Genomic DNA, 279,226 nt, shown 5'->3' on the forward strand with positions numbered 1-279,226 from the left:
TAAATTTGACCCACTTCCCGATTTCCAATTGAGCTGAAAATTTGAGCTGATCTGATGATGGAGACAGGTGGCGATAGGAACTCTTTGATGAAACAACGCAACCTAATTGTGTATGGGGTTTTTAGAATTGTCACGATGAGTATTAGTTGCCTGTGGGAAGAAAAGTACAGTCAGCAATAAAAGCTTGCACCAAAAATGATTTATTTGCCCAAAAACTTATTTCCTTCGAGAACAAGGCAAATAGAATAATAACTAATAGATATTACGTATTTGTCCTGAGGGGTTACTAGGCGTCCTAGCCTGCTGCGGAGGAAAGGAAAGTATATGTCCTATGTTCCAAGGTTATGTCAAAAGTTCAAAACTACTACCAGTTGATAAATGGAAATGTTATGTTGTCAATCGATAGGCTACATTTATATCCGACTTAAAAGTTGTTGTTTACATGATACCCGAGCAAGCGAAAGATCCCAAAACGAAAATTAGAATTTTGAGCGTTGCGAGGGTTTCAAGGCACGAGGTTTAAACAAACTTTGTTTCCAAGTGAAGCACAATATTTTTACAACACTAGCGCGAGGAAAATACTAATTGTAAAACATTGGAAATAAAATTCAAATTAACGTTATTAAATATTTATCATTATATTATAAATCATCACTCAAAAATTGATTCTACCTGCCGACATGTGGAAACAACTCAAAATTTGCATCAGATTACTTTGACTTGTGGATAAAATGCAACTTTCTCGTCATTTTTTGAAGTATAAAGAGAGCCTTACCGAACCGGCTAAGGGTCTCCCCAAACCAGTCGACGCGGAGTCGGCTTTCGCCGAGTGTTTTACACCACACTATTCGCATTTAGCCGATCGACCGTCTCCGCGGTTGGACACCTGCGTTTAGCAGTCTCATCCTCCTTGCGGCCGTAGAGACGCCCGATCGCCTGCGACTTGCTATCGCAACAGTTGTAAAGCGACGGTCGGCTCTCCCGTGCTCCGTCCTGCCGTCGAGACGTCAGACAGCACACGTACAGCCGTTGAGTCCGACGAACAGATGTAGGACAGCGGGTGATCGGCAATCGTAAATCTCATTTTTGGAGACTGGTTGTTAGTAACAACCTGAGTTTGAAATTGAACAGACCTGTAAGATTATTTCCCTTGGTAATTGTTAAATATTATATAATAACCTGTGATGATGGATACTTTACGTAGATGGGCATGGAAAAAAAAAGGCTTACCAGCATTTTTATCGTAGCCTACTTGTTGGAAGAGCTAGAACAGCAGCAAAAGCGGAGGCGACAGTGGGTTGATTCTTTGTGGCAATATAGATTAAGTGAAGGTGAATTTAATTTACGATATCCTCGTTTGAGACTCGATCCAAAAATGTTTTACGATTATTATGGCCGTCATCGGCTCTGTTCGGCCGTCGTCAGCTATGTTCGGCCGTCGAAGACGCTGATCGGCTTCCGCCAGCTCTGACCGGTCCTTATCGTAGGTACTCGGCCGTGATCAGAGCCGTTCAACCCTTTCCGGCACCGTACGGCGGTATAAGGAGATTTATGAATGCGAACGTGTGCGGTAGGCTGCAAACAGCGTCGTACGAATGCGAACAGCTTTACGGCAAAACGCCGTTTTCCCGTCGAAAGACGTCGTTTTGCGTGGGCCGAGCCGATTTATGACTTATTCGCTCTTATTGCGTTGACATAAAGCTTTTTCCGTACGCGATTTGCCGAAACGGCGTCGACTAGTTTGGGGAGACCCTAAGACTATTTTACGACATAGTCTTAGCCGGTTTATTTCTAATAATTATGTTTGCTACTGTATGCATCGACGAAATAAGTTCCTACATCTTGTGTTTCATAAATCCATCAAATTTGTCTTTTAATCTCATGTTGTTGTCGTGTTGCACTTGGTTAAATCGAGTTTATATATCGTGTCATTTACGACGCGTGCCTTAACCAAAGAGTAAAGTAAGTATGCCTTAACTCGTATTGTCATGTTATTAAAGGTTATATTTGAAATCTGCGCGTCACCGTGGATGACACGAACTATAAATGTCAACATGATTTAGAAATTTTAAATATCATGATTAAATTTCGTTTTTTTAATACATATGGTTCGGTATGGCTGTGGTGTGTAAATCCAAATAAATATCGTAAACAAAATTAAAAAGCACTCACCTCACATAATCCCGTGGTGCCGAAGCCAGAATCGAACCCATAATGAGCCGGCCCGCGGCCGGCCGCTCGTCACGGGCTGTGACCTTTTGTTGTCGCGGCGCGCGGGCCCATTGTCGCCCGTCAGTTTAATGTCACGGTTTTTAACCTCGTCTGGGTATGAAGGACCGTAACCGAATCAGCACAACTGGGATGAATCCACGACTTTCGACCACCACACACACTAAATAGATTTTTTGGAAACAAACTCATGGTCCGCTCCACTCAATTGGCAATCAATTCATTCTCCGTGAAGAAAAAATTCGTCAATTTTTTCAGAGGTGGCGCTAGACGTGGACGACGTGGGCGACGCGGGCTACCGCCTACGGTCACGCGGTCCGAGGGGCCTCGCGGCTCAAATACGTAAACTCGGACGCAACGTAAACATTTGTTCGTTTTTATGCGCCACCAGAGGGCCTCGCTAAAGGTACATTTTGCCCACACCAAATTTTGGTCTTGCCCCGCTACTGTATTTTTTTAATTCTAATCTTGAACATAAGGAAAGTGGAACCTAAACGATTTGTATGTCAATCCTCATTACCGAATACACTTTACGAGCTGCAACACGCATCATTATTCATTAAGAAATGTAAGTAATAATTTATACTTCGTGTAATCCACGATGACGCGCAGATTTGTCAATTCTAATCTTTAATAACATGGCATTAGGAGTCAAGGTACGCGTCTACGTGAATGACACGATCTATATAACTCAACCTACACATTAATTTTGGCCCCGCAATAGTGTAATGGAAACCCGCCACATATACCGGTGAGCCTTTAAAACATGGTCGGGAACAAAGCGCACACGCATGCGTAGCGTCGCCAATCTGCACATTCGACCTATGGCTGAAATTATTTGAGACCAACCTTGCTTTAGGAATAAAGGGTCGTTGCAATTTGAATCTTCTTGCCTAAAGTTAGGGTTGATATTTGAATGGACAAGCTTGTTAAAAATGATAATATATACGAGCGGTACGGATACGAGCATTGATCTGTCACTGCGATTGCGATTATTAGTTGATGCCTCAATATAACACTTCGGGCCATTTGCACCAACCACAGTTAGCGGACTGATCAACGTCATTCAACAGAAAACTATGAAACTTCCCAAACAATATTGTTTAGCCAGCGTTTTAATGGTGACAGACGGTTTGTTGCAACCGATCCTTAATCTGTACATCTGTGCTTGTCTCTCTCTGAACGTTCTGGATGGATAGAGACGATGAGGGCTTAGTATCAAAGATACAAGGATATAAAAGAAACATCAGAACTAATTATTAGTACATTTATAAAACATTTAATACTATTGCTGTATCATTTTCGCAACGAACATAAATGCATTCACGACATTAGATGTGACCATTAACAACAAAATAAAATAAAACTAGCGTTTCATACGAGGAAATAAATTGTCCTCTCGAACTGTGATACATAAGGCATTTTTAGCATTAAGTGAAAGCTATAAGACTTAAATAAAACGTACCGAGATACAAACTGAATATTTATTACAACAAATAATGTTATAGTGACAATTAAATTGGGTCTCAATACTTTTTGTGTCCGTCTGAGTTACTGACCATCAAACGTGGATGATTTTATCACATAAATTGCATCATCGAGAAGAATTAGGAAACAAAAGTATTTTTCCACGCAACATTACAAATTCTAATATTCTAAATGTTTTAACAGACGACAGAGAGTAAGCAATAAATATCCACCTTAAACACTCACCGTAGTGCTGGTTATATTGCCAGTGTCAGAAATGGAACTTTATGGACTGCAATATTAATCGTTGTTGGATGAATGACATGAAATGATGAAGGGCCTCCTGCCCTCCCACGCCGGCAACACAACTAGCACTCACTATTCTCACTAAAACACCTAAGCCCACTTCACCCATTCCACTAACACGGGGTTAAACGGTTAAACCTGGAGTTACCATGGTTACCAGTACAATTTGACATTAGGTTAACGATTAAACCGCGTAACTCCGGGTTAGTGAGATGGTGCAAGTGGGCCCTAGAGCACACGGCGAATTTCAGCAAAGCATTATCTTGATCTATTTTAAAACGGTCTATTGGTTGGTCTAAAAGGTATAGGTGCTGCGAGGACTGCTTTGGCAAATACAACGCCGCAAAAATTCACCGTGTGCGCTAGTGGACTTGAACAACGCATTAATTTTTGTACAGTCGAGTTCATAAATATGTATAATTTTTTCACCTTATGCCATAAGCCAAGCCAATAAGGTGAAAAAATTTATTCATTTATTAAATCGACTGTACTATACCAAACTGTACACAGATGACCTGCATCATCATATCGCACAACTGCATGAAAACTATTTTATATATAAATATTTGTGTAAAAAATATCTGCAATCTCGGTACATTTGATTATTAAAGACTAAAGTAAGTATTTAGTTACATAACAATATTTACTAAAAGTGTCAGTTATGTTACTAAACAATTTAAAATTATGCAATTCTTCGGTGCTCGCAATAATGGTAAATAACAACCAGTTAATTGTCAGAATTTTCCATAAGTGTGATATGAATGAACAGAAGGTCTAGTACAGTGATCGAATTAAATTTCGCTTGACTTGCATCATTTGACGCCAGAGTAGAGTAGTAGTAGTTAGTACATGACCTAGCCATATCGTAATCTTAAGCTATCCAGGCAAACTTAAGTATTCTAGTCCTAAGCGAACAGGAAGGAAAAGGTTTACCGCTCGATAATGTTCAAACAATTTCATAGGAGTTCGAGATATTCCACTCTTTAAACATATTTCGCAAAAAACTTAAGTGATCAGTCACACTAGACCTTCTTCAGAATTTCCCAACACTAAATGTAAGGCCTGAGTGGCCGCTGGAGTTGGGCGGGCGCGGAGCGGCGGGCATATTAAACAAATGCAAGCGTGGAGGAGCGGCCGCAGGCAGTGCGCGCGGCTCACAGCACGCGAGCCCGACGCCACGCTGCACGCCCGCCACCGAGCGTCCACTCAGGCCTTACACTAATCGTTGCAATTGACCAAAACCCAGCACTGAAGAGATGCGCTAGCTAGGCGTAAACGTATGTGTGAGTTACTCCTGGCCGGCCGCCATGGCCGCGGGCGCGGGCGGCGCGGCGGGGTCGTTGGCCTTCTTCTTGGAGCCCGACACGATGTCGTCGATCCGCAGCAGCAGGATGGCTGTCTCCACTGCCGTCTTGTACACCTGGAGGCAGATACATCGATTATTGCCTACGTTTGGGAGTGTCCCGGGCCCTAATGAATATCAAAATGGAAAATGAATTATAAATTTATTAAGTATTTTTGCAGGAGCGGCGTCGGCGCATTTATAAACGTCGCAAAGCTTTACATCGACGTTATAATAGCTCTACACTGCTAGCATTCAACACTACCGGTAGCAGTACCTGCAGTTTGACGGCGAGAGGCTCCCAGATGCCCTTGGCGGCCATGTCGACGATGGCGCCGGTCTCCCCGTCGATGCCGAACGTGCTGTGTGGAAGGTGTTGTGCCACAGTGTAGCAATACCTGCAGTTTGACGGCGAGAGGCTCCCAGATGCCCTTGGCGGCCATGTCGACGATGGCGCCGGTCTCCCCGTCGATGCCGAACGTGCTGTGTGGAAGGTGTTGTGCCACAGTGTAGCAATACCTGCAGTTTGACGGCGAGAGGCTCCCAGATGCCCTTGGCGGCCATGTCGACGATGGCGCCGGTCTCCCCGTCGATGCCGAACGTGCTGTGTGGAAGGTGTTGTGCCACAGTGTAGCAATACCTGCAGTTTGACGGCGAGAGGCTCCCAGATGCCCTTGGCGGCCATGTCGACGATGGCGCCGGTCTCCCCGTCGATGCCGAACGTGCTGTGTGGAAGGTGTTGTGCCACAGTGTAGCAATACCTGCAGTTTGACGGCGAGAGGCTCCCAGATGCCCTTGGCGGCCATGTCGACGATGGCGCCGGTCTCCCCGTCGATGCCGAACGTGCTGTGTGGAAGGTGTTGTGCCACAGTGTAGCAATACCTGCAGTTTGACGGCGAGAGGCTCCCAGATGCCCTTGGCAGCCATGTCGACGATGGCGCCGGTCTCCCCGTCGATGCCGAACGTGCTGTGTGGAAGGTGTTGTGCCACAGTGTAGCAATACCTGCAGTTTGACGGCGAGAGGCTCCCAGATGCCCTTGGCAGCCATGTCAACGATGGCGCCGGTCTCCCCGTCGATGCCGAACGTGCTGTGTGGAAGGTGTTGTGCCACAGTGTAGCAATACCTGCAGTTTGACGGCGAGAGGCTCCCAGATGCCCTTGGCAGCCATGTCGACGATGGCGCCGGTCTCCCCGTCGATGCCGAACGTGCTGTGTGGAAGGTGTTGTGCCACAGTGTAGCAATACCTGCAGTTTGACGGCGAGAGGCTCCCAGATGCCCTTGGCAGCCATGTCGACGATGGCGCCGGTCTCCCCGTCGATGCCGAACGTGCTGCCGCCGGCGGCGTGCTTGGCGCGCAACGCGGTGAGGGTGCGGATGGTGTTGGCGCCGCAGTTTTGAGCGAGTGTGCGAGGGATGATTTCTGGAATTTCACAAAAAAATATGTAAGTAACAAATATTGAACCGTAAACCAGCAAGCTTTTTTTGAGCGATAATTCGTAACAAAGCGTCGTAATGAGCGATTTCCAGGGCGATGTGTAAATTAACCTTCGTGCTGCTCAGTTGGAGGGTTGAAGAACGACAGCCACACAAACAGCGGACTCAGCGCCTGCACACAGTGTAGTTACCTAGCGCCTGCGCCACGGCGCGGTAGGGCGTGTTGTGCGCCGCGTTGAGGCCCAGCGCCTGCGACACGGCCATCTCCACCGGCCGCGGGCTCAGCGCCTGCACACAGTGTAGTTACCTAGCGCCTGCGCCACGGCGCGGTAGGGCGTGTTGTGCGCCGCGTTGAGGCCCAGCGCCTGCGACACGGCCATCTCCACCGGCCGCGGGCTCAGCGCCTGCACACAGTGTAGTTACCTAGCGCCTGCGCCACGGCGCGGTAGGGCGTGTTGTGCGCCGCGTTGAGGCCCAGCGCCTGCGACACGGCCATCTCCACCGGCCGCGGGCTCAGCGCCTGCACACAGTGTAGTTACCTAGCGCCTGCGCCACGGCGCGGTAGGGCGTGTTGTGCGCCGCGTTGAGGCCCAGCGCCTGCGACACGGCCATCTCCACCGGCCGCGGGCTCAGCGCCTGCACACAGTGTAGTTACCTAGCGCCTGCGCCACGGCGCGGTAGGGCGTGTTGTGCGCCGCGTTGAGGCCCAGCGCCTGCGACACGGCCATCTCCACCGGCCGCGGGCTCAGCGCCTGCACACAGTGTAGTTACCTAGCGCCTGCGCCACGGCGCGGTAGGGCGTGTTGTGCGCCGCGTTGAGGCCCAGCGCCTGCGACACGGCCATCTCCACCGGCCGCGGGCTCAGCGCCTGCACACAGTGTAGTTACCTAGCGCCTGCGCCACGGCGCGGTAGGGCGTGTTGTGCGCCGCGTTGAGGCCCAGCGCCTGCGACACGGCCATCTCCACCGGCCGCGGGCTCAGCGCCTGCACACAGTGTAGTTACCTAGCGCCTGCGCCACGGCGCGGTAGGGCGTGTTGTGCGCCGCGTTGAGGCCCAGCGCCTGCGACACGGCCATCTCCACCGGCCGCGGGCTCAGCGCCTGCACACAGTGTAGTTACCTAGCGCCTGCGCCACGGCGCGGTAGGGCGTGTTGTGCGCCGCGTTGAGGCCCAGCGCCTGCGACACGGCCATCTCCACCGGCCGCGGGCTCAGCGCCTGCACACAGTGTAGTTACCTAGCGCCTGCGCCACGGCGCGGTAGGGCGTGTTGTGCGCCGCGTTGAGGCCCAGCGCCTGCGACACGGCCATCTCCACCGGCCGCGGGCTCAGCGCCTGCACACAGTGTAGTTACCTAGCGCCTGCGCCACGGCGCGGTAGGGCGTGTTGTGCGCCGCGTTGAGGCCCAGCGCCTGCGACACGGCCATCTCCACCGGCCGCGGGCTCAGCGCCTGCACACAGTGTAGTTACCTAGCGCCTGCGCCACGGCGCGGTAGGGCGTGTTGTGCGCCGCGTTGAGGCCCAGCGCCTGCGACACGGCCATCTCCACCGGCCGCGGGCTCAGCGCCTGCACACAGTGTAGTTACCTAGCGCCTGCGCCACGGCGCGGTAGGGCGTGTTGTGCGCCGCGTTGAGGCCCAGCGCCTGCGACACGGCCATCTCCACCGGCCGCGGGCTCAGCGCCTGCACACAGTGTAGTTACCTAGCGCCTGCGCCACGGCGCGGTAGGGCGTGTTGTGCGCCGCGTTGAGGCCCAGCGCCTGCGACACGGCCATCTCCACCGGCCGCGGGCTCAGCGCCTGCACACAGTGTAGTTACCTAGCGCCTGCGCCACGGCGCGGTAGGGCGTGTTGTGCGCCGCGTTGAGGCCCAGCGCCTGCGACACGGCCATCTCCACCGGCCGCGGGCTCAGCGCCTGCACACAGTGTAGTTACCTAGCGCCTGCGCCACGGCGCGGTAGGGCGTGTTGTGCGCCGCGTTGAGGCCCAGCGCCTGCGACACGGCCATCTCCACCGGCCGCGGGCTCAGCGCCTGCACACAGTGTAGTTACCTAGCGCCTGCGCCACGGCGCGGTAGGGCGTGTTGTGCGCCGCGTTGAGGCCCAGCGCCTGCGACACGGCCATCTCCACCGGCCGCGGGCTCAGCGCCTGCACACAGTGTAGTTACCTAGCGCCTGCGCCACGGCGCGGTAGGGCGTGTTGTGCGCCGCGTTGAGGCCCAGCGCCTGCGACACGGCCATCTCCACCGGCCGCGGGCTCAGCGCCTGCACACAGTGTAGTTACCTAGCGCCTGCGCCACGGCGCGGTAGGGCGTGTTGTGCGCCGCGTTGAGGCCCAGCGCCTGCGACACGGCCATCTCCACCGGCCGCGGGCTCAGCGCCTGCACACAGTGTAGTTACCTAGCGCCTGCGCCACGGCGCGGTAGGGCGTGTTGTGCGCCGCGTTGAGGCCCAGCGCCTGCGACACGGCCATCTCCACCGGCCGCGGGCTCAGCGCCTGCACACAGTGTAGTTACCTAGCGCCTGCGCCACGGCGCGGTAGGGCGTGTTGTGCGCCGCGTTGAGGCCCAGCGCCTGCGACACGGCCATCTCCACCGCGCCGCCGCCCGCCACCAGCCGCGGGCTCAGCACCTGCAACACGGCATTATATATTACATTCACCGCGCGTCCACCCCCAGCCACGCCACGCATCTCCCGTGTGTGGTGGGATCTAATACTGATATTATTTTCCATTTCAGTTCTTTATTCGTATTATACCGCCCTGCCAAAGAAATAGACAAACTCCAATTTGTCTGTAATATTAGTGCTTCAACACCATAATCATCGTTGTCAGCAGATACATTATCACCGTGGCCACCATATGAGCCAGCAACACCTCTCTGGAAAAGATCCAGCCTATCTACAATGAACACTCTTGCTTTGCTCATATCCAACGTTGGCTTACGGTACCTTGCTGGAGCCCACCCTACGCTCTACCTATACATGATCGACACTCAAAAACCTCATTCTGCTGCCTCCCTTCTTCGTAATCTTTCAAGAAAAAGAAGAAATATTTCGAATACATATTGAATGACATTCAAAAGATGTGATCAGTGAGAGAAAGGAGCACTACCTCAACAACGCTCAACCCTCTTTGAATATCCTGTCGCTCCATATTTCCTAAATTGGCTTGAGGCTGCATAGCCGGTCGATTGAACTCATCCTCTCCCGTCCCAGAGCGTGTCACTCCTCACAAATTGTGTCCCCTGGTATGCCGGCTAGTCCGGAGCAAGCATGTACTTGGCGAGCTCAGGTACCATCTTGTCTTGTCTTATCTTGTTGTCAGAATACAACGTTGACTGTAACTACCTATTGTATTGTATTGAAACAATAGGTCCCATAAAGATATTTGGTCCTCATAAATAATATAAACACCGTAGAAATCTAGAACACGCGAATTATTTGCTTACCAAATTCTTAGCAACATGAAGAGCATCCTGGAGGTTCCTCTCGATTTCATTCAACACGTCCTTGGAAGCACCGCGAAGCAGGATTGTGCACGCCTGAAAATTACGTATATAAAGGTTAACATTTTACTAGAGGACAGTACAAACGTTCATTATAAAAGATACACACCCGTCAAGAACATCTTCAACATTTCATTGTAATAATAAAAAAATATGGCTAGCATGAATTTAAATGCTAAGTTTTTAGTCACGCGAAACAATGAGATCCGTTTGTACCGCATACTACATTGACGTATACTAAAATAAATGGACGCCCGATGCCAAGGAAATATGTTATGGCTCCTCTACACGATGGTACAGCGTAGGCCAGTACAAGGGACGCATTTATGCAAGCAAGTGATATTGCTATCTCATTCCACCGCATAGCTGCGTCCCTGAGGGCTCCTCTACACGATGGCCCAGCGTAGGCCAGTCTAGTAGAGGAGCCCTCAAATACATGGAGCAAACTGACATTCGAAAAAACGTTCTAATAGGAGCTAGCAAAGCTTCTTTATAATTTCTGTCAAGAAGAAGATAAGTATTTTATAAAAATGTATGTATTAAGTACTAAATTTGCAAACGCACGTTTCATTACATTGAATACTTTATGATATACATTATACATTACAAGTGACGTTTTCGTAAGCTGATCATTGTATAGGGAGCGTGCATAAACGGTCGGGGGCAGCACAGAAGACGTCAGATTTTTGGCGCGAGGTGTAAATGTTTATTAAAAAAAATATATATATATCTGTTTATGCTTTCAATGTAGCCCACAAGATGGCAGAACTTACCATGAACAAGAAAACGTACGAGAACGGTAGATGTCAGCACTTTCTTTGGCGTGAAGTGTCATTGTAACGTTTATGTTTCCGATACCGGCCACAAGATAGCAGACCTTCCAACGTGCACGGTCCTTATAAATGTCAAAATATGTATCAACAAAATGAATTATCAAATACCATGAAATTCGAAGAGTTCACATTGGTTCTGTTAAAATATCAATAGAAGTCAATGAAAGAAATATATGCCATCCCTTCTCGTTGTTTTATATGTATGTATAAATTATTTATTGTACAAAACAAATATGGCACCGGAGGTTCTGCTGCTTGAAGCGCATTTTTTGACAGTTGTCGTTGTCGACGGCCGAAACGAAACTGAGCGCAAAAGCCGTGCACAAGCCGTGCCGTGCACAAGCCGTTCGAGCACGACTTTTGTAGGGCCATTTTTTTCGGCTGATTGTGAATCCCCAGTTAATTATACTACATCCATGGCATAGTAGGTACCAGTCCGAAAGAGGTGGGCTGGTAATCTTGTTCAGAATTAACTTGCGTGAATTTACAGATACCATTATGTAAAGTTGTGTCTTACCCTTATGGTTCTTTCATTTAGATGCGCTAAAGGGACTGTCATAGACAAGAAAAGTATATCGAAAGTATGTTAAACCTTAAATTTCCACAACGGAAGAACAGCGCTGGCTTTGCCAGCTACATGCCGAGTTGTGACCCTTTTATAACATTTTGCGCTAAATGTTATACATTGTATTGTCAACATGTTTTTGTCATCAGTGTTTGTTTGGTCATAAATAAATGTATTTTCTTTCTTTCTTAAATTTAAATTAGTTATTTTTTGTTTAGATTTCGTGAACTCTTACGGCTCTGCCCTTTTGATTAATTTCACCATATTTCACTAGAATCGGTTGAAAAATGCGACCTGGCGAGAACAACCAGACAACCCTTTTCCCAAACTGAAACGAAAGACCTTCACTGTCGCTCGATCAACATTTAGTGCCATCTACAACAATGACGATTCATGCGGAGATGTCACGGGGCCTATGGGGGTTGTCAGTATTTTGTAATACTAGACATTAGAGCTGCATGCCTCTTAAAGATTACCTTGGGGTTCTTGCAGTCGGTGATGAAGGAGAAGTAGTCGTCGCCGATCTTCTTGACCTCGAACCGTCCGGCGGCGGTGCCCACGTCGGCCTCGCGCAGCTCCTCCGTGCGGTTCACGATGGTGGCGCCGCACGCGCGCGCCAGCCGGTTGTTGTCGGTCTTGCGCAATCTGAACAATCATAATCACTTCAATAATACTCAAACCACTCATATTTCTGACATTACGAATGTTCAAAATAATAAATCAAAATACAACAAGATCTTACATTAAATTTAAAACCATTAATTAACTAGAGTTAGACCAAGTTAAGTTGGCAGCGATTTTGATAGCCTAGATGGTGCAAGTGTTATTTTAAACGTCAAACTTCTATGAGAATAACACTCGCACCGTTTGTTCTATCAAAATCGCTGCCAACTTAGCTCGGTATAACTCTACTTAATCCACAGAATCGCTTCGCGTCCCTCCAGACGCAAATGTCATTACAATCACCACATTACGGCGAAAAATGAAATAGACTGCATCTAATAACCCAGAGCGACGATCGAGACTTCTCTCTCGCAAGCACCTTCCCCTTTGCACAAGAAACAACTCGGCTTCAGAGCCTAGAACCCGTTGTTACCACCAACAGCAAATCAAATAAAGCTGGTGAGCCATTCTTCTCCGCTTTCAAATATAAAACACGTTATTATTAGTGATACTCTTAGGTTGTACCATAAGTCTTTTGTAGAGTTGGTAAGGACTCGAGTCTCTTAAGTCTAAATTTGAAGAAGTCCAGTCGTTATGACGCGACTCTGCGCTTCAAAAACTTCCGAGTCTTTAAGTTCCGAGTCGAGTCCTTTGTTGAGTTTTTTAGGTGCAACTTTAAAGGACTCAAGCCTTCGAATAAATTCTTTGTCAAAAATTTGCAGCATTTGATATAAATTAGTTACAAATTAGGAAAAGTGCCCAGTTTATTTATGGTTATTCAGTTACAAAACAGTTGTTAGACTTGTTAGTTACCTGCGGATGGCGGTGATGCCAGCCTTGACCAGGTAGTGCTGCGCCAAATCAGAGACGCCCTTCTCCGTGAACACGATGTCGGGCTTCAGCGCGATGATGTCCTCGCACTGGCGCTGCACGTGCTCCTCCTCCAGTTGGAGCAGCTTTGTGAAGTCCTGAATAGGGAAGTTAAGTACCAAAACTCTATTTACGAAAGCAGACTGATTTTTACTTTTATGTCATTATGCAGAGCAAATTCATCATCTATGTTTATTCACAATCAGTGGTGCTAATAGTTTATTGTATTATAACAATGTTACATGTATGTAACAGATACATTTTGCTAGTTATTTATTAATTAATCAAGACAGTTTTAGTAAAACAACCTGTGAGGTTCGATTTATTGATTGGAATTTAACATCTTAGAGCCAGTTGAACCAATCACAATTGACAGACTGATCATCAGCAATCAGAAGTGAAGTATGGAACTTTCCATGCAAGAAATTTTAACGAACCTTTAAATAAATATTGGAAAAAAAGAAACAAAATGTTTTGGACTTTTGATTGGACTAAGTAAACAAACGGGCGCCAACAGAAGTAGTCTGCGGATCATTTTGTACTCTATAGAAATTGGAAAATGAAGTCCTGAAGAAGCTATTAGTTGTTCCACTAATAATTTCCCCAAAATAAGATATATATATTTAGATTCCATACAAAAATAAACAGACTTTTTTTTCTGTGTTAAATATGCATTATTTTGAACAATTATTGTTTGTTAAGCCATTTCCTATCTAATGGCATTTTTTTTAATAGCAAAAGCAACAAGCTTTGTAGTCCTCTTTTTTGGCGTTTCAGCTCACCGTGCGTTACGCGTGGTGTTCAAAGGGTTAAGATTGACAGACGGTTTGACGCAACTGCAATCGGCCCTTAATTAGTTAGTTATGGTGGGCATTTTCCGCAAATCGACCACCATTGTGCCTATTTTGCGTGAAAACGAGGTAGCACTACTATAACCACCCCAGCTCCTCCACAAAACCTAGCAGTGTCTTCAGGTTGCTAACTGCCTCCTTTAGTGTGCGCAGAGTCCCTAGGTATTGGTTCCTGTATACTTCTACCTGTTTACACTCTAGGAGAATATATTTCGCTGTTTCCTCTTCTTCCATGCACGCTTCGCACATAGGGCTGTTCGTTTTACCCATATTATGTAGGTGTTTGTTTAGTGTGTAATTATTAATCAAACTATTTTTCGTAGTTTGTGTCTGGGTCCAATCGGCCCTTACTGTCATACCTGTTCTCCCACAATCTCGATGTTGGTCTGGCTCTCGCCCTTCTTGTACTCGAGCGGGCAGTCCAGCAGCACGATGCGCGGGTTCTCGATGTAGCGCCGCATCTTAGGGTGCGTCACGTCCTTGTTGATCATGACGCCGTTCAGGACGCGGGACTCCTCCACCGTGCCTCCGGGGATCTTCTCTACTTTGGCGTAGCTAGAATTTAAGATTTTTTTATGATGATGATGATGTTACCCAGAATACTGATTTAGTATCTTAAAAAGTTAATCTGCGAGTATCATTTGCACTAAGTTGTGTAAGGATTCTATGTATCTACCTAATGATCACAAATGTGTATCTCTCTCAAACAGAAACATTCCCGGCTTTTTAACAAACTTGAACTTGTTCATATTTTTGCAACAGTTTCTTAAAAAAAAATTAAACACGCGTAAAACACACAAGCAGACCTGACTTCACAAATTGAATCATCTTGTCTTTTAATTTATCACAAATCATTTCATTCATAAAGTATCATAACTTACTTCTTAATATCAACCTCCACCCTGCCGTTCTCATTGACCATGACGGTGTTGACCGCATCCAAGGCAATGTCTACAGCCAGGTCGGCCCAGCGCCCAATGTACTTGGTGCCCACACATGAACGGATCTGAAATACAAAATCATTGTAATTTTTATACATCTTGCTAAATAAAGAAGAGATTTTTTTTTATACTACCTTAGTTACCATGACCTTGGTTGTTGGGACCATTTAGTCATAGTGTTAAATCCAAATCCCATGAATTAGAAGCATACTCTATTACAAGATTCATGTGTATACCGCAACTTAGGTGTAACACTGAATTCAGGTGTAGCAAAGGTTTTTAATGAACCATTTGTAACAATTTCTTAGAATATAATTAAATATTGGAGGATTCCATGTCTAAGGACAAAGAGTTTTACTTTCTTATCTTTTGTTTTGTGAATTGTTGAATGGGTGGAAAAGGTACTGGTCCCTGAAAGAAGTCTTCAAAGATATACAACTCCACTCTAAGACAAAGGGTAAACTATTCAACACATGTGTTCTTCCTGTCCTAATGTATGGTAGCCAAACCTGGGCCTGACAAAAGCTATTACATCCCATCTAGGATGCTGCCAGCACGCCATGGAAAGGAGCATGATAGGTGTACAGAAGTCTAACCGGCTATTACGTAACACCCAAATTAGGACGGAAGTCCAAGAAATTGTCACAAAAATTAGAAGACTTAAATGGAAGTGGGCTGGCCATATCATCCGAGGCACAGACAAATGGAGCGAATCTCCCAATGGTACCCAAGGGAGGGAGAAAGAGGGGTGAAGAGACCTCTAATGAGATGGGACAATGACAATGCGCACCTGCGCCTTGCCTAGCTGGCAGTACCTGGAGCAGAGTAGCAATAGATCGGAGAGTGGAGAAGGTTGGAGGCCTTTGCCGAAGGGCAAGCAGACAAAGAATACAAAAGATGGGAGATAATAGAGAGATAATGTGCAAACTGTTCTTTGTTCTGTAAATAAAGGCTATTTTTTATTTTATCTTTTGTTTACATCCACAGATGGTTAGAAACTGTGGTGACCTTTTGTTTATTAGATATTAGCTAGGTAACTCACTTTTCAGGGTTAAATTTATACATATGCGTTTTTATCTCTTTTTTTCCTATGATTTCTGGAAATAACTACGAAATTACAGGGGTCCCTTCATTGTCATTATATAAGAAATCCACTGTATGTGCTTATTTCACAAAGATATAAAAGTGAATGTAAATTTAACACAGATTACTTACAACTTCCTTCATCTTTTCCTTGTCATTCATGTCAATGGGGATAGAGATCTTGTCCTCCAGTAGTTTAACGGCATCCTCAAGGGCCTGCCGGTACTCCCTGATGATGACTGTGGGGTGGATGTTCTGGGTCAGGAACTGCTCAGCCACAGCCAGCATTTCTCCAGCCAGGACTATTACTGATGTGGTTCCGTCACCAACCTGGACAGAAAATGTTGGATTTTCTATTTGAAACTTTCTATTATTTCTATAAATATCGAAACTCATTGAATTTGTACTTGTAGAAGTATTTGGAGACTTACAAAGATTAAACCATAATTATTGTTTCTACACACCATATAATGATATTTTTTAAGCTAGTTTAACTGAAAATTCTGATGTTAAAGAGAACTTAGAAGTACTTTGTTGCAAATATTATTCTATGTCACTCTTTGTAGAAAACATAAATATAGAAACTTAAATTAACAGGAACAAGAGTAATGTGAGAGCTTTTAAGATGCAAATAAAAGATTAATTATATATGTAATGCTTTAAATTACAGTTAAACATTGTAACTGCCAAAAAAGGATAGTAATAATTCTAACCTCTTCATCTTGTGTTCTTGCGATTTCTATCATAGATTTGGCTGCGGGGTGCTGTACAGTGATCTCCCGAAGTATAGCGTTGCCATCGTTGGTCATCACGATGCCACCCATGGGGTCCATCAACATTTTTAACATCGCCTGAGGTCCGAGGCATGTTCGGATAACGTCCGCTATCGTCTAAAATAAATAAAAAATGTACAAAGTAAGAACTGGAATCGGTTGCTAAGTGCGGAAATTTCATGTATAGTATCATTTGAACACATATTCACCTTTCCTGCATTAATATTTTCGAGCTGAACCTTCCGGCCGGACTCACGTTTTGTGTTTTGACCTGTAACCGTGAATCACCATTGAATACAGTTTTACCTTTTTCTAGACAATGCACAAACTTTCTTGACACAACACTTACTCAAAACTAAAATAGGCTGTTGACCACCGAACATTTTTGTCTATTTTTCTGGAAGCAAAAGTGAAAACCTTCTAAATTCGTCCAGAAGAAGTACAAGCAAATTCAGAAAGAAAATCGCGTGGTGACTAATGTTGCTATGCGAATGAATAAAAACATGAAATATGAATGTCATTTGTTATACATTATTTTGTTTCCAGGAATTTATTAAATTTACAGAATCAAGATTTTATAATAAGTATGAATATTTTTTATTGTGAAGTACCAATTGTCTTTTACTCTTATCCTAAATACTATTATACTAAAAATGTAAAAAAAATATTTGGACTATTTTATTTTTTAGCAACGGCAGCACAACAACATGGACTGTCAATTCTCCTTTTTTTTTAAGCATTATAGTCACGAGACTACAGAAATCACGTTAGAGTTTCAGTTTAGTTTAATCTTTCTTATATTCATTCTATTATTCAAATGGAACCCGAATATTATATTATTTTTAATCATTTTTTTTTCATTAAACTAACAAGTTACCATTTTAATGTGTATTTATATATATGTATACTGGCAACATTCAATGGTTTGACAAATGGTTGACCAATCGTAAAAAGCCTTTTGGCAAATGTTGCCAGTTTATACGTGTATGAATGTAACTTGGTATTTCATTTCATGGCGGATAATAATTTACATTTGGGAATCGTTAACATGACCCGTGATTTACGAGACAAAAGTCGGGAATATTTTATGGCGCAATTACATTCACGTACGTGTATGTAAACGGTGGGCTCTTGGCTCGGCTCGACACTCGCCGGGCACGCGTCTGGAGCGGTTTTTTGGGCTCATGGGGGACGCGCGCTTGCTGTTTACATTCGCGTTCGGCTCTTTATTCGGTTACAAACCTTATATTATACCGTGCCGCTTGTGTTTAAAATTAATTATCTTGACGAGCTTAGGGGCTGTGGCCGAGACACGAGACGAGCCGCGAGCCGAACCACGAGGCGAGAGTGTGTACATTAGCTCGAGGAGCTCACGAGCTGTGGGCGCTGTTGCCGAGACATGAAAAGAGCCGCGAATGTAAATACTGCTGGGGGAAAGGTACACGCAGCTAAAAATATGTTGTAATCACTAAAACGCCGCACACCAGATAATTAGAGTGACAGAGAAAAATGCCCACAATATAATATACGCATATTCGGTGTTCGCGGTTGACCTTCAGAGTTAGTACCTAGCAAAGAGAAATTGAAGTGGTTTGTCAAAGGAAACTTTGTAACCGACGTAAATTTACTGCCATCTTTCGACACATAATTAAAACTTTTAGAAAGCCATTTTACTTTGATCATTATTCTTTCAATGATATGTTATATTTGATAAATATCAAAAGTGGCGCCATCTAATAGATCAAAGGTATTAAGATTAAGGTATAGCAGCATCATTTCGAGCTCTGACGCCATAACCTTTAGGTAGTGCCCGGTACGATGGCGCCACTTTTTGATATTTAACAAATTGAACACATTTAGTGAACAAATAAGGATCAAAGTCAAATGGCGCTCTAAAAGTTTTAATTATGTGTCGAAAGATGGCAGTAAATTTACGTCGCTTCAAAGTTTTCTTTGACAATACATCTCTATTTCAAATTCACTTTGGTACCTAGTCACTAGTCACTTAAGAGTTAGACCAAGATAGACGGTCCACGTGTTAAGCATTTTAAACGTCAAACTTATATGAAACTATGATGTATAAATAACACTTGAACAGTCCAGTCTGCTGCAATCTGGTTTGGTCTAACTATGCCTATCTTAATTTTTAGTTTTGCTAAAGGTACCATGTATGTATATTATAAGGTGCGGTCCTAATTAATAGCGGCAATCAAATAAACTATATTTATTAAGTATCAATATTTTATTATGTTAAATTTTCATAATAATATGAGCTTTATCATTTTATAACATTTAAGTCGTTACATAAATTACAATTAAGTCAGAATTTGAATTAAGTAAAGGACTAGATTTAATCACTTAGGAATGTACAAACATGTTTTATTTACACTGAGATCATTATAAACTTACATCCTACAATAACACGGCATTGATATTAAATTAGGTTAGGTGGCCTTGATTTTTATTTACCTAACAGCGTTCTCGAAAAATAAACATTGTGTTTAATAGGTACATTTATATACATCCTTAAGACCGCTGATAAGTGATAACTAAATAAATATTGTTATGATCTAAAAAGAGATGGGTACTGAGTAAATACTCAGGGGTAAATACTGAGTATATACTCAATATCTTGCCTACCTGAATTTACTCGTTTATACCCAAATTAGTGGGTATAAACTATTTAGAGTGCGGAAAGGGGCATATAAATTTGAAATATAGGTGTATTTTGTAAGCCGCTACTGGATTAAATACTCAAAATTGTAAGAAATATATTTTTAAGGGGGGCACTCCATACATGTAAAAATTCAGAAACCCCGAACGTGTCGCACATCAATAAATGGGTTTTTAAAAATAAGTCGAAAGTTTCTAAAAACTTTTTTGTATAAATTGAATATTTTTGACAAAAAACCGATACTAAAGGTCGAAATAATATTTATCCCTCAATAACTTTCGAACCAAAGTTCAAAATTATGATTAGCCATTGAATAGAGTACAAAAAAATACTTTAAACATGATCGGTCGAGCCATTTTTGAGTTTTGTTTGAAAAACCCGTAATAAAAGGTCATAAGTGCATCGTAAACACGCATTTTTGCACGAAATCTAGAACATTGATAGAACTATAATTAAGTCTCATATTTTTAAAGTCAAAATTGTTAACTACGCATTATCACAAATTGCCTTACACTGACAATTACTTTAAAAAAAAGTGTCCTTATATGATTTTCATCATGTAAATATTGTTAATACACCGTAACACTCTTCAATAAAAAAACAATTTAGTTCTAATTCTTAAATCTTACTTTTTTATTTTTTCTTAGCAATCGTTTTTACCCACCTAAATGAGTACCTACTACCTACTCATTATTTACTCACCCCTACCCATCTCTAGATCTAAAACGTGAATTCAAACACTGAATATTTCTCATCACAGAATATCCATCCTGTTTGGCTGTTTAAGGGCTCCCCGCGGTTTTAATCGAGTTTGGCTAGTTTTGTTTTGACTCCTACATTTGCACTATAGATACTCGTAGAATTATAAGACCAACGGCTATCGGTTCTTCAATCTTTTATCTCCATTCTGGTATGCCGGATTTTGAAAGAAATGAACACTTATTTCTTAGGGTTCTGTAGTCAACTAGGAACCCTTATACTGTAAGGCTTATAGTTTCGCCATGTCCGTCTGTCTGTCTGTCTGTCTATCCGAGGCTTTGCTCCGAGGTCGTTAGTGCTAGAAAGCTGAAATTTTGTATGGATATATAAATCAATAAAGCCGACAAAGTCGTACAATAAACACTAAAAATTTAATTTTTTTAGGGTACCTCCCCTACACGTAAAGTAGGGGTGTAATTTTTTTTTCGCTTCAACCCTAGAGTGTGGGGTATCGTTGGAAAGGTCTTTCAAAACTAATAGGGGTGTTCAAGAAACATTTTTTGATAAAGTGAATATATTCGGGGATAATCGCTCCGAAAAAAAAAAGTGTGTCCCCCCCCTCTAACTTTTGAACCATAGGTCCAAAAAATATGAAAAAAATCGTGAAAGTAGAGCTTAAGAAAGACATTAAATGAAAACTATAGCGGACATGATCAGTTTAGCTGTTTTTGAGTTATCGCAAAAAGTTTTCCCTTCATAGTAAAAAGACTTACTTTAATTAGGTACTAATCATCGTATGCAAATTTGCCTATTTGTTTAACTCGGGTGAAAGGTACCGTTTCATCCCTTGGTTAACAATTTACTATACTTTAAGCTCCAGTTTAGCTTATTGTGACGGAAGAGTAACTACGGAACCCTACACTGAGCGTGGCCCGACATGCTCTTGGCCGGTTTTTATATATTTTTTAAAACATTTTTTTTAAATACACTTTTTTCGTTACTAGATTGCTGCGAAGGATTTTACATGTATGAAGTCTACACATTTGGGTTCGTCTTTGACGTCTCTAAAAACTGGTCAAAGATTTTAATTTTATTTTAAACTAATTAACACAAAAGTTATGGCCATTAAACCAGTTTTCTGGCATAAATTTGTTCAACTTTTATGCCAAATATCCCGAGGACAGCTACAAAAAACATTAGAAAACTAAGGGATTCAGATCGAAGGTCATTGCCGTTAGGGACCCCCTTAACTATAATAGGTACAGTCACATCTGAAAATATCGATACGAAAAATGTGCCAAAAATATGTATACACTACCTTAATATATGGGCAATAAAGTCGTGTATACATATTTTTGTCACTTCTTTCGTATCGATATTTTCAGACGTGACAGTACATTGGTATTTAGTATTTTTAGGTAGGTAAGTACATCGAGCTATAGGCTCCGACCCGTGCTTATACAGACACACAGTTACATATAATACAATTTTGATAATATTTTCTACAATGTTTTTTACTAATCACATTTATTAGTTACCTTCTCAATGCCAGACTTCGCATATTTCACTACTCTCTTTTTAATATTGATTCATTCATCCATCGTCACTTTAAATTAAACTTAATTTTATACCTATCAGTTAATACGACTAATCTATTATATCGTCATCAATTTCTGAGGACTCAGCTTTGGTATCTTCATCCTTATCTACCTTGGAAACGTCTTTTACATCTTGAGAGCTTTTTAAATTTTCATAAACGTTTTTCAAATTCTTCATTATATACGACGTCCCGTTGATTTTACCCTGTTTGTTAGTGCCGTTCTGGTCAAAGTATTTAGTTGGTACTTCAGGAGCGATGTTCCCTGGTCTAACTGGGACGGAGAACGCAGAAACGTGGCGTGGTTTCATCCCAAAATCCCTGCTTAATCGTTTGTCCAAGCCGGAATCTTCTGGACGTTCTTGGTTAATGTTGTCTAAGCCTTCGGCCAAGGCCCGTTTTCTATCATATATATGTCCAGAGACACGTAAGTCTATGAAAAAGTTTAAAGGGTCTACACCAAATTGGGGGTTGTAGATAGGTGGGTACCACATCGGTGGAGGCGGGGGTAGGATGAGGTTTGAAGGTACGGCGTCAGCTCTGCCGACGCAGGGTGAGGGTTTGGGGAGTTCTTCTGTGCCTACATCGACGAAAGATGACTGTCGGCCAGGAGGCGGGCTGCTTGGTTTCTGTTCAATCTTCGGCGATAACCTCCTCGGCGAAGGCACGCGAGAATGTTTCTCCACAGTTAACTCTAAAGGAACTTCGGGCCGAGTTTCTGGCTCCTTTTTTTCTTCATCCTGTTTTGGCCAGTCTCGCCGCCACTCGTCATTTTCAGCGAAATATTTGTGCGATCGCCTTTTAAATCTCCTGAAATTAAAAAAGTCTCAGTTATATTTCGAGATAAATTGTAACCTAACTGAGTTTACTGCCTACCACGCCTAGGTATAAACAGTACCCCTAGTGTAACTGTGATCGACATCATAACGTGACGAACGCGTTTGCGTTAAGTGTCATTTTGTATAGGATTTTGAGTTTCCAAAACGTCCCGCTTGGCGCGCTCTTTCGAAATTCAATACAAAATGAGACTAAACGCAAACGCGTACGTCACGTTTGGAAATCGAATTTATTTACACTAGGGGTAGAAAAAGGTCACTTCTGTGGATAATACAAGTTAACGTATCGTCGACAGAAGAGACCAAGAGAAGAGACGGATTTTCATGTAAGTAACTGTTAACTAATTAAGTAATTTAATCACCATCAGCAGAGCCGTACATACGAAGACTCTTAGATACTAAGAATTGTCGGCAGCGTTGCATTAAACTAGCATAATTATGTGTCATTCTTAATCGAAAGGTAACTTATTGGCGGTATTGAGTTATTGCTACCAGCATATATTTCAAAACATGCTCTTTTATATGCAAAAAGAATCATAAATTTAAGTTTCGTACTTATTTTTCTATGATTTTTTGAAAATTTATCATGTAAATGTACAGTTCTGTTTGAGATATTGGATGTTATAGTAGTAGTAGTAGTAGTGATGTTAGTAGTGTGAAGTTACGGAGATACGGTTTAAAAATGTTGCTTAATCATTATACTCCTAAACAAATGTCATTTTATATCTCTAATATTCTACATTATAATATTAGAGACGTATTTAACAATGAAGGCCTTCATCATAGAGTACTTATAGATAGAATTGGAAGATGGTTGAGAAGGCAGTAGGTATAGGTGTACGTGTTACCTGTGATAGTGGTTAGGCCTTGGGTGCCGTGTTACGAACGACCGCAGCATCTCGCTGAAGAAGAAAGCATGTGGCTGCAGTGGAAATGAGCTGTACAAGTATGGCGGCGTAGCAGCGAGCAGCCGCGACACTAGCTCCGCGTTGCGAAGCTCACGGACCGCCTTCGCTGGCTCTGGGGGCTTCTCCTCTTGCACTGAACTCATCTGTAACACAATTAAAAAAATACTAGTGAATAGGTAGGTAGTAGTCGACTATACATTTAAGTAGCCCAGGGGACTAGCAAAGTAAAAAAAATATCAGAGCAGCTTCTTACATTCAAGCCACCATTACACCAGCGGCGCAACGCATTAATGTACATATTTGATTTTATTTAATAGTACAAACAAATTATTAAATAAAAACTCGCACTCTAAGTACTAAAATCCAAAATTGCTCAATTAAGATTTTTCTTGGATAATGAATTAACAAATAGTAACCGGAGTAACCCTCATACAAGTTTTGTTCAGTTGGCAAATTAATTGTTAGATGGCAGTGTTACGTGTAGTCTAAATTCTGAATCGCGCTGTTAAGATTTTTCTTGGGGTAATGACCCTAGATTCATAATTTTTTTACATAGTTACCAAATAGCTCGCCAGACAGCACTGTTCCACGTAGTAATATTCCTTAATCGCGTTATCAAGATTTTTCTTGGGATAAATTACACAAGACACATATTATATTACTTGATGAAGTCTGTGGCCCCGTTGTTGTCAGAGCTCTTGGACCACTAGGATTGTTTGATCTACAGCGGGCAACTAGACATTATAGTCGCTTATCCTCTGACACTCAACTACTTGCAGAAACTGAACTTCAGTGGGTCTGCGAAGTACAAGACGGCGAAGCGTTCGATCTGGCACGTGGACGGGGAGGTAGCGGGGTACGCCAAGCAGGGGGGGAAGTGGTCCGGAATGCGGGGCATTCGGTGACAGTGGACCAGCCCGAGTGGGCCTTAGACATGATCCAGCGTTTTACCCGTAATACAAAACATTGCGACAGTTAGACAACTCTTACATCCCAGTGTTAAGCAATTTATAAAGAAAGTGTTATAAACAGATCCAAAAAATATATGTAAATATATAATTTTATTAAATATATCCTATAAAAATGATTTATGATGGCTTTCGTTCTGCAGATTATATAATAAGTTACGGATTTAAAGATCTCGTTACACTGGATTGTCCGAGAACTCTTTCTCGTCCTCGATCGTGATAGCAATATGATACTCTCGCAGGTAGACAGCATTGTTCGCGGATTCCGCGATAATCACCGTCTCACTGGAGTGTCTACTACACTGCAGTGCAAATAAACTGGAATTTTGCAGGGACTTAAGGTACTCGTAACCCAGATAGCATTTTAGACTTGGACCCGCCTTGCAACAAGTTTGACGTATCACAAGTGAAGGGTTGTGACAAGTTTGCGATGACAAGTATGTACACTTGACGCAAGCCTGGATCAAACCTCCTAGTTTCCCAACAACAAACTTGCAAGAAGTTTGTTTTGCAAACTATGTGCAATAATGACATGTTCGATTTGCATCGTGTTTGTTTCGACAATTTATATGCAATATTGACATTGTAAACCTTACATATTTTTTGTTTTAACAAACTATATGCAATACTGATATTATCAACCTCGCATGATGTTTGTTCTAACAAATTATACGCAATACTGACATGTCAGATTTACGTCTTTTTTGTTTCGACAATTTATATGCAAGGCTAACATGTCAAATTTGAATGATGTTTGTTTTCATAAACTATATGCAATAGTAACATCTCAGCTTTGCATAGTGTTTGTTTAACTAAAGGATTCTTCGTCACAATCGAGTGCGATGCTGGCGAGGCGTGAGCGAGGCGCGTCGCTGAGGTCCGAATGTTAGCCTCATGTCGTTACATGAGGCACAACGGTGTGTCGGACTGTCGGTGTCGCGCCCGCGCCGACGCCCCGCCGGCATCGCGCTGGAGTGTGACGAAGCCTTAAACTAACTAAATAAAACAAATTATTCATGGGTAATTATGTAAGATTTTATTACAGTATTTATTAGGTATGGAACACAACATATTATTTTACAGTACATATGGTGCTACTTTCCCGCACGCGTGCGGGAATGAGCACTTTCTGTGCATATGACGAAACTTTAAAGACCCATATACAGTACATATGGGTCGTTGTACGATACACGTGCGAATCAGTAATTCGCATCTAGTGTCGATTTCAAACACTCCGTTCGGTCGTATTTTAATTTATCACCACTCGTTGCGAATTTCCTATTTTTTGCACTTGTATCGTAAATAACTATTAAAGCACTATTGGTTAAACTGACTGGTGTCAGTATGCAATAATAATATATAAAGAGTACCAACATACAGTATTGTTACTTAATGCACAGACTCGTTATTTATCCCTTAATAAGACCCCAGTTATACACTGGGGAATACATCTACAGTAAAAAAACCTAAATAATTAAAAAAAACACGTGGTAAATATATGCACTCTACCTATTAGTACACTTGATTTGACATATATTCTCTATTAAAACAGTGATATGATAACTCACCTTCCTTAACAGGCGTAGTGCATAAATTGACCACTTATTGCCGTGGATTTCTTAACACCAAAATTAAATACTGATGAAAAAAGTAAGTATAAGGTACGAAAGCAATATATATCAACTATATAATAATGGTTTTCTCAATTGAAAATGCTGAAGGATTCTTCCATTTTCTCATATTAGCTATGTTTAAAATATCGCCTCTGCCTTTATAAGGGTTATGCTTGTCTGTTTAGTCTTTCTGCCCTGAAACAAATAAATAATATTATAATGACATGCCGTTTTTACCACATACCAATCGACTTGAGGTATATATCATAGACGCATTAAGGTTACCTACTTTATACTTATTTTTTTAGGATCAGAAAAATAACAGTCAAACGTGGGCAGTTATTTCAGAAAATTGCGATGCAATGAAGGTAAATGGGTTTGTTTGCCATAATTTACTTTTCTATCGACACCGACCTTAGAAACTAGGGATTTTCAAAGCATTAATCCTTACAGTAATTCTTACCTTCTTGTTGTCCTAACTTTAGCCTGATTCAGCCAGTCGCTAATTATTTATTTCAGGTTTTCTTCTGTCGCATCTTCGTAAACTTTCTTGCAGATTTCTGAATAAAAAACGATTTAATTTACTTGTGCTTACGAAATTTTAAGCAGGCGTATGGGAAAGGTATAAATAATACTTTTTTAATATAATTATTATGATATGAGGCCGTTAATGTCAAAGTCGGTGTTGAGATACTTTAATGTTAGGAAATTTGGTCACAAAATATACTTACGAAAGATTATTTTACAGGTTTCTGTCTTTAAAAATGGTTTTTTATTGGAGTTCTTCATTTGTTTTCCAGTTAAGGAATATAGCTCGGCAACTTCGTCTTGTAGTATTCTTTTCAACATATTAGTGGTTAGACTTCGAATGTTTCTACCGCCAATACCAGCCAAAAATGATACCTATTAAATAAAAGTTACAAAATTACAAGATAAAAAACAATACATAAGTGTCGGACATAAGTAGACAAGTGTATACTGTATACTCACAATTGCCTGTTTGTTCCGGACTATTTGTAACTGGTCATTGAAATGACAAAAACTCGCATCATCCTTTACTGGAAGAGTAGCTAATAATTCAGAAATTTCTAAATTATCTTGTGTATATGCATTAAAGCTATCTGCTGTATGTGTCCCTAAAAGTATGTCAACTTTTCTATTCAATTCAGACATTTGTTTGGCCAAGTCAGTCACGACCTGGATTAAATGAGCCTGCTGCATGCCAAATTGTTTGCTTACGGAGCAGCCTACAACAATAATATGTAGTTAGATGGTGTCACAAGGGAGCTAAATTACATTTATGGAGAAAGCGTACATAATAATCCTTGACAAAGTAAAGCTCGCTACGCTCGGGATTCTAAAATAGAATGCACGATGAAAATACTTTTTCTCCACTCCACCTCGGAAAGGCGCTCTTAATATCCTTTAATAAGTGTGTGGAAAGTTACGTTTTATCCACATGGGGGGAATGTAACTTGATACAAATTCTAACAACAACAATATTATTCATTTTATGCGATAATTTTGAATGATAAATATTGAATAGCAATAATTTTGATTACATTTGCATTATTTAACAGCTTGTATTTTCCTCGCATTGTTGTGGTGAAAAATGTTGTATTGCACTCGGCGGCAAAGTTTGTTCAACCTCTCGTGCTTTGAGGCCCTCGCACGCTCAAGATTCCACTTTTTGAACCACTCGCTACGCTCGTGGCTCAATTTCGGAATATTTCGCTGCCTCGGGTCTCAATATAAGCACGAGAAGTTAAACAACAACTTTGCCCCCTTGTATAATAAATAACTATTGCTAGGTACCATATGTAACACATGCCTATACTTTTTACGCCACCTTTGAGGAAAATAAAAGACCACTAAGACAATCAATACATCCACCATCCACCTGACATCTGTCATTCAACATCCGTTATTTGACGTCCGTCTTCAGACATTCGTCATCCGCCATTCGACAGTCATCCATCATCACAGACTAGATCCAAACACCGCTATATGAAGCATATGGAGCTCAGATTAGAAGCTAAGACCGCGAGGTCACCACAAATATAGGAGCTCTTTTGCTTATAAAATACTGCGCCGTGAGCCGCACAATTGAATTGATTCCTGTTCTAATTTATGCTACAACAACATGAAAATGATATTTGTTATTAATAAGGTCACAAATTAGTATATGGGAGCGCCCGTGTGTGGTGACCTCAAATAGTGTCGCATGCTCCGCGTCTAGTGGGTAAAAGAGATCCGTGTCCATCATCTTTCGTCGTCATCGTCATCATACCACAAATCACAATGGCCGCAAAGGTAAAAATTAAATAATGTAGCCCTAGATATTTTCACAGCACATATTCATATCACCACATTTCACAAACCAAGAGCAAAGTTTTTGCTATTCATGCCGATTTTAGTTCGTTGCCATGCTCACGATTCTGAATGATCATAGCTCGCTACGCTCGTGATTATATTATAGAATCGGCACTCGTTGCAATTACTAACTTTGCTCTCCTATTGCACAAATAACTATTTCTGAATAGGTGATGTGAAGAAATATTCTATCTACATCTAATCTAAAAACAATGACGAAAAAAACACATACCAGAGATACCGTTCGAGAAATTATTTGTGCAGGCTAGAGTATGAGTGGGACTACATACAATGATAGAGTTTCCATTTATTGCCCCATGGTTGTTAACTTCTGCACAGTTGTTAAATTCTTCAGGCACAATGTCTGCAACAAACACATAAAAGTCAAACGTTAAAACAATATATAACAAAAAATTTGGTTTCTACAAATTATTTCTAAATCTGCTAAAAATGCGTATCAGATAAGCTGTCACACACGGTGGGTAGAGAATGTAGAGATTTAGGGTGACTCCCTTAAAAGTAGCTACCAAAGCTATTTTTATTCACCCAACACGATTAATAACCAAAAAAGAGACAGAAAAACGGACTTCGGTTAAAAAAATCAGTTTCAAATTTTATTTCTACGTAACCTCCTCGGGATCCTTAAAATAGACATGGTCAATATACAATAAACCAATTACCATATGCGTGGTCTTCAACTCCACTAGAACACAGATGGCCTTCTACAGCTGGGTTGTGTTGACAATTCATCTCTTTAGAGGAATTACTGGCATTTTTATTTGTGTCTGCTACTAACATGGCACTTATTTTAGGTTTAGGAGGAGTTGGATATTTAACTAAATCATTTTCTTTTTTTTTAATATTTGCTGGGTTTTTGACATCTTCATAATGGGGTATTCATCTTCTGAGTTAGTCTTCTGGCAGGGATATTTTTTTTAGTCTTCTTTTTCTTTTTCTTACTTCCTCATCAGAATCCAAATTGGAAGTTTCTTCTGCTTTTTTCAAATGGAGACGGGCTTCGCTATAATTTTCTGAAAGTAAAAATGGATTCAGGAAAATTACGAAAAATATATATACGAGATGGTATTGTTTTTAGGGTTCCGTAGCCAAATGGCAAAAAACGGAACCCTTATAGTTTCGCCATGTCCGTCCGTCTGTCTGTCTGTATGTCCGAGGCTTTGCTCCATGGTCGTTAGTGCTAGAAAGCTGAAATTTGGCATGGATATATAAATTAATAACGCCGACAAAGTCATACAATAAAATCTAAAAATTTTACGTGTAGGGTACCTCCTCTACACGTAAAGTGGGGGTGAAATTTTTTTTTTGCTTCAACCCTACAGTGTGGGATATCGTTGGAAAGGTCTTTCAAAACTAATATGGGTCTTCAACAAACATTTCTTGATAAAGTGAATATATTCGGAGATAATTGCTCCGAAAGAAAAAAAATGTGTCCCCCCCCCCTTCTAACTTTTGAACCATTAGTCCAAAAAATATGAAAAAAATCTTAGAAGTAGAGCTTAAGAAAGACATTAAATGAAAACTATAGCGGATATGATCAGTTTAGCTGTTTTTGAGTTATCGCAAAAAGTTTCCCCTTCATAGTAAAAAGACGTACACCCACAGTTCATCCCTTGGTTAACAATCTACCATACTTTAAGCTCCAGTTTAGCTTATTGTGATGGAAGAGTAACTACGGAACCCTACTCTGAGCATGGCCTGACATGCTCTTGGCCGGTTTTATTTCCTTTTCAGGTAGGTCCGGAACCCTAAAAATATATGAAAATTTCATACCGTAGTATTTTAGAATTTTTATTTTATACTGCGGCCATTTATCCTCGGGTTCAGCTTTCCTTTTTAACAATTTGTCTTTTAATTCTTCTGTACGTACATTAGGGTACGAACATAAATTTTCATTTATTACCCAGTTTGATGCAATTATTCCTGGTGCATCAGCCTCGTCCACAAATGTAACGATGGCAAAATGAGCCATTATAAAGAATCTGAAAATACATTACAAAATAATTACCTATGAAGCATAGCTAAATTGACCAACGAAATAAGTAAGTAGTAACGATTTTGTCAATAATTCTGGGAGTTTTTCGACTATAAGCGGTTGCGGTGAACATACAGGATGGTTTTTTTAATGGGTCAGTATTGGCAGCTACTATAATCCCATGCCCCTATAAGAAGATTATCTTAGCGGGCCTTTAGATTTTTTTAAATTATAACATTGCAATTTTTATTTTAATGTAGGCAGCAACAAAATTGGTTAAAACAGAGTTTTTTAGTGCCATCTGTCCTGCTTCCATCAGGGATTTCATAGAGACCAAGCCATGTTAAGGCAAGGGCACTAGGAAAAACACAAATCAAAGAAAACGTTTCCCATACATTGTGAAAATGCTCTTTTATTACTTCGGTCAATCACTCACATACTCATATTATACGCTTTTTAAAATCATAATTTTGTATGAAGACATCACAATGGGGAAGGCAAATGTTAAAGGTTTTGATAGATGCCACCAGCATATGTTTCCCCAGTATCTAGTTTTGTTCTATGGGATTTCAGCCAAATCCCAAACTAAAATTTGACGGGGAAAACCTACGCTGGCGCCATCTGTAACAATACTCTGATGCTATTGGATTACTAAAAATCACGAAAATCAAAGTTACTATTTTTTATACATTTTTTCACTTATGAAGACATGCTGCAAGCTGTAATGAATCACAGAAATATCCTTATGCGATTAAGTGAATAACCTTGTATTTTTAGCTAATGTATGGAAAATGTTTTCTTTGATACTAGGTGGCTTTCCTAGTGCTCTAAGGTTGGTTTCTTGATCTTAATCCGTGATAGAAACAGCGAATGGCATCAAATGTGTATTTTTAAATAATTCAATTTTCTCCCTGACTGTGCATGGTTTCAAAATTATTTAAATGTCATAAATTAAAAAGCTAAAAAAGGTTTCCTAAAACTATTATCGCGTAGCGGCACGGGGGTTTAGCAGCTACATACACTTGCAGCAGCTACATCCACTTCTACTATAGGACTAATATATAGGACTAATTTCAATATCGCGAATAAAATGTTGGGTGTTTCATACACTTCGGCTCTGCAAAAGCAACTTGTATTAACAGTTTGACCAGGGGCATATTTCTCAAAAGCTTGTAACTTGTATTAACAAGTTACAAGCTTTTTAAAAATAGGCCCGGCTTGATATCCACATACCTGTAGTAAGTAATCATCCACTTTGACAAAACCCACAAGGCTAGTAAAGGATAGGACAGGAACAAAGGACATTATGGATTAAGACCTATGAATGCAGCATTTTGATTGCGACATGGTGATCATGAAAAGGGAGAAGAACAACTTTTCCCACAATATCCGACACAGGTTTTTCACATAGACTCATTTTTTCTTTTACTATATTAATTCCTATACTAGAACTTTCTATTAATGGTGTACCAAAGAAGTTTTCTTTAGTTGCAAACTCTTTACAGAGTATAACCATGCTCTGCACATTATTGGAAAACACTATGTTGCATACTGCTACAATATTACCATGTTTTAAAACACAATATGAATCCGGATGTGCTGTTTTTATTACAAAAGATTGAAATTTAATTGAGCTGAACTGCTGTAATTTATCATACCCTGGCAAAAGCAAGCCTGATGAGTGAGGTTTTAAAAATATTGGATAAATAGAACCACAAGGTAATATGTTTTTAGTCCAAAAGTTAGAATTACTCATTTCCCCGAACCTCTTAATTATTTGCTGAAGAGGTTTGGCCCCTTTTCTGATATTCTTTTTGAAAACCTGTAAAAAGTTTTCAAATGGAAATGCTGCACAGGAATCAAGTGCACCAAATTCATATACATCATCACTGAGGTGTACAAGACCATGTAGATTATAAGTTGCCATTTGGGCGCCATATAAATTGATGAATGTTTTGACAAAATGTTTTAGCAGATTTCTAGCATATTCATTGTATTTAAAGCAATATTCCGGATTTAATAATATACTCATAGAAACAGTAAGGCTTATAAAATTGTTATAATATGATAAATATTCAGACTTTAATTTTGAAAGTACTAACGGCCCTGTGTATAGCAAAAAATGGCGAAATTCAGTTGCCTTCCACCTTTTGACGTCATCCAAAGAACGTGGTTTCCTATTGAACTCTAAAGGCATGTGCTTGGCAAGAGCAACCAGATCAGCACTGATGTTATTTAAAATTTGACGAGGCAGTTTTATTGGTACTGGTCCAAACATCCATATATAAATAAGACTGCGCACAACACCTAGGCAAACAAGGTGCATATAATCCAATGGGAAACTTTTAATAAAATTTATGCCAGGTACTGATATTAATGGCGTTTGAGTACGTTGAAAATCTTCATCATCCATCTTGAGAAACTCTACATGGGTTCTTAGAGTTGCATCACACTCAGGAAATGTCATTCTGTTTTCCAAATAAACACCAGGCTGTCTGCACTTTGTACATGAATAATAACCTGTGTGTCCTTTGACTCCTAATAGAAAAGATTTTGCCGGAGTATCACAAACAAAACCTTTAATAGCAACTTTAATGTTTTTGCCGTTAATAGTCAAACCCGAGTTAATCAATTTAGCAACTTCAGAAATAAATTCTTCCATAAAAGATGTGCAGCTAATAGGTTTTTTAGGGCCACAATACACACCAATAGGGAACACAACCGATTTTATTGCAGGAACATTATAGACAGAACCCAAAATTGGCCAAAACTCCATTGTACTACGTTTAAATAATGGTAACCCATCAATGCTGATTAATAGAAGAATTTCATTATCATTTTCACTAACAAATTTCAATATTTCCCTCAAATTTTTCTCCAAACCTATATGAGAGTAATGTCCTGGCTCAACAACTCGACAGATAACATTTGCCGGAGTCTTAAGTAATGATCTAGCATCAGCTGGCAAATCAAAACATTCATGATCTTTTAATATATTCAGCAATTCATTAGTAGCAACATGGGTTATTTGATTTTTGATAGCCCAATGTCTCAAACTATTTTTAAATGATTCATTCATATCAATTGGATTAACCTGGTCATCACTATCACTATCTGATAAAGGCTGTTCATTAATAAAATTATTAAATGCCGAATAATCATTATAAGCTGGAGTATTTTGTTGACTTGGAGAGGAATTGAAATGGTTTTGAGGAGGATGGGAACAATGTCAAGAGGAACCCGGGCTATTCAAGTCAAATTCGTTCTCTGCCATTAGCTGCACCTCCTGACGAGAGTTGTGATGAGAAAACAATATGTTTTCCTCTGTGTGGCTGTCATTGGTCGAAATATTATTTGTTTGTGTGTTTTGTGCCATTTCTCGTTTTATTCTCTTTAACTGTCCCTGCCTAGACATTAGGACAAAAGGTTTTCGAGACATGTTCAGTTCTTCCTAAAGAAAATAAAAAATAGAAAATAAGTAAATATCTCTAGAAGCCGTCAGATTTTTAACTCTAGTCACCAATATCATTCCATATCGACTCATAGTAATGTTTTCGTATGCCTAGCATATCTTGGCATGTGACGCGCGAATTCATACTTCAAGCGTGACTCGAAGTATAAAGTAAATACGCTACAACCTGTAGGCCTAGCATATCTTACGTTGTACCCTGAACTCGCGCGTCAAAAGTCAAGTTATGCTAACAGGCCTGCTTGCCCTTTAGCCATCAACACACACACAGTGAATCCTTCCTTAAAGCATCACCTCTGGGGTTGAAGACGTCTAAAGGCTAAAATGATATCTGCTTTCGTATAGATAGGCCGTATTCTCGTTAAAAACAACAAAATCGTTACATAAGGAAATTAAAGAATTTAACCTACTTACCTACTATGTCCAGTAACAATAAAAACTTTATCACAATATTCACAATACCAGCTTCATGCAGCCTCAGCCATCTTGTCTCGACCGCCTCTGCTGCCTCTGCTGGAGTTTTTTTTTTCTACATAAGGATTTTGGGCGGTAAATTGGTAATAGCACAATACGGCCGGCGAACGGATGGAGCTGTCAGGTAGTCGCTAACCGCGCTATATACTGGACCATGATATTAAAAAACGGTCAAAGTTTTGTTAGACAAAAAAGTGCTCTATTTTTTGATTCTTAAGGTTTAAATTTAAGAACCTCATAATACGTATTATTAAAGCAAGTAGCGAAAGTTGCGTCAGTTCAACAACGAAGGATGATTCACGACGCTTACCGAACACTTGCGTAGCAACACGAATCGATCGTCCATTTTATGTCTGACATATTATTTATCGTTTAGTAGTACTGAAGTTAGGGGTCAAATTATATTAGACATTGAGACGATTCAAATATTTTTTTTTGAAATGTGAACTGCATATCGTCTTTGTTTTGGGTTTGCGAATTGGCGGCATGGCGGGAATTCGTACAATAACCAACTAATCAACTATTAATGTATTGTATTTGTCGAAAGAGTACGAAATTTCGCTTGTTTTGTTTTAATTAATAATAAAATAATCATAGAAATAATATTCATGTATGGAATCAGATATTTTTAGCATACTTACTTACGCCATTCAATAGATTTTTCTAGTACCTTGGAAAAATATAGTTAGCAATGGTCTTATTTAATTTTTGCCTAATCATTTTAGGAATCCTTTCTAAGATCAATTACCTGGTAACTTATAACGCAGGTAACCAGTAATTAGGAATACGGCAAATATTAATCCTTAAAAAAATAATAATATTTAAGTAGGTACATTAGTAGCAAGTTCTGGTCAAAGTACAACATATTTTCGGTATCTGAGGTACAACAAAGCAACTTTTTAGACAAGTAAGCTTCGTAATAGCACTTCCAATTGAGATTAGGCTGAAGTAATCCTACCATCGAGTAGCTAATTACTTATTTAACTTTAACCCATATATTATATTCTTTTTTTTTATCTGTTAGCAAAACATGAAATCATTATCCTTGATGTAGGTACTTAACATTCGATATACTGACTTTTCATAAGACAATTTATATTTTGATTTTTTTCTTGAGATACCGACCGCTTTCAAGTTTCGTTGATAGCTTGATTTTGATGATTAATAATAACGTTTCAAATAATATGAATGAAGTAGGTATTTCAATAACCGTGGCAATGTGGAAATATTGCCAACTGTCCGAGGTAAAACTAGGACCAAGGTAAAAGAGTTACTTTAAATCAATACAAACTTAAATCTGAAAGATCATCATCCGTTTGCAGTAAAATTGAAAGATCATGTAGGTATTGTGTCCTTTTGATGATAATAATTATGTGCATGTAGGTACGTAATTTTACTAATTAATAAAATAATTTTATAAAAATTAACTTTGCAGCAACTTTGAAAAATAATTAAAGACCATGTTTCCAACTTAATGTTACACCAAAGTTAACAGCAACTTTAAACCAAACACGGAAATTGTATTTTATACAATCTTAATACAATAGAGAGCTTTTCAGTCGAGTACCGTGTTTAGGCAACGAAGCTTGCTGAGTTGCTTAAGTGAGGTACGAGATTGAAAAGCCTGATTATATCACTATTGTATACAATACTTATTCTACGAGCTAATAAAAATAGTATTTCTTTTACTATAAAACCTAAATAAGTAATGAAAATTGGTAAGTAGTACAAAAGACAAAAACGCGCGAGCCTCTGCCCGCCCGTCCCCCGTTCTATGGGAGCGCGGCGGCACGTGATTGGTCTATTTTTTTTTTATAGTTGATTACAGCGTATCGAAAAAATTTTGTACACTTGAGTTGGGAGTCCATATATGAAAAATATGCAATTATAGTTTTGTATAAGAAATCTTAATTCAACCATTACAGTCGACGAGTAGAAAAATCAACTTTGATACTTGAAACATCATCAAAGTTTGCAGCAATTTAGAATTTTTTTTTTATTAAGCTTGCAGATTGACGTTACACCAAAGTTTGCAGTAGCTTTAAAATAAATTTGAAAGATCATTTTTGCAAATTAACATATCAGCAAAGTTTGCAGCAACTTTGAAATATCATGCTTGCCACTTGAAAAAACGTCAAAGCTTGCAGCAACTATAAAAATAATAATAATATCATGTTTGCAACTTGAAGTCACAGCAAAGCTTGCAGCAATTATAAAACAAACTTGAAAGACCATCTTTGCAAATTGAAATATAAACAAAGTTTGTAGAAACTTTGAAACAAATGTCAAAAATCATATTTGCAACTTGCAGTATCTTCAAAGTTTGCAGCCATTTTGAAAGATTATATTCGAAACATGAAATAAAATGCAAGATTGCGACAATACTGCAACATATTTGAAGCATTATATATCAAATTTATAAGTTGCTCCAAGATTGATACAAGCTTGCCTTGTTACATTTGACGTAGCAATTTATAATCAAAGAAAAATCATATTTGCTGCAAGGTGATCTGCTATCTGGGAAAGTTATGTAAAATGTTCCTTCTACGATTTATAGGTTTTATAGCATTACGATGCAAGCAATAAGAACGGTTATGAAACAACATTGGTGAATTTTGTGAACATGATGTTTTAGTATTACCTAGTAAATACTACTGGTATTATGTATCATATTTAACGTTTCTTAATGAGCCTTCAAGGTGCGTTGCTTTTGTGGGGGAACTGTACACCAACCACCAACACTGTGAAACAGTTTACTTACATATAACTTTCGAGTTATAGATGGTGTCATTCACGAAGATGTGTTCCTTGACCTTGATTCGTATTGACATGATATTAAAGGTTAGATTTGACATAACTATGAGGTGTTACCACTCTAATCGATCGATAGTTTCAATTACCTAGACAAATCGATTGATTGACGTTCGATGTTCTGTTCCATGTCGACGTCGATGGATGCCATCGATCGATTGGTGTGGTAACACCCTCACTACTAGTTCCTTTCCTTCTAATTAGTTAGGTAATTTACCGAAATTACCTAATGTTACCGAGTTGCAGTGTTGCTCCACAAAAGTTAACTGCGGTGTGGATGCACCTTTAGATACACTGCAGCCGGCACTGTCCCTGATAATCTGCCTCGCCTCGCATTACAGCCATAAAAGCCATTTGAAAACTCAAATATTTACCGTATTCTCGCGCTATAAAATTCAAATTCGAACAGATTTTCGATGACTGTTACGACTGTTTGCATGGTGGGACAGTAATCTCTGGCGGATGATGGTTGAGATTTGAGTAGTCATGACGAGTACGATGTATATAATAGTGACAGATATAATACACCACTCTGGGTGTTATATAATTATATTCTATAATAGAAGGTGTATCACAAATAGTGGGGATCCGTAACTTAAAATAGATACAGATGTAACTGCGTCGAAATATCGGGAGCTCAAAAACAATATAAAAGGTAATCACGGTTTATATCCCGGTCGATTTAAGTCTAGGTAGTCAACTACTCAAATCAACACGCTATTGACCATTGTCAACCTTACGTCGTAGCTATAAGGGTTACGATTAGTCAACTGTGTCACCAATGGCACACACTGCAATGTTTTTACTATAACTGTTCGCTGTTGACAACAGTTTTAGCTAGATTAAAAACCTGGGCCGGATTGTTTGCGTATGCATTGCGATCGGATGGTGTTTACAAACTTCTATCTACGTTAACTACCTGTACCTAGTTAATACTTCAACTAAAGTCATTATTTGTTTACCGTGTACAAATCAGAGGACAAATTAACACCATTGTGGTACATTTGCTTAGATGTAATGAAGCTTAGGAACTTTCATGATGTGTCTGGATGGTAGGCTGTTGCTGAAACCTATAAACGTTTAGCTTGAAAAATACCACAATAATTGTTACTAGTTTAACTCTTTTTTTGGCTCTTTGATTTCCAAAAACTGAATCGACAAAAAAAATAGATTTAATCGAGAATCAGTTGAGATATCCGACCTGTATAGGAGGAATCATTTTAATCTTAATCAATCAAATGGCTACATTCCTTAAGCAAAAATAAAGGGTCCATAACATAGCTTGACTATAGAACCATGGAACCCTAAAAGGGCTCATCTATAGGTACTAGGGATGCGGCGCGAGCTCGTCTGTCGACATCGATTTTTCAGCTCAGCGCTGTTTTATTGCCAATATTCCAAATTCGCATGACGCATACATCCGAATTCGGTTAGCTCTCTTTTTTAATATCGGCATATTTCCATTTGGATTTGAATCCCTTTGACGTAAAATCAAAGGATTCGTTACCTATCAGGATTTTTATTTAGTTTAGCAATCGGTTTGCATTGGTTTGTTTAATCAAGAGATGTCGTATAGTATACGTGTGATTGAAATACTGCACTAACTCATATAAACGTAAGCTATGAAATAGTTTTAATTTTAAGGTTTGAAAATTTGTAACTTTTTTTCACATCAGTCATGGAGTAAATACTCCTATAATGGTCATCGGTCCACCTTCTAATTTACTACCTAATATACTATCTTAACTAACACTGTCGCAACTTTTGATAATAACGAACTAATGAAGTCAGTACAACTTAATAACAATCTTATACGCCCATCAAGATCGTTATTTATATTATATTGCATTATAGGTACTTTATTGATTAAGTACCCATATTCCTATAGAATAACCACAAGCCATAAAAGTTACAGATCTGTATTTGTGTTTGTGCAACGTATAGATGGGTAAATTGAAATATAACGAGGGATCCCTCAATGATAGGAATTAAATGTCACATTACCATATCACACGAGTTTCAAGTGAAAGCGATACATCGGATTTACGTGACAATAGGTTTGGGGTGGTAACTACCATCCTAATCCAAAAGAACTCAACTAAATGTAAAGTTAAGTGACATGTGACGTTTCGGTTTGATGAGCGAGTACAATAAATTCAGCGCCGCGTGCTTCTATTCAAACAGTTGATGTGAGCGTAGAACGGAATGGATCTTTGGAATGACGGGCGTAGAAATAGACCCCCTTCCCCCGTCGCGACTTTGGTTTTTAATTTTGGAACGTGAATGATATAATGTCGTAAATAGCAAGCAATATTGATTTGTATCAAATTATTGCGGTCATTTAATTAGAATGTTTGTACAGTATAGTTTATGGCCTTAATTGGTCTTCAATTTAATGTTTACAATAGCATTGTGTATTATTACACTAAGCAATCAATCAAATTGATATTTGGCGAATTAAGTAAAAAAGAAAATTCCATTTTTTTTTTTATTTCCTTAAATCCATCCATTACCTTCACATATCTTACTCATTCAGCGTTAATCACGACACATCGTTTTGCCTCTACAAAACATTTCCGTTACATACCGAGAAATTTATATTATCGACTACGACGTAGCGGTACGATCGTAGCTCAGCGGTGAATGTGCTAAGCTAGGTATATACATATATTTACTACCATCTTGACACGGCTACCGCGTACCACTTTGTAGCTGCGCCTTGTAAAGAAAACTCATGACATCCCAATTATCGTTATACATTCCAAATGGTTGACTGGTAGAGAATGCCTCAAAGCGTTAAATCCGCCATTTATACTCTGTTTATGTAAAATGTTTGTTCAATAAATTTAAATAAATAAATATTAACATGCCGTCGCTGTAATTTAACATACTACAGTCTAATGGGGTTATTGAAAAATATCAATATATACCTAAATATCGATAAAGTCGAAACTTTCAATATCAGTCAGTCACTTTCAGTTGCAGTGATCACAATAAAGAAATTAATAACTAAATGAAATAACTACTTTTACCATCCACACAGTAAACTGACAATTCATAAACCGTATTGCGAAGGCATAAGGTCTACCGAGGGCCAATTTAGAGGTTGTAGATTCTCTAGTACTCCTACAGCTCCGTGTTCGAATGGTTCTCTTCCGTCTCAGTACTTCTTTTTTTTAATGCCAAATGGAACAACGAAAAGTTGGAAATGGAACGAAGAGGGAAATGAACGTTACGAGATTGATATCTTTTATTAGTGATTTTCCGTGCTTTTATACCCTGGTTTTTTTAGTGTCCGATGCGATGACTGAGATATCGATGTATATTTGAATTCCGATATCGATGTCTATTTGAATTTAGTTCTTTATATTATTAAGTATACTGCAGACAGAGTCTTCGTGTCTGTTGTCTATCTGTCCGTTTGTCAATTCAAACTTGATTTTTGTTAGTAATTTTTAAATCAACGCTTAAAGTGCAGTCCGAGTAGGTTCAGCCAACAGAGTTTTTGAAAAATCGTAGCGTTTTTTTAGATCATAATACGGTTGCCAAAAATTATGGATAACAATTTTGAAGCCTTTCTTTAGTAAGTTCATTCATTTAAAACCCAATTTCTTGGGTTTTGCTCGATAGAAAAAATCACGAAAATAGGTTTAAACCGCACCTTAAAAATTTGTAACAATATTTGCACAAGCTAGAAATATGAAACTTGCTTTAAAAAATACGCATGTTTATTTTTGATCCAACTCATTTTTTTTTGTAAAACTTAGGTACTTAACAGTTCAAGAACATGATACCTACCTACTTATCCGTGATAACTACTACTATATACTAGCCCGGGGGCACGGACAGTTGTCTCGCTCACGCTTACGCTCAGTGAGAGTGAAACAAGAACCTGAACGCACGAGGCTCAATTGAAAAAACTTCTTTTTCGCGGATTAGCAAAGTAATATTTTTTTGTTTTAATTAGTATGGATTTCCGCAAAGTAACATCTGATTCTATTCATTACATGCTTATGTTAATCATATATTACTTTCTATAATTATTAGTTTCATTAATTGATAAATTTAACCTACATAGCTCTAAGTTCTAAAACAATCTCTACAAAGTAATAGCACTTAGATAGGTACCTTAAACAGAAACTATAGAATAAACACAGTGCCTTAATTCAGGTACCTACCTGAATTAAGGCACTTTTTTTATGTTTACCTAAAAAGAATCTGCCGCTGCAAAGTTATATAAAAAATTCAATTAGGCACCCAAATCCGAGGATTTTAGCGGCAAATTCTTTGTGAAAGGCAAACATACATCTTCCGCCTAATAAAATCAACAGTGCAAATCACAACTTTATGCTAATACCTTTAAAGGCCAAATTGTTAGTGCTGGTAGCATAAAAGGGAAGGAATAAGCTTGTCGAGTACGTCACACGGTAGAACGTTAATTTCCATATTAAAACCGTCACAAAGGAAGCAGATTCAAAAACCGCAGGCGGCGGGGGTTGAGCTACGAAGAAGTAGACGCGTTTTTTTTGGGACGCTTTTTACTTAAATTCTATATGGATCGTGACGAGACTGATTTAAAAATATTGTATGAAAAAATGTGCAGTTTTTATTACTTGTAGCGCTTTTTTGTTTTTACCTCTACCGGAACTTTTGGAAATTAGAAAGATTGTTAAAAAGCAAGACGTGTGCTTTTGTTTTCTGCTCGTAACAGTACTTTTTCTCATAGCAAAAAAAACGTTTAAGTTTAAACAAGTTTTTTCCAAGTTGTCGAATCCTCCTTTTAAGTTTGACACTTTGAACATTTTTAGTCATAATGTATTATATAATATATGTTTGTCCGCATTTTCGTTAGTCATAATGTGCTTTTTCTCAGAAACGCGTGCCATTTTAGGATTGCCATAAAACAATCATCATCAAACACCTTACGAAAATCCTGAGAAGTTAACGATTTCAGAATTATAACTAATGATAATCTGACAATCATGACATTATGACTTTCAATAATTATGTCAAACAAAGGGATCCGGTTAGGAGGTATTCGCTCTTTCATACAAAGGTGATACTGATAATATTGAAGTAAAAAATATGTTACAAGTTTAAAACTAAAATTAAATTTTAACGTTTTTTCCTGTCAGAGTATGTGCATTTAAGTGTTCACATTAGCAGGATATTTCGCATATATATTTCTTGCTCTTCCATACTCAATATTTGTGCAATAGAGAGGCAGATGACGAAATTTCGATTTTCTTTTTTCGCGGTAGACCCTCAGGTTCTTCGGTTCTCTAATATTCATTTGACGTATCGTAATATTTAACATCGAAAAGATTGTCTTCACTTGAATACTCGCTCACTTTCTCATTCAACCGCACACCTACACGCTAAAGCGGCAAACAGGCATTTTAAAATTAACAAACCATTATATCCATTTCTGAATAACTCATTCTATTTCCAAGTGCCGCATCCTTTACATCCCACATCCAAAACGACAGCGAGATACCGTCGGGTATGATAATCGCGTCAAAACGCACGTGAAGTGCCGGGGGAGGGGGCAGACGGGTGGAGGGGGGGCTAAGCCGCGCTTTAAAACGGGGTGCGTTGTGAGGGTATTTTTAAATAGTAAGGAGCTTTGAGCTTGTTGACCACTTGTAGCCTATTTAAAGGAAGTCTTTTGTTTCCTTTTTAAGGCCCCTAGCTACCATTCCTATTTGAAGGCAGTATTTTATTCCTAATGTGAAATCTATTTATTTTCCTTGCCTGACTCACCGGGAAAATTTTTTTTTAGATTGTGTTATAATATAACTTAATAATTAAGTTTTTTAAGAAAGAGACCTTCGTTCAGTAAGCAATAGGTATTTTTTGCCTCAATAATGAATATTAAAATCCATCTGCTATCCGGGAAAAGTCACATCCAGAGGGCCTACAGAAAACCATTTCTGGAGCCACGGGTATTATAATAAGCAAAATTTTAATCGTTTGCCATGTTATACCTAGCTCAAAAAACAATAAAACCTAAAACAATATTTCTACCTAGTTTCGTTTTTTCTTAGGTTATGAAATGGTTAATGAACATACATGTTGTTTATAATATTGTCCTGTAATAAAAATGTATATGAGATTTAGATAAATTCATTGGCAAAAGTCATCATCAATCTACAATTTTGATCAATCTACAACTGAACGAAGCAAACCAATTCACCGTTTTCCTATCGAGTTGCCAATCGCAAAAAGTCTTAAAAAGTAATTTTCGAGCCCGAATCGATGTTCGCCGAACCTAACTCGGTAATCGAGTAAATCGAGCCAGTCGAGCGGAAAGCCGACTCGGGCCAATTTCCACCGATACTGATACCAAATGCATATCGATACCTTTTTAATTCACGTGCATTATTTTACAAGCGAAATTCATCCTAGACCATCATAGAATAAAGTCAAATTTACGATGAATATTTTCAACAAGTTACGCCCTTATTAATATACCGGAATAGGTATATGAAGTCATTTTGACAAAATTGTATCTCTGGTGAGTATATTTTAATTTCGACTTTAATTACACGAAATAAGGTGGCATTTACAAGTTTTGAATTTTTGGAATAAGACTTACTGAGTGTTCATTCGGAATTGGGAGTGAATGGAATGATTTTAACTGAACGAATGAGTTTTAGTGGATTTGAATAAGATGAAATTAACTGGTGCGAATATGGTATCAAATGTTATATTTGCCTTTTCATTACATTCCCTTTTTATTTAGGTATTCTGTGGAAACCAATTTTATTTTAATATAGGTATGCATTATTATTTTAACTTCAAATCTTCCATTGTTCAATTACTGTTCTATTTCAAATTAAAAGGTGTATGTTAACGGCACCAATCATGGAACATTTAAGAGAAAATTTGGAGTGTTTATGATATTTCACTGACACCTGTAAAAATATCTACCGCGTTACGCTTTAAAAGTTGAATGTCCAATTCGTCTTTTATGTTCTCTATGTATTGAATGAAAGCTACTGCAATTGGTTTCAATATTATTAATCAATTAAAACTGTGGTTTTTTGCTCCAGTCATGGAATGTATGGCGCCATTCATTTTCAAAATAACAAATATCAATGAAATTAAACTGAAGCAGCTCTTTGGCTCTTGTTTATGGTAAAATGTTGCCAGCGTTTAAAAATTGATGGTAAATACTTGTTTTACAGCATTTGTCTATTACCATTCCATTACTGGTGCCTGTTCCATTATAGGGGTGTTTACTATATGGCTATATTTTGATTTCATCTGGAAAGTGTTAGCTGGAACTCTATTTTCGATATTTTATCTGATAGTTAATATCTGTTATTAACGTACAAAAAATTTAGATTTCATGCTAACAAGCACATAATAATGCATTAAAAAAATATCAATATGCTATTTTTTTACTACACTACCTTAATATATGGGCAATAAAGTCGTGTATACATATTTTGGCACTTTTTTCGTGTCGATATTTTCAGACGTGACCGTACGTACATCACAGTAACCTAGTCCAAAATGATCGCTCCCAGCTGCCGCGTCGCCCCTGTTCGTAAGCAATTAATAAACATACGATAATTAATTAATTATACGTGTTTTGGCGATAATTACCGCGCGACGACGCCCGCTTATTAACGCAAGTCTCAACTCGTGACATGATAGGTGGTGTGCGTAACGGAATCAACATTATAAAAATAAATTTTATACTCAACATTGAACTTTTTGGGTATTAGGCAAGTACTTAGGTATAATTTATTTATCAGTACCCCTAGTGTAAATAAATTCGATTTTGAAACGTGACGTACGCGTTTGCGTTCAGTCTCATTTTGTATTGGATTTAGAAAGAGCGCGCCAAGCGGGACGTTTTGGAAACTCAAAATCCTATACAAAATGAGACTTAACGCAAACGCGTTCGTCACGTTATGATGTCGATAAAATTTACACTAGGGGTACTGAGCATAAATAGTTGTCAATGTCAAGTAATTTATTATATTCGTTTATGTAAACAGTACACACACAAAATCTTAATGGAGGTATGGTCACGTCTGAATATATAGACACCGACGATAAAGTGACAAGAATATGTATACACCTTAATATATGGGCAATAAGGTCGTGTATACATATTTTTGGGACTTTGTTCGTATCGATATTTTCAGACATGACTGTACTTCTAGTTGTACAATCGTCTAGGACAGAAACAAAACGAATCCTAAAACATTATTTCATAAAGCTTTCAAAACATGTTTCTAGATGAAATCACACGCAAAAAACTTATTAAATATATATTGACCAAAAACATAGGAATGGTTGTACTTGCAGCTGGCAGCAGACATGCCAAAAGTAACCATTATAGAATCTTTTTAATAATTTTATTGCAATAATGGTTACTTTTGGCATGTGTGGTGCCACGTAAACAAATACGAGTCTAATGTAGTGGAAACTATAGTCTGTCGCTCGTAAGATGTCTCGTCGCTAACTCAAAGGCAAATTAATTACTACTGGAGCTCGTATGCTGGCGCTATTGAATGTTGCGGTGTCGTTAATATCACAATCACAAGTATTTAAAACACATTCAAATTTAAATAAGTTTTTGGAATTTTTTCTATTTTGGTACAATGTTTTAATGTTTATTTGGGCACAAACGATACAATATTCATAACAACCCTAAACGCATTGCTTTGCGCTGTTTTACGTTTTCCATGGCCAGCTTTTGTCTCTATCATCAGATCAGCTCCATGTCATAATAATGATGTATTGTCATTCGATTTACATACGTATGCAAAATTTCAGCTCAATCGGAAATCGGGAAGTGGGTCAAATTTAGCTTACAAGTTTTGACCCACACTAACTAACAGGGCAAGTTAAATAAAAGCTTGTAAAAATCAGAACAATGTTACAGACAAATATTAGTTGTATCTTTACCAAAACCAAAACTTCGGTGGGATAATAAGTCGACCAAGCTAAGTTGGCAGTTATTTTGATAGCCCAGACGGTGCAAGTGTTAATTAAACGTTATAACTTTATAGAAGTGTGACGTTTAAAATAACATTTGCGCCGGCTGGGCTGTCAAAATCGCTGCCAACTTAGCTTGGTCTAACTCTAATAGCAATGTCCCACAAACTTTGCCAATACAGTCAACCGAGATGCTGTTATAAACAGCCCGATTCCAAGAATGAGATACGATAACGATAAGTTCTGGTTTAGATAAGTTCCCATTTAGATATCTTTTGTATGTATTATAATAGACAGAATCAGCTCGATTCGGGCAACAAATGTCACTTTGACGTTAGAAATATCATAGATAGATCTTATTGGGATCACAGCGGAATCGAAATAAACGTCAATTTTGACATGTCGTTTAGTTATCGATCTTTTAAAGATCTTTCCAAGATCTTAAACGTGTCTCAATCATTCGGGCCGAAAGTCGCCATATGAATATAACAGCACAGCGCACGCGTCGTTTTCAGTCCATTTAAAAAGCTTTTTCTCCTAAGCGAACAATAGAAATATAAAAAACATTACCATTCTTTTACCGGTCGGGAACATCGTGTTTATGCGCCGGCTACAATACGGTACATTTCGCATTTTATCTCGCCGTAATAACGCTATCTCGGTCGACACAATGCCGAAATGTCTTTACGTCGCGTCAAAACATGGAGCTGCGAAATTTTAATAAAGGAATCATTGGATGTGGTTACTGATGTGACGTCGAACAGGGGGCTGATTTTTGAATTTCGAGCGCTCGATTTCGTCACTCGAAAATGTGCGGAAAACGGCGAAATGCTATTTTTGAAATGGGGGCTAGAAATTGGGAATCTAGTGGTATTAACCGCATTGGTTTTCAATTCTATTAGTAAAATTTAAATGCCTAGTAGTGGAAATAGTATTGAACGAAATATACGAAATCGAGCGGTGGAAATTCAAAAAGCGGCCCCTATTTTCTAAAATTGCAAAATTCCCACTTGGAAAAATTTCGAAAACTCATCATATTTTTGAATAGAAATCAAAATTTTCCATTTCCAAAATGAAAGTTTCCTTGATTTTCTATGAAATATTCCTGGATTTCCGAGAATTTTTCTACATTTTGGAAACTTTCTGCAACTTGCACATCTGTAGATGTGGTAAAAAAGTCACAAAATACAATGATTAGAAGATAGGTTTTCTCACAACAAAGGTTTCTTCAATCGCTTGTGACTTATCACAAAAAATCATTTGGTATTATATTTTGGCGAGGTCTACTAAAGCCGGTTTGTGGTATATTTAATTATATTTTCTAGCGTGCGAACTATGTAACAGTGTAACATGTGAAAAGTGACTTTTTGGTTAAATAAATGTCACTTTAACACTGATAGATCCAATCCACATCTAATCCAGATCCCTTCGGCCGCGTACGCAACCAGAGCTTTGTAACCAGATGCGATCGAAAACTATTTCTGCCTTGTACGAAACCGGTTGCGATCAAAAACTAATTCCGTCTTACTAGTTATCAGTTACGATCGAACACTTTTCTTTATTATACGAAACCTTTCGACCGTTGATAAAGTCAGCTAAGATTATATTTATACATCTTGTTATACAGTATAAGTACTGTACACGTTATATATCTAGTCAAAAATCATAACACAAAAATTATACCAGTTGATAATATTCAAATACTTTGTTGGCAAATACAATGTAACCTTGTTCCTTAAAAGACACTGGCTTAAGAGACATGGAGCACTGACATTCAGGATAAGAAATTATCATGAGTATCATGACAAAATATCTGAAAAAAAAAACCTATAGCTAGATGGCCCAGACATTGGTTTCGTATAAGAACGAGAAGTGTTCGATCGTAACTGGTTACGGGTAAGACGAAATTAGTTGTTGATCGCAACCGGTTTCGTACAAAGCAGAAATAGTTTTCGATCGCATCTGGTTACGAAGCTCTGGTTGCGTACGCGGCTGAAGGGATCCAGATCAAATTCATATCCTATTTATTTATTAATTATAATAAGAATACGCCTGACAGTTTCAAGTTGATTAATAACATAATTTTTTTATAACATATATTATAGGGACATTCTTGCACAAATTGACTAAGTCCCACGGTAAGCGAAGAAGCCTTGTGTTGTGGATACTCAGACAACGATATATTTAATAAACAAATACTTAAACATAGAAAACATCCATAACCCAGGAATAAATATCTGTGTTCATCACACAAATAAATGCCCTTATCGGAATTGGAACCCAGAACCATAGGCTTCATAGGCAGGATCACTACCCACTAGGCCAAACCGATCGTCAATTAACTGATATTCGCTCGATAGAAAACCGAATAATCAAAAGTACCACAAATATATACCTACCTATGCATATCTCATCTTAATGCCATAAAGCAGCACATCTAACTAAAGCCTTTCATTGCTCCTTGAAACATTTCAGCGGCATAGTATCGCGCGGTTTCTTTGTGTAGCCAATAAAGGTGCTACGGAGCTACGAGCACGCGTCTACGAGCTACGAGCTACGCCGTAGCGAGCGAGGACGTATCCAAGCTCTGTTGCGGCCAATCTCTTTGTAGCCAAAGTTGCATTTATTTTTTTAATATAAGGGTTGTTTAAGGTTTTAATCTGTCATTGATTTTTCTAGAAAAAATTAGTATGTGTAAAATAGCGTAGGTTAGGGGGTAGGGTAGGTACATTTATAAAAATATCCTCGGACAATACTGCTTTTTTAAATCACCCACACCATCTGTTGTAGATGCTCGTTGCGGCGCTTGTGGGTTTATGGGGCTGGGCATCGCCGTTGGTGGCTATAAAGTCCTATAGCAGCGCGACATTTCTTTCCACATCGATCGCACACAAATCGTGACTTCGCAGGAGGTGGTAGAGCACGACGAAGACTTTTCTGCTGAAGGTGCTCCAGCCAGTCATCGTCGTGCTTTGATATACCGACTTTAATGTCGTGACGCCATTCCGGTCTCATTTCGGCGCGTTTGTCCCAACCGTCGGTCCAAATGCCAAAACTGTCCATGTCCCGCTTGCAGGAGTCCTTAAAACGTAGAGTTGGACGCCCAACAGGTCTTTTTACGTCCGCTATCTGACCCAGCATTACTTGGCGTGGTAGTCTGTCAGGGTGTCGCGAACGTATTGCGAACCAGCTAATATTTGCCAACGTCATGGAGTAGATGGCGCTAGTAGTCACGTTTAAGTAACCGCTTCTAGGTTATTGGGATTTTTTGAGGGAAGTTGAGAGGGTAGATGAGAACGACAGTAGGAAAAAGGAGGTTGTGTGCGAACAAATCGACGCGGGAGTGATATTTGCTTTTAGATCAAGTCAAGAACGTTCTTATGGTGTTATTAGAATAATGATGTGTCTCTGGTATATTGTGACCAACGTTATCAGTACTCAGAGTGAACAGTGATCCAGTGAGGCTAATATGAACTTAAGGTAAACTTTGTGTGAGGAATGGGGTCGCTATAAGGGGAGGTTTGGAGGCGACTATTAAGCTCAAGAAAACAGGTGGATAATCGTGTGATACTCATGTTATATGTAGGTAATAAAGTCGGACACCAGCACAACTCATATCGTCATCTCACTAACATCCAGGCCTCATAGGTATGTAGTACATTTACATATCGCTTTCCAGTATCCGTAAAAGCATTAGCTCATTCGATAGGTTAATAAGCATGGTGAGCTTGACGACATGGTGGAGCATGCTGGGAATTTTTATTCACATGTACTGTTGTCATCATCAAAAGTAACATATGTTTCTCTCTAGCAGATGAAAAGTCAATTTATTTACGCGCGTACAACTACAAAGCTGCATTTTTTGGTTTATTTAATTCAATTTAATGTTTTATTTCAACCATGAAGCTCATATTTATGTAACCCTTTTCTTGCAAAAAGGTAAGTAATTCTTACATAAGCAATTGAGTACCTACATTTTAACTGAACATTCTTGCTCTTTAATATACAAGAGATTGCAAGTGTCAGTAGGTATCATAATATAGTTTATAAAAAGCAGATATATAAATACATACTTTCACGATTATTAATATTTTGCGACAAAGGGTAGTCTCAATTAAAAGGCTCTCTTTAATCTTTGAAAACAGTGTGTTAATTAGCCCTAAAGCAGCAATAAGCAGTGGAATGGAATTTCAAGTGATGGTTTTGATATTTAAAAGGATTCATTTATATTTTTTATATTTTAGACCCAGTATTTGTCACTGATTGATGTGATAAAAATGTTTGTGTTTCACCAGAGCAGCAAAGTTTGTTTTCAACTCACGTGACTTGAAACCCTCGGAACGCTCAAGATTCTACTTTTTTAACCACTCGCTACGCTCATGGTTATGTGTGACGTTACTAAACAGATTCAACATTTCTATGTTAAAAGAATTCTCATTCTCTCATTCGAGGAGTGGCAAAGATTGTCACATCAGAAAATATAGTTACCTCTACCTACTAATCAGTAATCATTCATGTATCTGTAAGTCATTTATCAGGTAGGTATCAGTAAACATTGGTAATTAGGTATAGTTGACACCCCTATTACGGACGTGGCGCCAGTATTGGTATGTTTACTATAAATTCTGTAAAGCAAGTATTTATCATCAGTTTTTAGACACTGACTTAGTAACATTTTACCTTCAACAAGAGCCTTAGAACTCTTAATCTCACATTTCATTATATTGAAACCAAGTACCTAACTACATATTTCATTAAACATGTCGAAAATAATGAAGGGTGAAAGGACATTCAACTCAAATTTTAACGCCCAAAGCGGTAGAATTTTTTTCAATTATCAGTGAAGTGTCAGCATTTATCCAATTGTTCTCTTGAATGTCCTATGAATGGTGCCATTACCATACCTGCTCATACCTAACAGGTCAAACTGCTCAAACCTAAGTTTAAGTTGAACAAGAGGTTTAACTATAATCTATATTTAGGTACCTATACGTTATGTTAATTTTGATATTTATATTTGATTATGTAGGGGACAAGGTACTTTACCTACGTGTTTAGATTTAGTTGCCTGACCAATCTTTGATATAAATTAAATATAATCATGCACTAATAAACATTTACGACATTTTGAATTAAAATTTGCTGGTCAATTTGTGTTGTGACCCAGGATGCATCCTTTCAAACAGCGACTTTATCACAGATTCAAATCATGCTGTTGATCAACAATTCATTAACAAAATAATTAAAATTTTAATATTAAAATAATAAGAATCAAAATATCACATTCATTGTTCTGTTTGGCGGAATAGTTGTTATAGTTAATAGTATCAAAATTGAAGTTTATTTATCATGCGGATAGTTGATATAATGCCTTGCCGACTGTTGTTGCTTACAAACCAGTTTAGGTCTGACCTCCGATTTGGTATATTTTCTGTAACTTCGGGATCTAGTTATATTGGTGTTTATAATATTTTGTGAAAAGGACCATAATCTCTTATGAATCATGATGCTTTTGTATAACACGCATTGCTTGCAGAATATCCACTTTATCACAAATTATCAGCTCAGCCCTGATTTGGCTCGTCGTGCGCGCAAGTGTGCGTGGTGTATGGAAACAATTTATGCTGCGTGTCTTTTTAGAAAACGAATGTATCATGTTTAACGTATTAGGTAGGAACCAGATTTAACATTCGTTCGTTATACTTATATGATCCATAAATATTCTCTTAGAATGAAACAAAATTTATTTTATCAAGATTAATAAAATAATACAGTACAAATATTCTTTGTTGCTCACCAATATAAAAACGAAAATAACATACAGATTAAGCACATAACTCAAACTATGGTGCACAACAAGCGGTCTTATCGCTGAAGAGCAATATCTTCTAAACAACCAAACTAGGCTATTATAATCGTATGTTTTGCGCATCCATATCTTCACTAAGCTAAAATCAGAAGCATTCGCATTGTGTGTAATTCAAAATTCGAAATTAGCCCTTTCACTTCGTTTGAAGGACTAGAACCACTCATAACATAAGAGATGTTAAGGAATGTCTTGCCTCATTGTTGTTTGTTGTTACAGTTGTAAGGTATTGGTACGGGTTGGTTTCTTAGAAGTAATAGGTATCATTTAGATGTAGTAACCTGTAACGTGCCTTAGTGAAAATGCAGGAGGCATTTGAAATCAGATTACAATTTGATGTCATAATATGTACACGGCTACCTAAACTCAAAGTACCAGGACCATCATTGAGACCCAATCAGAATCGCGCAGCCACTCCAATGGCACCAGCAAACTGCCAATAATGGGGCTCTCGCAAGATTTAACAGTTGGCATGCATGATATTGCTGTCCTGAAAAATAAACGGCTAAAGTAAACGAATAAAGAACTGCCGAATATATTATGTTTAAATAATATTCACTTACTTTTTCTGTTCATGTAACTCAGCACAGTATCTTGATTCAATCCCAATTAACATTCCAATCTAGAGATTGTCATCAGAGAATCAGTAAATATCAACTTGTATAACAGTAAATTGCAAAGGCAAAACTGTTTAGTATAAGCCACCAGGCTATTATAATATGTTTGCACCTAAGCCATACCCTATAGGTATAAGGACTTCCTATTATTATTCAACCATTGATTCATAGTGTGGACAGTCACAGATTAGCGATTTGATATACACTAATTAGATAAATATTAACTTAACTTCTGAATTGTGTATGTATCTATGTCATGTACATGCGATGACCCAAACCTAGGGTTAAAAATATTAGAATATATTATTATTGAGAAGACTTCAAATGAAAGGCATACTAATTGAATGGGCTAGTGGTTTCTTTATTATCTATTTTATTCGAACAAAAACAGCTAAGGGAGTGGTAGATAATTTAAAGAATAGTCACTAGCCATGCATAACTATTTTAATTTTGTTAAATGAAAGTGGAATCGAGCAGTAGATGTCAACTCAATCGAGTCTACTCGTCGTAGATGTACATATTAAGTACCTTCAACCTTCATACTCATAGTAATAATTACAAAGGCGGTAGAAGACCAAGGTGGATACATTTCTGAATAAGATCAGAATTTCTCAAGTATTGTGTTATTTTAATAAATGTAATGACAGAAAGAATTCAGATATAATATCATCTATGTTGTATTAATATCATCTTTAGAAACAATAAAAAGGACTTTATTATTAATTATTTTAGTATGCAAAAGCTCAGACCATTAAACCTTTAAAAGGAAGAGATTAATGATAAGCCAAATAATTATTGATAATTATTGATCGGGACACCTCAGCTTGTTAGCTTGTTTATCAGATTTAATCGGATTGAAATGCAGACTGGAGCTACACTATGATCCCAAGAATCATAATCACAATTAGAATGAGATGTCATATAAGGAAGTTCGATATCTTTCTTGATTCATTTTAATATTGCCGTGAAATATCGTAGTGTTAAGGTTGCACTCGACGCCAATGACCACGCGCGTGTGGGCGGAGCTTTATACCCCTCACCGCACCACCCGCTGCAAAAGATCGAGCGCGCAGAGCTATGCGTTCGAAATAGAATATCGCTTGCTCGCGCGTGCAATGCAGCACAGGTCCGTCTAGCAACACGACTTGCCTCGCACTGCCTCCGCAGAGGGGGGTAATGGTAGGAATCTAGGCGGAATTTAGGCTTATTGTTTATAGGAATTGAGGCATAGTTTTATGAAATTGCAAAAAGCAAGAAAACCAAATCATTTTATAGTGTCTTGTGTGAGAATGATTTTAAAGTTCCATATTTTTGCAGAAGTAATATCGATCTAACTGAAAGAAATATAGTTGTGTACATTAAAATAGATTTCCAGAAAAATATATCGTCGGTCATATCTTGTAGATTGTTGTATATTTTTTGCTGCTCAGAAAGTATCAATCTTTAATATAAAATATGGTTCTGAATAACTTAGTTTTACGGTATTTTGCGGGAAGAGGAGCCGTAATTGGTTTATGTAAGACTCCTACAGTAGCAATAGTCACAAGACAGATTTATCAAAGTCTTATTCGTTGCCGTATCGTCATAAGTCACTGTGGACACCTGTCCTGTGTGGTTCTTCATCAGTGCACTCGAAGCCGCTCTTTCTTGGGCGGTGTATGCTAGCCTGTAATGTGGATTTATCTTTAGTGTTATTCTGTTCGCCCAACGCTGTGTGACCATACGTCCATCCCTACGCTTCCTTGGCTCGTCCTTTCTTGGTTCGGCCTCGATAGCCGAAGAAACTAAGAACGCTATGGGTACAAACAGTGGATAACCTCGGTGATGTCGAGTTTGTCAAGAGTTGAAGCAGTTGTACAGTAGTAACGTTCAAGCAATCTTCGCCAGCACCATATCTCAAATGCATCTGTCCTATGATGGGTTTCAGTTTCAATGGTCTAGGTTTCGGACATGTAAAGAATATGATCGAGAAACCAAGGCGCCCGCATTAGTCTGATCCTTGTTTTATGTTATTCCATATGCATATCCTGGCGAGTCGTTTCACCGCAGCTTTGGCCATATGAGCTCTTCTGATCACCTTTTAGTCGCAGATGCCATCGTCACTTATTTAAGATACCAAGTAAACCAACAACTTGCCTCAAGATCGTGCAATTCATTGATTCTCTTAATTTTACCAGGAAGATCGACATGCATCATCTTCGTCTCATTTCTATTGATCATAAGGTATGGATCTGGATCCTGAAAATGGACTCATTACTGGCATACTCAATCTTTTGTAGCAGAACCGAAATTCATTTTCCACAGACACTTAACCTAATATAGTCATATCATCTGCAAAACTGAGTTTATTGATTAGTTGGCCACCAACTTGGACATCACCCTCACAACCTTCCAATACTCATTGTCTATTCACAGATCTCAGTGAACAGTTGCACTCCTCGTTCAACTATAAAAGGATTACGTGTTGCGGTATCCCCATTTCTCATAACTCTGAACATTTTACTCCAGTTGAAGAAATCAAAAGCCTTTGCGAATGCGAAGTCAATAAAGCGCAAAGCTTTAAAGAGTATACAGACGCCGCATCCAGTGTATTCTTTATTAATTGGCACACGTTGAGAATTTGCTACTGAGTACCCATCTATATGTCTCGCATGGTTGTTAAAGTTGTGAAGTGATTATTCATGAATAAAAGAAACAGAGTGGGTCAATTTGATGGACACAGCAGTTAAAACACTATGGTGCGGAAGGCCGGCGATATTCTGCTTAATTTAAGATCTGATCGGAATGAGGAAGATGGATCGGTACCTCGGATGTACAGTATATGTATTGCTGTTTCTACCATCCTTAGCAGGACTGATGCATGTGCACGGGGATGTAATCAAAGAGTAAACATATCGAAAGCTGCCACGAAAAGCGGACGTACTGTGTTGCGTGCCGTTAAGCCTGAAGACACCACGTATATGACCCTTCGAAATCTTAAGTTTTTCAAATAGATAAGACTGCTGTTAATCGCGAATGACTCCAAAAAGCAATGATGCAAAGTGGTAGGTCTGGCAGACATATTTAATAGGTTATAACGGTTTAAAAATGGTGTGATGTAAGAACGGCAAGAAACAGAAAAGAAAAGCATTTTGAATGCGTTGAATTAATACCGAGGTACTCGCCAGCATCCACCCCCCAAAGGCGGTATCAGTGTAGCTCAATTTAGACAGAATAAAGTGTGGCAAAAATGTTTATGCGTAAATCGACGTGAATAAAATCACGGACGTGATATAATACTTTAAGCCTATAAAACAGTTTAAAACAGTTGCTGACAACTTGACTGTCCCAACATATTTAAACTAGATTATTTCATACCAGGCGCGATATAAACGCACCAGAGATTGATAAGAAGAATAAAAACCACTTTGCAAACAAACAAACAAACAAACAGAGTTCATTTTGACTCAATATCTGCTTCATAAATCGAAATGAACGGTAAGAAAAGGTGCCTTGAATATCACATCACTTGTTTTGGATTTGACGGTTTGAAGTGGGAGCCTGATTTGATACGTCTGTTGAATGTCCAATTAGCATTTTAAAAAAAAGGAGTGTGGTCGAGTTGTAGATGGACTCTATTTTACATTCTGATTTGTGATTATATAAAAATAGCGTGATTCTCCCTTGGCTGGGGAGGGCTGCCGGACATGAAGTGGGTGCACCCAGAGATGGACATGTCAACAGCGGCCTTAATGGATAAGCGAATAGATTTAAAGCGAATACTTAACATAGTAGATTACTGCGAGTAATATACAGTAAAGAGAAGTAGTGGGAATTTAGGTTACATACACCCGTTCGGATAAGACGGCCGCATTTGTCTGTGTGGTAACTATTATTGCATACAAAAACGTATGTTCTTTTCGATCACGCGGTCGTCGCAGTGTTCAAAACAGTTACAGTTGTTTACGTCTGCTGTAGTAATAGTTGTGACACTTGAAGTGGTGAAATAGGTTATTATGTTAATAACGATGTCAAAAGAGCAAAGTGACAAAGTGTCAGAGCGAATCACAGATGGCAGTTATAGATGGGATAGACCTATCGCGAACGGAGTTCTCACTGTTTAACAATACCGATATTTGATATCAGATCGCATTGCCACTCTCTGACACATGGGCCGCATGACGCGGTCTCTTCTCGTGACCTAAACTGCAACTAGGGACTGCTCGGAGCAATCTAGAACCGTACACGTGGGAGTGTAGGAAATAACATTGGTCATGGGTTGACGGAGAGACCAGTAATGGACCAAATATGACAGGTCGCAGCCGTGATCCCACTCAGCTCAGCTCAGACATCGATGGACGCTCACACCAGTTTCAGGATCCTGCTTTCAATCAGTTTAGCACGGAAATTGATCAGTATTCAGATCAGTCTTAGGATCCTGTTATTAGTTGGCTCAGCACAAACATTGATGAATGCTCAGACCAGACTCAGAATCCTGTTCTTTATCAGCTCAAGGCAGATCACTCACAACTCGACTCAGACCAGATGCACGATTGGATCGATCTCAGAAACGCAGTGTCTCAGCACATTTCTGTAACGTCATCAGAAATTGCACAAAGTCTCAGGCCGTGCCGATTCACGACGCAAAGGGTGAACCATGCGGTTCGAGAATGGACGGCTCAAACACATCGTTATTCACAAGTGTTCTTATTATCTGCTTGTTGATTTATTTATATGTTTGCCTATAGACATCTAATTTTAATTAAGAGTAGCATTTTCTTTCTGGGCGGGAGTGTCGCGAACGTATTGCGAACCAGCTAATATTTGCCAACGTCATGGAGTAGATGGCGCTAGTAGTCACGTTTAAGTAACCGCTTCTAGGTTATTGGGATTTTTTGAGGGAAGTTGAGAGGGTAGATGAGAACGACAGTAGGAAAAAGGAGGTTGTGTGCGAACAAATCGACGCGGGAGTGATATTTGCTTTTAGATCAAGTCAAGAACGTTCTTATGGTGTTATTAGAATAATGATGTGTCTCTGGTATATTGTGACCAACGTTATCAGTACTCAGAGTGAACAGTGATCCAGTGAGGCTAATATGAACTTAAGGTAAACTTTGTGTGAGGAATGGGGTCGCTATAAGGGGAGGTTTGGAGGCGACTATTAAGCTCAAGAAAACAGGTGGATAATCGTGTGATACTCATGTTATATGTAGGTAATAAAGTCGGACACCAGCACAACTCATATCGTCATCTCACTAACATCCAGGCCTCATAGGTATGTAGTACATTTACATATCGCTTTCCAGTATCCGTAAAAGCATTAGCTCATTCGATAGGTTAATAAGCATGGTGAGCTTGACGACACAGGGTCCATGCGATGAACGTGACCGAGCCAGCGAAGCTTTAACATTGCAGTTAAGCTGCAGCAATGTGTTCTTGAGAGTACTACCTCGTTACTAATTTTATCTTGCCAAGTAACTCCAAGTATAGTCCTCAGGCAGCGCATAAGGAAAGTGTTGAGTTTGCGTTCTTGATTCGCGTATGTAGTCCTTGTTTCTGATGCGTACAGCAATATACTTAGGACGCAGGTCTGGTATATACAAGGACTTTGGTATATGTAGTGAGCATAACGGTTTCTCCATACGCGCGCGAAAAGCCTCCCAAAAACAGTTAATGCTCTGCCTATCCGAGTATCTATTTCCTTGTCTAGAGATTGTGACTGGATGGTGGTAGAGCCAAGATAGCAGAAATGGTTCACGACATCGAGTACAGCACCGTCGATCATGATTTCCGGAGACTGGTTTACGCCTTGCACCATGATGACAATTTTCCTGGTGTTTATGCTCATTTTAATTAAAGGCTATGAATTAGATCTGGATTCGGTATGGATCTGATCTGTCAGTGTCAAATGTGACATTTCTTCAACCAAAAACGCCACTTTTAAACAGACAGATCATATTCATAAGTAATCAAAATCTAATTCGAAACCTGTTTTTCAAATCAGAATATGCCTTATAATGTCACATTAAATCAGATCGTATGTATCCTACTTACATGTAGTTTTCCCGTCCATTATTAATTTAATGTACTAATAAATTAAACATACTAATAAATTTTATTTACTAATAAATACAATTTTACTAATGCTAAGAGAAGTAAGTTATATGTATTATGCATACATATTAAGTACTCAACTGGATGCATTAGACTATTTAACATTCCACAAAAATACGAATATATTCCTGTTCAATCGGGAAAAAATCAGCGCAACATCGAAACGTATCTCGAATCATGTTCTATTTGAATACCAAACGCGGCAGAGTGGGTTTGTGTGTAACTTTCAATCACGCATACGTCTCAGAAAGGGCGTAATACCACGATTTTATCATGCGACTCTCGACCTAAAACTCAAAGCTTAAGACGCATTTTCAATCAGCCTGTTACAAAGTGGCGCCAATCACTAAAAAGCGTATGTCCTCTAAAGAGATTATAGAAATTGAATTTTAAATCTATGGAGTTATAGTTGAAAATTGTACATACTAGTTTAAAAAATATATAGAAATCTACTCCTTGTTATCTTCGTTGCTTGTCGAATCCGTTCGAAGCGTGATGTAACTTGATGTTAGATATCAGTTTACATGGGAAAAGAAAAACAATGTTATTTATAAACAGTAGAAGACGTGACAACATGTGCATTTGGTATTAAAATATGAAGTAATGTTAACTGAACAAGTTTTGTAAATAAAGTTTTATTTTTAACACAGCCTTTTTTTATCGATAATGGCACTTATTTGTTTACCAAATAAAATGGTCAAATGAATATTTCATTTTTAAACAGGATGTTTATTTAGTCACCTGCAACAATTTACGGGATGAATATATAGGTCATACTGAGCAACTTTTACTATGGGACCAACCCCGAAATCGTTAAAAAACTACTTTACTATTTATTATATTTATATCTGCGCTATATTTTTACAGACTTGGCAGTGACAATGAAAATCCCATAGGATCACGGCATGAAAACTTACCGTGCAGAATTATCGTCTCTTTGGCAGTCGGTTAAAAAACAAAGATTTAAGCAAACTCCTCAAACCGCCGGCGGCCCGGCTGCGCTTAACGCGCGGAATCTAATGAACAAACACACGAAATTGAGTCTTGTGTTTACATTGCTACTCACTTGCTTTTACTAACTGTCGCCTTGTTACCTGGGCGATAGAGTTCATAAATATCAAGAAAATTCAGACTCCTGTGTAGAAGGATTAAAATGTATCACTTCGGTGATATAAGGAGGTATGTTAGTGCGAATCTCGTGCTGACTTATGCCTGTTTTGTTTAAGAAACTTTGTGAAGGATATGGATAGCCATATTCTTGGTTGATATTAATATTCGTCCCCATGTTAGGTTAATAATGTAGATATTTACTTCAATATACCCCAGGATACATTATTCTGATATTATTAACGAGAAAGTTTGTACGTTTAGAAGTTTTTTACAAAATCAGGCAAACACGAATGCTACAATTTCGTACGAAATCTGTCTCGGAAATAATTTAGATTTTAAAATATAGTTAACAAACATAATATTAGGACCCAGGGGAATTCTCATGAGAACATTTATGGTTTCTAAGAAGATGAAGTCGCGGGCGATACCGAGTTATTGAGAAATAATAAAAAAAAATTCTATCGTCATAATATTCGTCGGGCGTTCCAACAGTATACGTAAACTCCTCCGTCTGTTTTCAATCACTTTTGAAATACCTGCAGAAGCATTATTCACAAACTGTTTTATTACGACTGCGAGTTTATTACTGACATAACTTGACCTCCATATCAGTAACCAAACTATACTTATACCGGCTCATTGAAACAATAGGTGTACTTGAAGAGCGTAGATCTGAATAGCTCAGGACTGAAACAATAAAGTAAAAGCGGTTCAAACAGGGCATCCCCAGAGTATTGCCAGTCTGCGGAAACCAGATTACATTCACTTGGGTGATAGCAAAAACAAACGGTTTCGAATAGACTTTCGCCACTTGACGTGTGTAACGCGTGATGGAGGATTTTATTTTAACGTTATACCTTTAAATTTTGTGTATTTCGGAAATTTGTTACATGGGGGTTATCGGGGACAAAAAATCGATCCAGCTAGGTCTTATCTCTGGGAAAACGCGCATTTTTGAGTTTTTATCTCTTTTCCGTGCAAAGCTCGGTCTGCCAGATATTAGTTGACTGTTGATTATCTTGTATCATGTAAGATAACATTGTAAAAAATTAATTGACACATACTCATTCCCATTTCCGATTTCATCTTGGGCACTTTTCGACTTCTTTAGATTTGCTAGCGCAAGGGAAACTAGGCTTCATGAGTAATAAAATAATAATTAATTACAATATACATTAGTTTTTGGGTAATGATAATGATTCATCTTGTTTTTTAAATGCTTCTCGTGTTGGGATTGGGCTTTGCCAATGAAAAATAAATAAATGAATATTATAAGTCATACAGTAAGCTCAATAAAGCTTGTGTTGTGGGTACTAGATGACGATAAATATAATAAATAGTATATATAAATACATACGTACGTACACATAAAACATCCATAACTCAGGAACACATATTTGTGATAATGATAAACACACAAATAAATGCCCTTACCAGCGGTGGCAGCATGGTTGCATTTTTATCACCTATCACTATGCTTCTTACTTTCGCACTTACATACTTGTTAGAACGCGACAGGCATGGTGACAGGCGATAAAAATGGTACCGTGCTTAGCCCGCTGGACAAAAAAGGTGGATCAATGGTGCAACTTGATTGTTATAATTAGTAACCAGATAACAAAGGACTGTTTTACAACTGCTGCTCTTAGTAGGAAAAGCGCAATCCATTCTAATGCAAATAGCAGCCTCCATTGGTAAAATTATTTTTCGATCTATTTCGAAAACAATCCTATAGGTATTTACAAATTTTATACAAGTCTACCTTCACTCAAGTTTCAAACACGGGTTTTATCCGCTGGCAGCCCTAAAAGGCGCGTGCACAATAGACGCAGAGACAATGGCGCGGAAGAGCATTGTCCCGGCGGTGTGGACACGCCTTTAGCGCCGGTGTGACGCGAGCGTATGATTTCACAATCGCCTTTATATTAAAAACGTTATTTTAGATATAACGTTGATATTTTGCCTAGTTTTTTCAAATATATTTACAATTGTTTCACAAGTCTAAAAGAAGATTTGGTATGATATTTTCCAAAATTTTTAGTATGGCAAAAGATATAAAACTCACATACAACATATAAAACTTTAAGCCCTACGAAAATTATTATTTCTACAGTATCAAGTTCATTATGCAGAAAAAGCTGAACTCTTTAAACATCGCGATAGGTACGCGGTTATCCTTTTTCAACTAGACTTACTAATTGAAACAAAAAATATTAATTTGCTAATCCGCGATAAGATAACGTGCTAGTCAGTCAGTGCTAACCTTACTTACACATTTATTTGTCTTTGTTATAATCTCTACCCATCATCCCTCCCGCATACGAACAGCAACACTCTTGACTGTCCATCGGTGGACCCTATGCCTTTTGTAATAAGGTCCATCGATGGGCAGTTAACAGTGTGGGCGACAACTTAAACCTTACCATGACTGTCTTATTAGTGTGAAACTGTCATATTCCCTAACGTCTGCGTGACTTTCTGTCTATACATCTCGCTCGCACTAATATGCCAGTACGAGCTAGATGTATAGAAAGTAATTTACGTTCATGCTAGCAAATATGTCAGTGTCAAGGTCGTGGGCGTCGTACTAATTCATTCCGAATGTGATTAAAAAATAAAATGTGTATAAAATATATATCAATCGTTCCAAGTTATGTAATAAATTTGTAGGTACATTTTATACCCACAGAACATTACCATATTTAAAATTGAAAAGGTAGTGTTTACCCTGAGCCTGATTATTGATTAAGGTTTATATTTTTGACTTGTTATGTTTTGATTATTTTTATACGAACTTGAAGATCGCTCACGCCGACGTTACAGTTTGCGTGCAGTCGGCGTGTAGTTCCCATACAAATTGCAGTAGGGTTGCAGTCCATCTGTATCGGCCCTAACACATGCGCTGCCAGCGACCCGTAGACGGGTTCTTGTTTGTAGACGGTTTTCACTACATACGGGTTTCCCCGTGTTATCGGGTACGCTCATAGCGCTTAGCTCGCCCTGGCATTGAATGACATGTTAAATCATGTTGAATAAGATTCCGAGATAAACACGACGTAGCACTCGTAGCACACCTGCGTAGTGGGAGAGTTAACACACTGACTGCTGAGCTGTAGTCGCAGCGCTACGTTGTAACATAGGTTTCCCGGTATGTAGCTGCAAAACGCTACGCTGGTGGCTTTGTAGAGGCAAAACGACAACGTGTCGTGATTATTAGCGTTGATTTTTTTTTATTCTAGGTCGGTTTTTTTTTATTCATACAGCCCGCCTGATGGTAAGCAGTCTCCGTAGCCTATGGACGCCTGCAACGCCTGAGGTGTCACTTGCGCGTGGCCGACCCTAACACTCCGCACCCTCGTTAAGCTCTCTGGCAACCTTACTCACCGGCAGGAACACAACACTATGAGTAAAGTCTACTGTTATTTGGCAGCGGTTTTCTGTAAGGTTAAATTAGGCATATCTTACGCTTTTTATATGATTTCGTACCTATTGCAGTGGGGCTAATATGGTCGGCTCTTTATCATTTGTCACCATGCCTGTCACTTTTTAACAAGTATGTAAGTGCCGGGTATAATGACAAGCGATAAAAATTGAACCATGCTACCAGTGCTACCACTGCTGGTCTGCGAGTATATCACTTATCTTGATTACATAGAACGAGCTCCAGGGTACAGTCAACTCCCACATCTTAAGATAATCTGCATACCCTACGGGCAAAAGAGTGAGGTTTTTACAGCTCTTTGCTATATACAGTCAGCTGCAAAGATAACGGACCCTCCTGCATAGAAATTTGTTTGCAGGGGCATTTGTTTCAGTCTAGTCATACTAATGGTTAAGCATATCCATCACTAAAATAAGGCGGTAAAATTGTAATATTTAATAAGCGCGAATTAATTAACATAAAAAATTCAAAAACGTACCTTTTTTAATGGCAGATATACATGCAGTCTGGCGATCACCAGCTAGACCATACCTAATAATTACAAATTCAAGAGCCTTTAAGGGTGTGTATCAATTTGAATGTATTTAATCCACACAGTCGTATGAAAGATTCAGCGCTCGCAGACTGCGACGCGACGCGATGTTTGCTCAGGGGGCCGACATTCATATTGTTCGCTGGGATCCGCTAAAATGTAGGTACTCCAATTGTGGGATCCAGACCCACTAAGAATAATTGATGGATATGGTATAATTCGACTTGTAAAATGTAAATAAAATACCAATAGTTAGAGTAATCATCCCTATATAATATCCATTATGTATATTGTTATTGTAAATAAACTTACTGTTTTAAATACCAATATGATTTGAATCTCAGAGAAGATTACCCAGAAGATACTTTTTCACTTTTACCCATCTCTAAACATATCAAATCTCTGAAAATATAGATATAGACCCCGGGAGGGTCTAATTAAATCATATCAATCCAAAATACAAAAAACAACTGTGTACTTACTCGTTATTTTATTTATTTATAGGTAATGTTCCAACTTTTTACCTATAGCAAAGTGTTTTGATGTTTGAAGTACATCTTCGATAGCTTATTATTACAAATGAACGGACCATACGTAACAACTGAACACTGACTGAACTGACATGAAATTTGAAATATGAAAGCGTATTTACTAATGTATCCATGTTCAGTGACTCTCAGATATGAAGTCATTAAAGGACGAGTAAGTTTTGTGCAAATTACTCACTAATCCGAACATCATACATGCCTCATAAAACTTGCTCGTTGCAAGTTTCGGCAGTTACTTTGGGCTGAATGAACACATCGACCGATCGACAGCTCGCCTGCTGCCGGCCGGGCGTCCCTGCACTACATCATCTCTACATCTTCGGTAGTGACTTCGAGATTCAAACGTCACAAGACGATGCCCGAGGCTGCGAAAAACGTGCAGGTTCATAATGAAATAAATATAATTGTTTTTATGGGCCGAATAGCGTACACCAAGGTTTAAAGTGTTAAAATACACGTGATAGGCAGGTAGGCTTCCTCGTCGACGGTACTAGTGCTAGGGTACTAGAGACAATTTAACTAAGTGTCGACATAGCAGGCCACAGCGAAAATGACCAGAATCAGGTGGATAGGGATAGCTTTAAAGTGGAAAAGTCATGAAGGTACCTTCGGTAGGAATCTTGCAGTGTAATGCACGTGTGCTTTTGGACGAAACACAAAATAAGAAAGTCTGTATCTGAAGACAGGACCAATGCAAAGGCTGCAATCAAATAATTAATGGAGTGTGTATAGTGCAAAGCCGAACATCACGAAAAACTATAAGTTAATTTACCAGACTTTTTTTTATGAGAAACAAAAATTATTAGAGTTTTTAGATGAAGACTCAAGTTATTCCGACAAAATGGTTGTCATGTCTGATCAATAAACAGTCGTCTGACGATCCAAAATCCAATCCGGAAATGGCGTCAAATGTTCAAAATCACTCATACCTCTGTCAACCCATCCGATATTAAATCTTATCCCTCATAACGAAATTAGCCTCTATTCAAACGACATTCGTATCAGGATTCTCGAATAGTCGGGAATTCCTCTGAGCGCCCCTTTGTCTAAACGCGATTGTAAGTCAATCGCAGACGTCTTAGAAATTAATGTAATGGGTACTCAGGACAATTGGGCCCCGAGCGGAGACGAGTCGCAGTCTATATACCATCTTGCAGTATTTTTACTTGTAGGTATCTGGAACTGGCTCTACGTTAGAAAACGCGCTAAAATTTTATTAATTGAATCCAATACTAAACCAACAACGATCCTATTAACCAGTGTTGGAACTCAATTTCCATCTACTTAAATTGATCACCATATGTTGCAGATATTTAGAAACAAGCAGGTCAAATAAGCTCCAGAAAGCCCAACAGGCAATTTTAAATGTACCCACCACTTGTACTACCAGTTCGCTTCAAGTTGGCAATCGACGACCGTTTCAAGCCGTTATATACTTAATTTTTTAATGGTTACTTTATGTAATAATTCTTGGGATTGTACCTATTAAATGCGAATAATAAAAGTTTTAAACCTGTGGTGACCGAGTGGATATGGCGTCAGAGGGGGTGGCGCGGGGAAGCGGGCCGGAAGTAACTGCCAGCTTGAAGCATCAGGTAGTACGAGTATTAGCCTTACGCTTTACGCCTTGGGCCTTAGATCAAAGTACTGCTACTTATAGTTTGATTGCGATCGGGCCCCGAGCGAAGACATATGCTCGTGGAGGAACACCGCGTCAAGAGAAATTGTGTTTTGATTGAGATGAGCCTCGTACTCTTACCTACGTGGAACATAGGTATAGATAGATACTCTCGGTATATATATTCATTGTTGTCTTGATAGACTTACATTGGCTTTGTGATTTAATTGTGAATCTGTTATTTTACTTAAAAAAAAGGTGGCATTTTAATTATTATAGACAATTTGCTAAATTTTAATTACGGCAATGTTTAAATTATGCTCAAGCCCAGAGTTTCGGCAGCATATACATCCATTTCATTGGTCATAATACATAAATATCTCATTGGAGCGGCGCAAAAAGTGTTTTTAAAACTTAGACGTAGAAAAACAAAAAAAAAGATTAATTATGGTCTTTACCTTTAGAGTATGGTCAAAAACGTTAACGTAGTTAACGTTACGTTAAAATCACAATAAAACAACCACACGAATTGAATATCCCCAATATTAGCAGTATTACTCGCAACGTCTTACTTGTTGATTCCTCCCTCCGCTCCGTAAGAAACCCCTTCCCAGTCGTCGCCAACAATTTATAGCAAGCCCATAAATATTAAAAAGTTGGCGCATAAATCTCTAGTTTTAATATTAAAGGAGGTTCTGTGCCGAGGAGGTAAGTCGCGGTAATATTGGTTTGCTTTGCTTTCATCAAAGCAGAATTTATGGAAGGCAGGTGGATGGAATACTTTAATGACTTTTAAATGACAAGGCGTGTTTAGTGAGTGGGCAAATTTATGAGAATGAGAATGAGCATTCAGACTTCAGTACATTTTTTTTTCGATAAGTAATTAAAATTTGATATTAAATGGAGTTTTTGTACAATTTTCATTCTGATTTTCTATATCTAACTCTCTATTTCATAAATTACGATATTTTTACCTAAATTATTAATATAAAAGTACCCTCAAGAAGTGCTATAAAACTTTATGATTAGATATGTTTTCTTTTAAATACACATGTAGTTTACTTTCCTCGTATTCGAAATGAAAAGTAGAGTGTTTAACCCGGGTGAAAGGCACCATTTCAGTCTCTGACTATTGGCGCTCGAACGCATTGTGAAATTAGCTCGACAGAAATGAGTGCCTTTCTTCCCTTGGTTAACAATATACTATTACTGATTGGTTGAAAATAGGTATAATTTGGAGTGCCTATTCTGTAGAGACGTGTAGGATTTCAGTTTGAAGACGAATAAAAGATGCCGCTGAAAAAAACTAAGTGGGTACAATCAAGGTATTAAATATCAACACGAACAAAGTGCTAAAAATATGTACTTTACTTTCCATTTATTAAGGTAGTAGCAACTATGTACATATTTTTGGCACGTTTGCCACAATTGCCAATATCATCACTCAAAATATTAATTATCGAGTACGCAAAGAAATTATAAAAGGAAAATTGAAATCCTACAGAGCACACAAAAAGCAAAACATGGGAGAGCCCAGCAGGATTCCGTTCTCCCCAGCAGCACTGGCCGCAAACAAAAATCCAATCTCGTAATAATTGTCGTATTACCAGTATTACAATAGGAGCTTCGTCGCGGGCGGTCTAAAAAAGTAAAATCTCTATGGAAATTATTGGGGCACTGCAACAGGGATTACAAAATCTGGAAGTGCATTTGACTAGATATAATCTGGGTTGAACGGGAAAATCTTCGCTTGTGTCGATGTAATATAGATATTTGATATAGTTGTAGGCTGTGTTACATTACATTTCGAGAGTAAATATAGTTAAAGAAACGAAATTGCTAAACAGGTAGGCACCTATGCGTTTCTTCGTATAGTTTATCTGAAGAGTTCCATCGATTTCACAACCAGAATTTATAATAAAATGTTTTTTAGTTTTGTGCATGTAGGTAAGCTAATAGCAACTTCCTCCTCTTATATCCTTCCCTCTCCTTACTTATTTTTCCGTTTGGCGCAGCGAATCAAAGTGTGTCTTGGTGGCCTCCAACACGACTGCACGCCACTGGTCCCGGTCCTGTGCAGTTTCTCGCCAGTCTTCAACCTGGACCTCGCACAGATCCGCATATTTACACCACATCGATACCTATGTCGACTCGAGGTAGGCCAGGCCGGGCGGCGGCGTGCTGTCGGTTTTCCCTCAAACGCTCTTTTCACCACCCGATCACCTTCCATTCGCTCTAGATAGCCTTCTTCCCTTCTTCTTCTTCCTCTTCCCTTTCCTCCCCTTATTTTTTTTAAATAGTTGGTTAGTAGTGAATAATCTCAAATTAGTCAATCATTTGCGCCGTTTACAAAACATTCACTTCCAGTATAAGAAAGCATTTGTTAATAAATCCTCGGTTTTGATTAATTAGCGCCATTCTTTCCGAGACGACAGGAAGCGCCGCCATTAATCCGCAAGATGGCGGCGGTATTGAGACATATCCGGTTGCTTGAGGGACGGGTTTTTCGATATTGTCTCGGCTAATTAATTAGATTCCTTGCGGTTGTTCTTGAAGCGAGAATTTGGGGTTTGGGTAAGATATCGTTGTTTTACAACCTACCGACGTGGGTACTTGTGCTGTATTCAACCTTGGTAGAAAGTTTAGCGGATTAGATTTTAAAAATCGTTGAGCTAAATTCATAATTTAGGTAAACATAGCCCAGTTTTAGGTATCAAATTCAATTCAATTATGTAGAGCCTCCAGTCACAATCTAAAACGCAAAAGCCGCTTCAAAGAATAAAAGAGGCCGGATAACTAAACGGCAATTTAAACTACTTTAACAAAATCGTTTGCACCGTTTTCGAGTGGGTAGTTGTGTACATATTGTATTCCTCCGTAGTAATCACTGAAAATACTTCCCTGTTTATTTAAACAGCATAAGCGCCATGAACACCCTCTAATAGGCAAATACAGGTTGTTTATTTAGTCACCAGCAATAATTTACGGGCTGAACATATATAGATCCAAATGAGCACTTTTACTATGGGACCAAGCCCGAAATCACGAAAAAAATTACCCTCCCATAGAAAATGTCAAGGCCAGAAAGCAAAAATGTATGAAACAGCCAATTATTTTTTGCGATTTTGTGGTTGGTCCCATAGTCAAAGTGGTTCAGTTCAGTATGACCTTTATATTCAACCCGTAAAATATTGCAGGTGAATAAATAAGTAAACACTCTATATGATGATTATGAGCGGTAGTGTAAGTCTAGTAAATATCTAGTTCCTGCTTAGTTGCTTACCTCGTGTAAGTAAAAAAAAAAAAAATTTTGGATAATACCCACCCTATAATTAACAACCCTTGTTCAAAGTAGCGGTGATATTCAGAACTCCCTCCAATATTAAATTTTATTGCGATCACAGGTACAACGGCGGCTCGGTGAGGCATCTTAAACCGCAAATCCCAGTTTTATTTGTTTGAAAAGACATTTAAGCTGGGAGGAATTAGCGATCAGGGGGACGGCCGCGGCTTATTGCGTGTCGGCATTGTTATCAAATAATCATTGTTAATATTTTTTACATTTTAATATTTTGGCTCAGCGCCCAATCATCTGTAGCAACGGGCCCCTCACAAACATAAATGAACATCGATATTCTAGATGATATGTTCAAACATAATGAGTACTACTATTAAGAGTTCATTTAAGTTGTCCAGTGAGAATTGTGATTAGCACTGTCCAAGAGGACATTGAAAATTCAAAAGAAAGCGATCAGTCCACTTTTGGTAATTCACTAGCCTATAAATATACGTCCCACAGCCAGGCACAACCAGTTCATCCTCATATTGTACAAAAAGGTTTGCGTTATTATAATCCTCACACTAGCAGTATTTAAACAAGAAAGTAATACCCACAGCGATTTGACTTACGTAATGAAGAACCAAATAGATCCATGGCTACGGCCATGCTAATCAACGCTTGTTTCCGTGGGATCTTAATGCTAATTGTTTTTAAAACAACCTTTTACCGACTACCAACTGTTTCGTATTCTGGTTCCCTCTCGTTTTAATTGCATTCAATTTGTAATCCTGAGTGAAAAGTGTTTTTGTTCATAGCGTAAAGTCATATTGAACATATGCATAGAGCTTCCCGATCGTCTGTTTTTTACCTGTGCTGTGCATGTAATGTAATCACAAAATAATAATATTTTGTCTGCGTATACTTTAAACTTGAAATTGAAACCTTGAAACCAGAAATGAAATTTTTGCCAATTACGTTTTTCAATTTACCTGTTTAGCTTAGCTTAGTTCTAGTAACAGTACCTAGATTTATTTGTTAACCACCAACCAGTTTTTAAAGAGCTTTTTGTACTTTCACTCCTACGGGTAACAAAATATCAGTATTTATCAGTACCCGTAATAAATTCGTTTAGAACTTATAAAATAATGCAAAAATAAAATTCTATCTGTTTCATTTCATGCAACGCTCCTTTTACTTCATTCACCATGTAGTGACACCAAGGTGACATTGTTTCTTTTAATTTAGCTTTTTCCGACAGGATCTTATCGGAGCCCGTCTAGGTTCAGCACCCAAATCTCAATGGCTAGGTACTGAATCTGTCGCACCTAATGCAGCTGATTGCTGCTGCTGGTGTTGAGCTGTTTTTTTTTAATGAATGAAGTTGAAACTTCTATAGGCTATACTATAAACAAAAAAAAAATAGAGGTTCTTTACTACAAAAGTCCGCAATGGGCTTGAAGTTTTTTAAGCATTTGACTCGTTTACCTACCTATACTACGTTTTAGGGGATAACGAACACAAGGAGCACTGTACTTAATTAGCATGTCGATGACGACAGCTTGAATTTTTAACGGTCCGTCACCGACGACGTAATTAGATTGTGGACGTTGCGTCAAATGCATTGTTCAATGCGAACTGTGGGACGACACGAACATGCGAGATGCGACAAGAATGTTAAAAGGTTCCGTATACAGTGCATCATATTTTTTAAATAAAGGCTGTTAGAACGGTTACGCGAAAATCAAAGTTTGTCAATTGCGGGAATTTTTCTCTGTCACTCTAATTACGTCTTAGTGAGAGTAAAAGTGAAAGATCCCCGCAATATGCGAATTTCGGTTTTCGCGGTAGGCCCCCGGGCCGATCATAGAGGTACAAAAATATAAAGATGAAAATGGGGGAGAGGGCAGATGACCGAACTTGATGCTCTTATCAAACTTTCAGCAGGAGTAGCAAAGAAAGTGCTATTATTGTTTGTCCTTGTCATAGTCTCACTTTTCCTTTCTGCCTGCTTCTAAAAAGTCCTAAATGACGTAGATGGTTTTTGTTACCCACCGTTTTTATGGTGGGTAACAATGAACCCGACCAAATTACGTAGATTGTTTAAAGACCATAGGGTTGTTTTTCTATGTCGGCAGGAATGTTAAAACGTGTTTTTATTTTTGTCGCATTACGTAGGTATGTTCTGTCCCTCACGGGCGCACGCCTATGGCACATATATAGGTCTATGGAGCCGAGGTGTCATGTCATATTCTATGACGTTGACGGGTGAGCGATGATCTATACAAAACGAAGTGTCGGATACCTCGGCCCAGATCCGGTCTGTTTTAGCATGAGTCACACATCTTGACAATATATGCTTAGGCAGATATGTGGTAGTTAAATACCTATACTATTCTTACTTCGATTCGTCAACCTTTTATTGAAATCACTAGGTAAAAAGTGCGGTTCGACCTTAGAGCATTTAACCAACCAGAGTTGCCTTTAAGAGCTTACCCCTCTGTCGAAAACCTCCGCCAATGGTCATACTCACGTCATACTCATTGTATGGACTGGGGGCCTACCGCGAAAACCGAAATTCGCAAATTGCGGGGATCTTTCTCTTTTACTCTCACTAACACGTAATTAGAGCGACAGAGAAAAATGCCCGCAATTGACGAACTTCGATTTTCTCGGTTATAGCCCTTACGTTTATCTGACATGACTATTTGTACGTTATGTAGAAATAGCCATACATTTGACGTGCCCCTCCCCCGCAAAAGTCGACAGACGGTTTTGTACAGAAAATTACAGACAAGGCAAATCAAATCTCAAATTGACCCCAACATAAAATTAAGACGGAGAAGCATAGGTTTTTAGAATGTAATTGCTTTCGAGATTTTCAAGCAACTTTGTACACTCACGTCTGAAAATATCGATACGGACAAAGTGCCAATAATATGTATACACGACCTTATCGCCCGTATACTTTAGGTAGTGTATACATATTTTTGGCACTTCGTCCGTATCTATATTTTCAGACGTGTCTGTACGTCTATCAAAACTACTATTAAGTAAATATTGTGTAACCTGCGGACCTCTAAAATCGGTAAAAACCGCGTGGGGCACCGCAACCCCCGTAATGACATTAGTTCGTAACCTCTTATTAGGGCGGGGTGTGATTGCGCCCCTTCAACACCCGGTGGTTCAAATTTTATGGAATATAGATATGATTCAAGGACGACAGTTTTTTATTACACTCAAGAGCAATGAAAATGGCTTATTTTGTACGAACTTACATATTACATACATAATAATTTCTAATGTCTAATGCAAGCTAATTTGGATAAGGGTCTGCTTACTTAAACGTTTAATAATTTTATAACAAAATAGCCCTTTCTCCGATTTAATTTGGCTTTTTTCGAAAGACTATATCAAAAACGTATCATTTGTGCGGGTTCGCATGAATACGCGCCGCACCAATAAATATTTAGTCCCATAAAATGTACCTACTTAGATATATTTAACCATTGCTATACATAGATGTGCGTGGTGGTTGTGAAAAATTGTGGGTTCAAATCAAACTTCGGTTGTATTGTGTACCTAGAGCAGAAAAAATCGCTCTCGAAAAAAATGCCAAAAGACGACTAAAAATTCGATCAGGAATGTCGGGATCTTTATCAAACACAGGCAAGAATAAGATGTTAATCCGAATCTTTTATTTTCGAATGTGTGTTTGACGTATCAAAATTACATTGAATATTATGTTACTCGGTGAAAATATTATACGTGTTGCGACAAAACAATAAATAACACTAGTTGAATTATTTCTGTACGAAGATAAGTATATTTTTGCGAAATGTGAGGGGAGTAGAAATGTCACAGTGTCGTAATGTGACGCGGTAACGAGCGCATTCGTTCCGGCGGACGCAGAAACGGTGACAAATGCCGCCGGCGGTGGCGGGGCGGTGTCGACCTTAGACTTTATTGACAAAATACATATTTGCAAGTATTGGCATTGGCGAGTCGTAGATATAATAAGAAAATAAGTGTATGTTCTGTTCCCGAAAGTTAATTAGAACCTTATTTCCTAGACAATTTGTGAAAGAGGAGTGTTACATGGCCTTTGGATATATCTGCCAAACGTCGATTCCATTTTTCCAAGGTTTTATGGGTATACCAACTTTAGTAGTCTGTACGGAAAGAGAAGAATCGTGGAATCGACTCCTCTCTTTCCGCACAGATCCTATTATAGTTTATTTAGTGCGTGAATCGTAAAGACCAAAATCTTGAGGACAAAAGAAAAACGGACTCGGTCTTTTGCAGAAACCAATGCATGATATGATCACATTCATCAAAAAAAGGGACAGTGAAACATGGACGCCCACCAGCAGCGGGTGTTTACTAACACAAACAACAACGTTCCAAGAAGCTCCACGATAAGGTCAGCCAACGGTGCACCCGACTTCGGCTAGACAAATGATCCCAAGCCGCAAACCGAATTAAAACCGAATCACAATGCGTTATCAGGGACACGGCGCATGCACAATGCACATATAATGTTACCGATGATTGACAGCGAGGGCGACGCCCCCCTCCCCTCGAGCCCTTTACCCCTCCGCCTTCATTAACAAAGGGGCAAATGCAATGCATTGCGTAGATATAGCTCGGATGGATGGGTGGATGGATTCAAGCTTACAAGTGAGTTGATTGTGTACGTCCAAAAAACCGGAGGGACTACCTTAGCGGTCTCTCAGGTTTTCTGATTTTCTTCACCTAAAAACAGAAAATAGTTATCCGTCGCTCTTGCATATTCGAGCAACAGATATATTTCGTGTCACGATAACGCGCAGCTTTTTCAAATCTAACCTTTAATAAAATGACAATAAGAGTCAAGGCACGCGTCTTTGTGAATGACACGATCTATACCAACCTTTCATTTTCGGATCTTTCGATGTTGGCAGTAAGCCCTCTGTTATCCATGACTATTCGTAGCAACTAAGTATGAGTAGTCTGAGAGCACTTTTAAACTAATTCATATAACTTTTGACTCAAAAAATAAAATAAAATAATTACTTTTGACTCGCTTAAGTTCAGTAACCTATTGGAATGACTCTCCTAATTCAAAAAAGATTTTGTCTCGCGTGAACTCGTCCCCGTTATAAGTTGACCCCGTGATCAGTGGTAGCTATGCATTATCAGCATAATTATATTGGTATGCCTGAGGATGGTTTGGATTTTGCATTTGGTAATCCATGTGCATCGATGACAGGTACGATATGAGAGACTATTTGCGGGGGTATAATGTATGATTGTATTGTATTACACGCGAGTGCAATCGATTTAAATCAAGTAGTAGCTTTGACGACCGGTCTGGCCCAGTGGGTAGTAATCCTGCCTATGAAGCCGATTAGTCCTGGGCTCGAATCCCGGTAAGGGCATTTATTTGTGTAATGAATACAGATATTTGTTCCTGAGTCATGGGTATTTTTTTATGTATATTAAGCACGTGTGTATATCGTTGGTGTTGGTACCCATATACACGCTTTGCTTAGTTTGGTGCTATAAGGGCTAGGTCAATCTGTCCAAATATTTATTATTATTTTCGTAGCTCGTCTAAATGACTTAAACGGCATATTTTTTTACGTGAGTAATGATTTTTTGCTCGAGTGAATGCTCAAGTCTATCTACACCTTAAGAGCGTGTGGAGATTATTTCGAACACCTCGCTCGCTGAACTACTATTGCTGCTGAATATCTCCGACACAATACGCTGATTAATTGTTTGATAAAAGCGAAGTTAATGTTTTCTTTAGTTACTACTTAGTACAGAACTCAAAATGCGCATAAAGAATTTTATTGTTTTCTTTTGCACACAATTTTCGATGGTTATCCATTTAAGTTCATGATTATCTACCCACATAAAAACTAATCCTATGCAAACCTATTTCTTGTCTTGAAAATAAATATTGTCCGCCCAAAGCGATACAGACAAGACAAGTCCCGACCACTCTACGAAATGGGAAAAATTAAAAAGTAATAAAAACACAAATGAGCCTTTCAATCATCCCTCTGGCAACACCGACGCCTGTCACGTGAGATTAAAAAGTTTCGCACGCTTAATTTGCATTTTGGTCTCATTTGCATAGCGGTGCGTCTAATTTTCGTCATTGTTTTAACTTGGAATTAGGTTTTTAACTTTTTAGGTTTATATAGAATGCTTTTGTATACTTAAAATGTAACCTAATCATTTAGATTCGATCTTATACATATTTATTATTTAAGTACTTAATTTAGTTTAAGCATGTTTTATTGAAGGTTTTGGTTATGCTACGAAAAAAATTTAGACAAACTCAAATTTAAGACCATATACCGTACCTACTCGTACTTAAACTGTGCAGCAGATGCCAAATTTAATGCAATGGAACCTACCCAGATACTATATAAGAATATTATGCTTTCCCTGAAATGCAAATCAAAATAAAGGCAGTCTCTACCTACTTTTGAAATGCATCAAGTTCGTTAAAAGCAAACCGAAGAAAAAAAAGTGGACACAAAAGGAAATTGGAACGAGGAAATTGTAAATTTATGAGATGCAGAGCCGGTGACGGACAAAAAATATGACGCGAGACACTTTTACAGCGGACGAGTAAAGTGAATCACTGAGCAGCTTCACTCTTCATGAGTTAAGGACTATTTTGTTAAATATTGTTTAATAACATTTTAATATCATTACAGAAAAAAGTAGTGAGACGTTAGGAGACTCCAACTGTCAATGGACTAAAAGAGTCAGATGAAAAAATATGCAATCATTATACCCTCTACAGGAATCAGTCAAAACCACCCATACCATAGTATAGTAATGCCCGAATTATTTACGTACCTATAAGCTTTTTACTATACAAAGGCTACTTTTACCGCAGATGAACATTTTCACCTTTTTTATCACAATTGCAATCTGCCAACGTACAGCTGATGGACTTTTGTCTAAAATGATATACGAGGATTATATTACTGATATTATTTCATGCAGGTCTCAACAATTGCATCGATAATTTACAACTTTTGTAAGTTCCTTTACCTTACCATCCTTACATGCGTCTAAATTTATTATTTATGTACGAACCGTCGGTGGCGTAACATATAGGTACCTATCAACTTTCCTATAGATACAGCAAGTATGGCAACTTGGGTAGGTACTTAAGTTGGGGCACTTACTGCACTGAAAAAAATAATTTGCCGAACTCATTGAGTAATGAAAGGGCTGGCTGAGATACAGGATCAGTATCGCCGTTATACGTGCCACCAGCATGTGTATCCGAGGCACACGCCACCGGTGGACTTAAACCGCCAGGTGGCTTGGGTTCGACGACGGTGCCGCCCTTCCACACATCGATTGAAACCCCTTTTCTACCCTACCTATGTATTATCTAACCCTTTGCTTATGTATTACTTATGATTGTTATATATGATTTATAATTGTTAAATAAAAAAAGTTTATTCATGTTGCATAGCATAGATATATGTAATGAAAAAAAAAAAACTTTTATAATGAATATTCTAAAATCGATTTAGCTTTAACAAACCGACCTGTTGAATGGTGTAACACATAAATTGACATAATACTTAGTTGGAAAGTCCTAATTTTTATGTAATTAGCAACAAATTATTTTGTTACTTTTATGGAAACATCTTTTCATCGTTCAGTGTGCCTTGATAAGATGTATTTCATCTCACTAATAAATAAATAATCCGAGCACTAAAATCGAACCCGTGGTTCGGCTCGAAGTTCACACCGCAGTGACCGCTCCGCAGCTGTCGGTTAATAATTTAATTGTGCATTTCCCTCCCTTTTTCGCGACGCTTCGCGCGGGAAACCACAAAGCTCTACCGTAACCACTCTGCACAGAATACCGCAATACGGTTTCATTAACAGAGTTTTAAATTGATATAAAAGTAAAAGCCTAAAAATAATAGTACATTACGATACAATCGTACGTATCGTACATACAACATTTTACAGTACACATGGCCCTTTAAATTTTGGACATAGTTACGTAATGTGCTAATTATCGCACTAGTGCGGTAAAGTATCATCATATGTACTGTAATAGTACAGTCAGCATCAAAAGTAGCGGATCAAAGAAGGTTTCAAAAGTATCTACCATACTGTAACAACTTCACAAAATGTGGTGGTTCTATATCTAGAACAATTAAGACGGTAAAAGATATACTTTTGGATGTACATTTTAGAGATTTATCTATATTTGAGTTATCCGGAATATCAAATACTTTTGGCGCGTTGTTTCATCCGCTATTATTGATGCTGACTGTACATTGTGCCACGAGGGGGGTAAGTGAAATTCCGACAGCCGCAGGCTGGACGGAATTAAAGACCCGAGTTTGCAATATTCTTACCCCCGGAGTTACACACAATGTTTTTCATCACACTTGCGAAGAAAAAACTAAATTTTAAGCAAAATAGTTCTTAAATACGGTGACATATCAAACATTCGTCCGCCATTTTGTAATTTCTTGGCAGGTGAGACATCGAAGGCACAGACCTATTCGGCATTCAGCCACGATTATGTAAAAATATATTAAACGGCTGTTAAATTAACCAAATTAAATAATTTTAAACATAAACAAAAATATTAAATTATAAACGTCAGTATTTTAAAAGTAAAACTCATTTATGCTACTTGGTTTGTATGAATAAGTGACATAATTAAATAAAAAAATTTATAACTCCCTAGGCTTTTTTTTTTCACAATCCATAACTCCCACGGGAACAAAATAGGCCTTAGTCCTTCAGCACACCTGCATGAAATAAGATCTTTTTCGAGCATGTGTGATGAAAAATATATAACACGCGTAGTCTGATCCGCTACTTTTTATACTGACTGTACATACAACAGCGTTTACACACTTGTGCGAATAGCGAGGAGAATGTAAGCTTCATACGTCTAGCCTAATAACCAATATCTTCATATTTATGTACTAGCTGATGCTGCTGAATAAGAGAAATCAAACACAGGCAAAATGGAAAACAGCCAAGACACGGTAACCGAGAAAATATGAATGACACAGAATTCTCGAGTTTTTCACCGAATTTTGTGTTGTGAATACTATAAAAACCAAATATTCCGAATAACATGTCACGATTATAAACTAAAATTAAGAACTTTTAAGTATAACTGAAAAGTAAGAGCTGATTTTTCAGTCCCCAGTTAAGGATTACCCGGCTTACCCGCGTTAGACCGGCCCGGGACCCGGCCGGGGCGTCCGACACATCGTTTTCTATGACGGGTGATCGTTGATCACGTGATGCTTTATATAGAAAACGAAGTGTCGGACACCCCGGGCCGGTCTAACGTGAGTCATCCTTTAAACAGACGGATATATAGGATTTATTTCATTAATTCTCATGTGTCATTCTCGTAACTTAATTCGTTGAAATAGTTATCGAACGAGTTAAATGGTAAATGAAAAATCGGCCCTAAAAGTAAGAAATATGCAAGTACTTATTTTAAGTAAAATTTTACTCGTCTCATTAACAGCCATCCGTAACCAGTGCAACATTCAACCACTCAGATTTTTTTTTATTTTGCCTGCGGGTTCCATTTAATTTGCCCTCTGTAACTGTTCCACCCGTGAGCAGTTGAGGGTCAACGTATACTGGTCCATTGTGGTGTAAGCATTGTGAACGACACCCCAGATGCATCATCCGCGCCGGAAAGCTTTTACGAGACGAGGGCTTTCATCGCAGAACAAAATGGAATTTTCTGCGCCATACAACACAACTGTGTATAGGGCACCTATTATTGTGGATTACAACACTTCAGACTTAAACTAGAGCGCATTTTTTAATAGCTCGTGGTACAGTCAGCATCAAAAATAGCGCATCAAACAACGCTTCAAAAGTCTCATCCTGTAACAACTTAACAAAAAGTGATAGTTATATGTAAAACTATTTAGACTATAAATGATATACTTTTGGACGTGAATTTTAGAGATTTATCTACATTTAGAAAATTTATCCATAATGTCAGATACTTTTGGCGCGTTGTTTCATCCGCTACTTTTGGTGCTAACTGTACCTACATTTCAAAGTTTTCCATTTTACTTTAACTGACTATACTTTATTACGATATAAAGTCGCCATTATTTACGTTTTTAGGAAACATATTTACATATTTAATTTCGAATACAATTGAAATTATTTTTAGAGTTAGTTAATGTCATTATGATATTATGGCCCTTAATGAAACATTTCAATTGAAATTAATTGACTTTACCAGTCCCATTAGGTACTCGCCCGAACTTTGTTACTTTAAAGAAAATGCTATAAATACCTACTAAATGAACAATGCCATCCTTTATAAAGTTGTATAAGCACATCACTTCACTTAGCAAAAGAACTTGCTCATAATGTGATTAACGAAAAAGAAATCGGCTATTAGTAAATTTTTACGTCATTTATGTAGGTTTTAACCTTAAAATTTATAAGTAAACATAAATTAGTAAGTATCCAAACTTTAGCACAAATGAAACAAAAAATTCGAATCTATACTTTCACTAAAAAAAGTAACTGCAAGAGCTCGCAGACAGTTTTAAACTACCCAAGCTCCGCATTAATACAAATTGCACGTACCTTGTCTTCGTCCGTAACTCCGCCACGTTCGTCCGCCAGCACAGTTGAGGCCTCACTGCGGAGCCCTGCCCACCCACGCTGGGCGGAGCCTCGGCTGGGCGGGGCCACAGATCAGCTGTTACTTCTTTCTTGCCACTGGTCAAGTCGGGACTAAGATAGTTCTTGCTCGGCGCTGAGTGGGCAGCTTAAGTAAGCTACTTTAGTGTATAAGTGTATCTTGCACACGCTTAGGCATGGATGAAATGTGATAAGATTAGGATTGGGTAAATTTAATCATGTTGTCGTTAAGTCATTTATCGTGATTCGTATATATAAAAATATTTTGCCTTCGGCTCCGGCTCACATTGTAACTCACGCCACTCGCCTTTTTTGACCCTTCTTATACAACTGTTGCATAAAATACTATAAAATACTGACATTTATAATTTCATATTTTTGATTATGTTTAAAATTGTTTCATTTGATTAATTTTAATTAAGGAAGCGTACATGAGGCGACCAACCGGCCGTCAACTGATCGGGCGCCCCAGGTACCGCTGGTGTGATGTCGTGGAGGCGGACCTGCGTCGGCTGAATGCCAATTCATGGCAGGAAACCGCGCTGGATCGGGACAGGTGGCGTTCTCTCGTTTCGGAGGCCAAGATCGCAAGGCGCTGGATCGCTGAGCCAAAGCAGTTAGTTAGTTAAATTAATTTAACAGCCGCTTAAAATATTTTTACATTATTTTAAAGAATTATTTCGCTTAAAATTTAGTTTTATTCTTCGCAAGTGTGATGAAAAACATTGTGTAACTCCGGGGATAAGAATATTGCCAACTCCGGTCTTTAATTCCCTCCAGCCTGCGGCTGTCGGGATTTACCACCCTCATATCCAAATTTTAACTTACCCCCTCGTTGCACAATTTACTATAAACTCGGCAATTTATATAATTTAAGCGTATGGCGCAACATTATAGGCAATATATTATACTAATATGAAAATTTGTTATAATAAGTCGACATACCTATGGTTAATATGGTTTTAACGATCATAGGTCTATAATGTGATAGGTAACTTCAATCATGTTGATTTTTTCTTATATTTTTCTTGATATGACAAGAAGAGCTATAGCAACTGTCCTGCCGGCCTAAGCCAAGGTGTCAATCGCTATCGCTTCGACAACGTAGCGCTTTGTGTATCTCTATCACTATTTCCCATTAGTGCGACAGTGACAGTTGCGTTTCGATCGCTACAAAGCTTAAGCGATTTGCCCTGTAACTCTTGATAAAATCAAAACACTATGAAATGCGGAGAAACGCAGGTACTTACTGCGCTAGATTCTTTGGGCCCATTGTAATTTTCACTATTAGTAAGGTATGAGGATTCCCTAAGTGTTTCTCTTACTCAAATTATTTGCCTAAAGCCTTCTATATCTACAGTATTTGCAAACGATAAGTATCTATTACCTAGGGTAGGCATGCAGAGGTATCTACATCAGCTTAGGTACCATTTCTACGAAAGTCAATAAGTAGGTAGGTATTGATTAAGCATTGAAGGATTTCAAATTATTTACCGCGAGCGAGTTTACGTACTTAAACAATTTCAGGCATTCTCAAGCGTGTTCCATCACAAAATGCGCTTGTTCATTTAATCGCTTATCTACATTAGGCCCTAGATCAATCGGGACTCTTAAGCCTACGTAGGTATAGGTATGCTTTTAATTAATACAATTGCACTAAGACAAGGACCGAAACCTCGTGAGTAGCCCTGAAATTTGACATGAACTTCAAATAAATAAAAGGTCCCAATTTCATGACAGACTCGGCATCTAATATATACCAAAATTCAGGACAGATCAAGACATTTCGACCTTGATCCCAATTCGAATTTAAGAATTTGAAAACTCGTATTATGTAACTGAATTGTTTAGGTGCTTAAGTAAGCAAACATTTTATTAAAATACGTAAACTTAAGATATAATTCCAAAACTAAGTTGCCTTCTACTAGATTTAGATACTATTTAAAAAAAACCACCGCGCAACAGCTTTACCAACCGTCTGAGAAAAGTGGTGAACCAGTCTTCCTGTACGGAGGTTGATACAGGGCCGGATTTAGGGGAGGGCAACCGGGGCTACAGCCCCGGGGCCTCCACAAAAGAAGGGCCCCCACAATAGAGACTTCTGAAAATTTACCATTAAATTTGGAAAATAATTTGGGGCCAGGGGGCCTCCACTCCTTTATTGCCCGAGGCCTCCCGACCTCTAAATCCGGCATTGGTTGATAATACTATTACTACTTATTTTGTGACCGAGCTTAGAAACTCACCGCTGCGGGGATCCGGCCGTATCCCGTAGTTCCAGTTTTCACCACAAATCTAAATTATGGCAAACCTTAATATATTGTACTTTTCGATCAATGATTGTCGCTTTAGTTACGCTCCCTGGATTGCACCTTGATGTGGAACACCTAGACTTTTTTTACCAACGAGTCGGTGTATTCCCATTGTCCCCGCTGGGCACAGATGGGAATAGGTGCTACATACAAATAATTCCCATCTGTGCCCGCCTCTTGTATGGCGGTCGTCACGTCTTTATTCTTTACTTTCTTTATAAGAGTACAGCTACAGCCAAGGCACTTATACTGTTAATACATATGTAGTCAGAACATAAAATTAGTAGTTTGGACCCGGGTACGTCCTTAAACTACGTCCAAAGGAGAGGTATGGGCATTGTGAATGTCATCTCGCTTTGTGTGGTAGGGCACAGCACAGCGTATGTCATTCCCGATCTAGAGCAAAGCCCAACTGGGGAAGTACCTCCACCTTACAGAAAACCGCAGCTAAATAACACTAGACCTTACTCATAGTGTTGTGTTCCTGCCGGTGAGTAAAGTTTCTCAGAGCTCAACGAGGGTGTGGAGTGTTAGGGTCGGCAACGCACATGTAACTCCTCTGGAGTTGCAGGCGTACATAGGCGACGGAGACTGCTTACCAACAGGCGGGCTCAGAAGATTCCAGGTTCAAATCCTGGCAGGATCGCCATGTAAGGTGTGGCGTCAATGATACAACGGTTGGTGGCTAAATACGAGTATATTCTCCTCAAATAACGCGTACATGCTATTATATATTACAGCTACGTACATATGAAAGTGAGGCATAGTACACACACTACAGGGCCGTATGCTTGTTTGCCACCGACGTAGTATAAAAAAACTTTAATGAAGCGAGTGGAATGCGCATACCTCAGGGTTCTCATTCTCGTCAGTATATAGTATATGAAAGGTTACTTCTATGTTTGTAACAGTAACAGACTACACCAAAAATTAGAAATAAGAATTCACTTGTTGTAATAATTTGTAGGTATTTGACATCATACATGACACTAATCACAGTAATCAGCATAAGCAAGTACAAAACCGAAACCGGCCAGTATACCGTACATTGAGGTTCCGATTTTTGTATGGGTATGGAGGGTAGAGGTAAATTAGGGCCTAATGACGAATATATCCGCACCGTAGGTCCAACGCCAAAGACGAATTAATCGGTCACAGACCACAGAGCAACATACATAGACATACGTGCATATGCATAAAGTTCAAATTCAGTTTTGACACTCACTTCGGTAACATGGCGTCCGAGTGACAGCTTTTGTATTGAACACGGCGTCGTAAAGGTTAAAAAAGTTATCACTCCTGTGGGTAGTTGATTAAAAGCTTGTGATATCAGAAAGGAGTAGGTACCCTGGTATGCAGATAAGGGTTTAATTAGAACGTTAGGATTTATCCCTTAAAGCCCCGAAGGTGTTCTCTTACTCGCACTCTGCTCGCACTGAGCTTAAGCGGGAGCGAGACGCCTGTGCGAGTGTACGTGCCCGGGAAAGCGGATATCATATTGTTGAATTGTTTTATTTAGTAAGTTTTAAGAAAAAAAAATCGATGATTCCGATCAAAAATAAAATTGAGAATTTTTGAAAGCAATTTTCATATTTTAGCTTTCGTACAAAAACTGTTCCACATTTTAAAGATACATTTAAAGTCCCCTCCAGACTATGTGCGTTAATAGTTAAGTACTAAATTGATTGTTCCTAATTGTTATCTACTCATGATATTTATTTTAAGTTATATGTTATAGCGGTGGTGGCCGAGTGGATATGACGTCTGACTTTCAATCCGGAGGTCGCGGGTTCAAATCCTGCCTCGACCAATGAGTTTTTCAGAACTTATGTACGAAATATCATTTGATATTTACCACTAGCTTTTCGGTGAAGTAAAACATCGTGAGGAAACCTGCATACATCTGCGAAGAAATTCAAAGGTGTATGTGAAGTCCTCAATCCGCATTGGGCTAGCGTGGCGTGGGGACTATAGCCCGAGCCCTCTCGCACATGAGAAGAGGCCTGTGCCCAGCAGTGGGACGTATATGTATAGGCTGAATTATTATTATTATTATATGTTATGATGATGTTACATGTGACACATGTATAAAAACTTATACATGATTGTTTTTTAATAGGTTTTATTACTAATATTTTGGGATACCCTACCAGGGTCCATGTGCCTATCTATATGTTACCATGTAATATAAATATGTACATTGGATAGGTACAAATAAAGATCTCTATTTAGGTATCTCTATCGCGGTGCGACTTCAATTTTTATTTCTTTCAGAGCGATTATTTCCGAAAATGTTATGTTTATTAAAAAAAGCGGCCAAGTACGAGTCGGACTCGCCCATGAAGGATTCCGTACAATTTATGACTTATTAAAAAAACTACTAGATCTCGTTCAAACCAATTTTCGGTGGAAGTTTGCATGGTAATGTATATCATATATTTTTTTAGTTTTATCATTCTCTTATTTTAGAAGTTACAGGGGAGGGGCACATTTTACCACTTTGAAGTGTCTCTCGCGCAAACTATTCAGTTTAGAAAAAAAAATATTAGAAACCTCAATATCATTTTTGAAGACCTATCCATAGAAACCCCACGCGTATGGGTTTGATGAAAAAAAAATTGAGTTTAAATTCTAACCCCCAAAATTTTTTGTTTTTTTTTTCTAGTTTTGTGTGAAAATCTTAATGCGGTTCATAGAATACATCTACTTGCCAAGTTTGAACAGTATAGTTCTTATAGTTTTAAAGTGGCTGTGACATAAACGGGCAGACAGACGGACATGACGAATCCATAAGGGTTCCGTTTTTTGCATTATAAAACATTTTTGCTAGTTATTATTTTACGACTTTATCGGCGTAACTGATTTATATAAGGTTAAGGTCAGGGGGCCTACCGCGAAAACCGATATTCGCAAACTGCGGAGATCTTTATCTTTTACTCTCACTGAGACGTAATTAGAGTGATAAAGAAAAATGCTCGCTATTGACGAACTTCGATTTTCGCGGTTATAGCCCAGGTAGGGTAAGAGAAACGTAGTTTATTTTGCTTAGGGCAAGAGAAACAAGGCCGTCTTTATACACGCTGGGGCCTTGGGCACTCAGGAATAGGGGGCCCTAGAGCACTCAAAAACGGGGGCCGTGAGGTTGGGGGCCCCGGGCACGTGCCCAGAGTGCCCAGTGGGAAAGAGGGGCCTGAAGAGAAACGTAGTTTATATTGCTTAGGGCAAGAGAAACAGTAGAGTCAGACCAAGATAAGTTAACAGCGATTTTGATAGACAGGCAATGCAAGTGTTATTTTATATGTCAAACTTCTATGAAATTATGACGTTTAAATAACACTTTCACAGTCTATAGTCTGGGCTATCACAATCGTTGACAACTAAGCTTGGTCTAATTCTTTGAGGATTAGTGTTTCTCTTGCCCCAACTGACCTTAGGTATGCCAAATTTCAGCTTTCTAACACTAACGATCACGGAGCAAAGCCGCGGACGGACAAACAAGCCAGACGGACATGGCGAAACTATAAGGGTTCCTAATGGACTATGGTATCCTAAAAACCACTACGATTTTTAAAAATTCTGTTGACTGAACCAACTGTACAAGAGAGACTATTGAACCTAATTGCTATAGTACGACCCAGTTGGGATTAGATTTCAAGGCAACTTTAACCACAGACTTCCACCAAGGTTATAAAAAAACTATATGTGTAAGCCAATCCAAACGGGATGATCAATAATCCATATAGTGCCTTTCATCCCTTGATTAAAATTATAATAATGTCACATGACATGATTATAGGGTAGAAGTTTACAGAAGTTAGGTTACTGGTGGTGGTGGCCTACTGCAAACATTGTAATACTACTATCGCGAAAAACGATCATTTAATTTTCGTCTCGCTATCGCTCGAATGCGCAAGAGCGATAGAGAAAGCGAATATGACGAAATTCCTATTTTCGATGTACGCAGTACTAGAGGTCCGCTGCACTGAACTGAATTCTCAAAGTATGGAGGCCCCTCTTAAGTAGACCCCAGAGGCTCGTCTGGCTATGACCTCTTGAGGTTTATAAGAGTTATAAGGGATCGGACGAAAAATTTGTGTTATACAAATAAAATCAATTTGGAAACCATAGTTAGTAGCTAAGTATACAATAAAATTAATGCCGCAATAATGATGTGCTGGCGCATTTTAGATTCCGTATTCCTAGAATGAAATCTATTATTACTTACTAGGTAGGCTAGGCGCCAGGCGCCACCCGCCAGTAGGTATTCAAGCTTTGGTTCAAGTAACATTTGATAAAATTATCGTTTTAAATAATAGCGCCATCTGTGTAATGACCGTATTAAGATAATAAAGCAGTTTATAAATCTATGAAAGCTGAAATAGGTAAATAGAAAAGCCACCTGCTCTAACAAATTTTTTTTTTTAATTTAACACGATTTCACATTAAAATTAAAGTAGGGACCTATTTAAAATTATAATTTAGCAAAACGGCACAATACAGCTATAAATGTAAAATGTAAATAGGTAGATAAGAAATGTTAAGTTGCTGTATCGAATTAAATTATAAACACATTCATTTCAATGTAGTAAATGAACAAGCTAAAATCAAAGCCACATTATTCATTTTGCTTATTATATCAGAGCCATCTATTGACTTTTACTTCGAAACGAATTCACCGCTACAATAGAATAGCGTCAACGACTAGTACCGTTGCAATGCGTCACCTTGCCCTAGTATGCCCTTGTTCCTCACATCGGCGTAAAATTAGAACGCAGACAATCAATAGTTGAAACCAAACTCTATGCAGATGGCGACACTCGAGAACGTTTAAATCACTACACTGATTATATTTTATTTTTAATAATAAAACTAATATAATAACTCCTATTGCTGGAATGAATAGTGTTATTTTGGGATAAAAATACTTGGAGGAAGCTTAATAAATTTTTTTTTAACAATTTAGGTCACAAATAGATAAAGCGTCTTGTTATTGATCCGAGACTGCCACATAAAGGCGTCGGTCAAAGATACGCTTAACACCGCCATCTTACGTTACTACTGTCAACTTCAGTCGAATTTAGTGGAGTAATTTTGTGAGAAGTGATGCTAAATTCAAGACTGCACGAGTCTCAATAAACCTAGGCTTATTGGTAAGTTCCAACAACAAATATAGTGTGGCGCAAAATTCAAGTAATTAAACAAAATGTGCAGAAAAGTTGTATCTCTAAATAGAAAGTATGAAAGCGTCCCTGGCTTCGTTTCCGAAATGGTTTGTAAACCTATCATCATCGATCGCACCTTAATAACCAGTGTTCAGTTTATATGTGACGACAATTTTCCTAAAATTTCATAATTTCGTTGTTTCAGTGTACAAAATGCTACAGCGATAACCTAGAAAACAGTCATAAATGCCATGAGCAAAATGTCCGATCTAAAGCAAGTGAAAGTTGATAACTGGGGGATATACTTCCTCCAGCGGCTAAAGCATTTTTTCAATCGAACCGATTATTGTGACCTAACGCTGCAGTTTCAAGACAATGCGCAGCTAAAAGTGCATCGGTTGGTGCTCAGTGCGTGCACCGAGTACTTCGAGCTGCTGGAGCGGACATGCGAGATGTACGAGGACTGCCTGGTGATGCCGGACGACCTCCAGGCCGACGTCGTCGTGCCCATCGTCAACTTCATGTACACCGGCCAGCTTGAATTTAAAATAGAACTTCTTGAAAAGCTGTACCAAACATCACAAATAATGAACATGCCAGTGTTGTCCAAACTCCTCGACGCGCAGCGCCAGCAGCAAGCGGCTCCTAAACCTCCGCCAACGCATAGTTACAGTGGCTTAAAAAGTTATGCTAAAAGTACAAGCAGCAAGCAAAAAGCACCGGTTCCCTCTACAAGTACCTCAAAGCGTACATTTAGTAAAGCTTTTGATATTGAAACACCAAGAGATAAATCCTACAGCAAGGCTACAAGTAGCACAAGTAATGGCAGGGCTTTTCGCTCACCTTCTCCGGTCCATATAGAGAACCATGTTCCTCCAAGGAAGTTTGTTAAGCGTGAACCTCGACCTACCAGGTATGAGCTCCCTGAGGAACTTGATACTGATAATATTTATGACAACTCATTTACTGATATATCCTATACCTCTACACCCTTGATGGTACATCCAGAAACAACAAAGCGGTATTCAGGCAAAAGGGGCCAGTTTAGTTCACCATCAAGCTCGAAAAGATTTGCTCAAGGGCCCTCTACTGTTGAAATTGTGGAATGTAGGAAAATATCTAAGGAAGAAAATGTTTATGATGATGACTCCATGATAAATGAACCAGATATGTATGGGAGAGATGTTTTACCACCTGAGCCCCCAGTTAAAAATTCCAGCCAACTTTTTGACCAAATATTAGATAATAATACAGGTCCTAAAGTGACAATTGAAGCTAAGAACAGCAAGCAGGCAAGCAAGTTGGACCATGCCAAGATTATAAGTGAAGTGCTAAAGAAGTACCCGCACTTAGTGAAAAGTAACAAAAATATCAAACTCAAACTTTTGGACACCCCAACCAAACCAGTCAAAAAACGACCGGTGACCCCACAAAAAATACACAAAGAAGATTTGCAGTTGAAACAAGAACCAGACTTCACATATGAATCTGAGGTTCTAGATTCTGCAAAGGCAGCAAAGCTTATTGCCATGGGAGCAGAGAATGTAAATGGGCCCTGGATCTGCCTTATATGTGGAACACCTGGTAGGGCTTTACATTTTACCTCTTATTACAAATTCAGACGCCATTTGGTTGAAGTACATAATGAGAAACCAGTTTCAAATATGTGTGAATACTGCGGTATGAAGTCACTTAAGAGAAATTATTTATTACACCACTTATACACTAAACATGGCAAGAAACCTCCACCTCAGTACAATTTCCCAAAATGTAACCTTTGCAGTTACATAGCATTGAATGAAGGTTACCTAGTCAAACATAAGATGACACATGTAGAAACAAGAAATTTCCGTTGCAATGTGTGTGTTGCAGCATTCAATTCTTCTGCCATGTTGTTAATGCACATCCAAAACACAGGCCATAAATACAGTGCTGAAAGAAGAACCAACCTCCAATGTGTTTATTGCCTCAAAGTCTTTTTACGCGAAGCCAATCTTTATGCTCACCTGAAAACTAATCACAAGCTAGAAGCTAAAACTGACTGCATCATTGATGATTCTGATGAGGAAAAGCAAGAAGAAGAACCTATTGAAAGAATTATTGACCGTAAGCCCATTAAGTATGAGTTACCTGTGACCTATGAACAGGAGTCTGAGGACGACACTGCTTATCAAATTCAGCAAAAGCCTCATGGAACCATAGATATTGTAGAACGGCCAAAAAAACATCGCACGGTTACCGCAACACCAAGGCAAAAGATCTTAAATTCAGGTTTTGGTGTGCCAATCCAATCTACTATACAACCTTCAACTCCTCAAAAGAAACCTAAGCCACAGACAATACAAAATCAGTTTCTTAAAGAGCTTAGCATTCCACAAATTGATAACTCAAACCATGAGGAAATTATAATGATTGGTGATACTGAATACATTATGAGGGATAATCAACTCATACCTAAAAATTCTAAAATGGCTGAAAATGATCAATATATTCTGTCTGATATGCTACATACAGATGTGGATCAAACATTACATACTCTGGAGTCTGATACATCACTTGAGTTTTCAAATATCCATAATTCAACTGAAATTAATCAATCTGATATGAAATTAAATAAAAAAATCAACTATGAATCAACCAATTCAGATTGTAGTTTCAAATGAAGAGGAATACAAGGCATTGATGTCCTCTAATCATTCAATAATATTTGATGATACAGATGCGAGTAAACGATTAACAGTATTGGCTGCTTCTCATAATGCTACATTGGATGGTACAATAGACCTGGACACTACACAAACTAATGACATGATGATTATTCAAGATGATTTTCCATTAAATGTGTCTGAGGCAGTTTCGAGTGATAATTCTAACATAGTTGTTGTATACAGTCATCCAGTTGATGATCATAATAAACCATACCAACTTATAACATCACAAGCTCTTGGTGGGGCTCAATTTGTTTCCACCTCAGCAGTACTCACTAGAAACTATGAGACTGTCACAACCACTTCTGGTGTCGTAAACACTCAAATAATTGATAATCAAGTTAGCTGGCACAACAATCTTGAACACAACATAGACAGTCAACAAATACAAGTAACACAGGAGCCTCAGCTCCAAGTACTTACAAATGTGGAAGAGGTGGTCATGGCTCCATCACAAGATGAAATTACTAACAAATTAGAAGAGCTCCCAGAAGTGCATCTGCTGCCTGTTGCATCAAAAGATGAATCCCAAATAAATCAAGTATCACAAATGGTAGAGCCATTACCAACTGAATCAGATGCTCATCACAATAATCAGAATGAGGAACAAGCTGCCGAAATAGTGGCTGCGGAAGAAATTCAAGTAGCCACATCAATGTCCATCGAAGTGGATGTTCCTGCACAAATAATAAAACATTCAGAAAATCTAGTAGCCATGTCAACGGAAGAGCCTATTTCTGAAACTATGCAAACAGAAAATCATGACATTGTAGCTCAAGATGAAGCTCAAGAGCAAGTTTCAACTGAAGTTGAGGAGGCCATGGAAAATATTCATGAGCCTTTGGATGAATCAGCCATTGAAGAAGAAGAAAATGTACAGAATGTAACGGAAATTACAGAGGAAACAAGTGAGTCACAAGAATTTGCTGAAGAAGCCACAATTGCTGAGCAACCATTAAATAATGATGGTCCTTCCTTTACACCTGCAACCCAGGAACAAATTCAAAATTTGACATCAGAATGGTCAGAAGACGAAGATGAGGCAATTGCTCAGAATGAGACTATAGAAAATGAAAATTCTGAAAACACTGTTCCTGAAATGGATAATCCAGATAACAATTCTGTGGAGCTAGAAGAATCAGTAGAGAACATCCAACAAGAAATGGAGAAACAGATGACTAGAATAGTTGCAATTGAACCCATTGAAGAATGTGAGAATCCCATGGAAGAAATGCAGACCGACCAGGGGCTACAAGAAAATGTTACTGTGACCAATACTGTACCAGCATGCCCCGAAAAAATATCATCATTACTTAATGACTGGGATGAGAATGATTCTCAAGAAGAAGAAGAGGAAAGAAATGATCCCACAACTGAAAACGATGGCGAAATCACTAACGAAAATGAGATTGTAGCAGCTCCTGAAGATATTGAAAGTGATGCTGCTCCAATTGTTGAGGCGCCTACTGAAAACGAACCACATGAACAAGAATGTCCAAAGAAAGATGACAAAATTAAGAGTCTGGTTAGTGACTGGGACGATGATGAAGAAGATGGGCCTAAGGAATGAGGTGAGTTATGTTAATATGAGCCATGACGTTCTTACGTTGTTATGAGCCACAAAGCTTGAAATAATAGTACATTACCATAGAGGACGGGAAACAAAGGGTTGCAGGCCAAGTAGATATAGACGGCCGAGCGTAGCAAGCTCGGATAGGGATACGCGGCCGGCAACCCCGTTTCTCGTCGAGATTTGTATAGTGCTTTTCTCAAACTTGCAGTGAAATAATTTTAAAAAAAAATAGGAGTTTTTATTACTTTCGGGTTATTAGAAGGGGAACGAAAATTTGATTATTTTTACGCTACGACGCACGGTTTACGAGATACAGCCCTATGAAGATTTATGCACGACTGAAAAAAAAAACTTTATGGGGCTGTATCTCCTAAACCGTGCGTCGTAGCGCAAAAATAATGAAATTTTTGTTCCCCTTTGAATCCCCGAAATGAATATTTAACGCACACAAAAAATTAAAATAAAACAAAAAAGACAAAAAAATAAAAAAACAATGGCAGAATTTTGCTTATATAGTTGGTCAAACTAATTTGTCAGTAAAAAAACAACAAATAAAACTACTCGTCGTTTTCTTTTGGGTGCTAGTCAGAGATGTGACTTATTTGAAATACTTGTATTTAAAATGCAAATACAAAATGCAAAATACCTATTTTGTATTTAAATACCTTTTAAAGAAAACTATTTTGTATTTTATTTCAAATAGTTTTTGGGACCTATTTTCTATTTTCAAAATACAAAATACTTTTTATTAGGTAAAGTAGGTAGTGACCCTGCCTATGAAGCCCATGGTCCCGGGTTCAAATCCTGGTAAGGGCATTTATTTGTGTGAACACAGATATTTGTTCCTGAGTCATGGGTGTTTTCTATGTTTTGTTTTTTTTTTTAGTTTATTTATGCACTATGAATTTTTTGAAACAGGGTTTAACACAATACCCACTATTGAAAACCTCTAGCTAGGGTTTATGTAATAGTTGGCGAGATCGCGCGGACCGATCCGCGTTTGCTTAATACCATTATTACATACTTAGTTATGTTTTCCTGTCGAAGCTGTTATTGTATCTATCGTTTAAATATCGACCTTATGTATATGTATTTAAGTATTTATAAATATTTATATATATCATTGTCTAGTATCCACTACACAAGCCTTAATGAGCTTATTACTGTGGGACTTAGTCAATTTGTGTAATAATGTCCTATAATATTTATATATTTATTATTTTAACATGGAACCGGTGAATCTGTTTAGTAACGCCGCAAATGACCACAAGCGTAACGAGAGATTAAAAATGTGGAATCTTAAGCGTTTCAAGGCACGAGAGGTAAACAAACTTTTCTGCCCTGTAGGGCTAATATGGTCGGCTCTTTATCATTTGTCACCATGTCTGTCACGTTCTAACAAGTATGTAAGTGCGAAAGTGACAGGCATAGTGACAGATGATAAAAATGCGACCATGATAACGCTGCTGGTGAAACACAAACGAGACGTTTTCACCAACCAACGAGAGGTATATACAAGCTGTAAAACATTACAAATCTAAATTAATGCTTTTAATAATTGAGTGTTAAAAACCGTCACTTAAAAATCCATTCAACCGGTAAACATGAGGAGACACAAAAATTGCACTCTAGAGGACTGATATACACCCGAGCAATACTAACTTTTTAATTAAGACTAGGTATTCACTATTTCAGAGTACCTTTTATCGCAAAGTATTTGTATTTTAAAAAAGCATTTTGAAAATACCTATTTTGTATTTAGTATTTTAAATACAAATTTGAAAACTATTTTGTATTTTGCATTTGAAATAGTATATCAAGGAAGTATTTGTATTTTGTATTTAAATACTTTTTATAAACTATTTTTCACATCCCTGGTATTTCCGGACCTAATTCGAAGTAAGTCATGTACTCATGTCAACATTTCATTACAAGTTTGAGAAAAATTAATTTTAGTCCAATCCAATGAAGAATAAATAAATTATATTAAACTGCTTTCAATTACTACAAAAATTCAGTTTGGTGTCCGGAACACAAATATATGAGATGACAAACGCGAAAACGGGTAGTTACTGTGACGTCATAAAGTCGGCAGCGCAGTTTTTTACTTTTTTTCTTTTAAACCATGTGGGGTACCAAATGAAAAGGCTTTGTGAGTAGATTACAAATATATAATACTGTAACATTTTCACTACTTGGTCTAACAAATTATTAGAAAATGTTCAAAAAATTTACAACTCAGAGTTACATTATATAGAAGATATTCACAGTCATTTGGTACTAAATTTGGAATAATCCATTCAGCCATTTTCAATTTAGAGCAATTCAAAGTGAATGTTTGTTACGTTTTCTAATAATTTGTTAGACCAAGTAGTGAAAATGTTATATATTTGTAATCTACTCACACTGGTACCCCACATGGTATGTTTAAAAAAAAATGTACTTTAGACTTTATGACGTCACAGTAACTACTCCCACCATTTTCGCGCTTGTCATCTCATATATCAGGACAAGACAATTTGGTGCTTTAAAATTATGTTTTAACAAAATGATGCCTTATTAATGATTTAAATTATTATAAATAAGTAAGGCTAATCTTAGTAACAATATATACTAGAGTTGATGTATTTTTTACGTTATTTGCAGAAAAGCCACCAGACAGACCCTGGCGGATATCATCATGACAAAGCTGGTGGAGCCGATTAGCAGTTGTTGCGGGCGATCCCAACACTTGCCTTAGGCAAAATATGTATTGTTATAAATTCTATAGAAAGTTTACTTTAGCTAAAGTATTAAGAGTCATTTTCTTATTTATACAATAAATAAGCTTACCTACACATTTGTTATGTAAATAATACCCCATACACAATACCATGATGTATTTATAAATATATTAATTAAAGATGCTTATATCCATATAGTTCTCATAAACTTGGTATATTATAAGTCTTCTTAAATAAATGTTAAATTTGAGTAATTTCTGTAGCTATTTGATTTTTCTACTGTCAATGAATGGTTTGAGTGTTTCTTCCAAAATATTTGACCATTAAGTATAAATATGATATAGACTGAGGTGTGTGGCTAAGATTGTTTTACAAATTATGTTGTATGTTTTTGTAGTGTGAATAAATAGGTGAAGCGACTGGGGAAGTTCTAAATGTCAATCAATGTAATCAATGTATTTAATACGTAATATAATTATGTAAACAATTTAGAAGAATTGCAATCCTAGATTCCATTATTACCAACTACTCCAATATTTTTGTAAGTTGGAACCTACATTAATAAATTCATCAATTTTTTTTTTTTATAAAAGTATTTATTTACAATAACAATATACATAATGGATATATACAGATGATTACTATAACTAGCTTATATCTAAAATAGGCCCTTGAGGCATTGTACCAAGGATGCTGGCGGCATTTTCTCGTTGTATCGCAATACTGATACGTTGTGCGAGGAAGCCGCCAGCTCTTCGGTCACCAGTTACGTCAACCAGACGTTTCGCGATTTCTCCAAAAAACTTGTGCGCGCTGGGACCTCATTTTTTGTTTGTATTTGGCCAATAGATTTCTTGTTTGCCTTGTTTAAAAACAAAAACCACATAGGTACTTGGACAAAACTAAGAACATGACATGCCAGTCTAAGGTGGCTAGCACAGAACATAATAATTATTGTATTCCGTGGTGGCTAGTTACGGAATGTTTATTGTATATATAATTCTTTCTTTCTTATTATGATATTACTAGTTAACACCTAGGTACAGTTGGCCTCTAAATGTAAAGCAAATAAATAAACAGACCATGCAAATTTTAATGTTTTTTAATTTCATAAATAATTCAGTCTCAAATAAAACAACATTAAAATAGAAAAATATCAACACTTTACTCAATGCTTTATTAAACAATATTATCTACAAATTTTCAACTGAAAATTATACATTTAGTTGTATTGATTCATCGTTACTAATTAAATTGTTATTTAACAAACTAATTACCCAACACATAACCATTTCTCCATTCATCATGATCAAATAAACAAATAAGTCTTGTTTCGTGGTAGCATCGCTGGGCAAAGGTATGGATTGCAAATTTAATTTGCCAAGTTATCAAATTACAGTGTAAACTCCATATAATGTCACTTAATATAACAATTCACTCCCTAAAATATATCTGAACATATGTTGGTTATATTATATTGTCACATGACAAGCAAAACTCACTAATTACCACAACAAGTTCATAGCCATATTGAACCACATTAATACTAAGATAAAGTAAGTAAGTAAATATTCTTTATTGCACCACAAAGAAAACAGATTTACAATGTAAAGAAAGGTAGCAACAGGCGGTAGCGGTGTTATCGGTGTAAGCGATCTCTTCCAGACAATCTTAGGTTAGAAGGATATAAAGAACAGTAAGTTTTTAGAACAGGTAGTGCACGAATTAATTAGAGGAATAGATTATTAGAGTTAAGTTGATTTTTGTTTAGTTATTTTTTAGTAATTAGTGAGTTTTGATTGTCACCTGACGATATCATAATTATACATTTGGTTTACTTTAGTATTAATTTCTCTATATTATAATGAAAACTATAGTGTCAAAAAACGTCCAGTCCCTTGAGTGTCATTATATAGAGTTTACACTTTATATGCAAAACAGTGCACAAAATGTGCTTCCATCACAGGTACTTAAATCATTTCCACAATTTCGTTGGCAAGTTTTCACTGGCCTTCAACCCACAATGTAGCTAATTTTGGCAATACCAGTCACTCGCCCATGCTAACACTGACATGGTATTAGATCCCAAGTAAATATTTGATGCGGTGATAAATATGAAACATAGGTTGTGCATGAAAATGTCAATGTCTAAACCAGCTTCAAACAATAAAAGGCTGTTGGCAGTGAAAGTACTGCAATCCTTCTCCACGGCCACAGTAAATACTGAGTAAAAGATCTGATAGAATAGTAAATGCAATTTCGATACTAATGAAATTATCTTATAGATAATCATAGTTACACACTTGCACAAACAATCAACAACATGAAAACATCAGACCATATGTGATCGCAGCAGGCTAAATGTCCCACTTTGTAATGAATTGCGGCCGCGAACACATGTACATGGCAGTATTCATATTTAATTCATATTTGTGCAATTGTGTTCATAAATGGTTGCATCTATCTATAATACTATGAAAGCAATTAATAAATAGGTAACATAGAGATATTATGTTAGCTTAGAGATCTTAAATTAGAAAGTTAACAATAGTTGCTGAACAAATAGACAAGGAACAAAAGTAATGTACTGCACACTATTAGATTAGCAACAGCTAACAGCCAAATTGATTACAACAGTGAGATAGATAGAGCACTAACAGAACATGAATGTGCAGATGCAAAGGAATTAATTATACACTTTCAGTGGAATAATTACCTATATACAAAATAAATTACAATATTTACATTAAAATTTAGCAATATTTTATTGTCTAGTCATTGGATATAGAGACTAGGACGTATTTCACCATATATGCGAGGAAGATGAAACCCACTAGAACAAACAAATTTGTCATAATATAGTACATGTTGGACTGCTGCTCTGTCATCACTTCACTTTCACTACCCGGAACTTCCTCCGCTTGCAACATAGCTTCCTGTCTCTCCTTCAACTGTTGTTCAATTTCCTCCACGAATTCGGGGAATAGTTCACAGAACATCTTGTTTTTTATATTAATTTCCAGAGATTCAGCTGCCATGCACCGTTTCTGGTAATCTGATGTTTCTATGGAGCCCCAAGTAGGTGTTTTTTCTAGCATAAAACTTAGCAGGCCCGTTAGGATGGTCGAAATAGACCACGCCGGATTCCAAGTGTCGGGGTGGAAATCCGTGATGCTGAGGCACAAACGTGTGTTGGTTCGGAAGCGCCCGTTGGGCGTGATCATGTAGATCGACGGCGGTTTGAACGGAAACTCCCGGGGAAATATGATTTTCCCATGGTAGTAACCACCTTCGTATGGACTTTTCTCGGGTCCTCGTACTACATAATGCCACTCCAGAATATTTGACGGCACAGGCTCCGCAGTAACGTATGGCACTGGGTCGTTTTTTAGCCGTAAGTAGTCTTGCTTTAGCCTGCTAGTGGCGCCGGTCACTTTTGTTTTTGCCATACTTTCTTGATTCTTAAGAGTAAAACATGGAAATATTTATAATTTACTTTTATGCGCAATCTATCGTATTACACATCCGTCACGTCAAACGTCATACTAGCAAGTAGGCATGCACGTAAATGTCGACTGCGAGTTCGACGAATCCTCGATCAGCGCTAGTGTTGTACACCAGTCAATATTTTTTATCGACTATGTTCGGAAAAGAAATACTTTTAGACATTGATACGCGAAAGAAAACGGTTCTTACTGCGAAAAACATGTTCTAAACATGGATGGATACTGAAGGGGAAGAGATATGATTTGGATATGAAACTTTAGATATGAATATTTTCTAAGTTTTTTTTGGACCGCCGTTTAGTGAAATGGGACATTTACCATTCTAATAACACTAGTGGACGGGCGTACCAAATCCACCTAAAGGTGTATTCCCATTTGTCCCTGCTGGGCAATGTGGGAATAGGTTCATCCATATGAATTATTCCCACCTGTCCCCGCCTCATGTATGGCGTGACATGGGTATACACCGACCTAAACAGATAACCAGTGTGTACATGTGATTTACATACATGTACCAACATATTTTGAAATAGATCATCAATAGAGCATTTGAGTTTATTCGGAAACATGGGACTTTTGTTACTACGGCCACAAAATTTGAAGTCGCCACGACACTTTCTGCTATTTTGTTGCTAAGAGCAACAGGGAAATAACATATACCTTTTTCTGTTCCTCTCAGTAGAAAGTGCCCGGCGTCTGGAAAGATCTGATAGCTATGACCCGAATACGAAAAAGCAAAAAATATAGGGTTTATAATTATCATAGTAACTTTTGATTGATTAATAACTCTTTGTTATATGCTTACCTGAGTGTTCTTGTACACGTGACCCACGGAACTCCTAAGCCGATTTAGATGATTGATTTTATGAACCAGATATACTTCATAAATTAAGTCAACAAATATAGTATAGGCTTTTTTGTCACATAATAGATAATAGTAGCGATTATGCGGTTTTGGGGAATTATTTAGAGAAAGAAACACTTGAATATTTAAAATATATATATTTTATTTAAATAACAACAGCAATAAATTGAGCTAGTTTCGATGACACACATGTCATAACAATTACCTAACATGTATATAATAAAGAATTACGAGTGTAGGGCGATTGCTTTAGTTATTTTATTGGCCACTACTACACAGTAATTGGTCACTCCTAACAAAGTCTAGCTACATGCGCCATGTGCAATTACAGTATCTATGAAGCACTTAGATTAATCATTTACGTCACTACAAAGGCCGTTGTGCTAAAATACGTAAAGATCACAGGTATAATGAAACCAATAAATTATCGATTGTATAAGATGAGTAAATCGTAATAAAAAACGCCCCCGCGCCTCGGAGTTTGACACCTGAAGAAGATGCAATGTAAAGTCAGCATCAAACAGTGACGCCAGAAGTGACCAATTTTTTCAGAACACATCATCCTTATTTTAGGCATTCAAATACATTTCAACTAAACCTAACTTGTATGCACGCGGAACGCGGATCCACGTTAGTAGTTACTGAACTCTAATTAAAAAAAATCATTAGAATTCAATACTGATTGCACGGATCCACGTTCAACACGAGAGGTTAAGCTGCGTAGCTAAGAATTTCGAATCATGAATTTACAAAGAGCCTTTCATTTGAACGCTAGCAAGAGCCGCAGTTGAGCAGGATAGATCTAATCTCCTGATTTAGATGCTGCAGGCGGTCCTCGTCGGGACTGTCACGCTTGACGAGGCGGTCTCTCTCTGCGATTAACTCCGACAGTCTCTCGTTTTTTGGGTTCTTTGACGTGGTTCTGTAAAAAAAAAGGTTGCCGTGGTTCTAATTCTATGGTTGGTAACCTTACCTCCTCGAGAAACTACGATAACCTTATCGTAGTTTCTCGAGGAACTACAGTATGAGATCCTTAAAAATATAGTGTACAGGTTTTTAAAGGTCCGCAACGCGCATGTAACACCTCTGGCAGCGGCCATCAGGCGGACCGTATGCTAGTTTGTCACCGACGTGGTATAAAAAAAAATCCAATGTGGCTATTTTAGTGTGCTCTGCGAATTGTGAGGATCCGTTAGGTCTCTTCAAGGGCTCATGGGGGTTGTTGTGTTCAAGATCAGCCTAATGGTCCAATACGGCAAAGCAAGACACATAGTCTAGGAATAATTGAGACGAAATGCGTAAAAAATAGGTTGGAAAACGGGTCCGTACATAATAAAAAAAGAAAAAGGTACACTGTATTATTTTTTATTGTTTGTTAACTTTAGCTTTGTAACAGGATATCTGAGGACCTACCGCGAACCATGCTCGATGTGTTGCCGACTGGTTAGGTCATTTTCCCAAAATCATTATTTCCTTGTAGCGTAATTTCCAGTCGCATTTTTTCCTATTCTTAATTTACACTAGACGTATTTATTCCTTGCATGATTTTTCCATGCGTAGATTTTCCCATTAGACAATTTATCCACAATCACCCAAATTGCGTACAGTTAGCAATATCGACGGAGCCCCGCTTGCGCGGGGCTCCTATTCTGTGCCGTTTGGCCTTCGGCCGTTTGAAGATACCTAACGAACCTAACCTACCGTTAAATTTTCACCGTCCCAATCCCAACACTCCCAACACCGACAATTTTGCAAGGAATAAATACGTCTAGTGTAAATTAAGAATAGTTAAATTGTCTAATGGGAAAATATGCGAATGGAAAAATCATGCAAGGAATAAATACGTCTAGTGTAAATTAAGAATAGTTAAATTGTCTAATGGGAAAATATGCGAATGGAAAAATCATGCAAGGAATAAAATACGTCTGGTGTAAATTAAGAATAGGAAAAAATGCGACTGGAAATTACGCTACAAGGAAATAATGATTTTGGGAAAATGACCTAACCAATCGTGTTGCCTCCCTGTCACAGTTACGTACGAATTTACAAGTGCGACAGAGAGGCAACACGTCGAACGTGGTTCGCGGTAGGCCTTCTGTTACGTTGCTGTCATTCGGATTATGCTACAATTACGGAATGCACTCAGGACTACATTTTAATGGCTAAGCTATTATGAAAACTGTATAAATGTACTTACTTCATTTCATCAAACATATCCAACTCTGGACCCGTCGTAGCTGTAAAAGATACAAATTTTAAATGTTTGCTATATTATTTATCTAAATTACATCGTCATAGGTAACTGTACAATTTAAATACAAATCTTACTTCCGTTTAACATATGAAGGAAACTAAATTCAAATAGCGTAACAAACCATGGATCTAATTGCGGCCAGTATAAATATTAAAATACAGTTACCACAACTGGTAGTTGTCCAGGTATTGCGCTTAGTATATACAATATACGCGAACCAAACCATAGATATAGGCGGATCTGTTGAGTCACTGAAGTACTTCACAGTGTGCGAAAAATGCATAGAGTTATATATAGTTAGTTTTTTTTAGTATTAGAAAGAAGGCGAGCTATCATGTTGTCTTTTTATTAAAAAGCACTTTAGAAAAATAATTTACAGCAAATATTTAACAATTATAAATCATATACGATCATTTACATTCTTTTGCTTTCATGAGTAATATAAACTAATTTTTAAAAGGGGTTTTTCAATAAAAAGACATCAAATTTGTTTACCTTTTTTCTAATGCTAAAAAAAACGATCTATAGACCAAGCTCTGTAGCGAATTTGATTGATAGCACAGAGCGTGGAAGTGTTATCATAAACGTCAAATGTCTATGAAATTATAGAGCTTTAGCATAGTTCGGAGTCTGGTGGATATCTGAACATGTATACATAGTTTTCTGATAATAAATAATTATTATATATTTCGTAATATGAGTAAATACCACTTCACAATGGCAACTCATGGAAAAAATATTCACGAAAAATCGTGAGAAATGCGGAAGAAAGAAATTTGGGCAACACAGGTACCGTTTAGGCATAAGACAATCGTTGTCCAGTTTCCCGATCAAACAGCGACATCTAGCGGGGTATCTTGACAACGGTAACAGTTTTTGGCACAGATGTAGTTGTAGTGCATAATAATAATAATTATTTTCCATCGTATTTTCACGGAAACGGAAAAAGTACTGAGGCTGACTGAAGCAGTATGTAGTATAAGAAATACGAACGTTTCCGAGATAATACGATGGAAAACAATTATTCTTTATATCTGTACAGTTGTGCAAAACTATGTTTTTAGTGGTAAGATTCGTGGATTGTATGATGATCAAACTGATTTACATTCAACAAATGACAAAACATCGACGTTTGATTTTGAGTATCATTTTAATCGGAACAATTGTAACAGGTGTGTAACAGAGCAAATCATTTAGCATCTTAGTTTCATATACATTTTCACGATGTAACACGAGGAACCCGAAAAATTTTAACAGGGTATTCCTGATCACATTTAAAGACTAAAACGTGATATAAACTATCCTGGATTTCGTCTAGTTTCAAAGTTATTACCAAATAATAATAAAAAAACATTTCTTAGTGTAACTTAATGCAAAACGCCTTTTTAATGGTGATGACACCATTAATAGCCATTATGAAGCGTAGCCTAAATATCCTTATTGATAGATGTCAAAAAGTGACAAGTAGCACATTGCAAAAACTTGGTTTTACGAAAAAAATAATATTTTAAATGCTAGTTTTACCATAACATTTACTTTTTATGTACAAATACATTCAAAAATTTGAAAAAAATTGGGTGAATTTACTTAAATTCATATTTATTTCCTTCTATTGGCCTCAGAAGTGCGTGGTTAAAATCTTTCGGGATTCTCGTGTTACACCAAGTATAAGGGCTAACAGTCAAAATACCTACTACAGTTGAAAACTGTAGACCATATACATACTTACATATGATAGAATTGGACTCGATGACTGGCATGTTGGCGAGTATGTCCACGTAAAAGTCGTCTTTTAGGCGTTCCATGTCGACCTGCTCGGCCTTCTCGTCTTGGTCTTGAATAGTGTCCAGACTGAAAAAATATCGATCTTATAGGCCATATTACGCAAAAATCTGTGTAGGGGACGCCACTAGCATAAACAGAGGATCAACGCGAAACACGAAAATATAAAGTTCGTTATTTGCCTCTTTATCACTCTTGCGTATTCGAGCAACAGTCAGTCAATATATCAGTGAATAAAAAAAAGCTACATATTCGTTGCAATGGTTTTTTATTTCGCCAAAATGTAAAGAGAAATAACGTGTCGTGTTCAGAAAACATACCAATTGACCAAGTCATATAAATTTTTTGGCCCCGGTGACCTCAGGAATGCGTGGCCGTGGTTAAAATCTGTCAGCCAGATGGGATTAGCGCCTATATCCGTTTGTAGCGTTGCGATCTGTTCTAGGCAACGCTACAAACAGATATAGGCGCTAACCCCATCTGGCCGAGCTGCCTCCTGTCGTGCCGCAGCTGCGCGAGCATCTGGCGCCGCGTGTGCAGCTTGTGGAGGTGCAGCTCGCGCACCGCGCGGCCCCACTGCTCCTTGAAGAACGCCTTGGACTGCACTGCGCTGTCCAACTTCTGTTCTAGGCAACGCTACAAACAGATATAGGCGCTAACCCCATCTGGCCGAGCTGCCTCCTGTCGTGCCGCAGCTGCGCGAGCATCTGGCGCCGCGTGTGCAGCTTGTGGAGGTGCAGCTCGCGCACCGCGCGGCCCCACTGCTCCTTGAAGAACGCCTTGGACTGCACTGCGCTGTCCAACTTCTGTTCTAGGCAACGCTACAAACAGATATAGGCGCTAACCCCATCTGGCCGAGCTGCCTCCTGTCGTGCCGCAGCTGCGCGAGCATCTGGCGCCGCGTGTGCAGCTTGTGGAGGTGCAGCTCGCGCACCGCGCGGCCCCACTGCTCCTTGAAGAACGCCTTGGACTGCACTGCGCTGTCCAACTTCTGTTCTAGGCAACGCTACATACAGATATAGGCGCTAACCCCATCTGGCCGAGCTGCCTCCTGTCGTGCCGCAGCTGCGCGAGCATCTGGCGCCGCGTGTGCAGCTTGTGGAGGTGCAGCTCGCGCACCGCGCGGCCCCACTGCTCCTTGAAGAACGCCTTGGACTGCACTGCGCTGTCCAACTTCTGTTCTAGGCAACGCTACAAACAGATATAGGCGCTAACCCCATCTGGCCGAGCTGCCTCCTGTCGTGCCGCAGCTGCGCGAGCATCTGGCGCCGCGTGTGCAGCTTGTGGAGGTGCAGCTCGCGCACCGCGCGGCCCCACTGCTCCTTGAAGAACGCCTTGGACTGCACTGCGCTGTCCAACTTCTGTTCTAGGCAACGCTACAAACAGATATAGGCGCTAACCCCATCTGGCCGAGCTGCCTCCTGTCGTGCCGCAGCTGCGCGAGCATCTGGCGCCGCGTGTGCAGCTTGTGGAGGTGCAGCTCGCGCACCGCGCGGCCCCACTGCTCCTTGAAGAACGCCTTGGACTGCACTGCGCTGTCCAACTTCTGTTCTAGGCAACGCTACAAACAGATATAGGCGCTAACCCCATCTGGCCGAGCTGCCTCCTGTCGTGCCGCAGCTGCGCGAGCATCTGGCGCCGCGTGTGCAGCTTGTGGAGGTGCAGCTCGCGCACCGCGCGGCCCCACTGCTCCTTGAAGAACGCCTTGGACTGCACTGCGCTGTCCAACTTCTGTTCTAGGCAACGCTACATACAGATATAGGCGCTAACCCCATCTGGCCGAGCTGCCTCCTGTCGTGCCGCAGCTGCGCGAGCATCTGGCGCCGCGTGTGCAGCTTGTGGAGGTGCAGCTCGCGCACCGCGCGGCCCCACTGCTCCTTGAAGAACGCCTTGGACTGCACTGCGCTGTCCAACTTCTGTTCTAGGCAACGCTACAAACAGATATAGGCGCTAACCCCATCTGGCCGAGCTGCCTCCTGTCGTGCCGCAGCTGCGCGAGCATCTGGCGCCGCGTGTGCAGCTTGTGGAGGTGCAGCTCGCGCACCGCGCGGCCCCACTGCTCCTTGAAGAACGCCTTGGACTGCACTGCGCTGTCCAACTTCTGTTCTAGGCAACGCTACAAACAGATATAGGCGCTAACCCCATCTGGCCGAGCTGCCTCCTGTCGTGCCGCAGCTGCGCGAGCATCTGGCGCCGCGTGTGCAGCTTGTGGAGGTGCAGCTCGCGCACCGCGCGGCCCCACTGCTCCTTGAAGAACGCCTTGGACTGCACTGCGCTGTCCAACTTCTGTTCTAGGCAACGCTACAAACAGATATAGGCGCTAACCCCATCTGGCCGAGCTGCCTCCTGTCGTGCCGCAGCTGCGCGAGCATCTGGCGCCGCGTGTGCAGCTTGTGGAGGTGCAGCTCGCGCACCGCGCGGCCCCACTGCTCCTTGAAGAACGCCTTGGACTGCACTGCGCTGTTCAACTTCTGTTCTAGGCAACGCTACAAACAGATATAGGCGCTAACCCCATCTGGCCGAGCTGCCTCCTGTCGTGCCGCAGCTGCGCGAGCATCTGGCGCCGCGTGTGCAGCTTGTGGAGGTGCAGCTCGCGCACCGCGCGGCCCCACTGCTCCTTGAAGAACGCCTTGGACTGCACTGCGCTGTTCAACTTCTCTTCTAGGCAACGCTGTAACAAATCAATTTAAAAATATAAGTTAAGTATAAGTATACAAATGAACTTTAAATGCACTCTGCACAGTCATCACAGTATTTGTCGCGTCAAATATTTGTTTAACTTGAATCCGTACCAACTCCTGTATGAGGCTCGCGGTTTGGTCTTTAGTCAATCCAGAATATTTGCTCTCTGATTCCTTTTCAATATTCTTGGCATTAATCTGAAAATGTAAAATTTCCTTTTTAGATTCTTATGAAACTGAACAAAATAAATTAAAAGTAATTAACTAACACGTTATTATAATTCCGATAAAAATAAACTTAAAATAAATTGAGATAAATTCGTAATTTTAGAGAGGCGAATGGAACAAATTATGACTGTAATTTCAGTACTGATTTGAAAAAAGTTTCTTCTTCTTCACGTGCCATTTCCGTCCAGGAGGTTGGCGACCATATGTCTATATGTCTCTCTATGTTCAGTCATGCGAATTAGTCCAGTCCATGATGTGCGCCTTCTACCACGACCACACTTGCCTTCAATTTTTCCTTTAATTATTAATTTCAGTAGGTTGTATTTATTGTTTCTATATATATGTCCAAAATACGCTGCTTTTCTTTTCTTAATTGTTGATACTACTTCTAGATCTTTTTTCATGATTTCCAAAACTCTGATATTAGTTATCCTATCAGTCCATTTTATTTTGAGCATCCTTCGATAAATCCACATTTGAAAAAAGTTTGTATTATTTATTTTTATCTATTTTAAGTGCCCCGCTGCTCCAAAGGCCCAAAGGCACAAAAAAAGGGAGCTATCTTCCAATTATACCGGTCGTCAGTAAATTCGACATTTTCGTGGTTTACCGTAATATCCGGGTACATATATGAAAATAAGAATTATTAATATCGCGGCCAGTTTCATGCCTATAAATGACATGGACATAATTTAGGGAAAAGGATCCAACCCGCAAAAATCTGTCACTAAAATTTGAAATTTTTAGTTTTGTCAAAAATTACATTTTTAATAAAAGCTTTTATCGCTGACTATATTTTTCTTTCAACAGGCTACTAATACTCATCGAGACAATTCTAACAAACCCAAACAGAATAACTAGTCTACGTGACCTCTTTCTAGGGTGCAATACCAGCTGTCGTTCCAACTGCATCACTTTCAGCTCCAGCTCCTTGATCCGCATATCCTTGAGCTTGAGCCGGTGGTTCCTGTCGTCCTCCATTTTTGATTGATCGAGCGTTAGCGAAGCTTTCCGTTTTAGCTTGGGCAAAAAAGCTTTCGTATGTACGGAACTCCGGATGTTCTCCTCTACATGTCGCAATTCTAAACTGATTCTCGTGAAATTTTGTGAGCAGGTTCGATGGTTAAATATATGTTTTTGTCGATTCAGTTTTTGGAAATTTTTCAAAATGACGGAGCCATACATTTATTCAATTTTAAGTTCGCGAGGTCTACAGCTCACACATCCCCTAGTAGTAGTTACCTACAATGATACACTCTCTACTTGTCTACGTTGACCCCCTATTTCCTACACTACCTTCATGGTCTCCAGCTGTCGTTCCAGCTGCATGACCTTCGCCTCCAGCTCCTCGATGCGCATATCCTTGAGCTTGAGCCGGTGGTTCATGTCGTCCTCCATTTTCTGCGAGGCCTCTCTGAGCTCCTGGTACTTCGCCGTGTAGTGCGTCTCCAGAGCATTCTTCGCGTCTAGAAGCTGTGAAAGATTACAAAAATCCTGTCAGTAATAGAAGTTGCAAAGCAAACACGGTGTTTGTGTGACTACATACATTAAAGATTAAACTTTTTTTAACATCAGAAATAACTCCACAACTAAGGAATAACTCATTACTGAAGGTCTTGTTTGGACTCGTGTAACTTCTGAAATTATTTATGACATTTATGCTTCAAATTTATGCCCTAATTCATAAGCTATCGAATGATTATTATTTTTTAGATGTGCGATAGGTAAATGGGCAGATGGGTAGATGGCTTGGTTAATGGGTACATTAACCAAGTGCAGTAGTGTATGGCACCATAAAACTTTGAAAGGGTGCAGTTTTAAAATGGTCGAGAAAAAACATAGGTATGGGGGGTGATTTGTCGATAGAAATTCATCGTGCTTCACTATAGGGACCGTGCGCGTTGGAGGGTCTGCCATCTTGTGCCACCGAAATCAGGTTTTGGTCACATATTTTGACGTAATTTCTGTATTCCATACAAAAACGGTTTTATTGTTCGTAATAATATTTTTTATGATTCCAAAAAGGTTGGTGACATCTGGTCCGTCATACTGACGTTGACAGATGTCATTGTGACTGTGAATTTCTTGGTAGATTTGATGGAATTTAATTATAGGGAGCGTGCATGAACTGTAGGAGGCAGCACAGGAGCCGTCAGGTTTTTGGCGCGAGGCGTAAATGTAGTGTTTATTATTCCGATGTAGCCCACAAGATGGCAGAACCTACTATGCACAAGAAAACACGTGACGTGTAAATGTACATGTTTATGGTTCCGATTCAGGCCACAAGATGGCAGACCCTCCAACGCGCACGGTCCCTATAAATTAGGGTATAGTAGGTTCTGCCATCTTGTGGGCTACATCGGAACAATAAACATTACAGTTAGGTACGCCTCGCGCCAAAAATCTGACGGCTCCTGTGCTGCCTCATACAGTTCATGCACGCTCCCTATACGTGGACAAACACATTGTATATGTCCTAAACAAAAAGCAGCCAGGGAGTTAGCCACGTATAAGGATGGTATTCTACCTGTCCAATTTGTTGGTCCAATGTGTATTTGCATCTCACATGTTGCTTAATGAGAGAGTAAGTAAGACGCAATGCACATTGGACAAAGAAATTGGACAGGTGGAATACCATCCTTAGCTGAAGACACCGGTTCGATTCCGGCCTCGGCCACTGGAGGGTTTGGTCAGTTTTTCTTTAGTATCATTATCATCTATTTCAGTTTACAAAAACTCCACAAAATATCGTTTGTGCAATGAGGGGGTAAGTGTAATTTTGGAAGCGAGGGTGGTAATTCCTGACAGCCGCAGGCTGGAGAGTTTGCAATATGCTTACCCCCGGAGTTACACATAATGTTTTTATCACACTTGCGAAGAAAAAACTAAATTTTAAGTGGTATAATTCTTAACTACGGTGACATTTCAAACATTCGTCCGCCCGCCATTTTGTAATTTCTGAACAGGTTAGACATCGTAGGCACAGACCTATTCGGCATTCAGCCACGATTGAAAATTATGTAAAAATTATTTAAACAGCTGTTAAATTAATCAAATTAAATAATTTTAAACATAAATAAAAATTCTAAATTATTAACGTCAGTACTTTAAAAGTAAAACTCATTTATGCTACTTGGTTTGCATGAATAAGTGACATAATTAAAAAAAAACCTATAACTCCCCAGCAAGTGTGATGAAAAAGTTATCAGCAATAGGGATGTTGACATCAAACGTAGCAAACTAATTAAAAAGAATCAAATATATTAAAAATAATGTCGATTATCACATCGTGACGTCATCAAGATCACTTGACAGCTTGGAGCATTCATTATTAGCGCGAAATTTAATCACTAAACTAATTAAACTCGATTTTTTATTTAAAGATATTCAATAAAAATATATTTTTTTGTTACTATAATTACGTGCCTACCTATAAAATTAAAACTGTTCTAAGAAATTGTCAATTGCAGCCGTCGTCAGAGGTGGTGCGGGACACGTCGGGCGCGAGATGGCGGCACTGCTCGATGCTAAGCTTGGTTTCCAGGCCGGTCCGCTCGGATCACTCGCGAGCTAGGCTCGAGGTTCTTTATCTAAGAATCGGGTACGGACCATGCAACATCTTCAGATTTAAGTCGGTTCGGAGAGACTCTACATCATGGAACTGCTAGCGCAGACCATGGAGCACAAGGCCCACCAACATTGTCGGTGCGCTGACTCCTCGCATACTCGGGAAACCTAGACGATCTAATAGACTTGACAACCGATGCTGTGCAATAATCGCAAAATTTAGATGTTGTCTTATTAATAGTAGATTGTACAACAAGGGCATAAAATAAAGCGATCCATTTTTATCCGAGGCAATTTATTGGTCCGAGCGCAGCGAGCGATGCTTTTCACTTCGATTACGAGGAAAATTGACAAGAATTTCAAATAATTAGATGTTATTTCAACGTATTTGTTCAAGGCTAAAGAAATTCGTACTCGGGCCGGTCAGGGTTGCAGGGCTGGCAGTTTATATGGCAGATTTTGAACTTTATTGCCAAGTTAATAAGGGCCGAAATAGATGATTTTACTTTATGCTCTAGAGCATAATAAGCAATTTTATGTCGCAATGTTACACGCGACTTAAATGTCAATTTTACGAGCATGAGAAATGAAAAATATAATTAATGTAATAATTATACTAATTTCATTTTAATTGAATTAATTAATTTATTTCAAATTGTATATTTTAATTTGCCACTAAAAATGGTGAATTGTGTTGATACATGTTATATTAACTCCATTACATTGTACCTGACCATGATTCTAGCAAATAAAAAACTTTGAATTTTTATATTTTGCCTAGTTGACTACATCGCTTCACTATTAAATAACTGAAGAAGTAACCTTTTTCTCCCTCTCGGTGTTGCGGTAGCCGCGCAGCCGGAAGTCGTCGGTGGCGCGCGCCAGGTCGGCGGCCAGCCGGCGGCACTGCTCCACGCCGCGGCCCAGCTTGCTCTCCAGCTCCGTACGCTTCTTGCTCCACTCGCGGGAGAGCAGCTCGAGGTGGTATTCTTCTTTGCGTTGCAGCTGAAATAACCAGAGGATATTGTAATCCCATCAGAAACATTTTAAACGTTGCCAAGACGAAACCATTAGGCTCGCACTGTCAATAAGTTATCAGATCTCTTGTAGAGCCAAGCTTCTAACTTAGTCACCTTAGTCAAAATATGTGGGAGTCTCGTTACTACAAGAAGTATTGTAGTAATGAGAGAAAATCGCAATTATGAGAGCTATGCAGTTGAAATTTTTTATACTTAGTAAGTCCACTATTGACATTATATCCCGAGAATTTTGTTGATCTGGTATAATCCAAACCCAAGTTATGAGGGTTCAAAAAACGATAAAGCGCTTCGAGAAAAGGTAGGTAGTACCCTTGGGCTCCGCTTTGCTCGTCTTGGCGTACTACCGTGCCCCCAGATTACAATTAAAACATGGATCGCATACACGCAATTTTTTTAATATAGCGCCTGTTTTAGCTACACCAGACGAAAATAAAAATAAATCAGAACATAGAAATTAGCTTCTGCTTGAAACTTTGCGAGAATGATAATTTTATTTGTTTAAAACTATCCTATGTACAGTATGTACATCCCCGGGACCCAAATTTGAGTTTAGCGCATTAAGCGATTAACCCTTTAAGAGGCTACCAGGCCAAATTTGCTGTTTTTACGTCGCTATAGCATACTTGAACGTTGTATAAACAATAAAGTTACACACACAATATGTTAGCTTGGTAATTGTCCTTTAACGAGGTCTACTAATATTTCAAAAAACTAATCGTATCACAAGTAAATATTTTTTCCATGAACCCTTCCCTCGAGTTAAAATCCGTATAAGCTCCCTTATTATGCAACGTTTATACACAAAACTATAACCAATAGTGAATAAAGCTGTACACTTCAATTATGTCTGCCGATTTTTTCAATTATACGAGTATGAATAGTTTTTGAGAACTCGATACTATTCAAGTTCGTGCGTTGCCCCGGCGCGCGGGTATCTGCACGAGCGACGAGCGGCAGTCGCCGCTTGGCCGTCGGACGGCGAACGTGCGTCACGCGACGCGACGCGCGCGCTATATATTAATATCTGTGAATTGATGGTACGATGTTGACTTTTGAGCGACAGGACACTTAACTATTTAAGTTTAAAGTGAGTGTTAAGAGAGTGAACGGACGAAATAATTTGCTTGCTTGTGCAAATTCAAGTGCGCTCGAGGTCAACGTCATATCGTAAACCTTGTCGGAAAGCACGTTTATAATATTGATATGAAATTCGCTACATTTGCTATGAAATTTGTCCACTTCCACCCACCACTTTATGTAACGATTGATAGAACTCATTGGTTTCCATTTATTTCCCCAAATGTAATGAACACCCTATTTCACCGCGATGGTAGATAACCCTGCCAAACTTTTTGAAAGGCTTTCTCAGCAGCATAGATATTAGATAGTACAATGAAGCTATAGCGAAACGTTAAATAAGCACTAACCTGTATCTTATACAGCTCCTGTTGTTTCTCTTTCCAGTCTTCGAGTTCGTCCACAAACTTCTGCATGATGTTGTCGCGCTCCTCGTATGGTATCACCCTCTTTACCATGTCTGCAATGGAAGCAAGCGTCATCAGTTTCGTGATTTATTTATGCATGACCATATTAGTAGACAATTGCCTTTATAGGGTTCCATACCTCAAAAAAAAAACAGAACCCACATAGGATCACCCGTGCGCCTGTCTGTCCGGCTGTCACACCCTATTTGCTCCAAAACTACTGGAGCAATTAAGTTGAAATAAAGATAAAGATAGTTTATTATTCAAGTAGGCTTATTACATTGCGCTTATGAACGTAATGTTTGACGTTCATAAGCGCAATGTAATAAGCCTACTACACACATTTTTTTTAAACGTTTGTCCCTTTCCGACGTATTGGTATGATGGAAAGGGACAAACGATTATTAGCGGCTTCGTAACTTTAGTACACGTTTATGAATAAGGGGGTTGATGAATTTGGTACAAATGTCTCATGTATGTGACCCAGATACGAGCAAGTAGCGTTATAGTTCTTTACCTATAGATTACAGGAAAACTTATAAGAAGTCTGCAGATTTAAGATAAAAGGCCGGATTTTTAAGCAGCAGGAGTCTCCAAGCTACAGGAATGTAAATACATGGTGATATATAGAAAAAGTATGAGGAAGGCCTTCGGCCAGCAGTGGGACACCTAAATAAATAATTACTCAGAACTCAGATGTGATATCTGATCTGACGTTACTCCCTGCAAGAAAAGTGGAACCAAAGAGAATTGACTGGTAGTCTAAGAAAAATACGTATCCCTTAGTTTGACATACAAACCAGATGGCGCTGTACTGCGCCATATGTTTTGCTGTCACTAAATTGTCAAACGTCAACTTTTGACAATTAGAGTTACCGCAAAATGTATGGAGCTGTACACCGCCATCTCGTTTACCTGTCAAATTCGAAGCACGAAATTGTCTTAGATTTTAGGCATCTCACTATTCTTCTCAATCAATGAATCTTTGGTGGAAGTAAAAGAACTTTTGAGGGGAGTTTGCCAAACGCATGCCTAAGACCTCTCCGAAAGTGCTTCTATTTTTTCGACATTGCCGCGTTGTGGATCCGTAATATCCGTAGTTAAGTACATCAATTTTAATTACCTTTATCGTTTCGTATGCAGGTGTCACTCTTACTCGTCTCTAGTTTTACTGGTGTGCTGAAATTAATAAAATTATCATGATAACCTCATATTGAATGAAAAAAATAAGGTTTTGTGCACATTAGTTATTAAGTTAGTTTTTTTTATAACAAATTGTTTTAATTTATCATCACATTTATTGAAACTAAACTAAACCTTACTGGTGCATTTAACCCTAACATCACAAACACGAGCAAAATAAAATTATATGTTGTTTTTAACACCTAGTATATAAATGCGTCTAGAAGAATGTAACATTTCAGCACACTGTACTTGTCTCCCTTGTCTATATCCGTCTCGCACTGCACTTGCATGTCGCTAGTAAGGGGTCTCTCTCGACCCACTAGTAGTTTTTCTTGCCTGAGCACGATCAACTCATCTCATACACCTGTATACCATGAATATATGACATACCTGTCTTTCTCCCCCACGCTATCTTTGTCTCCCACGCTCTCTTCTCGCACGCTGTCCTTGTCTCCCTTGTCTGTCTGCGTCTCGCACTGTACTTGCATGTCGCTAGTAAGTGGTTTCTCTCGTGCCGCTAGTAGTTTTTCTTGGCTGAGCGCGAACGAATCGCACATCTTTCGTATAAGTTCCGTTATCTCGTTGGTTTGGATAATAGCAGCACCTGATGCATCTTTGTACCTAGAATAGTAATACATATAAGTAAATCATATGCAAACGAATAAAATCGTGCAAAATCTCAGGAATAGGTCGAATTTATTTGATGACCCCAGAGAGAGGCGAACCCAATGCTCTAGAAAGGCATCAAAATGTCTTAATCTGGAACTGGCAATATGTAATATGCTAAATACAATTATTATACTAGAGCAAAAAAATAGCAGCATTGCCAACTGGATAGGGACCATGCGCGTTGGAGGGTCTGCCATCTTGTGGCCTGAGTCGGAAACATAAACCTGTACATTGACACTTCACGCCAAAGCACGTGCTGCCATCTACCGTTCTCTTACGTTTTCTTGGGCATAGTAGGTTCTGCCATCTTGTGGGCTACATTGGAAGCATAAAGTTCACAGTTACACCTCGCGCCAAAAAATCTGATGTCTCCTGTGCTGCCCCCTACAGTTTATGCACGCTCCCTACACACGCTCACTATACAGTATCCATGAAGGCACGAATGTATAATATTTTAAACAGACAGTGCACTGGGATCAAGAAGTGTGACAGAAACTGACAGAAAGAAGAAGTCAATCTACGGAATTAATGAGGATCGTGGCGTTGTATGCAAGTTATCTGATTTCTATACTTTGTATACCTGGACGTATTCCTCGCCGTGTTGTTAGTGTACGCTACGCCGCCCACATCCTCCAAGTTTGTACAACTCCCGCTGCTTTTTATATTCAAAATGCTTTCTTTCCGCAGGACCTCCGTCTGCGCTCGATTTTCCAGTTGTGTTGCACTACGCGCCGAGAGCACCAGTGGTTTCTGGAATAAGTATTTAAATTCAATTTTATTAAAATAAATTCAGTTCTCTATGTCAATTTTTGGCTATTAATTTAAACAATCGAGTTACTATCTCAAACGATAACAAAAAGTCAATACATTCATATATTTGGGGCTATGACGTAAGGAATATATTATACATATATGACTGTATAAGTGTATAGATCACGTCATTCAAGAAGACGCGTGTGTTATTTAAGGTTAGATTTGACAAATCTGCGCGTCATCGCGGATGGTACGAAATATAATTATTACGCTGATGCTAAAATTAAAGCAAAAAGCCAACGACACGAGGTGTTCCCAGGCGGTCACCCATCCAAGTACTGACCTCGCCCGACGTTGCTTAACTTCGGTGATCGGACGAGAACCGGTGTATTCAACGTGGTATGGACGTTGGCGGCATTACAGCTAAATAGTGTTCTCTAAATCAGAAACATGACGCCAAGATCTCATTGATAGCAAACTGATAATGATTACATTACACCAATTGTCCACCAAATTAGTCAATTTGTGTAATAATGTCCTATAATATTTATTTTATTTATTTATTTATTTACACCAGTTTTTTATTTTTTGATAGAGTTCTCCTTCACAACGTAAATTTATCATTGTTACCTACATTCAAAAACTCATTCAATTATTCACCGTGTTCTCACGCTTTAAAGTACAAAGCTGCATACGGTTGTTATTTGTTATGCGTAGTTGAGCGGTTTCGATGTGTATGTATGCATATCTTCGTTGTTATTGTCTTATTGTGTCTCTGCAGGAGACTAGGGATTGCAATCCGGTCCGGCGGATCCGGTAATCCGGCCGCATCCGGCACTTTTCAGGAGCTACCGGATCCGCTAAAAATCACCGGATCCGGACCGGATCCGGTCAAATAAAAAAAACGCCTAAATACAGCACGCACTGTGCGGTTTAGATGAGGAAAAGGCGACGGACGAAAGTTTAAATTTAGTTAAATAAAAATATATTTATTATGACGATGACTGGGAACAGAAGTTGCCTTTCATGTTGGTGGCACGATACGACGATTACATAAATACTGTAATAGAAGGAAAAATTAAACGATGGAGATGCCATGGAAGGCATTTGTAATTTATGCTAAAGAGAAGAAAAGAGTGTCATAATGTTGTGATAGGAGATTAAAAGTAAACAAATGAGCAGGATTAAGTCGGCGGTACTCAACCGACTAGAGCTGGGCTAATCAATATGTGTCACATGTGTGAATGAATATAAGATTGTAAGTTTGTATTGAAAATGAATAAATAATATAAATAAATAATCAATAAAATATAGGACATTATTACGCAAATTGACCAAGTCCCACAGTAAGCTCAATAAGGCTTGTGTTGAGGGTACTTAGACAACGATATATATAATATATAAATATTTATAAATACTTAAATACATAGAAAACACCCATGACTCAGGAACAAATATCCATGCTCATCACACGAATAAATGCCCTTACCAGGATTTGAACCCGGGACCATCAGCTTCGTAGGCAGGGTCACTACCCACTAGGCCAAACCGGTCGGTCATGAATGTATGAAATGAAATGATAACATTGATAATCTTTAGTTTACTTCGATTTTATATATATATGATAAAATGTTGTTTATTTTCTATTCAAATTTGAGAGAGAATCTTTTGTATTTATAATTTCATCTAATCTTATGCAATTCTTTATTTGATCCATGTACTTTTCTTAAGGAGTCCCTTTCCGCGATGGATTTCAATCCTACACTCTATTATTTTTCGCATGAGATCGTCGTGTCGTGTTCCATTCCCTATAATTTGACCAATATACTTTTCTGTAAATAAAAAAAAGGTATTTTTTTTAAATCATACAGACTACTACTTTCTTGGGCAAAAAATGAGGGAAAATTTAATATCATTTTGGTTAATAGTAAAATATCTTATTTTCTTACTAGAATGGATGTCAACGTTACAAAGAATTCAATCAATGAACAGTTACAAAAACTTGTCATTTCAAGGAGTTCCAATTCCCACCCCACATCCCATTACCGGGCTTTGGAAACTGATCAAATTTATAATTGTAAACGAAAATTTGAGCACTTGTGAATGGTTATATATAATAAAATGACCGATTTCATATTTGGGTTTTTAAGTGATATTGACAAGGTCACACTTTTTACTACTAAGGGTTATTTTATTGTTAAGAAGTTATTTATTAACTTCAAATTATAGATTTAGGAATACGTATTACGCAAAAAACTAGAAAAATATGTCATTTAATTAATTTTGATATCCCTATACCAAACCGGATCCGGTCCGGCCGGATCCGGCCAGGTTATGGCCAAAATCCGGCCGGATCCGGCCGGATTGAAAATCAATCCGGTTTGCAATCCCTACAGGAGACAGAGTTTTTCTATTATAGGTTTAGAAAAAAAGAGATCCACTAATATTCATGTTTTTTCTGGGTCGTCTTTTTCGGGTTTGGGTTAAAACTTACAAAGTTTTTATAATGGTTTAAGAAAGTTATTAGAAAAGAGGAGGGGAAAGTAACGTAACGATAAATTACTAAGTATTTTTGATTTAATTTCTGCGTGAAAAATGACTAAAAAACTAGTAAGCCCTTAAATAAATATAAAAGTTATATATTCTCTACCCGCCCAGACGTCAAAACTTGCCAAGGCAAATGCAATTTTGATTTGTCAAAATGAATATGTACCTAAATTAGAATAAAGTCGGAGACCTTTTTAAGTTTTTATAGACATTTGGGCTGCTAACTCTGCATAGCATGTGTAATGACTAAGTGTGGCAATGTCAAGACAAATGTCAAATTTCTATGAAAATATGACGTTTATAATAGCATACTCTGTTGTTTGTGGTATCAAAGTCGGTGCAGAGTTAAGAGGGAATAATAACTTTTCGAATCTAACGAAATAACGGTAATTTTTCTATGAAATTCCATTTCGGGAGAAACAGCTTCAACTAACTAAATCTTACTTTGTTACACTTTGATTTTGTTATCGATCGCTTCGGCATAATATATTCTAGGTGTTTTCGCTTAATTGAAAAAAAAAAAGAATTGTTTTGCAAATTTTGGGAAAAAGGGAAAACCTATAAACCTAGTTTTTCATTGTGTCGATAACTTATTAAAAAATCATGGAGAATGGAAAATATTTAGAAATGGAAAAACGTGTTATTTTTGTATGGACGATATCACGTGGTATACTTCCCTCTTAAGTTTTAACTTAGACGGACTTTATTAATACACACGCTAAAAATAAGCAAAAAGCCAACGACACGAGGTGTTCCCAGGCGGTCACCCATCCAAGTACTGACCTCGCCCGACGTTGCTTAACTTCGGTGATCGGACGAGAACCGGTGTATTCAACGTGGTATGGACGTTGGCGAATGAAATATCAAATTTACTTATGAGAATTCAATTATTTTGTCTCGTTAATTTCTCTATTTCTGTGCAATATGGATCCTGCGCGTTGGGGGGTCTGCCATCTTCTGACCTGAATCGGAAACATAAACATGTACATTGACAATATTACGCGAAATTCTTTGTAGGGGGGAGCGCCACTACCACAATCCATCACAATCTGAGGGTCTACCTGTATAAGGAAACAAATTGTGTTCTGATAATTTTTTGAGCAAATAATTTTGTATGAGGCCTGCAGTTGAAAAAAGACGTTCTGAGGATGTTCTGAGGCAACGGAGCTCATTGTATAAGACAAATATAATTTATCTTTATTGGATCTTGTTTCATTGGGATATTATAACATATTGTAGTGTCGTTCATTTCACGCGCTTTTTAAAAGGAGATATCGGCCGTATTTAAATCAACGATGCCGTCAGCGGTATCGTTACATCGCTAGTTTTCGGCTCTCCAGCTTGCTCGGGACAAAAGGAAGGCCGGGTCCAGCCTGCGGGGCGGAGTTTAGAGTCCCCGCTTCAGAACTTATCTTGTTGTAGCTACATAGTAAAGAAAGAAAACGCTCAGAAATTAGCAGCCGACTGTCTTCTGGCGCCATCTAGTAAACAGGTGGGAAACTACTAGATTAAAATGGGGAATAGTAGTAAACAGTTTAAACTACATATACATGCAAAGGTAACGCATCGAAGACTTTCAGATCAATTACAAAGTTTTGATGAGATATGAAGGTACCAATTAATAATTCTTGATCAAAAGTTATCTAACATGACGTACACCAACGCCTCTTGTTATGATGTTAACAGTTCCATTCCTATTAATTATTTTATCACAAGTGTTTTATCATATTCGATAAATTGAAATAGACATTTTTATAGTAAAGTATTCTTATAGTAGCAACCCGCCTTATGGTTACGTGATTTTTGCTTTATTACCGGTTATTTACTTAAGTATCACTTGCGATTTGACGGTTACTATCGCCATCTAGTGACACACGTCGAAATTACAAGTTCATGATATTATGATAATGCAAAAAATTAAATAGAAACTATATAATAAAAGCATCACTAGGTTGTTTTATTGTATTAATAAAATGAATACACAGGTGACAATCGTTTTTATCTAAACAATGATAAGATAAATTAAGATATGAAGGTCTTATAATCATAAATCACCTCGCAATACCGCAGATGTGTCTGCGGTATTGCGAGGTGATGGACGAAAGATGATTGTGATCTGTTTTTCCTAGTATGTAATCCTATCATATAATCTGATTGTACAGTGCTTTGGTCTCGACTGTAATGCTGTATATATATATATATTAAAATATTAAATTATTAAAATTAAAAATAATATTGTGTATACTTGCGCCATCTGTTTTAAAATATTAGGTTTTAAGTTCGCGATTATAATACATAGAAGAACCCCAGCCGATTTTTTAATTTCGAGCGCTCGATTTCGTCACTCAAACGTGTGGAAAACGGCGAAATGCTATTTTTGAAATACAAACGATAGAAATTGGGAATCTAGCGGTATTGACTACTCGTTTTCAATTCTATTGGTAGAATTTAAATGCCTAGCAGTGCTATCTCCACTGCTAGGCATTTAAATTCTACGAAAACGAAATCGTTCTACTAAATAATGTAGAATAGATTTAATGGAATAGTTACTGGTAACTAATTTATTTTTTTCAGTGTCAGTGTTCTGTTAATTAATGTGTATTATATTAACTTCTGTATTCTTTTGTTCAAATCTTTTGTTAATTATTCTCATGAAGTTATATTTATGATCAGGATAACTCAATCTAGTCACTGAAAGCATATAGACGTGCTGTAAATTAATACTAGTGGCTCTGTGAGCTGTAATCTTCACGGGCTTAAAAAATAAATGCTTTGTTGAGTCATTGTCAGCAGTACTAGCACTCAAGTCCTTTACGTTGATTTCCACTATTTTGAACATTTTTCAAAAAACATAACGATAGACACATTATATCTAACTACCGAACCTGCTAACAAAATTTCACGAAAATCGGCTGAGAAATGCGACCTGAAGGGGAAAGCATTTTTGCCTAAGCAGAAACCTTCGCTTTAACTCGGTCAATAAATAACCTATGTCCGACCGAATGCGAACAAAATAATAGTTAAGCAAAAAGCCAACGACACGAGGTGTTCCCAGGCGGTCACCCATCCAAGTACTGACCTCGCCCGACGTTGCTTAACTTCGGTGATCGGACGAGAACCGGTGTATTCAACGTGGTATGGACGTTGGCGACAGCACTAACGAATATTGTTATCAAAAGCAGAAATATGACGTCATGATTTATATTTACAATAATTTTGTAAACGTCACTACCTGCGTCAAATACACTTTGGCTCGTTTAGTTTTCATTCCAAAACGGTTTAGCAAGTACTGCAATTAATTTCTTGCGGTTTCATAATCGGAAAAAGTGTAACGTACGGGATGCTTCATAGGTGCACGCACTTGCGATTTATTTCAGTGACTGATTTTAAAAACACAACTTGTTACAAATCGACTTGCGGTATGGACGAAATCGCGCGTTTTTCTGTATCTCATACATTTAGTGTAGTGGCGCACCCACTGCGGTTTACAAACGCGGTTTTTCTTCAGTTCCGCTTCAAGAGCGCAGCGGTGAGGTGTGTTGTATTTTAGTGCAGCAAATTATGTCATCAGAGACAGATACCACGTTTTCGGTAAATAGCGAAAATGGTATAATGTATTAATACCTACTAGCGAATGACATTCTGTAATGTCGTTGGTAATAGTAAATAATAACCGGCCAAGAGCATGTCGGGCCACGCTCAGTGTAGGGTTCCGTAGTTACTCTTCCGTCACAATAAGCTAAACTGGAGCTTAAAGTGTAGTAAATGGTACCTTTCACCCGAGTTAAACAAATAGGCAAATTTGCATAATCAGTACCTAATTAAAGTAAGTCTTTTTACTATGAAGGGAAAACTTTTTGCGATAACTCAAAAACAGCTAAACTGATCATGTCCGCTATAGTTTTCATTTAATGTCTTTCTTAAGCTCTACTTCCACGATTTTTTTCATATTTTTTGGACCTATGGTTCAAAAGTTAGAGGGGGGGAACACATTTTTTTTTTCTTTCGGAGCGATTATCTCCGAATATATTCACTTTATCAAAAAATGTTTCTTGAAAACCCCTATTAGTTTTGAAAGACCTTTCCAACGATACCCCACACTCTAGGGTTGAAGCGAAAAAAAAAATTCACCCCCACTTTACGTGTAGGGGAGGTACCCTAAAAAAAATTAAATTTTTAGATTTTATTGTACGACTTTGTCGGCTTTATTGATTTTTATATCCATGCCAAATTTCAGCTTTCTAGCACTAACGACCACGGAGCAAAGCCTCGGACAGACAGACAGACAGACAGACAGACAGACAGACAGACAGACAGACGGACATGGCGAAACTATAAGGGTTCCGTTTTATGCCATTTGGCTACGGAACCCTAAAAAAGCTATCCCGGTTATTTACTTATTTCACACATCATTGTACATTTGCCAAAAATATCCTTTCAAATGTCATCTGTTAGAGGATGCACCCAGTACCTATGTTGGCGACGTTTTCTAAGCTTTCCATTGTTTATCACTAAGGCCACAATACATGCTACTCTGCGGAAATCCATTGTCATACTGAACGTAAAAAGTGCGGAAACAATCCGCATTGCGACTTCCTACGCGGTTCGGAAGTTTCAGCAAGACTGATACTGCAAGAAACAGCGCGTGCGTACTAAGCTTAAAGAGCGTGTGCGTAGGAGGATCTGCTACGTTGTTAGCCTACACCGAAAACATTAATTTCGAAACTTCACACTATAAGCGTCCTGCATTCAATTCACGCGTTCTCTCTTTCACGTAGGAGGACCTGCCTTGTAGCTATCAGAAAGTTCATTGACATATTTTTACCAACATCATTCAATTAATCAACAGCAGGGCATTGTAAGCACGTTGAGTATATCCTGCATATATCCCACAGACTTGACGCGTACAGCGAGATACAGTAAGCTTTTTTATGATAGAGGCAAACGAGCAAACGGATCACCTGATGGTAAGCGATTACCGCCGCCCATGGACACCTGCAATACCAGAGGGGTGGAAAGTGCGTTGCCGGTCTTTAATATGGGAGTACGCCCTTTTCTTGAAGCTTTGAAAAGTATAGTTTTAACTTCAACTGTATATCGAGCAACAATGCCCTGCGCTCCCTTTCCATATCTACATTGTCCATTAGGTCATCAGTCAACAAAGTCATTGAGGTAGCCCAAAAGAATGCATTACATGATGAAATAAAGTAAATAAAACATATTTTTTAACCCTTTTCCAGGCATAATAGTGATTTATCGACAGCATATGCATCAATTTAATTTCAACATTAGCAATCCGATTTAAGGTTCAAATTAGATTGGACTTTTGGAAAATGCGACTTGTCTTCGAATGAATCAAAGCTGACTAATTGGAATATATTTAAATTTTTCGGGAAAATCCTGATGTTAGTGCGGCCTAGAAAATGGTTAAAGCGTGTGTTGATTACAAACAATTACTTGAACAATTCGTTCCTACATGGCGTAATGTTTCTTTGCCTCGAATCAATAGATGGCGCTAGTGTACTATGTATGATTCTGTATAGGTTTAGATTTGATACCATAATCATATTATTTTTAGGAAATTCGATTAGAGTCGATAAATAACCAAATTATTACATTTTTTTCTGATCGGTCTGTATATATATAATTAATATTTTACATGGTTTATGATGTTTGTATTGTAAAGAACAGTTTCTAACTTCAAAAAGAGATGGCGTTAGTGTACTCTTTATTTGATTAAAACTCGTGAGAATAAATCGTATTGGGACCGTGCGAAGTGCATGGTGGGGGTAAGTAAAGCGATCCCAGCGCATAAGGTGGTAAAAATTTGAACTAACTGCGGATAGCGTCTTTAACATTTCGTACAATTATATGGCTGGAAATGAAACTTTGATTTACGATTACTCCTGAAATATTCATTTAAATTGTATGGTGTAAGGGACCATTGTAATCTGTATGAAATGCTTAATATAACTAACGTATTTATTTTGATAATTGTTAATAATGTATCCATGTAAATAGCTTTACAAATGCCACATATTACGTGATCTTTTTCTAGAAGTTAAGAATGGATATAGTAAGTTATCCTTAAAAGATAGACATTTCACATCGCGGACTTTTTTGTAGACCTATGAATGAGAAACAATCCCACCATACATTGTGTTGTTATAGCTCAAACGGATTAGGCGGCGTTTTCGATTAAAGCTCCTAGCCAGCGTGATTTTTTCCGACAACATCGTAATATTTCAAACAATTTACACAAAACCTTAACAAGTTATATACTTAAGCCTTCCTCAAGAATCACTCTATTGATAGATGAAAGTCGTATGAAAATCCGTTCAGTAGTTTTTAGTTTTGGAGTAGTTTTATAAGATGTAGTGAATTGACGTTTTCCCCTAGAATTGCGGACACTAGGTTGCGTGGCAGTCGTGCACGCTCCCAACAAAATGAGTGCAATGTAAAATAATATTATGATCTATTATAGTTAATCAAAAATTTCATCAAAATGCTTTCAAGAAACGTTTAAGGTTCATTTCAACATACATGGTTTTCGATCCCCAATCTGTTCGTCCGTCTGTGCGTAGTATGAAGCAGCGAAGATATGTACATTATACCAATATAGTTCAGCCTGGACCCAACGTAGGTCTACAGTCCGACGTACTTAAGGCTCACATTAACATCGATATATGGTTTCCGATCCATGCCAGTTTTTGTGCGTGGTACGAAGCAGCAAATATCCCTGGTATACATTACTGAAGTTTATAAACTTACCGTAGGTTCAGTTTGCACCCCGACGTATTTAAGGCTCATATCAACATCCACATATGGTTTTCGATCTCCGTCTCGTTGTCCGTCTGTGCGTAGTATGAAGCAGCGCTCGTGGATAGACAAAGCTTGTGGTTCGTTGCAGAAGTTGTTGAGGAAGTGTTCGATGTTGTCGGTTGGGACTAGTTTGCGGAGGTCCATGCTGCAGATACCTGAAAAAACACGTATTAATTGTCATTGAGCATATCTTTTCTTTCTAGGCTTACTTGTCAGAATCAGAATTTCCGCAGTTTCAGTACATATGTATCAGATAATCAATAAACATAAAAAAATTGTTTGGAAGAAAAAACATCGATAGGTAACCGGCCAGCACGAGATTTTCTTTTAGACTGTTAGCCTGCGTTACCCATTTTAATTTTTTGTCTTTGATCTTGTCCAGAGTTTCTCGATTTTGCAACTGTTGGCATCGAGCGAATTCACAATGAGCATTTTGTTTTAGGCCGTATTCTTTTTTTTGCTGGCGAATTTAGGACCCTAGGACTCAACAGGGTTAAGTAAGAGAGACATACCGACGTCACGGTCGGCGGCGCGCACGGCGGTGACCAGGCTGGGGCACTCGGCGAAGTAGCGCGCCAGCGTGGACAAGTCTGCCCGCAGCCGCAGCGACGTGCGCTGGTTGTACAGAGACATACCGACGTCACGGTCGGCGGCGCGCACGGCAGTGACCAGGCTGGGGCACTCGGCGAAGTAGCGCGCCAGCGTGGACAAGTCTGCCCGCAGCCGCAGCGACGTGCGCTGGTTGTACAGAGACATACCGACGTCACGGTCGGCGGCGCGCACGGCAGTGACCAGGCTGGGGCACTCGGCGAAGTAGCGCGCCAGCGTGGACAAGTCTGCCCGCAGCCGCAGCGACGTGCGCTGGTTGTACAGAGACATACCGACGTCACGGTCGGCGGCGCGCACGGCAGTGACCAGGCTGGGGCACTCGGCGAAGTAGCGCGCCAGCGTGGACAAGTCTGCCCGCAGCCGCAGCGACGTGCGCTGGTTGTACAGAGACATACCGACGTCACGGTCGGCGGCGCGCACGGCAGTGACCAGGCTGGGGCACTCGGCGAAGTAGCGCGCCAGCGTGGACAAGTCTGCCCGCAGCCGCAGCGACGTGCGCTGGTTGTACAGAGACATACCGACGTCACGGTCGGCGGCGCGCACGGCAGTGACCAGGCTGGGGCACTCGGCGAAGTAGCGCGCCAGCGTGGACAAGTCTGCCCGCAGCCGCAGCGACGTGCGCTGGTTGTACAGAGACATACCGACGTCACGGTCGGCGGCGCGCACGGCAGTGACCAGGCTGGGGCACTCGGCGAAGTAGCGCGCCAGCGTGGACAAGTCTGCCCGCAGCCGCAGCGACGTGCGCTGGTTGTACAGAGACATACCGACGTCACGGTCGGCGGCGCGCACGGCAGTGACCAGGCTGGGGCACTCGGCGAAGTAGCGCGCCAGCGTGGACAAGTCTGCCCGCAGCCGCAGCGACGTGCGCTGGTTGTACAGAGACATACCGACGTCACGGTCGGCGGCGCGCACGGCAGTGACCAGGCTGGGGCACTCGGCGAAGTAGCGCGCCAGCGTGGACAAGTCTGCCCGCAGCCGCAGGGACGTGCGCTGGTTGTACAGAGACATACCGACGTCACGGTCGGCGGCGCGCACGGCAGTGACCAGGCTGGGGCACTCGGCGAAGTAGCGCGCCAGCGTGGACAAGTCTGCCCGCAGCCGCAGCGACGTGCGCTGGTTGTACAGAGACATACCGACGTCACGGTCGGCGGCGCGCACGGCAGTGACCAGGCTGGGGCACTCGGCGAAGTAGCGCGCCAGCGTGGACAAGTCTGCCCGCAGCCGCAGCGACGTGCGCTGGTTGTACAGAGACATACCGACGTCACGGTCGGCGGCGCGCACGGCAGTGACCAGGCTGGGGCACTCGGCGAAGTAGCGCGCCAGCGTGGACAAGTCTGCCCGCAGCCGCAGCGACGTGCGCTGGTTGTACAGAGACATACCGACGTCACGGTCGGCGGCGCGCACGGCAGTGACCAGGCTGGGGCACTCGGCGAAGTAGCGCGCCAGCGTGGACAAGTCTGCCCGCAGCCGCAGCGACGTGCGCTGGTTGTACAGAGACATACCGACGTCACGGTCGGCGGCGCGCACGGCAGTGACCAGGCTGGGGCACTCGGCGAAGTAGCGCGCCAGCGTGGACAAGTCTGCCCGCAGCCGCAGCGACGTGCGCTGGTTGTACAGAGACATACCGACGTCACGGTCGGCGGCGCGCACGGCAGTGACCAGGCTGGGGCACTCGGCGAAGTAGCGCGCCAGCGTGGACAAGTCTGCCCGCAGCCGCAGCGACGTGCGCTGGTTGTACAGAGACATACCGACGTCACGGTCGGCGGCGCGCACGGCAGTGACCAGGCTGGGGCACTCGGCGAAGTAGCGCGCCAGCGTGGACAAGTCTGCCCGCAGCCGCAGCGACGTGCGCTGGTTGTACAGAGACATACCGACGTCACGGTCGGCGGCGCGCACGGCAGTGACCAGGCTGGGGCACTCGGCGAAGTAGCGCGCCAGCGTGGACAAGTCTGCCCGCAGCCGCAGCGACGTGCGCTGGTTGTACAGAGACATACCGACGTCACGGTCGGCGGCGCGCACGGCAGTGACCAGGCTGGGGCACTCGGCGAAGTAGCGCGCCAGCGTGGACAAGTCTGCCCGCAGCCGCAGCGACGTGCGCTGGTTGTACAGAGACATACCGACGTCACGGTCGGCGGCGCGCACGGCAGTGACCAGGCTGGGGCACTCGGCGAAGTAGCGCGCCAGCGTGGACAAGTCTGCCCGCAGCCGCAGCGACGTGCGCTGGTTGTACAGAGACATACCGACGTCACGGTCGGCGGCGCGCACGGCAGTGACCAGGCTGGGGCACTCGGCGAAGTAGCGCGCCAGCGTGGACAAGTCTGCCCGCAGCCGCAGCGACGTGCGCTGGTTGTACAGAGACATACCGACGTCACGGTCGGCGGCGCGCACGGCAGTGACCAGGCTGGGGCACTCGGCGAAGTAGCGCGCCAGCGTGGACAAGTCTGCCCGCAGCCGCAGCGACGTGCGCTGGTTGTACAGAGACATACCGACGTCACGGTCGGCGGCGCGCACGGCAGTGACCAGGCTGGGGCACTCGGCGAAGTAGCGCGCCAGCGTGGACAAGTCTGCCCGCAGCCGCAGCGACGTGCGCTGGTTGTACAGAGACATACCGACGTCACGGTCGGCGGCGCGCACGGCAGTGACCAGGCTGGGGCACTCGGCGAAGTAGCGCGCCAGCGTGGACAAGTCTGCCCGCAGCCGCAGCGACGTGCGCTGGTTGTACAGAGACATACCGACGTCACGGTCGGCGGCGCGCACGGCAGTGACCAGGCTGGGGCACTCGGCGAAGTAGCGCGCCAGCGTGGACAAGTCTGCCCGCAGCCGCAGCGACGTGCGCTGGTTGTACAGAGACATACCGACGTCACGGTCGGCGGCGCGCACGGCAGTGACCAGGCTGGGGCACTCGGCGAAGTAGCGCGCCAGCGTGGACAAGTCTGCCCGCAGCCGCAGCGACGTGCGCTGGTTGTACAGAGACATACCGACGTCACGGTCGGCGGCGCGCACGGCAGTGACCAGGCTGGGGCACTCGGCGAAGTAGCGCGCCAGCGTGGACAAGTCTGCCCGCAGCCGCAGCGACGTGCGCTGGTTGTACAGAGACATACCGACGTCACGGTCGGCGGCGCGCACGGCAGTGACCAGGCTGGGGCACTCGGCGAAGTAGCGCGCCAGCGTGGACAAGTCTGCCCGCAGCCGCAGCGACGTGCGCTGGTTGTACAGAGACATACCGACGTCACGGTCGGCGGCGCGCACGGCAGTGACCAGGCTGGGGCACTCGGCGAAGTAGCGCGCCAGCGTGGACAAGTCTGCCCGCAGCCGCAGCGACGTGCGCTGGTTGTACAGAGACATACCGACGTCACGGTCGGCGGCGCGCACGGCAGTGACCAGGCTGGGGCACTCGGCGAAGTAGCGCGCCAGCGTGGACAAGTCTGCCCGCAGCCGCAGCGACGTGCGCTGGTTGTACAGAGACATACCGACGTCACGGTCGGCGGCGCGCACGGCAGTGACCAGGCTGGGGCACTCGGCGAAGTAGCGCGCCAGCGTGGACAAGTCTGCCCGCAGCCGCAGCGACGTGCGCTGGTTGTACAGAGACATACCGACGTCACGGTCGGCGGCGCGCACGGCAGTGACCAGGCTGGGGCACTCGGCGAAGTAGCGCGCCAGCGTGGACAAGTCTGCCCGCAGCCGCAGCGACGTGCGCTGGTTGTACAGAGACATACCGACGTCACGGTCGGCGGCGCGCACGGCAGTGACCAGGCTGGGGCACTCGGCGAAGTAGCGCGCCAGCGTGGACAAGTCTGCCCGCAGCCGCAGCGACGTGCGCTGGTTGTACAGAGACATACCGACGTCACGGTCGGCGGCGCGCACGGCAGTGACCAGGCTGGGGCACTCGGCGAAGTAGCGCGCCAGCGTGGACAAGTCTGCCCGCAGCCGCAGCGACGTGCGCTGGTTGAACAGCGCCGCCGCGCCCGACCCCGTCACCGTCACACTCACTCTGTAGAATGACAGAAAACATTGTTTCAACATGGACAATTAAATATACTGGGATTTCATCGTTATACACTACCGCGTCTTGTTATAGTCATTCATTGTTGTACATTACCCTATTAATTGACATAAAACTTGAAGTCTTTGTATATTTTCGATACGTAAAATTGGACTCGCTTGGCCGCTTTCACAGACAAAAAATTACAATAAAAGCATAATAAAAATAAGCATGCGTTTTGAGCATGGAAATTCAAGTACAGCGCCATCTAGTATCTATGAAAGGATCAAATGCGTTGATGTAAGATAAGTATAGATGATAGTTGTCATAGCACTCAAAGCACAACACAAAAATACAGACGTAATAAATAGCGTCATCGTCATCAACAACAGCACTGATAGTGAGGCAAACAGTGTCGTATGGAAATTAAAAAGTAATATTTTTTTTTTTTATACTACGTCGGTGGCAAACAAGCATACGGCCTGCCTGATGGTAAGCAGTCTCCGTAGCCTATGTACACCTGCAACTCCAGAGGAGTTACATGCGCGTTGCCGACCCTAACCCTACCCCCCTCGTTGAGCTCTGGCAACCTTACTCACCGGCAGGAACACAACACTATGAGTAGGGTCAAGTGTTATTTGGCTGCGGTTTTCTGTAAGGTGGAGGTACTTCCCCAGTTGGGCTCTGCTCTAGATCTGGAATGACATCTGCTGTGCTGTGCCCTACCACACAAGGCGAGATGACATTCACATTGCCCATACCTCTCTTTTGGACGTAGTTTAAGGACATACCCGGGTCCAAAAAAAGTACTTATTAATATTACTTATAAGAAGTCTTAGCAATATTTATTTAAACTTAATTTACCTGTCAGTTGTAATGGTATGCGTAAAGACGGTGTATGAAACATAACAATCAGTTGCATCTTTTTTGGAGGCATAGTCGGGTATAAGCTGAAACCAAACATTTATTTTTTAGACAAAAAACTAAAAAAAAAAACAATGAATTAAAAACAAAAACCAATGCGCCGAGTTTATGCCGCTGTCTAATCTGAGGCAACACTCGGCTAACTCACATTAATAAGTCTTTCAGGACTTATGTATGAATTTTGATCGAACCACTTGCTTACAATTACAGCATACATCTTTACAGGGAGCGTGCATTAACTGTAGAGGGCAGCACAGACGCCCCCTATTCATTGGCGCGAAGCATAATGTCATGTTATTTTAGATCTGCAACTAGATGACAGACCCTACTACGCATTGTCTTTATTAGTACGAAATTCAAAAGTGTGCATGAAGTCCCCATTCCGTATCGGGTTCTCTTGTACAACTAAAGGAACACGGCGCTCAGCAATGGGGCTAACCCCACTAATAACAGTAATCCATCAGCGCCTATCTCTTGTGAACCAACATTTAGTAAGTATAAGACCATACCAAGTATATTAAATGATATTTAAAATAAAAAAATATTATAGAAGAGTTACCATATCAATGTTCTCAACGGAGCCAATGACGAAACTAAGCACAAACAGATGCTTCCCATCGCCGATCTGTATGAGCCCCTCATCGCATAGCAGGTTAGGCTGCAGGTCGGGGCTCGACACTGTCTTCTTGCTTTCTGCTATGTATTCAGCTGAAAAGGCAGTGGTTTTGTTTAATTGAAAGTGTTTACGATTTATGTTATGCAATATGGAGGCAAACAAATTTACAAATGCTGATCTCCTGTCTTGTACTCTTCATTGCTTTAATGGGATAAGTGGGGACCAGTGTTGTCACATCTACCAAATTTTCGGTAGATCTACCTATTTTGCCTGCGTTCTACCTATCTACCTCCCTCAGCCTGAAATCTACCTATTTTTCAAAATGGTACAATTGTAAGCAATTCTCAATACATGTGACGGAACATTACTTAATTTCTACCGAATTTCGATTCGATTTAATGAAAGCTTGCCAAAGAAACAGATTATACTAGCAGGTTTATTACCTACAAACAATGGAAATCCTAACTTTTGTTTCAATTTCTTTAATAAACAAACGTCACAATATTAAAAACTTATAAATAATTCAAAACATTTTATACATATTTTTAATCATAAAAATGTACTTCTATTGAGTGGTAGATCTACCTATTTTTCATTTTAAAATCCACCCATTTCTACCTATTTTTGCACCCTGTTCTACCATTTCGCCAAAATTGTATGTGACAACACTGGTGGGGACAGAGAGAAATAACACATATACAACGGATCCATATAAATAGAGACAACGCACGAACGGTGGAATTTGGAACTACGAAGTCACATGTTTTTTTATTATATTTATGGGGGGACAGCGCGTACGCAGTCCCCACTACCAAAAATTACGCATCCGAGTTATCCACATTAGGGATAATCGCAAGGGTCAACCCAACCGCAGTGCAATGGGAGAGTCTCGCCCTGGGGGAACCGCCTTCTTGATCACGGTATCCCCTATGCCAGGTAAGTATGAGCTCACAGCAGTGGACGTCTTCTCAATTCCCCCTCAGGGGATTGGGGATGCTGTTCGGGGCGTTGGCCCCCTGCAGCGGTATCAAACCGCCAGCCATGAATATGGCTGGGTCGTCGGGGTGGGGCCTCGGGTGAGGCCCCAGTGGTCGTGTCCGGGTCTTCTCACACCGGCGAGATCAAGCCAGCCAGGTGGGACCCCGTTGGGGGAGGCCCAGCCAGCGATCGTCAACCGGTGTCAGGGTGGTGTCAGTCTGTGGTGTGGTCAGTCCGGTGTGGCAGGGGTTGCAGGCGCGAGCTCGCGCGGCAGACCCCTGTGGTCGGGCGGGCGCGCGTGGTACGGCGCTATGCCACGGAGGTGGCTCCAGCGCGACTGGTCCGCGCGCTCGAACATCCGACCCGCCAGGCGAGCTACGAAATCACGTAGCGGTTCTGCTCTCAGGTCCCGGGCTATAACGTCGTTCCTCACATAGCGAGGGGCTTCGACGATGGTGCGTAGAGAGAGCGACTGCTGAGCGTCCAGTCGCTTCCTGTTGCACTCTCCCACTAGCGCGTACCACGCGGGGGCTGCATATGTTAGGCGTGTTCGGACGTAAGTCTTGTACACGCCTAGCTTCACGCGTAGCGATAGCCGGGACTTCAGAACCGGGGCAAGTAAGATGCGAGCGGCACGCGTCTGGGCGATCACGTTCTTGACGTGAGGGGCCATGGTGAGGTGGCGGTCTATGGTCACCCCCAGGTATTTCACCATCGGGGACCACTCGATGGCCTGCCCCAGGAGTGTGAGACGCGGCGGCATCAGCACCTTACGGGATATAGCAATCGCCTGGGTCTTCGACACGTTGACTGATAGTCTCCACTTCTTCAGCCATGGAGGGAGAGCCTCTAGGGCGCACTGGGCTTTGTGCGCTGCGTGTGATAGGCGGATGGATGACGTGATGTAGGCAGCGTCGTCGGCATATAGCGCGAGCGTAACGCCCTCGCTGACCGGGATGTCATCGGTGTAGCGCCCATAACACACGGGCGAGAGGCAGCTCCCTTGGGGCACTCCGGCAAGGATGGTGCGGTCGGATGATACGGCGTCTTCTACCGCCACGTGGAAGCGGCGGTCTTCCAGGAAGGTGGCCACAGTCTTGACTACTCGACGCGGAGTAGTAGACGTGGACAGCTTGTAGAGGAGGCCGGGGTGCCATACGCGATCGAACGCCTTCTCCATGTCCAGAAGAACAGCGACCGTGTGCTCCCTCTTGTTGTAAGCTGCTGCAGCGAGGTGCAGCACGCGGGCAAGCTGGAGCGTCGTCGAGTGTTCCGGGCGGAAGCCGAACTGTTCGTCGCGTGGCTGAATGTGGGGCGTCAGGTGAGGCAGAAGCAGCTTCTCGAAAACTTTCGAGATAGTAGTAGATAGTCGGCCGGGTGCCTTCTTCAGCGGGGTGCGTCTTATCATCCTCTGGACTTGGCCCGGTGTGAGGATGATGGGATCTTCGTCTGGAGCTATGGGCGTGGCGAAGTAGTCCGCCAGGTGCTGCTTTACAGCTGCTTCGTGCTCGGTGTCGTCGGACGGATTCGGTCTGAACTGCGTCTCCAGGTGGTCAGCGAAAATCTCCGCTCGATCTTCTGCGCGGTAACGTGATGAGCTCACAATAATACGGAGGGAGGGTCATTATTCGTGGAAAAATCTTAACACCGCGATGTACGATTCCAACGCGGAGAGAACAGCGACATCTAACGGAAAATTCAGTGACTATACGTTGTATGGCGTTTGCAGAGTTAATTTTAAGTATCTCATTATTATTATTACGTTTATTATTTGAATATTAGAATTATATTTTCACTATGAACATATGTAACATTAAAATATATCATAAGTACATACTGAAAAAATGCCGTCCAAAGTTATCTCTCTGTAACCAGTTACTCCATTTTACAACGATATTATATGTACAGACTACTTAAATTACAGTACCATTAGTAGATAAAACAATATGCCAAAATTATCTGCCACCCCCTTTAAGTTCTATATGTAGGTTTAGTTTTAGTTTTATAAGTCGTTTTAGTGTTAATGTACAATAAGTTTGTGACGATGCTTGTGCGGATTACATTTGTGTTTTGACGAAGCATGTGGCGGATTGTATTTGCATGTTAGTATAATAAAATATACTTGTTATAATATGTAGAGATATATCTGTTTTGTGAACTTATTAGAATGGTTGCCTCATCAGCTATTATTGATGCAGACTATGTCTAAGCCCCAACGAAAAAGAACCTTGCGCCGTTTTTTGTTGACCTATGTTTTCACATACTTACTAAGTGTCAGTAACAGTCCAGCAGTGGGGTTGACTGTGTTGTAAGTAGTCGGGTAAGCGACGTCGTTGCTATGGAACATGCGGAGTTCATTCCTCTGGAAATAAAAAAAATACCTCTTTATTTCAAACTGGCAGACAGACTAGAGATTTTATATTAGTGAGTAGTCTCATTGTCATATGTAATCTTAAAAGTCGATGGAGTATTTAAGCCGAAAGGGGTAAAGATCACGTGACTGGTTTGACATACAAATACAAACATAGTCCCCATTTTTATCTCTGGATATTAACATTACAAAAAATAATGCAAGTTGATGAGTCCACATCTACGTTTTTTAACTATTACAATTATTGCAAGACTAAAAAAAATAACTCTACTAATAATCAAAAAATCGAAAAAAAGTTAAATGAACGGGCATATCATAGATATACACCATAGGGTGCGAATGCAATAAATTGTATAAAAATATTTCCTGTATCATCATTATCCAGGGAAGAAAATGAGAACTATGTTTGGATATAGAATTGGTCATCAACTATCCTCTTTAGTCATCCATAAAAAAATAGTTAGAGATAATAAATCAGTAATTTCTGTAATTACAGGAGTGATTGTGTTAACACGGTCTTCAACAGAGAGGCTTAGCATAAGCTGTGGGTGGCAGCACTTTCCCTCCGACTTCACTCCTAGCAGCCGGTGCCATGAGTGCCGCACCTGAACAGGAGTATATACAAGGAGTAAGCAACATAGTGGAGGATTTGAGGGCGTATTTGGTACTGGTTCTCATGTTCTGATTATGAAAAAGTAGAAGAAAGAGATTGTTTGATTCGAAACAAAAAATCTATGGTGCAGGTTGTCCAAGTAGGCCAACCCTCCATACAAAGGACAAAAAATTTTCATGTCTAAACATTTTCTTCTTCTATTTTTTCCTAATCAGAACATGATACCAATATGGTGTAGAGTTAGAAGCTTGGCTCTGCATCGTCTGGGCAACATTTTACATGAAAAAGTTTTTGATGGGATTTCACTTCTTTTTGTAAGTTGCTTATGACAATCTTCCATCCCCTGATTTAAAGGCGTGGGGGTGATCTACTATTAGGAATCCTGAAATAGGTATCTGGGGGCATCTATTATACAATCTACTTTTTATTGAGTCTCCATACAAACTTCAAGCCCTTTTCCCCCTAACGCCACCAGATAATCTGATGCTTTATTTCGTGCATGCGTGCGTGCGTTCGTGTGGAATAATTTATTCTAAATACAGGAAAAATCTCTATTTCTTAGAGAAATTATTTACACTACTAAATTCTGACATTGGACATCTAGGGTGCATTTCATGAAGGCGTGTAAACGAATATACAAGAAGAAAAAAAAAAGTATCTATTAATACAAACGGGTGGAAAAACAATTAAAAACTTAAATTAAAAACTTATAAATAAAAAATTTGTCCCAGATCGAGACCGCTTGGCAGGGTGCCCAGAAGGCTGGCTGCATTTCCCCTCTGGATAGCAATGCTTATCCGCTGGGCGAAGTACAGGCCAGCCCTCTGGTCACCCGAAGCCTCTATGAGGCGTTTTGCTAACTCCTTATAGAGGCGGCGCGCGCTAGGCCCCCACGGCCCTAGGGTTTCAACCCCAAACGCCGCAAATATGTAACTACTGCCGAAGTTGACATACTTGCGACGCTCGAGGCTTTCGGCCGAGGATGCGGCCGCACCAGCGTCAACTTTGGTGCCTGGAATATGGGACGGTGCCAGGGTATCTACGCATGTAGCATCCCAGACAAGGGGCCGTCCCATACTCCAAGGCACCAAAGAAGAAGTCCCTATTAACTCCTTTTCTTAAAAAAGAGAATCATACTTATATTAAGAATGATAAACTGATAATTCTGACTGTGGCACTAGTCTAAAAGACCCGATGCAGAGTATTCTTAACACATTAACTTGCAATTTGAATGGTTAACCTTACAGCTTTGTAATGGACAGTGAATGTGTTAACTACAAGTTTAAACTAATTGCCAAAGGGAGTGTGTTAAAAGTGTATAGCCTCTAAACTCACAAAAGCATAGACATGAGCCTTTTGCAAAATATCAATTTAATAGAATTCAGAATTTCTTGCAGTCTCAGGAGTTGTGTGCAGATTGCATAACAAAAGTAATATTGACTAACTTACATCAACAATTTTGCTAGCAGGACAGGGCTGCGCTCCGAGGAGACTGAGCAGCAGGTAACCCACTTTATCCTTCCGGCCCTGAGTGCCCATTGTGAACACTTCCACTTTGATGGGGACATTCTGGACTCGTAGGCTGAAGAAATATTATACGATTATTTAACGAAGCAAGTACTTTTATTTATTTTTATTTATTTAGCCTAAATGAATCACATCATTCGGAAAAGGCCTCCCCCATCTTATTCCAATTCCGTTTGTCAGTAGCCTGTCTGTTCCATGTTAATCCCGCAGAGTCAGCCAGCTCGTCACGCCATCGGGTACTCGGTTGTTTCTGAGCTCTTGTAATATTTCTTGGGTACCAGGACTTGGCTTTCTGGGTCCATCTGTTGTCATTGTATCTTATTATGTGCAATGCCCACTCCCATTTGAGCTTTTTGACGGTTTGGAGTATATCTCTCATGCGGCTTTTACGTCTTAATTCTTTGTTAGGGATTTTTTCGAGTAATTTTTTTACTTAGTATTATTCTTTCCATTTTACGCTGATTGACTTTTATTTTTTAGCTTATTCTTTGTTTAAGGCCCATGTTTGTGCCCCATATGTAAATATTGGGATTAAACTGCTGTTGAAGATCTTGACCTTAGATTGTATAGATATTTTTTTTTATTGTATAGATAGTACTTTTACAAAAACAAACATTTAATCCATTGACATATATCTAAGGATGGGCCTTACGGGCAATAAGAATAGGGCCTGTACAGCGGTGCCACATACACCAATTCGAGCCAATCATGCAGTCAAATGCCACAACATGATTGGTGCCACGTGCCCGATTGGTCACAACTAGTTGCGTTAGACTGCTCGATTGGCTCAAATTTGTGAGTAAGGCCCGTCCTTAGATATTTGTCAATGATTTAAATGATTGAATCACATTTCCTAAGGTTTAATTACATTCATGTATAATTGTATTGTGGATTAAATTTGTTTAACGTAAACGGAACACTTTAATTAATTAGTTTTTCATTAAATTGAACAACCAATCTTACCTACGAAATCTTCGTTTATCGGCCTCCCAGACAAGTTCAGCGTCGAAACTAGGTGCGTGGCTGGGCACAACCGGATCCGTCTCCAGCATATATCCATTTAAAGAACCACTTACAATAAAAGGAACCCTCAAGAAACCAAATCCAAGACCTGAAAAACGAACACAGAAATAACAACAACAAAAAATATATTTTAACTCCACGCAGTTAATTCGCAAACTATGTTCACCTTCTTTTACATGAAGTACTATTTGGATAGTAGGTCCTTTTAATTCGTCCATTGAAATTGATTTACAAAATTGGGAGCAAATAATAAATACAACTCAAACTCAACGTAAACATGTCCTTCGAAAATTAAATTTGACTTTGACAGAAAAAACGTACCAGTGCCAGAAAAAAAAGTAGTGTAGTGACGTATAATGTACCAAAATAGGCAATGAATGTATCGATAAAAATTAATAATCTTCAAAAACCGTCAAAACTATAATTTTTTAAAATGTGGTTAGCAATGCAATGAAATATAATAAAATAAAAAATAAAAATAAAAATAAAATTTGTTTATTTCAGACCATCAGATCCATATTTTGTTAGTAAATCAAAACAACTTACATCCTATATTAGTACTTACATAAAAACACATATACACCAACACTTATAACTATTTATTACAATACATCCCTGCGTGTAGAGAGGACCACGGGGCAAGATGGTTTATTTGGCCCTGCCTATCACCACCTCAACCCAGTACTTTGTGAGGCGGCAATCGGCACGTTCGGACAATGTCCTCAGGAGGCTGTTGCTACTGCCACGCACGCGCTTCAGCAGAGACGCTATTCTTTTACGCCTAATGGCGTAAAAGTCATCTATTCGCGCCTCTGCAAACATGCCCGAAGCACTACAGTGCTTCGGCAGTTTCAACAGCATCCTCAGAATGTTGTTGTACTGACCTCTCAGCGTATTATAGGCCCTTTGTGTAAATGTTGCCCACAGACTGCACGTGTAAAAAGTTTGACAGTATGCCCTAAAGAGCGTTAACTTTACTGGTGTGTTACAACGTGCAAATCTGCGGGCAACCATATTGCCCCTTATCGCCATAGCCCTCCTCTCCCGCTCCAGATCTACATCATCCTTCAGATCTCCGGTGAGCATATGCCCTAGATATCTAAAACTGCCCACCACCTTGAGGGGTACTCCACCCAGCATGATCCTAGGCACAGTTAGATTTGAATTATACTTTGGAGCCTTAAAAATGAGTATTTCACTTTTGGTTGAATTGTACCTAAGACCATGCTGCCCAGCATAACCCTCACATATGGCGATCAACTTTTTAACGCGCTTACTGAGGGGCTCAGCAACGCCATGTCGTCCGCGTAACTTATATTGTTAAAACATGTTTCAAACTTTCAAACAAAAATAATGAGTGTAAAATCAGACCGAGATAAGTTGGCAGCGGTTTGACAGCCCAGAAAGTGCAAGTGTATTTTGAACGTCAAACTTCTATGAAATAATGACGTTTACTTAACACTTGGACAGGCTACGCTATCAAAATCGTTACCACCTTAGCTTGGGCTGACTCTATTATAAGGTTTTTTTTAATTTCAAATTCTTGCACATGGCGGCAATTACTAAGCAAGTGAAGCACATGGTAACAATCTTTTTCTCTGGGTAACACTGGTCAGGCGGGAAAACGGAATATAGTCAAGTTCGAATTCATTTAATTTATAAACTTATATATGGATTCTATTTACTATTTACTGATTTATTAATTAGAGTAACGAAATATAAAACTAGTTTAATTAACTATATTCTTACAAAATGAAATATATATGCGAATATTGTTTATATTCCGACATGTGTTTGACATTCATTTTATTTTCAGACTCAGTCAACTTGAAGTCGATTGTTTGTATACAATAATAAATTGTAACAATCACGCTTGCATTACTTTCATTTTGATAATTTTGTTATATCAAGTAGTTAATCTGTTTCAAGCCGAATGAAGAAGTTTCTGTACGAGTATAAAGCTGTGAAAATTCTGAAATGCCGATCAGAAACGGAAACGTCAAAAGAGAAGTAAACAATCATTTCATGTTTCATAAACCACCCACTATTAATAAGCGTGTAAACGACTACCTTCTAATTTCTTTAGAAATTACTGAATTACTGTTTCTTTTTTTTATTGTCTGTTGTGTGGTTCGTACAATTCGCCGAGCCGCTTGTGACGGCGGTAGACTAGAACGACGAGCGAGCGAGGCCCGACCGGTGGATGAAGTGGATCACCGGAGCGCGACGAAAAGTAATTTGTACAAAAAACAGAATTCAGTTCATTGCGAATGCCGTGTTGTTCGTGATGTTTTGTCTGACCGCACAATATATCAGTGGTCATTGTTGCTAGACGTTTTTTATAAGTGTAGACCCTCTAATGCGCCGGTAATGTTCCGCGTGCTTCTGCCGCGACTTTCTGTTTTAGTTGAAAAGTTACTTGATTAGTTGCTAATTGCGCACCATGCGCGTGTAGTGTTGTTTATTACTGTATGGTTCATATTCTAACAAAAAAGTGGCTTCGTCACACGACATGGGAGTTTTCAAGTGGTTGCGCCGGTAAGTACGTCCTTTTTATTTAACTTTGTAACTTTTTCTGTACTTGCTCATTTTATTGTTTGACGGACTTAAGTGTTTTATGGGTAAATTGTATATTTCCTATTTATGTGATGATGAAATACCTAGAAAAAATTATTCACACTATGTACTTTACAATAAAGTAGGTAGTTGACTGTTACTTTATCACTGATGTCATAAATGCCGATTTTTTATTTTGTTACTAGCCATGTACGCGGCATTGCTCGCGTGAAAATTGGACTTATAAGTTTACTTCTCTCTCCTCTGAAAAGTAGCCTTTGACCATCCTGGGTTTGCTTTGTACTTGCCAAATTTGTTCAGTAATTATATAGTTAGCCATGAAAAGGTAACAAGCAGTCAAGACAGACACTTTGGAATTTATAATTTTAGCTTGGAGTGGAATGGGTATCAACGTTCCATCATTATTTCTTTGCATTATTTTTATAAATAAAAGTTAATATAATAAAGTAAAATTAACTTTCTTTTTGAACTTGTAAAGATTTTAACACCATTTAATTTACCATTTACCTACTCGCCACAAGAACACATTTTGTATAATGTCCCCTTCTATAAGAGGCATTTGTTAATAGATGGCAAACCATTGATAGGCCTGCCCAATACACCAAGCCTCCTGGAATGTTTGATCCATTTTAATTGTATGTGGACAATACTTGGTGTACTGTACAAGTACAATACTTGGCCACCTTTGAATGGCTCGAGGCCACACATTGTAGCCAGGAATTGGTTTGGTTGTTGAATTTTCTGCACTTTAATTGCACTCTGTATGTCTGAATCAGTCAGGTGCATGATACACACAGTCTGCTCGTGGTTTTGATGAAAATAATCATTATGAAAACTATTTGGTAAGTTGGAATTATAAACTTTATTATGACTACCTATTCCTTTCGTATTTTCTCAAAGGTTACCTGGAAGAGATCCCTTTTAGGTATAAGTTCACCTTTGTACATAACTTTTTTTTTGTTTTCTTTTGTCTGTTTTATGTTAACCTGTTTATGTGCAATAAAGTTGTCGCGACGGACGCGAAAATCCGATGCCACAATACTAATTCACCTGCGGCAACACCGAACAGCGCCCTCTATGTGGAACTGTGGTAAGTTAACCAACGTAGTAAGTTGGTGAAGCTAGATTCAGTATGGCGCGAAACGCGCTAGTTCTATAAAATGTGATATAAAGTGAGGAAGCCTACAGCTGTCCGGAATCATCTAAAGCTAAGTATTTTATTTACTTGGTGAAAGCTCGCAGTAGTGGTATGGTTTCTCTGTGCGATTATCTCCTTTATTCCTTCCTGGTTCGAGCTTGCCACGTGATCTTGACGTGGAAGCTATTGGGAGCCCATCTTAGGTAAGGCGGACTAGGGACTTATGATTGTGTAGGAGTCTGCGGCTTCGGCCGCAGATCCTCCTATATCAATGTGTAAGAGAATGGCAGGTTTAGCTGCTAGATGCTCCCCGTAAGGGGGGCGGCTACTATAGAGAAAGGCGTTAGGAGTTCTGTGGCTTCGGCTGCTAGGTTCTCCTTTATCCCCGTGTAGGAGTAAGGTGGCTCCGGCCGCTAGTTACTCCTTTATCAGCACGCAAGGGGCAGCTTCGGCTGTGGTACGCCCCCTTGAAACCAGAGAAAGGCGTTAGGAGTTCTGTGGCTTCGGCTGCTAGGTTCTCCTTTATCCCCGTGTAGGAGTAAGGTGGCTTCGGCCGCTAGTTACTCCTTTATCAGCACGCAAGGGGCAGCTTCGGCTGCGGTACGCCCCCTTGACTATACAGCTACTTAGGTAGTTGGCTTTGTGTAACCTACATCCGGCCGGGTAAGATGGGGCTCACTAGTAAGATATATAGATTTATGTGTGGAGGTTAATGGTTTGGAGAATACCATGTTCATAGAGCAATTTTACCCACAGATCTCGGGTGTCATACATTCAGCCGCCTTAAGATAAGCGAAGCAGATTAAGGCTCCTCTGGCCCAGGAGTTGAGGTGCAGAGAGAGTGAGGATGAAGAGTCCCTTATGGGATATGAAGGTATGTATGCGATGCATTCTATTTCCCAATTAGATCCCCCCCTAATATAACATATAATATAAGTTGCCGCCTTTCCCCTCTTTACGGTCTCATTTATATATCGTAGGCGGCTAGGGGAGAGGCGGCCACAATGGTGGTTAATGCTGGGATTCAGCAGTTAAAGAACCAAGGCTTTGTTGAGAATAAATAATATAAAGAATGCAAAGCATACATCTTCACTATAGGCATATATGTTTACTATCGGAAATCATAGATGGCGCTAACAGTAGCGAAAACTGCGAGGTTTTATATTTTATGTGTACATTTTAAAGTGTTTTCTTATTACATCTGGTTCGACATTAATTTAGGCTCGTTTTAAATAAAGAGGCTGGCATTAATATTCATCAATTGAAGATATTTTGAGTTAATAAGTCATGTTTTTATATACGTGAACGGCAGAACATCAACATTGTACGGAGCCAACATGAAGAAATTACATCGCGGTGACCGGAAGCAGTCACACGACATTTTCATAATGGATGTATTTTATTTTCCAATTAGAATGGAGTCGCAAATTAGTAAAAGAATAAACAAAGATGAATAAAAAAGGGATTGGTGCATTTGTCTATATTTATCAATTATGATATTTATTACTTTAAATTAAGTGATACACTATTGTGTAATAATGCCTTCGAGTTACCAACGTAACCGGAAAAATAGGCGGCGCGAACCGCCTAGAACAAGATGGCAGGTGTTGCCACACTAGGAAGATTATCCACCAAATCGCGGAAAATGTGCGGATTATCGGGATTCTCAAGAAAATTAAAGAAGAAAGAAAAATTATGTCGCTAAGCTGATTCAACATAGAAAAGTTATACGATAACCAATTTCCAATAAGACGCTTCAGTAGGTACGTCATAGCAAAGCGTACTTAGATATAAGTAGAAGATTTACTTTATTTTATTATACATTAGTTGTTAGAGTTGTGGATTTAATATGATTATAATAAGTAAACGTATGCGAGTCAGAATAACTAATAAGCATCTTATAAGAAACGTACGTGTAGTAGATAAGAGTTTGTATGAGTAAGCACTCTACATTTTACCTTTTATATTTACGTTATACTTTAGAACTTAAGTAGTTTTAAGAACACAAGGATGCAATCATTTATACGGAATCAACATAAAGAAGAAAGAAATTTGTTAAAGGCCCTAAATTCATTTCATATTTATCGAAATTTATGGGGTTTGAGTTGACTTTGGCAACACTGACTGTTGCAAAGTGAACGTTCCACCATTTTGAATCGTTGGCGGAAGATCTCCAAGCAGACGCGAGTTCCCCGGGAAGGTTCCTCAAATTATGCTGGTAAATATTGAGAATATTATAATTTAAAGGGCACCAACAAAGGGATAAGCGTGTAGATAGGCAAGATTGTGAAAAACTACGTATTTACTTCATAGGTACAGTGAACTCGCCGCCGCCAACCACACCGGACAAGACAACTCGGATTTGACGAAAACCCCCCTGATTAGACCTGCTATCGGACTAGACTATTTCTCGGTAAGTTTTTAAACATTTACTTCACAGTGACAGAGCTCTATTCTGTAAAACAAATGCGCGCGACGAAAATTATTTCATAGCAAGCGATCCGACAGCATGGCGGCCATGATCATTTGGGTTTCTAACAAGAAAAGGAATCCGTTTTTAACTAAGTATCCTTCCGTATGTATGAATTATGAGTCGATTTCGTCTCCTACTTTATTGAAATAATTTCACTTTCTAGAAGTTGATAGTTGGGGACGACCGTAGACAAGAGTCAACCCTATTGTTTAGGTAACACGGCTCATATTAGTACGACTCAGTTTTAGAAATATCTAGAATTTTCCAAACAAGAGGCGAACCTTAGTAATTTTCCAAGCTTACTATAGGCCTTCTGGAATGTTATCTCGGGTTCCCTAGTTAGATAGTTTGGTATTATTACGCTACCTTATTTAAACTAAGAAAGACAATTTATTTCTTTGTGAATTGATTTACGGCGTATGTACAAGGATTTAGTTGAGTAAGTAAACGTTAAGTAAGAAGTATAATTATATACAATATTATGTATATAGGCCTAAAGGGAACTTATACCTGATTTATTTTACATGCATTCCATATTGAAGTCCATGATTATAGTATACGAAAGCAATTGTGGTGTGTATGTGTGTATATATAAGTTAACATCTTCTTTCCAGATTTATTGTGGTGACTTTTATGTGCAATTAGACTCATTAGATAAGTGATTCTTTAAAGTGTTCTAATAAATAAAATTAAAATGATTACTAAATAAATAAACCAAGCAAGTGAAATAAAATTAAAATCATTACTAAATAAATAAACCAAACAAGTGAAATAAAATTAAAATAATCATTAAATAGATCAATAAAACAAGTGAAATGGAAATAAAGTATTAATTTTCGTTGTGCTAAGAGTGAGCTTGAATCAGAGACACCAACATTAGAGGTTGTGTTGTGGCAACAGTGTATAAACGTCAACATCACTTACTGACGTCGATGACGCTTGTATTGGTGTAACCTATAAGTTATAAAGATAAAACTAGACACATTTATAGGTAGGTGTGTATGTTATGTTGCCTTCCATCCTTGTTTTACTCCCTCTCATGATATTTAAATGAAACATCGGATTATAATTGGGTCAATGGTTTCATTCATGTAATTTAATTGACTTTGATTTTTATTCTTTTTTGGTTTCAAATTTGAAAGGATTTTAGAGATCATTAGTTAAATTTAGATTTCAATATTTTGAGATCATTAAAATAAAGAATAAATAAAATAATTTAAAATTAAACAACCTAAAGTAGTATGAAACATAGTTACTGCAAGGCAGTATTAATTAAATCTACAAGCGTAATCATTTCATACATAAGCAAATAAATAGGACTTTAGGTTAAATGGGTTTATTTCTATACGTTACAGGATTAAACAAGAAAAGAGCTTATACAAACAACATAATGGACGATTTGCTTTTAAGAAGGCTTAGGCTCATTAACGACAAACTCACCACAGACATAGAAGTTATTCCTGTTACCATTAATTCAGAGAACTTAGGGCAGGCTCAAATTACTTACAGTAAATTAGATGCATCTCTGAAAAGACTTGACAACGACTTGATGGAGTACTTTCGCTTGGCTTCGACACCTGCTTCTGATGAAATATGTTTACTGAGTGGATTGCAACTTCAAGCAGAGGAGACTTTGGCTGAACTTAAAGTGAAGATCGATCAAATAACTTTGAAAAGCAACGCTACAGAGAAACCTCCGGAAGCGAATGCCTCGTGCCGACTCCCTAAACTTCAGCTGCCGGTGTATAGTGGAGACGTGCTCTTTTGGTGTGAGTTCTGGGACTCCTTCAAGAGCAACATTGATTCAAGAAATCTGCCTGATGTTGACAAGCTCTCCTATCTTAAAGCCTCGGTGACGGGAGATGCCAAGAAAGCCATAGATGGTCTGTCAACTACTAATGCTAATTATAGAATAGCCATATCGATCCTAAAGGAGCGTTTCGGCAAGACCTCTCATCTCATTGACGCGCATTATGCAACACTATATAAGGTTAAGATGGCCAAAAGCACCGCTGAAGACTGTAGAAAGACATTCAACGAAGTTGAACGAAATCTCAAAATTTTGGAATCATTAGGTGAAAACATCAATCACAATCATCTTCGTTTTATGTTGCTGGAGAAATTTCCACCCGATCTAGTTTACGAAATTAAGCTGAAGGTTAATGATGATTCTATACAAGAAATCAGGAACCAATTAGATAGAATTATTACCGCAAAAGAGGATGCTGAAAGGATTTCAGGAAGAAAACGCACGCATGAAGCAGAAGATAGTACAGTCGGAACTCTACATATAAATGTGAAACGTGCAAGAAGCGCATATCCACCCAAACAGCAACAAGGTCCCCCTAAGAAACAAAATCCTCAAGGAGGTTTTGATAGAAGACCGGAAAGGAAGAATAAGTTTGATAGTATTAATAAACCCAATAAATGGAACAGACCAAAACAAACTCCGACTTCTAACAAGGATCAACCAGAACCTCAGCAGGGCTCTTCGAAGGGGAGAACAGCGTGGACATGCATCTTTTGCAAAGGTGATCATTACAATGATAAGTGCTCTGAAGCTACTACCTTAGCAGAAAGAAAGAAACGACTTGGAAAGAAATGCTTCATGTGTTTGAAGTTAGGCCACTTTATAAAAGACTGCAAGAACAAACGTAAGTGTAGCATTTGCTGTAGTGAGACACCGCATAACAGAGCTTTATGCCATTTAAATTTTCAGAAGAATACTGCAATGAAGAAACAGTCCTGACGGTTCTAGGAAAGGGATTCACTACTCTTCAAACTTCTGTCGTTAGGGCTAACCCCCTAGATAATAAAAATAAACAATATAAATATAGACTTCTTTTAGATCCAGGCTCTCAGCGCTCCTACGTCACATTTCAAACTGCCAAGGAATTGAAGCTTCCCATTGAAGAGGAAAGTCATTTAACTATATTTACCTTCGGTGAAGATCCTCCTAAAGAAATACATAGTCCAATAGTTACTTTACAATTGCTGTCAAGGACAAATAAGAAGATAGTTATACAAGCCAACTGCGTTGAACGTATTTCAAGAGGATACATACCCACTGTCAAGTTGAAGGACTTACCGGAGTCATATATACTAGCGGATGACGGCTCGCTAAGCGGACAGGTGCAGATTCTGGTTGGAAACGAGTACTACTTCAACCTAATTTACGAGAAGAAAATACAATTGGGTAGTAACCTGTTCCTGGTCGATTCTGCCCTTGGTTGGATAATAAGTGGTAGAACAGAACCACAGCTTAGTGACGAGCCCTATGTAGTGACTTACGCTCAGACTTGTATAGAAACGAAGCTTCATCAACCTGACCCACCCCTTTGTGATGGAGACATAAAGAGCCTCTGGGAACTAGAATGTATAGGTATTAGTGATTCACCGAAAGCAACTAGAGAAGAAGAAGCAATCAAGTATTTTAATAATACCACTCTAAAATTAAGTAATCGTTACACGGTAAGCTGGCCGTGGATAACTTACCCACCGGACTTACCCAATAATTATGGAATGGCTTTTGGTCGCTTATCAAGCTTATTGAAGCGTATGGATCAAGGCACGTTGTTATCATACGATGATACGTTTAAACAACAATTAGATAAGGGTATAATAGAAGTTGTACTTGCTTCAAGAACGTCAACGGATAACGTAGTTCACTACCTACCCTTCCATGGAGTATGCCATCGAGGGAAACCTATGAGAATAGTTTATGATGCTAGCTCCAAGAGCAGCAAAGACACCAAGTGTCTGAACGAATGTTTATACAGAGGACCACTCATGTTAGAAGACCTCACAGGTTTACTCATTAAATTTAGAACTCATCAGATAGGACTAACCTCGGATATTGAAAAGGCGTTCTTACAGATGGCGTTACACGAAAAGGATCGTGACGTAACCAGATTCCTGTGGCTCAAAGATACCTCTAAACCGATATCTCAAGACAACCTATTACACCTTAGGTTTTGTAGAGTTCCATTTGGCGTCATTTCGTCACCGTTTTTGCTTAATGCAACAATCAAACACCACCTGTCTAGTGCGGAACATCAACAAGTCAGACTAAAAGCAAATGACATATATGTGGACAACTTTGTTTCGGGTTCCAGCACTACATATGAAGCGATGGAGCTCTACAGAAATCTAAAAGGATCTTTTCAAGATATTTCAATGTCACTCAGGGATTGGAGCTCAAATTCTCGAGAATTTATGAAGAAAGTTTCTGATACATGTAAAGAAGATAAAGTAAAGGTACTTGGTTTAGAATGGGACATTAAGAAAGATACTCTTCAGTTGAAACCTAACTTGTAAGAGGAAGCAGTCACAAAAAGAGGAATACTGAAGACTATTGCATCAATCTATGATCCATGTGGTTATGCCGTGCCCTACACTCTATCATCTAAACTCTTTCTACAAGGACTCTGGAAGGCTGGAGTGTCGTGGGACTCGCCATTGTCAAGCGAACTAACAGAAGAGTGGAACGTCATCAGACAGAACTTAGAAGCCATTAGGGAAGTGTCAGTGAACAGATGCTACATGAAGACACCAGTGGGAAAAGGCTACCAACTACACTGTTTCACTGACGCCTCCCTACAGGCTTATGCAGCATCAGTCTTTTTAGTTTGCGGCTCGGGGAAAAGCTTCATCATTGGTAAATCCCGTTTAATACCAAGTAAAGATCAGGAGAGTCTCAAGATACCCCGTCTTGAACTATTAGGAGTACTGATTGGCAGTAGATTGATAAAGTTCGTTCTTAAATTCTTCCAGCAGAAGATAGCAAGGCAAGTCTTATGGACCGACAGCCAGATAGTCATAGAATGGTGTAAATCTGACAAACTATTACCACCTTTCGTTGCCAGGAGGATAGAAGAGATCAGAACAAATAAAGATCTGGAAATCAGATACCTTCCAACAGACCTAAATCCAGCAGACGTAGGCACCAGACCCACCTGTTCGAGAGAGGACGGGGAGAAATGGCTGAGTGGTCCACAATTTATAGTAGAAGATCCGAAGACGTGGCCAACTACATCCGGCAGTGGACCCACCAGTTCTCTCTTGACTGGGGAGGGTCTTGGGATCCAAGAAGATGAAGAACTGATGGAAATAGATGATCCAGATATACCTAATGTTAACCCGGTGGAAACGGAAGATGGCACAACTGCAAAAGAGATAATAAATCAAGAGAATGGTCAGATGCCAGACAATAAGTTTCAAAAATTGAAAGAAATTCAATCAGAGTATTTTCCTCTAGAAGTAGAGGGAAAAGTAACTAGTTTAAGTTTGAATTTAGGCATATTTAAAGATATAGATGAGTTACTGAGGTGCAAAGGTCGTATGAAACACACAAACTGGTCATTTGACAAACGCTATCCTATACTTATTCCAAAAAATTCAGATTTCACCAACGAAATTATAATAAAGACTCATCAAGAAAATAAACATGTTGGAGTGAGTCACACGTTAGACAAGATAAGGGAAACATACTGGATTCCACAAGGAAGAAGCCAAGTTCAAAGGATCCTGAAGAAATGCCCTGAATGTATGAGACATGACGGAGGGCCATATAGACTACCGGAAACTCCTGCTTTACCGAAAGAGAGAGTCAACTATAGTTCTCCATTTACATACGTTGGTACCGACTACCTGGGACCACTTCTAGTTAACAATGGGAATGGCAATTGCAAAAGGTGGATTAGCCTATATACATGTTTGGCTGTAAGAGCCATTCACCTAGAAGTTGTAAAGGACCTAACAGCGGAAGAAGGTTTATTGGCCTTACGCAGGATGATTTCAGCAAGAGGAGTGCCTATCTTGATAACGTCTGACAACGCAGCTCACTTTAAGTTACTCTCGGAGATTCTTCAGAATCCATACTGCGTAGATAAAGAAATAAAATGGAAATTTATACCACAGTTAGCACCATGGCATGGAGGATTCTACGAGAGATTAGTCGGATTGGTTAAGAACTGTATGAAGAAAACTTTACAGAAACATTTATTGAATGACAGCCAGCTGGTTACAGTGGTTAAAGAAATAGAAGCGGTTCTTAACACAAGACCTTTAACTTACGTGGACTCGGAGCCTGATCATGTATTAAAACCTTCAGATTTTCTTACCATGGGAAAATTTATCATTATGGAAACGTCAGGAAAGGATCCTACTACGTCACAAGGAACGGTGACTAAAGACAATTTAATTAAAGGTTGGAAGAAAGCACAGATAATTCTAAGAGAATTTAAAGAGATGTTCGAGAACCGGTATCTCCTAAATTTGAGAGAAAGATATTCCCACCATCCTAAAGAACCTAGGGTAATATCCAAGTTGGCTCCAAAGATAGGTCAAATCGTGCAGATCAAAGGTGACACGAAGAACAGAGTCAATTGGAAAGTTGGGAAAATAGTATCTTTAAGAAAAGGCGCCGACGGTTTATGTAGGGTTGCCACGGTACGAGTAGGAGATACAGAGTATACAAGATCTATCGCGCATCTCTACCCGTTAGAGATCGAAGATGGAGAAGAACAGTGTAAACAAACATCATCTTACGACGAAAGCGCAGAAGAACCTCTGCAACTTCCTAATCTACCCCGTTCGTCACGCAGAGATGACATGACGGTGGATTCCGTCAACGATGTTGCCGAATCCGAGTCTCTTTCTGAGCAAAGATGCACGCAAGCAGTCAGAGATAAGCCAGAAGAAGAAGTACAACCTTATGCCTCGCCAGTAGAGGGAAGGAGTTCCTCTCAACGAATCCTAGAGCCTATGTATAGTGAGTCAAACGAGCCTAAGCCTAAGTCTATGTCCGAACCAGAACCGTTCGCGGTCGTCGACCTCGAATCTTACGAGCACACTAAGCCAGAATCACACAACCTGGAGGAGGTTACGCTAGGCAACGAGTCAAGACCTAAGAGAGCCGCAGCTCTTCGAGCCCTTGAGAAGATCAAAGAATGGACCAGCAATCTAGTCGCCCTATTCCTGCCTGTGTTGGGGAGTGTCGCGACGGACGCGAAAATCCGATGCCACAATACTAATTCACCTGCGGCAACACCGAACAGCGCCCTCTATGTGGAACTGTGGTAAGTTAACCAACGTAGTAAGTTGGTGAAGCTAGATTCAGTATGGCGCGAAACGCGCTAGTTCTATAAAATGTGATATAAAGTGAGGAAGCCTACAGCTGTCCGGAATCATCTAAAGCTAAGTATTTTATTTACTTGGTGAAAGCTCGCAGTAGTGGTATGGTTTCTCTGTGCGATTATCTCCTTTATTCCTTCCTGGTTCGAGCTTGCCACGTGATCTTGACGTGGAAGCTATTGGGAGCCCATCTTAGGTAAGGCGGACTAGGGACTTATGATTGTGTAGGAGTCTGCGGCTTCGGCCGCAGATCCTCCTATATCAATGTGTAAGAGAATGGCAGGTTTAGCTGCTAGATGCTCCCCGTAAGGGGGGCGGCTACTATAGAGAAAGGCGTTAGGAGTTCTGTGGCTTCGGCTGCTAGGTTCTCCTTTATCCCCGTGTAGGAGTAAGGTGGCTCCGGCCGCTAGTTACTCCTTTATCAGCACGCAAGGGGCAGCTTCGGCTGTGGTACGCCCCCTTGAAACCAGAGAAAGGCGTTAGGAGTTCTGTGGCTTCGGCTGCTAGGTTCTCCTTTATCCCCGTGTAGGAGTAAGGTGGCTTCGGCCGCTAGTTACTCCTTTATCAGCACGCAAGGGGCAGCTTCGGCTGCGGTACGCCCCCTTGACTATACAGCTACTTAGGTAGTTGGCTTTGTGTAACCTACATCCGGCCGGGTAAGATGGGGCTCACTAGTAAGATATATAGATTTATGTGTGGAGGTTAATGGTTTGGAGAATACCATGTTCATAGAGCAATTTTACCCACAGATCTCGGGTGTCATACATTCAGCCGCCTTAAGATAAGCGAAGCAGATTAAGGCTCCTCTGGCCCAGGAGTTGAGGTGCAGAGAGAGTGAGGATGAAGAGTCCCTTATGGGATATGAAGGTATGTATGCGATGCATTCTATTTCCCAATTAGATCCCCCCCTAATATAACATATAATATAAGTTGCCGCCTTTCCCCTCTTTACGGTCTCATTTATATATCGTAGGCGGCTAGGGGAGAGGCGGCCACAAAAGTGACATACATACATACATACATACATACATACATACTATATGTATATTATTTCATATCTTTTTTAACATGAGGGTAGATAGATTTTGTTTCTTATAAGAATCCACTTCACTTCAATATTTTAATTACTATTTAAAAAACCCAACAAAACCAGAGCTTTTAATCAGCTGAAAAAAGTAAAAGTAAATCTTTTTTCACTTTTCTTATCAGCACATTCAAATGACCATTAGTCACCTTTCTCACATTGACTGGTCTACCCACATAAGTTTTGTGAATTTTGTAAATTTAAGAATAGGTAACATAAAAGAATTGAAAAAATTGTAGAACATTGATAATCTTCCTCTTGAACTCCAAAAGCCACCCTATAAGCTTCTTGTCTTTATATCTTTTTCTTTTTATCATAATCACAAAACATTTTTACTTTGAGTTAACATTCATCAATTTCATCATATACCAGGAGCCCCAGGAGGTCACCATGCTGTCATTAAAAAGTAGACATTAAAAAATAATATCCATATTATACCTACTACAGTAGTGTTTATTTATGTTGAATTATTATAAGTATATGATTGTTCAGCTCAGTAGACTGTAACATACCTAGCACAGTGTAATACGAGCACATTCTCAAGTCCTTGCAGTCAAGTGCAATAATTACGTATGCTGAACAAAGGTATTACTAGTATTTACTGTTTTTTTTTAACGATCTACACAGCGCCCGGCTATAGTAGGGAGATACACCCCTCTTTACTGCCTACAACTTTTAAAGTTTCTTATTTGAATCTTGAAATTTTTAGGCCGTCACGTCAGTCGGCCTCGTGAACCGCAAAAATCGACCTACCACCGCAACATTAGGCCTGCCAACACCACACTACGCTTGTGCCAGGAACCATCAGACGGGCCGAACCTACTCATTGCTCAACTTTGTCCTATAAAAACAAATGATATGCTACATAAGATATCAATACTAACATCACAATTCCTAAAAATTCTCACGCACCGATAGTCTCAAAAACAAAGAAAATTACCGAAGCTCATTCAAAATGAACATTAAAAATCAATCGTAATTGCATTACATTAATTAACCCATTCAAATTTCAATGAACTTCAAAACAATATCGGAATTTCACTTTCGCCGGACTATTTGTCCGTAATTCGTTGTTTTTATTGCTTCAGAATAACCGAAATTGATGGGCAGATAGCTAATACAAAGATAACTTCCAAGGCGCGCTATATCACTTAATCTTGTCGGTTAAAAGTCGACTTTGTTGTCAGTACTAAAAGACTGATTTTAGGACGAACACTAATGCAGTCAAGAGACTGCTAAAGGAATATTAGTAATTTATGTAAGCATTATCTTGTCACTCAGACAATGACTTCAGCTGATCCAAAATGCTTTCTATTTTATAATTATAAAGTTACGCAAGGAGTTCACTATTGGTCATTGTTATAGGTACACTTGCTAGATACCTAAGAGCCATTGACGAAATAGAGGCCTCTTGAAAATGCCACTCTCCCGGAAACATTTTCCTCTTAGGAATCTGATTTTGCTGCTAAGTAATGTCAACTTTAACGTCATACTCATCATAGAATGGTACAAAAAAGGAAACGGGGCCAACGATTTCGTAAAATACAATATAGAATTGTAGGTAGGTAAAGCACGGAACCTTACACTAGAATCGTACTCGTTGCTAGCGGTTTTAAGATCTAGTTAATCGGTAAAAGTGTAGCGGCTGACCCGTCGCTCGTTATAATCGTTTATCTGCTCTTTTACTCGCTTTTTGGTTGGACATTACCGATTTCGCTTTTGGAGCATTCCACGGGCTTTTCCCGTTCAAGTTCAAACGCATTTTTCCGTCTATTAACGTTCCTCCTACGTTATTAATCTAGGAAGCATTTTTTGTGTCTCTTTGACGTTGTAATGAAAAATAAACTTCTAATCCTGATATTTGCATAAAATTCGTGTTTGTGCGGGCTACGCGGTACATAATACTGATTGTGTTGTGCATTGTAGCTAGGTATTCTCACGCTAATACCTAACCGATCGACAAAAGGTCGCAACATGTCTGTGCATATTATGCAATATGCATAAGTAAAACGTTACAAAACATTGCTTAAAATGCCTCACCTTGTAATAATATTATCATTATAATATATCACCATCATACGCTAACTTCTGTGAACGAAAATCAAACACAGCCAGACTTTAAGATAAAAACCGAGACTAGATTTTGAGAATTGTTATACTAACTTAAGTTAAGCAAAGCACCAAAGCGGCACTAACCATCTCAATAGTTATTATTACTATAGAGAAGCCATACCAAACAATGCAATCGCAACCTGTACCTTGAACCATATAATATACCTACTACGCGACCAAAACGTCGCAAGCGCTGTAAAAATTCATGGCGCTTCTAGGTCGCCAGATCCACGCAGAATACTGGTTCTCTGCGCCGGTTCTATACGTAGTAATAATAGTTAAATGCTGCGACATTCTACCAGCAACGATGTCGAACAGTCACGAGGGTTAATAGACAATTTCTAACTACACCAGGGGCCCTGTATTGAACAGAACCCCTAGTGTAAATTTATTCGATATCGAAACGTAACTTACGCGTTTGCGTCTAGTCTAATTTTGTACAGGATTTAGAAACAGCTCACCAAGCGGGACGTTTTGGAAACTCAAAATCCCATACAAAATGAGACTTACTGCAAACGCGGACGATACGTTTCGATATCGAATAAATTTACACTAGGGGTACAGGACTCTATTGACCCGTGTCGTCCCACGGTTTACCAGAGATTCCGATTACCGGCGGTTTTTGTCGAGAACTCAATCGGGTCGAAAATAACTCGGGAGCTGTTCGCCGGATTGTAATGCGTCTTAGGGATTTATAATGGTTGTCGTTTATTGCTGTAGATATGGTCGATGAAACATGCATCGGTGGAGTGGATATTACATTATATCCATAGCGCAAAACGACAAGCCTAGAAATATGCTTTGGGTTAATAGGATAATAGGCCTGGTAGAGAATGTCTCGTGCGTGGCATTAAGTCCGCCTTTTGTACTGTAAGTTTTTTTTTCTTCTGTGCAATAAAGATTAAACAAATAAACAAATAGTAGTAACAGACTGAAGCTGGGCCGAATATTCGGTAATCAGTATATTCGGCAAGTTTTGTTGCAACGCTGTAAAATGTAAGCAGTGTAAACACCTCCACAGAACTTTTCAAGTACCTACTCTCTTCCATCAGCGATCAGGTTACATTTCCTCATTAGCGTTAAAACACGATGAGACATGTTGAATGCATACAATGTTATGAATGTTGAAAATTTGTTTACGAGAACCTTGCCTATTGACCTGTTAGTTTCTAGGGAATTGCCTTAGCAAGCGATTCATCTCTTAATGAAATTAAAGCGTTTTCAAACCGTTTCTTAGAATGATACAAATGAATCGAATAATTTGGCCGAATATTCGGTTAGGTAAGATCTGAACCGATTATTCGTATTCGGCCCATCTCTATAATAGACCAAACTAATCTACAGTCGGTAACTCGGTATATTTGAGCCTTTGCAATTCACTTGATCACTCGCTACGCGGCCTAACAGTAATTCTACGACAGTTCCATCTTTTACAGGGAGCGCGTGACGGTGAGCACGCACCGCTCACCCAGCCCCGACCCGCCGCACGCCCACGACGACGTCGGCACCATCCGCACCGACGAGTACAAGCGCGACCTCGCCGAGTTCCAAGCCCGCCGGTCCTCCGGCCCGCAACTCCCTGACACCCCCGAGAAACGATGCGGCCGACACTCCCTACCCATCTCCTGCACCGACTGCGCCGACCCCGACCGCACATTCAACTATGAAAAGAAATCAGCCGTCAAGTACAAAAAGAAATCGCAAAAACGAGCACGAAGCGCCAACCCGGAAGACTCTGTACCTAACATACAGTTCCTCTTCCAAAATCAGGTCTTCATGCCCGGTACTTTATCATATTCGGAACCTAGGAAACGAAATTCGCGCAAAGCGTACAGGCAGGAAACCTTTACCCAAAAGCACATAGATTTTAAGGAAGAAGAGACTCAGGTTAATTCGCCTCCATTCTTTTATAAGAATAACTCGTTGCCTTACGATATTAAGAACTTTCTAGACACTAAAAGCGATGTCGAGGAAGTAGACGGGATGAGAGCCACGGAGAATGTTTACGTTTCTAGTCATAGCTCTTCGACGGCGAGTAGAGGAAGTAGCAGCAAAGATAATCTTTGGGAGGTGATGAGCGAACTGAAAAACTTCGACCGTTGGGCCGACGAGCAACTGCAAGTTCAGTCTGCGAACCGGAGCAAAACTGACGACAGTAAGGTGCGTGTTTCTTGTGCTTTTTCGGATTACATCATTCTGTCATAAAATCCAAGGTTAGGCAACTTTACGCTATCCTGATGCACGTGGATAATTCGATTTGCGCGAACGATCACTGACTCAGTCATGAAGTCATGATCATGAGTCATATATTGGACAGAAAATGCACAATGTATTTCGCATAATTATACATCATTAAAAACTGAAAGTCACTAATTTTAAGTAGACTGCAAAATTTTACGTTTAATGGCAGCTCATTTTGAATAAATTGAAGAAAGCCGTTAACTATTGTAAGTAAGCACCGTATACCTTAACAAGAAATGAAACGTGGTATAATAAATTTAATACCGATGAAAAGTGGTATAATACAATTTATAAGTGGTATAATGTTAGAGTGCGATTACGAGTGGCTGTTTGGTGCAGATAATTGCCTATCATTATTAAACTTTTATTAATTTATATATACTTCAGAAACAGTATCTTACAGAAATCTTGTAGTCTACTCGTTAGCGCCCAGCCCATTGTACTCAGTTAAAGGACTAAAACTAGTAGATATAGATAATTAATTGGCGCGTATAATATAAACAACATATTCCTCCCTACAGAGCGAGACAAGCACATACGGACTGTCTCTAGCTAGCGCGAGCAACCTCGACGTAAACGTGGATAAGGCGAGGGTTTGGAACCTTGGCAAGTGGGGCGTGGTGCCCGTGCAGATCAAGACGCTACCTGTCACTGTCGAACACGTCAGGAAGAAACGGGACACCGAGATAAACATATTGAGGTAAGCTATATTGATGGTATCGGACACGCTATGTGATGATCAGGACATAGACAGGGAACGTCGAGCTTTGCCGGTCCGTTGTAATATGCTGAGTCGTAGGTTCGCACGATGTAGTGACAGTGTAAAGGTTACCTTGTTTAAGGCATTCTGCCAATCCTTCTACTCGTGTGCACTATGGATTAGCTATTCTCAGAGGGCCGTCAATGTATTGAAAGTTCAATACAACAATGCGTTCAGGATGCTGATGGTGCACCCTCGCTATTGCAGTGCGTCCGGCATGTTCGCGGCGGCGGGCGTGCCGGGGTTCCACGCAATTTTACGCACCAGAATATCATCATTGATGCGAAGAGTTCTGGGTAGCACCAACAGCATTTTGAGCTCACTTGCTGAACGGGTAGATTGCCCGATAATGCGTTATTGGGATAAGATGCATGCCCCAGTGCGCGCCTCTCCCCGGAGATATTAGGTTTAGGTTTAAGTAATGTATGTCACTAACACTAGTTGTAAAGTAAATTGTACAGTGTTGTAGTTGTAAGTGTATTGTGTGTATTGTGTGTATTATTCTAACAAATTATGGAACCAGAGTCCGAAATAAATGTTTTAATTTAATTTAATAATTTAATTTATATTATTATTATTTTCTACTACATCTGTGGCAATCAAGCATACGGCCCGCCTGATGGTAAGCAGTATCCGTAGCCTATGTACTCCTGCAACTCCAGAGGAGTTACATGCGCGTTGCCGACTCTAACAACCTCCCTCCCCTCGTTGAGCTCTGGCAACCTTACTCACCGACAGGAACACAACACTATGAGTAGAGTCTAGTGTTATTTGGCTGCGGTTTTCTGTAAGGTGGAGGTACTTCCCCAGTTGGGCTCTGCTCTAGATCTGGAATGACATCCGCTGTGCTGTGCCCTACCACTAAGCTAGACGACATTCACAATGCCCATACCTCTCTTAAACTACTACTACTAAATTGGTTTTTCATTATCATTGGATGCCATCGAGCCAGTCGTTCTTCCAATTGTTTACTTCTACACTATGTTGAAGTGTCCTCATTTTTCAGAAAATGTCGCCATCCCAACATAATCCTTTTGATGGGATTGTATCCGGACGTCCACAACAACGTGAACATAATTTGCGAACGATGCGTGGATACCCTCCATGATATACTCCACGATGGACAGGTAATTTTTTACCTTTTTGTTCAGTGTAGGTACCTTACTTGAAAGGATAAAGCTATTTTAGGGTCGTGGTAAATTGCCCCGCGTTAACTTATATTTTGTAGCTTTGCAACACCCTATCCTTCATGTGCAATAAGGACCTTTCCATCAGAAATTCCAACAGAAATTGTGATAGAAACGTCCTTATTGTACATGTACAATGAACCATAACTACCCTTCCCCACATTTTAACTTATTTTTATTCATGAATGAATACTTAAAATGTTATATACTCGTACGTAGCCAACAAGTTCGTTTTTAAATAAGAATTACCAAAGAAAAAATAGTTAGCGCCGCATAAAAATAATAAAGTATGTATGTAAATATAACATTGAGCCTATTACGCATATTTGTCTACGCATATTATAGACAATATAACAGGATAAATAAAATGTACTGCTCAAACGCCATACAACATATAGTCACCGAATTTCTCGTTAGATGTCGCTGTTACGTGCGAAGCGTATCCTACTTCGCGGTGTTAAGATTTTTCCCAGTATAGGGACCCTCCCGCCGTACTGTCGAGAATTCATACTTACCTGGCATAGGGGATACCGTGATCAAAAAGGCGGTTCCCCCAGGGCGAGACTCTCCCATTGCACTGCGGTTGGGTTGACCCTTGCGATTATCCCTAATGTGGATAACTCGGATGCGTAATTTTTGGTAGTGGGGACTGCGTACGCGCTGTCCCCCCACATAATATACAAATCATTAGAACTGTAAGTCTACGTCGTTTCAATTTCGTTTAAGTTAAATTCGCGTTATTAAATTTTTCTCAGCTTTTAAGTGATAAATATAGGTTACGGCACAATAATGAAATGCATTCAATTAACATCTTTTGACTATACTTACTACTTATGTAAAATTGTAATGTTAACAAAAATACATAATATAATAAAATTTCGTGTTACGGCTCTCTAACTTCATGAAATCTTTATACCTATGTCATCTGGCAGTTGCTTATTCTATTTTTAATTTTTTACACACTTTAATACCAGAATAACAATAAGAAGACGATGCAACTGGCCTAAACAATTGCTATATATTTTTTTATGAAAAGGGCATAGTTTCAATATCTCACTTTTTAAACCAGTTTAGTAAAGCCATTACAGGTACAAAGCAGCTCCGTGTTAGAATTAAATTTCAATTATATCTAGACATTCGATCTGGCCATCTTTTGTTTTTAGCGCTTATGTAGTTGCTAAACTATTTGAAATCTTAAGAGTCCTTATTCCTACAGACGAGCGTATTTTGTAAAATGCTTCCTTTTTCATTCAAGATTACGACGTAACTATTAGTATTTATTCAAAAACTGATAACGTACTTAAATAATCGTTTCCTAAACTAGGGGCTCCAACAGTTCAAATTTTCATTTTCTCTTTTAAACCTCTTTTTTAATGAGGTTTTTTGGGAGTCTTTTCCAAATTTTGCAGTGAGATGTGGCGTTTGGGTTCTCAATTTTGCTATAAACAAGAATCATTTGGTACATGAATGACTACAATTTGATTCAACATATCTCGTACAAGGGGCTGGAATGATTAACAATCGAAGATTCATTTGAAAAAACTGATAAAATACCTTCCGAGTTTTCTTCATTTTTTTGGCGAAAACAGGGTTTTATTATATTTTATTTCCGCAAATTGTACGCATATTTTGCTTTAAAAATAATATTATAGCAAACTGTAACTTTATGTTAACCTATAAAAAAAAAATCGTAACTATGGGACCTACATTGCCGTAAATTTATATTTTTTTAAAACACGTATAAATCACGCAGCAGCGACGCCCCGCTCTCAGTCCGCGCGGAGCGCGCTTAGAGGACGGACCTGTGCTCGATTGTCAGGCATTCGTTGCGATCGTAATCAGCTACGGAGTTCCGAGAAGTGCTATATACTGCGATTAGAAAATCTTAATAAAAGTTCATTTTTTACAGTATGCCTAACAGACTCGCTTATTGATGGATTTTCAGTGTTACTTTTTTTTTTAATACTAAGTCGGTGGCAAACAAGCATACGGCCCGCATATGTACGCCTGCAACTCCAGAGGAGTTACATGCGCGTTGCCGACCCTAACCCCCTCTCGCCCCTCGTTGAGCTCTGGCAACCTTACTCACCGGCAGGAACACAACACTATGAGTAAGGTCTAGTGTTATTTGGCTGCGATTTTCTGAAAAACGCATTTTCACTTGAAATTACGTTAGGGTTTGCATTATTATTTTTGACCCGGATGAAGTCCAAGTTCTCATGATGGAGTCAGGAGTTGGTCACCAGAACTCCTAATCTACTAATTATAATCCCATCGTGTTTGGGCTCAAAAGATTTGCCCTGACGAACACCATCGATCTAGATGAGGTCCAGGGTCTCATGATGGAGTCAGGAGTTGGTCACTAGAACTCCTAATCTACTCATTATAATTCCATCGTGTTTGGGCTCAACAGAGTTGCCCTGATGAGCACCTTCAATCTAGATGAGGTCCAGGGTCTCATGATGGAGTCAGGAGCTGGTCACCAGAACTCCTAATCTACTCATCATAACTCCATCGTGTTTGGGTTCAATAGAGTTGCCCTGACGAGCACCATCAATCTAGATGAGGTCCAGGGTCTCATGATGGAGTCAGGAGCTGGTCACCAGAACTCCTAATCTACTCATCATAACTCCATCGTGTTTGGGCTCAATAGATTTGCCCTGATGAACACCATCGATCTAGATGAGGCCCAGGGTCTCATGGTGGAGTCAGGAGTTGGTCACCAGAACTCCTAAACTACTCATCATAACCTCATCGTGTTCGGGCTCAATAGATTTGCCCTGACGAGCATCATCAATCTAGATAAAGTCCAGGGTCTCATGATGGAGTCAGGAGTTGGTCACTAGAACTCCTAATCTACTCATTATAATTCCAACGTGTTTGGGCTCAAAAGATTTGCCCTGATGAGCACCATCGATCTAGATGAGGTCCAGGGTCTCATGATGGAGTCAGAAGTTGGTCACCAGAACTCCTACTCTACTCATCATAACTCCATCGTGTTTGAGCTCAATAGAGTTGCCCTGACGAGTACCTTCAATCTAGATGAGGTCCAGGGTCTCATGATGGAGTCAGGAGCTGGTCACCAGAACTCCTAATCTACTCATCATAACTCCATCGTGTTTGGGTTCAATAGAGTTGCCCTGACGAGCACCATCAATCTAGATGAGGTCCAGGGTCTCATGATGGAGTCAGGAGCTGGTTACCAGAACTCCTAATCTACTCATCATAACTCCATCGTGTTTGGGTTCAATAGATTTGCCCTGATGAACACCATCGATCTAGATGAGGCCCAGGGTCTCATGATGGAGTCAGGAGTTGGTCACCAGAACTCCTAATCTACTCATCATAACCTCATCGTGTTCGGGCTCAATAGATTTGCCCTGACGAGCATCATCAATCTAGATAAAGTCCAGGGTCTCATGATGGAGTCAGGAGTTGGTCACTAGAACTCCTAATCTACTCATTATAATTCCAACGTGTTTGGGCTCAAAAGATTTGCCCTGGCGAGCACCATCGATCTAGATGAGGTCCAGGGTCTCATGATGGAGTCAGGAGTTGGTCACCAGAACTCCTAATCTACTCATCATAACTCCATCGTGTATGGGCTCAATAGAGTTGCCCTGACGAGCACCATCAATCTAGATCAGGTCCAGGGTCTCATGATGGACTCAGGAGTTGATCACCAGAACTCCTAGTCTATTCATCATAACTCCATCGTGTTTGGGCTCAAAAGATTTGCCCTGACGAGTACCATCGATCTAGATTAAGTCGAGGGTCTCATGATGGACTCAGTAGTTGGTCACCAGAACTCCTAATCTATTCATCATAATGGTAATTTGATGGTGCTTGTCGGAGTAAATCTATTGAGCCCAAACACGATGGAGTTATGATAAATAGATTACGAGTTCTGGTGACCAACTCCTGACTCCATCATGAGACCCTGGACTTCATCTAGATCGATGGTACTCGTCAGGGCAAATCTTTTGAGCCCAAACACGATGAAATTATAATGAGTAGATTAGGAGTTCTAGTGACCAACTCCTGACTCCATCATGAGACCCTGAACATCATCTAGATTGATGGTGCTCGTGAGGGCAAATCTATTGAGCCCAAACACGATGGAGTTATGATGAGTAGATTAGGAATTATGGTGACCAACTCCTGACTCCATCATGAGACCCTGGACTTCATCTAGATCGATGGTACTCGTCAGGGCAAATCTTTTGAGCCCAAACACGATGGAATTATAATGAGTAGATTAGGAGTTCTAGTGACCAACTCCTGACTCCATCATGAGACCCTGAACATCATCTAGATTGATGGTGCTCGTGAGGGCAAATCTATTGAGCCCAAACACGATGGAGTTATGATGAGTAGATTAGGAATTATGGTGACCAACTCCTGACTCCATCATGAGACCCTGGACTTCATCTAGATCGATGGTACTCGTCAGGGCAAATCTTTTGAGCCCAAACACGATGGAATTATAATGAGTAGATTAGGAGTTCTGGTGACCAACTCCTGACTCCATCATGAGACCCTGGACTTCATTTAGATCGATGGTACTCGTCAGGGCAAATCTATTGAGCTCGAATACGATGGAATTATAATGAGTAGATTACGAGTTCTAGTGACCTACTCCTGACTCCATCATGAGACCCTGGACTTCATCTAGATTGATGGTGCTCATCAGGGTAAATCTATTGAGCCCAAACTCGATGGAGTTATGATGAGTAGATTAGGAGTTCTGGGGAGTTCTGGTGACCAACTCCTGACTCCGTCATGAGACCCTGGACCTCATCTAGATCGATGGTGTTCGTCAGGGCAAATCTTTTGAGCCCAAGCACGATGGAATTATAATGAGTAGATTAGGAGTTCTGGTGACCAACTCCTGACTCCATCATAAGAACCTGGATGGACTTCATTCGGGTCAAAAATAATAATACAAACCCTAACGTGATTTCAAATAACACTGAAACTCTATAGCACTAATGTGCGCAAACGATTGGCATCTTGACTACGGAGCATGGGTGCGTAGCCACCATGCCAATCGATACGACAACGAAACACTATCTGTCTCTCTCTCGTACTAATATGCACAAACGATTGGCATCTTGGCTGGGCAGCATGGGTGCGTAGCCAACATGCCAAACGTTTACGATACGACAAGGAAACACTATCTGTCTCTCTATCGCACTAATATGCGCAATAGATTGGCTTCTTGGCTAGGTATCATGGGTGCGTAGCCAACATGCCAATCGTTTACGATACGACAACGAAACACTACTCTCTCTCTATCGCACTAATATACGCAAACGATTGGTATTTTGGCTAGGCACTAAGCAAGTGTGTGGCCAACATGCCAATCGTTTACGATACGACAACGAAACACTATCTGTCTCTCTATCGCACTAATATACTTTATTTATACCTGCAGTCATTTAGTAACTTCTTCATTTTCCATTGGTGTGAAAGAGACAGAATAAAGAGCAAGGGTTATAGTACACTCTGTAGTCTGTACACTTAGTAGTAGTGTACATAAAAAAAAAACTACTGTGCATATACAATAAAATGAAGAGTGCCCATATGATATCATATGACACTAAAATTAATGTTGCTTGAAATTATATTGAAAACTATCAAGATTATTCTAGTCTGCATTGAAACGCGCGTCGCGTTGCCGGCGCTCGCGTACCGAGCGCCAACGCCATCTATCGAGCGTTATTTCGTGAAATCGGAGAACGCTCCAAGGATTAAGGGCTCTTAATACTGTGAATTCACATTAGATTTTCCTGTGAGTTCGTTCGTGGTCTAGCAAAAAGTACATTCCATAGCCGATCATTTTAATAGTCTGCTGCCCAATAGAGCTTTAAGGTGTATTATTATTTCTTATTGTACCACCGTATCTACTAATCGATTGACTTGGTTGTTTTGTTTTGATTTCCGGGTGGGATTCCTCGACTGATCGATTGTGTTTTCTTTTGACGAAAATAAATAGAGCAATGATCGTAGCTCGACTGGTTTTACTGTGACGGATTAATTATAAACTAAGTATTAAGGAAAAAGTTTTACGATGTTAGACTAGCTCTACGGTAAGGTCAAAGTGGAGAATATGACCTTACTTATGATAATAATGTATAGTAGGGTTCCACGCTAATATAATGTTTCAACATACACATCTTTTTCAAAATTTCTAAAACTCAGCACGTAGACGAATATCCCGTATTTTTATTACTTAACATTCAAGCATGTCCATCCATGGACTTGCAAGTCCATCTTCTCATTAGGTTAAATTAATCTATAAGCAATTACTTTTGTTAGTGTCTGATATGTTAATTTTCCTTTTTATTTCTATTTAAATTTAAAATTTTTTTATCTATTACTAATTAAGGAAGAGCGGTGCCTCTTAACACATGTATTTGTTACTTAAAAAGAGGCGCCAAACACTTACAACTGTATAAGTAATTCTTAAACAGAATAAACATTTTTTCATTTTTCATTTTCAAGCATCTACTCAATTAAAATCATAATACTGTTTATAAATCGTGAATGCTTGCTACAAAATTGTTCAAATCGGAAGTGAAAGCCCGTAATCGTGATTGTCTTCAACCCGATTTTATCAGTATTGACATTTCAAGAACAATGCTTTTGATCATGTCAGGTCATACTCACTAAAAGGGTAAACTTCAATATTTAAAGTAAATCTCGCTTGAATAAAAAAATAATTACTTTTTATATATTACAGGGCCGAATCCTCAGCGCCCAGACTTCAGTCCAATATGCGTTAGACATAGCCAACGCGCTCGTCTTCCTCCGTATGCAAGGATACCTCCACACGGCTCTCAGCAGCAAGAGCATCATGATTACACGACAAGACTCCGCCAAGCTGGCTGACTTGGGACCTTGTATGAAGCTTCCTAAGGAAAATAAGAAGGATAAAATTGGATATGACATGTATTCGCCTGAACCTCAGTACGTCAATATTGATGGTAAGTGTAAGTTTGTCTTCTTTCGCATGCAAGGGCACCTACACACGCTTCTCAGCTTTGGATAAATTTTCCTGATTTAAAGAGCTCCTCATTCTGGGTGAAAATATAAAAAATGCGAAATCCCTATATTGAGAAAATTTTTTTGTGTATCTTTCGTTGTGTATGTTTCGAGTTACAAAAATACAGTTTTTCGTTACTCGGTGGCAGGTTTTTTAGGACATACGGTAAAATTGTGCTTATTACGTTCAGAACAGGGAGCTATCCACCGAATGTTGTCAAAATGTGACGAAAGAAATCATCTACTAAACAAAAAAACGGGCCATTCATGGCGCTAGTGCACGGAGTAGTAGACTAGTCTAACGTGACCTCCAGATCCATAACAACTATGCGCAATCGAAGAGCGTTCTCGCCTCGCCAATCAATCGCTGCTGACTATACCACGTGGTACAAGCGTGCTTGCGCTCGCGACGATAGCGGTGACTAATTTCAATATTATGACGTCATTACTCGACGGCCTAGCGGCTGCTCGCTCGTTGTTCGAGCTCGACACTGATCCATGGTTCGTAACCCGCCGCGGAAAAAATGGAAAAAGCCGCCGACGCGAATGGGTTCGAACTCACTGAGCTAGATGTCTCGGGAGTTTAAATCATTGTAATGTAAGCGACATGATTGTCATTGCCTTTCGACCACCGAGACTGGGGAGAGAGGTGTAGCGGACGGAGTGCCTCGGGCCTGATGTAGCCCTCACATCGGTCTATTTAGCTACCAAAAACGGTATTTCTCTGGTGTTTCACCAATAAATCGTCTGGCATGGATGAAAGAGCCGATGATGAATGTAATATAGTAAGTAACATCCAAAATACTCAAATATTTCGAAGTAGATAAAGTTAGTTAATATAAGGAAAGATTTAAACATCAAACGAGGCATTTGATTGTCCGAAGGACCACACAATAATATAAGTAAGAGGCAATTATGGAGAATCGCACAAAACACAACATTCCTACCATTTTCCAATACAAGCAACTCATTGCTCGTATATTCAACTGTCTAGCAACAAATGTTATATTCTCAGAGGTATTCCTTGACAATGAACAGCAATATATTGATGTCTTTTACCAAATAGGGCGTTTAGGTGCATACAATTTGAGAGACATTAAAACCGAATGTGTAATGTTCAAGTCAATTCTAAAGAATAATCATAAAGATATAGAGTACTACGGTTTGACTGACCGGGGCGATTACTACGGACAAACATTCGAATCTATTAACTTTGGTGATCGATCACGCAATGCAAGTGAAGATAAAGGTTTATGTCGCGTTAAATCAATAAACGCACACATTTACATAGTCACACATGAGTTCGCACATGTATTGACTTCGTACGACAGGAACATAACAGAAAAAGTCTCGGTAACCTACTGGCGAGAACTAGAGCCAATATGGGACCAGTACGTAAACGATGTGGCACTTAAGCCAGCCGAAGCTTTTAGCGAATACAGCTGCAGTGACATAGAGGAGTTTCATGCAGAGGCCTTCACTTGTTACTTGTTGAGCGACGATCCACCCAAAGTGGTTGTAGAAGTGGGAAAGTTAATTGATAAATATTTTAAAGAATAGTTTACAAGTTGACGAATTAATTTTGGCATATTAATACATATTGAAAAACAATTTTTTTTATAGTTATGATTTCTATAAGCGACGCTTGGCAAAGTACTAGGGCGGCAAAACGTTATAAGAGCTATCTTTATTAATGATTTTTATTCATGACTCACGTACCGGTGTCTTTATCTGCGAATTATTATTGCGTCATTCACCCTATCGTAATATATCGTAATCTCATTCAATCTTGAACCTTATTGCAACGTATCGTACGTTATGTAATTGAATTTAGCGCAGAAATTATGCATTCCTGTAGTCTGTTTATTGAACTACATACAACTTATATTTTTGAACTCTGTTCATTTCAAGGGTGCCTACCCAAGTTCAAAGTTCAAAAGTTCAAAAATTTATTCTCTCGAGTAGGCCTCAAGGGCTCTTTTACAAGTCAATACAACATTTATAGTAACATCATATAGTGACATGAAAAATACATAACAACATTTATAAATACAACAGCCAATACCTGGGTAAACATTACATTATAATAATCTTAAAATAAATAATTACTACAATACAATAGAGATGTATAGTCTCTATGGTTAAAAACACATTAAATCTGGAGATGTAAAAGGTCCCCAATGTCAGAGTACTAATACTAATAAGACTTGGAAGTGTAAAGTCTCTTCAAGTGTCAAAATAAAATTTATAATGAATAAATAAATCGCGTTTGGTCTGGACTGTTAAGCGAGCAGTCTCATAAACTAATGCTACAGAATACATAACTAGTATGTACCAAGTCAAGTATTATTATACAATACGACAGAGATAGTCTCCACGGTTAATACATTAAGTTTGGAGATGTATAAGGTCCCCACTGTTTGAGAAAGATAATAATACACAATAATAATGGCATTAATAAGATTTGGAGGTGTAAAGGTTCTCCAAATGTCAAAGAATAAATTTTTTTTATGAAATACATGTTTCACATCAAGAGACTGTTAAGCTAACAATCTTAAAACTAGTTCTACAGAATACATAACTACTATGCATCTAATCAATCATCATGATTTATGATTAGCTAATGAATTAACTCCATTTGGAAGATAATCAATAATTATTTTATATCTTACATGTAATAACTGTCTGATTGTGTTCACTATGTGGTATGACTTAAAATCTGACGCCTCTTAGTAACGAAAATACTGATGCATCACAAAACTTGTCACAATACGGGATGTTTTTATTTATAACCTGCAATATTTTACGACCTGAATATATATAGGTGATACTGAGAAACTTACTATAGAATCAATTCAACCCCGAAATCGCGAAAAAAATGAATCTCATAGAAATTATCAACATCAGAGTCAGCTCACCAAAATGTACGAAACAGCCAATTTTTTTTTACGTGATTTAGGGGTTGGTCCCATAGTAGTAAAAGTTGCTTAGTATGAACATGAACTTATCATTAAAATAGTAAAACATTGCAAGATATTAAAAAAACATCCTGTATTTGATTAATTTATAACTGGGTTGGCAACGCATAAGTGGCTTCTCCGATGTTGCTTATGTCCATGGGCGGCGATGACTGCTTCCCATCAGGCGGCTCGTCTGCTCGTTTGCTGCCTATTACTTAAAAAAAAAGAATATTTCAAATGAAAAATATTTTTCATCAAAAATAAGCAGTCTTAGGATGGTCGCGAAGTAGCATGTCCTCACGGTATGCTGCGACACGACTCGAGCCAGACAGTGCAGAGCGAAGCAGGCACCACCTAGCTTACCACACAGGTGGTCCATATGGGTTGCCGAAGTCAGTTTCCGGTCTATTTTAAAACCTAAAAAAGTGGTGGCTTTCACTTACTCCAAGCTAACTCCACCGGCCTTAATCGTCAGCGGTCTAGGTCTATATATAGTTAATAATATAAGATCGTTTATCTCCTTTGTATTTACATATTTTGTTACTATAAATTATTTTATTATACATATAGTTTCCGTCTAACTTTGTACAATATCAACAGGTAATTACATCCTGTATAAGTTGACTACATAGATGGCGTTAGTCACCTTCAAATTGCTAGTGATATTTAAGCGATAAAGTCACGTAACTCCTGTAATGTATTTAACTATGAAAAATCTGTATATATTAATGTATACTAATGCACATTTTACTCAACTTAAATCGCTTTGTTTTTAAATTTTAAACTAGATTTAATATTCTTTCGTTAGGTGTATTTTAATTTTTAACTGGCAGACGTAAGATAACCGTATCTTATACCAGCCTTACTGTCGTACCCTAATCATCTCGACATCATAATTTTGTTTTCGTTATGTTCTATATTTAACCTTGCCGTCCTTGCCATGTTATTTTAATAGGAATAGAACTTGTGATAATAGGAATAGAACTGTTAACACAATAACAAGATGGCAGTAGTGTACGCGTTTTTAGATAAGTTTTGATCAAGACTTATTTAATTCGCACGTTCAAACCATAGACTAAACTTCACGATTGATCTGTTAATACAGAATACATCACATTTGTCTAGAAGAGACGTAATTTCAAGTGTTTCCTTCGATTCCACTATTTAACCAAATAGTTTCCCGTCTGTCACTAGATGGCTCTAGGAGGCATTCGGTTGCTAATGTTTCTGACCGATTTAATTCTTTACTAAATAGCTACAACAAACCAAGGTACTAAAACAGGGATCTCCAAACTACGGCCCGCAAGTTGGTTTCGTGCTTCCCTTTGGTCTGGGGTTAAGAAAAACTAGAGGCCATACAATACGGATCGCGCAAAGGAAGCGGGGGAGCCAATGGCTTGGCCGTGGCTCTCGGGCTAAAAAGTTGGGATACTAAAGTAAACTGAAGAGGTCTACTGTAAAATTTACTCATTGTTGATGTCTCTACTCTGTAGACAGATATAACTGTGGCTATTTCTTCACTCCTCAAGCTTCCTAGCAAATTAGTGCACAATAACCAAGAAATCAAGTAACTTATACTTTTACAACAAGACTATTCTAACAAGTAAATTCGATTAAACTGTCGCCAACGTCCATACCACGTTGAATACACCGGTTCTCGTCCGATCACCGAAGTTAAGAGTCCTTATTCCTACAGACGAGCGTATTTTGTAAAATGCTTCCTTTTTCATTCAAGATTACGACGTAACTATTAGTATTTATTCAAAAACTGATAACGTACTTAAATAATCGTTTCCTAAACTAGGGGCTCCAACAGTTCAAATTTTCATTTTCTCTTTTAAACCTCTTTTTTAATGAGGTTTTTTGGGAGTCTTTTCCAAATTTTGCAGTGAGATGTGGCGTTTCGGTTCTCAATTTTGCTATAAACAAGAATCATTTGGTACATGAATGACTACAATTTGATTCAACATATCTCGTACGAGGGGCTGGTTTGATTAACAATCGAAGATTCATTTGAAAAAACTGATAAAATACCTTCCGAGTTTTCTTCATTTTTTTGGCGAAAACAGGGTTTTATTATATTTTATTTCCGCAAATTGTACGCATATTTTGCTTTAAAAATAATATTATAGCAAACTGTAACTTTATGTTAACCTATAAAAAAAAAATCGTAACTATGGGACCTACATTGCCGTAAATTTATATTTTTTTAAAACACGTTATAATCACGCAGCAGCGACGCCCCGCTCTCAGTCCGCGCGGAGCGCGCTTAGAGGACGGACCTGTGCTCGATTGTCGGGCATTCGTTGCGATCGTAATCACTAATCAGCTACGGAGTTCCGAGAAGTGCTATATACTGCGATTAGAAAATCTTAATAAAAGTTCATTTTTTAGACTCGCTTATTGATGGATTTTCAGTGTTACTTTTTTTTTAATACTAAGTCGGTGGCAAACAAGCATACGGCCCGCATATGTACGCCTGCAACTCCAGAGGAGATACATGCGCGTTGCCGACCCTAACCCCCTCCCGCCCCTCGTTGAGCTCTGGCAACCTTACTCACCGGCAGGAACACAACACTATGAGTAAGGTCTAGTGTTATTTGGCTGCGATTTTCTGAAAAACGCATTTTCACTTGAAATTACGTTAGGGTTTGCATTATTATTTTTGACCCGGATGAAGTCCAAGTTCTCATGATGGAGTCAGGAGTTGGTCACCAGAACTCCTAATCTACTAATTATAATCCCATCGTGTTTGGGCTCAAAAGATTTGCCCTGACGACCACCATCGATCTAGATGAGGTCCAGGGTCTCATGATGGAGTCAGGAGTTGGTCACTAGAACTCCTAATCTACTCATTATAATTCCATCGTGTTTGGGCTCAACAGAGTTGCCCTGATGAGCACCTTCAATCTAGATGAGGTCCAGGGTCTCATGATGGAGTCAGGAGTTGGTCACCAGAACTCCTACTCTACTCATCATAACTCCATCGTGTTTGGGCTCAATAGAGTTGCCCTGACGAGCACCTTCAATCTAGATGAGGTCCAGGGTCTCATGATGGAGTCAGGAGCTGGTCACCAGAACTCCTAATCTACTCATCATAACCCCATCGTGTTTGGGTTCAATAGAGTTGCCCTGACGAGCACCATCAATCTAGATGAGGTCCAGGGTCTCATGATGGAGTCAGGAGCTGGTTACCAGAACTCCTAATCTACTCATCATAACTCCATCGTGTTTGGGCTCAATAGATTTGCCCTGATGAACACCATCGATCTAGATGAGGCCCAGGGTCTCATGATGGAGTCAGGAGTTGGTCACCAGAACTCCTAATCTACTCATCATAACCTCATCGTGTTCGGGCTCAATAGATTTGCCCTGACGAGCATCATCAATCTAGATAAAGTCCAGGGTCTCATGATGGAGTCAGGAGTTGGTCACTAGAACTCCTAATCTACTCATTATAATTCCAACTTGTTTGGGCTCAAAAGATTTGCCCTGATGAGCACCATCGATCTAGATGAGGTCCAGGGTCTCATGATGGAGTCAGGAGTTGGTCACCAGAACTCCTAATCTACTCATCATAACTCCATCGTGTTTGGGCTCAATAGATTTGCCCTGATGAACAACATCGATCTAGATGAGGTCCAGGGTCTCATGATGGAGTCAGGAGTTGGTCATCAGAACTCCTAAACTACTCATCATAACCTCATCGTGTTTGGGCTTAATAGATTTGCTCTGACGAGCATCATCAATCTAGATAAAGTCCAGGGTCTCATGATGGAGTCAGGAGTTGGTCACTAGAACTCCTAATCTACTCATTATAATTCCAACGTGTTTGGGCTCAAAAGATTTGCCCTGACGAGCACCATCGATCTAGATGAGGTCCAGGGTCTCATGATGGAGTCAGGAGTTGGTCACCAGAACTCCTAATCTACTCATCATAACTCCATCGTGTATGGGCTCAATAGAGTTGCCCTGACGAGCACCATCAATCTAGATCAGGTCCAGGGTCTCATGATGGACTCAGGAGTTGATCATCAGAACTCCTAGTCTATTCATCATAACTCCATCGTGTTTGGGCTCAAAAGATTTGCCCTGACGAGTACCATCGATCTAGATTAAGTCGAGGGTCTCATGATGGACTCAGTAGTTGGTCACCAGAACTCCTAATCTATTCATCATAATGGTAATTTGATGGTGCTCGTCGGAGTAAATCTATTGAGCCCAAACACGATGGAGTTATGATAAATAGATTACGAGTTCTGGTGACCAACTCCTGACTCCATCATGAGACCCTGGACTTCATCTAGATCGATGGTACTCGTCAGGGCAAATCTTTTGAGCCCAAACACGATGGAATTATAATGAGTAGATTAGGAGTTCTAGTGACCAACTCCTGACTCCATCATGAGACCCTGAACATCATCTAGATTGATGGTGCTCGTGAGGGCAAATCTATTGAGCCCAAACACGATGGAGTTATGATGAGTAGATTAGGAATTATGGTGACCAACTCCTGACTCCATCATGAGACCCTGGACTTCATCTAGATCGATGGTACTCGTCAGGGCAAATCTTTTGAGCCCAAACACGATGGAATTATAATGAGTAGATTAGGAGTTCTGGTGACCAACTCCTGACTCCATCATGAGACCCTGGACTTCATTTAGATCGATGGTACTCATCAGGGCAAATCTATTGAGCTCGAATACGATGGAATTATAATGAGTAGATTAGGAGTTCTAGTGACCTACTCCTGACTCCATCATGAGACCCTGGACTTCATCTAGATTGATGGTGCTCATCAGGGTAAATCTATTGAGCCCAAACTCGATGGAGTTATGATGAGTAGATTAGGAGTTCTGGGGAGTTCTGGTGACCAACTCCTGACTCCGTCATGAGACCCTGGACCTCATCTAGATCGATGGTGTTCGTCAGGGCAAATCTTTTGAGCCCAAGCACGATGGAATTATAATGAGTAGATTAGGAGTTCTGGTGACCAACTCCTGACTCCATCATAAGAACCTGGATGGACTTCATTCGGGTCAAAAATAATAATACAAACCCTAACGTGATTTCAAATAACACTGAAACTCTATAGCACTAATGTGCGCAAACGACTGGCATCTTGACTACGCAGCATGGGTGCGTAGCCACCATGCCAATCGATACGACAACGAAACACTATCTGTCTCTCTCTCGTACTAATATGCACAAACGATTGGCATCTTGGCTGGGCAGCATGGGTGCGTTGCCAACATGCCAAACGTTTACGATACGACAACGAAACACTATCTGTCTCTCTATCGCACTAATATACTTTATTTATACCTGCAGTCATTTAGTAACTTCTTCATTTTCCATTGGTGTGAAAGAGACAGAATAAAGAGCAAGGGTTATAGTACACTCTGTAGTCTGTACACTTAGTAGTAGTGTACATAAAAAAAAAAACTACTGTGCATATACAATAAAATAAAGAGTGCCCATATGATATCATATGACACTAAAATTAATGTTGCTTGAAATTATATTGAAAACTATCAAGATTATTCTAGTCTGCATTGAAACGCGCGTCGCGTTGCCGGCGCTCGCGTACCGAGCGCCAACGCCATCTATCGAGCGTTATTTCGTGAAATCGGAGAACGCTCCAAGGATTAAGGGCTCTTAAGCAACGTCGGGCGAGGTCAGTACTTGGATGGGTGACCGCCTGGGAACACCTCGTGTCGTTGGCTTTTTGCATTTATATATATATATATATATATATATATATATATTTATAACTTGACTGTTCAAGTGTCTACTTTTATAAAAAAATCTAATGCTGCGATTAAAAACTGGACAGTATTTTTGACACAACACTCTACTTAAATAATTATGTGTTCAAAATGAGGCACAAAATTAAAAATAATAAATAGTTCTGGCACAAAAAAATTACAGTGCTGAACAACAACTTATTTTTATCATAATAACTAATTTAGTTAAATACAATTTATCACTATGCCCGTCACTTTCGCGCTTACATATTTGTTAGAACGTGACAGGCATGGTGACAAATGATAAGGAGCTGACCATCTTAGCCCTACACGATAATATTATTCAGTTTCTTTATCGCCAACGTCCATACCACGTTGAATACACCGGTTCTCGTCCGATCACCGAAGTTAAGCAACGTCGGGCGAGGTCAGTACTTGGATGGGTGACCGCCTGGGAACACCTCGTGTCGTTGGCTTTTTGTACCTAGAATCTGTAATGAACAACATACCTTTGGTAATTTTTTTATGCTTTTACTGTGGGGATACAGCGAAAGCCAATAATGAAAAGAATTGAATTAACAACCATTTTTTTTTTCGCGGTAGAACTTTTAAAACATCCTATAGATAGGTAAGTTATAGTCTTTGTGTTTTGATTAAAACGCAAACTTTCCCTTTATCGAATTTATTTATTTATTTACAGGCAAGGCGACATATTAATTATTTTGAACTTACAAGAGTTACAAGTAGTACTTAATTTATGTTCTATTGCTACCAATAGTACCAATAACACATTAATTATATTTTATTATTTTGGTGGGATCGTGTAGTACAATGACTACATTGAGATACTATACTTAATGATGTAATCATAACATAATTATAGTATTACGTTATTTTTAAATCGTATAACTTATAACTTTATAGGGTTGGCAACAGTCAAAGGTTTATATAGATGGCGCCAGCATAGAATTTACTTTACCTTTGCTGGCGCCATCTGTAAAATACTTTGACCGACCAACCTCTTTGAGAAATGTCTACGCCATTAGAAGTCGTATTATAAGAGAAATATTATGACTATGGCCCGTACATTTCATGCCGTTGACAGAAAAATGACGTCACGCTACATTGAGTATGATTCCAATTAGTATTTTCGCAATAGTTAATCATTTGTTAACCTCTTTGGTTAACTGATATATATATACTTGACAATCAGTACAGAAACTTCTTACTGACTTTCATCTTATTGTCACTCAACTAATTAATCGATTATTGATTTATTAAATAATACATATGTTTGTTTTTAACAGCTTATTTCACGTAACAGGCATTTATTTTTCTACACGTCGGTAAGTAAGTTATCTAAATTTGTAGTGTTGTAAAAAAAGTGTTTAACAAAATTACATCATTTTTGCGTCAACGTCATGAAAAATATGGGCCCTGATTATGACTAATGATGTCATATTTCTGTTTTGGATGACATTATTCAGTTGTTCTGTCGCCAACGTCCATACCACGTTGAATACACCGGTTCTCGTCCGATCACCGAAGTTAAGCAACGTCGGGCGAGGTCAGTACTTGGATGGGTGACCGCCTGGGAACACCTCGTGTCGTTGGCTTTTTTGCTTATTTCCTTTTTACAAAGTTTTTACCCGACTACGGCAAGGCTTATGATTTTAGCAGGTTATGTATAGAGTATATTAAATTTGTACATCAAAACCACTGAGTAGATTTTGGTAAATCAAGTGGCAATTATTCGTTTTTATGACGCGGGTGACATAGGCTATATGTATATTTAGCCGACTTTCATAGACGAGACTTATTTCCAAATAGAACCGCATCGGATTTGTACAATAGTGCATAATTTCATATAGTGCTAGTATAACAAAAAAAAAAACAAAAAAAGCTTTCGTCCCATTCATTCATTCCCGTCACCTAATTCTGACAAATCAAAGTGATACAGTCGATTGTACAATAACGCCATCTAACATTGTTTTCATACTTTCAGAAACCAGTCACAACAACCAAGAAAGCGAGCCTCTGCTATCCCAGCACGCCTCTGAGACGTACATGAGGGGTAACGCAGTGGCGAAGGCGTATAGGTTGTATGAGGGGTCGGAGGCATACCATTGGCACGCGCCGGAGTTGTTCGAGCCTGATGAAGAAGGGAATGTGTATCCTTGCAGCAAGAGCGACGTGTATTCGCTGTGTTTGATACTGTGGGAGAGCTGTAATGGTAAGAAATGTTCTTGTAAGTTATCATAGATGGCGCTAGTTGTAGCGGCGTTAACTTTAGTATCTTCACATGGATTACAAAGTTATTCGTGGACAAAATCGTCAGCAAGTGCCAATATTATCATACTAGCCTTTATGAATGCTTATTGAATATTAGGCATTAGGTATGTTAGTTTCATTTTGGGAATTTTGAGCTAAAGGGTGTAGCAGGATAGCCTAGGAAAAATTGCCCCCAGCGATTTTGGGCCGAAACTGTAATCAAACGATGCCTTTTGGGGAGGTTATACTCTGCACAAAGTTTCATCCCTCTGTTACCCCCTGGGGATGAAAAACACCCGATTAACCCTAAAATTGTTTTAATTATTTTTTCCTAAACTATGAAAGTGACGAATTTCAAATTTTGTACAAATATTAATAAGACTAAAAGCTATGTGCTAAAAAAATATTAACTCCCTAACCATTTCAATTCTTGTAAAAAAAACAAAAATAAAAAAAGAATCACCCTGTATATCAAGTTTGGCTCATGGCACACACACCATTTATTTTTCAAAAATGAACCAGTCTATATTCTACATTATACAAAAGTTTCATGGAGCTACTCCAGAAGGAACATTGCGAAATTAATATGTATTGGCTCTTTGGTGCGTACTATTCATTGAACTCCCACTAAGAGCCTTGCATTATTAATAAACAATGGCTTGCGATCGGACCGCTGCTCGTGCCCGATTTGAAAAAGGTGGGGATAAAAAAGTATGAATCAAACTCATTTGTATTTATAAAAACATTTTTTATTATTATTTTGGTTTCGGGACCGAGACGTTGCGTATTTTTTTTTTTATACTACGTCGGTGGCAAACAAGTATACGGCCCGCCTGATGGTAAGCAGTCTCCGTAGCCTATGTACGCCTGCAACTCCAGAGGAGTTACATGCGCGTTGCCGACCCTAAACCCGCCCCCCCCCCCCTCGTTAAGCTCTGGCAACCTTACTCACCGGCAGGAACACAACACTATGAGTAGGGTCTAGTGTTATTTGGCTACTGTTTTCTGTAAGGTGGAGGTAGTTCCCCAGTTGGGCTCTGCTCTAGATCTGGAATGACATCCACTGGCTGTGCCCTACCACACAAAGCGAGATGAAATTCACAATACAGGTGATTCTTTTTTTATTTTTGTTTTTTTTTTTTACAAGAATTTAAATGGTTAGGGGGTTAATATTTTTTTGCACATAGCTTTTAGTCTTATTAATATTTGTACAAAATTTTAAATTCGTCACTTTCATAGTATAGGAAAAAATAATTAAAACAGTTTTGGGGTTAATCGGGTGTTTTTCACCTCCAGGGGGTAACAGAGGGATGAAACTTTGTGCAGAGTATAACTTCCCCAAAAGGCATCGTTTGATTACAGTTTCGGCCCAAAATCGCTGGGGGCAATTTTTCCTAGGCTATCCTGCTACACCCTTTACCTACTGGTTATGTGTTGAAGTTCTGAATTTTTTCATTATAGAAAAATACATCAAAAAAATAAGTTTTTTTTTTATGTGCCCTATATTCAAGCCACAGGGATTGTATGATAGTCGATACAATAAATATTATTCTTCCTTTCATCACCACAAAAAGCTCAAGTGTAAAAGTACCTAAATTAACAAGTAATTCCAGCCTAGCAATCATAACCTCCAGCACGTTAACTCTTAATAATTTTCCAGCTAAGATTCCATGGAACACACTAACCTACGAGAAGCTAAAGGAGCAATATTCGTTGTGGAAAGCGGGCATGGTCTTGCCGCAAGACGGCACGTACCCGGGCAGCCTCCTGGCGTTGCTGCAAGACGGACTGAAACTTGAGCGATCTGAGCGCATAGACCTTGAGAAGTTGCAGAACATACTGCAGACTGTCAAGGTATGTACAAACAGCAATACATTCTTTGACTGACCATCGGTGGATTGATCTCTTTGCGATAAGGTTTACGAATTGTCAGTTGTGTGGATGGGTACGTATATTATTCATTACTACAGTGTGTATGGTAGATACAGTAAGAGAATACATTGTGGATTTGTTGATGTGGAAGCCTGTATGGTAATGAAGCGCTTATTACAAATGCTATAAAGACTAACATAAATATAATTTATATAATAACGGACGGGGTTTCTTGCAATTCTCCCCTTCACTGCCTTTATTAGAGCTGGGGTCCGAACGGTGCGTGGTCTTCCAGACCTCTTGCGGTCATCGAAGCTCTGAGTACTATTGTATCTATTAATTGTGCGATAAACAAATTGTTTGTTGATTTTTAGGTTTTCAAGCAACTTCAAAATCAGGTTTGGCGGGTGCCCACATTTGTGCAACACAATTACTGCTATACGATTCTCTTTTAGGCCCCAATTCATTATAGATACGATGAGATAAGCGTTATGTGTGGTATATAATTATAGCTAACAAATACACCACATTGTTATTTTTAATTTTTTCGGTAACATTTGTTTTAACGGAAATAAAGAGGTTGCAAATCGAGCAACAGAACTTAGTAACCAACTAGGTATTCGTCATCGGACGGCACTAGCGATAAAAAACCCACGCGTAATAGGAACAAAGTTGTATGAACATCTACCCGCTGATTTAAAATCTGAAACATCGGACGAAACATTTAGGTGCAAACTCAGAAACCTTTCATTAAATAACCCCATTTATGGATTTTACTTTTGCTCAAAATTAATTTTATTGCCTTATACAACGGACATATTTTTGTTATCAATTTTGTAACTAATTTAAGAAATTACAATTTAGAAATGTTTAATTTATTTCATATTTATATTTTTTGTTAATTGTACTTCTTTGATGGTTTTTATGGAATTCTTGCATGTTAGTTTCTAGTTTTTGACGATCATGATGTAGAAATAATCTTATCTAATCTAATTAATTAAATAGATAGTCAAGTCAGGTCACAAGCAAAACTCGCTAATTACAAAAAAAAATATTAAACAAAAATGAACCTTATTTTGTAGTTATAAGGTTCATTATGGCTATGAACGTGAGGTAATTCTAGTTTTGCTCGTCACCTGACGACAACAGAATTCTAAATTTAAACGCCATAGAAGCATTAGCTACCGAATTCCCCGTTAGATGTCACTGTTACGTGCTAAGCGTATCCTACTTCGCGGTGTTAAGATTTCTCCCAGTTTAGGGACCCTCCCGCCGTACTTTTGTGAATTCATACTTACCTGGCATAGGGGATACCGTGATCAAGAAGGCGGTTCCCCCAGGGCGAGACTTTTCCATTGCACTGCGGTTGGGTTGACCCTTGCGATTATCCCTAATGTGGATAACTCGGATGCGTAATTTTTGGTAGTGGGGACTGCGTACGCGCTGTCCCCCAGTAAATTACAACATTCTCAATTTGATTATGTTATGTACTTAATCTTAATTCTCTCAATATCAACGTTATTAATCATCAGAAAAAATGTTATTAGGTTTGATATCATAAAAATATGACTATCAGGAGATGTGGTTTGACCGCTCGGCGCGTGTCTCTATTTTCTGATCAAAATGATCAGAAAACGCGATCGCATTGTCATTTGATGAACAACCGTTGCGGTGTGATCGTCAAAGCAAAATGCCGGTTTGCGCCGTAATTACGTCCAATAATCGCAGTACCAACGTAAATTTGAATCATTTTGGAGTTACCTATCACAGGTAGGACTAATAACAATATATTTGTGTAATAAAAACGGCAAAAATTATAAAATACATTGTCCATTGGCGGACATTCGAAAGTCATTCATTGGTTGTTGTATGTACTTTCTTCATTCATGTTTTCAAAGCTAACACGCAATGGACAGTAAACATGTGTAGTTTTACGTCTTTACGAGTAATACAAGTAGGAAACCGAACTTTCAAATTCCACTTTACTCTGTGTATTTTTTTTTGTTCTAATATTAATTAAATTCACGTAGTCTGTGCGGAAAGAGAAGAGTCGTGGCAGAACTGGGAACTAACATTATTAGTTTTACATCGCAATCAAACCTTAGACACCTGTCTAATAAAAAGTAAACCCAGATAGGTTGATCCCCGATACACATCCAAGATTGGCAAAGCATAAAAAAAGCTTCTTGATTATGACTATAGAAATTTACAATAAATTGCCTGCTGACATGAAGGACATGTATATTGAAATGTTTAAAGTAAAATTATATCAATGTCTCAATAATAATAATTTCTATAGCATAAACGAATACCTTGATTTGAAATAATATATTACATTACATTAAAAATTAAAATAATTGTGTAAGACATTAACTTAATTGTAAATTAATAATGGGCAAACACTTGTAATTTATTAACAATGTACATATTTTATTTTTAATTATTATAGCTTTAAGTTTTTGTGTATATTTGCATATACAGCTATGGTTAAACATAGAAACCTATCGCCTTTTGTAACACCTATGTAATGATGCATGCATGTTATGTATGGTAATGTTTAAAGCAAATAAAATCCCATCAAAAACAATACTTGTCAAAAAAACCAAGTCTCGCAACTCAGTTGTTCTGCGGTAAAAAGTTGTGAGATCCATGTAATACCAAGTCGGTTATTAATTTATTCAGTCTCTACTTAAGCGACTTTCTGTCTTAATACGTCCAGTCTCTAAGACCACGATCGTGGTCCATAACAATTGAAAATCAATTGTGTCTGGAATCTCCGTACTCGAAGCATTAAGTTGTTACGTAATAATTAACAGCATCTTATAGTGACGCATATCAATATTAAAATTCTTTAATGTTTTATATAAATATATTGAGACTTGGCCATCGCACTAAATAATTGAATTTACATGTGTTTTCAGGCGATTGAATTTACACGTGTTTTCAGGCGATGGCCAAGTCTCAATATATTAAGAGCAATTCCTAGCTGAGCAACTTTTCAAATCTCGAATTTTTGAAGCTATGTTTCTGTCGCGCTGCGGTGGGCGGGAGCCGGAGCTATCTAAGTGTGAGTGCGCGCACACAGACGCGAGACTCGTGCGCTCGCTCATTGCGCGCCGTTCCGTCGACATCGCCCGCGAGCCGGACGGAATTTATTCTGGTCTGCCCGACGCAAGTTGTTTTTGTTGTTACCACGTAATATTGTTTTTCATTTTTATATTATACTGTATCTATTACACCCTAATACCAAACACCCTATCACCTGTACTAAATGTATTTTACACCTATGATGACGAAATAATAATTGATTGATTGATTGATTGATATTAATTACCATATAGGTAAAAACTGCAAAAAAGAATGATGTCTCAGCTTCGGTTGTCGTCGTACAGTCAAGTGCAAAAATATGTATCGAAAGAATCGTCTCATAAATATGGTACTACGCTCTTATTACACCGGAATAAGATGCTATGGGACATATTTTTGAGTAAGATGTGTACACCCATATTTTTACACTTGACTGTACCTATCCGTATCAGTAAGTTGGGAGTGATCATGGTGTGTTGTGAAATTTTGTAAGTAGGTATAAATATACCTATGGTTAAACTACAATCTATTTAACTTGTAGTACGATGGGGCTAAACTTGGGCCGCCTTATTGCAGAACGTTTATATCGCAATGACAATCTGGGTAAAGTATGTTGGGATAATGCCGGACAATTTTGGGACCAATTGAGAGAACTCGTGAAAAAATGATTTTTCGAGATCTCAACACGTGACAGATTCTTGAAGTACGTAGCGAATCGTTAAATAATAACCGTAGATTCGGCCTGAATTTTGGTAATCTTCAATATAGAACGGTTTTAGTTTTGTACCTGTGTAAAGATGAGACATACTTTTTTTTAGGGTAACGAGTGTTTTGCCATCAAGGGAGAACATTGGATGGTGAAAAAAAGTTGCTTCTAATGGAAAGAGAATAAGGTATCACAAAGAAATAGGTCCGGTGTCTACCCTTTTGTATCCGATCTTAACCCGGATACAAAAATTGGTAAAATTGTGGCTCTCAAACTTTGATACTTATGTCATAAGGCAATTTGATAAGTAAACAATGTGCTAAGAAACCTCTAGATTGTAAGGTTTACCCGAAGTAATAAAAAAAAAACCACTAAAATAATAGATACGTTGCGTAGTTTTGACAATTTAAGATTTCGTGAACTGTACAGGTTTAGGGAAAGTGTAAATGTATTGTTTATTGAATGGAATGTATTGGAAGATATTAAGTACTTAAGTAGGAGGGACAAAAATCAAAATAAAAAATAATCGTGCCCAGTCATTTTTAATGAAGGTCGCCAAAAAAATAAGAATCAAACTTAGAAATCAAAAAGACTAAGTAGTTCTATAAAAAGGTCAAGGTCACTGAGAGCCCATCTTGAAGTATGGAAAATAATTAAAATTGCGATTTTGTTGGTTTAATTTTGCAATTATGTATATATATATATATATAGTTGGTATACAATCTTATTTTTTTTTGATAAAATGTAAGGATCGTATGTAAAGAGTAAAGTATATATACAGGGTGATTCATGAGACGTGAGCTGGACTAAGACTACACAATCAGTAAATGTTAATGAATCGTTGACCATCATATTTAAGTAAAACAATCACGCTTTTTATCTGTTATTTAACTTTTTCTTAAGGACAAATTTGATTATCTACAATCATGGACACCCTAAAACAATTAATTAACAAAGATAAAACCTCTTTAACCGTTATGACAGCACTTTGATTATGAAGAAAATAAAATGTCACACTTGAGTGAGATACGATTTTATAAAAGTAACCACACTCCGATGACATTCAATTTGTCACTTATTATGGATAAAACAAAGAGGGTGACCATAAATATCGTAAATAAAATAAAACTCTTTTTTTTGAACAGTAAAAATTAAATTAACGTTAATCTCACAAATACTGGTACGAAACAGTTGCTAATAATATACCGAATATGCAGGCTTGATCCCGCTCACGTCTCCTGAATCAGGAGGAGGATACAGGATATATATATATATATAGGAAAAGAGAGCCCTCTTGAAGCATTTTAAGGAAACTAATTTCGAAGCCCTATCTCTATTTTGTATCCGAAACTAGCAATGTATGTATGCGTGCACATCTAAATATGCATCCGTATGTGTAGGTACTTTATTGCGAAAAATTGCTCATTTGCTATCTATTTTACTCGATTTTGTTATAAATTTCAACATGTATCATAATCCATATACAATATAAATACTCTTTATTGCACACCTCAATAAAAGAAAACAATACAAAAGAAAACATACACATAAGCACAGGTAAACAACATGCGGTCTTATCGCTAAAAGGCAACCTTTGGGTTGCGGAAATTAAAAAAATTACATTGTCAGTAACCGTCGCGCTGGTAGTGGTACTGGATAAAAATAATGGTACGAAAGTGTGATCAAAAAAACAATAAATGTGATAATTAAGGTCAGTAGGTAAATTTAAGAAAATTTAAAGTTTGATAATCACTGCTGTTTTTTAAATAGGTAAAGATCTGATTGTTTCTGGTCCGATCTTTACCTGGAAGGGTCAAGATCGGATATCGGTCTACAGCAGTGCTAGGTCTGTTAACACAATTATAAAAACAAACACAGTTTCATCACAATACGCAAAATAAATTACAGAGCGAAGATCGGATAGAAGGAAGAATTCGCGAAATTTACCTTGCTCTCTGTGATTGCACATAGCACAAGCCCGACTCCCTGAGCGACGCGGGGACACTGACAGTCGAGGCGCAATGAAATGGCGTCTAACACAATGTTGCCAACATTAAAAAATAAAGCCAAATTAGGGGGAAATGAATGTCCTACGTTCTTCACCCGCATCCGGTATTTATCCAACATACCTTAATCGTTGAACCGCCGCATTTCAAAATGGCCCTTATTTTGATATCGGCTAGCCGTAATGTAATACGGCGGATTATACAATACGACTGCGATACTTATATATAAATCCCCTCGTCAATGTAATTTCATTAAATTTGCTATCTAGTGGCGAACATCAAAGTAGTTATCTTTTACTTGTGACGCACAAAGTGTGAGCAATGTAAAATACTATATTTCTAAAAAAAATTGCTTACTACGTAATAAAAGAAAATGTGATTATTAAATTATAATACGAAAGGTGGTCAAATCGCAAAATGCTGTCGTTTTATTTAAAATAATGAAATAATTAGACCAGTTCCGAAAGTACCGAGAAATCCCGGTTCTTTAAAACAGTACCGGTTCTGCAATCCCTAATAAGGATGTTATGCCCATCACTATTCCTTCTGTGTACGTATATTTAGAAACTGTCTCCGCCTCCAATTCGTGCGATAAGGACAACTGCAGCTCGGACCGAAATTCACTCGCAAAAAACTCAAAAATCGAGGTTTCGCTCTCGACTGTTTCCTCCTCCAAAACGCAACTAATCATTATGAAATTTTGGAAATTGCAAGAGGAAGAAATAATCTATGCCGCTATGTTTTGATTTTTTGGATATTTTTTGTCATATTTGTATACTGTGCCTTTTTTTACAGCCAATTCAATTGAGCCGTTTTTTGCGATTTTCGAGGCGCTGTATCTTTCTTCAAAATAAAATAATCCAAAAAAGCAAAACATAGCGGCACAGATATTGATGATATTCATCTTATTTGAAAAAATCACTGCTCTAGGTTAAAAATCCAGGGAGGAATCAGTCGAGAGCGTTTGTATGGAAAAATCGCAACTAGGAATTCCTCTTAAATTATACACGCAGCTCTACACAACTGAACTCCCATTTAAATAAGTAATATGAGCAAATGTGAATAATTATGACGTCATTTTCCGATCTGGATGTCAATATTCAGTTATTCTGTCGCCAACGTCCATACCACGTTGAATACACCGGTTCTCGTCCGATCACCGAAGTTAAGCAACGTCGGGCGAGGTCAGTACTTGGATGGGTGACCGCCTGGGAACACCTCGTGTCGTTGGATTTTTCCTTCTTTTTATTTTGGTAATATTATTATTTATATGAATCGGTATCTTCACCTTAACTTGTGCATATTCATTGTCAACTAGACTTTAGCCGTACTTATTTGTTACAAAATGATCAATGGCTATTTTTGTAATTACCATAACGGTTGACATTTTATAATTACAATTACATGACGACCGGTTTGGCCTAGTGGGTAGTGACCCTGCCTACGAAGCTGATGGTCCCGGGTTCAAATCCTGGTAAGGGCATTCATTCATGTGATGAGCATGGATATTTGTTCCTGAGTCATGGGTGTTTTCTATGTATTTAAGTATTTATAAATATTTATATATTATATATGTATATCGTTGTCTAAGTACCCTCAACACAAGCCTTATTGAGCTTACTGTGGGACTTAGTCAATTTGTGTAATAATGTCCTATAATATTTATTTATTATATCTCCTTGGATTTCACGGGCCTATAAATCCCGGTCTTTTGATAGGCTTGCGTGGGGATATAGATCCAACACGTAGAGGCCCCTTGGAGAGCTTTAATGTCATATAGAATGCCTGCTGGAACCCGTTCACAGGCGCAACAATAGACACCCACGAACCGGTCGCAACAGGCATTGGGACTATTTTAGTAAAAGTGAACAGTATAACGGTCTATGGATTGAAGTTTGGGAGGACAATGAGACTGGGCTATTGCAAAGACGTCCGGACACCTGCCATAACAATGTTTTCACTAGTTATCGAGGCAGGCGGTGACTCGCCGCCCACTAGATGGGCCCCTGAAAATGCCGTCGTGAGGACGACCAGGAGCAACACCGGTGTGAGCGGCTCAGGGGTGTCGAGAGGTGTACGCCGCTTTCTACCCAGTGGCTGATAACAGCGACTGTGCCAACTCGCGTCTTATGCAAGTTTTCACTTCCACCCCTGGAGCATTTAGCTCTAACGACTCCTCTGACTGGACGGCCAATGAAGGCAAGCCAGAGCTGAGAGTCCTGCGGGTCCCCTTGGGGTCCACTCCGACCGACGAAGACACGCCGGAGACGGAGACCCTGACCGACTCTCGGGAGTACTCGGGTCCGTGGGTTCGTTACTCCCGAACAGCTCGCCACAAGCTGCCCTGCGGTTTTATTATTTATTATTATTACATTACAAAGCTAGCGTCGACTAAATAGATTTTTCACGCCACTGTTCGAAACTGTAACAATATACCTATGGCCTAAAACCAAGCTGGAAAGTAGGCAATAGCAGTAGCACCTGAACCACTACTACTAATACAATGTTTCATTGTTATCATCAGCTGTCATTGGTAATGGTAAAAGGTCTTTTATTGGCGCACCTTTTTCCTTTAAAAAAATTTTAGGTTCTTTATAGGACTAATTACTTAATTCAGAAAAAAGTAACGTCAAAACCATTCAGTTCACGCTTAAGGCGTTTTTACTTTTGTAGCTGTTTATGGTTTTTTTTAGCAAAAACGCTTCTTAGCTTAGAGTCGGTTTGCAGCAAACAACAGAAAAACGCCTCTTAAAAGTGATAACTCACGCCAATATGAATATTTATGTTTATTAAAGCACTTACAGTTAATGCAAATGTTTCCTTATTTCCTCGCAGTAGTCGTGAAAAGCACTATGTAATGCCTCGGCCAGAAACGCTAAAGATGGACTTGTATTATTAAACTCACTCGTCAATCTTTGAGCGGTTTTCCGGCCTCTCCTACAATGTACTATATCTCGAAGTTGGCCAAATATTATTAAAAATTATATTACAGTAATCCAATAACATGTAATTTAAAAAATAAATAAACGCAATACGTAGCAGTGACGTAGCACACACACAATCAGAAGTTTATGCTAAACCTACTACCTAAACACAATATTCAGATCTAGATAATAATATTAAGTAACTTTGTTGCCAACGTCCATACCACGTTGAATACACCGGTTCTCGTCCGATCACCGAAGTTAAGCAACGTCGGGCGAGGTCAGTACTTGGATGGGTGACCGCCTGGGAACACCTCGTGTCGTTGGCTTTTTGCTTGTTTTTATTTTGGTAATGTTATGATTTATATGAATCTGTATTTGCACCTTAACTTGTGCATATTCATTGTCAATTAGACTTTAGCCGAGCTTATTTATTACAAACTGATCAATGCCCATTTTTGTTACAAATTACCAAAACGTTTGACATTTTCTCATTACAATAAGCTTGCGTCGACTAAATAGATTTATCTCGAAGTTGGCTAAATATTATCAAAGATGATTTGAAATAGAGGTGTATTAGTATGCTCACGGTAGTGACCCAGTACCTATCTGTGTACGCTCCTGTTAATATGTTGCTGTTAGCAAAAAGAATAAAGGTGGATTGCCAAAGAAAACTTTGTAGCCACAGTAAATTTACTGCCATCTTTCGACATATAATTAAAACTTTTAGAACGCCATTTGACTTTGATCCTTATTCTTTCACTGATATGTGTTCAATTTGTTAAATATCAAAAAGTGGCGCCATCTAATAGGTCAAAGGCCAACGATGCTGCTATCATCGTTTCGAGCGATGGCGCCATAACCTTTAGGTAGTGCATGATAAGATGGCGCCACTTTTTGATATTTAACAAATTGAACACATATCAGTGAAAGAATAAGGATCAAAGTTAAATGGCGTTCTCAAAGTTTTAATTATATGTTAAAAGATGGCAGTAAATTTACGTCGCTACAAAATGTTCTTTGACAATACACCTCTATTTCAAATTCCCTTTGATATGCTTAAAAAAATAAAGTAATCCGATAATATGTATTTTAAACTATAAATAAACGTAATACGTAGCAGTGACGTAACACACACACACACCACACAGCCAGAAGTTTATGTACCTAAACTAAACAATATTCAGATCTAGATAATAATATTAAGTAGCTTTGTTGCCAACGTCCATACCACGTTGAATACACCGGTTCTCGTCCGATCACCGAAGTTAAGCAACGTCGGGCGAGGTCAGTACTTGGATGGGTGACCGCCTGGGAACACCTCGTGTCGTTGGCTTTTTGCTTCTATTGGTTTCCTAAGGTCATACCTAAGTAGTTTTTTTTTTTGCCAAACATTCAGGTTAGTTAATTTATTTATGCGGCATCAGTTCTGAAAACTAAACAGTTAATATAATCAGGCAATTCGCTTTCTCGTTTGCCTCTTATATAAAAAAAAGAATTAATCTCTCAAAGCATGATTATTCACGTCTTCTAGTTTTGCATTATACATATGTTATCGACTGTCGATGTTTTGTAACTAAGCAGATAGTTCGTCACGCTACCAACAGATGGCATAAAATTCTAATAAACAACGTTTTCTCACAGAACGACATCGACAAGATGGACTACATAGTAATACCAGCGCGGATTTCAAAGAAGAAATCCAACTTTAGCAGCGTCGCGTGGGACACGTCTCCTACAGACTCTGAATGCTTGAGTCCCGTTCAACAAAACATCCAGCTTCAAGCCGACATCCATAATAAAGACAGCTCAACTGAGAGTGAAAAAGATTACAGTAAAAGCGAGAGTCCTGTATATGAAAGTGTAGAAAAGAGGTCATTCGCCACATCCGACGTGCCACAAAAATGTTACGTATCGGCCGACGAAGAGCGCCCCGTTCTAAAATACGAACATCTACCGGAGAAGGATTACTCTAGCGCCTGCTCTACCCCTATAGCAAAGATACGGGCGCGGATGAAAGACATCGGCACTCCCAACAAGTTGCACAGGAGCGACTCCACTGAATACTGTAGTATATACAGTCCCGATAATCGCACACGCAACTTTACCATCACAGACGACAGCGTTAAAGATCAAAGTGGCGTAGAGAGACCGGCGGCAAAACTAAGCAGGAGCTTCACGCCTAAATCTTACAAACCACTTCACATTAAAGTACCTGAGTACAATCTAGACTGTTTAAAGTCGTTGCCGAAGGACAAGGTCAGTGGGCGGTCTTCGTACAATTTTGATATTAAAAATTATAGCTTGCCCACGACGCCTATAGCCCGTAGTAATAAATTAAGAAAAAATGCCTGGTTGTCTGGAGAGTTGACTGTCTGTGACAAGAATGTGGAAGTTTTAAGACAAGCTATTAGTAAATTATCTAATAACAGAGGTGAGTGTTCATAATCAGCAGTGGCAGCATGGTTCTATTTTTATCGCTTGTCACTATGCCCGTCACTTTCGCACTTACATACTTGTTAGAACGTGACAGGTATGGTGACAAATGATAAACAGCCGACCATCTTAGCCCTACAGATAAATTAATTCACAGGTGCACAATCTTACGGTGTCATATACACACAACTGAACATACGTTTATAATTTAAGCAATGATGAGCTAATGTAATAATTATGACGTCATATTCCGATCTGGATGACAATATTCAATTATTTGGTCGCCAACGTCCATACCACGTTGAAAACACCGGTTCTCGTCCGATCACCGAAGTTAAGCAACGTCGGGCGAGGTCAGTACTTGGATGGGTGACCGCCTGGGAACACCTCGTGCCGTTGGCTTTTTGCCTCTGTTTTTTATTTTACTTCGGCAAAGACACTCATTTTGTGACAATGTGACGTTTTACTATCAATGTGTTGCAATGTGACGCGTAAATAATACAATTTACCATATTCCCCGAAATAAGACTTTACTTTTGAGAAGATAATCGAACCAAAACTTAAATTGTGACTTTAATTTCCACTTTTATTTTAGCGGGTGATACCAACGATCTATCGGAAGTAACTAACAACCATTCATCTGAGAATATCAATGTGACACCATCTAATCGTTTTTCGGAGAACTGTTCTAAGGAGCAGTCCCCTGAGGCTGACACTGACAGTTATATGGGACTTAAGAGGTAACAATCTGAAGTATTTTTTCGGAACGCTTTTACATTGTAATGTACCACTTGTACTTGGTGACTTATGGCCAAAAATAATTATTTAGACCTAGATCTGGAGTTGTCGTTTTCGTAAAAATCGTTTTTCTCATCTGGCCAATCATCTGCTATTATACCAATTTGATATGATAGGATGATGTTACTCAAAAAATATGGACAAAATTAAAGGAAGTCGTGGAAGTGGACTGTGGAGAGCGGAGTAAAGGCGATCGTTTTAACTTTTAATGAACCAGGCTAAATTTTTAAGTGATTTGTAACCATTGGAGTATTGGAGGGATAACAAGTTTTATACATTTTATTACTTATTTAATCACTAGTTCTGAAAATACATAAAACAATACTTTTTTCATACTATTATATATTTGATTAGCCAATCTGTCACTTTAATACATTGGTAATGAGTCAATTTATAGAAATAGCGAAATTACAAAGTTTAAAATCAGAAAGTACAAAAATACATATTTCAAAGACACACCTTCAGAGTTGTTATATAACAGGAAACTCCGAGGTATAATTGCGTATAGTTTCTATTTTTCTCCGTGAGCTTCTACGGATTATCGTCTTATCTATTGTTTAAAAACCGCAAAGGCGCGTGCCACTATGAAAAAATGGTCATGCCGCATAGGTAGCGTTTATTGAATTACTACTCTATTGAGCACGGAATAAGATTCATTATGAACTAATACAGAATTCTAACAGAATAGCTGTCTGATTTCTATTGGTGCGTCTAAGGTAGGCGACTAAACGCTCTCAAACCAGCTTAACTTGTGACACTGCGATCCGAAACAAAGATACGTATTCGAAGACCTCGCTTGCACTGGTAATGCGAGCGCACGGCTAGCTAGCGCCAAGAAAGCAATGTTATGTTTCTCGAAGAACAGGTAAAAAAGAGGGCCGGATTTTCACACAAATATATTTGGGTGGTTTTACGTTATACAAAGGTAGCCCAACGGTAGGTAAGATAAGAACACTCTGCATTCGGACCTCAGTGGATAGATTTAGCGCAGATCTATCCTCCTGGTACTACCTTCCTGTGTAGGAACGGACTTTCCTTGTAAGCTACTTTTAAATAACATTTTCCTAATACGATAATCTATTTTCCCCTTCAAGACTCTATAGTTTGGTTAGTTATTAAGTTTACTTTTTTTTTCAGAGTTGACCATCCAGAATCATCTGTAACATCTGACACCAATAGAGACCGGACAAATTCTTGGTCGTACAAAACGTCACAAAACTCCGATGCTGCGAACAAAGGGAAGTATAAGATTGAAGAGGACATACTTGCCAACGTCAATGTTAAACCATTGGTCGCCATACATGAGAAGTGGATCTTCGAAGCCAATAGAAAAACCGGGCGATCCATGTCCTTGCCAGAGAATAATCGGTAAGTTAGCAAAGGTTTCATAAAAGGTTAATTCCAATCACCAATTTTTATGCTTGAAATCGCAGTATGTATTCTATCTGATAAACAATGTGCTACAAACAAAAAGAGTACCTACCTTAAATTCGTAAAAATAATTCAGACACCGATATCGTCTTACTCCTATGGCCCATCTAAATAGTACATTACGATACAATTGCGAAAAATAGGAAATTCGAAACGAGTGGCGATAAATTAAAACACGACCGAAGGGAGTGTTTTAAATCGACACGAGTTGCGAATTACCTATTCGCACATGTATCGTACAACGTTTTACAGTACATATGGCCCTTTAAATGTTCGACACAGTAACGTAATATGCTACTTCTCGCACTAGTGCTATAAAGTAGCCCCATATGTACTGTAAAGTTAATATTCAGTTCTCTGTCGCCAACGTCCATACCACGTTGAATACACCGGTTCTCGTCCGATCACCGAAGTTAAGCAACGTCGGGCGAGGTCAGTACTTGGATGGGTGACCGCCTGGGAACACCTCGTGTCGTTGGCTTTTTGCTTCTGTTTTGTAGAAATTGATAATATGACTCTGTAATACCTCCACTTGTCCATTTCCATCTTCATTGTCAACTAGTTTGCACTAGTCGAATGGAAGACTTATTGACAGTATTTTTAGGTATATCATGTCAATTGTCAATCATATTTTATTATCATTGAATCAATACAATCTGTGAATCTAATTCATATATGCACGTGGCTCAACACAACTGAACAGACATTTATAAATGAAGTATGTGTGTATATGCAAAATGATAAACAAATATATGATCAATAACTATGACGTCATTTTTCTAAACTGAATGTCAATATTCAGCTAATCTGTCGCCAACGTCCATACCACGTTGAATACACCGGTTCTCGTCCGATCACCGAAGTTAAGCAACGTCGGGCGAGGTCAGTACTTGGATGGGTGATCGCCTGGGAACACCTCGTGTCGTGCTGTCGGCTTTTTGCTGCTTCTTTTGTTTTTAGGGTTCCGTACCCAAAGGGCCAAACGGGACCCTATTACTGAGACTCCGCTGTCCGTCCGTCCGTCCGTCCATCCGTCTGTCACCAGGCTGTATCTCATGAACCGTGATAGTTAGCCAGTTGAAATTTCTACAACTTATGTATTTCTGTTGCCGCTATAACAACAAATACTAAAAACAGAATAAAATAAATATTTATTTCCAATCTCGAGGCTCTCATCCAATCACCGAAGTCAAGCAACGTCGGGCGGGGTCAGTACTTGGATGGGTGACCGTTTTTATAGATAATGGTATGGAACCCGTCCTGTGCGAGTCCGACTCGCACTTGGCCAGTTTTTTTTTTAACTCTTTGACCGCCAAAGACGACAACTGACTCGCGTGGCTAGTTGGCTACAGCCTAATATCAACCTTCGTGGATTGCTACAAGGTTTAAGATGACGGGCCGCACCCTTAACCCTTTGAACGACACGCCAATCGTAAAGCTGTAGGTAGCTTAAGTTAATAATTACATAGTTTTGATTTTATTGGTACGTTGTTTGGTGTTACTTAATTTAGTTCCTAGGTCCAAAAGACATATCAACGAATCGTTCACCATAAACTATACTGGCCAATGATGACGAGTGATGATTTTATCTAAAGTTGTAGACCAATTAAAATAAAGAGCAATAAATATAACAAAACATGACGTAAAAGGATTAAAAAAAGTAAAGTTTATTTGAAGAAAAACAAGCAGCATATTTATAACTTATAGATATACGGTTTATTTTTTTAAACATCGTTAGCTTCGCGCTATGGCTAAGTTACATTTAAGGAAACTGAATGGATTTTTTTATTTATCGTAATAGGTTATTAGCAACGTTGTTCTAACACGGACATTAATATTCAAATGACATTTCGAATATCGATCGTACGAGATGGTACTTGCGTTTATTAACAAATTTATAAACTCATATCATAACTAAACAATAATTAATATGTAAACAGGTCCTAAGGCAATTGTACACGCTCGTAGGGGCTTTATCAGATAAAAAAAAACATTGGTTATCTCCAAAATGGAGTTAATTAGAATATTTAGAATACCGGTTTCTTTGAGAAAGTTACTTAAATTAAACTCAGGAATGCACCTTTGAAATGAACGGACTTTAATATAAGTTTTTGACAAAAAAATATTTTTGGTCCAATCTTTTATCGCTGACTGTACTTTTTTTCCCACAGGCAACTAATACTCATCGAGACAATTCTAAAAACCCCAAACACAATTAGGTTGCGTTGTTTTATCACAGAGTTCCTATGGCTACCTCCTGTTTCCATTATCAGATCCGCTTAATGGTACCATAATATTGCATTGTCACCCGACTTACATATGTATGCATATTTTCAGCTTCATCGGAAACCGGGAAGTGGGTCAAATTTAACTTATAAGATTTGTCCCATACATACTAACAACAGGGCAAGTTAAATAAAAGCTTGTAAAAACACGGTGTACATAAGTTTACAATACAAAGGCATGGAAACGTATGCCTAATCTGACTTATATAATATGATGTAATAAGTGTCCGGGCTAATAACGTCATTATTTTGGTCTGGATAACATCTTTCATTACCTCTGTCGCCAACGTCCATACCACGTTGAATACACCGGTTCTCGTCCGATCACCGAAGTTAAGCAACGTCGGGCGAGGTCAGTACTTGGATGGGTGACCGCCTGGGAACACCTCGTGTCGTTGGCTTTTTGTTTATTTCACAAATTTATTTTTTATTTTTCAGGAACCCGATTGCTGCTCTGAAACCAGCCTCACACTGCGTAGATACTTTGCAGCAGTCACTGCCGCAGCTGAATTCTAAGCGGCCCGGTTCGAGGTGTTTTAAATCTTCATCAGACAACGGTCAGTCCGCTAGCACTAGTACACCCACAAATTCCTCCTTTGCACGCTTTTGTTACTTACTGTCTTGCGATAGCAGCAAGGAAAATGATTTGGAGAATGGTGCTAACTGAAATCGAACTAACTGGTTTCAGTTATTGGAAGTGTTATGCATTGTTACTCCTAGGTGGAGTACAGAAATCATACATTTTCTTGTTAGTGATGATTTTTATTTTCAAATCAAGTAAGGAAAACAAACACTAAGTTTATTTCAACAAATATTGATTTGCTACTGTCTGAAGTACTTGTTGATTAGAATCAGGTCTTAACAGTTAAGTTCGCCTTCATGACGTAATTATTTTGTTATAAATGCGTTTTTCTTTCACGTTTGATTGCAAATAAAGCTCTGGTTTTCTAGGATGACAGTGTCGTCATAATTATAGCGACCGTCCTCATACAAAAAAATGGATGTAAAAATATATGGTATTTTGTACGGAGACCGCCGCTATACGACGGCACCGCTATCATGGGAAACCAGAGCTTAAAAGGAGGCCTTTATTATGGATAATCATTCGAACATTTACATCAATAATATTCTTCATAACGACTAATACCTATTGTAATACTTAATTATTAATTTAACAATTCTTCTAACCTAGGTGAGGATTAATGTGGTATGTGGCTAACTGGAGTTTTATTTGGGAATGATATTATTATTTTAGCAATACTTATACCTTTTCAATGCCAAGTCGAGCGATAAAGAGACTTACAATTATGTTTTAAATGAATATCATGCAATATTTATTAGTATAGTGAACGTTATTTTCATGAATGGCGTTGGAAAGGTTCTGGGTCGTAAGGTTCTAAAGTCTATTGTGTATAGGTATTGAATCGTGAATAGAGGGTCGCGCCATAACGATTTTTATTGTGTGACAACAACACATCGACAAAAATTGTGAATACACATGAAACCGTAAGTTTCATTATAAATTTAGACTACTTATCTTCATTTTATTTTTACCCGTGTGTGTGATAACCTGATAACGTTCATCCACCTTATGCCTCTCTTCAAGACCTGTACATTACGCAATATACAAATATCTAATTTGGTTGTTAGTTTTGTTCTTTAATTATGCATGGTGACGTCAGTGTGATTGAACTTTTAATAAAGGTCTGATACATTCTTGACTTTTATTTTTACTGTTATATGTATATCTGAAATATAACCTTAACTTCTGATGCAAAAAACGTGTTCACGCAGAAAATTTATCGTGTAGTTATCAGATAAGATGCAGTCCATAAAACTAGATTTCCATCAGTTTGCCTATTTTAAGTTTAATTGAGTATTAATAGGAAATATAAACCAAAACTCTGCGTAGAGGGCGCTACTAGCACTAACTGAAATCGTAAGTTCGTTATCTGCCTCTCTATCGCTTTTGCTCTTGTCTACTCCAGCGATAGAGAAGCAGATAACGAAGTTTCGATTTTCGCGATAGACTCTCTCTCAACAAACCGCCTGGATGCATCAAAGCCGTAGTGAAAACGTCTCAAAAAATGTTTAAGCTATAGGATATATAAGTTAATCTATGGTTTACAATATATGCTAGTGCTGCACTCTGGTGGCAGACCATTGCAGTAATACCCCCTATGAATTCGATAGTTATGAGGTTATATGGTAGTTTAATGTGAACACTATCCAACAAATGCGAGACCCTGATCTTAGCGGGAAGAAGTCGACCAGGTATGTATCGGGAGATATTCATTTCTCGTCTCCCGTTCTAAGAGCCAAGAGATCATTTGATACTTTTAAATATATTATCTATTATCATAAACTAAAATATTTCTCAAATAAGTACTAAAGAAAAAGTAAATAATTTATTTCGTTCCTAGTTCTATATCTATTTTAATTGTTTATCATTAAAAAAAGTTTATAATGTATAATTAATTAAGATTTTTACTTTTAAATTCTTACTAATGAAATTCACAATTAACTTCTGCGATATATCCTACGTGTGAATCCTTTAAATTTCTTTCAGAAGTTCAATGGAGCCAATTCTGCCAGGCACGAGATAACATAGCCAAGAAGATGAACTTTGCAGCTAGAGACCCGGACCGCCATCACCACTGGCGAAGAGATATAGATAAAAGGTATGATCTCATAACGTCATTATTTGATCATGTTATTCGCTTGAATTGTCGCCAACGTCCATTCCACGTTGAATACACCGGTTCTCGTCCGATCACCGAAGTTAAGCAACGTCGGGCGAGGTCAGTACTTGGATGGGTGACCGCCTGGGAACACCTCGTGTCGTTGGCTTTTTGCTTCTGTTTTGTAGACATTGATAATATGACTCTGTAATACCTCCACCTGTCCATTTCCATCTTCATTGTCAACTAGTTTGCACTAGTCGAATGGAAGACTTATTGACAATATTTTTAGGTAAGTATCGTATCATGTCAATTATCAATCACATTATCATTGAATCAATACAATCCGTGAAACTAATTTATATATGCACGCAGCTCAACATAACGGAACAGACATTTATAAATGAAGTATGTGTGTATATGCAAAATGATGAATAACTATGACATCATATTTCCAATCTCGATGTCAATATACAGATGATTTGTCGCCAACGTCCATACCACGTTGAATACACCGGTTCTCGTCCGATCACCGAAGTTAAGCAACGTCGGGCGAGGTCAGTACTTGGATGGGTGACCGCCTGGGAACACCTCGTGTCGTTGGCTTTTTGCTTCTGTTTTGTAGACATTGATAATATGACTCTGTAATACCTCCACCTGTCCATTTCCATCTTCATTGTCAACTAGTTTGCACTAGTCGAATGGAAGACTTATTGACAATATTTTTAGGTAAGTATCGTATCATGTCAATTATCAATCACATTATCATTGAATCAATACAATCCGTGAAACTAATTTATATATGCACGCAGCTCAACATAACGGAACAGACATTTATAAATGAAGTATGTGTGTATATGCAAAATGATGAATAACTATGACATCATATTTCCAATCTCGATGTCAATATACAGATGATTTGTCGCCAACGTCCATACCACGTTGAATACACCGGTTCTCGTCCGATCACCGAAGTTAAGCAACGTCGGGCGAGGTCAGTACTTGGATGGGTGACCGCCTGGGAACACCTCGTGTCGTTGGCTTTTTTTGTAAATATCACATTTCCAGATAGATAGATCGTAGATGGTTTTATTTTCAATTTAGAATTATAACATCTTTATTGACCATTGTTATCTAACAGAAAAAAAAGAAAGCCAGCAATTTTATAAATATTAGTTTTAATCTAACATGTTTTGTTTTCATCCTTTACAGTACAACAACCACTGAAGAAATGAGGCGAAGCGAGCCCATGATCGACCAGGCCACCGACACACACGGCATCGAGGACTTCATCCGAGAACTTATCCGCAAAGAGCTGCAACACATCTTCCTAGAAATGCAAGACGACGCCTCCTCCGCCTCGGCCAAAACCGACGAAATACTAGACAAAGGCGTGGCCAATATTATAGAACATTTAAAGACTACCGAAGACGAAACGCGAAAAGATTCAATCAAGTCTTTTTCAAGAGTTAAAATTAACGGCAACAACAAGCCGCTACTCCAAATAACGTTCAACCGGTGCGGCGAGAACAGTCTGCAGGTGTTGGACAACTGTGTGAATGTGACGATTTGCGACAGTCCGCAGAAAGATAAGAACCAGTCGCTGGACGAGGCCGCGGACGATGGGCAGGTGCATTCGCTGAAGAGGTGCCAGGCTTTCAACGCTTTACAGGTGAGGCTTTTGTTGAAAAAGTGAGCATCTTTAATAATCCATAAATTCGTTTTCAGGCATAGTACGATTTATTGACCACATACCTACGCGTCTGTAGAATTTCAACCTTAGATCCGATTTAGGGTTCAAATTAGATTGGAGTTTCGGAAAACTTTGTCTTCAAATGAATCATCAAAGCTAGATATTTTGGAAAAACATTGTAGATTATTGATGCGGCCTGGAATAGGTTTACTTTGCCCGGTAAATTTGTGCCGTTTTAAGTCTATCCCAATCAGAAAACGGCACTTGCGATCCATACGTGGGTGGCTTTGGCGAACCTAATTAACATAATAGCAATTTTGCGTATAGGAATAGGGGTATTAGCTTTGTATATCGAGCTTAGATTAATTGCTGATTCTAAAGCCTAGGAAAATAGAACAACATAATTTCTTAGTTATGTTGTATGTTACAAAATATGTAGATTGTAGATAAAACAGCGTTGGTACTGCAATCCAAAAGTCTTCCATCTGGATGTAGACTCCCCCTTCTACCTTTACTTAGTCTAGTGTTTACAGTTAAGAAAAAAGTACAATTGAATAGATAATCCTCGTCATCCATGATCAGGAAGCCCGCAGCACCGAGGACCTGTACATCGACGACGAGCTGTCGACGCAGCTGGGCGACAGCTTCGGCAAGATGCGGCTCATCCCCCTGCACGGCTCGCTGCACGAGATCCTGTGCGAGAAGGCCGACGACTGCTGCCTCATCAAGGTCAAGCAGGAGAACGGCTGCGACACCATCTACTTCAGGTACCCTTCGTCTGGCCTGGCCAACTCTTGCGGTGGGAATGCGAAATTAAAGTTTACCTAATTGACAAAAAGTACAAATTTCAACAACTCAAAATGATGTACTTATATCCAACTGAAGCGATAGCTAATCTCTCATCAGACTTCTAATCCAAGACCAAGGCATCTCCCATGTAGCTCAATAGCGATCAGTCTGATATCCGCGTGCAAAGAGCTGTAAGCGATCTCGTTGTCGTTTATTCGGTTTGTTGGGACTCGCCTCTTGCTACGTCTTTCGATTTGTATCAACGTAGGTTAAGTACCGCCAGGGATTGTACAACCGGTTTTATTGAATACCTGTAAATAAATTGTTAAACTATTACCGGTATAAAAATAATATCTGTATTCCTATTAGAGGTATTGTTTTCATTTCGCTTTTGTTTTTACCGCTATAGACTTTACAATATTTTGAATACCTTTATTCAGTTCCGCTATTCATTGCACTTGAAAGGTAAGATGTCAATCAGACACTAAGGAAAAGCCTAGTCAAAGTACTAAGTCTGAAATATTCTGACCACTTAGCCATACGGTAAAGCACAACATCTTCGAAGAAACAAATAAAGGAGTGTATTGACATTGACATGTATTACCGGGTTTTTAAGGGTAAAAAGTCAAATACAGGTATTGTTGTCTAATGGCAAAATTGCTAATAGACATGAATACCGTGTTTGCTTATATCGGTAGTCAAAGCTCTAGTGATATAAATAGCGAAATACTATTATAACCGGTTATACCTCATTTAAAACCGGTAGTCAGAATACCGGTAACGAATATACCGTTTAACGCCCCACGCCCCTCGTTTCTGGTAAACGAAACATTTGATTCGTTTACCAGACACAAGGCGCTAACCTGACACGATCGGGTGGGACTTTTTAGATAACTGCTTTCCCTGCTATTCAAGTATTCTCACTAAATAAATATTACTAATTTAATAGCTTTCGAAGAATTACATTCCCACGAAACTAAGAAAATATTACAAATGAATCTTTTCCCCATTCAGGTGTGACCACTCCGACACCGAATCTAGAGACGCTATCGACGGCGTGCAAGATATACCGCAGGACACCGTCGTCTTCAAACGCAGCATATCCCTAGTGGAGGAGAGGATCCAACGCATCTTCCCCAGCGAGACACGTAGCACCGTCAGTCCGGTCGTGTCGCGTAAGAAGCGCCGCGAACCAACCAATAATAAAGCCCGTCCAAAGTCAGACGTACTTATCCAACACGTGAAGGATGAGAAAAAGTACCTGAGCAACAGCAGCCCCTCGCTACCTGTTAAAGATGACGCCGTAGAACTCAACATAGAAAACGTGTTAGCTTACCAAGACTCCTCATCTGAGGAGTGCTTGAAGTGTCAAGCGGAGAATGACGACTTTGAGTATCTCGAGCGAAAAATCGAGGAGGACTTAGCTAATAGCAATATTAGCACCCTTTCTTCTTTGACGTGCGGATGTTTGGAGAAGATATCGGAAGAAAATTTGTCCGCGATGAACGAAGACACCACGGATAAGGAGTCTTCACCAGACCCCGGGACAGACGCCTAATATACTCTTACTAGGAAGGTCTTAACTATTTTTGCCTGTTTACAGATTAGGATAGTCGGCCCGATTCGAACATTAAGATACGTAAAAAAAATTTAAAGATACGGTATGGATTGGATATGTCAGTCTCAAAAGTGACGTTTTTGTTGTTTGCAGAAACGTCATTTTTTACACTGTTTGACGTATCTTAAAGTTCCAATCGCGCCGACTGTCTTTCCTCATAGTACTATATATTTTAGTTATTTTAATCTCGAGAACGTTTAAATTAGACTGATAAAGTGACAAAAGCGTTGATTCGCACGTTCTTGTTTTTTTTTTTTTTTTTTTGTTTACTGACTTAATATTAACTACACCTTGAACGTTCTATATGTATAAATGTCTTTTACTTCCGATGCAGCTGACTCAATAGCAATATATAGTTCACAATAGCAGAGAACTCGTTTACCAAAAGTACAATGGCACAGTATTTATCTAACATGGTACAAATAATTACTTTATTTAAACTTTATTTATGAGTGCAAATAACGTTAATCATAGCATAATAATATTTATTAACATTAATTATGTCCTAAGTATTTTTTTTTCTATAAATTTTAATTTCTGTTTCCGTTATGATGTCGGCATAAATATTTTCATTAAAGGTACGTGTTTGAATGAATATATTTATTTCGGCAAGTTTTTCAGTTTATTCGTAACTATTGCAATATTTTGAATCAATAATCACGGAATAAATTATTTGTTATGTTTCTAAAGACCAGATTGATCGAATAGCGTATTCACATGAGACTATGTTTGTAGTTTATGCGTCGTCTGGTGATGGCAAGGGTCGCAGTCCAGCGCCAAAATTATTTCATCATTCGTAGCCGTCGTAAAGTTTGTCATTTCATAAAACGGGGGCAGACAACTGCCAAAACTGTACATATCGCTTAAACGTCAACTTTCATTACTTCGTTTAAACTTTTAACCATATTTCTTATAATGGTCGTGCGTTTAGATATTTTTTGAATCATAGATTATTAATTGATCTGACGAGACCACATGTTGTGGCTTGTGGCCCGCCGATTTATGAAATCCCACTATTCCACTATTACGACATATACATCTCGTTATTTCTGGATGCGTCCCTCGCAATTGCCTACACGACTGTGACGCGAGTAGGTCTTAGTCATAGTTTTATATTCGAGCTCTATGTTTTTGCCTATTTTTGAAAGATACCAGTTTATTTTCTTTGCATCTTCTATTTGTCAGCATTTTATAATATAAGTTTATTTGAATAGTTTTGTAATGCAAGGCTATGTGATTATTAGATTAAGTGGCACGATACATTCCACTGTTGTGATTTTTAGATTAGTCTAAAGTTAACCTTTTGAAGGTTCATTTATTTAGATTTCATTCTATTTTACTTCCCGTTTTAATCGTATTTCTCCCTAATTTTAGATACTGCATCTTATGAATCTACCAGTTTCTACAGAAATCTGAGAGGGCCAAAGGTTTTATATCTACTCTTACTTATGCTATATTGTTACACTACAGAAGTTTTATCATAGTTCTTATAATAGGTTGATTTTACAAAAGTTTAGGATAGTTTTAAAAGTTTCTATTTTATATTAATAAAATAAATTGTTAAAACAATAAAAACGTGAGATTTTGTGGCACATTTTTATTTAATATTTCTTGATCAGACACTATAATAGGTATTGCAGGCAGACTGCCCGCTGGCGAGAGTGGCGAGCACTTTCCTCGCGCAAGAAACGTATTGAGTGCAAAAAAGCTGTACGGTTATCACAAAACCCTATTTGTAACGTTATATGACACTACTAGAAGGATCCCCCCACCCAGCTCTACCGCGTACCACGGCGTGTTACCAAGTACGTGACCTAAGGGTCCCTAATTTGACCTTCCATAATTAATTTATCAAAATCGCAAAAAAGATTATACAAAAGTAAGTTTCATAAGATCAATATATATTTAATCTGTTAAGATTAAATAACTCAGTAAATCATGTCTTAAAAAAGGCTAGACGCCAATTCAAAGAAATCTTCCTTAGAAAAATCGTTTTCTGTGTTTTTTGAACTTAACAGATTAAACATTAAAGGTACTAATTCCTGGCGTAATAAAAATAATTTTACCTTAGCGTTTTTTCTTAAAAATTAGATCGATAACTTGAAAAATTATAACGCCTGCAAAATTGTAATAGCAAGCAAAATATAAACTGAGTAAAACTTGGAAACCACAAATAAAATGCCTCGTATAATTGAATATGAAGGTACAAAAATTTGGCTTTTATAGAATTTATCAATAACCACGGGGACATAGCGTAATAAAGCACACCCGCCATTCTGACTGTCAGGATGCCGGGTGTACTGTTTTTTGATGATAACTTTGTGTACCGTGAGGTACAATTTTTTTTAACGGAGGTACTAAATAGTACAAATTAGGTACAAAAATATGGTATGGTGGCCATACCATATTTTATGGTATGGCCACCATACCATTGTATTGTATTTTTTTATGGTATGGTGGGTATGGTGGTGGTGGGCATACTAAATATATGGTGTACCGAACTATTTGGCTACTTTGGTTGCTACAAAGTATTTGACGGTGACTGTACACCCGCCAGTCTGACTCTCACGAACAACCACACCGTATGCGACGAACTATCCACAAGTCCGTGTCCCACATGTCCCAACGACAAACACGCCTAATCAAACCTAATAGAGATACTTATGAATCGCCTTTCTTTCGAGTTCTAGTCTCCAATCAGACAGCAGCGTTCGGAAAGATATTGTACTAATCTGAATGCGTACATGATGACAGTGATGACCCATATGTGGAGCATACACGTGTGATTGAAGTAATAAGCTTAGACTTACGAGGAAATTAAAGCACTTTGCGTGTGGACTGTTGATGTGTTAACTATGCGCGTAAACGTTCATCGATTAAATGAAAAACGTTGCCTTCCTTGGGTTAGTCGGTAATCAAAAAGAGTCTTCTTTAAGTTTTTCTTTATTAAAATAGTTGAATACATACGTATATCATATTATCATATACTTAATATATTGCAAGGAAGTTACAACTTAACAAATTCACTGCGGTATGAGGTCGAAACTCGAAAGACCCCATGCATGCTTAATTACACTGATTGCCACAGCGAAAATTGTTAACTGTATAATACGTATGTACACGACAACGGAAATGACACCTTTTACGCAAATGCATTGATTCAGCCTCATAATAACTAAGATACGGAAGACAGGGATTTTATCACATTTTGTATGTAGAGAGAAGTAGAATTACAATGTGCCAAAGAAAACATATACAAACGGCATAATATGAACGGTCAATAACGTGGTCTACCCAAAATGGTGTTTCAAAGTTTGTGCTATTTGGCAAACAGATCACTGTTATTTTATACACACCAATAATAAATCTAAATTTAATACTACAATTCGCGCACGAAATCAGAATTCTCGGGCTGCGGATGCACCAGGCAAGACGGACAAGCATTCTACGATTCCTCAGCCTTCATGCGCAAACTGTAGCCTCGTTGTTTACGTTCATCGGCACTCGTGTTTATCGGGAAGCCTACGAGTTCTTGGCGGTGAGCTTGACGAGCACGGACTTGTTCTCGACGTAGTTGCGGACGCCGTAGGGCCCGTTCTCGCGGCCCAGGCCGGACTGCTTGAAGCCGCCGAACGGCACCTGGTTGCAGAACACGTTGTAGTCGTTCACCCACACCGTGCCGGCGCGGAGGCTCTGCAAACAACGTATTTGTTTTTAAAGGCTTATAGTTAGTGTCATCCGCGATAACCGATTTATTAAATCTAACCTTTAATAACATTACATTACGAGTCGTCGTTGTGAATTATACGTCTCAATGAGGGGAAAAAGGGTAAAGACCGATTGGTGAGGCCGGGGCAATTATCAGTAAATACTACATGTTTCTAGATTTGTCGACCATTTACGTGTCAAAATAAACATATTTAGTACTAGGAATTAAAGATCAAACTTAAATTAAAGAAAAAAATTACAGTGTAGTCTTAAAATGAATTACCAAAACGCAACTATTTTCAATATATCTTTTGTTACACCTTGTTGTTGTTTGTGTTGTTTTGTGTTTGGTAATGTTTTTTCGTGTACATTAAGAATCTGAAGTTACTTCTTCTATCTTGTAGTATTAATTTATTTCCTAATTGGGATTTTCCCCTTAGGTCGCATGGTCCGACTGGCTAGTCCGATCAATCGGAATACGAATATATTTTTTTCCCGCTGGCTCGATTGATCGGAGTATAAGGACTTCTCTAATTCTCGTAGTCCTACTATCGGAGTAACGGGATTTTAAAAGTTCGTCTAGTTCGATCGACCGAACCACGAGGTCGTGTTTTCTTCCTGTTGGATCGATTGATCGGACATAACTGTAGACTTGATATTATTGCTAAGTCCGGCTAATGACACGTAAACGTTATCTCATCTTAACTCACTACTAGACACTGGCAATTGGTAAGTTTTCTATATTTTCTCTGATAAATATGTAAGATTTTAAATTAAAATAAAATTTGGGTTAGGAATATACCTACAGGGTGGAATTAGATTTTGGGTCAGTAAGGGTAGCTACCAGATCCCGTGCTGCTAGGTAAAAATGGCCTTAAGAGACCATCCCTCGATTTCAAATTGATGAAAATTGGCGGTAACAGATTTCCGGTAAAACATACAGGGTGCGAGAAAAAGGTCATTTTGTTGTTGTTTTTGATGCCAATCGACTCCATTCCTACCCAGGATCACGTCGAAAGTAAGAAAACACTTTTGTTACCAGAAAAGTGTTAAAAACCAGATGTTGGTAGAGTACAAAATTAACCAAAAAATATCGGTCGGACTAACAGGAAAAATAAAAGTTGTGTGATCGGATTAAGAGGATTTTTCAAGGTCTCGTGGTTCGATCGATCGAACTAGACGAACTTTTAAAATCCCGTTACTCCGATAGTAGGACTACGAGAATTAGAGAAGTCCTTATATTCCGATCAATCGAGCCAGCGGGAAAAAAATATATTCGTATTCCGATTGATCGGACTAGTCAGTCGGACCATGCGACCTAAGGGTATTTTTCTCGTCAACATGATAAATAAATATTAGTCTCAGCAACTGATAAGTATCGATGTCGATATTATCGACTTTCCCATTCCCAGGATACTTGTTTACGCGATCGCCGGCGCCATGCTGTAACGGTCCGCCGCAGCCAGCATTGTACATCTGACTGCAGCGCTGGACGCACGTCGCTCGTGCGAGCGTTAACGGCCGCGCCTTGTTTTGCGATGTTGAATATAATACTCGTATAGGGAACAAGTGCTGTGCCCCTAAGTTTTCGAATATACTCAAGTGCATCTGTTTTTCCCGCTTTGGGGTCTACCCTGCGGGCTAATTCAACGTCCACGCCTGCCCTTCTCTCGCTGCCCGGCGCTAACGCCAGGTTGCCACTACGCCAGGACAGTAACGCCCAGCTACACACCGATCCAAGTGCCACCACCACAGTAGGACAACGACCCACGTGATTTAAGCCCAATAAACCACTGCTGTACAGTTTGTAGCCAAAGCCTTATTGCTCGCCTCTGCCCTAGACACCTAACGCTACAATCTTAAGATACAAAATGTTAGTAAAGGACTGTAATTCATATGAGACAACAGCATGGCGACAGCTAGCCGAGTGGACAAACTCATATTGTCAGTTGAAAAAGGCAAGAAATTGAAAATAGAAAATATAATATTATATATATTAGAAATTAGAAAATAGGGCCCTCCGAGAACCCTATTTTTTTTAAAGTTTGTCGCCTTTTTTTTACTGACGGAAATGGCTTGCCAGACTGTATTATGGGTAAATTGTGAAATAAAAAATCATATCATACCTGTATAACATAATTAGCGCGGTCGAGGTCCTTGGTGTAGACGGCGGCGGCGAGCCCGTACTCCGTGTTGTTGGCGCGTTCTATGACTTCGTCCACGTCCGAGAAGCGCAGCACTTGCTGGACGGGCCCGAAGATCTACAAACACATGTTAACGTCAACTAGTGGCCATTTTTGATTCCGTTCCGAATTGATGAAACCATTTTCATTGCTCTTGGATGATTAACCATAGTCAAACTCTAATTCGGTTTCTTGTATTAGAGTTTGACTGTACGTCGTACCATATGATGTAGTATGAATTAAAGAGCACATGACCCTGATCCGAGAAAATACATTGGTACACTCGCTGATGGGCGGTTTGCAATACCGGATTGAAATTAATAGCACTATGTATAGTGCTGGGTTATAACCCAGATAGTCGTTTTTTTGCAAATTTAAACTAAGCCGTATTACGGACCAAAATAGGTGTAGGAGACTAAATAAAATGGTCCGAAAGAGAGCATCAACCTAAAACTGTGTCTTACGTACACAATTTCCCATATTGACTTATTGCACAAAGTAAATAGCGGCGCCGCGCGCCGGAGCAGAGAGTCCGCTCAGTACAAAGTGCCATTTTCGCCGCACACGCACACAGACGTTACATTTACAGGCGTTCTCGGGCACTCTCGGGCAGAGCTTAGGCGGGCTGTTGCTCACTGGACGTCCCCGCCGCTACGCAGGTACCTACTGTCATGTACATCAAAATGCAGTCTCTAAGGAATGTAAACATGATAAGATGTATGTATAAACGAATCGATGTATGTATGTCTGTAAACTTATATAACCTACTCCTTTTTAAAATTCGAAATTAATACAGAAGCAACCCTAGTGAGTCGGGCAAGTTTAGGTATGTATTTTCAAGAACGGCGAGAACGGACCTTCTGTTTATTTTTTATTTTGTGCTTATTGTCACATCGACATATTGTCGAATGACTTCGCTATTCCCGTAACCAAAACGTAATGTGATTCTGTAGTTTTTACTTTTCTTGTGGTCAGGTGGTCACACTATTGCTTTGATCGGGGATATACCTCAGTCCTAGCGATGTCCATGTGGTCCTGCACGCCGCTGAAGACGGTGGGCTGCACGAAGTAGCCCACGTGGCCGGCGCGGGCGCCGCCGGTCTCCAGCTTGGCTCCCTGCTGCTTGCCCTTCTCGATCAGGCTCAGGATCTTGTTCTGCTGCTCACCGTCGATCTTACAACAAAAATACTGGTATAATAACGCGCTTAGTTTAATGTAAGCAGGTAACATTGAGAAACAAGTGGAACCTATTTAGAAAAGATGACCCCACGTGCGATAAATGCCTTTAAATGGACGCTTTCCAACAACCGTGCGTACGGCAGCCGCCATTTTTTATATGGAAAACTTGCGGCCTCGCGGCAAAAATGTCACTCAAATCCCTTTGCTCCCGGCGCGTTTCTCCGCCAGCTCCACGAACTGGCCGTAGATCTTGTCTAGTTACCAGCCACCCTTATTACTTGGACATTAGAGTTCACTGTCAATCATATAAGTGAGTACCTGCGGTCCGTGGTCGGTCTCGTGGTGGAAGGGGTCGCCGACCTTGCGCCTGGCGGCGCGCTTCGCCGCCTGCTCCACGAATTGGTCGTAGATCTTGTCTTCCACGAACGTGCGGGAACCTGAGGATAGTTTAAGTATGCTTCTTAAAAATATAGGAATAGGAACGGCGTGAAACGCCTTTGACTTTGAAAATAGATTCTGGATGAAAAACATAGGTGGGAAGTATGAGGCATTCGACACAAGGTGTTGAGGCTTTATAATTTCTATTCCACCAGCTCGATCATTTGAAAACAATTTATCAACATATCCAGATGGATATACTATTTTATGAAAAAGTAGGACAACAGATTAGGTTTTCCCAACATGTAGGTCTCTCTCAAAGAACATCAGAAGCTCATCGTTAACGGAGACGACCTAAAAACAGATAGTCTTCAGTATCCTCGGAGGAGAGCTAACGTCGAGCAGTCAATAGACGTCTCAGCTAAAATCGCTGTTAAAATCGTCACCGGCGGTGCAGCACTGGCCCATGTTGTAGAACAGCGCGTGGTGCGCCTGCTCCACGGCGGCGCTGACGTCGGCGTCCGCGAAGATGATGTTGGGCGACTTGCCGCCCAGCTCGAGCTTGTGCTCCATCGTGTACCAGTGACTCACCGGCGGTGCAGCACTGGCCCATGTTGTAGAACAGCGCGTGGTGCGCCTGCTCCACGGCGGCGCTGACGTCGGCGTCCGCGAAGATGATGTTGGGCGACTTGCCGCCCAGCTCGAGCTTGTGCTCCATCGTGTACCAGTGACTCACCGGCGGTGCAGCACTGGCCCATGTTGTAGAACAGCGCGTGGTGCGCCTGCTCCACGGCGGCGCTGACGTCGGCGTCCGCGAAGATGATGTTGGGCGACTTGCCGCCCAGCTCGAGCTTGTGCTCCATCGTGTACCAGTGACTCACCGGCGGTGCAGCACTGGCCCATGTTGTAGAACAGCGCGTGGTGCGCCTGCTCCACGGCGGCGCTGACGTCGGCGTCCGCGAAGATGATGTTGGGCGACTTGCCGCCCAGCTCGAGCTTGTGCTCCATCGTGTACCAGTGACTCACCGGCGGTGCAGCACTGGCCCATGTTGTAGAACAGCGCGTGGTGCGCCTGCTCCACGGCGGCGCTGACGTCGGCGTCCGCGAAGATGATGTTGGGCGACTTGCCGCCCAGCTCGAGCTTGTGCTCCATCGTGTACCAGTGACTCACCGGCGGTGCAGCACTGGCCCATGTTGTAGAACAGCGCGTGGTGCGCCTGCTCCACGGCGGCGCTGACGTCGGCGTCCGCGAAGATGATGTTGGGCGACTTGCCGCCCAGCTCGAGCTTGTGCTCCATCGTGTACCAGTGACTCACCGGCGGTGCAGCACTGGCCCATGTTGTAGAACAGCGCGTGGTGCGCCTGCTCCACGGCGGCGCTGACGTCGGCGTCCGCGAAGATGATGTTGGGCGACTTGCCGCCCAGCTCGAGCTTGTGCTCCATCGTGTACCAGTGACTCACCGGCGGTGCAGCACTGGCCCATGTTGTAGAACAGCGCGTGGTGCGCCTGCTCCACGGCGGCGCTGACGTCGGCGTCCGCGAAGATGATGTTGGGCGACTTGCCGCCCAGCTCGAGCTTGTGCTCCATCGTGTACCAGTGACTCACCGGCGGTGCAGCACTGGCCCATGTTGTAGAACAGCGCGTGGTGCGCCTGCTCCACGGCGGCGCTGACGTCGGCGTCCGCGAAGATGATGTTGGGCGACTTGCCGCCCAGCTCGAGCTTGTGCTCCATCGTGTACCAGTGACTCACCGGCGGTGCAGCACTGGCCCATGTTGTAGAACAGCGCGTGGTGCGCCTGCTCCACGGCGGCGCTGACGTCGGCGTCCGCGAAGATGATGTTGGGCGACTTGCCGCCCAGCTCGAGCTTGTGCTCCATCGTGTACCAGTGACTCACCGGCGGTGCAGCACTGGCCCATGTTGTAGAACAGCGCGTGGTGCGATCATCGGTCTCTGATACGTACCTATTTTGGAAAATGTAACCGATTTGATATAATTAATATTCGTGTTGTCATCTCTTAACGTTCCTCAAAGTGTTTAGCGTCGTAAATACGTTAAATGTTATAACGTGTGTGTGAATAAACCCCAAATTGGGGTCCAACGTTCGGGCTGCTATTTTGGGTGGAGGATCCACCGCAGCCACACATACCACCAACGCTACTCTCGCCAGTAGAAGGGCCAGCACTACATCAAGCCCCGGGCAGCCAAGTACAGTCGTCCACAATTGCGGCGCCCGCGTACACCACCGACGGCACAACCCAGGCGAGAGTACCTAACCGCAAAATGGATAGGATCTTTGTGTGAATTTATTAAAAAAACCTGCGACCCATATTTTTTGTTAAGTGGCCCGCATATTTCGGATCAGTGTTTTTTTTATTTTATTTTAAATTAAATGTTGTTTATTTTGCACGAATCTAGTTTATTCATTTTTCTCTTTTAGTTAATAAACTAGACAGTAACCGTGACACTGGCGCCCTCTAACGTGGTTAAATTCACACAAAGATCCTATCCATTTTGCGGTTAGGTACTCTCGCCTGGGTTGTGCCGTCGGTGGTGTACGCGGGCGCCGCAATTGTGGACGACTGTACTTGGCTGCCCGGGGCTTGATGTAGTGCTGGCCCTTCTACTGGCGAGAGTAGCGTTGGTGGTATGTGTGGCTGCGGTGGATCCTCCACCCAAAATAGCAGCCCGAACGTTGGACCCCAATTTGGGGTTTATTCACACACACGTTATAACATTTAACGTATTTACGACGCTAAACACTTTGAGGAACGTTAAGAGATGACAACACGAATATTAATTATATCAAATCGGTTACATTTTCCAAAATAGGTACGTATCAGAGACCGATGATCCGTGTGACGTGTGTTCTATCTCGAGTGCAGTTCGGGAATCGTGGGAGCGATCCGCTAATGCAACTCCCGATAAGTATATTCGACAAACAAAAGAACTCGTTACCGTGAGCGCTAAAATGTTGCTTACGAAATCTTTCGAAGAGCGCTAAAACGGCGCCGACGAATACTTGTTGCAATTTTATGTTTAAAATTGAAAACATTAGTTTGTAAAATTAGTTTTAAGTGGTATTTTCATTTATTTATGTAGTTTATTTAAATAATAGTACTTTCATGTAACGTATAACGTTACATGCTCCACGGCGGCGCTGACGTCGGCGTTCGCGAAGATGATGTTGGGCGACTTGCCGCCCAGCTCGAGCTTGTGCTACATCGTGTACCAGTGACTCACCGGCGGTGCAGCACTGGCCCATGTTGTAGAACAGCGCGTGGTGCGCCTGCTCCACGGCGGCGCTGACGTCGGCGTCCGCGAAGATGATGTTGGGCGACTTGCCGCCCAGCTCGAGCTTGTGCTCCATCGTGTACCAGTGACTCACCGGCGGTGCAGCACTGGCCCATGTTGTAGAACAGCGCGTGGTGCGACTGCTCCACGGCGGCGCTGACGTCGGCGTCCGCGAAGATGATGTTGGGCGACTTGCCGCCCAGCTCGAGCTTGTGCTCCATCGTGTACCAGTGACTCACCGGCGGTGCAGCACTGGCCCATGTTGTAGAACAGCGCGTGGTGCGCCTGCTCCACGGCGGCGCTGACGTCGGCGTCCGCGAAGATGATGTTGGGCGACTTGCCGCCCAGCTCGAGCTTGTGCTCCATCGTGTACCAGTGACTCACCGGCGGTGCAGCACTGGCCCATGTTGTAGAACAGCGCGTGGTGCGCCTGCTCCACGGCGGCGCTGACGTCGGCGTCCGCGAAGATGATGTTGGGCGACTTGCCGCCCAGCTCGAGCTTGTGCTCCATCGTGTACCAGTGACTCACCGGCGGTGCAGCACTGGCCCATGTTGTAGAACAGCGCGTGGTGCGCCTGCTCCACGGCGGCGCTGACGTCGGCGTCCGCGAAGATGATGTTGGGCGACTTGCCGCCCAGCTAGAGCTTGTGCTCCATCGTGTACCAGTGACTCACCGGCGGTGCAGCACTGGCCCATGTTGTAGAACAGCGCGTGGTGCGCCTGCTCCACGGCGGCGCTGACGTCGGCGTCCGCGAAGATGATGTTGGGCGACTTGCCGCCCAGCTCGAGCTTGTGCTCCATCGTGTACCAGTGACTCACCGGCGGTGCAGCACTGGCCCATGTTGTAGAACAGCGCGTGGTGCGCCTGCTCCACGGCGGCGCTGACGTCGGCGTCCGCGAAGATGATGTTGGGCGACTTGCCGCCCAGCTCGAGCTTGTGCTCCATCGTGTACCAGTGACTCACCGGCGGTGCAGCACTGGCCCATGTTGTAGAACAGCGCGTGGTGCGCCTGCTCCACGGCGGCGCTGACGTCGGCGTCCGCGAAGATGATGTTGGGCGACTTGCCGCCCAGCTCGAGCTTGTGCTCCATCGTGTACCAGTGACTCACCGGCGGTGCAGCACTGGCCCATGTTGTAGAACAGCGCGTGGTGCGCCTGCTCCACGGCGGCGCTGACGTCGGCGTCCGCGAAGATGATGTTGGGCGACTTGCCGCCCAGCTCGAGCTTGTGCTCCATCGTGTACCAGTGACTCACCGGCGGTGCAGCACTGGCCCATGTTGTAGAACAGCGCGTGGTGCGCCTGCTCCACGGCGGCGCTGACGTCGGCGTCCGCGAAGATGATGTTGGGCGACTTGCCGCCCAGCTCGAGCTTGTGCTCCATCGTGTACCAGTGACTCACCGGCGGTGCAGCACTGGCCCATGTTGTAGAACAGCGCGTGGTGCGCCTGCTCCACGGCGGCGCTGACGTCGGCGTCCGCGAAGATGATGTTGGGCGACTTGCCGCCCAGCTCGAGGGTGATGCGCTTCATGGAGTCCGCCGCGCCGCGCTGGATCAGCTTGCCCACCTCCGTCGACCCTGTGAGTATACAAAATATTAACCCCCTTATTCATAAACGTGTACTAAAGTTACGATGCCGCTAATAATCGCTTGTCCCTTTCCATCATACTAATACGTCGGAAAGGGACAAACGATGATTAGCGGCATCGTAACATTAGTACACGTTTACGAATAAGGGGGTAAGAGCCACATAAAATTGTTAAATGGGAAGGGTAGTGTGTGACCTATTTTATGAAAGGTTTAGGTAAAGAAAATTATTTTTTTGTAACAAGGAACTACTTAGACAAAGGCGTCATCGATTAATAACGTAGAAAGATAGACGGAAAACATGCATACCCCAGACAAATGCACGAACTCGTGGAATAGCTGCGTATAATACTGATGAAAGAAGTAGCCAATTAACATTCACTGCCAACATTAGTCCTACACTCGTAGCCAAACCCACCGTTTACCCGCTTTGTAAGGGAAAGCGACCACGAACAGAGAACTCGCCGAACGGGTTCCGGGCACTCAATGTGTTAATGTAGTAAAACCAACTATACTACAGCTAACTAAAGAAGTATACACAGTTGCAAATCATACATATGTATGTATGCCATACAATGAATTCATATTTAGAATACGTGTACGATTATCTACCACATTTTGCTAAATAGTAACTCAATGACATGAAGCTACAATACGTGACTATGTTTAGTATTCGAAACAGCTAACCAGTGAAGGCGACTTTGTCGATCTTTGGGTGCGCGACGATAGCAGCACCGACGTCGCCAAAGCCCGGCAGCACGTTCACCACGCCAGCGGGGAAACCGGCTTCCTGCATAAACGATTATTATTCATCAATCCTTTCAAAATGTTCAACTAAAACGCGACTTGAAGAATTGAAAAAACAAATAAAACCGCTGAAAAAGTGGCTTTTTGGGGTTCCGTACCTCGAAAGGAAAAACCGGAACCTTTAGAGGATCACTTTGTTGTCCGTCCGTCCGTCTGTCTGTTTGTCAAACAAGACCCTTTTTCTTAGGAACGCGTGGAGGTATCAAGCTGGAATTTATATCAAATACTCAGGTTTACTGTCCCTTGGAGCTGTGAAAAAATTAAACTTCTAAACCAACGCAATCAAAAGATACAGCCGTTTATGCCGCAAATTTTCGACACTCGCAAGGGAATCAAAACCTACAGGGTACTTCTCGTGAACTCAGAATCTTGAAATTTGGTACGAAGCAACGTCTTATAGCACTGATAAAGGAAAAAATGCGTAACCCGTAATTTTTTTATGACATCATATAATAAAAATATTTTTAATAATTGATATGACTCGATTGTCGTGATGGGTGAACTTTTACTTATATACCTACAGGTTTGTATGGAACCCTCGGTGCGCGAGTCCGACTCGCACTTGACCATTTTTTTATGATACAGGAGGCATACGAGCAGACAAATCAACTGATGGTAAGCGATTACTGTCGGCCATGGACACCCGCAACATCAGAGGGGTTGTGCGCAGCCGGCCTTTGAGATGGGAGTAAGCTCTTTTCTTGAAGGTTTGAAGGTCGTATCGCTCCGGAAACACCGCAAGCGACAGTTCATTCCACAGGTTAGCTGATTATAGTGACAGCACCTTACCTAGTTTAGCGATGTACTTATTTAACGCCGTCAACGTCACTTCAGTGGGGTTTCATGTAAAGCGCCATCAGCGGGTTTTATTCAACTGGCTTTACTTCAGAAATGAGATTATTGTGCCGGTACCTTAACTAGTTGGTATTATTACCTATATTCGATGTACCTATAGCACGAGCGAGGTGCTTATGCGGAGCCTTGTTTGCATATCAAAGTGCATGGGATCATAATAAAAGTACCTTGACGAGTTGTGCGATATACAGCGCCGTCAGCGGGGTTTGTTCGGCGGGCTTGAGCACGAGCGAGCAGCCGGCCGCCAGCGCGGGGCCGAGCTTCCACGCCGCCATCAGGAGGGGGAAGTTCCACGGGATGATCTGACCGCATACTCCTGATGGTCACAAATCACAACAGACTTATTATTTCGGTTCCGTGAAATTATTCAAAATTATTTTTCACTACAGAAACCAGTTTGCTTAAAGTATAATTAAAAGCCCTCTTGATTGTTCGAAAACTAATGAGAAAGTTGTATTTTATCCACATGTGGGGCAAAGTAATAAGATGCCAATTTTAAGTTGTATCCTTATGTTAGCTGGTAGAATTGACGTTTAAGTGGTGATTCTGAATGATATTTTTTTTATTACATTCATTTGGGTTTGATTTGGTTAGTTTTTTTGGTATTTCGCAGCCCTTGGAGTGATAGGCCGTCGACTCCCGCGTGATTATGTCATTTAAATTTCAAATTTTATTAATTGAAATAAACCGAAATTCCAATAACTCAAAAACGACATATGCCATTGAAGAGATAGTATTTTCCTCGCGTTGGTGTGGTGATTTTTTTTTGTTTTACTCGGAGGCAAAGTTTGTTTAACCCTAGTGCCTTGAACCCTCACAACGCTCAAGATTCCACTTCTAGAAACAATTCAAATCAATACTTAATTTTGGAATCTTTCGCTTGCTCGGGTATCAATATTAGCACGAGCGGTTAAACAACAACTTTGCCCCCATGTGAAACAAATAACTATTACGACGACATAGCCCAAACCAAAGGAAGTTAAGATACTTTAAGTTATGCTTTAGTTTCACTAGTACCTAACTAAAGATAGACTAGTATAAGAGGTTTTTATCAGTGTTTTATATATAATGTTATTAGTTATCATTAGGTTCAACCTCGCTCATTGTATGTTAACATATGCTAAATCTATATGTATAACCAAAGATACATTGATTAAGATGCGTAAAATTTAAGACAATTTCGTGTTTTGAATTTGACAGAGACACAAGATGGCGCTGTACAGATCCATACATTTTGCGGTAACTCTAATTCTCAAAAGTTGACGTTTGACGATTCAGTGTACGCAAAACATATGGCGCAGTACAGCGGGGCACGTTTTTTAGGGTTCCGTAGCCAAATGGCAAAAAACGGAACCCTTATAGATTCGTCATGTCCGTCTGTCTGTCCGATTATGTCACAGCCACTTTTTTCCGAAACTTATAAGAACTATGCTGTTCAAACTTGGTAAGTGGATGTATTCTATGAACCGCATTAAGATTTTCACACAAAAATAGAAAAAAAAACAATAAATTTTGGGGGTTCCCCATACTTAGAACTGACACTTAAAATTTTTTTTTCATCAAACCCATACGTGTGGTTTCTAATATCATTTTTTTCTAAACTGAATAGTTTGCGCGAGACACTTCCAAAGTGGTAAAATGTGTGCCCCCCCCCCCCCTGTAACTTCTAAAATACGAGAATGATAAAATTAAAAAAAATACATGATGCAAACTTCCACCGAAAATAGGTTTGAACGAGATCTAGTAAGTAGTTTTTTTTTAATACGTCATACTTCCACCTTACATAAAATATACCATTTATCATGTCTAATTCCGTCACTGTCTTAACTATGGCCCGCTTGAGGGAGTTAAGATCTGTGTGGGGTTTAGCACAGGCTTTCTCCTCAATATATATATATAGTCCTCCTCATCGTTTTCGATGACGGCGACCCCAAATAAACACATTATGGACGTTGTCTAGCATGAGCCCTAATGTGGCTGGCCAGGCCGAACTTGCTCTTAAATATCTATTGCACGCGTGACAATAAAGTTGGCCAGCTGCGTTGAACGTATACACGTAGGAGGGCTTAGGTCTCTCTTTCCGTAACCAACCTCCGTAACCGTTTCCGTTTCAATAACCTGCTATATGGCATAATCCAGGGGGTTAAGGTCCGGGCTGGAGGACGGCCAGTCTTCGTGGGGAATAAAGTCAAATGTGCAGGAGCTGAGTCCTGTTCAAAGATCCATGGCTGGTTTTGAAATAGGGTGTGGCTTAAGGGCTTCACTATTGATTCGAGAACGGTTTCCAGTTTCCGGTTTTCACACCTTTTTCACAGAAATGAATCTGTGTTAGCCCTGAGTATGACACACCCAAAATCATGTTTGGCGGGTGCCCACATTTGTGCAACGCAATAGGGTTGTTTCCATCTACAAATCTTAGGGCATAATTGTATCCCAATAAATTCTTTTGTATTATAAGAACATGTTAAACTACTTTTAGGGGACCTGTAATGACCATATTTTTGTAAATATTGAATTTAAAATATCTTTTGGCACACGTCACGTGACCAAACTCGAAACGTCATTGAAGATTCTGATGACGTCACAACTCTCGGATTGACACTGTTGACAGTTAGGCGATTAACAACAAATGACAAATATCAGTTGACAGTTCGTATCTTCTACGTGTGTATGTAGTTATGTGTCAAACCATAAACTGTGACGTCACACAATTTTCAAAGAGCGTTTTGGGCGCGAAAGCATCTGTCAAAATATATTTTGTTAATTTAACATATTTAAAGCCGTTTTTAGTATAAAAGCTGACTTTTAAGGCAACTTTTGGTTAATATAGAAAGTAATACAAGAGTTTCAAAAAATTGGAATACGATTCTCTTTTAGGCCCCAATTCATTATAGATACGACGAGATAAGCGTTATGTGTGGTATATAATTATAGCTCACAAATCCACCACATTATGTCATTTTTTATTTTTTCGGTAGCATTTGTTTTAACGGAAATAAAGAGGTTGCAAATCGAGTAACAGAACTTCAGAACAGATATCATTTGATATTTACCAGTCGCTTTTCGGTGAAGGAAAACATCGCGAGGAAACTGGACTAATCCCAACAAGGCTTAGTTTTACCCTCTGGGTTGGAAGGTCAGATGTCAGTGGCTTTCGTAAAAACTAGTGCCTACGCCAAATCTTGGGATTAGTTGTCAAAGCGGACCCCAGGCTCCATTGAGCCGTGGCAATATACTGGGACAACGCTAGGAAGAAAGAAAGAAATCGAGTAACAGAACTTAGTAACAAACTAGGTATATAATAGTTATGATGTAAATGTCCATATCATGTTGGAGTCATATATTAGCCAACTAATTATTCAAGATCAATACACTTCGCTCCCTTAGGTATTCTCCTAAGTACCTACAATCTCGGGCAAAATTGAGTTTTATTAAAGTGAACTAGTTTCTAGGTCATATTTTCTATGAATTGGTCATATTTGTAGACTCCAATTACAGTTACACTTTTCCTGGTTTTTCGCGGACCAGAATATCGATGATTTTTGTAACTTGATTTAGACGTTGCTATCATTTTCAATCCAAAAACACATAAAATCACAATTCAGAACATGCGGCAGCGTTGTTTTCTATCAAGTACCTCAAGCACCAGGGCGGCTACCGGGAAAATCGAAATTCGTCAATTTCGGGCATTTTTCTCTGTCACTCTAATTACGTCTTAGTGAGAGTAAAAGAGAAAGATCCCCGCAATTTGCGAATTTAGGTTTTCGCGGTAGGCCCCCAGGTCCTGTCAAGTTTCAGCAGTGTTGCTAGGTGAGCGGAAGAGAATTATCGTACTTGAGTGTCAATATTATTGTACCGTTGAAAAAAATATCGTACGCCAATCAAAAAGGCAGCCCCTAAAAATGTCTAGCAAAATAAGCTTAAATTTCCAATTAATAATAAAAAAAAAAGACAATTTTCGTCTAAATTGCGCAAAAAATCTGTTTATGTTTGTGTATTTTTGGGATAGACTCAAACGGTATACAGGAAATTGAGACATTTTAAACTTTAAACTTACACCAAGGAGCCGAACACCCAAAAGATACTAATTTTACCTTATTTCTGAGAGAAAGTGTCATATTTTGCTTCAAATTACTAGACTTTTAAGGTGGCATCATCCAAGGGCTGAAATTATAGTACTTTAGTGTACGATAATGCTCTTTGGAACATTACGTCATACCGGGGCCCAAATTATCGTACATGTACGACAATTATCGTACGCCTGGTCACACTGAGTGTCAGTGTCGACAGTCAGCTAAAAACGCGTCAAACATCGCAATGTCGCGCCGATGGCCGTCCGAGGCATGGAGTGGCAACGCCGCAATGTATTTGTACACGACATTTGTCACACACACATGAGTAAAATTTATAAAAATATAACGTTGATTATTGCATGATTTCTGTATGAAACAAAGTTTTTCTATTAATTTAGCGCAAATGAATATTCGAAAGTAGATAGATGCGCAACTATTTATGTAATAATATTGTGTAATTAATTAATTAATAGCGATTGTTTTTTGTATGAAAATCGAACCACCTTAAATAATTCTATTGCAAGTGGAATTCAAAAACTTAAAAATCACCAATAAATAAGTTACATATACACGATTAGCGTTACTTAGCCACATGTATAGTAATCTAGGTATATCTTGCTCAACGGATACCATTTATTAAAATAACATAACAATAACCTAAAAGTATAAGTAAAATATAAAATAAAAAACACGCATACATAAATTGGAATTAAAAACACTTCCTTTCTTTGGACTTTACGAGATAGTGTAATGCAAAGCAAATAAATACAAAGTAAATTACGAGTAAATACCCTATACCTAATAAAAACTACCTTGTAGGCAGAAGCTACAGAATTATAATTCCGGACCTGAGTCGATATTAACCAAAAAAAAGGCGATTATATCATTAATAAGTTTTTGCTTGTAAATAAAATATAGTAGCGTGTTAGCGCCCTACTTCTTACTTGTGAAAGTGTGTTTCAGGAAAATGGACAAATAAGTTATCAATTTCCATGCCGCATTAGCGTGCCAGACCTTTACTGACCTATCGCACGAGATTGCAAAACAGTTAATATATTAAATTATTATCTAGTATTATTGCAAACTCATGCTGATACAAATATCGCGTAAAGGCGGAGCCAGAGCGGTTGCGTGTACGTTAACCGCCGACGTAAGCGGGACTACACGTCCTCGCACAAACATGCAGAGGGCCAACCGCCAACATCGTTATCTAGCTGCCTCCAATTTGTAAGAGCAATAGAACAGGTAATTGGCGGTAGACCCTCGGCACCCATGACACGCTGGGTTATGCGCACGTCTCCGAGGTACACGCTGCTGTACACGGAACGGAATGGAGCAGTCATTCACATTGGCGTACAAATCGTACAATCCTCTAAGATAACTATTCAACAATAGTTCATTTTGAAATACCTTTAGGTATGCTTCTTATCTCTTCAGTTGGATAAACACACATTACATAATTACATTATGTGTTCAGGCCAAACAAAAAAAGATAGGTAGGTAGGTACGGTATCTGCGACATACCTATCGAAGTTTAACTTCTAAATATTTGATTAAGCATTTAGTTTTGAGGAAAAAAGGACACAAGAGACTTGTACAATGCAGAAATCACAGTTATGGATTACAATAGAACTTAAGGTCATACTTTGAACATTAATCATTATAATAAGGTATTTTTGTATCAAAAGGTCATTCAAATTAATAGATACTCAATAAAATTGTTCCACAATATTCTATCGTAGTAAACCACAAGATAAGCGTAGATAAACATAAAACTGCATAATAAAATAAAACTTACAAATCGTAGTTGTACCGTACCCTTGTTTGACCGCATTTTGGTTTACGAGAAAATTGATAAACCTATGTTATCATCCTGAATTACTGTTGCATTCACGTTGGCCGTGACGTCGTGAGAATGGGCCAGTGTTTCTTATCGGCCAAGTTGAGTAATAGCGAAGGTTTTTAATGGTCACCTTGCAAAAGTAACTGATAACTTGCACTCACCGACAGGTTCGGGGCGGGTGTACGCGAAGTAGTTTCCATCGGCGGGCAGAGTGTACCCGTGGTTTTTGTCGGCCCAGCCGGCGTAGTATCGTAGGCTCTTGACGACCGCCGCTACGTCGTGAAAGTAGCTCGCTTGGTACGGTTTGCCGTTGTCGAGCGTTTCCAAACTCTGCGGGATGGGAATACGAGTCAGTTTTCTGCGTCTGTAATGCCTCGCGCACAAAAAGTATCAGAGTGTACTCGGAGCGTGCGTTTTAAAGCCTTCGAGTTAAGGCTTGGACTTTGGGCGTCTACTCGCCAAGAGTCGCCGCGAGTACTTAGCTGGAACAATATCATACAGCGCAGAAGTTATTTATTTATTAATTAATAATAATGTCAATTTTATGCCTTTTATACCTAATTACCTACTTTTTAACTTTTATATACCTACCGAAGCATATTTCATATATCATTCATTTGAGAAATGTGAAGATGTAAATGAACCGCGCAGTCTATACGTTTTACAAATGAAGTCTTGCCAATCTACCTGTACTGACTAGTAGGCTAGACCGGTCCGACCAGTGCCTGGGTGATTCTCAATTGCTCATTAATTTTGCGTTTCTAATGCTGAGCTCCAATAAAATAAAAAAAAACAGAAGAAATAGTTGTGATCTCCCAATCATTATGTAATTTGGTATAGAGTACCAACAGTAAATTATATCTTTCAATATCGCATTTATCAGGGAAATATGGAAGATCGGAGGGTTCTGTGTTAGAATCGCCCTGCCCGGTTATTATTAAAACGAACCCTCTACATGTATAACAACATTTCACAACAAGTTTTGCCTAGGAAAATATAATTTAATGCCATTAATATAGCCAATACAGGTAAACCTTGCGTATCTTCGACTGGCTTACATTCTTTGATAGATAAATAAAATATTAGATAATAGTTTATTCATCAATCATCACACAAGGTAATATATTATTGATATATACCTACATCATACCTATGTACTTCTCTGTTGTCATAATGAATGTGGAGAACGAAAATAAAAATCAAAAATTTATTCTGCAAGTAGGCCTCAAGCGCTCTTTTACAAGTCAATACTACATTTACTAATCGTAAGATCATATAGTGACATGAAAATACATAACAACATTTATAAATACAACAGCCAATACCTGGGTAAACATTACATCATAAATAAATAAATATTATAGGACATTATTACACAAATTGACTAAGTCCCACAGTAAGCTCAATAAGGCTTGTGTTGAGGGTACTTAGACAACGATATATATATATAATATATAAATATTTATAAATACTTAAATACATAGAAAACACCCATGACTCAGGAACAAATATCCATGCTCATCACTCGAATAAATGCCCTAACCAGGATTTGAACCCGGGACCATTCAACGCTTCGTAGGCAAGGTCACTACCCACTAGGCCAAACCGGTCGTCAAATAATATCGTATCATAATTTATAATAATATATGTGTGTGTCTTAAGCATTTGCAATAACATTTACGAATTGTCAGTAAACAGTTTCCTGGATGGATGATTGTATCTATGAGTTAGGTACGCTACCTACGCAACGGCCAATCAATCCGGTAATCCCAAGAGCAAAGACCCCTTAGCATGAGTTGCGTTGTCGCGCGCGACTTCCATACTTCCATACTGGTTTATGCTAAGCGGTCAGAAACAGGGGTAGCTTCAGTAATGGTACAGGTACCTTGCTATAAATAGACTTACAGCGAGGTAAGTGGCGTCGCGCTCCACCAAACTAGCGAGTTTGTTAATCAGCAACCCGCGCTGGGAGGCGTCCATTCTCCGCCATGTTGACCCGAGCCTGTTAAGATTTATATATGTGTTAATTAAATAGCAATTAGATAGACGTTACCAGAAAAATATTAGTGTAGTAGTACACAGCAAAATTGGGGGGAGGCCTAGGCCCTCGGCTAATACTGCAGGCTTTGACGACGACGACGAATTACAGTATATAAACGAAACACTAATCATTATCTATCATTAATGGGGCAAATAAAATTATAAAATTAATTAGTAGGTTATAGTTATATAAATTAATAAAATTTCCAATTATCAAAATGAATATTAATCGAATAAAAAAACAAGTGTGGTGATATACACGCATCAGCTTTCAACTGCTAGTGTATCAAACAATAAGATAAGATAAGATAATCATTTAACAATATAATAATAAATGTCAAGGGGGTCATAAAATAAGTGCGGTGATATACACGCATCAGCTTTCAACTGCTAGTGTATCAAACAATAAGATAAGATAATCATTTCAATTCAATTCAATATACTTTATTCATGTAGGCCTAGCAACAAGCACTTATGAATAGTAAGACAGTATTACATATAATTATCTTAATCTAATTATCAGAGCAATTTATTGATGTTGTAAATATTATTCCATATATAATACTAATGAATATAATTCATAGATCAAATTGAATACTAAAACTTTCACAAAATACAGTCATACAAAAAAAAAATGTATAAAAAATACTAGTCTAGATTGTTTCTAGAATAAATTCTAAATGTCAAACAAATATAATAAAAACAACAAAGGAAATACATGCATTGGAATATCCATTTCATCATCATTATTCAAATATAATAAATAATTAATCATTTCGAATCACAATTAATCCCACGTTGTTTTATCATTCATGTAGTCTTGTGTGGTATAATAAGCTTTAGAAATAAGTTTACGCTTTACATGATTCTTAAATTTATTAATTGGTAACTCAGTAATATGGTTTGGAAGTTTATTATAAAATCTCACACAATTACACATGAATGATTTTTTAATTTTATGGAGCCGAGTGAAGGGCACGGCGAGCTTATGTTTATTTCTAGTATTAATATTATGAATGTCACAATTTTTCTTAAAATCGGCAATATTTTTATGCACATACAGAATATTCTCATAAATGTATTGACAGTGCACTGTCATGATGTCAATTTCCTTAAATTTATCTCTCAGTGAGTCTCTATGGTTCATTTTATATATTGCTCGAATAGCCCTCTTCTGCAGAACAAAAATGGTATTTATCTCTGAAGCACCACCCCACAGTAAAATACCATATGACATAATGCTATGGAAGTAACTAAAATATACTAATCGAGCTGTTTTGACATCAGTTAACTGACGGATTTTGCTTACTGCAAAAGCTGCAGAACTCAGTCTATTCGAAAGAGTAGCAATATGGGGACCCCACTGGAGTTTAGAATCTAAAGTTATACCAAGAAAAACTGTACTATCAACTAATTCCAATTCCTCATCCTTCACAATGACACTTGTTTGTACATGCCTTACATTACTAGTGACAAACTTAATACATTTAGTCTTATTCTCATTTAACAATAAATTATTAACATTGAACCAATTTACTACTTTAGAAATAGCATCGTTTACATCATTGTAAGCTTGTTGCTGTCGTTTGACTTTGAAAATAAGTGAAGTGTCGTCTGCAAACAATACTATATCATGGTGGGTCTTTACAAGGAATGGCAAGTCATTTATGTAGATAAGGAACAGGAAAGGTCCCAATATTGACCCCTGTGGTACACCCATAGAGACCAATGACCCCGGTGATCGCTGTCCATTCACATCGACCCTTTGTATTCTACCATTTAAGTAGGACTTAAGTAAATCCAGTGCCGCTCCTCTAACTCCATAATAGTGTAGTTTCCTGATTAATGTTTCATGACAAACGCAGTCGAAGGCCTTAGACAAATCACAGAAGATACCTATAGCATCTCGTGACTCCTCCCAGGCATCGAAGATATGCTTAATTAGCTCGACACCAGCATCGGTTGTCGAGCGACCCCGTGTAAAACCAAACTGCTTATTATGCATTAAATTATTGACGTTAAAATGTCGTACTAATTGAGAAAGAATTATTTTTTCAAAAATCTTACTGAACGTTGGTAGCACAGATATCGGTCTAAAGTTAGTGGGGTCAGAGTTGCTACCCGATTTAAATAAAGGAGTTATTTTACTATGTTTCATTAAATCAGGAAACTCGCCGCAATCAACACTGTTGTTAAATATAATTACTAAGTCAGGCGCTATAATTTCTACTAAGGATTTGACAGCATGGACAGAGACTCCCCAGAGGTCATTCGTTTTTTTGACATTAACCGAATTAAACGCCTTTACTACATCGGAGGTACAAACACGTTCAAAATGAAAATCTCCACAACACTCTGGAGCGTTATCTTTTAATAGAGTAACAGCAGATGAGGGTGATGAATTTAAATCCTTAGTTGTGAAAACTGGTACGTCAGTGAAAAAAATTTCAAATTCTGTAGCTACTTCTAAATTGGAATCTATAATTTTGTTATCAATATTTAGTTTAAAATCATTCACTCTGTGTTTCGAGCGACCAGTCTCCACATTGATTACTTTCCAGGTTGCTTTAATAATGTTGGTACTATTTTTTATTCTTTGACTTAGATAATTTCGCTTAGCTATATGACAATCTATTTTAAACTTTTTCGAATATTGCTTGACATGTTCTTTAAATTCATCACTCGTGTTAAACCGCCGTTCCTCATACAAGGCATACAGTGCACGTCTTCGTTGATGTAAGTCCGCAGTAGCCCACTCACTAAAAACTGATGCACCACTAACTACGACCGATTTTGAAGTAAATATCGCATTATAATGATCCATAAAAGTGTGAAAGAATGAATTATACATACTATTTGGACCCATATCGGAAGACAAAAAGGGTAGCGCCTGAACTAGACTTTGCTTCATTCTTTCTACGCGGTCCGAGGTTACTGGTACAAAAGTTATTTGTTTTCTCAAAGTATTTTTCCTTAATGTCTCAAATACCATTAATTGACCTAAGTGGTCTGATTCTAAATTACTGATAACTTTTTTAGTAATAGGAACAATATCAGTGAAAATATTATCTATACAGGTTGCACTAGTAGCAGTCACTCTAGTAGGCTCCATAAACATGTGGTTGAGATTACCAGATTTGAATAGATTCAACAATCTACAAGACATTGTTGAATTTTCCAAAATATTTACATTAAAGTCGCCGCATATAAATAATTTCTTACTAGAAGATGATATTTTAAGTAGCACAGAATCCATTACACTTTCAAATATTTCAAAATTACTTAATGGCGGCCTATACACACAGACAACAATAAATTGCTCCAATTCTACTGCACTTAGTTCTATAGTCCGTTCAACAGACATGGATACAATATCCTTACGTTCCTTAAATTTTAACTGATTATTTAATATAATTAACGACCCACCATGTATGGAACTAATTCTGGTGAACGAACTTCCCACCTGATGATTATTAAATTGAGGCATTAATTCATTATTTGTTAACCAATGTTCAGTAATACATAAAATATCAACATAAAAATCGTTCATAAAAAGTTCAATCTGTAAATCTTTTCCTCTAATACATTGAATGTTTTGATGCACCAGGTGGATATACTTTCCATGTTTACAGTATTTTTCATTATATTTATTTAAAACTAAATTGCCAGAGACAGAATCTTTTGTCTTAACAGCTAGTTTAAATCATTGGTTATGACTGGAACCAATTCCAAGCTCACACTGGGCTGCTCAATAGGAGCAGAGTTGTCTGCCAAATTCTTGGCAGAAATGTCAAGTAAATAGGATAGCGATAAAGCTATTTGTCTCTTGTAATAATTTGAAAGGTAACACTTACCTTTAGTCAAAAACACCATAGGCATATGGTATTTACTAACAAATTTGTTAGTGTCAATTATGATAAACTTACTACTATATGTACAAAGATTATATAGAGATATATTCAACTTATGTCTAATGTTATTTTCTGCCTCTGACATTTGCTCACAATAGGGGAATGTGAAAATAATAATTTCATGCACTGCAAGTGAATTTAACTGTTCAAAGTATTTAAGTAAATTATTTTTGTTCACATTTCCCCTATTACCCATAAGAATTAGCAGTGTTGTCTTAGAATTAATATTACTGTCATTTAAAATTTGTTTTAAGATATTTTCAAAGCTACTGTGAGGCAGACAATTGCTGATTGTACTAAGTCCCTTTAGGTGATAGTTTAAAAATGAGCTCATATTGCTCCCAATTTCATCACAATACATAATAATATTAGGTTTAGGTGTGCTTTGTTGTGGAGTGTGGAAGGAGCTATTATCATTTATTTGCTGTTGTGGTAAACTGTCACACAGGCTTGGATCGAGTACACTGGTCAACAAATGTCCAGTCGCTTGCTTACATGCACATGACTGGGCATTGGTCAGCGACTCAAACCGCTCTGAATTGTGCTTAATCTGGGATATTAAATCATCCATGGCTAAAGAATATTCATTAATCACCTTTTTCGAACTCTCATTTATTGTTTCTAGGGATTGTATAGAATCCTCCAAACTCTGAACTTTTGATTTTAAAATCTGTGTGTCAGTTTCATACTGTAGTTTACTATGTTCTAATTGAACAGAATACAAGTCTAACTTATCCACTAAATTAACATTAATTTTACAAAATCTCAATTTCTTAAAAAACAATTTATTCATTTTTGATAATCTCTGGTTTTTTTTAATCATTCTATTTAATTTAATATATTTTTTGAGTTTGTTTCCGCTGCAATTTACTAGTCTTGGTGTGGTGGATTCATTGATTAAATCTATACTAACAACAGGGTTTTCAATTGGAGCGGCAACCAACTGTGAGTCGGGCCGGACCAGTTCCTCGAATAAGTTTTGAGTGTGTGCCGCTGCAGCAATATTTTGGGCCTCCTGTAGCTCGTAGATTTGCTCGTGGGCGTCGTGCAGTGCTCTCTCTAATGAGTTGATGTCTGTCAAGGCCTGTTCATATGCTGCACTACACTCAGTAAACTTGTCAACCGTCTCCTGGAGCCGGGCCCGCTCTGAATTTACATCATTGTAAACATTTTCTAAAGAACATAGTTCCTTCTTTAACTTCTCTATACTATTAAGTGATAATAATAGTTCCTTTTCACTATCCTCTCTTTCACTAAGCAGTTGAGCACACAATTCCTTGGATTTTTTTAATTCCAGCAAGGTAATTTGGAGTTTGTCAGCCTCCTGCTGGCGAACCGCTGCAGCTGCTCTGCGAGTTAGCATTATAAATGTATTTTATAGTAGGATAGACCCAAAACAAACCAGGGAATTGCTTACTCAAGCTAAGCGATATTACGAGCGTACTTACATGAAATAGTGACGTTTCACTATGCCTACACTGTGTTCTGACTCTGTACAATGATTTACTACGCTGTAATACAAACAAAATTGGTAATAAATAGCGATAAAAACATAGAAAATATACCGAGACGAACACAAATTTAAATTTATAACCTACAACGGCTACAAATTTAAGATATTACAAGACACTTGTAAACGTCACTAAAGCACTTCACTTATTATGTATACATTAAAATTAACACTAAAACTATTTAATTCACATCAAAATGGCTTAATATTACATGAAATATAATTAAATATAGAATAATTAAAAGGGACCTAGCAAAATCAGCTGCTGATTCTTTGACAGCCAGGGTTGCCATCCTTTAACAATATAATAATAAATGTCAAGGGGGGTCATAAAACAAGTGCGGTGATATACACGCATCAGCTTTCAAATGCTAGTGTATCAAACAATAAGATAAGATAAGATAATCATTTAACAATATAATAATAAATGTCAAGGGGGGTCATAAAACAAGTGCGGTGATATACACGCATCAGCTTTCAACTGCTAGTGTATCAAACAATAAGATAAGATAATTATTTACAATATAATAATAAATGTCAAGGGGGTATGCTTAATATAATAATTTTGTATCTGATAACTTGAGCCTGCCGCAATTTCGTTATCTGGGTCTTAATAAGCAATGACAGGCCATGCTAGGATAAGCCAAGTGATTCTGCCCCCAGCGAGTGGGTTTTGTTCAATATTTGATGTGTCCATTGTTTGTCCAGTAGCCCCTCTAGTGCTAAGAATCACTCGGACTCACTTGAAAGCCTCATTGGCAGCCTGAACTGCCTGCTCCACATCAGCCTGGCCCGCCTGCTGGATGTCCGCAATAACCTTGCCATTGGCCGGGTTTACCGTCTGGAATGTCTTCCCCTCTGATGACTTCACCCATTCATTGTTGATGAAGAGCTGAAATAACATAACTTATATACATGTATCAGGATTGTAAAAAATATACCATTCCTACTGTTTGCATATTGTACCTACGCTACTTACATAGTCTTACCCACTCAAATCGAATTCTGAAACTGTAATAATATATTGTACACAATAATATGTTATGTATGCTTATATATAATTAATTTAATTTAATTCTCATTTAAGTGAAGTTTTATATATCTTCTTTTGTGAAATAAAGTTCTTAAACCTAAAAAAAGTATACACAATTTTGTTAAGTATTGAGATATACACCGTGTTTTTTTTTATTTTCGTTAATTTCAAGGGTGCATTCCTGACTTTCTCAAAGACACCGGTATTCTAATGAACTCCATTTTGGAGATAATCAATAATTTATTTTTATCTCATAAGGCCCCTATGTCTATGAGCGTGTACACATGCCTTAGGGCCTGTTTACATACTGATTCGTGTTTAGTACGAGTTAATACATTTGCTACTAAACGTCTACTCCTAGCCTACTCCTAGTGAATAATGTTCTCTAATCTAGTACTAGTAAATAAGTAGTTAAAGTTATGTTAAACACACCATAGTATTACGATGTTGTAAATCTTAACGGAGGAGCGGTGTCTCTTGACACAGGTATTTTTATACTTACAAAAATCAGGTTCTGCTACTGAATAAATCATTTTTTATTTTTGACGTGATAACGTCTTATAAATTGATGAACACCGGTAGCATGCACGTAAAAGTGTCACGTTGTGGACAGATCTCTATGGTAACGTTACGGCCACGTTGTAGACAGATCTCCATGGTAACTTCTTCTTTGTATTATACAAAATAATGATAATTCAGTGATAATAATTCAATTCATAAATAAAAGTATGCAATTTTCATCAATGTTTCTTATGACGTTATCATTATCACGCAAAATTATCTTCCGTAAACCGACTTTACAGACAACATTTTTTTTTTTTAAACGTAATTACTATCTCGGACGATCAATGTTTGAAATGTCATTGATATGTCATAGTTTTCAATTGTTTGGTTGAGTTAAATGTAATGCCCGTGTTACAACAACGCTATCTGCAACATTTAATTACTTTTTTATAAATAAAAACAAACAAAAAAAATTAATTATCCATGCCATTTAGTTTCCTTAAACATACTTACTCATGCCCCAAAGTTAACGGATTTTAATAATAATCGGACAGACAGACGGATATGACGAATCTATAAGGGTTCCGTTTTTTGCCATTTGGCTACGGAACCCTAATAAAAACACGGTGTATATGACCCACCGTATGGTGCAAAACATATTTTTTTATAAAATGCATTAATGTAAGTGAAGCTTGAAGGATAACTGGCATTAAGTCTCTAAATGAATACAAGGGTCATACACAGATTCAAAGTAAAATTTGTCACTCCAGTGTCACAGTTACCAGTTTAATATATGTTTATTAAGTTATAATAATTTTATCACAAAGGTTAATAGAAACAAAGTATACCTACTTTTAGGAATATTTCCACAAGAGTATAAAACCTAAAGTAGTAGTAGGATTCAAGTCACAGAAACCAATTAATATGGTTTTAAAAATACAAAATAGGTAGTAGGAGCATACCCTAGCACAAGTGATAATAATTATTTAACTGTTCTTTAATAAATTTTATAAAAAATTCTATTTGAAAAATTCATAGTATTCAAATTTACAAGTAAGCATTACTGCAACAAGTTTCTACAAACCAATGACTATTTGAAATGTTAACATTGCAATTATTGCAAATATAAATCTAATTAAATAACATTTAGATAAGATAAGACAACAAGTTAATATTTGCCAAATGTAAACATTACATACTTTAGTGTAGTACCCTAAGCTGAGCTTCGAATTATGGCTTGGCAAAAACGAAATAACCTTGAAACATTTAGTTTGTTATTCGAAAAGCGGAATGTGATGCGAGTTCGTAACATATGATAATAATACCCATTACCTGATTACCGTATTAGTAAATATGAACTTACTCCGGTGTAGAGAATTTCGGGGTTGATTTGAGGTGCCGGCGCTGCTGCTGTGGCAAATTTCGCTTTTTGCGTTACAACTTTACTAATATTTCGCAACATGATATTTTCTTTCAAATTACAAGCACACAAAACCGAAGAAGCCCGAAGCCGGCCGGCGACTGACCTGACTTATTTTGTCACTGAACTGAATGTGAATGGTTGGTCAATGCGAATTGACCATAGATGATTGGATCCTATAGATAAGCCATACGCGTGCGCCCGTGAGGGACAGAACATACGCAATGCCACAAAAGTAAAAATACGTTTTAACATTCCTGTGACATACCAAAAACAACCTACGTAATTTGGTCGGTTTATTTGTATATAGCGTATGTCCTGTCCCTCATGGGTGCACGCAAGCCTCAGAGTAAAGACAAATAGGACCGGATTTGTACGGTCGACTCTGTTTTCCAACTCAAACAGAAAAAAAACATGGGCGCTCGTCTATAGGATCCTACCATTTATGTCCTGTCTGAGGCTTTGATTGGCTATGACTCAAGTAGACTCGACATCATATGAGATACTGACTGGCACTGACACTGACAGTCAGTAGCAACGTACAATAGCAACAGTTGCCGTGCCGGTCCGGGACGTAGCTCGAAAGGGAAGGAACGATTTGTAGAAAAAAACTGGTTTCTTACTGTGTGTGTGTCGTTTTCTTTCAGAGTTTTTTTTTGTTAATGTTTGGATATCTTATTAAAGTTTGACCAACATTTAATTATACTCTTTATTAAAACCGCAATTATTATTGAACATGAAGCACCTAGAAGCCTATAAAATATTGGCACTATTCTTCGACATGAGTTATTGGTGAATTTCTTTGGACACTTTAATGGTTATAATAAAATTGTAACCTAAAGATTCTAAAGCTTCAAGTATGAATGAAGAAGACGTATGGGATGACCTGTCTAATATACCTGCAGATCCACCACATATGCGTGAACTATGTGAAAATTGCAAGTAAGTAAACTATTTAATAGCTTCGAGTCTTAATGAAGCTTATCTATCCATAGTCTATTTATTTTATTTTTGTGATAGAGTAAACTATGCTGTTTGTATTTCAGAAGGCCACAAGTAGTGTGTTGGTGTGCAGCCCTTCCCCCTGAGAGGTTACAACCACGCAGCAACATCATTCTCCTGCAACACCCAGCGGAGGAAAAACGCTGCCTCCGGACTGCGCCCATGCTGCAGCTAGGCTTAGCGGAAAACAAGTGCCTTATTTTCAAAGGGAAAAAGTTCCCACAACCAAGACATGACAACTTGGAAGACATCTTAATTCAACCTAATACATTATTACTATATCCAAGCAAAACTGCCATTGATATAAATGATTTAGTTAATGATAATGATTCATACAATCTTGTCCTCTTAGATGGTACCTGGCCCCAAGCCAAAGCTATCTATGCCTCCAGTCCTATTTTACATAATTTAAGGCAGGTTAAATTAATAACTAGTACTGTAAGTAGCTATATTATAAGAACGCAACCAACTGAAGGTTGTTTGAGTACGCTGGAAACAGCTGCAGAGGCTTTGTCTCAATTGGAGAAGGATACAAAATACAGAGATCAACTAGTACAACCTTTACATATGCTGTGCCAGTACCAATTGGACAATGGAGCAGTAACTCACCAGTCAAAAGAGTTTTTATTGAAAACAAGAACATATCCTAAATTAATAGGAAAACGCTTATCTAGGCTGTTAAGGTCTACAAATGATACTGTTCTCGATTTAGATTAAGCATATTACTTTTATAAGTGTTTCATATGAAGGATAAATAAAGTTTATCAGATTTTTTAAAATGTATTGTGTTCTTATATTTCTTAATTCTTCTCAATATTATGAATGAAGATGGGTCAGAAATAGTAGTAAGTAGTAAAACACTTTATTGTACAGAAAGAAACATAAAACAGGACAGAACATACATCATTTGTACAAAGGTGAACTTATCCTTTCAGGGATCTCTTCCAGTTAACCTTTCCTTTGTAATATTATTTAATATCCACTGATATTTCATTTTTATGGGGGTAACAACTACAATTAAGTGCCTAGGGGGTTGTTAAATTACTTTTAGCTCTTATCAAACCTTTTTGGTTAATAGGTTTTTAGTTCCTTTTCCCGTCATTGATGTTTCTCTTGGACTCGTGAGATAAAATAAGATAAAGCCATAGAAAAAAGATAAGCAGCAACATAACACATACTGCTGTCTCTATCTAATTCCAAAAAATATTCTTTCCTCCGTCGATATTCGATAATACTGGTCAAATAACATCTTGTCAGTAGAGAAGGCGTGAAATTCAAACTTTCTATGGAACGATAACCCTTCGCGCCTACATTTTTTAAATTTGCCGCTTTTTTCTACTGACGGAAATGGCTTGACAGAGTTTATATCGGTAGTGTCAAATAATCTCCGCTTTTAACGTTTTTTACTGTAAATAAGACAGCTTTCATTTTATAGCGTAGCAACACTGGGTATTGTCATCTGTCAGATCAAGCTGTCAAAGGACCTTTTCTCTCTTTTCGGTTTTCTGTGCTGTCAGATCGGAAACATGGCTGAGGTTAGCTTATAAATTCAAGAATATAATCCATTTTTACTTTCACAATCGTGTTACCAAATGCGTTACTGAGTGCAGTGTATTCTCAGATGCTGTATACATAATAGTTTTAGTGGTTATATTTCACAGAAGTGATCAACAATGTTTACGTTTTCCAGGTCGACGAAACTCTGAAGAAGAAGCGTACCTTCAGGAAGTTTACCTTCCGAGGGGTTGATCTCGATCAGCTTCTTGACATGCCCAAGTACGTAAACCTATAAAATTACATTAAAATATAGTCTGAATCCGATCTACCTATCAAAACATGACTAAACGCCGCTGATGAGTGTCATATTCGTGGTGATTTGAAACAAAATTCCCTATTACTCTCTAAACGCAGAGTTATTTTTCAACGTGCTTTGTTTCACTTAAAACGGCATCATAATGTTTGTTAACCTAACCTCAAAATAATTGTTTTTCAGTGAGCAACTTATGGAGCTCATGCACGCCCGCGCCCGCAGGCGGTTTGCCCGCGGCCTTAAGCGCAAGCCGATGGCGCTGGTGAAGAAGTTGCGCCGCGCTAAGAAGGAGGCGCCGCCCAATGAGAAACCTGAGATTGTCAAGACACATCTGCGCAACATGATCATTGTCCCAGAAATGGTTGGCTCCATTGTTGGTATCTACAACGGCAAGACCTTCAATCAGGTAAAATTTACTGTTGTTTACATACCACCATTGACAAAGTTAACTGACCATTTGTGAAAATTGTTGCTGTTCCTAGTATTATTACCTAACAAATGCTTTCTTGGTCCAATGTGTTTTTGCGTGTCACATTTTGCTTAATGAGAGAGAGATGCAATGCACATCGGACCAAGAAATTGGACAGGTGGGATACCACCCTTACTTACTGATTAAAACTGATTCTCCCCCAATTTAAAATTATGTCTAGCAATCAATACACAGAAAACAAGCAGAATACAAATATACAGGTAATAACTCTGTTACTCCTATGGAATCACTGTTTTGCCTCAGGTTTGTCTTATTGCAACTGAATGATGTCTGCTAATGTTTGTTTACAAATGCCTTGATTCGTTGACATTTACAAACTGAAATTTCTTTATTTCTGCACATCTTTGTATTATACAGTCTGTCCTTAACCATCAGGCAAACCCTGAAATCACACATGGGGTTACTTCTCAGTAATCCTATAACTTTTTTTTTTATTAGAACTAAAGATTAAAAAGTAAATTTTCAAATAAAAGTTTATTTCCAATAATTGACTACAAACAGAGATTTCAGAATAAATCATTGGCAGTTTTTGTCTATGAGGATATATTATCTGAGGAGCTACTAACACATACAGACTGCTTCAAAGTAAAAAATCGTAACTTGTTAATCTCTTCGTAACTGCTACACCCTTCAAGCAACACCAGTTTCCGACACTTCGGAAGGGAGGAGCCCAAGCGATATCTTACTGTACAAATCATTCTGCCATTTTTTGTGGGGGGAAACGTGCACACAGTCACATTTCTCACTCGCTACATACAATATCCAATATGTAATGAAGACACAAATACATAAAAAGCGGCCAAGTGCGAGTCGGACTCGCCCATGAAGGGTTCCGTACCATTTATGACGTATTAAAAAAACTACTTACTAGATCTGGTTCAAACCAATTTTCGTTGGAAGTTTGCATGGTAATGTATATCATATATTTTTTTTAGATTTTTCATTCCGTTATTTTAGAAGTTACAGGGGGGGGGCACACTTTTTTCACTTTGGAAGTGTCTCTCGCGCAAACTATTCAGTTTAGAAAAAAATTATATTAGAAACTTAAATATCATTTTTGAAGACCTATCCTTAGATACCCCACACGTATGGGTTTGATGAAAAAAAATTTTTTTAAAAATATTTATGACGTATTAAAAAAAAACTACTTACTAGATCTCGTTCAAACCAATTTTCGGTGGAATTTTGCATGGCAATGTATATCATATATTTTTTTTAGATTTTTCATTCTGTTATTTTAGAAGTTACGGGGGGGGGGGGGGGGGGGGGGGGGGACACACCTTTTACCACTTTGGAAGTGTCTCTCGCGCAAACTATTCAGTTTAGAAAAAAAATGATATTAGAAACCTCAATTTCATTTTTAAAGACCTATCCATAGATACCCCACACGTATGGGTTTGATGAAAAAAGATTTTTTGAGTTTCAGTTCTAAGTATGGGGAACCCCCAAAATTTATTGTTTTTTTTTTCTATTTTTGTGTAAACATCATAATGCGGTTCATAGAATACATCTACTTACCAAGTTTGAACAGTATAGCTTTTATAGTTTCGGAAAAAAGTGGCTGTGACAGAATCGGACAGACAGACGGACATGACGAATCTATAAGGGTTCCGTTTTTTGCCATTTGGCTACGGAACCCTAAAAATGACACATGTTAAAGACAAACCTTGCACATCTCAATCTCTTTTTGTGTACGGACAAGTCACAACATGCACCACCATAGGTACAGTTGTAACTATGCTTCATCAGAGGGAAATAGTATGAATGCTGCCTCTCTTCCTGGTGTTGCTCGAAGGCTACATCAGTTGTTATATATATATATATATATATATATATATGTGTGTTCTAAATACCCTAATGCATATATACATTTTGGCTTTATCACACTTGATATCAGCTGTTATTCATATACACTAATCAAACAGATATTAGTAAAATGTTGTATGTTTAGATAAAGGTGAAACCAATTTAAATATCAGGAGCAAGCTGAATTGGGTGCTTCCATTTACATATTGAAATTTAATGTTAATTTAAGGCTGTTAATATCTCTTGTATGTGTGACATCCAAGAACAGGGGCATTCATATAATTTTTCACCTTTATAAAACTCCAAGAAGTAAAAATAGAGAAATCCACGTCAATACAAGATATACTAATACCAAAATTTGCAACATTAAAGTAGCAAAGCAACAAATAAGTAATTTTTGACCACACCAGCTCACATGCTTAGTTATCAATATACTTGCTTTGTGCTTGGTTAGCACAAGCATTCAAACAACAATTTTGCCACCATGTAAAACAATAGTGGTTTATAACTGCTCGTAATATTGATACCTGAGCAAGCAAAATATTTCATAATAGAAAGCTCGAGGTTCAAGAAGTGGAATCTTGAGCGTTGCGAGGGTTTCAAGGCACGGGGGTTAATTATTATTATTAATCATTTATTTCAAATAACAAGGATTCATAATACATGGTTAGTAACAAAATAGTTATATTACTATGGCTATGTACACAAATAAATAAATAAATACTCCATTGCAACAGTGGGCACATCACCCCACTACTTGAGCATTGTAAGAGATGTGCACACTGCAGCAATGTCGTATATAAGGACAATCAATCCTATCCGCTATCATGGCCAGGATGCGGTTGCGGCTATCCCGCACCCGCCGCACTAGGGACGCGCATTTCTTTCTGATTGTTGCATAAAAGCAGTCAACTCTCGCTTCCGCAAACATCCCTGATGCGCTGCAGAAGCGGGGCAGCCGCATCAACACCCTGAACGCATTATTATATTGTACGCGTAGGGCGGTGTAAGTTTTTCGAGTGTAGTTTACCCACAGGCTGCTCGTGTAAAAAGATGTGCAATAAGCTTTAAAAAGCGTTTTTTTAACTTCGTTGGAACAACGAGCAAACCTGCGGGCCAACATATTGGCTCTCACCGACAACGCCCTACGCTCCCTTTCTAAATCACTATCGTCTTTAAGACTTGGAGTAAGTATATGCCCCAAATACTTAAATTGCTGCACTCTGTTTAGTGGAGAACCTTACAATTTAATCTCCGGTACACTACTAGGCGCTTTATTTCCCCCACTAAAAACCATGTATTCGGATTTATTTACATTATATAACAACCCATGATTATTGGCAAACTTTTCACAGGTACTCAGCAATTTCCTTAACCCACACACCGAGGGGCTCAGCAGGACCATGTCGTCCGCGTAGCTTATATTATTGACGGCTATGTCGTCCACATGACAGCCAACATGTTGACTGCTAAGCTCCTCGATGAGTGAGTTAATATTACACATTAAAAAGCGAGGGTGACGTCAGCCCTCCCTGCCTAACACCGCACTCCAGCCTATACCAATCAGAGTATGTACCTGCCCATCTAACAGCGTTGACCTGGTTTCCATACCAATGTTTGAATATTTGTATTAACTCCCAAGGAACATTAATTTCCTTGAGTTTTTTTCCACAAGATATCGTATGAAACCAGATCAAACGCCTTCGACAGGTCAAGGAAACAGGCATAGATAGGTGTTTCTCGATCTGTGTAGTATCTGACGACATGCTTTAAACACAAGATGGCACTATCGGTGGAAAGTCCAGGCCGAAACCCAAATTGGTTGTCGTGCAGCTGCAGGTGTTGTTGCAATCGCGCGTTCAGCAAGCCGTCAAACACTTTAGCTATGGTAGTGGCCAGAGATATTGGCCTGTAGTTACTAGTATTGGACAGATCTCCCGTCTTATTTTTTACAATAGGAACCACTACCGTTCGTATGAGCTCAGGCGGTAAATATGAGTGGCTTACACAGAGGGTATAGAGCATAGCAAGTGTCCTCGCGAGGTGGGGACCCGCGAACTGGAGGTGCTCGACGCTGAGACCATCATGACCTGGTGATTTTCCTTTTGAAATAGATTTTATCACTTGTCTGACTTCAGATGCAGTAAAACTTGTTCCCAATATGTCATCACGATTCTCAGGGTCGAGCGCCCCAGCTGCAGGTCCTAAAGGTGACGTAACCTTAAAACAATTTTTAAAAACATTAGCTATGCCTCTTGGGTCACTTACCCACCCCCACGCTCACCGGAAGGCCGGGTTTACTATTTAACTTCTCGGTAAATTTCCAAAACGCACGAAAATCATGATTCGTTTGATGAGTAGCTAAGATGTCCATTTTGATCTGGTCCTGGTGGTTTTGGCACCACCTTAATCGGGACTTAAAAATCTTCCTACTCTCACACATTTGATTGAATATGACACCTTGCGGGGGCCTTCCGTGCAATATCCACGTTTGGAACTTTATACGAGCATCAGTATGGGCTTGGCTGACGTGCCTATTCCAACCGACTATCTGCTTTTTCTTCCTACGCTTGCCTAAAATTCGACTGGCTGCAGCAGATTCACACAAGGCAGACAGGATGTTAGTATACATAGTATTAATTATTTTTAAATGTTCAGTTTTGTGACATTTATGATCGGAACATTCTCTGAGGGCTGCCGGGAAATCAATGAGTGTTAGTTTATTATGACATTCTTGCCTATACCTATCAATCTGTTCTTGACTTCTAACCCCCCATAATACCTTATTAAAAAATAATACCTTGTTAAACGAACTTAAAAATTTTCACCACCCGCTCGTAAAGGCTGATTTTACCCTTTAAAAACAGTTAGTAAAGTTGCATTTTATCCTCTAGAGAGGCAAAGTAATTCGAGTTTGAATTGTTTTTCACGCGTTAGCTGGTTGGATAGACTAATAATTAATATTTATTAAATGTAATAAGAATTGTTGCAATGAAAACAGATTGTAGTTTCCTCGCATAGTGTGGTGAAATAGTTATTTGTGTCCCAAGGGAGGAAAAGTAAACAAACACGCGGGATCGAATGTCCTAAGTTTCCTCCCGTGGTGCGCATACTATTTTTCTGCTCGACGGAGGCGGAAAGCGGCAACTTCGTTTAGCGCAGCGGGAGCAAAGTTGACGCTTTCCACCCGGAGGGCAGAAATAGTTACATATTTATTATACAAGGGGGCAAAGTTGTTGTTTAACTTCTCGTGATTATATTGAGACCCGGGGCAGCGAAAGATTCCAAAATTGATCCTCAAGCGTAGCGAGTGGTTCAAAAAGTGGAATTTTGAGCGTGCGAGGGCCTCAAAGCACGAGAGGTTGAACAAACTTTGCCGCCGTGTGCTTTCTCAGGGAATGAATGAGTACGTTCAAAAATTAGAGATTGCATTTACACACAATTATGAGCACTATTTACACGGAAATCCTAGAAGTGAAAATATTTAAATTACTGCAAGAGATTTAATTACCTACTTTGCCATGTTCGTTTTTCCCTGCGGACTATTTATTAAGATTGTTCGTGAGACTTCGTATATTTTCAACTGATATTTAATAATCGAAACTTTAAATTGGGGAAAAAATCAATTAAACAGTACTTAAAAGTAAAACAATTAAAAGGTAATTTTACCCAGTTAAACGCCCATGGGTCCAATAAACTAACTTAACAATTAACATAAATAAGTTGCCAGCTCTTAGACTATGTTTATGGCGCGTCGTCGTGGAAGCAAGCGTAAAGGCGGCGGCGCCCGATCGGTTCGGATTTCTTCTTTAGTTCCCGAAGTCCTTATTTAGTAATAGTTAAAATAAACATCCTTAATTTATTGAATATTGGTTGCCCAGAAACAATATTAGGAACTGACCGACATATCTTCAAAGGAATACGGCTGTGACATACCTACTTCCGTGAGAATCAGACATACAATCTCCGGATAAAATTTTTATGTTTACAGAATCAACGTTTGTAATTCCTACATATTTAACACTTTCGCAACCAGGCAAAATTTCGAACAATACCCCAGAAACCGACAGTACTCACTAGTCGAGCAATGACGTGCAACTCAATGCCGCACGCCGCGAACCCGCTAGTCGGGCAAGCGGCGGACGCTCAGGGCTGTGCCAAGTAACTTTCGTATACTTACGTGAATAAAATTAAATCTGCTGTCTCATCTGTTTATCCGTTTTATCAATTATCACAATGCATCCAGTGGGGCAGTAGGAAATGAATAAAACCACACAACGGTACTGTTCTGTACGGTAGAGTACTATTAGTTATTCTGTGCCATGACCTAGTCCAGGTTGATCAGTGTAAAATTGTCCTTATAATAATTATTTATCTACATTTTTTAATTGTCTTATATTTAATTACAAATAAATTATTTTAATTCTAGGTTGAAATCAAGCCTGAGATGATCGGCCACTACCTGGGCGAGTTCTCCGTCACATACAAGCCGGTCAAGCACGGTAGGCCCGGTATTGGTGCCACCCACAGCTCCCGATTCATCCCACTCAAGTAGAGTGGCTTTCCTCTAGGTTAAGTGGAAAAAATGTACAAGGGATTACAATAAAGTATCTTTTGTACTAATATATGTTTTATTTTACAAAATGCAAGTTATAGCCGTCGGCCCCACCGTGGCCGGCTCCCTGACTCTTCAGGGTTGCGAACTGCATCGCTGCCATAACTGTGTGTTATCAGTCTTTAGATATATTATGATAATATGTATGCTAGTTTATAAGGTACTTATCTATGGGCCAATAGTTGCCTGCAGTGCCGGATATTTTGATGCCCTAAGCATTTCTAGACCATGGTGCCCCCTCATCAAGATTACATTGAATTTTCTAAGTAAATAGAGTGACGTTTATTGCCGTATGACTGCTAAGAATAGAATTTTCAATCTGTCACATCATTCTATCACGGAAATTGACAGTGCTGCAGCAGTAATATTGCAACAGTAGGTAATGCTGCTGCCAGTGCCGGATTAACCCTTAAGCAAAATAAGCACTTGCTTAGGGCACCACGCTAGGAGGGGGGGGGGGGGGGGGGGGGCACCAAAATCGTAGGAAAAAAAAACGCAGTCTGCATTGGTATCGCAGTCATAGTGGAGTTACACACGAAACTTTTTGATACGTGTGCAAGTACCCATTCTACATACTTACGAAGGGTCGTAAGAGTAAGAGAATAAGGACACAAGCACGTCTCCAAGTTCTCCAACGTAGGCCTTTGATTTGACCTTACGCGGAGGCCCTCAAAGCTCATGGCCAAGAAATCTTGCCGTGCCGGGCTTGTGGCTAGCCGATTTTTTTGGCGTGGTTTACGAATTTGTTAGCGAATTTTGCTCTCTTGCACGCCAGATTTGCCGGCCAGGCTGAGTTGCTGCAGAGCCGCGATCCTGCGACCTAATTGTCAAAGTGTCATAAAGGGCCCCGCGAAGGCCGAAAACCAAATGTATCTTATCAAGTCACGCTTTGGAGTTAAGCCAAAGGCCGAGCAATAGGAGAACCATGATTACATAGGTTCGATTTCAAGCCACACTTTTGCAGTTCGGCGTTAGGTCTTATGCGACACCAGGCCAGGCACTTTATGCAAAAGTAGATCTTCTGCCTTACTTTCACTTGACCATAGATCCAAATTCAAGCTTTCCACTCTCGCAGCTGGGCCTTCTACCTTGCTCACTCTTCGCCATTGGTTGTATATGATAACGCGCCGCGATCGGAGGCTCCAGACGTCCAGCCATTCACACCTCGCCATTGGTCAATTCCGGACTCTGCTTTCTTCCAGCTCGACCTTTGGCCATATTCGTAAGCTCCTATTGAACGCTCGGAGCGTTCAACCTTATGAAAAGCTCAGCCTTAGACTTTACCTTTAAAAACACTGATTTAAACTTTCACGATTTAGGTCAATCTAATTAGTACCAAAAAATAGCGTTTTGAGGAATTAATTCCCAGCAAGCTGGAAATCGATTTAATACTTTCATTTGGTCCTAAATGCGTGTAATCCGAGTTTGCTCCATCCCAGGAGGCGTGCATATATTTTGGGATCCTTAAGAGCTACATTTTTCCTTGGATTAATTACCAAACCACTCGATGTAGAAGGAACCGACCATCAATAACAATGGCCCTACCAGCAAGGTTTGGTGGATCAGACACTGATAAGGAGGCGTTTTTGTACTATTAACATGATTTTACCAAAAATAAAGAAATTAATAATGGCGGCCATTTTTTTACAATTTAGACTACGAATAAGTACATACATATTAAGGTACCTTACGGACCCTCGATTAAGTAGAACAAATTGCCATGAAAAGTAGAAAAAAGCGGCCAAGTGCGAGTCGGACTCGCGCATGAAGGGTTCCGTACCATTTGAGACGTATTAAAAAAAAATGTACTTGCTAGATCTTGTTCAACATTTTACCACTTTGGTCACACATTTTACCACTTTGGAAGTGTCTCTCGCGCAAACTATTCAGTTTAGAAAAAAATGATATTAGGAACCTAAATATCATTTTTGAAGACCTATCCATAGATACCCCACACGTATGGGTTTGAGGAAAAATTTTTTTTTAATTTTATGACGTATTAAAAAAAAACTACTCACTAGATCTCGTTCAAACCAATTTTCGGTGGAAGTTTGCATGGTAATGTATACCATATATTTTTTTTAGATTTTTTATTCTGTTTTTTTAGAAGTTACAGGGGGGGAGGGAGGAGGGGGGGGGGTTCAGTTCTAAGTATGGGGAACCCCCAAAATTTATTGTTTTTTTTCTATTTTTGTGTGAACATCTTAATGCGGTACATAGAATACATCCACTTACTAAGTTTGAACAGTATAGCTCTTATAGTTTCGGAAAAAAGTGGCTGTGACAGAATCGGACAGACAGACGGACATGACGAATCTATAAGGGTTCCGTTTTTTGCCATTTGGCTACGGAACCCTAAAAAAGGGGAAAAATGTATGCACACCTCCATTGGATCGAGCCAACTCGGATTACATGCATTTTTAGGACCAAATGAAAGTATTAAAACGATTTCCAGCTTGATCGGAATTAATTCATCGAAAAAATATAATTTAATTGGCCTAATTGTGACACATTATTATTTAAGGAAACGGGACTTAATCGCGTTTTTAATTAAGTTCTAAAATTACCTTCAACGTCAAGATGATGATGTCAACTTTACCCAGTCTTCTCTCAGACCATGGGGACAACGCGCAGTCGTTGAATCTTCGGGTCAGAGGTAATTTTGAAACTTACGCGATTATGTCCCGTTTTCGTAAACAATAATTTGCTATTTCAGACACTTGTGGCCATTAGTTCTTGTCAGAGCTAAGCCCCTGCTGAAGCTCGGCCTTTGCCCTCACATGAATGACCTTCGCCGGAAAGCTCTAGATAGAGGTTGCAAAACCCTGTGCAGGGCACGGCCTACGAATTTGCTTACACTTGACCATTGTTTATCCCAAAGTTAGGTCAGATTATAATCAAAATACACTGTTCAAAACTTTCGGATTACTCTTGGGCAAGTGTATAAGTCATGTTACGAGTACCTTCTGAACCAAACCAGGTTTTAATCGCATAGTAAAGCACACAATTATAGATATAGGTAATTTCGTTTAGTTTTGATAAAGGTGACATTCGTATGGCGACTGCAGCAGAGCAAATAATCGTTATAAACACAATTAATTGGAAAGCCTTTGATCTGGTCAGTAATGATATCTTGCTACAAAAGTGTTCTATGTTAGGATTTACACCAAAGCTCTTGAGGTTCCTCTCGAACTACTTGCGCAACCGTAGTCAGTTTGTCAAGATAGCTGGATGCCAAACAGTGCCTTACTACACACGCTCCGGAGTAAGCCAGGGTAGCACCTTGGGCCCTACATTATTTATCATCATATGATAAACGATTTGCCTAATGTAGTATCCACCGCAGAGTGCCAGCTATTCGCGGATGATTTAAAGTTGTTTAGGAGCGTGCGAAGTTTGGAAGAGCGCGAAGCGCTACAGCGTGACATAGACAATGTTGCGGCCTGGAGTATTGCGAATCAGCTTCCCTTCAATGTCACCAAATGTAAGCTGATTACTTTTTCCTGAGCTCGAGAGGGTATTACCCCATCATATAACCTGCTCGGGTTACCACTGGAGAGAGTGGATGTAGTCCAAGATCTTGGGTTGTCTTTAGACGCGCATTTTGATTTTCGTTTGCATATAACCGAGATCTGTGGACGTGCTCTTCTTCCCTCGTGTCGAGGTTCCCCTAAACAGTGGATGCCCAGAAAGAAGCGGTACTGACAGCCCGGACCGTGGTATCTCTCAGGTCAGATTCAGAGCACGAGTGCGGGCACGCGGGGCAATCCAGCAGGTGCGCCATGGTTTGTGGTGCAGTGTCGCAAGCACATTGGATAGAGTGGCCACGAAGCAGTCCCCATTCGACCATGCTCTGTTTACAAAGGCCAACCTGAGACCTGAGCCTGTTCATCGCCTTCCAGATGGGCCATGGTTCTTTGTGGCCGGGTGGTAAATGCTCCGACACTAGCACATATATGTCTGGTGGTGGGCACCGCCTCCGCCAAAGTGAGCAGCGAGCATCGGAGTGTTCGCCCACCAGAGGGTTGGTACACCTGGTAAAACTTTTGCGGCTTTTAAGGCGGACGGGTGGCAGGTTATGGCCGTGCAGCGGGTGGCGTGGGTCAGTCTGTTGTTTTCGCATTTCGCTAGCACAAGCCACCTCTCTGCGGATGTCTGGAGGGGCCACACCCGCAAGCGGGTATAACCTGTTGAGCGGGGTCGGCTTAAGGCATCCAGTTATAGTACGACAGGTATCGTTGAGTGCCGCTGTTACCAGGCCCGCGTGTGCAGATCGATGCCAGACTGGACAGGCAAACTCACCTACTGAAAAACATAGTGCCAGTCCAGTAGTACGCATAGTATGTGCAGTCGCTCCCCATCTGGTCGATGTATTAAGTCTCCGCAGCAGGTTATTACGCGCGCTGACTTTCATACGGGTGTTGGCGCAATGGGTCTTAAAAGTCCCATGATTCCTAGGTATCATGGGTAGGGGCAATGTTCAATCGCCTCTCCGTCCCACATCACGCATAGGGGCCTGTGCGCTTGTTGGTTTCGCAGATGGAATGCACAGGTCTGCGTTTTGCTGGGATTCGGCTGAAGGCAATATGCCTTATAGTACGTCCCGAGATGTTCTAGCGCCTCAGACAAGGTTTCCTCGACTCTCAAACGAGTGGCACTGTGCTGCTAAGGCCAGATCGTCCGCGTATAGAAACCGTTCCGTTCCTGGTGGGCAGGCTTGGTCGTTTGAGTAGATGTTAAAAAGGGTCGGAGCTAGTACGCTTCCCTGTGGGAGACCATTTTTTTGTCCACGCCAGCGGCTCTTCTCCGCATTAAGTTGGACCTGGAAGCTGCGATTGAGTAGCTCATTTAGAACCCGGACAAAGCCCCTGTCCCGCGTGATGGTAGCAACTTTATGTAACAGGATCCTGATGTTGACGGTGTTATAAGCTGCTGATAGGTCAACAAACGTGGACGTGCTAATAAAATGCTAGGTTTTATTATGCGAGTATCGTCGCAGTTTTCTAGTCCTAATGTTGCAGTAGTTCTGTACAATGCAGTTCGCAGTAGGTTGGAATTTGGTGCCTGTATTTGGGATCCTCACAGCAGAGTACTCTCTCATGGAGGAAAGGCTATAGAGAAAGTTTGCTCGCTATATGTATAAAAGGATCTACGGATACTATCCACTTCTTTTTCCCTCGATGTTTGTGTCGGGAATGGTGGGATTGGATACGCTAGAACTGCGACGAAAAATATTATTAGTGATCCATTACTATAATTTGTTGCGAAACAGACTCAGTAATGTTAAGGTGCTTGAGCGGATAGGATTGCTCGCTCCAGTGCCGAGGACGTGCGTATTAGGCGTCAGTGAGGGCGGCGCTTTGCCTCCGCGACTGTTCGCCGTGGGCAGGGTGCGTACGCGTCAAGCCAACAATGCTCCCTCCAATCGGCCACTTTCACTCCTAAACGAACTATCAATCCAAAGACCTGATGTCTTTTATGACTCACCAGGCTCGTTTTCCACAGCTTTATATGTTTTTGAGTGATTGTACCTAGTTTGTAATGTTTAACTATTTGTGGATATTGTAAATAATTCTAATTATTAATATTATTATTTAACATTCTTTGGTATCTGAACTGTAAGCTTGTGTGTTGCATGAATAAACAATAAATGTCCTTACCGACATCGGAACCCCAGGACCTTCATCTTCGTATACAGAGTCACTACCTACTAGGCTACGAAGCCGTTATATTTAGACATTATATAAAATTAAGCACGAAATGGTTTGCAAACATCTGTAGTTTCCCCAAAAAATACGCCGTATCGTTGGAGTAAAAAAAAGTGACCATAGACCACTAAATTTATTTATTATTTCTTGATGAATACTAATCAAAATTGCAAATTAATTCCCACTAAAACAATACTCTCTCAATATACTCTGTTTTTTGTTAAAAAACCGAATAAATATATGATGAACCCTAATTCCGGATTTGGGACCGAAATCGAAAATCAGTTCCGGAATTGGAAACCGTCCGATATTGCAAGCCCTAAATTTGCACTCTATACCCATTACGGTCCCGCAAGGTCGAATATCTATATTACCTTTCTACATATGTATGTAAAACAACATGCATGCATGCTTTAAAATTAATTCTCGTTCAAATCGGTTAAGGGATTTGGAAGTTATGGTAGAATAAAGAAACTCTCATACATACAAACATGAACCCTGAAAACAATACACTTTTTTTGGGCAGTCGTGTAAAAAGTGGTCGCTGGTAAGGATCCTGACCGAAGTAATTTTTTTGCATTTTTCGAAAACGATTTTTTCTGCTCAGTACAGCACCATCGAAGTTTGACCACCATACACATGAAAGGCAAAAATTTGGGTTCCAACCCATTTGTAAATAATAACAAATTATTAGTTTTCAATTATTTATTGACAATAATTTCAAAATTACACAGCTCTCACGTAATAAAAATAAATTTAACTTAAGAAACAAAGGTCCACAGTAAGTCCTGAGTTAGCTATCTAATATTCTAATTAATTTTTGGGAACCTGAACATATCTTCTAACCCACAAAGTATGTTATTAATAAATCAGTTTGCTTACACACCCATTTTTGCCAGGTAAAAAACAAAATTTATTTTGCATGCTGTCTGAATTTAAAAGATCTCGATTTGACATGAGACATGACAAAATTCATCATTATCAGACAACATTATCTTATTCATAGACCAAGACTTATCTCCCTATTCGAACATAGCAACAACTTGTCACTAATAAAAATATTTCCTACATACTTGTAGATAAAATAGGGATATATTATATATATTTGAGAAATATACAACTTACAAACTAAATCTAGAAAATCATAATGTAAATAAAGAAACCAACATGTGATCTCGTCACAGAAGGAACTAAACGTCAAGTCAATACTGCAACCTTAAGAATAAGCACTCTGTCGCCTTCATCCGCTCGCGGCAGTCCAACTCCACCCCGCCATCGCCACCCTGTCTCGCATCCTCATACCGACTTACTTCCTAATTACATTAGTACGAGACTAAAATTCTATCTAATTTTAAAACACTACAAATATTTTGGGACTGCTATGTTATTTGTGTACTTTTTTTGGACAGATCTTCACTGAAATATACATCGAAAATAGTGTTACTGACAATTGGTTTAAAACGATATTCTAATTGTATATTTTTTTCAGTTGACATTGAATCAGAATATTGTATTGCTAGGTTAATGGTAGATCATACGACAAAGCGCGCTCGATCGCAGTCAAGTCAGAATTATATAATGTAGTATAGATAGATAATGCACAAGGATGTTAGGTGCGTGTAATGTCGTATGAACTAGATAAATATGCGTATGTCAGCAGACACACGCGACGTCGCGCTTACTTGGCGTTCGCAGCTGTTTCGGACGCGTCCATTTTTTCTTCCGTCTTCACTACTTTGCCCTCACCTGAAAGGGATTAATTTAATTATTAATTGAAATAGGTATTTAACATATTTCAATCGATTAAGCGTACACAAACATATTTTTTTTTATAAGAGAAATACTATAGAATAGAATCTATATTAGGATACAATTTTGTATTTATGAAATTTTGACATCAATGATAGAAATGTAGGTAATATGAAGTTCGCGTAGGCAAATTGTTCCTGGGTGCGTAGACTAGCCAAGATTCCAATCGTTCACGCTCCGTAGTTATCTCTAATATCAATCTTCCATATTAGTGCGACAGAGAGAGTTGCTTTTCGTTCGCTACGGAGCGTTAACGATTGACATCTTGTGTACGCAACCTGAAAGTGTAGAGTTGAGACAAGACTGATACGGGTAGTAGCGTGGGGTGGCCTGGTGGAGCGACTCACCGTTGGGCTGGTCGGCCTCGGCGTCGGTGTGCGAGCGCCTGCGCTTGCGCGGGAACTTCCACGGGCCGGCCGGGTGCTTCAGCTTGGGCAGCGGCTCCATGTCCAACACCTGGAAAATACAATACCATTACCATACACTTATTTCGGAAAATTCTTTAAAATCTGAATGAAGACCAATTGGTTGCAAGGTGATTCCTTATTTTATGCTAAAGTGTAAAAACTGGTTTAGGTAAAGGCGTTGTGGTCGTCACGTCTTGCTGGAATGTTATTAATTACGAGGGATGATCGAAAAGTAATGATAATCATCAGTATGAAAGATTGCCTCTAACATCTTCCTTCAGCCGTAGAAAGAGATAAAAGACGCTGAGGGCTAGATCTGGCAAATGTGAGGAATGTTCTAGCAATTCGAACCCTGCATCACGTATCGCAGCCCAATGGATACATTGCGTGTTGCAGTGTTGCAATCAACACTGGCCTTGTGGGAGGTGCGTTATCTTAGTGAAACAGGACACCAGCACGAAGTTTATCCCGCCGCTTTTCTTTGACTTGATTGCTTCTCTCCATCTGCGAATTTGGTCAGCGTAGTAAGAGCTAGTAATATTGGTTCCTTTTTCAAGACATTCAATTATTCCGACTCCCTCGGCATCCTAGAATACAGAAGCCATAACCTTCCCAGCTCAGCTTGAACCTCTCTGTGTAGGGGAACTCGATCGCTCCCAGGTGGATTGAGGTTTAGTCTCAGGATCGAAATGATGGATTCAAGACTCATTCATGGTGACACACCGACGCAAAAATGTTTCGGGATCAGATTGATATTTGTCAAGATTAGTCTTTGAAATCTCACATTGTCTCTTCATTTGTTTGACTGTTAACATTCTAGGCGCCCAACGAGTAGAGATTTTTTTTCATGTGTAGTTCATCAGTTCAGGTTACTTGAATGCTACCATACAAGGTCCCCGTGCGCTCAACTAGATGACTGATAGGCATTCTTCTATCTGTTATCACGAGATCATGACGTTTTCTTCAGTAAGGACGATATATAGGTGGTTTTCAGGGTGATCGTCATTAGTTTATGTCCTACCCAGGTTAAGTTACGTCAGGGTAACTTTAAAACACGGAGGAGCAGTCCCCCAATGTTCCCGCTAATCCAATGTGTATATTTTGCACAAACACATTTTTTTAAATATAATTATTTTTTTCTATTTACTAGCCAGGAACCGGTATAAAAAAAATCACCCCTCTTTTTATTGTTTTTCATATGAACTGTCTCGCTCATACTCATAGATTTTATATCTGCGGTCTCGCTCGCCCGATCCCTCGCGAACCACGCTCATAATCACAAATCTATTAACATGAATGACGTTTTCTCTACTCCAGAATATCTCAAATGTAACTTCAACTTTATGACCCCCCGCCCAGGCTGCGAGCTGCGCTCTGCCCGTTCTCTTAAACTCTCTGTTCTCCCTCACCATACTGGTTTCCTAAAGTCTTCTTTTGCTGTTCAAGCTATCCGTCTTTGGAATGCGCTTCCTCTAACGATTAGACAAGCCCCAAACAAGCTGAATTTCAAACGAATTCTCTACAAGCACCTGCTAGATACTGTCTAGTGGGACCCCCCCCCCCCTCTTCCCCCCCCCCTGCCCCGCACACATGCAGAAGTATATTTATGTATATTGTATAGTATATTATGTAATTAATTTATATATGTATTTATAATGATAATTTGTGTAGTTTATAAAAGTATTATATATATTACCTATTAGTTTGTATACTGGCTTAGTAGTATTAGACTTAGTATTTAATTTTGGAATATTTTTTTCACACTGCACCCACCTTAGCAAATTTCTGTTTGGCCCAGTGGTTGACTGGTAGAGACTGCCTCAAGGCATTAAGTCCGCCTATTGTACGTCATACTTGTACTTGTGCAATAAAGTTTAAATAATAATAATAATAATGACATAGATTTTTTTTATACTACGTCGGTGGCAAACAAGTATACGGCCTGCGTGATGGTAAGCAGTCTCCGTAGCCTATGTACACCTGCAACTCCAGAGGAGTTACATGCGCGATGCCGACCCTAACCCCACCCCCCTCGTTGAGCTCTGGCAACCTTACTCACCGGCAGGAACACAACACTATGAGTAGGGTCAAGTGTTATTTGGCTGCGGTTTTCTGTAAGGTGGAGGTACTTCCCCAGTTGGGCTCTGCTCTAGATCTGGAATGACATCTGCTGTGCTGTGCCCTACTACACAAGGCGAGATGACATTCACATTGCCCATACCTCTCTTTACATTCTAACAGATTTTCTAACAGACGAATGATCTTTTTACCAACTATTTCCCTTCAATGAAACTGGTATATTCAAATGTAATGTATGGAACAAAAAATGTGTTGTGTTTATTCGGGAACCAGTATTTCCGTCCCGTGGTTGCAATCCATTTTTCTTTTACTCTTTTCTTTGCAAAACTAAAAACCTTAATAAAAGTTATTTTTTTTTGTTATATACAATATAATTTATAAGCACTATTACAATATATGTAATAGTACATTACGTTACAAGTGCGAAAAATAGGAAATTAGAAACGAGTGGCGATAAATTAAAACACGACCGAAGGGAGTGTTTTAAATCGACACGAGTTGCGAATTACCTATTCGAACATGTATCGTACAACGTTTTACAGTACATATGGCCCTTTAAATGTTCGACACAGTAACGTAATATGCTAATTTTCGCACTAGTGCGGTAAAGTAGTACCATATGTACTGTAAATAAATATAATTTTGTAAGGTTACTCTAAATTTACTTACAAGGAAAGGTACCCAACTGTCCGGTTCCGATTTGATTTATATTTATATATGTTATAGAGCAGTCTAAAATAACGGACACGTATTTTTTTTAGCTGCCCAAACTCAACCTATTGGGAGAAATTGTCCTCCTAAGTACTAAAAAGTTACTAAATCTTCTAACTCCTATAGAAAGTGATGCTCGAGCAACTTGCTAGTTAATGGCTTGTTTGAGTATATGTTTGAGAACAGGAAAAAATAATGTACACGTGTTTTGTTATATCTGCTGAAACTCATTTTTTCCTAAAAAAATCGACATTCGAAGTTTTATAATATCTTATCGTTAAAATTACACATAAAGACGGGTGTTTTTTTAGGAAAACTTTAGTTTAAGCAGACCGTTCCGTTATTTTAGACTACTCTATAACATATATAAATATGAATCAAATCGGAACCAGACTGGGTACCTTTCCTTGTTAGGTATATTCTTGAATTACAACTTGGAATACGTAAACTTATTTACGCATTACTTTACTCAATTATTAATTACTTAAGAAATGTATCCTTGCCTTTGGGTGCTCGTAATTTTTGGGCTGTTGCAGTTAATTATCACGCAACGAGGCATTTTTTAAGTTTTCGCGGCCGTCCGGCTGCAACAACTGACGCGCAGTAACGACGGCAACCTCGACGCTTGGTCGGGGTTCGGACATGTTAAGTAGATGCATTTGCGTTAGTGTATATATTATATCTGTGGATCACCCCCGTGGTTCAACTATATCAGACTAATGTAACTAACCGAAGCATATTGGCGGGAAAAAAAGTAAATTTCTACTTTTATTTACCTTGTAAATCTGTCTAAAGGCGATCTGTCTCAGGAACTGTTGCGCCGAAGCGGTCAGGTCCTCACGCTTCTGCGCAGGTAGATTTCCGAGAGCATCCTGTAAACACAATCACACGATGTATATTTTATGGAGCCATATTGATTTTCCGACAAAAAATACGCCGATTTTCGATTCGCCGACAACGATTCGCAGACGGGTTGTTTGGCCGAGTAACGATTGGCAGAATGTCATTACGCATAATAGTCGTTTGCACGAGTAGTCAATACGCAGAACATTGATACGCATATTTACTTAGTAACTCTCACAATTACCCGAGAAACTAATATTGGTCGAATAATCATTTGGCATTATTGATTAGCAAAACTTCCCTCTTATTTATGGCTAGACTAGGACATGATAAGCCTACACAACAACTTTTAGTTTGACTCGGATAAATATGGTTTTGACACATTTAATTATATACTTATTTTCACTAGCACAAATGACCATAAAATCTTAGGGATCTCGGATAGGCTCTAACGATTTCGATGAAATTTGCTATATGGGGGTTTTCGGGGGGCGAAAAATCGATTCTAGTTAGGTCGTATCCCTGGGAAAACACGCATTTTTGAGTGTTATATATTTTCCGAGCAAGGCTGGGTCTCCCAGATATTAAAAACATATATTGCATATTAGGTACGATGGCCCATACTGTTAACTGTCCATCGGTGGATCTTATTACAAAAGGCATAAGGTCAACCGGTGGACAGTTAAGAGTGTTGCTGTTTGTACAATACCGATGCTTTTGTTCATATTTAAGTAAAAAATTGATTCAAACCTAAACTGTGCTTAACGCATATAGGTACTTAATACATAGTGTCACGCAAAATAGGCGTCAGATGCGTCAGTCGTCGAGTTACGGAAAATCGCCCATATACAATACAATAGGTACTTAAAAAAGGATAATATTTTATTTCATCCTTTTTGAAGTAGTTTTCCTTTTTTTTGTAAAAAGAAATATTTGGAAAATAACGATGTATAAAATGTGAAACGTTAATCGACTAAACATTCCTTAAACGAAAATATTACTCTGCCAAATGAAAATCGTCCTATAATAGTTCTGCTAATTTACACAGAAGCGAACTGAACTGTATGTGAACTAGGGAATGCTAACCGGTTAACCGGTAACCGGGTAATTTGACCAATATTACAGTCGGTAAAATACCGGTAATTTCCAGCCGTAACCGGGAATTTACCGAACGTTGTATAGGCAAATAAAAATGTAACAACCTGTTGAATTAGCCCATATATGTCTTCGTACTTACAAAAAAAAAACAATTACTACGGTTTACGATTACGAAGAGACACCTAAAATACTTACTTTTCTGCATCTTATGATCTCGTCGGAGTAGGTACTAGGAAGCAATGTTTTGTGACAAATGAGTGGTCGCTAATCCCTCGCCCTTTCCCTTCTCGCCACCCCTACCTGATCCGCCTTACTATGTTCAGTGTCCTTTGTTTTAGTCTGTAGTGTCAGACAAGTGTGAAATGCGAAAGAACATTTTCTACCGCTGGTTACTTGTGTTCAAGATATCGTTCACGAATGTCTAAGCAACGTTCTATATTTTATATATAATTAACAGAATGATTTGATGATGACATGTTCTGGATTCCAACTCCTATCTTAAGAGCCCGGTAACGATTTTAGAGCAAAAATTTTAAATTGAAAGATTTAGTCGTTGGAATTGTACACCTTTTGTTACGTAATATCTAAATAACAAGTATTGGTTTCTATTAGCACGTTTTTTTCATCTTGCCTTTTAATAATGAGGTCGCAAGCGTGCGTCCCCGGTAATAGGTGACGAGAAGGGATAGTTTTTAAAAATTCATATAAATTATGGTAGTAAATTATACAAAATGATGTATAAGAACAGTTTCAGCAAATGTTTTAGATTGTTTAAGTATCAAAATTACGTTGAAATTAAGTCAATTTTCAGAGAAATTGTCACTTGTTTTGAAGTAATTTCTGGAGAAAATTGATTTCGTCTAACTTTCATTTACACTACTTCAAATTTATAGTAACAAAAATGTAGTTTATTAAAGTTGAAGTACAGGATATGTGTAATACAAAATTACCATTTTTAGCAGTCCAAACTTAACGAAATTTACAAATAAGATCGACAAAATCACTGCTTTTCGCGCGTTTACCTAAACGTCCATCAGAAAAAAAATCATTACTAATTAAGTGAGTCTGTTTAAAAAAAAATATATAATGAAAGATAACAAGACGTGCTAATAGAAACCAGTACTTGTTATTTTTTATAGTTAGACATTTTTGCGACTAAAATCGATAACGGCCTCTTAAAGTGGAATTTTAAAGTAACTAGTGTTAAAATGATATGAAACTAATCTGTTAAATTTTTTTTTTTTCTTATATTTACTAGATTTTAATGAATGTTGATTACGGTTTTAGTTACTTTAATAACAATATTATATTGATAGATGTGTAAATGCAAACGTGTATGACATTTAAATGACGACTGTCACTTTTTTGTTACCCTTTGATTACTGCGATTTTTAAAGAATTAAAAATTTTAATGTTGCTTATTGTATGTACAAGTTCATTTCGCTTTGAAATGATACATGTTTGATTTTTTATTCAATATGATTAGTAGGTAAATATATCTTGTTTAATGTTTATAGTTTATTTTCATTATTTTGTTTTGTCGATGTTTCTATAAAGTGCTGTTGATTACTTTTAAAGGTTACTGACGAAAATAAGTACACAATCAATAATAATGCAAAATCAATGTTTTTTATTTCATAAACGTATAACCGGTAATTTACCGGTTAACCGGTTAGTGGGACCTCGCGTCGGTAAATTACCGGTAATGAAAAACGCCCGGTTATTGCATTCCCTAATGTGAACCAAGAGTCTGCGTAACGTTAGTCGACCAAAAGTTACATCTACAAATGAATCACTCTGCGAAACGATATTCGGCGAATCGTTGTCTGCGAATCGATAATCTGCGAATTCATTTTCGGATAATCATTAGGTACCCATATTTTATTAGTACATTTCCCCGCATAGTTTGCATACGACCCATGTAATATGCGTATAACCAGGGACTCGCACAAGTTATATGCATCATGTAAACGACGGTTAAAAAAAGCATGACCCCGGTATTTTTATTATTTATTTTATTTTATTCGGAAAACCAACAGCTTAAGTACACCTGGTGGGCGCTCGTGAACTTTGTTCAGATGCCGGACAATCCGCTGGGCGGGTTGTTTTGTACGCAGCTATAGATCACCGGTTTCTGGGGTAGTGCGCCGTTTTTTGTCTGGCAGTGAATGTGTTAACGTAAATGTATGTATCAGAGAAGCCAATTACAGGTTTCCACAGACAGGATAGGTAGGTGTAGGTTATATTACAGGCTAGCACAAAATTAAAGACATTACAAACGCCAAAACATGCTATGAGAAAAGAAAGAAGTAATTCGTTTCTTATTTAAATTAAAAATGAAATTAAATCTATGCTAATCTTCTGCAAGCAGGAAAGCAAAGAAACTAGGTGACATGAGGTCTTTAATTATTGCGGGTTTCATTAGATGTAAATCCAGTTGATCGTTGCTATGACACAGTTCATTCTATGACCTCGAAGCTCGGACAAAGTATGAATTTTGACGATAGTTGGTTTTTGCCGGTGGAAGTGACAAAGTTCGGTAGTGTGTAGAAGAAGCTCTGGGGGTACTAAAATTTAAGTCGGTGACTTCTCAAATCTAGGGGAAGAAAATAGTGTCTATCACGATAACATAAGTCTGTAGTTTTCTTAGTTTTGAATTGAAGGACTTTTAAAAACTTTCTTTGAATGGACTCAATTTTTGTGTAAATAAATGGTTAAGTAAGGAAAGTAGGTAAGGTCATAGAGAAATAAGAAGTACATAGAGTGCTCACTCCATACATCAGTTTTGGTACCAAAACGCTTATTATTTTCGTAGTCGTCATCTAGCATCGAGTAGCAGAATTAGCAGTACTGCACTGGACAATAGATGTCGCGGCGAACAAATAGTGTAATGCTCAACGATCTTCAGCTAATATTATAATCAGAGTAAGCGTAGGAGTTGAAAGTAGACTTCCAGTTACGCTGGTTATAATATTACCTGAAAATGGTTGAGGCTTTTCGTTCGTCGCAACATCTATTGAGAGTTCCGCTACTTGACGCTAGATGTAGACTACGAAAATAATAGTATTTTTGGTAACAAAACCGTTGATGGAGTGAGCACTCTTGGTCTTCTTAATTCTCTTTGGTAAGGTGGAGGTTTAGGTAGTGGAGTCATAACGCACCACGAGCTCCTTCTCGCAGGGGTCGCGCAGGCCGGGGCCGTGCTCGAGCAGCAGGCCGCCGGCCACGGCCTCCATGACGCGGCGCAGCGCCTCGCCCGGCGACAGCGCCGCGCCCGCCGACTGTAGTATAGTATAGTAACGCACCACGAGCTCCTTCTCGCAGGGGTCGCGCAGGCCGGGGCCGTGCTCGAGCAGCAGGCCGCCGGCCACGGCCTCCATGACGCGGCGCAGCGCCTCGCCCGGCGCCAGCGCCGCGCCCGCCGACTGTAGTATAGTATAGTAACGCACCACGAGCTCCTTCTCGCAGGGGTCGCGCAGGCCGGGGCCGTGCTCGAGCAGCAGGCCGCCGGCCACGGCCTCCATGACGCGGCGCAGCGCCTCGCCCGGCGACAGCGCCGCGCCCGCCGACTGTAGTATAGTATAGTAACGCACCACGAGCTCCTTCTCGCAGGGGTCGCGCAGGCCGGGGCCGTGCTCGAGCAGCAGGCCGCCGGCCACGGCCTCCATGACGCGGCGCAGCGCCTCGCCCGGCGACAGCGCCGCGCCCGCCGACTGTAGTATAGTATAGTAACGCACCACGAGCTCCTTCTCGCAGGGGTCGCGCAGGCCGGGGCCGTGCTCGAGCAGCAGGCCGCCGGCCACGGCCTCCATGACGCGGCGCAGCGCCTCGCCCGGCGACAGCGCCGCGCCCGCCGACTGTAGTATAGTAGTATAGTATAGTAACGCACCACGAGCTCCTTCTCGCAGGGGTCGCGCAGGCCGGGGCCGTGCTCGAGCAGCAGGCCGCCGGCCACGGCCTCCATGACGCGGCGCAGCGCCTCGCCCGGCGACAGCGCCGCGCCCGCCGACTGTAGTATAGTATAGTAACGCACCACGAGCTCCTTCTCGCAGGGGTCGCGCAGGCCGGGGCCGTGCTCGAGCAGCAGGCCGCCGGCCACGGCCTCCATGACGCGGCGCAGCGCCTCGCCCGGCGACAGCGCCGCGCCCGCCGACTGTAGTATAGTAGTATAGTATAGTAACGCACCACGAGCTCCTTCTCGCAGGGGTCGCGCAGGCCGGGGCCGTGCTCGAGCAGCAGGCCGCCGGCCACGGCCTCCATGACGCGGCGCAGCGCCTCGCCCGGCGACAGCGCCGCGCCCGCCGACTGTAGTATAGTAGTATAGTATAGTAACGCACCACGAGCTCCTTCTCGCAGGGGTCGCGCAGGCCGGGGCCGTGCTCGAGCAGCAGGCCGCCGGCCACGGCCTCCATGACGCGGCGCAGCGCCTCGCCCGGCGACAGCGCCGCGCCCGCCGACTGTAGTATAGTAGTATAGTATAGTAACGCACCACGAGCTCCTTCTCGCAGGGGTCGCGCAGGCCGGGGCCGTGCTCGAGCAGCAGGCCGCCGGCCACGGCCTCCATGACGCGGCGCAGCGCCTCGCCCGGCGACAGCGCCGCGCCCGCCGACTGTAGTATAGTATAGTAACGCACCACGAGCTCCTTCTCGCAGGGGTCGCGCAGGCCGGGGCCGTGCTCGAGCAGCAGGCCGCCGGCCACGGCCTCCATGACGCGGCGCAGCGCCTCGCCCGGCGACAGCGCCGCGCCCGCCGACTGCATCACCCCCGACACCAGCAATTCCATCGCCTGACACAATTCACGTATAATCGTTAATACTACGAGCCAAGGAACTAGCTCATTGCTGGCTGAGGATTCGAGGACATATGCGAAAGTTATGTTTGTTTATGCGATGCCGGGTCTGGCATCATCATCAGGCAGAGAGCAATGCTGATGCACGAATTGAAGACCCGGCGTTGTTGTTTGGTTGAGCTAATATGGACCCATGGTCCCCGCATTGGGTACGGGCGGCCATGGGCCCAGGTTGAGATTTGATTGCAAATATATTGGGTGCAGTTGAAAAAATGCAAAGTGATGCAATACTTTTGCACGCGAGTGTAGTGCAGCAGACAAAATTATAGCGACCAGAAAAACACCCCATTGCAAACTTATTCTTGGAGTAGAGCAGACCTAGGCCGGACTGCCTTAATAAGACTAGGTATTAAAGAATAATTCACTTACGTAGGGATTAAGCGGCGTCCAGTTGGGAATGCGACGGCAGAGGTCGCGCATTATGCGGATGATGATCACACACGATTGCAGAGTCGCCGCCCTAGCCTACGCACAGAGAAAAGTCAGCGGCGTTCACATACCACATTATTTATTGCTCGCTCAAATGCACAAACAGAGCAATAAACGTGGCACAACTAACGAACTAAAGCTCAAACTGCGTTTCTTTGTTTCTATCACCTCCCATTTTCGGCTCAGTGCAATATCAACGGAAACGCAGCTTAACTGACCGAGCACTTGTAGCCACATGTTCAAGGGAGACGAAACAATCCATCGAGTTACTTTTGAGTAAAATTAAAATACTACATATCACAATAAAACAAAACAAACATGTGACTAAATAAAAATACGTGCGCACTCCAAGCGAGCCACAAAATAGGTTTCATTAAGTTTTTTAATAGATTGAGTGAGGTCAATAATGGGTAAAAAATCCAATAAATTTTATAGGCCACAGAAGTGATAGCATAACAAATGATTTTAACGGTGCTTAGGGGGCAACATCATTTGTTGTGACGCGCCATAGTCGACAGCGAGTCGGCATTCGAGTTATAATAGAATGAAAAAGAAAAGCTTTATTGGATAAATAGGGTAGTGGAGTGCGCACACGTTCAGTAAATGTGGGCGAATGTACCTGGAACCACTTGGCGTGCCGAAGGGCGGCCAACGCGTCCAAACACTTCTGCCGCGGTAGCACATCCTTGTCGTCTCGCTTTATGTCGCCACCCTCTAGCGACAACAACACAAAGGGTGTTTGACCATCAGAACATCGACGAAAACGGGGCAAACATGACACACTGCGCCTTCATCAACCGCGTTGGTCTTTCGAGGTGCGATCCACAGCGGATCACCGCCCGACACAAACGCTCTACAAACACTAAACATGACAGGGGACAGATTATATCACAACTCAACAATTAACCAATAAACTCAGAAAATAATAATCTATAACTATCTAAATTATTAATTGGTAAAATTATAGCTTACACTATGAGTGCCCTAAAACAGTGGGTAGATGGAAATAGAAAAATAAAGATAATATATACTAGTATAAAATAAAGTATTACTATATTTAAAAATGTTTGCTCCGTTTCAGTAGACAGAAATATACCACTGCGGAGACTGCGCACGTGATATATCATACGAGATGATCAAAAATCCTTTTCTTCTCGGCGCTTCTTATGCTACTCACACCTAAAAATAAGCTCAACACATTGCTCGGCAAGCCGAGCGGTAAACTTTGAACAAATTATCTTTTTTTTTCATTAAAAAATCATGATCATCAACGTGTGCAAACAAAAATTTAGAAAAATACATATATAATACAAAAATTATGTAGCACATAGATAGTTTGTTCTTAGAGTTCGTCCTCGAATGTATGACGATTTCGACGACCAATTTCAACCGGCTAGGGGCGCGGTCGGCCGGGATCGTCAACGTCAACTGCCGGAGATGGGCGAGTGAGATATGGTATTTTAAGATAAAATTCGCAAGTGGATCGAGAGTAGAATAGCTAGGGGAGGGGTGTGAAATTGGCGCAGTCGAAGATCGCGGCGGGACTTGGGGGGACTCACCTGTGGGCTCGCGCATCACGGCCGACGTGAGCGACACCAGCACGCTGCCGGTGCCGTCCGACACCTGCACGGCGCCCTCGGCCGGCAGCAGGTCCACCTTGTACTTGGGCTCGTCGCCGGGGCCCTGAGAACACACGAACGCACTCCCGTGAGAACGACGCTCTACGACTACGAGGAAGGAAGGTCCCTCGGGCGGCCGGCTCACCTTGACCTTAGCGAGATGCGCGGGCAGGTCGTGCGCCACGCGCTTGAGCAGCGTGACGGTGGGGCGGTCGTGGCACAGCACGACGAGGCGCACGTCGCGGTCGCCCTTGAGCAGCAGCCCCTTGGCTAGCAGGCCGACGCGCATCACGCCCTTCAGCGCGCGCGCGCCCTCCGCGCCCGCGCCGCCGGCGCCGCCCTCGCCCTCGCCCAGGAACGAGAACCTGAACACCGTAACCACATTTTATTTTGTCCTGGTCTCTATCAAAGGAACTATTTCTGTCGAGGTAGTTTGGCCCTAGAACACGGTGAGCCACTTCCTCCCTTGGTTAACAATCTACTATTTTGAAAATTGGGTTGAAAATGTATTCGGATGAAGTATAATAAATCGGCTAAGAGCATATCGGGCCATGCTCAGAGTAGGGTTCCGTAGTTACTTTTCCGTCATAATAAGCTAAACTGGAGCTTAAAGTATAGGAGATTATTAACCAAGGGATGAACTGTGGATATTACGTCTTTTTACTATGAAGGGGAAACTTTTTGCGATAACTCAAAAACAGCTAAACTGATCATGTCCGCTATAGTTTTCATTTAATGCCTTTATTAAGCTCTACTTCCACGATTTTTTTCATATTTTTTTGAGTTCAAAAGTTAGAGGGGGACACATTTTTTTTTTCTTTCGGAGCGATTATCTCCGAATATATTCTTTTTATCAAAAAATGTTTGTTGAAGACCCCAATTAGTTTTGAAAGACCTTTCAAACTGTAGGGTTGAAGCAAAAAAAAATTCACGCCCAGAGGTAGAGGTAAAAAATATTTTTTATTATATTTTATTCTACGACTTTGTCGGCTTTATTGATTTATATATCCATGCCAAAGTTCAGTTTTCTAGCACTAACAGACAGACGGACATGGCGAAACTATAAGGGTTCCTGGTTGACTACAGAACCCTAAAAATAAGTGACAAGTTGCCCACAGTAGTTTCCCAACTCCGAAGCTCGAATATTTGTTAAATTTTTCGGAAAACTTTTTTAAAGTTCCGTAGTCAACTAGGAACCCTTACAATTTCGCCACGTCCGTCCGCGGCTTAGCTCTGTGATCGTTAATTCGTTAGTGCTAAGAAGCTGCAATTTGGCATGGATACATAAATCATGCATGGCGACAGAACGGTAAAATGAAAACTACAAAATATTTTTTTTTTGGGCACGTCCCATGCCAAATGTGTTTCTTTAATATATAAATTATATTCTTTGCTTTAACCCAATGGTGTGGGCTTTCTTTGACTAGGTCTTTCAAAACGATTAAGGGTCTCCAACAACCATTTTTTGATAAAGTGAAGCAGCTGGTGACTATATATTACGGGTGTTTACTTATATTAAAGAAAAAACGAAAACTACCCAATTTATTAACCGTCGCAAAATACCTATAGATATCGGTTTTCGTCCACCCGATCATTGAACTCTTTTATAGATTTTGGGTAAGTATGCGCAATGGAATCTAATGTTTTGCAAATATCTTGACGACCGATAGACGTTGCAGTTTATTTAACAAATGGATTCGAGACTATGAATGTTTTTTTATTTTATGTAAATAAATTATATATATAAATAAATTGTTAACACACCGGTTTCGGTCCAAACATTTTTACGGAAGTTTAATGTCGTCCTTTTGTATCTAACTCGAGTCGATTTTGTAAAGTTTTTTCACATTATTTTGTGAACGTCGTTATATTCATTCATTTTTAAACACTTTACCACTAACAAATTATGTGACTCACTTTTTTAATTCTTGTCTAATTATTCAGAATGAAAAAAAAAAAAAAAATGCATTCCCGCGCGTACTTGAAAAAAATACTTAGGTAAAAGGTATGTTTGCAAACAAATGACAACATGGCGTGCGGAGTGCGTGCGTATTCGTCAAACGGGCTAGGCGCGCCGCTCCAATTTTACGTCTTTCTTCATAGAACATCTTCTGTTTCACGTGCGGAACTGTGGCATAACTTCTCTTTTGCTCTTATAGAATTTCCTATTGATTCTATGTACTAAATATTTTTTCATAGGAGCGCAATCCAAAGCGCTCCGCTTCGCGCGTTAATTATGAAATACAACAAGTAGGCGAATAGTCATAGGCTGTCTATAAACTTATACCCCCTTATTCATAAACGTGTACTTAAGTTACGATGCCGCTAATAATAGTTTGTCCCTTTCCATCATACCAATACGTCGGGGTAAGGGACAAACGATTATTAGCGGCATCGTAACTTTAGTACACGTTTATGAATAAGGGGGATAATGAATAATAATTACTTATTTAACTATTATTGACTTGTTTACGATAGATACATTAATTAGGAACAAGTAGTATTATATTAATTAGGTACTATAATTTCATTATGATTATTTATGGGACTACACTGCACAAGTGCTCTTTAAGGCGGGCCGCTAGTGTAGTGAATAATTCCGGAAATCCCCCTCTAGTTTGAGTCCAAAAAATATGAAAAAAATAAACGGAAAACAAAAGCTTAATAATTACTTTCAATGAAAACTATAGCGAACATAATCGGCCCAGCCGTTTTTGAGTTATTGCGAAGTCTTCTCTCGTTAATAAAAAGAGGTACAAAGCGCCGCGAAGGTACTCCCTTATGCTTGTACTTAGGTCATACTGAAAGTTCCTGGAATCTTAAAAAATCCCTGCCATAATTTTCAAACTGCATTCCTATAATCACAAATCATCACGGAACAAATTGTATCTAAAAATAGACAATAAGTTATATTTTCAACAAATAAACATTTTTATTGCGTGACCTTCCAGATGGGCCATGGTTCTTTGTGGCCGGGAGGTAAATGCTACGACACTGGTACATATATGTCTGGTGGTAGGCACCGCCTCTGCCAAAGTGAGCAATGAACAGGCTTAGGTCTCAGGTTGGCCGTTATAAACAGAGCATGGTCGAATGGGGACTGCTTCGTGGCCACTCTATCCAATGTGCTTGCGACTCTGCACTCCAAACCATGGCGCACCTGCTGGATGCACCGCGTGCCCGCACTCGTGCTCTGAATCTGACCTGAGAGATACCACGGTCCGGTCTGTCAGTACCGCTGCTTTCTGGGCATCCACTGTTTAGGAGAACCTCGACACGAGAGAAGATTGCGTGACCTCTAAATGGCTTATTCCAGAAACTTTCAGTATTACCCACGTAATTTATATAATACTTAATAATAGCCCCCATTTATCCTATTCTGAAAGAATCATAACTACGGAACCCTACACTAAGTATGGCTCGACATGCTCTTGGCCGATTTCATTTAACTAACTATTTATTAACAATAGCCACCCACTTCCCTGCTTCTCGCTTGCTTGCTTGTTTCTTGCTTACTAGCGTGGTTAGGTAATATGATAATGACGTAAACGTTTGCGTTCTCAAGTTCGGAGCGAAACCGAAATAATCCGGTATTTATCGGTATATTCCAAACCCTGCCCGACAAATTAAATGTTTTTTATTCTATATTCTTGCGGTGGGAAGCTCAATACGACGGCTCGCCTCTACAAGTTTAAACCAAAACAGCTTGGATTTGGTGTCAGAGGCGGGTGCGAAGCCGCTGTACACGCCACACGTTCATTTTTGACCAATTCAAATTTCGAAGTCTTAGTTAAACTTGACGTTAGAAACGCTTTTAACTCTATTGACCGAAGTACACTTCTACAGGAAATTAAAAACGAAATTCCGGAGATCCTTGAATACCTAACGCAATGTTATGGCACTCCATCTAAATTAATGTTTGGCGAAAAAGAAATCACCTCAAGCGTTGGATGCCAGCAGGGAGATCCCTTAGGGCCCGTTTTGTTTAGCCTCGCTATCCACCCCATAATTTCCCAGTTAACTTCTCAACTAAATATTTGGTATTTGGACGATGGGACCCTAGGAGGGATGGCATCTTCAGTTCTAAGCGACTTAAACACAGTTATTAAGCGTTTTTCTGAGATAGGCCTCATACTCAACTTCAATAAGTGTGAGGTTTTTGTTTCAGAAAAGCTGTCTGCCAGTGCTCAGGCCGACATTATTACAAGTTTTGAGCATGTTACGCCCAATTTCACCCTTCAAACCCGTGAATCCCTGACCCTACTTGGCGCACCCATATACGAGGATGGCATCCCTCCAGCCATAAATTCCAAATTAGACAATTTCCATGATTGTTCGGACTTACTTTTTAAAATTAACTCCCATATAGCCCTCTACATCCTACGCTTGTGCCTGTTCTCACCCAAATTCTTGTATATTCTACGTTGCTGCCCTATATGGAAATTTCCCCGTTTGACGTCCTGTATTGACAACACTCTAAAAAATTCAATCTGCAAAATTTTAAACATCTCATTAAATCCCCAAACCTGGTCCCAGGCTACTCTGCCTATCAAATATGGCGGGCTAGGCATCCGCTCCACGGGGGACCTGGCTCTCCCTGCTTTTCTCTCATCTGTCCATAGCACCGTCAGCCTCATCAGTGATATTCTTAATGTCATCAATCCCACTGATGTGGTAGTGGTGGGCTTAGCAGAGGCAGAGTCTACATGGGGAGCCAGATTTCCCGGCGAGAGCCCACCTACAGAAAAAACTAGCCAAGCTGCCTGGGACTCTGTAAATATAAAATCGATCCACACAACACTTTTGAACGACAGTTGTAACCCCAGCGAGCGCGCCCGATTATTGGCTGTATCTGAGCCAGAGTCAGGGCACTGGTTACACGCTTTGCCGTCGCGGAACATAGGATCTCTTTTAGACCCGGCCGCACTGCGTGTAGCCGTATGCCTCAGGCTCGGGCTAAAGATCTGCGAACCGCACCCCTGCTGCCGCTGCGGAGGCCCAGTAGAAGCCCTCGGACGCCATGGACTATATTGTCAGTCAAGTGCGGGCCGAAATTTCAGGCACGCGGCGCTCAATGATTTGATCCGCAGAGCTCTCGGCACAGTCAATATACCGGCAACCCTCGAACCAGTTGGCTTGTCAGCGGCGGACGGGAAAAGACCCGATGGATGCTCGCTTGTACCTTGGTTTTTGGGGCGGCCCTTGGCATGGGATGTGACCTGCGTGGATACATTGGCTCCGTCCCACGTCCAGGGCTCGTCCCGAAAACCGGGGACGGCTGCAGAAGACGCCCAACTTAACAAGTGCCGCAAATATGCATTTTTAAAAAACAATTACATATTTGCGGCACTTGCAGTTGAAACCTTTGGGCCGTGGTCATCGGACACCAAACAAGTCGTTAAAGAAATTTCTCACAAACTTGTGTGGGTGTCCGGCGACCTTCGTCCGGGGGAATACTTCGCTCAGCGGCTAAGTCTGGCAATTCAACAGGGAAATGCAGCAAGCGTTCTGGGGACGATGCCCCAGGCAACTCTAATGTAATTCAACTTAATGTACCTAATCTTGACGTGTAATTAATAAATAAATCTGTAAATAATCATTTCAACTACAATTTATTTTCGGCGACACTACAGCCAGATCAGATATATATGATCATTTTCAAGATGGCGCTGTTATTCTCATATATAAGGGTGACAGTTCGGTTTAGTATGAAAAATTTAGTTCCAATGAAATTCCGCAATATGGCGCGTGATCATATATTGCTGGTCAAGCTTCAACTACATTCTACTAAACTACTCTACAACTACAATACATATGCATATCAATGTACTTTTCCCACTCTACATGTAACTCACTTGTTGTTCCTTTCAATACCATCATCTCCCATTTGATCTATCTCCATCTTTATATCTTCTAGTTTAATTGGCCGCATTTTGAAGTTGCGACTTTGTTTACTGTGCCAATAGTGCAACAAAAAATAAATAAAAAGAAGCATACTCAACTATGAAGGAAATGAGGAACTAGATATTACATGAAATCTGTGCCTATTTAAAAACAAAACAAACAATGAATAAAGTAAGTATGAACCGGTACAAGTAACAGCAGGAGTCTTCCATACGAAAAAAAAAATAACCTTATGTAACAAGTAACTAAATAGTTAAGTCAAGAGTCTGGCTGTCAAGTCGGACGGAATAAAATCACTCTGAATCATCTATCGTAAAAAGGTGTTTGCTTACAGTTGGTTGTCGCGGCCGTCTTCCTTGCCATCTTTATTCTCATCTTTCTTATCCTCAGTCTTGACAGCCGCTTTGGCAGCACCAGCCTGTTAAAATAATGATTTTGAAAAAAAGTTGGTTTATAAATAAGTCACATTTGTAAGAGCAGCTTTCGGAGATGGAAATCATACCAAAAAAGAAGTGTTGCCTTAAATAAAATGAGGTAGTTCTGTTTTATTTATATTGGTAGTGATGAAATAGTAATTACAAATCCAAGTTTTCGACCTCGAAAGCCCTTCGGATCATTGTGTGTGTAATATACAGAACAGTGAGGGAAATTGTTATAACTCGTATCTCTTGTATATCGTTGATGAATCAGGCTGGTCCTCTGAATCCACAGCACTCTTTTTGGGGCCAGCAGTATGCGTGGTAGCATTTCTTTGTCAACCTGATCAGGCCGGTCGAAATTGTCATTTGATGGTGGATTATCAATGAATGGTTTTTCAATGTTGGCACACATCTCCGGTCCCGTATATTCTCGCAGGATTGACCATTGCTGTAGTTGCAAACAGCTGTGCATTTGAGTCCTGCTTTCCTGCTACCACAACTGCTGGTACAACCTTTACAAAAACTGAAAAAAATCCTAATATTTAAAGGATTTCCATGTACTTTACAATGATCTCAAGGGCTTTCGAGGTCGAAAACTTGGTTTTGTTATTACCATTTCATCACTACCAACATATTAAAAAAAAACAGAACTACCTCATTGATGTTAGGTAAAATGTACCAATTCCATGGGCTATGTGTATTTTGCTACTATACTATACCAAAGAAACCTTTCTGAATTGGTTGCAATTTTTTCATTGCTGGATATGGATTCCCTCATGGTGCCCCTTCGCATTCAGACTAGAGGTCCTCGGTGTTTAATCGCGGAGCACCTGTACCTGACAAGTGTTTGGTGAAGTTCAGGATGTGTAATAGTGAGTAGTTTTGTCGTCACCTTAGGCTTGGCCTGGTCGGCGAGCGCGTCGGAGAGCGACTTGAGCGCGCGCTCGGTGTGCGACACGAGGCGCTGCGTGTCGGCCAGCTGCTGCTCGCCGGGGTAGATCTCCGCGTGCTTGGCCACCACGTGCCGGTCGTCCGACGTCTCCGGCCGCCGCCCCACCGAGCCGTAGCCCATGCCCATGCCCTGCCAGACGAAAATAACGTAGATGCTGGTCACTCCAAAATTAACTAAGAGAGCTGTGGCTCTAAAGGTTATGGAATCTCGTGTTTTCACCTACGCCTCGCGGGACTTCTACACTATTCATTGAAGTTGTGAACTACATATCTATAGAAATCGTGAGTGAAAGTCAGTTCGAAGTAACTCTGCAACTTGGTAACCGACGAAGTCTGAAAGTCAAATTTCTTTGCATATATCGTCACTCTAGATTAGTACCATAGTGCGCAAACAAAATGTATATATTACGACTAAATTTTCCGCGTAATTAGTACGATTGTGAACTAAGGTGACGATATGCCTTTCACACTTTGTTGGTGTAAAGTTAGCATGGACAGCTTTGAATGACGCTCCGCTCGAATTACAGAATGTGAATCTAGCCTCAGCAATTCAGTTACTTCACCAGCACCACAAAGAGAAAAGTAAGGTGGTGAAGTGAAATGAAATGGTTTCAGTACCGGGTGGTGGTGGTGCAGCGGCGGCGGCACGGGGCCGCGCGGCCACCACGGCTCCATGCCGCCCTCCCAGTACGCGCGCTCGTCTTCCTCCATGCCCTGCGCATAACAACAACGGGTGAGCGGCCGGGAACGAAAGTCCGAGTGGCGCACTGACGGAATCACCACACTTCCAAACCCAACGTGCCGATCGGCAACTTTCTCATCGCGGCGGCAATGGTTACAATTCACTTCATTTAATACTAATATTTTTAGAAGGCATTGGTAGGATTTAAATTAGATGACATGGTCGAGCCGATTTCACGTCGATAAGTGTGGTGACTCTCTAACCCGCCCCACTAAAGCTCGGATCTATTATGATAAATGAGATCACATTTATAAATTCACTATTAGTTTTTATTTCTAAATTAAATAAGGAATCTTTGTAAAACTGGGGACTAAACACTTCTATGCTCCGTAAAACTTAGCACACATAAAAGATACATAGAAGGGATATTGTTGGAAGTGTCATTGAATTTTGGCCAGCATCAAAAACACTGATTAATTACGCATTTGCGTAAATTTTAATGTTATGACGATAGATCACACTATATTGAAACAAGTTGCATAGCACCAGACACAGACCAGAATCTGTCATATTATTATCATGTGCCAGTTTTGGAGGAGTCTTAAAGGTTAATCTTCAGTTTTTAAACTATCATATTAACACGTTTGTCTGTCTCATCATATAATAAGAGCCTCTGTTTGGGTTACACAACTCGACACCAACCCCTAGGTCCTACATTGAACGCACTTCGTTCTATTAGTCGGCACGTTATCCGATCCGATATCGGCTGGAGGCACTTGAGGGCTTCGAAACTGTTCCAATGAATTCAAATAGCATCTTAACAAAAACGTATGCGCGGCCGAATATATCCGAGTGGCTCCGCTTCTCAAGACGCTACCGGCTCGAGCAGATTCAGTAGTGAGAACCTGTTGCATTGACACTGGCAGTACTTACGTCGTGCATGCGACGGCGCGCCCACAGCTCGTCGCGGACCAGCATGCGTTGAGCCTTGGCCTCGGCCAGCTTGCGCTGGTGCATGGACGGCTTCACCTTCACCTCCAGGTCGGGTTGCACCTGCAAATAATAAACATATAAACACATGGTTCGTATGTGAAGTACCTATGATAAACGAAACCAGAGTTGGTGATCTAAGTTAACACCTACTTTATAATATGTTATAATAAACAGTATGTCATAACAAACTACATGACCACCCTCATTATGCTTTCATAATCATCCGACGCTCGGATCTCTTGGCAACTCCGAGGAGCGACCAGGCTCGACAAGCATCTCAAACCTTTTACTAAGTAATCACTGGATGGAATACATTTTTAACAACTGACCGTGAATTGATTCTGTTTAACAAGCCTAAACCTTTATACATGGCAACATTGAAATGATCGTACAATGACGAGAGGCCTAATATTTGGATTGTGTAGCTATGTGAACGTGGTCACCAAACTCTGCAAACACATACCTTTTTCTTGTACTGCAGACGATGGCGGCGACCCTTCATGTGCATCTCCTTGGCGTTGGGGTCGTTGAACTTGCAGTCGCACAGCTTGCAGTTGAAGGACAACGCCTTGCCGTCGTCGCCGCGCAGCTCCTCGATGTAGTCCTGCCCCACGGGCTGCACCTCCGGCTCGTCCGCGCCGTCGTCGTCCTTGTCCGAGTCCTTGTCTTTGTCTCCTTGGATGGATTTTTGCGGATTGGTGCCGGCCACCGTGCTAAGTCCTCCGGAAGCCACGAACGCGATCTTGGGCGTTCCGGCGACCGTCTTTTTGGCTGATAGATCGGAAATGTCAAATTTTCTCTTAGAGAGCGAGCGCTCGGCGTCGACTCGACGGCCCCGATTCGGGAGCGAGCGACTGACGTTCTCTAAAGTACTTTACTTGGCCAGTTGTTAACAATAAATAGGGGTAACATATACATGTTGGGCCTTTTCTACAGTTTAAAGAAATTTAATTTTGATTAGATGGTATTTCAATTTGATCATAGTGGTGCCGAATAGACGTTTACGGTATAAAAAAGGCCCATAATAACTCACACTCCATATCTGTACCGAGTGTCGATCGTTAACGTTTTGTTTTTAGCATTGTAAGAGAAAATTTGACTAGAAAATCAATCTAACTGCCGACTGTTCGTGCGTGGATACAGATATGACATTGTGGCATCGAGAGGATTTAGCACAGATGCAAGACAGACAAATATGTTCTCCATCAGACCATGTATTCTCTGGAGATCATATCTGAATTTCATTTACAATTTACGGACGCCATAATTAAAAATATGCTGCAAAATGCAATAAGAATATTTATGGTTTTGAAAAAGCTGTAATATAAGAGACAACCAAACGACGGTAAAGCATGTGTATGCAATTTATCGGGAGACTATAATTAAAATAAGTTTTTGGCAAAAATTTCATTTTTGGTACAAGCTTTTCGCTGACTGTACTTTTCTTTCCACAAGTAACTAATACTCATCGAGACAATTCTAAAAACCCCAAACACAATTAGGTTACGTTGGTTTATCACAGAGTTCCTATGGCCACCTCCTGTCTCCGTCATCAGATCATCTCGATGGTACCATAATATTGCATTGTCACCTGACATACATATGTATGCAAATTTTCAGCTTCATCGGAAACCAGGAAGTGGGTCAAATTTAACTTGCAAGATTTGATTACAAACAGACAACGGTCAGGTGAAAGTAAATAAAAGCTTGTAAAAAAAAAACACATTTAAAGCAGACATCTGATAAAATCATAAACTTCTTAATCAAATGCAATAAGAATATTTATGGTTTTGAAAAAGCTGTAATATAAGAGACAACCAAACGACGGTAAAGCATGTGTATGCAATTTATCGGGAGACTATAATTAAAATAAGTTTTTGGCAAAAATTTCATTTTTGGTACAAGCTTTTCGCTGACTGTACTTTTCTTTCCACAAGTAACTAATACTCATCGAGACAATTCTAAAAACCCCAAACACAATTAGGTTACGTTGGTTTATCACAGAGTTCCTATGGCCACCTCCTGTCTCCGTCATCAGATCATCTCGATGGTACCATAATATTGCATTGTCACCTGACATACATATGTATGCAAATTTTCAGCTTCATCGGAAACCGGGAAGTGGGTCAAATTTAACTTGCAAGATTTGATTACAAACAGACAACGGTCAGGTGAAAGTAAATAAAAGCTTGTAAAAAAAAAACACATTTAAAGCAGACATCTGATAAAATCATAAACTTCTTAATCTTTTACTTATACATATTAGTGCTCCAAAAAAATAGAATCGCCAAAATTACATTTTCACAATATGGGGTTGTAAGTCAGTGGCTAATTGATTCATAAAAACGGAAACATAAGTGGAACAAACGGTCACTGTGTCACAAACCAATTCTCAATATCATTTCTCTGAATGGATAAATGCGTGTAATATGGCAAGCGAATGAGGTTCACTACTGTATGTCACTAGGGTTTGCAATACGAATATTCAGATATTCAACTTATCCGAATATCCGCTAATAATAATATCCGAAAATATTCGAATAATACACCTCAGAATATCCGAATAAACGGATAATTTAGATAACACAGTAATAACGTTTTTAACTATGTTTTAATATAAATATAAGTATTAATATTTAAAAATATTAGTGGTAACACGTTGTAAAAAAAAAAAAATCTAGTGCTAACCACCAAATATCTGTTAACCTGTTGCTACCGGTGGGAACCTATAATTGGCTCTTTGTTATCTATATATATAACTATTGTACAATTTATAGCTGTTGGTTCGAATTATCCGAATAATAAAATCGGACGGATATTGCAAACCCTATATATCACCCAGATACCGAGACAGGCCAATTATGTCATCAAAATCCTTTTAACGAAACATAAGTGTTACCATCGAATATTATGTTAATTTAAGTAAATAATGTTGTAGCGAACAGTGAGTAGAGTTTAGTATGTGGGTGATGTGTTATGGTATGGTAAGGTAACCAACCTCCGCCCAGCTTGGTGGGCTCGGTGGAGGGGATGGGCTTGCCGAGCATGGTGTGCAGCTTGACGACCTTCTGGTGCTTGATGCCGCGCACGTGCGCCGCGTAGGCGTCGGCGCCGGTGCACGTGACGTCGCACAGCTCGCAGCGCAGCGCCGAGCCGCCCGCCGCGCGCCCCGCCGCCGCCGCGCCCGCCGCCGCCAGCTTCACGGCCGCCTCCTTCTTCTTGTGCTTCTGCCCCTCCAGGTGCTCCTTGTACGTCTGTACCCACACCCACAACGGCTCATATCGATGCTTCATCAATCCTACTTCCTACCCTACTCCACTAAATATTTCTGTGCGGTGCTCACTTCGAACAATACGTAATGACATCTAACCTCTCTAGCGATAAATTGTAATTATTATCCTCCTGTGCACACATGTTTAGTTATAGTCTAAATCTGAACTGTATGTTAATACTGTAATTTCCACTATTGTCTGTAACTTGTTTTGTGAGCCAAATAAATAAAATAAAAGGCCAGGGTATGGAAAGACTACACCGCATACGATCGAACACCGGTAGTTACGGTCCCATCGAAAGTATTTACTGTTCCAAAATATTTGTGTCAACGTCTGGTTTTGTTGCAATCGAGGGAAATAATCATTCTACACTTAATTGACTGAATAAAATACCTGAGGTCCAGCGCACGAGATACGGCAGACATCACAGTAGTGCAGCTGCTGCGCCTTCGGGGGCGGCTTTGGGCGCCGCGTTTGACCCGCGCCTACTCCACTCTTGTTGTAGTTCTTCCAACCACTGAGCCAACATGTAGATATTTAGAGTTAGTTGCTATCTTGTAACATTCAGTATTTTCGAAATAATGAGTCAATTATTCATCAATAACTAGGTAACTTTTTTTAACATATAAATAAAAAAAGAAGTAAAAGATAATATTGCTTTAGACATGCAAAAGTTAATTCTTATTACCAATATAATACAAAAAAAATTCTTTCCTTTGTTTTTTGTTTTCTTAAATTTCGGAAATATTAAAACACTGCGGTGTACACCACTAGGTACATAAGTACTGTTTTCACTGATTAAAATTAACACTTGTTTATACAGTAATACCCCGCTATACGCGACCCCGGATAACGCGGATTCGCTATAACGCAGTTTTTAAATTTTCGCGCTAAATTGCTCAGCTTTACGCGAGTGCACTATTGGTCACTGAAGTGATAGTATCTGATTGGTTATTTACTTGGCCGCGGCACATCGCGCCAGCTTGGATGGTAATCTACCTTCTAACTATAAATATTATTACGTTATTGGGCATTCGGCTTACTCTTCTTCTAGGAGGTAATGCTACTGGGGATTTCAAGCTAAAACCGTTGCTGGTCAATGAGAGGCACGAATAAGAGCACTCTACCAGTATTTTGGAGATCAAATCGAAAGGCGTGGGGTAGGCCAGAGAAGTTTTTCACAGACTGGTTGAAAACATGTTTCTGCCCAGAAGTCAAAGATTACTGCGTCAGAAATGGACTTCCACGGAAAGTCCTGTTGCTCCTGGATAACGCTCCTGGACATCCACTAACTTTGGATTCTCCGCGAGATTTAGAAGTTCAATTGATGTACCGGTAGGTATATATTACACCGGGTAAATATTACATCACTCTTGCAGCCCATGGATCAAGGTCGAAGATCCAGTTCTGTCATCAAGTGCTATCCAGGAAGCGTTGTAAAAAATATATTCAAGTATGGATCGTGATGTGGGTCGTATTTCATCAATACGTCAAACAATAAAAAACAGTGTTGCATGTTATGAAGAAATTTTGATGGAAGTAAAAAGCCACTCAGAAATCAATAGACTGTTATTTTATTAAAAAATAGCACTTTATGTTTTTTTTTTAAATGTAAAATGTTAAAATTTCTTTTAACTAGCGGTTTGATTGTAATTTCCTGAGTGAAACGTAAACAATTTTCTAATAAAAGCGGTTTTATTCTAAATTTGGTACTTTATTAAAAGGCCCCGATATACGCGAAATTCGCTTTACGCGATTTTCGCTGGAACGCATCTCTCGCGCAAAGCGGGGTATTACTGTAAATATAAGCTTTACTATAACTGAAGAGTCCAGTGTTTAAGCCAGAGTGAGCTGCCTTGCCGAAATCGCCTTGAATACTTGCAGCGAGAAGTTCATTCAAAAAAGCTACCCAGGTACAATCAACTGCACCATAGGCTACTGCACTGCGACTGGGAAGGCCACAGTCTATGCGGTCTATTTCAAGCATGGAAAATAAACTAAGCAAGGTGGCTCACTCAGTTTTAACCTGGCTATTGGATATTAATAAAATTGTCTATTTTGTACTCACCCGCCGCCTCCGGTCTTGTTCTGCTGGGCCACGTACATGGTAGCAGCGTTGTAGAGAGCTGTATCATAAGCAGAGGTGCCCCTGTTAGCCGTCTCTACAACAACCGCAATGCACACATAGTCACTGACGGGTCAAGCCATGCCGTGCTAGCGTCTACCATGGACTCAAGGGATGTTTAGGGAAACAAATTAATGAACTATGAAAAGGAATTATTAAAAAGAGCTTTTTTTAAGAATATGGTTAGTTAGTAGATTGCCACATATTTGAACAGAATGGCACCTTGAGTTCACCATGGCAGAAGGAATATTATTAGAAATAAAGGACTAAATTAAACTAATGAAATTGATTGTAAAATAATTATCTACAAAATATTAATTATGAACAGGAAAAATGTAGGGTTAAAGGTTGAAACTAAACGGCTAAATAACAAATACAAAATAATGGAGCAAACCAAATATTCCATGTTATGTCTGACTATGATGGTGTGCATTGTGGTTGTTACAATATTGTATGTACTCTATAAATATCATATAACTATAATGATTTGAATAACAAGAGTAGCACAGGTGTTCTAATAATATATAATAATATGTAACAAATATTTAATAAATATTGGATCGGATCAGACAATAAATTTAATGTTGTAATTTGAAAATATACCACGAATTTAATAACTATCATTACCAAATGAGCTATATATCTGCTAAGAAACTAATCACTCTAATGTTCATAAGCAAAACAACTTAATAATACTGGTACAAATGAGTTTGCCCATTCATTATATTTTCAGTTAGATCTTAGTATACCTTGGCAACTCTCTTGGCTTTACATTTAGTACAGATATGGTACCCGTTGGTTGTTTCAGTCCATGTCACGTAGGTAATATAATAGTCGTAGCAAGTCGTAGTAGCACTTACGTTTAGGGGTTTGCGCGGCGGGCTGCGTGTAGGGCTGCGCGGGATAGGAGGTGGCGGGCGTGGAGGACGAGTACACGGAGCCGTAGGGCTTGGCGCCCGCCGCGCCCGTGCCGCGCGCTCCGCCCTGCGGCCATGCCAAATGGCCACACACACGTTACGTATAATTAATGTTGCAAAACAAAAAATAACCAAATAAACGGTAACCTTATTTGAACTGATGTATTTGCTAGTATTTACCATAGGCACTAAAACATTCTTTCTTTCATAACATTTTTTGCCTCTGGTGAACACAAAAATAATCAAGTCAGATATAAAATGAAATGAACAAAAATTAAATAATAATAAATATTGAAATAAGGACTAATGGTACATGCAAGCATACAATAAAATTCTACTTTCAGCTGTGGAGAATAAATTATCTAGCTAGTATTTTATCCATAGTTGTCATGTAGGGTGTCACCAAGGGTGTAACATTTAGCTCACTATTGATCCTCGTAAAATGAAGTCACCACATGAGAGCAACTGTATTGCAGGTCATCACCAACTTCACAGGCTGCAAGGCGGTAGGGAGACTCCAAAGGGGGCATGAAATGCTTTTAGGCTTCACATAGCAGTACTTACACACTGACGCTTGTAAAATGTGCATACTAATTAATGGAGCAGTAAACTTAATCAATTAGCTACTTTAATTGACTGGTCTCTGATGTATAAATGAAGTGTCTTACCTGTGCGTAAGTTGCCTGCGTGGAATAGGTTGGCTTGGCGGCCGTGGTATCGTAGGTGGGCTGGGGCTGCGGCGGCGCGGCGGTGGGGTAGGCGGCGGCGGCCTGCTGGTAGTACGCGCTCTTGCTGGCGTCGTAGGCCGACGCTGCCGCCGCGGCCGCGTGAGCGTGCGCGTGAGCCGCTGCTGACCATACCAGGTGTTATTGTAGACCAATTACGAATCATATATTAGTACTAGAATAGCCTACGGTTAGGTCAGCTGCTATTGCTGGACAAAGTAATCAAAAGCAAAATTTCGGATATTTGTTTTAAATCACGTGTTTTTGGCTAGCATGACAGTTTTCAAGTTCTTGGTCAAGTTAATTATAAATAAATAAATATTATAAGGAACATCTTACACAAATTGACCAAGTCCCACGGTAAGCTTAACACATTCACTGCCGGGAACCCACCTGGTGGGCGCTCGTGAACTGTGTTCAGACGCCGGACAACCTGCTGAGCGGGTTGTTTTGTACGCAGCTAAAGACCACCGGTTTCTGGGGTAGTGCACCATTTTTTGTCTGGCAGTGAATGTGTTAAGGAATTGTAATGCCTATTTTACAATAAGTGACAGAGCTTTAATTATTTTGTATGAAATGTTTTATTAGTTCCCTTAAATGAATTTAGTCATACATCAAAGTTAATTGAATTCAAATTAAAACACCTGTATTGAACATTCTCCTGAGGAAACATAAGCATTTCAACAGTGCATACCTGATCATATTTAAGAGACTAATATTTTTCAGGTTTGGCTCAGTTTCAGAGTTAACTTTTTTTGGAAAAATTATTTATTAATAAGAGAATATTTAATAGTATGCTCATGGATTATCTTTCGGCATATGAGAGACTAGTCTAGGAATCCTCATTATGATGACAAACATCAAAGTCACAGGGAACACCAACCAGAAAATATTTTGATCGTTTAGGTTCAAGGTGCAAACTTTATCCACCACTTAGTTTAAGCAAAGAGAATTTGAAATAGAAGCGGATCGTCAAAGAAAACTTTGTAGCCACAGTTAATTTACTGCCATCTTTCAACTTGTTACAGACCCCAAGTCCTTTTCAGATCTCACATTTTTTTTAAATTCATGATTTACAATCACAAATCATACAATAACACTTGTTCTATACTATTAATTTTAGAAAAACCCTACAAAATTGTTGATGAAGTGTTTATTTGGAGGCTAGAGTTCTTTTGAGCTGTGCTTAAACTACTCGCCTAACAACTTAAGTTAGGTCCGAAAAGACTCAGAAGCTGAGTCGTGTAAAAACAATTAGAGTTCTTTAAATAAACATACAAGTTAACTTTAAGGCGCAGGGTAGGGCAAGGCATTCTCCGTACAAATCTTGTGCAAGTTTTATTCGTTAGTTTTGGCACTATAGCATTTAATTTCATTTTTTGCTTGTATATATTGGATATACACAGAACTTGATGTAGAAATTTTTCTTTATTGAAATAAATAAAAATACAAAAATAAATAATTAAAAAAAATAATACATCAAGACCTAGCTAATAGAAAAATAAGCATATTTACCAAAAATAATAACTGTAGCGCAAACACAAACGAAGAAAAACGCGCACAAAGTTACAAACTTTGTGCGTGTTTTTCTTCGTCTGTGGAAAGAGCTTGCCCTACCCTTTGCCTTAAATAGTTCCTAGATCAGGGATCAGAAAACATTTGAGAAAAAGAGCTCACCTCAAAAAAAAACCAGTTTTCGGAGGCTCAAATAGCCGCAAATATCGTTTCAGGGGACAACATGAAGTGTTCATTTTCACTTGAAGAGCCACTATTGTACCTTCAAAAGCCGGGTCCACACAGAGCGAGCATACGCGCGAGGCAAACACATGCGCCGCCTCGGCCGAGGCACGTCTACAGTGGCCGGTTTGTGCGTGAGGAAATTGCCTCGCACGTACGTGCTCGCTCGCTCGCTCTGTGTGGACCCGCCTAATGAAACGTATGTGGCTGGCAAGCTGTAGGTTGCCAACCCCTGACAACATTCCGACCCAACATATACAGGATTAGGTCATTGACAAGGGACAGTTGTAACTTGTAAAGTTGGTGAAATAAGTGCTTGGTCACCCTTTGTCATTTTGCTAAATTATTCCTGATAAGTATTTTTTTACCAAGTCTTGGTTGACCTAGATTACAATAAAAAGCCTATGACGAAAAATTTTCTAGACATGAATGTTTCCTAAACCTGATTAATTAAATCATTCGATAATCCAACTTAGTTACATTTAGTAGCAACAATAGAACCACAATTACTCTAATTCGTTCTGCAAAGCGGCATCGAGTATGATACGATTTTTCATACCTACAGGTGGGTAGTTTAAGGTATTATTTGTTAGTTATTCCACAATGAATCATAACTTCATAACGTTATCAGAGCCAATTGACGATTTCAAATTTCAATCACGAAATTATACACGAACGTCAAACCGTGCGAATCGGCCCGGTCTTTAACACATGTGAAATACCGCAGTTACAGTATTGATTGGTTATACCTGGCGGACAAAAGTTCCATTGTGTTTGTTTAATATTGGCTTCAGAATTAAAACCATGCACTTAATAAACAAACATCACAACAACGTCGGTCAAATCGGAGTTTTTAATGATTTTAGTAAATTACATTGCACTAACCTTGTGTAGCGGCCGCTGCCTGATATGCTGTGTCGTATCCTGTAGCAGCAGCGCGCTGGGTCCCGTACGTCGCGGCGGTCGCAGCCGGGGCTACAGCATACCCTGTCTGACCCCCGTAAGCCGCTCCAGCAGTCGCAGCACTAAAATCACATCATCAAAACTTCACAAAACTGAACACTCACGTATCCTAGAAAAACCCCACGATCAATACATACGAGACGCCATTTGATTGGAAACATGAGCGAGCACAAGGCCGCCCATCAATCTCAAATAGATCTCAAACCAAGCTTAATTTCACAAATTATCTAATTTATTCTTGTTAAATATACTATTATACATACCCGTACTGTGTTCCGCCGTGAGTAAAACCAAAATAATTATTTGCTGCCATCATTTACCAATTCTCCGCGTTGAAACAACAGACGCGTCAAGACGGAAAAGACCGGCAAGACGACGTAAGTATTGTCTTTGACAAATATGGCGGATAATTTGTCACAGACAAGTACAAACGGGTGCGTTCAGAAATCAAATTAACAGAGGGCCTACCACGAACACAGTAGTTCGCAAATTAAAAGGGAAAGATCCCCGCAATTTGCGAATTTCGGTTTTCCCGGTAGGCCCTCTGTGTTTCGCTTACACAAGTTAGCTCTTAAAGCGCCAATTAAATCCACACTTCCCGATATCGGGCTCGAAATCAGTCCCGATTTCGGGCCTGATAATCGTTTTCCGTTTCACGGAAAATCAGCATATCGTCAACAATACTTACTTGAAAAACGATTATCAGGCCCGAAATCGGGACTGATATGATTTCAGGTTCGGGCCGGAGTAAATTTACTGTGGCCACAAAGTTTTGTTTGAAAAACCACCTCTATTTCAAATCCTCTTTGGTCTCGGGCTATGCGCCGCTTATACTGTTAGGGCTCCTCTCCACGATGGCCCAGCGTAGGCCAATCTAAGGGACGCAGCTATGCGATGAAATGAGATAGCAATATCACTTACTCCCTCTAACGCATAAATGCATCCCTTGGACTGGCCTGCGCTGGGCCATCATGTAGAGGAGCCATTACTTGCATCATACTAAGCGCAAAACAGGGCTATTTTCGCGGTAGGCCCCCAGGGTTTTTTCCTCATATAAGATACAGTACCTGGGCGACCGAGCTTTGCTCGGTTATAACTATTTATTGTAATATGGTGATGTATAGGTGATAATCTTAACTACATTTTTTTTACTAAATTAAACTTGTCTAAAACAATAAAAATTAAAAAAATTATATATAAACTTGAACATATAAAAAAAAAAAACTTAGTCACCGGGCGAGACTCGAACCCGTAACACTCGTTTAGCAGTCCGCTGGACCAGACGGACAGTGGCCGGCAACACGAAATTAGCGACCATATTCTGCGTCGAAAGAAAAACGCATGAAAACTCGA

The 279,226-nt window shown here is 39.9% G+C and overlaps 13 protein-coding genes and 18 non-coding genes across 36 annotated transcripts in view; 19 read left to right on the forward strand and 12 right to left on the reverse strand.

The window, feature by feature from the left end:
* The window catches only part of LOC133526986 (uncharacterized), a 7,827-nt gene extending 4,704 nt beyond the window's left edge, over window positions 1–3,123 (reverse strand). The window contains exon 1 of the mRNA XM_061863873.1: window positions 2,173–3,123. The gene's annotated coding sequence lies outside the window, so the exon portion shown is untranslated. The remainder of the gene's footprint in view (window positions 1–2,172) is intronic.
* A 359-nt stretch (window positions 3,124–3,482) lies between these two features.
* LOC133527093 (T-complex protein 1 subunit gamma) lies at window positions 3,483–17,364 on the reverse strand. Its single transcript, XM_061863985.1, has 12 exons — window positions 17,209–17,364; window positions 17,069–17,130; window positions 16,800–16,976; window positions 16,219–16,416; window positions 14,944–15,068; window positions 14,422–14,617; window positions 13,155–13,309; window positions 12,155–12,323; window positions 10,224–10,316; window positions 9,291–9,405; window positions 6,590–6,765; window positions 3,483–5,422 (listed from the first exon to the last, which is right to left on the reverse strand). The coding sequence occupies exons 1-12, from the start codon at window positions 17,240–17,242 to the stop codon at window positions 5,291–5,293; spliced, it is 1,632 nt and encodes a 543-aa protein (XP_061719969.1). The 5' UTR covers window positions 17,243–17,364; the 3' UTR covers window positions 3,483–5,290.
* Window positions 17,365–20,585: 3,221 nt separating this feature from the next.
* Window positions 20,586–80,036, reverse strand: LOC133527092 (uncharacterized). Its single transcript, XM_061863984.1, has 3 exons — window positions 79,968–80,036; window positions 23,514–23,716; window positions 20,586–22,639 (listed from the first exon to the last, which is right to left on the reverse strand). The coding sequence occupies exons 2-3, from the start codon at window positions 23,714–23,716 to the stop codon at window positions 21,880–21,882; spliced, it is 963 nt and encodes a 320-aa protein (XP_061719968.1). The 5' UTR covers window positions 79,968–80,036; the 3' UTR covers window positions 20,586–21,879.
* LOC133527091 (uncharacterized) lies at window positions 25,552–34,822 on the reverse strand. 4 transcript variants are annotated; one of them, XR_009800821.1, is made up of 9 exons: window positions 34,452–34,822; window positions 31,754–33,971; window positions 30,319–30,527; window positions 29,208–29,558; window positions 28,760–28,891; window positions 27,145–27,401; window positions 26,886–27,057; window positions 26,618–26,714; window positions 25,552–26,349 (listed from the first exon to the last, which is right to left on the reverse strand). XR_009800821.1 is itself a non-coding variant. In XM_061863983.1 (8 exons), exons 3-7 carry the CDS (start codon window positions 29,323–29,325, stop codon window positions 26,665–26,667), a joined length of 729 nt encoding a protein of 242 aa, XP_061719967.1. In that variant the 5' UTR covers window positions 29,326–29,558; window positions 30,319–30,527; window positions 31,754–32,918; the 3' UTR covers window positions 25,552–26,349; window positions 26,618–26,664. The 4 variants fall into 4 exon arrangements, 1 of the variants encoding a protein (XP_061719967.1); XR_009800822.1 differs by having other exon boundaries at window positions 30,449–30,527; window positions 34,404–34,822; XR_009800820.1 differs by having other exon boundaries at window positions 34,404–34,822.
* Window positions 80,037–87,217: 7,181 nt separating the features above from the next.
* Window positions 87,218–95,598, forward strand: LOC133526860 (centrosome-associated zinc finger protein Cp190). Its single transcript, XM_061863683.1, is given in 4 exon segments — window positions 87,218–87,486; window positions 87,704–90,125; window positions 90,127–91,777; window positions 94,426–95,598. Coding segments are annotated over 2 exon segments (4,026 nt in total). The 5' UTR covers window positions 87,218–87,486; window positions 87,704–87,749; the 3' UTR covers window position 91,777; window positions 94,426–95,598.
* Window positions 95,599–95,642: 44 nt separating this feature from the next.
* On the reverse strand, window positions 95,643–98,084 carry LOC133526861 (ubiquitin-conjugating enzyme E2 J2-like). Its single transcript, XM_061863684.1, has one exon. The coding sequence runs from the start codon at window positions 97,949–97,951 to the stop codon at window positions 97,274–97,276; it is 678 nt and encodes a 225-aa protein (XP_061719668.1). The 5' UTR covers window positions 97,952–98,084; the 3' UTR covers window positions 95,643–97,273.
* Window positions 98,085–98,995: 911 nt separating this feature from the next.
* Window positions 98,996–136,838, reverse strand: LOC133526863 (centrosomal protein of 120 kDa-like). The gene is made up of 20 exons (XM_061863686.1): window positions 136,695–136,838; window positions 136,469–136,616; window positions 135,428–135,560; window positions 133,860–133,970; window positions 133,263–133,356; window positions 129,960–130,108; window positions 129,341–129,426; window positions 128,334–128,485; window positions 123,835–124,040; window positions 114,344–114,513; window positions 113,485–113,715; window positions 113,033–113,088; window positions 111,853–111,962; window positions 110,208–110,390; window positions 107,115–107,291; window positions 105,702–105,788; window positions 105,050–105,210; window positions 102,857–102,978; window positions 101,071–101,110; window positions 98,996–99,795 (listed from the first exon to the last, which is right to left on the reverse strand). Exons 1-20 carry the CDS (start codon window positions 136,744–136,746, stop codon window positions 99,645–99,647), a joined length of 2,619 nt encoding a protein of 872 aa, XP_061719670.1. The 5' UTR covers window positions 136,747–136,838; the 3' UTR covers window positions 98,996–99,644.
* On the reverse strand, window positions 114,811–114,929 carry LOC133527301 (5S ribosomal RNA). Its single transcript, XR_009800856.1, has one exon. It is a non-coding gene; the product is annotated as a 5S ribosomal RNA (ribosomal RNA).
* On the reverse strand, window positions 117,798–117,916 carry LOC133527312 (5S ribosomal RNA). Its single transcript, XR_009800867.1, has one exon. It is a non-coding gene; the product is annotated as a 5S ribosomal RNA (ribosomal RNA).
* On the reverse strand, window positions 120,094–120,212 carry LOC133527316 (5S ribosomal RNA). Its single transcript, XR_009800871.1, has one exon. It is a non-coding gene; the product is annotated as a 5S ribosomal RNA (ribosomal RNA).
* LOC133527314 (U1 spliceosomal RNA) lies at window positions 130,799–130,960 on the reverse strand. The gene has a single exon (XR_009800869.1). It is a non-coding gene; the product is annotated as a U1 spliceosomal RNA (small nuclear RNA).
* A 1,497-nt stretch (window positions 136,839–138,335) lies between the features above and the next one.
* LOC133526859 (uncharacterized) lies at window positions 138,336–201,180 on the forward strand. 3 transcript variants are annotated; one of them, XM_061863679.1, is made up of 15 exons: window positions 138,336–138,538; window positions 154,483–155,206; window positions 155,809–155,987; window positions 157,054–157,174; window positions 163,980–164,223; window positions 174,997–175,224; window positions 176,923–177,116; window positions 187,502–188,291; window positions 188,889–189,033; window positions 190,229–190,459; window positions 193,246–193,364; window positions 195,377–195,488; window positions 196,701–197,160; window positions 197,764–197,948; window positions 198,985–201,180. In XM_061863679.1, exons 1-15 carry the CDS (start codon window positions 138,462–138,464, stop codon window positions 199,526–199,528), a joined length of 4,353 nt encoding a protein of 1,450 aa, XP_061719663.1. In that variant the 5' UTR covers window positions 138,336–138,461; the 3' UTR covers window positions 199,529–201,180. The 3 variants fall into 3 exon arrangements, with proteins under 3 accessions (XP_061719663.1, XP_061719666.1, XP_061719664.1); XM_061863682.1 differs by lacking the exon at window positions 138,336–138,538 and adding an exon at window positions 138,640–139,066; XM_061863680.1 differs by lacking the exon at window positions 138,336–138,538 and adding an exon at window positions 139,209–139,947.
* Window positions 145,866–150,777, forward strand: LOC133526846 (uncharacterized). Its single transcript, XM_061863655.1, has 2 exons — window positions 145,866–149,795; window positions 150,600–150,777. Coding segments are annotated over exons 1-2 (2,538 nt in total). The 5' UTR covers window positions 145,866–147,258; the 3' UTR covers window positions 150,601–150,777.
* On the forward strand, window positions 157,742–157,903 carry LOC133527315 (U1 spliceosomal RNA). Its single transcript, XR_009800870.1, has one exon. It is a non-coding gene; the product is annotated as a U1 spliceosomal RNA (small nuclear RNA).
* On the forward strand, window positions 173,349–173,467 carry LOC133527317 (5S ribosomal RNA). The gene has a single exon (XR_009800872.1). It is a non-coding gene; the product is annotated as a 5S ribosomal RNA (ribosomal RNA).
* On the forward strand, window positions 174,489–174,607 carry LOC133527318 (5S ribosomal RNA). The gene has a single exon (XR_009800873.1). It is a non-coding gene; the product is annotated as a 5S ribosomal RNA (ribosomal RNA).
* Window positions 178,425–178,586, forward strand: LOC133527313 (U1 spliceosomal RNA). Its single transcript, XR_009800868.1, has one exon. It is a non-coding gene; the product is annotated as a U1 spliceosomal RNA (small nuclear RNA).
* On the forward strand, window positions 184,048–184,166 carry LOC133527310 (5S ribosomal RNA). Its single transcript, XR_009800865.1, has one exon. It is a non-coding gene; the product is annotated as a 5S ribosomal RNA (ribosomal RNA).
* LOC133527302 (5S ribosomal RNA) lies at window positions 186,068–186,186 on the forward strand. Its single transcript, XR_009800857.1, has one exon. It is a non-coding gene; the product is annotated as a 5S ribosomal RNA (ribosomal RNA).
* Window positions 187,075–187,193, forward strand: LOC133527303 (5S ribosomal RNA). Its single transcript, XR_009800858.1, has one exon. It is a non-coding gene; the product is annotated as a 5S ribosomal RNA (ribosomal RNA).
* Window positions 188,577–188,695, forward strand: LOC133527308 (5S ribosomal RNA). Its single transcript, XR_009800863.1, has one exon. It is a non-coding gene; the product is annotated as a 5S ribosomal RNA (ribosomal RNA).
* LOC133527304 (5S ribosomal RNA) lies at window positions 190,885–191,003 on the forward strand. The gene has a single exon (XR_009800859.1). It is a non-coding gene; the product is annotated as a 5S ribosomal RNA (ribosomal RNA).
* LOC133527311 (5S ribosomal RNA) lies at window positions 191,335–191,451 on the forward strand. Its single transcript, XR_009800866.1, has one exon. It is a non-coding gene; the product is annotated as a 5S ribosomal RNA (ribosomal RNA).
* LOC133527305 (5S ribosomal RNA) lies at window positions 193,090–193,208 on the forward strand. The gene has a single exon (XR_009800860.1). It is a non-coding gene; the product is annotated as a 5S ribosomal RNA (ribosomal RNA).
* LOC133527309 (5S ribosomal RNA) lies at window positions 195,539–195,657 on the forward strand. The gene has a single exon (XR_009800864.1). It is a non-coding gene; the product is annotated as a 5S ribosomal RNA (ribosomal RNA).
* Window positions 195,976–196,094, forward strand: LOC133527306 (5S ribosomal RNA). Its single transcript, XR_009800861.1, has one exon. It is a non-coding gene; the product is annotated as a 5S ribosomal RNA (ribosomal RNA).
* Window positions 196,413–196,531, forward strand: LOC133527307 (5S ribosomal RNA). The gene has a single exon (XR_009800862.1). It is a non-coding gene; the product is annotated as a 5S ribosomal RNA (ribosomal RNA).
* A 1,335-nt stretch (window positions 201,181–202,515) lies between the features above and the next one.
* LOC133527190 (aldehyde dehydrogenase, mitochondrial) lies at window positions 202,516–230,050 on the reverse strand. The gene is made up of 11 exons (XM_061864087.1): window positions 229,854–230,050; window positions 227,697–227,845; window positions 221,398–221,494; window positions 219,654–219,822; window positions 213,744–213,892; window positions 212,602–212,704; window positions 211,729–211,905; window positions 206,977–207,095; window positions 206,488–206,652; window positions 205,423–205,557; window positions 202,516–203,281 (listed from the first exon to the last, which is right to left on the reverse strand). Exons 1-11 carry the CDS (start codon window positions 229,950–229,952, stop codon window positions 203,111–203,113), a joined length of 1,533 nt encoding a protein of 510 aa, XP_061720071.1. The 5' UTR covers window positions 229,953–230,050; the 3' UTR covers window positions 202,516–203,110.
* Window positions 230,051–230,382: 332 nt separating this feature from the next.
* On the forward strand, window positions 230,383–231,691 carry LOC133526831 (tRNA-uridine aminocarboxypropyltransferase 2). The gene is made up of 2 exons (XM_061863630.1): window positions 230,383–230,852; window positions 230,957–231,691. Exons 1-2 carry the CDS (start codon window positions 230,770–230,772, stop codon window positions 231,627–231,629), a joined length of 756 nt encoding a protein of 251 aa, XP_061719614.1. The 5' UTR covers window positions 230,383–230,769; the 3' UTR covers window positions 231,630–231,691.
* A 638-nt stretch (window positions 231,692–232,329) lies between these two features.
* Window positions 232,330–239,641, forward strand: LOC133526832 (small ribosomal subunit protein uS19). Its single transcript, XM_061863631.1, has 4 exons — window positions 232,330–232,447; window positions 232,603–232,688; window positions 232,906–233,128; window positions 239,448–239,641. Exons 1-4 carry the CDS (start codon window positions 232,439–232,441, stop codon window positions 239,571–239,573), a joined length of 444 nt encoding a protein of 147 aa, XP_061719615.1. The 5' UTR covers window positions 232,330–232,438; the 3' UTR covers window positions 239,574–239,641.
* A 6,387-nt stretch (window positions 239,642–246,028) lies between these two features.
* LOC133526862 (zinc finger RNA-binding protein) lies at window positions 246,029–278,291 on the reverse strand. Its single transcript, XM_061863685.1, has 20 exons — window positions 278,137–278,291; window positions 277,796–277,935; window positions 275,117–275,298; window positions 274,392–274,515; window positions 273,475–273,568; window positions 271,800–271,923; window positions 271,133–271,388; window positions 268,598–268,905; window positions 268,075–268,194; window positions 267,078–267,173; window positions 266,401–266,589; window positions 265,422–265,507; window positions 259,331–259,550; window positions 259,126–259,249; window positions 258,186–258,280; window positions 257,507–257,602; window positions 256,922–257,074; window positions 251,124–251,219; window positions 247,498–247,606; window positions 246,029–247,087 (listed from the first exon to the last, which is right to left on the reverse strand). The coding sequence occupies exons 1-20, from the start codon at window positions 278,187–278,189 to the stop codon at window positions 247,020–247,022; spliced, it is 2,733 nt and encodes a 910-aa protein (XP_061719669.1). The 5' UTR covers window positions 278,190–278,291; the 3' UTR covers window positions 246,029–247,019.
* Window positions 278,292–279,226: the final 935 nt, after the last annotated feature.

The sequence above is a fragment of the Cydia pomonella genome, chromosome 17, assembly GCF_033807575.1.
Source record: "Cydia pomonella isolate Wapato2018A chromosome 17, ilCydPomo1, whole genome shotgun sequence".
Classification (NCBI taxonomy): Eukaryota; Metazoa; Arthropoda; class Insecta; order Lepidoptera; family Tortricidae; genus Cydia; species Cydia pomonella.

What these genes read in the sequence shown, in the direction of transcription:
- LOC133527093 (XM_061863985.1), bottom strand. Translation starts at nt 17,242, where the DNA reads ATGTTCGGTGGTCAACAGCCTATTTTAGTTTTGA. An exon ending in CAAGAACACAAGATGAAGAG is followed by an intron (nt 16,417 to 16,799) that starts GTTAGAATTATT and finishes TTTTCTGTCCAG; the next exon opens with GTTGGTGACGGAACCACATC. An exon ending in AGGAAAAGATGAAGGAAGTT is followed by an intron (nt 15,069 to 16,218) that starts GTAAGTAATCTG and finishes TTTGTATTTCAG; the next exon opens with ATCCGTTCATGTGTGGGCAC.
- LOC133527092 (XM_061863984.1), bottom strand. Translation starts at nt 23,716, where the DNA reads ATGAGTTCAGTGCAAGAGGAGAAGCCCCCAGAGCCAGCGAAGGCGGTC. An exon ending in AGGCCTAACCACTATCACAG is followed by an intron (nt 22,640 to 23,513) that starts GTAACACGTACA and finishes TTTTAATTTCAG; the next exon opens with GAGATTTAAAAGGCGATCGC.
- LOC133527091 (XM_061863983.1), bottom strand. Translation starts at nt 29,325, where the DNA reads ATGTTAGTAGCAGACACAAATAAAAATGCCAGTAATTCCTCTAAAGAG. An exon ending in AGTTGAAGACCACGCATATG is followed by an intron (nt 28,892 to 29,207) that starts GTAATTGGTTTA and finishes TGTTTGTTGCAG; the next exon opens with ACATTGTGCCTGAAGAATTT. An exon ending in AACCTGTAAAATAATCTTTC is followed by an intron (nt 26,715 to 26,885) that starts GTAAGTATATTT and finishes TTTTTTATTCAG; the next exon opens with AAATCTGCAAGAAAGTTTAC.
- LOC133526861 (XM_061863684.1), bottom strand. Translation starts at nt 97,951, where the DNA reads ATGGCAAAAACAAAAGTGACCGGCGCCACTAGCAGGCTAAAGCAAGAC.
- LOC133526863 (XM_061863686.1), bottom strand. Translation starts at nt 136,746, where the DNA reads ATGGACGAATTAAAAGGACCTACTATCCAAATAGTACTTCATGTAAAA. An exon ending in CCGTTGAGAACATTGATATG is followed by an intron (nt 129,427 to 129,959) that starts GTAACTCTTCTA and finishes GTTTGGTTTCAG; the next exon opens with CTTATACCCGACTATGCCTC. An exon ending in GATATGTTTGATGAAATGAA is followed by an intron (nt 99,796 to 101,070) that starts GTAAGTACATTT and finishes TTTTTTTTACAG; the next exon opens with AACCACGTCAAAGAACCCAA.
- LOC133526859 (XM_061863679.1), top strand. Translation starts at nt 138,462, where the DNA reads ATGAAGAAGTTTCTGTACGAGTATAAAGCTGTGAAAATTCTGAAATGC. An exon ending in GCAAAACTGACGACAGTAAG is followed by an intron (nt 155,207 to 155,808) that starts GTGCGTGTTTCT and finishes TCCTCCCTACAG; the next exon opens with AGCGAGACAAGCACATACGG. An exon ending in ATATACTCCACGATGGACAG is followed by an intron (nt 157,175 to 163,979) that starts GTAATTTTTTAC and finishes TATATATTACAG; the next exon opens with GGCCGAATCCTCAGCGCCCA.
- LOC133526846 (XM_061863655.1), top strand. Translation starts at nt 147,259, where the DNA reads ATGAAGACACCAGTGGGAAAAGGCTACCAACTACACTGTTTCACTGAC.
- LOC133527190 (XM_061864087.1), bottom strand. Translation starts at nt 229,952, where the DNA reads ATGTTGCGAAATATTAGTAAAGTTGTAACGCAAAAAGCGAAATTTGCC. An exon ending in GCGACGCCACTTACCTCGCT is followed by an intron (nt 219,823 to 221,397) that starts GTAAGTCTATTT and finishes CCCATCCCGCAG; the next exon opens with AGTTTGGAAACGCTCGACAA. An exon ending in AGACCGACCACGGACCGCAG is followed by an intron (nt 206,653 to 206,976) that starts GTACTCACTTAT and finishes TTTTGTTGTAAG; the next exon opens with ATCGACGGTGAGCAGCAGAA.
- LOC133526831 (XM_061863630.1), top strand. Translation starts at nt 230,770, where the DNA reads ATGAATGAAGAAGACGTATGGGATGACCTGTCTAATATACCTGCAGAT. An exon ending in GAACTATGTGAAAATTGCAA is followed by an intron (nt 230,853 to 230,956) that starts GTAAGTAAACTA and finishes TTTGTATTTCAG; the next exon opens with AAGGCCACAAGTAGTGTGTT.
- LOC133526832 (XM_061863631.1), top strand. An exon ending in CAGCTTCTTGACATGCCCAA is followed by an intron (nt 232,689 to 232,905) that starts GTACGTAAACCT and finishes ATTGTTTTTCAG; the next exon opens with TGAGCAACTTATGGAGCTCA. An exon ending in ACGGCAAGACCTTCAATCAG is followed by an intron (nt 233,129 to 239,447) that starts GTAAAATTTACT and finishes TTTTAATTCTAG; the next exon opens with GTTGAAATCAAGCCTGAGAT.
- LOC133526862 (XM_061863685.1), bottom strand. Translation starts at nt 278,189, where the DNA reads ATGATGGCAGCAAATAATTATTTTGGTTTTACTCACGGCGGAACACAG. An exon ending in GCCCACCAAGCTGGGCGGAG is followed by an intron (nt 268,906 to 271,132) that starts GTTGGTTACCTT and finishes CCGATCTATCAG; the next exon opens with CCAAAAAGACGGTCGCCGGA. An exon ending in CGCTGCACCACCACCACCCG is followed by an intron (nt 266,590 to 267,077) that starts GTACTGAAACCA and finishes TTCGTCTGGCAG; the next exon opens with GGCATGGGCATGGGCTACGG.